Source organism: Anolis carolinensis, chromosome 5, assembly GCF_035594765.1.
Source record: "Anolis carolinensis isolate JA03-04 chromosome 5, rAnoCar3.1.pri, whole genome shotgun sequence".
In the NCBI taxonomy this organism is placed as follows: domain Eukaryota; kingdom Metazoa; phylum Chordata; class Lepidosauria; order Squamata; family Dactyloidae; genus Anolis; species Anolis carolinensis.
The window spans coordinates 186,329,603-186,555,749 of NC_085845.1; the positions used below are offsets into that span (position 1 = coordinate 186,329,603).

A 226,147-nucleotide genomic window follows, 5' to 3' on the forward strand; every position below is an offset into this window, starting at 1 on the left:
AACTTCAGGAGAGAATGCTTCTGGAATGTGGCCATACAACCCGGAAAACACACAACAACCCAGTTGGGCATGTCCTTTTTTAATTGTTTTATTGGATTTTCATTGCTGTTTTAATTATGTGTAGGCATCGAATTATTGCCAGTTTTGTATGCCGCCCTGAGTCCCTTTCGGGTGAGAAGGGTGGGATATAAATGTTGGAAATAAAATAAATAAATAAATAAAATAAATATAAATGTAGTAAATAAATAACGTCAGGAGAGAATGCTTCTGGAACATGGCCGTACAGCCCGGAAAACACACAACAACCCAGTTGGGCATGTCCTTTATTTCCACCTGTTCCGACTCCTCTGGGATATAAATTGATACTTTCAGAGAGATTTCTTGCCTCTCCTTCTTCTCAGGAGTCCTTCTCCTGCCCTTCCAGGATCAAAGAGTGACTTTCCTATCCTACAATAAACTTCATGTCTTTTCCCCCAAGCCAGTGACGCGTTTGCTCCTTTGGGTCTCTCACCGCTTTGTGTGCGCTCTGACAGCATAATAATAACCACAAAAGGGTCCCTCCGGTTGGGTTGGGATGACAGACAGGTGTGTGAGGCGGAGGGGAAAGAAAGAGACCTGAGTGACGCGAGGAGGAAGCAGGGCGGGCTTTTCCCTCCTTCCCTCCGTCCAGGTCCCTCCTTCTGCGCGTTTGTTTGCCTTGGAGGGAAAGAAGGAGTGAGTGAGTGAGTGAGTGAGTGTGGGAGGAAGAGGGAGAAGGCGCAGGAGAGGGAATGAGGAGCAGCAGGGAAGAAAGGAGCTGGAGGAGACGTCCAAGAATCTAGTGGAAGCCGGAGAAGATGGAACGGGAATAAAAGACAGGAGAGAAAAGTGTCAGATGCGGGGAAAACATTCCCAAGGCTTTTGAAGGAGGAAGAAGAGAAGAGCCCAGAGAGTCGGGCAAAAGTTTGGGCGCCCGACTTTGCAGCATGTTCTCCGCCCGGGACTGACTGAGTCGGGATGAGGTGCCGCCCGTTCCCGGTGCTGAAGGTCCTGCGGAGGAAGCGCGCCCGGTTCTGGCTGGCCTTGGGGCTCCTGGCCGGGGCTCTCTGGGCGGCCTCCCTGGAGCTGGCAGCTTTGGACAGCGGAGGAGGAGGAGGAGGAGGAGGAGGAAGAACAGGACACCCCTTGAGCCGCAGTGAGTGGACCCAAGGACAGGGAGGGAGGGTGGCAATGCTGTGGCTCCATGCTGGGGCGCTGGGAAGCTTCACAAAGTCTTTCTCCATCTCTGGATGCATCTACACCAGCCATGGGCAAGGTTAAGTTCTCCAGATGTTTTGGACTTCTACTCCCACCCTTCCTAACAGCCTCAGGCCCCTTCCTTTTCCCGCTTAAGCGGCTGAGGGGGAAAAGGAAGGGGCCTGAGGCTGTTACGAAGGGTGGGAGTTGAAGTCCAAAACACCTGGAAAACTTAACCTTGCCCATGCCTGATCTACACTGTCACTGTCATGGCTCCATGCATCCAACCTACAGTATACATGTGCTCCAGGAGTCTTCCCTAGGAGTCCTTCTGAGTGTATACAGCAGGGGTCCTCAAACGTTTTAAGTGGAGGGCCGATTCACAGCCCGTCAAACTGTTGGGGGGCTGGACTATGATTAAATAGTCCAAAATTAAGATTGTTGTTGTTGTGTGCCTTCAAGTCATTGCAGACTTAGGTCAACCCTAAGTTTAGGATGGAGGCCAGGTCAATGACCTTAGAGGGTGGGCCTTAGTTTGGGGACCCCTGATCTAGACGATCTCATAACACCATAGGTAAGGAAAGGGACCCTCAAAGGCCACCTAGATGGTCTCATAGGACCATAGGTAAGGAAAGTGACCTCCAAAGGCCATCTAGATGATCTCATGACCATAGGTAAGGAAAGGGGCCCTCAAAGACCATCTAGATGATCTCATAAGGCCATCAGAAGACCATAGATAAGGAAAGGGACCCTCAAAGACCATCTAGATGGTTTCATAAAACCATAGGTAAGGAAAGGGTTCCCCAAAGGCCCTCTAGACAATTACCATAAGTACCATAAGTAAGGAAAGGGATCCTCAAAGGCCATCTAGACGGTCTCATAGGACCACAGGTAAGAAAAGTGACCTCCAAAAGCCATCCATATCAATATTTGTATGTATGTATTTTTATCCTTTACAATTTTATCTTGTAAATCGCCTAGAGCATCGTGGATGGAGGGCGATTAATAAGTAATTAAATGATGATGATGATGATGATGATCTAGACGGTCTCATAAGGCCGTAGATAAGCAAAGAGACCTCCAAAGACCAGGTAGACTTAGGTCAACCCTAAGTCTAAAAGTTAGGACAGGGTCCAGGTAAACAACCTTGGAGGACCGCATCCGGCCCACGGGCCTTAGTTTGGAGACCCCTGGTGTACAATCTGTCAAGCCCAGAGTCTCCCTCTGCAAATCAAGAGCAAAGGAAAGGAAAAGGCTCACACGCAGGAGCCTGTACCACACAACCAAACACCTGTACAGGCAGTTCTCAAGTTACAAACAACATAGGTTCTATGTGTTGTCGAAGGCTTTCATGGCAGGAATCTCTGGGTTCCTGTGAGTTTTCCAATCTATATGGCCCTGTTCCAGAAGCATTCGCTCCTTAATAACATATCTATGGAAGGCATCCTCTCAACCTCAGGGTGCAAGTTGCCAATGCCTTAAATTAAGAAGTAGTTTTCTAAGATCTACAGAGATACTCACAGGAACACCTCAGCAAGCAAGAGTCCAAAAGTGGCAGGCTAAAACCCAGAACCTCAAGCCATGGCTGAGACCGGATGAGAGACTCCCTCCTGGGCACACAGAAGACTGAACAGACTGCGCTCTGGCACCACGAGGTGCAGAGCCAATCTTAAGAAATGGGGCCACAAAGTGGAGTCCACAACATGCAAATGTGGAGAAGAGCAAACTACAGACCACCTATTACAATACAACCTGAGCCCTTCCACATGCACAATGGAGGACCTTCTTGTAGCAACACCAGAGGCACTCAGAGTGTCCAGCATCTGGTCAAAGGACATTTAGTATAATGCCAAGTTTTTAACTACGTTTGTGTGTTTTTAAAAAAATTATTTTATTAATTATTTGACACAAACAATCCAATATACAATAAGAAAATATACAGTACATTCAAAAGCAATGGAACGTGTCCAGATCCGTACTCAAATGGCAACCTGTACCAAATAAATAAGTATAACATAAATACATTACAATGGTACCCTCGGTTCGCTTCTGGCACAATAAATAAAACAACCTCTGAGGATGCCTGCCATAGATGTGGTCAAAATGTCAGGAAAGAATGTTTCTGGAACAGAGCCATACAGCCCGGAAAACTCACAGCAACCCAAGATAGGTGCTGTGGGTTTATTCTTAAATGGAATTTGTCTGTAAGTTGCAACAGGTATATATTTTAAGGTTAACTTCAGCTCTCTCTCTATGCATTGGATGGCATAGAAAAGGGTTAACACCCCTGTGGAGTTTGTTTTGCTCTCTGTGTCCCTGTTCAGAAGATTTCACCTCACTTTCTGTCCCTGCGATGAATGTTTGGTTTGTTGTGGAAACAAGGGTTGGCAATAAAGCTTCATTGGAGACACCTTTCCTTCACAATACAGTAGAGTCTCACTTATCCAAGCCTTGCTTATCCAAGCCTCTGGATTATCCAAGCCATTTTTGTAGTCAATGTTTTCAATATATCATGATATTTTGGTGCTAAATTTGTAAATACAGTAATTACAACATAGCATTACTGCATATTGAACTACTTTTTCTGTCACATTTGTTGTATAACATGATATTTTGGCGCTTAATTTGTAAAATCATAACCTAATTTGATGTTTAATAGATTTTTCCTTAATCCCTCCTTATTATCCAAGATATTCGCTTATCCAAGCTTCTGCCGGCCCGTTTAGCTTGGATAAGTGAGACTCTGCTGTAACTCTTTCAGGAGTGAATTTTCTTTCCAAGGGGTAGATTTCTCTCACTTCATGTTGTCTCACCCCCTGATCTTAACTATGAGTCATTTGTAAGTAAGGTGCTTGTAACTCAGGGACGGCACAGGAGGCAGAGAATATAATGCCCATTCTGGATCCATTTACACATCCCAGAAAAGTGAAAGGAGCTCTGGAGAAAGCAGGTACAGGTTGTGCATCCCTTATTCCCAAATCTTCCAAATTGTCATCATGAGAGGCTGAGATAATGACACCTTTGTTTTCGGATGTTTCAGTGCACACAAACTTTGTTTTTGATGCACACAATTATTAAAACACTGTGTATAAAATTACCTTCTGGCTTAGTGTATAAGGTGCATAAGAAACATAAATGAAATACACCACGGGCAGAGAAAGGGAGCCTTACAGCACCCCGATCACCTTAACCCAGCCTTTGATAGTGTGTTGATAATACAGCTGTGGAGAACCAGCATGGTATAGCATTGGGACAACAATTCAGGAGAGTTTGAATCCCTGTCAGGCCATGGAAACCACTGGGTGAGCTTGAGAAATTCACACGTTCCCAGTCTCAAAGGAAAGCAAAGGCAACCCAACAACAAACAACAAGGAAGTAATGGGTTGGACTGTAAGGCATACAACAACAACATAGCTGTGCCTTATAGAATGATTGCTATATATGTGAAGTACTTTAAGCACTTATGGAAAAGGCTATGTAAATGTGTATTAATTTTATTAAGATGTACTAAATCATCTAGTCTTCAAAGATCCACATGGATACAACATTTGAAATATAGTGTGAAATCTTTCTTGAGTCTAAATGGAAGCTTTCTCCAAAGAAGCTACTATTTTGGAGCAGACATTTTAAAAGCATAGAGGCTGGATGGTCATCTGTCAGGAGTTCTTTAATGGTTTATTCCTGCATGGAAGGAATGGATGGGCCAGGTAGCCTCATCAAACTGTGATTCCACATATTCAAATACATTGACTTTGCTTAAGTTTGGAGTTGTCTTCCTTGGAGTTAAATGTGTTTTCAATCTCAACCCTGTTTTTCTCAAGGAGCTTCCCAAGATCATGATTAAAGAACAACAATTAAAAACTGACACTTTGATAATATAGATTTTTGCTTTCTCATCAGACAATGAACTGAAATTAGCAGACTTAGAAGTGGCATATATTGATTCTTTCACTATGATAGAGAGCTTTTCTGTCTTTTGTTGTCAGACCATTAATTCATCCAGACTATGGTGTTTAACTCTTATTGGCTATATTTCTCCACTCTTATCAGGCTGGATTCTTTCCTAGTTGTACTTGAATGTTTGTCAAAGGCTTTCATGGCTGGAATCACTGGGATGCTGTGAGTTTTCTGGGCAGTATGGCCATATTCCAGAAGCATTCTGTCCTGATGTTTCACCCACGTCTATGGCAGGCGCCCTCAGAGGTTGCCTGCCATCCTTACAACCTCTGAGGATGCCTGCCAGAGATGTGGGTGAAACGTCAGGAGAGAATGCTTCTGGGACATGGCCATACACCTCAGAAAACTCACAGCAACCCAAAGATGATAATGCTTGGTTAGGCAGAAAGTAGTAGGAAAAAGGGATCGTCATGTTATTGTGGATAGACCCAATCAAGGAAGCAATGGACTATAATTTGCAAGACTTGAGCAGGGCGATGTATGACTAGGGAACTTGTAGGTCTCTTTCACAGGGACAAGATAAATCAGTTTCAGGGCAGAAAAAATAAATGGATTAATCTCCTTAGACCATGGAATTGGAGACCAACTACAGTAAAGACGATTAATAGCCAATAATAAAGACACATCAAGGACTGGATAAATTTCCATTCTAAATAAAGTTCTCTGGAAATATACCCACTCAACACAATGAGACCTATATTATACTAAATGTACATGGGATTGCGTAAATGATTTATTCTTCTCCAGTGATTGTGTGAAGATCAGGAAGAGGTCAGCATAAGTTTAATAGATTTTCTTGCTGGTACTGCGCTTTGGATGGCTTAGCTTTCCATAAACCTTTTTTGTACTGTAAATGATCAGACAAGCAGTTTTATGAGGGGAGGTGTGTCAGCTTGCTCAGTTATATCTCTTTAAACTTTCATATACATGGACTGTTCTGGTATGAATGTAGTGAAAATGTGGCCCTTGATCTACATCTTTGAAAAAGTCCTCCTCTCCCATAATTTCCAGGTGATTTCCTGCCCCTCCAACTGCAAGCAGACATTGCATTTTGCTGCCCAGAGAAGGATGTTTCTCAGCCCACAAACAATACACACTGTACCCTAAGCCAGTCAGAATATTGGTCCTTGTGTCAACAGAACTGACGAGTACCTCTCCTTGTTTTCCTGGCAGGAGAACTACTGTAAAAGCTAAATAATAACTAATTGTTTTGTAATAGTACCTGGGACAGTTACATCTTTTTTGCCCAACCTTCATAGTTTAGTGTATGCAGTTGTTTCTGCTAAACAAGCTGTTGACAACTGTGTGGGATTCTGGACTAGATACATCTTTGGCCTGATCCAGTATGGCTTTTCTTAAGTTCTTAGAAAAACGCTCTATTGAATTAAGTGAGTTCTACTATCAGATAGGTATGTATAGGATTGCAGCATGCTGTATGTGTTTTAGTCAGTGGATTGTTAATTCCATTTGATAATCATATACTTGCATATAAAAATATATATAATAGTTGTAAATAAAAAAGCAAATACATGTTCAGATAGACAGGCATCATTTTCAAAAATGAATTTTCTCTTTTCTTTCACATAGGATAGATAACAGGCTCTTTTGAAATATGTTGTGTAACTTTCTATAGAAAGTAGATAATACAATCACCCTCACCCTGACATTCATAGGTTTCTCTTTCATAGATTTGATTATTTGTGAGTTTGTGGTTGCTATTTAATTAGCACAATCTCGGGATGCACCTGTAGGACTGAAGTAAATAGGCTCACTTCCATTGTATATGCATCAGTTTTATATTATTGACTGTCCTTGGAGGCAGAATTTCATAATTTTACACTTGAGCAAAAGCTAAACAGGGCCAGCATTTTATGATATATATGAATAATATATATACATGTGCACACAACATACATACATAAAAGTGGGTACATTCCCTTGCTCTAACACAGAGGTAGGCAAATCTAATGATCTAAGGCAGGAATCCTCAAACTTTTTAAGCAGAGGGCCAGTTCACAATCCTTCAGACTGTTGAGGGGCCGAATAATCATTTGAAAAAAACAAAACAAACCAACTCCAGAGCGCACTGCACATGTCTTATTAGTAGTGTAAAAAACAACAACAGCAACAACAATGAAAGAACAATGCAATATTTAAAAATAAAAACAATTTTAACCAACATAAACCTATCAGTATTTCAATGGGAAGTGTGGGCCTGCTTCTGGCCAATGAGATAGTCAAGTTAATTAGGATTGTTGTTGTTGTGTGCCTTCAGGTCATTTCAGAATTTGGGCAAGCCTAAATCTAAAACTGAGGGTGGGGGCCAGTTTGAGGACTCCTGATCTAAGGAGTATAGTATTTTGTTCCTCATGCAATTGCTGAGCCATACTGCTTGACACTCCAGTTTGAATCCTCCCCACCACCTTGCCCTTGTGTAAAACTGTCTCTACAGAAACACCCTTCTAACATATTTGAATCAGTTCTACTTTCTTTTTTTTTCTCCTGGCCTAAAGCATGCCGTGGAGCTGAAAGTTTAAAATATTTCTGGGAGTACAATATGCCATTTTGGGCCCATTTTGGTCACTCTACATTGCCCTGCTCTAAAGTACCATAATTGTAGTAAGATGCAATGCAGTTCTAGGTATGCTTACTCAGACGGAGGTTTGCCAGAGCTAAGCATCCCGGCTCCTCTGTTACAGTGGGCGGTGGAATCTCAGGGTGCTGGTTTGAATATAATTGCTATATGTTGTCGGCTCTTGCTTCTGCAGGCTGTTATAGGGTGACTACTGTAGACAGCCTAAGCCATCTCTTCCCCTCCCTCCTCCCACTCTCAAAAGTGTCTCAAGCAATGGCTAGCATCAGTGCTCTGCAGGAAAGAGCAGTTAAGAGTGTAAAAATACTGAGCGACCTCAGTGTCTGCTGCTTCAGACTACAGCACTCCAGAATTCATGCTTCGTGGTTTTTCCTGTGTTGTTGTTAACTTTCCTGGTTCAGTTTCCTTCTTCTTCCCACTATCTTAAATGGTTGAAGCCACAATACCATTTCCTTTTTGGGTTGGGTTGCACTATTGTTAGCAGAAAGGGTGGTATCGGTCTTCCTTCTTTGGTTTTGGACAGGAATTTGATTTCTTTCTCTTTTAATCCATGAATTCACTTTTCTCTTTTTCTTTTTGGTTTTAATTCTCTTTCTTTCACCTGCTGTAAATCTCTTCCTTTCTTTTTGCCTTTTTTTTAATCAAAGCCCTTTTTGTTCTGTTTCCCGCTCCCACAACTCTTGCTCACACAAGAAGCATCATATTCTCCTCTGCTCCTTACTTCTACCATCTTTTTCACTTGCTTCTCCTTCTTCTGTGACACCAACTCCTGGCTGAATATATTCTTGTGACACTATTCTCTTCTTCTCCCCCACCCGTCCACAACTCTTGGTATTTTATTTATTATTATTATTTACAGTATTTATATTCCGCCCTTCTCACCCCGAAGGGGACTCAGGGCGGATCACATTACACATATAGGCAAACATTCAATGCCTTTTAACATAGAACAAAGACAAGACAAACATAGGCTCCGAGCGGGCCTTGAACTCATGACCTCCTGGTCAGAGTGATTCATTGCAGCTGGTTGCATCTGGCTTGCTCTCCAGCCTGCGCCACAGCCCGAGCCTGTAAAACCTCTTCTCCTAACTTTCCTGCTTTGAGCCCCATCTCTGCACCTTCTGCTTCAAAGTAGGACAACTGGAGAAGGGCTGCGCAATTGTGCAAACTGCCCCCCACCCCGGGAGTTTTTAGAAATTCAAAATAAATGTAATATTATGTTGAATATGCAATCCAGTAAAATGTAAGTTCTCTTCCTAGGGCAGGCATGGGCAAACTTTGGCCCTCCAGGTGTTTTGGACTTCAACTCCCACCATTCCTAACAGCCTACCGGGAGTTGAAGTCCAAAACACCTGGAGGGCCAAAGTTTGCCCATGCCTGCCCTAGGGAATGTTGATTGCCATGTTGATTGCCTTTTTATATACCTCCTCTAACTATTGAACTGTCTGGCATTTCATACTGCAGTTACAGAGTTGTAACCTATAGTTCCTGATCCATAAAATAAAGTTATAGAAACATATCTTCTCTATAATTTGTACAGCTAAGCAGTGTTATTACATAGTTGCTAGCAGACACATTGGCAAACAAGTTCGATTCCATTAGCAGTCCAGACACAAAGTTTTTGCTGTTTCCAGTTCTTTAATATGGCTGTGATGAAGAACTAAGAAAGGAGTTCTGCTTCCGGTTTTCACAGCTTTGCTCACTGGTGGGAAAATGCTGGAATCATCCTCCTACTTTTCCCCAACTAGACTTCCTTCACCCAATGTAGCTGCTGGCTGTTAAAGTGGATTTTAGGAGTGATGTGTGGAAATGCTACTTAACGTAAAGGTTTTCCCCTGACTTTCAGTCTAGTTGTGTGGCGGTTGGTGCTCATCTCAATCTTTAAGCCAAAGAGCCGGTGTTGTCCATAGATGCCTCTGAGGTCATGTGCCCAGCATGACTGCATGGAGTGCTGTTACCTTTCTGCTGGAGCGGTACCTATTGATCTACTCACATTTGTATGTTTTCAAACTGCTAGGTTGGCAGAAGCTGGGGCTAATAGCGGGAGCTCCCCCGCTCCCCCAATTCGAACCGCCAACCTTTTGGTCAACAAGTTTAACCTGCTGCGCCATTGGGGGCTCCTAAATACTACTTAGTTACGCATATATAATTAAGTAAATGATTTAGAATATTGGTGATTATTCCTGAAGTTGTTACATCACATATTTGTATAATCTCTGTCCTGGGTATTTAATATGTATTTTATAGAAAAATGTTTTAATATGTATCTTTTATAGAACTACATTTTAATATGTGTGTTTATAGAATTTCTGCAATGTTTGTGTGTTTTGACTGTGCTGTGACCTGCCTCGAGCAACAGGGAGAGGCAGGTAAAAAAATATCATCATCATCATCATCATCATCATCATCATCATCATCATGGCAGTTTTATTTTTCTATTCCTTTTAATGGATCTTATGTGGAATTTGCCTTTTTTATATCATGCATATGATTGAGGTTTCCATTGATGCCAGTATCTCTTTATCAGTCATTCATTGCCATCTCAAAGTCCATCAATGCACAAGCGAAGTTCCATTATTTGGTACCAATTTGTGTGTTAACATTCAGAATAATCTCCAGAATAATGGAACAGCGATACTTCCTGTAATCAAATACTCTTAAGAAATTTTTAATGCAAAATTTTTTAATTGCAGTCTATTAAACATAGAGTTTGTATAAGTAAGTATTATCTAAATTTATAACACAATACCTCAATTTTCTATGTGCTCATTCAATAAAACAACAAAGAGTCTCGTAGCTTCTTCGAGATGAAAAGTCCACTTCAGAGAGAGGGCATCGTCAAATGCTTTCCTCCCTGGGAACTATTTCTACTGACTTTTGTGGTCATTTAAAAAGGTTTAAGATCTTTTGTGTTTTATAAATTAATATTATTTAGAGTGAATTAGACTTTCAAATATGCAAATGTTCAAATATGAAGACAGTGTGGGAATGCCTTCAAATCTGCAATTACTTAGAATTTATTAGAGAAAGGATCTGCATTTCTAATTCTTCTGAACATACAGTATAAAACATGGAAATGAGTAGCATACAACTATAGCACCAAGTGAAATACATATAATGCAAAGAAGTAAAGGAAATGGATACTTCAAGCATTTTGTGAATATTTTAATGCATCTTTGTTTCTAGTTCTTGATGCATGTGTTGTCAGGTGTATGTGTAGATAATGAAAAATAGTCATTGTATTTTCTAATTGCAGGTTAGAGAGACAGGTTGTAATTTCATAAGAGAAACAGATCAATATGTGTTAAAGAAAAAGAAAATAAATATACCCTATAATCAAGTTACAATTTGTGGACGGGATGGAATTAAAAGTATTTCTGTCTTCAAAAAGATATATATGTATAGTGTTTTGAGAAATTAATCACAGGCAGTCAATGAGACTTATAAAGTGTTGACTGGATCATATTTATACTAACAGAAGGAGAAAAAACACCACAATACAATACTTTTGAATCTAGGAAAGTAAGGCTTCTCTGTCTTTCAGATGCAATATATGCTGTCCTGTTATAAGCTCTACGTAAAACTAAAGAAAAATCCATCCTGTGGTTATAATTGAGGGTTGGATTTATTTTAATTTTTTTGCTTCTTTTCCCTCTTGTGGCTTCTGGAAGCAGCCTTGAAAACTGCCAGGGCAGCCATGGTACCAATAAAAATCTATTTTGACTCATAGGAATGAAAAACAAGTCATTTATTTTCCTTTTACTATTTTAGTTCTGCCAAATGTCCACCTTTTCCAGGTAAAAGCAAGAACTAGTTGTTGTTTTTCTTTGTAGTTAAGGCAGTCTCAGCTGATGGGGACAGAGCCTTGGGAATGATGTTGTTCCAAAATATTTTTCTTTCTCTGAATATATTTTTTAAATCTTTCTGCGCAGTCTCCCAGGTGGGAAACCCAGTGACAGCACATAATTGGGCGCCAGCCAGAGTTTCTCTTGTTGCTTTTGCTGATGCAATAGCCTCCATCAACATTCGTTGTTCTAAAACCCAAAGGCCGCTTTCCCCTCCAGTAGTTTTCCAAGGCTGGAAGTAGACTTACAACAGATCATTATTTCCATTTATGTGTTTGCATTTGCAACAGAAAACCCTCTGTTCCAATTTCTCTGGAGGTATAGATGGCACTTTCGTACGTGTTAGGGCTGTACTCTGTGTGTTTACATCCTGTGTAAACACTTAAATTTTTCGCTCTGGATTAATTTATAAACGCTGCCACTTGTTTCTAATTCTGATCACAGGAACAATTCTGTAATGAGATAATCCTAATAGATCATCTAAAGGAGAAAGAAACCATCCTTTACCATTCTTTACCTAGAATGACTGAAAGAGGGCAACTAATTTGTCCTAAATAATTTTTCATATTCTTCTCTGGAAGCACTGTTTGACTCTAATATGATAGTGCTAAGGTTTGGTTCCAGGACTTTATAAAATGTACAATTAATTGTAAACCTATATCATAGGATCCACACATATCAGTTTGACTTGCTAACCAAAGCTCCCCTTCCCAATGCTGCTAATTCTGCTGGACCTCTAGCAGGCATATGGATATTTTAGTTCAAATTGTAGTGCAATCAAGAACCTGTCTGAAATTTTTGGAAGGGTAGAAGTGACAGCAGTCATTGACAAAGAGATGAGAGGAATCATAGGTGTCTGTCTGTGGTATATCACTCTCTGTGTGATCTCCCCATCTTTAAAAAGATACTAAAGACCATGAAAGACCACACAAAAGAATCAGAAAATAGGCCCTCTTCCCTGCTGTTTGGCAGTGGAATATGCTCTGCCTCAGAGCAAGGTGGAGCCTCCTTCCTTAGAGATTTTAAAGCAGAGGCTAGATGGTCATCTGTCAGGAGTGTTTTGATTCTGTGCTCTTGCATGGCAGAATGTGATTGGCTTGAATGGCCCTTGTGGCTTCTTGCAACTCTATAAATCTTTGATTAATCCTTTCACCCCACGTTTTCAGCTGCTTTTAAATTGCCCCAGTTTCTCTTTTCTATTCCAACTTTTCCCTTTCATTGTCAATTTACAAAGGCAAATTGGTGTGTTATCTTTCATTAATTATGTATGCCATCTGGCCGCACTCTGATATTGTTTGGCTAGCTACATGTATCTTATAGGAATCCCTGTGGCCAGCGGGTTAAATCAGTGAGCTGCTGAATTTGCTGACCGAAAGGTCGGTGTATCAAATCCGGGGAACAGGGTGAGCTCCCACTGTTAGACACAGCTTCTGCCAACTTACAGTTCAGAAACATGCAAATGTGAGTAGATCAATAGGTACTACTCTGGCGGGAAGGTAACAGTGCTCCATGCAGTCATGCCAGCCACGTGGCCTAGGAGGCATCTATGGGCAACGTAGGCTCTTTGGCTTCGAAATGGAGATGAGCACGAACCCCCAGAGTCAGACACGACTAGACTTAATGTCAGGGGAAAACCTTTACCTTTACCTTACATGTATCTTGGGATCTTGTGTGGTTTCTGAGCTGTATGGCCATGTTCTAGCAGCATTTTCTCCTGATGTTTCACCTGCATCCAGGGCTAGAATCTTCGAAAGATCATGTATCTTGGTTTTTATCTGTGAATTTTCAAAGGGCATGGGATCTTTAACTTGGAAAACGTCAACAGGGATATTGTGATAGCACAGGACCAGAGAACGTATTGGTGGTCTATATTTCCCATGAGCCCTAGGCCACCTGTACACTGATGAGGATGTGATGGTGAAATTGGTCGAGCAGAAGATTCAGGACAAAGGTGCTCTTCTAGGCAGTGCACAATTAACCTATGGACTTTTATTGCCATAGGTGACTGACATTTAGATAGCTGTAAAATATGTATAACCAGACAAATCTATCAAGAACAGACATTTCAATAATTATGTCTGTTTAGTACCTTCCATGTTCCAAGGTAGCATATTTATCATCATCATCATCATCATCATCATCATCACAACACTTTATTTATATTCTGCCCTTCTCCCCGACTCAAAGCAGAGTTCAGCATATGAACAGACATGGGCAAACATTCAATGCCTTGTTACAATGAAATATAGTGAGACACAAATACACAGACAAAGGCAAAAGCTTCTCCTTTCATTTCCGGCTCTGGAGGCAGCGCTCATTTCTGGCTCTGGGGGAAGTACTCTCCTCCATTTCTATTTCCAAGCCCAGCAGCCTGCGTTGTCACCTCCTGGTCATGTGGCTGGCATGACTGCTTAGAGTGTCTTTTTGCCTTTTCTCATCGAAGCAGTACCTATTTATCTACTCAGATTTATATGTTTTCAAACTGCTAGGTTGGCAGGAGCTAGGGCTTACAGCAGGAGCTCACCCGATCCTGCGGATTCGAACTGCCAACTTTCAGGTCAGCAGTTCAGCAGCACAAGAATTTAACCCATTGCGCCACCGCAGCCCCTATTTTTAAAATGGGTGTTGCTGGAAAGCAAATTGTAGGAAAAAGTATAGTTTCTTCTGCTACTTCTGGGTTTCCCAGAAACATCTGTGAAATTTGATGCTATCTGTATAGAGCTTTGCTTGATCCAGCAGTTGTCTTCTTCTTTTTTAAAATCGTTTTCTTTTGTCATAAGACAAGACGAGACAGGTTAAAAGTAGAAAATGCTGGGTTCACATTCCATTTCAAGGAGAGTGGATTTCTGTGTCAGTTTTGATGGAATGAAAGCCACATGGAATTCTGCAGAATCAGTGCAAGAATTGCAATTTACAATGCTGAGCTTTGAAATGTGTTATTTGTGTCCTATGGAGAAAGCAAAGATCCTAGTTCTTAGATTTTTATTTTGAGGTGGGGTTTGTTTTTGTTTTGTTTTTGTTTCAAATACAGTATCTTCAGTTTTATTTTTCTGGCCCTTTGGCTCTGAGCAACTCTCATTTCTGTTTGTACACTATAGATTGTTTGTGTACAATAGCAAAGTTAAATTGCAACTACGTATTTCCTTTTGCTGTTGTTATTGCAAGACACCTCAGAGAATTTCTATAATCCAGGCATGGGCAAACTTTGGTTCTCCAAGTGTTTTGGACTGCAACTCCCACAATTCCTAACAGCCTATCGGCTGTTAGGAATTGTGGGAGTTGTAGTCCAAAACACCTGGAGGGCCAAAGTTTGCCCATGCCTGCTATAACCACACTGTAGGACTAAAATACTAGATGTTACTGTGCAAGATATGCTTTAGGGAACCTGAAATCAAGATACCTTTATGTAAAGCGATTTGAGCAAGAAGCATGTGGAAATCCCAAGGATGTGTTATAGACAAATTTAGGAAAATCAGCACTCTGCATCAGAAGCAGGGAGAAAGTCCTTTGATTTTGTAATACTGCTTTAATAACAAAAAAAGCCCCTGATGGCGTAGTGGGTTAAACCGCTGAGCTGCTGAACTTGCTGACCGAAAGGTTGCCGGTTCGAATCTGGGGAGCAGAGTGAGCTCCCGCTATTAGCGCCAGCTTCTGCCAGTCTAGCAGTTTGAAAACATGCAAATGTGAGTAGATCAATAGGTACCGCTTCTGTGGGAAGGTAATGGCGCTCCATGCAGTCATGCTGGCCACATGACCTAGGAGGTGTCTATGGACAATGCCGGCTTTTCAGCTTAGAAATGGAGATGAACACCAACCCCCAGAGTCAGACACAATTAGACAATGTCAGAGGAAACCATTACCTTTAACATAAGAAGATCATTGAACAAGAATACGGTACTGACAAAACTACATCTACTTGACAGATTTGCAGAATATGTTGTATGCAATTTTCAATGTTCAGCATCGTTCACTGTCATTACTTGGCTTGCATTGATAGTAATCCTGCAGATCAGGTCATATTATTTGAATAGTATTGGCATAAGAGCTGAGCTGGCACTTCACTTAAGGTGTGTTTCCCAAGACTGTAATAAGCGGTTCCCAACCAGTCTTAAATCTTGTTCAACTGCTAATCTGACAGATTAGTTGACAGATACCAAACATTTCTGGATCGCTTTTGATTTACATTTGGAGACATGGGACCAATCCAAATATGACAAAACACCTTCATGAAAGCTACATTGCTATTGTGTAATCAATTGTGCACTGAGATTGCCACCTGCATCTTGCAGATTGGTAACCTGAGATGTTCCTCATAACAGGTTTTCAGCCTACGTGGAGCCAGTTAAATAGGTAAGGAAACTATCACACATTTGACAATCAGTAAATGTGGTGAGATGTTTGCAACTATAGCAAATCTGTTGGCCAATTTTCTGTCTTCTGGTGTTGGCAAACATTACCCAATCCCTAAATGCCAAACAAAAAACCCACACATGGAAGTTAATATCTTGTTTTAATATTTTAATATTAAACAAACTTCTTTAAAATGCCACTCCTAAAATATTCCAGGAAGGGGAAATCAGAAAGGGGGCATTTAGGAAATGTGGGGAGATCTATTAATTAGATATTTTAAAGTATAATTTCAAAGAAAGGGCAGAATGGAAGAAGAAGAAAAAGGATGAATAGATTGTGATTATAAATTATATATTAATATAAGAATACCATCTTTCAAACACACATTTTCTTGCAGTTGATATCTAAAAATACATGTTCATATGTAGCCACAGCAGTAAGAACTTCTGGCCATTGAGGTGAATGAATGAGGTGCTGAATGTTTGTATTGCCAACTCTGGAGTCAAAGACTTTAAGCAAAAGTAAAAACCACATTAACCATCAGTTACATTCCTTATTGGAGGAATATATTTTAACGTACACGTACATCTACAGATGCCAAAGATTTTTCTAACACAAAATTAGTATGTTATAATAAACCCACCCAGAAAGAGGTAACCATCAAACACACCCACACCATATGGCACAGGGAAGCACTTCTATAATACTTTACCAGCATTTAGCTGATGGGGACACTTTCTTTCCATGGAGGTATAATACAATCCAATATACCTGAAACATCAGTTTTTTGCTGGACCAAATGTAATTTTAGTTCTGTGAAAAAAAATGAGATATTGAAACTAGGGCAATTTCTCAGTAGTTAATTTCTGTGGAACAAACCTTTATCCCACTCTATTCTTACTTTGGAGCTCCTGGTGGCACAGCGGGTTAAACCACTGAGCTGCTGAACTTGCTAACCAAAAGGTCGGTGGTTTGAATCCCGGGAGCGGGGTGAGCTCCCACTGTTAGCCTCAGTTTCTGCCAACCTAGCTGTTTGAAAACATGCAAATGTGAGTAGATCAATAGGTACCACTCCGTCGGGAAGGTAATGGAGCTCCATGCAGTCATGCTGGCCACATGACCTTGGAGGTGTCTATGGACAACACCGGCTCTTCGGTTTTGAAATGGAGATGAGCACCAACCCCCAGAGTCGGACACGACTAGACTTAATGTCAGCGGAAAACCTTTACTTTTACCTTATTCTTAATTCATGAACATTATTTATTGCATTTTCCAACAGAATTTAAAAACTAAATTTGTTGATTTCATTTTCTCTGAGGATTTCTTCATGGTTCCAACATGGCAATAGAAACGGCAGTGCTCAGGACTGATAGTACAGACCAACAAAAATATTTTTCTTTCTTGATGTCTTGTTTTTAGGCCTGTTCCTGGAGTTATTTGGGGCGCTGATTCAGAAAATTGCATTAGATAGTCCGATTCAGCTCTTGTTTCTTAGATATGATTATCATGATTCTTTATGGGCAAGCAGATGAAGACTAGTATATGGACTATGTTCTGTATCTCAAAAACTAGAGCTGATAGGGGGAAACTGGTGCTATTTTTGAACTCAGCAAATCAAATATACCCAGAAACAGGTCTAACATTTAAGGCACCAAAATGTGTGTTGGCCAGTGTAGCCTATAAATAGATACTATATTTTGTAATAGTGCACCTATGGGTACCTGATTCATTACTTACCATATTGAAAACAATAAGAATTCTTCATCTGGATGTATCAATTGATCCAAAGTATAGCCACAGTCAATCCATTTCTTCCATAAGAAGGACTATCTTGCAGTCGTTAGCTTGGGTTATCTGATAAAGTTGGTTCAGCACAGTGGTTCTCAACCTGTGGGTCCCCAGATGTTTTGGCCTTCAACTCTCCGAAATCCTAACAGCTGGTAAACTGGGATTTCTGGGAGTTGTAGGCCAAACCATCTGGGGATCCACAGAATGAGAACCACTGGTTTAGCATGACCAAATCGCACTGTCTCAGAGGAAGGCAAAAGGCAACCTCCCACTGTATAAATGCTGCCACGAAGATCCCATAATAGAATTACCTTAGAGTTGCCATGTCAGAAATTTACTTCAAGGTATACAACAGCAACGACCTAATCTCAAGAGTCTTAAGGGATTTGTGGCCTCAGAAACAGCCTTGGGGCATGGACTTCCGGGTCTTTATTTTCCTACCCTTAGCCTATATAGAACTACTTCTTAGGTAGAAATCTTACCTGAGACCAGATATAACAGGTACACCATGGTTATAAAAGCTTTGTCTTAAAGGTTCTGCTCTCTTTTGGCATAGAATATATCATCTTGTCTACTGTTTGTTTGATGTGATTTATATCAGCATGAACTTTGTTTATGCTTACCAAGATTGCCCTAAGAACTGTTGGAGGCCACAGAGGTTACATCTTCGTTTGCAATTTGAGATGTGTGCTGATAGAAAGCTAATCCTCTTCAGAAATGCTGTGCTATCTATTGTCTGCTCAACCCATGCTGTCCTTCATTGCGACCAAGATTGCTAATCTTGGGGTCACTGGTGTTATCATTGCTTCTCACTTCTTAAGTTTCTTTCACTCTTTCAATGTGGAGGAGATATCTCGGCTTTCTCTAATGAGTAGCAGGTACAAGTATGGCTTCGTGTCTCTTCAACCCATTTGGTTAGGATTAGACCTATCTTATCTTTCCGTTTCAGTGTATTTTCCTTAATAAAAATTTGTTTTCTTACTTAAACAATAATGTGGACTAAATGTGAATGCATTTTGGGAGGGAAGGCAGGCTTTTTAGTTCACCTGATGTTGAAAGGGTCTTGATTCACTTATACACAAGCTGTGAAGATCACATGTGGCTATCAAGAACCATGGTTTGAACCAATGTTTTAGAGTGAATATGCAAGTCATGGTGATGGGTGAACCTTCGGTAGCCTTAACTATGCTTGTGCCTATAGAATGACCAAGGTATGGCTAAGTCAGGTGTGAAAAAGAGGGGAAAATTACAAAGAAGACAGACTGGGAACGATAACATGCGTGCCCACGATTTTGTAAATCATAATCCGCAAGTAGCTGTGTTATGTCTGCTCTTTTGCTTCACTGCTACAGTATGTAATGTCTGCCCCAAGTGTTACTGCTCTTTAGGACAGTGTCTCTTCTGACATATTTTTTTTTCTGATAATGATAAAATGGATTTCATCACCATCTCTATTCCTAATCAGCAAATATCTATTTAGAGGACGGTTTGCAAAACATTTGTCAGCCTGTGAGACAGAATAAAACAGAAGTTATAAATACTATTTATTATATGAAAATGAATCTTACATTGAGCTTTGGGTCTCATTGCACAAAGTGGGGTACTACAATAGAAATGATGTGCAGAGATTAAGGTCCCCAGTAGAATGGCATGGGTGCAAATGGTGGCTTTTAACTTTGAATTTGTTTTAATAGTTTTAACTGGGAATTTTAAAATCATTATTATATTTAATCCTCTTTTAATGTTCATATATTTGTATATTTTAAATGGTTATGATGCTGCTGTTATGTTAAGCTGCTTTGAGTCCCCTTGGGGGAGATAAAGTGGGATAATAATAATAATAATAATAATAATAATAATAATAATAATAGGCAGCAAAAGGCCACCCTACTCGGATCTGCCCGCATTATTCGCCAATAGATCATATAGCTGTAAACACTTGGGAATTGTCTGACATGTGATGCAGTACAACAGCCAGTATAGTGATCTTGTTTGCTGTGTACTCATCTTGTTGTGTATATAATAATAATAATAATAATAATAATAATAATAATAATAATAATAATAATAGGAATCTCATGCATTTAAAATATGGAAGCAAAAGAGGCAGAACATTATATTGCATATATTTATTGGTAAAGAAAGTAGAATTAAATAATATTTCCAACAAAGAAATCAGTTTTGATGTTGGTGAAATCTTTAACAGCTTTAATGTTTAGTGCCACCTTGTACAGAAATGCTGAAATGTTGTTTGCTGTCAAGTTGACTGAGTTATGACAATGCTTTGAATGAGATTTCTCTGGTTATCAACTTGCCCTGCATAAGTTTTGCAAGCTTTCTTACTGAACCAATTCACCAATAGTGTGGTATCCCACTTTGCTTACTCTGCAGCAAAGGCAACTCTCTTTTTCTAAAGAGAAAATAAATGTGTGTGTATGGTACAGTATTAGACAAAATGGTTCAGTAGTTACCAGTGGAATACATGTCCTCTGTCAGATGGCAAATTTCTGCCGTTGTGTTAATACAAAGAGATGTGCCACTTGCCAAGAAGGAAAAGTGAAATCAGTTACCTATATCGCCTTCAAATGTTATGGATAATGTTCCTTTTAGCTGTTCTCTTTCTTTTTTTGTGCTCTTTAAAACATCCCGTAGCAGCAACACCGAGGACTCAGAAAACTTAAGGAAAAACTTACTGCCGTGTCATTTGGACTGCATCCCTCCAGTTCTGATTAACACCTTGAAAAATAAACAGAGGATTGTGCATCTGTCTGTCTCCCCATCACCACCCTGGAATATATAATTTTGCTAACAAAATGAAAGGGAAAGAAAGGACCCTGCCCAAATCTACCCTTCCCTGCTTTCCACGACTTGTCTCTCCACATTTCTTTGAAAGGTGTGTTATTTTTTTCTGTCTGTCCTATGACAATCTGACTATTGAAAGCTTCTGCCTCATTTCCACATTTGAGCCACTGCTCACCTTTAATGCAGCCACACCCAGTCTGTCTGAAGGTTCATATAATTAAAAAAAAACATGAACAAGGAAGAATCATAGACTCATAGAGTTGGAAAAGACCTAATGGGCCATCCAGTCCAACCCCCCTGCCAAGAAGCAGGAAAACTGCATTCAAAGTACCCCTGACAGATGGCCATCCAGCATCTGCTAAAAAGCCTCCAAAGAATGAGCCTTCACCATACTCTGGGGCAGAGAGTTCCACTGCTGAACAGCTTTCACAGTTAGGAAGTTCAAGTGGAATCTCCTTTCCTGTAGTTTGAAACCATTGTTCCGCATCCTAGTCTCCAGGGCAGCAGAAACAAGGTTGCTCCCTCCTCTCTATGACTTCCCCTCACATATTTATACATGGCCCTCATTATGTCTCCTCTCAGCCTTCTCTTCTGCAGGCTAAACATGCCCAGCTCTTTAAGCCGTTCCTCGTGGGACTTGTTCTTCAGACATTCCAGCTTGTCAACATTTCCCTTAAGTTGCAGTGCCCAGAATTGGACACAATAATCCAGGCAGAATAGAGGGGTAGCACGCTTGAAGAAAGTGCTAATGACATTGGATTACCCTGGAATTCCAGTCTCCTGATTCACAAACACACACTCTGCTAAGCAAGAACCTTCGTTTGAACCAATGTTTTAGGTGAGCCATGGTGGTAGGTGGGGTCAATGTATATCAATTTTCTCTTTCATAAGGCCTTCCTATATCAGGGTAGGGAAGCTTCCAAATATGAGCAACTGAACATTGAATCTAATTTGTCCCCCAGGGATTTTGAACTCTCCCTTTGCAATTAGGAGTAGTGGGGAGGCCCCATTTTTGTAGATAGAACATCCCTGTCCCAAAAGCTCCATTGTCTCATAGGGGGGTCGTTTTAGCATCTGGAGAAAAGACTTACCTTTCCCTCATGTTCTGCCACCTTCTCCTGTAATTAGGAAAGTCTAATTACATAATTGAGGGCCCCTGGTGGCACAGTGTGTTAAAGCGCTGAGCTGCTGAACTTGCAGACCGAAAGGTGCCAGGTTCAAATCCCGGGAGTGGAATGAGCGCCCGCTGTTAGCCCCAGCTTCTGCCAACCTAGCAGTTCGAAAACATGCAAATGTGAGTAGATCAATAGGTACTGCTCCAGCAGGAAGGTAATGGCGCTCCATGCAGTCATGCCGGCCACATGACCTTGGAGGTGTCTATGGACAACGTTGGCTCTTCAGCTTAGAAATGGAAATGAGCACCAACCCCCCAGAGTCGGTCACGACTGCACTTAACGTCAGGGGAAACCTTTACCTTTAATTACATAATTGGATTTTTCCCCTAACACTAATTGTTAGTTGCTGGTGGTTGGGAAAGAAGAGTAGAAAGAGAGGAAAGAGATGGAGATAGTAACAGAGAGAAAGCAAAATAGCAGGGAGCAAAGAGGGCTGGAAGGGGGAGAAGATGGTTAAGGGAAGGAAGAGAATGAAAAAGTAAGAGGTGCGAAAATTCTGTATTGTGTCTGAATTACAAAAATACGGACAATATCAAAACAAAGGGAAGCAAAATCACTCAAAACACATCTCTAATTGCCAGTGAGTTGGAAATTGGCCTCAGAGGAAAGTTGTCCTCTGAGGCCAGTTTTTCCTGCAAAGACGCAAAGTATAAAGATATATTTCCTGTGGGAGTTTAAAACACCTTTCGTAAGAGCAAGTAGGATTGGCTGTGAAGAAAGCAGACATTAAGTTGAAGACTATCTTGAATGTTGTCTATCTTTGGAAGTATACTTCTGGAATTAAAGCAGATTTAGGAAAAATATATTTTCATGGAGACTTCCTGAAATAGGAAGCGTTAACTTCCTTATATGGCATACTCCCAAACTTAGAGCAAGCAAGAGGTGGTTTATTGTGGTGGTTTATTTACATTTTTAACTAGGTGTGGATCTAGTTTAATCTTAAATTTTCACAAGAATTTGAATATAAAGACAGCCTTGTTAACTATGAAGTAAATTCCAAAGTCCATATTGTGATAGTTTCTTTATTAGACCGACCAAACAGCGCAGAAACCTCAGCTTTTGAAACAATAGACATCTTCATCAGGCAAAGAAAAGCATATAGCAGGGGAAATAGGGTAAACAGATGTAAGCCTAAGTCATCTTGTTACTCCTGAGTACTCTTATCAATAGGAAAGCTAAATCAATAGGATTTACCTATATATGGAATCTCTATTCAATAATGGATTAATGGATCTACTTTAATGGTGATTGAACTAATAAGAGGCCACCAAGTTACTCTTTGAAACTTGGTGGTATGTTGTTAGTTCAATCACTATCAAATATTAAATATTTGAAAGGCTGTCATAAGGGAGCAGGCATGTTTTCTGCTGCCCTGGAAACTAGGACTTGCAGCAATAGGCTCAAATTACAACAAAGAAGATTCCACTAGAACATCAGGAAGAACTTTGTGCTCTTGTGATCATAGGAGCTGTTCAACAGTGGAACTCTCTGCCTCGGAGTGTGGTGGAAACTCCTTCTTTGGAGGCTCTTAAACAGAGGCTGGATGTTCATCTGTCTGGGGTGTTTTGATTGTGCTTTTCCTGGATGGCAAGGGATTAGACTAGATGGCCCATGTGTTCGCTTTCAACCCTATGATTCTATTATTCTACTGTATTTAATATTATGTTAAAGATTTAAGTGTGTTTAATTAAATTGTAGGTAACAGCTTTGGGGTGCTGAATGAGTTTTAAAGACCTTGATAGGCAATGAAGGTAAAATTAGTCCTCTTTTTGAAACCTGCCATGGAAACAACAAGAACTCATTTTTGAGTCGTGTACCAACATCATACTTGCTTTTATTAAGATCCTCGTACTTTAAAAAAAGTGGAAATTCTATGGCAGAATTAATGAATTTTATAATGATTGTTTAGTTAGGAACATCTCTGGAAATTTATATGACTTTTGTCAGGGTCTTGCTTTTTTGTATATGCATGTTAAGGCAGGAAAAGGGCATGACGGAGTTAGCTTTTGTTTATACTGCTGCTTTTACTCTGAAACTGTAAGTATTAGCATACTTTCTTCAACAGGTACTGAGCCAGAACTGTCTGGGCATGTGAAATGGGAGGAGATTTCTTTTTGAAAAGATGTTTGATCTCCATTTTTAATAGCAAACACACACACACACAATTTCCTGGTATTTATCATAACAGCTTTCCCCATCTCTTTGAATAAAGAGCACTGGTGATGCAGAATTAATATTTCAGTGATGTATACAGTGTCTGTGAAGAAAGACCAAAAGGTATGTTTCCAATAGAGAAAGGAATAGTCAAACCAGATCTCCCTCAACCAAGGCTCAAACTAGTCATGACGTGCCTTCACATATGTCTGTTCCAAATATTTAAAATAACAAGTAGCTTAGGGATTGCTAAACAATTAATTAAAATTAATTAATTGCATTTATATCCCGCATTGTCTAATTGTGTCCGACTCTGGGGGTAGGTGTTCATCACCATTTCTAAGACAAGGAGCCGGCGTTGTCCATAGACGCCTCCAAGGTCATATGGCCGGCATGACTGCATGGAGCACTGTTACCTTCCCGCTGGAGCGGTACCTATTGATCTACTCACATTTGCATGTTTTTGAACTTTGGGTTGGTAGAAGCTGGGGCTAACAGCAGGAGCTCACCTCACTCCTCAGATTTGAACTGCCAACCTTTCCATACACAAGTACAGTAGCTCAGTGGTTTAACCTGCTGTGCCACCGGAGGCCCCTAGTGTATCTCAAAATCTTAATAGTATTTAGCTATTTTTGCATTGTTGAAATATTCTTTAACACCAGACTTATTTGATATGTGTAATTTACTGCTACTGATATAAATGCACATATGTGTAATGATGACCATGGTCCCTAGTTTAACAATAAAGACACATGTGTGGTAAATAGTACTAGTAAGCTGCCAATAAGGGCAGCTGTGAATGTAGTATACTATGATAATTTCTAAGCACTTGGAAAAATTACTTTTTGTACCATAGCTTCCAGAACTCTGTGTGTCTGTGTGCTTGTAGTCCAAAACCGATCCAGCCATATGCTTTCTCACTATATTTCAACAAGAGTCATGGATGACATCATTATCTGGAAAAGCTGGTGAAACTTCTGTCTAGTGGGCATCAAACCAGATTCCATGCTGGCCAGTCAACAGGCAAACTTGAAGGCTTGGATCCTGCCAGTCAGGAGGAATATTGTGTGCTTTGGCATTCCCTTGGGGCTGCATATCCTGCCCAGATGCAATGCTGTGAAAGTGGAGCAGAACGGTTCTGGAAGTCTGCTCTCATATATGTACATCCTGGAAGCTTTGCAAAATTCCATGGGTAGGTCTTGTTCCAGATTCTGTGCCAAAGGAAAAGCAATTAGAAAGCATTTGGATCCTTCAGTCCTGAAATAAGTTTGTAGAAGTGGCAAAGCAGATATAATTGTGAATGAAACAGTATTATGTCTCTTTTGGGCAAAATGTTGGACTGCAGATGGAGAATTTGAAATCATCCATTTTTCTATGGTAAAATTCGGGGTTACACGCATTTTGTATGTTAGTGCCCCCTTCTTCCATTTTTCAGACAGAAATGTGGGTTGGAGACAGTACAATGAGTAAAATTTGTGTGTGTGTGTGTGTGTCAGAAGCATCTTGAGACACTGCAAGTTGCTTCTGGTATTAGGGAATTGTCTGTCTGCAAGAATGTTGTCCAGGGATGCCCAAATGTTTTGATGTTTTACCATCCTGGGGAAGCTTCTCATGTCCCCGCATGGGGAGCTGGAGCTGACAAAGGGAGCTCACCCGCTCTCCCCGAATTTGAACCGCCGACCGGTTTAACTCCTTGCACCACCGGGGGCGCCAGTAAAATGGTGCCCTTCATTCATTTCCCACACTCTTGGATGTGAATTCTTCATCGGATACAAGATAAATCATTACAAGTATTGTTAAAGAAATGGAAGGCGTCATAATGTAGTGGTTTCAATATTCTACAACTCTGAAGAACAGGCCTTCAATAACCACTCAACCATGGAAACCCACTGGGCAAATTGGGCAAATTATACTGCCTTAGCCTCCATCTCGGATTCCTTCTGGATACTTTGAGAAACCGATGAAACTAGGAGGCTTCTACCTATGGTTTGTTTGGTGCCTTGTCTAAACCAGGATCATTAAATTGTAGCTTTCTAATAATCAAGTATCATAAGCCAGGTTCTGTTTGCAGATTGCTACTACATGTATTTTCTGTGACAAATCTAGGTTAGGTTTTAGAAACGACCCTGAAAGCTGCTACACACCAAGCTTGTTTCCTTCTTCTGTGGTTGTGGCACCAGGTTTATATTTAGCTGATAGTATGTGGCCTTGTGGCCTGTGTAAAGACAGAAAGAATCTCTCCCGATCATTACCTCATATTGCCTGGCTTCCCAAAGCATTTAAGCTCCTGGGAGGAGAGTTGGGTGATAAATTTAGATGAGGAGTTTCTTGCCAAAGTGTTGTGTGCCTGATCCAGACAGGCGTTGGCAATACTGAAAAAGAAAAACGATATCAGATCTCCTTTCAGAATGCTCCAGGTTCCCTGATCCCTCTTTATTCCAAGTACAGTATTTACAGTGGGGGGGAAGTACCATTCTCAATTACATGAAGAAGAGCCGCATAGGAAAGCAACACATAAGCTCTGTGGTAGTGATGGCGGACTTGTGTTTACAGTGGAATGGCCAAGCTATATCTGTCTTGCATAGCATGGAGTAAATACCTTTTCCACTGACCTCTTTAGCTATGCAGGAGGGCAGCTGATACACTTATGTGTGGAATGCTATAGGGCTTTCCTGAAAGAAATCTGACACAAGAGTAAATGCCTTCAAAGGCTGCCCCGAACTTCCAACCATTTGGAAGAATAAAATGTAAGGACTCCTCAAAGGAATATGGTTGCCTGTGTTATTCTGAGCTTACTTACTTACTTAGGCGATCCCTCGTAGTTCAAGGATGATGGTCCTCCATTTCTTGGAAGACGCCTGTGCGTGACTTTTTTTTTTTAATATGTGGAGGTCGGTGCACGGCCGGTCAACACACAGTCTTCACAGAGTGAGGTCCCAGCAGTGTGATTAACACAACGAGAGTGGCTTCTCAATCTGTTGCAGCCTTCTTCCGCCTTCACAGCCGTTGTACCATGTACCATACTATCCTCCGCCTGCTCCGCCGTTGAGGTCTTTGGGTCTTTGGATTGTTCTTGGTCTGGATCCTCCCCTGTGGCCACTCCTGGGAGTGTGTGACACCCGAGCGGAGTACAGGGAGCATACAACCCCCATGTTACATCAGCTCAACTGGCTGCTAGTCTGCTACCGAGCACAATTCAAAGGGATGGCTTTAGCATATAAAGCCCTAAACGGTTCCGGCACACCTTACCTGTCAGAATGTATCTCCTCCATAAATCATCTCAGAGATTAGGATCGTCTGGGGAGGCCCTACTCTCGGTCCCACCTTCTTCGCATGCGCGGTTGGTGGGAACGAGAGACAAAGCCTTCTCAGTGGTGGCCCCTTGGCTGTGAAACTCTCTCCCCAGTGATATTAGATCACCCCCCCCCCCCCCAGCCTTGAGAAGAAATGTAAAAACTTGGCTTTGAGATCAGGCTTTTGGTGAATATATACAATAACAGAATTGGGAATATATGAAAGGACTATGGAATGGCTTGGACTACGATTATGGATGGCATGATTTTAATTATGGAGTGTAATGTTTTTAAATATTTAATATGTTTTAATTTAATCTAATTTTAACTGTAATTTTTGGAATTTTATTTGTTAAAGGCATTGAATAATTGCCTCTAAGTAAGCTGCCTTGAGCTCCTGTCAGGGTAGAGAAAGGCGTGGTATAAGTAGAATAAGTAAGTAAGTAAGTAAATAAAAGGTAGTTCCTCTCTGTCAATTATACCTGTTCCAGTTCTCTTTCTCTCCTTATCCCAACGTAAGCACAAAGAAGCCACAATTTCACAGCTATTTCCGTTTCTGTTTTTTAAGGGGTAATCCAGGTGTAACATATAATTTACCTAGTACTTACATATGGTATATACTTTGACTTTAAAGGGTAGATTTGGGGACCAGCATTCTAGATTTTGATATAACCAATGAGAATGTCAAGGGTTATTGCACAGGGAGGGAAAGGCACCAGGACAGTTTAGGGGGACAGCCATTGCCATTTTCCCACCCAGGCAGCATTCGAAAAAGCTTTGTGCCACTCTCCTCAGAGAACAGAATGGTTCCTTTCTTGGTGAAAATTAAAGTGCAATATTAGCTCCTACTACAAAAAACTATCCCTTTTCTGAGTTGAATAGTGAAAGGTTATAGTCCATTTTGAGAGAACCTAAAGAAGCAGCAAACTTCTCCACAAAAGATCAGAAACAGCATCATAGTGGAGACTGGAGAGTAGACCTGCACAACCTGCGGCCCTCCAGCTGTTTTGGCCTCCAATTCCCAGAAGCTCTAGTAAGGTTGTCCAATGGCATAGGGTCAATGCTTCTTTTGGGTTCTCATTTTGCCATTTTACTCAGAGGTTGGGCTAGTAAAGTCCCTTTTTTGATAAGATACAGTACTTATATTGACCAATAAATAAGTTGAACAAAGTTTTTGAAGTTGATTTTTTTTGGACTAAAATTTCTAGTACTTTCAGTATATCTCCTTATTATAATATTATGTTGCTTAAGGGGCCCTTGTTTCTATTTTTGTCCATATCCCTATGACCAACACCCTTTTCTCCTCCTCCATCTTCGAATCCAGCTAATGTGTCATAGGTATTATATGCGAGGCTTACTCAGTTTTTGACCTGCCTTGCCAACTAAACCCAGCCAATGAGCCACGTATTGTTACTTGTTAGAAGGTTGGCTAAATGGTCCCTACCACTCACTTGTGTTTGTTGTTGCTGCTGCGATCTCAAATGGGCAACCGCTACTGTGCTGCTGGTGGGGTGCCATATGTAACTCATGGGATACATTAAACCTGTTGAATCATAATTACGAGTCAGCTGCCTGTTCGATGTATTTAAAGCTAATTCTGTGCATTAACACACAGCCTTAAACAAACACACATGCACTCACCCCAGCTCCACAGTTTAAAGATTTCTTAAACTTTAATTTTGCTACCCTCAATAATTTCTTTCCCTTTGTTAGGAAGCCAAACTTGTAGTCCTTTAAATTAGAGCCAGCCGCAAGCGCAAGGGTGTGGTCGCAAGTCAGAACAAGAGACCGGGGCCAGCAATCCCAGCCATTTATATTTGGCTTGGCCAGTAATGTGCTGTGGGATGGCGAAGCCAGTTTACCTCACTTTGGCTCAAGAAGTTTGCATTAAACTTGTTTTTTCCTTTTAAAAATGAATACGTATTTGTTCATCATTGAAAGAAGCTGTGTTATGCTTAAACATATGAAAGTTGAGTAAAACAAGACAAGGAAGCAGATGAAGATGATGTGTGATGGAGATTCAACCTTGGCCAGTTGAGTGGGAATCTGTCAGTCTTCATTGCTGTTTATATATATAAAAAAACTATTAGGCACTGAAATCTATTATCAGTGTGCTGGAAACTACCAGTTAAAGTCATAGACATTCAAAATTTATTGCCTTTTTTGAGCCATCAGTCATGAAACTTGCAAGGAGATAATTTCATTTTTCAACAATAAAATTTTGTCCTTTAGATTACAGTGGAAAGCTTTTAAAATTGTCTGCAACATGCACCAGAAAAGCCCCAAAAGTAAAGGTCATATAAGGATTTTTATTTATTTTATTTATTTACAGTATTTATATCCTGCCATTCTCACCCTGAAGGGGACTCAGAGCGGCCTTACAATAGGCAGCAATTTCATATAAAACAGCTACATACAACAGACATATAATAAATTAGTCATATACATAAAAAACATAAAATTAAAACATATAAACATTAAAACCAGCTTTTGAAAACCACATAATCTGAAATTATAGTCAGGAACTGTTCCAGTCATAATTGCATATATTCCATCTTCGCTTATTGCATTGCATTCATGTCCAAGGCTTGGTCCCACAACCATGTTTTTAGTTTCTTTCTGAAAGTCAGGAGGGAGGGAGGGAGGGAGCTGACCTGATTTCGCTGAGGAGGGAGTTCCACAGCCGAGGGGCCACCACTGAGAAGGCCCTGTCCCTCATCCCCACCAACCGCACCTGCAAAGGAGGTGGGACTGAGGGTAGGGCCTCCCCAGAAGATCTTAACCTTCGAGATGGTTCATAGAGGGAGATACATTCGGACAGATAAGTTGGGCCAGGACCCACTCCAGTGAGAAATCTGGCTGTCGCTGGTTGGACCACTTGAAGCTTCAGAACAATCTTCAAAGGCAACCCCACGCAAACTGCTTTGAGGTAGTCTATTTGACTACCTCATGGCCATCATGGCCAAGTCTGGTTTCTCAAGGTACGGGTGCAACTGGCACACAAATTTTAATTGTCCAAAAGTTCCCCTGGCCACGGCCAAAACCTGGGGCTCCAGGCTCAGTGATGAATCCAGGATAACTCACAAGCTGCAAACCTGTGTCTTCAGGTGGAGTGTTACGCCATCCAGCACAAGCTGTAACCCTATAACCTGTATGGCCATTTTTTCCTGATTATTAAAAATAGTAATGAAAAGTCAGTGATGGCCAACCTATGACACGCGTGTCAGCACTGACACGCCTAGCCATTTTTGCTGACACGCTGCCGCATGCAGATTGATTGGATGACTAATGTCTTTTGTGACCAAATTTGGTGTGATTTGGTCCAGTGGTTTTGTTGTTTACTCCATGGGAATTATTCACCTTACACACACACACACACACACACATATATATACACACACACACACACACACAAAATTATATATATATATATATATATATATATATATATATATATATATATTTGTAGTATATTAGTATATTATTACTATTATATTATTATATTATTATTCATTATTCATGACTACATTGAAACTACAATAGAGAGAAATCAGCATGGAAACTGCAAGAGGTACTATAGATTGTTGTATATGGAAATAATTGTAGTAAATAGTTTTTGATTTATTAAATACAGTTATATATTACAATTATATATTTTTGTTATTTAAACTATATATATTGTGAAATTATGATTTTTTTCTCGAAGTGACACACCACCAAGTCGTACTAGGTTTTTTGGTGAATTTTGACACACCAAGCACAAAATCTTGCCCACCATTGGTCTAAATGGTACTCTTCTGGCATACCATGTTTCATCATTTAGGAGTGGGGCCTCTAAGAAAAAGCACAAGTGAGATACAAAGATGCACACAATAACTGATGATACTGAACTAAGAATGAGAGAAGTCACAGAAACAGACAGAAAACTTATGATCTTGTTTAAAATACATAAAGATGTTTTTAGTACAGATGTGACATTGTTAATTTGCATGCTTTCAGACAGAAATCACTATTGAAATACTGCTGAGTGTGGAGGCCAATATTATATATAAACTGAGCCTAAGGAGAAGTATGGATGTTTCTGAGTTAGACATGCATCTGTCTGGCTAGATAAAGGCATTGCCTTCCCAGTCGCAGCACTATATAATTTTCGTTCTCATTAACTAAAGGAAATCCTTTCATTTTCTTTGACAGCAACCAAGGGAGGAACCGTTAAGGTATTTATATCATGAAAAAGAAGAAAACAGTTTCACCACTGTCAGCCCCAGACATTCTAGTCTAAAATCAGATTCTTACAAATATCACACAACAGATGTTAACATTATGGTATAAATAAGCAATGTTCCAATAGCTGCACTTCTTTGGAAAATTAAAGAAACCTTTTTATTGGCTGTCATTACCACGGAGAGAACGATCCCATGTTTTTGTGCAGGTCAAAAGAGCTTTTACTTCTGTAATTATGCAAAGTATACTGCACAAAGAGAAAGAGAAGAACAATAAAAGCAGTCAGAATTACAAACTTCATTTGCCTTTTAAAAGTTGTCAGTATGGTCTGCATTTGTGCTTAATTGGTAATATTAAGAGGAAAGATCAGACAAATCTCTCCTTTTCAAACAAGAAGATGAGACAAAGTTCATGGCTACTTGAAGGATTTATTTCCAAACATATATGCTGCTCTATAAATTGACATAAGAAATCTATCCTTTAGAAATCATGTGTGTTCATATTAAGCACTTGTCTGTGTCATCAACTTTCACTGGTTTTTAGAAAATATTTCCTGTTCTTTGGTACATGTTTGGATTGTGTCTGGTGTGATCTGTTTGCCTAAGAAACCAGACTATGAATAGGAAATTGTACAGCTGTGTATGCCAGGTTTAATAAACTGCAGGACATATTTTGTGGTTATAGTTTGCACATCCAGTAGAGCAAACAAATTGATCTGGCTGGCACAGTTCTCAGATTTAGATTTCACAAAAATCATGCAAAAACACAATATCCATTTGTTAGCAGTCTTTTCAATAAGGGCTTCACAATCATAACAAAAATATATACCATACTTGTGTAAACAAACATACATTACAACCCTTTGTTATTGTTATGAAAAACCTGCAGTAGAAAATTATTAATATGGATAGAAAAGAATCAAGGAAAAGTGACTAATTTTCATGTCTGAGTATTGATCAGTCTGGAACCAGCAGGAAGCCCTTTCATGTATAATATTAGAACCTTTATTAAAATCTTTATAAAACACAACTAAGTGCAATGGCTTCTGATGGTTCAATATATTATGCCTGAACCAAGCAATCCCATTGTGATTCATCTTTATCTCTGCAACAAGAGTTTGCTCCTTTTTTTTGCATAGGATAGAGAGGCATCTTGTCTAAGCAAGTATGTGATGGCATGCCCGAGCCTTTGGGAAAACTATAGTGTCTGGCTTTACTTGGGGGCTATCTGTATACCTTCTGTTAAGATCAAGACCCTTAACATACAGAGGCACTTTAGGTAAGGCGAAAAGATAACCAAAATGAGTTTACTCAAAACAAGATGAATAAAGGCTTAACTCCACCCGGAACTATTATAAGATAACTTCGAACAATACATTACAAAAAGAGATTTTGCTGGTTGTAGTCATCTCTCTGGAGTTTTTGAAAGTCCTCTGTCTCTGGTGCAAAGCAATGGCTCAGAAGCTGGAGCCCAAAGGCTGTCTCAATCTTCTTTCTTTGTGAAACCTAAGCTGGTCAGAGGCTTCTGTTGTCTCTGGGACTGGTGGTATAAGAATACTGCTGAATGCAAGTGTTTGGATTGCTTGGCCTAGGATTTCCAGACAATTCCCAAGCCTCTAGTTTTTCTGCAGAAAGAAGAGGGGCCTAGCAAGAAAGCTCTGAACAGGCAAATGGAACAGACCAACTAAGGCTGGCCTCTAGGCGGATTTTTATGCTCCACCCAAAAACTAATACAAATGGAGGTTTGGGAAAACCTAAACAGAGAGCAAAGGAGAGGAAAAGGCAAAGCCAAGACTTCACAAAATATGATCGTTATTGAGAGCAGATGTAGTGAATTTTATCACTTCTGACTTCTAGGTCCTTAGCAAGATCAAGTGGATTTTTAAAACCCCGTCAACAAAGTTGGAATTTTAGCTAGTCCTTTAATTCAATGTGTACATCGGTTTGAATAGAATCAAAAGCTAGGGTGTTTTCACACATGCATTTTCACAATTTGTACTCTATGAATTATGGATTTCCAAGTCACCATAGTATTAACAGCTTTGCTCAGGTCTTCTACAGGGCTACAGCTTCCTAGATTAAGTCTATCTACCTGCAATATATTTATTCCTCTTACTTTGCTTTTCTAATATCTGTCACCATTAAGCAGGGTCTTTCCGGAAAACATAGACATTTTGGGTCACATTCTGTTCGTTTTGCTTGTGGCTGAAATTGTTACATTATGAGACAGATTGGATATATACCTCTGATACAGAAAGCAATACACAACCATCATGAGTCTGTGTGGGTACATACATGTGCATGCACTTTCAAGTTGCCTGTCAATTTCTGACAATCCCATGAATTTTTCATAGGATTTTTTTTTGCAAAGAATACTGTGAGGTGGTTTTCAAGTGCATTCCTCTGAAATATGGCCTACACCTGGTATGCATTGGCAGTCTCTCTTCCAAGTACTAACCAGGGCTGACCCTGATTAGCTTTCAAGATCAGATGTGACTCTGTGTAATATTTAGCCATTCATCCTGACTAGTACAACTTTAATCTCCTTTCCCAGAAAACCAAAAAACAACAAAACCCAAAACGTTTTGTTGCCCCTGCCTCCATTTCCACCTTTGAGGAAAGGGGACTAGTAACATAACCAGGCCTGCTACATTTTTCTCAAGAAGCTGCCACTCCACCATAGTATGAAACTTTAGAGACGAAAGGTAAGGTGAGGGAGGACTGTGAGTTCTGTTACTGGACCTATGTGAATCTCTTGCAAAAAGCAGGTTACCAGGGGCTCAGAAAATGTTGCAAAGCTCTGGCCGCTTAGCTGGTCTGAGTTGGATGCCCTGGGAATGGTCGCAAGTGCAGTGTGGTTTGTCTGGGCAGCAAGAGCTTTACAATGTTCACTGGACCTGTGGAAATCAGATGCATCTGGATCTTCCCCTCCCTTGACAAAAAACGGTATTAATCAGCAAAAGGAAAACCATTTAAAGTAATACTTGCAAACGAAGTTTAAAAGCAATACAGCACCCTAAAAAGCCTTTCTGTTGTTAACAACTAGTTCCCAAACATTTTCTATAGTAGAAACTGTTCTCATCTTGCTTCTGGAAAGACTCCTACCCACTCCAGCATTACTGTGGAATCCAGTCCTGCTATTCACTCAGTTGAACTATACACCATAACCACAAATTTATGGAACGTACACCATCATCAATTTACTGTTTAAGCCAGTAGCATGGACAGTATTATTGTGATTATTTCCAGGTAAACACCTCATCCTCACTCATGTGCTGGTTTTTACCAGGATAATATGTGAATTGGGCTAATGAAGATGGATCATTCCAGTAAACAAGCAAACAAACAAAAAAACAGCAAAATGAAGAGATGGAAAACTACTGTCTCTGCTGCAAAAAAGTTTTAAAGAAAATTACAATGGCTCTCACATATATGGGGGACAACATTTGTGCATTCAGTATATAGAATAGTAGTTTTTGTAAAGTGACAAAAGTATTTCAATATGTTTTGGGTATTGCTTTGGAGGAAAATGTGACTTATCATTGCTTGCTATTGACGTTGTTTTCCTGCTTTAAATGTTGCACTCTGGAAGGGGAATGTGGATTATGTCCAGATAGTTTGATATCAAAAGTATTTATAAGGAAATACACAGAGTGGTTTTTCTTGATAAACTAGATAACTGCTTTCTGGGACAAGAATATTTTGCTATCTGTTTTGCAGTATCAGGATTATGGTACAGAGACAGCCTTAGGCTCAGTGCAAAAGTAGAAGTATTATTCATACCTGTTATTTTCCAGATATGGAGCAGGCCCTTGGAACAATTGCCAAGATATTGAAGTCTGGTTACAACCAGCCGTTTTGCAAGTTTCCCCACTTTTCCTTCTTTCCTTCCCTTATCTATGGCTGCTTGTCGTAAATCTAATGCTCTGCTGTTTACAATTGTCAAGGAGTGGAAGAGAAAAAGGTATGTCGCCCTTGTGGTCTCTTCCAACTTCTATTATTATTGGGCAAAAAAACAGAAAATACACAGGCACTGAGCCTCTTGGTTCAGTAGCAGATCTAAACCAAGTTTCTAAGCCAGCTACTTAGTGAAATATATACTATATACTTAAGTATGCTTAACTATATAGTTAAGCGTGTATAACTGTACATAACCTTATACCTAAGTATGTAATTATTGGTAAGTATATTTAACTAAGTTCCTCCTGGCCCACCCATCTGTCAGTTCTAAGTTACTGGGCAACAGCCATTGTGAGCAACAGTGTTCTACTGTCAATCAAATTGCAGCAGACTGACATTTTCACGCCACTCCCACAAGAAATCTCCAGTATGACCATCAGAAGCAAAATCCCTATCACAATTCCTCCTTGCACTTGAAATCATTGGAGCTTTTAGCTAGGCCGGGCTGTGGCGCAGGCTGGTTAGCAGCCAGCTGCAACAAATCACTCTGACCAAGAGGTCATGAGTTCGAGGCCAGCCCGTGTCTCTGTTCTATGTTATGGCATTGAATGTTTGTCTTATATGTGTGAAATGTGATCCGCCCTGAGTCCCCTTCGGGGTGAGAAGGGCAGAATATAAATATTGTAAATAAATAAATAAACTGCTTTAATGCAGTACTGAGGTCTTCTACTCATGGTACGATGCTGGTTAGTGGTTGTGTGGCTTGCTGTAGCTTCCATTATGCATTGCTTGTTGGTTTGTAATAAAGACACACCTAAAACAAACAAATACCATATAAAATTATGGCTCTGTCATCAAGAAGATGATTTCACCCAGTTTATGGAGAAAAACACCAAACAAAGTGAAATATAGATGTGAATTTCTGTTTGTGGCACACTACGTTTGTCATGTCTCTAGTTTCAAATCAACCTATGTTTTTCTAAGGATCTCTTCTTGGTTGGCAGTCTTTACTTGCATGTTTTGAAATATCGGCAACAGGAGACATTTTTCTTCCGTGGGAAAGAACAATCTATACAAAGGTGTTTAGTGTCTCAATGTCTCTCTCTCTAGTTCACACACTCATATTCAGGACAGCGTGATCTGCATTGTTTTCAAATCAGTCACAAACTATTATGTTTGACATTCAGTGCTTCTTTTAATGCTCTAAATATTTCTTCAGAGGGAGAAATCAATAATTCAAAGTGAGGGTCAAGCAAGGACTTGGGGAAAAGGTAAAGTAATCCGAAGCATAAACAGAGAAAATATTAGAATGACCAAGAAGGCAAAGCTGAAGCAAATGCTGCCTATGCCGCAAGCACTCTTTTCCTGCTTCTTTACGTAAAAACTTAAACAAGTATTCAGTAATCAGCCAGCACCACAGTTGTCCTGCAACCTGGAAACAAATACAGTACAAACAAGAATTGTAATGTGAAGTGTTTACTTTATTGATTGGTTGGATTTAGATCTCACTTTTATCCCAAAATATGATTCAAGGCACCTTTTAAAATATTTTTGCATAAAATAATCCAGACCTGAACTTGCTGAAGCAAATCAAATCAGGACCAGATTATCAGTGGTTAATATGGTACAACTGCTTCAGGGCCCACACTGGCTGGAGCTAGGTGCCAAAGGAAAAAGTTGGATCTTTGCTTCTTCCTCTTCCCCAGTTGCTTCCCAAATCTTTCAATATTTGATGTCTCATTAGAGTAGCTTGATAAAAATATGTTGGAAATGCCTGTTCATCTTGTGGAATTTCCAGGGCTGGAAAGGAGTTCACACAAGACTCTGTGCTATTGTCTACTGTGTGTTTTATTTTGTAGAGGACTATCTAGGACTTAGCTCCCCAAACTGTGTCGTGACACATTAGAGTTTCGGCAGCTGTGTGTAAGTGTGTTGCATGAATGTCTCCCCATGTGATGAGGTGGAGGGAAGTTGGAATGGTGTGGGGCACAAATGAGATACAACTGAAAACATATACCGAGGTTGCTTTTAGTTTTCCTATAATGAAATATCCATGTGTGCATACCTTCGGCTTAGTTGCATTACTAATGTAATCTTTTAACTTCTTCCAATAGAATGCATGTCTGGCAACTATGATTTCACCTGAAGATTTCCTTTTCTATTTGGTAAAGCGTAGGACTGAAGAATAAGTAGAGCAGATACACCAGAACAGAGCTTTCCTAACATTTCTTTTGTGGAAACAAATTTTTTTCACGCCGATTTGGCAGGTTCATATTCCTGGATTTGGCAAATTGGCATGAACGACTTCGAATGGTCTTTTTACTTTGATCTTACTTTCTTTCACTATATCAACCATCCATTATCCCGACCTTGACAATTTCATGTTGGTGACATTCTTTTTATACCTGCGTCATTTCATGACACAGTAATTCAGTTTTACTAGCAAACCAAAGGTCAAACCAACCTCTTATAAGAGATACAGATATATATACATACATTGCAATATTAAAATGTATAGGACACAACAATCTCATGAAAACCTTTTTAAAAATATATGATTTGTATGATAACAACATACATTTTCAAGTTTTTTGTTGTTTCCCATTAATAATAATAATAATAATAATAATAATAATAATAATAATAATAATATTTTTTAAAATTTATACCCCGCCCCCTCTCTCCGAAGGGACTCAGAACGGCTTACAACAAATAATACAAAAATAGTATAGCAAAAATAAAAACAATAATAAACAATAAACAGTTATCAACTTAATACAATTGAAAATAACATAGGTATTAATAAATAACAATTTAAAAGCTATTTGCCCTTTAAAACAATCTAGCTATAAATCAGTGTTTAAACCAGTCATTCCTATTATTGAATTATCCAGCAGTTATGATTACAGTCTCATGGTCATTCAAGTCCTGTCCAATAGATACAGTCTAGCCATTCTCAAAGGCTTGCTTAAATAGCTAAGTTTTTAGCTCCTTCCTAAAAATTAACAAAGTGGGTGCTTGTCTTATTTCCTTGGGGACACACCTACACACTAATGTGTCGCAATACAGTTTGGAAAGCTGTGCCCTAGAATTTGTTTGAATGTAGTTGCACAATTTCAGCAATTTTAAGAGGAAATAGATACATAAATAAAATGATTGGAGATAAGTATCTGTATGTACTTAGCAGCCCCAACATATGGGGAGGAGCATGACACGCATACAGTTACAAGGTAAATTAATACCTTTGCCTTCTGTAGAGCAGTTGCATTCATAGCAAACACTGTTTAAAGAGATTGTTGAATTCCTCTATCAAGTCTCTGGTACCAAAGTGTAAAGCTTGGAAATGTTACTTTGGGGACTACAACTCACCTATTATTTGAATTAGATATTTTCTAAAGCCATTTCATGTATTTGATTACAATTACAGTATCATAGAAGTGAATGTTTGTGACCATATACATTCTTCCTACCACCGTCACCACCTGTGAACCTTTCCAGGCAACCAAGAGCTCTTATTGATATTATCCTTCACTCCTTTGCCAATTCATTATGCCTACAAGTCAGACTTCACTGCTGTCACCCCACATCTGAACTGACCAGTTTAACAAGGCTTTCTTTCATAGCTGTGTCAGAATTAATCAAGGCATTAATTGAGGCAATAACAAATGAAGAAATGTTTTTGTTCACATTTTCCTTTCATGTGAAGTGAATGACTATAAACTTCGAATGTGTAACAATGTACCATTGAAGTTGATTAAGCAAGAAATTGTTTCCTTGTTTGCTTAATCAAAGAAAACAGTGATAAGGAAATATAAAACTCCTTCCTTGATTCTTTAGCTGAATAAGACTCAATAGTTTGATTAGATCTTGATGTTTTCAAAGTAGCAAAGTAGTACAGAATGTTATATGTTAACATCCAGTATCACACAGATACATCTCCTTTTGGGGCTGTATTAATCTTTGAAACAGGAAGATATAAACAGACAGAATGATTTAAATTATTCACGATGCTGGTATACCTCCATTAATGAAGTGGATGTGTCCCTGGGCATTACTTCTTCAACAAAAAATTTGGCAGTAGAAACAGAAATGATATGGAAAGTTTTTAGGGAGGTTCCTATGTCATGAAAAAGAAGAACAGTTCAACATTGTTCAGGAAACTTTATATTCAGAACTGACAACCTGCACGTGCAAAATAAAACAACCAGATCAAATAAGTCTTGCCTACCAAATGAACTTTCAAGTGCTTGAAGGTTCTTCCAAAATGCATCCAGGGATGACGTGGTCTTTCACCACTCTTCATTTTCCTCATGATTTCCATTGTGGTGGCCAGACTTACTGATGTGTGTGTGTTTTAAATCTTCTGAGGATAGCTGGTGAGGCTGGCTTATCTGCTCTTTCATTATTTTCTCTGTTTTACTGTTCGTGGATGCTCAGTAAGGGATACTGGAGGCAGCTCTTTACCTTGTTTGTTGTAGGCAGGTCCACACTGACACAGAAGGATCATCTAGAGCACCACTTCTTAAACTGTGGGTCCTGGCCCCAAATGGGATCCCATTAGCACAATGTTGGAGTCATGAAAAATTTGGCAATAGTAAAAAGGTTTCTGAATGCCACGGATTTACACAAATCTGTTAGCAACATCATGCAGTGTTTACAGTGCACTCGGAAGAAAATGCTTCAGCTGTACTTCACAAAAAGGAAAATCAGTCTGTTTAGCAAGCCTTGCAAATGCTGATTTATTATCAGTAAATGTTTGATTTGTATACCTATTTTATATACCTATATACTCGAGGCTAGGTAAAAATTTCTAGAGCAAAAGCTTGGTCCCAAGTAGAAAAGTTTAAGAAGCCCTGATCTAGACAGAATCCCATTCTTTTCTACATTGAGCTTTATTTCATTGTTTACTGCAGACACACTAGTGCAACCCAGTACCAGAGGTCTGTATTTCTAGTTTTCATTAACCATCCTCTCAATTCTAATGCTGCTAAAAATGCCTCCCAGTTAGACAGAAGATAAGAAAGAAAAGGGGACATCGAGCAGCTGTGAAAAGATTTTGTCAGAGGCTTTGTTAACTAACGTATGGCTGTACTGTGCCAACTGTATTTATTTCATGTTATGCTATTAGGACAAGACAACACACAGAACAAGGTTGTTTTGAGCTTGACTTTTTCGGTGTAATTTATCTTGCATGGAAGGGAATCATGTAATGGAACTAGTGCTAGTCTCCAAGCCATCTCTTGCCAGTCTCTGGAGAGCTTCCAAGAAAGACAACTGTAGCCAAGGGGTGCAAATATGGTGCCTGTCTTTAGCATATTTGGAGAAAGAGGCTGCTGGTCCCCAGTGTAAGATAGCTTGAGAAGCACTAAAGGATATTGTCCAAAAGATATGAAAGTGCTTGCAGAAATATATATGGAGCAAATCCACTCTTAACAAACCTTGCTAAGAAGACCCATAGGTTTGCCTTAGGATTGCCATAAATGGGAAATGGCTTGCAGGCCAGGCCACACACACTCCAGGTTTATGTCATACCAGGATACAACATTAAGTTTCACCTCTACAAATATTTTATAGACTTTCCAACCTTTTCTTGCCTCTGAGTAATTATGGAACAAACATGACAGAACAGTGGATACGGTATATTTACCTGGTTATAATCTTTAGACTGCTTGTTATTGCTAACAGGCGTATAGGTAGGCAAAGGAAGTTTCTCCATAGTTTGTTATGATTAGGAATTTGGTTATGTGAGCATATAAACTACATGCCTGAGGTATATTACTCTTAAGGATGAATTATATATTTTGCTTCTCCACTATTACTACCTACTGCTAAGTCTGCATAGCATACCCAACAACCACAGTGTTTGTGCACCTGTGAATACATTATTCTAGGGATTACTGTTGTAAACAGACTGTCTTGTGCCTAACATAACTGAGTAGGTTATTTGCATGGAATAGCATGTCTTAATGCACTCCATCTCCTCATTTATGTTAAGCTCTTAAGGCATCTGTAATCTTAAAATGCGATTTCCTGTGTTACAATCAAATCCTAAATTTCATAAATCACATAATTACTCACAATTAAAATTGGTTATATCAAGAGGGTGTATATGTAAATGTTGATAGAGATCCTATTAAAATGTCATTTCCCTGTGGAAACAAATACAAAGAACTTCTACAGTAATTATTTTTAATGGTTTTCTTCAATTATTTGCATAAGAACAAATCAGCAGCAAACATGAAGATTAGTACTGTTATAGCTGAAGCCATTTGAGATTGAAGAAGTGTTTTTTCCAATACTTGCTCTACATAAATTAAATATAATTTTTATAAATACAAGCACACTCATGATTATAGGGACTTAATTCCACAAACGGGGGAAAGCAGGTAGAATTGTCTTCTTTGCATGACATTTATTGGGGTTTTGTCTTTAAAGAAGACAGAGAATTTACTCACCCCATCACAAATGATCACCTCCTCCTGCTTCTTGGTCAGCCATCCATTTAATTCCCATCACACAGGTAGGCCATGTCTCTTCCAATTTCAAGGATGCCAGCACACTTTTTAAAACAGGGATCCTTCTTGAGACACCACTTTCCATGGGATCCTTTTCCCTCAAGCCCCTTAAAGGAGACAAGGCACCCTTTTAAAAACACTTCTTTCCATGGGACCTATACCATCTTTAAACCACTAATAGAAACAGAAGAAGCATTAGCAGACCACCCACAGGAACGCCCATTCCACCTTAAAATAAGTACCTTTAGCTGTTTCTACACAAATGTGGAGTTCTGGATTCAATTGGTTTCTGACTCCAAACACTTCAGTTTCTTCCCACGGGCCACCGACAGAAGTACTCTTGCTTCATTTGACAAGGTCTGTGAGACTCTGTCTTTACAATGTCTTTAAAGTGTGTAGAAATGGAGGAAAGCCAGCATATGATGAGGTCCTAGGCTGCATACTCAATAGGAGTATACTGTCTAGATTGGGAGGCAATCATGACACCACTGCTTTCTGTTTTGGCTACACCCCACCTAGAGTACTTGTGCCAGCAGGACTGCTGACGGACAGGTCAGTGGTTTGAATCTGGGGAGAGCAGGTGAGATCTTTCAGTCAGCTCCAGCTCCCCACACGGGGACATGAGAGAAGCCTTCCACAAGGATAGTAAAAAAAATCAAAACATCCAGGTATCCCCTGGGCAACATCCTTGCAAACAGCCAATTCTCTCACACCAGAAGTAACGTGCAGTTTTTCATGTGTCAGGAGAAATACTGTATCCAGTTCTGGGTAGTAATTCAAGAAGGATATTGAAAAGCTAGAATGTGTCCAGAGGAGGGTGAGCAAAATGATCAAAAATCTGGAAACCATGAAGACAGCATGAGGAGTTGGGTATGTTTAACCTGGAGAAAAGAAAGCTGAAGGGGGACATGATAGCCATGTTTAAATATTTGAAAGGATGTCGTATTAAAGATGGAGAAATCTTGTTTTCTACTGCTCAAGCAATGGATTCAAACTCCAGGAAAAGGGATTCCACCTACACATTAGTAAGGACTTCTTGACAATAAGAACTGTTAATGGAGTATGTTGCCTTGGAGTGTGGCGGAGTCTCCTCTTCTGGAAGTTTTTAACCAGAGGCTGGATGGCCATGTGTTGGTAGTGCTTTGTGTGTTTCTGCATTGCAGGGGTTGGCCTATGTTGACTAACTGTGATCCTATGACCACACAAGATTGCATATGCTGAAATGTATACATATTTCAAGTATGGTAGCATCATTGTAGTGTTGTACTTACATTATTATTTTTCTTACTTTCATAGCTGAACTGTTCCCTATCACACGTTGGACTTTCCATTGTGTAACACAGTAATAATGCCCTGCCTACCATGTTCTGCTTTGTTGGTTTTTTAATCGAAATTATTTTTAATAAAATAATTCTTACCTTACATCATTCTTCCTCTGCTCCCTACCTTCATAATGAGGTTTCTCTGTATTGTTTACCTAAGGGTGTTATGCACATCATGTAATGTAATTGGTTTAATAAGCCAAAGAGTTGGGTAGTTGTAAAGGAGGAGGGAAACAAGGGAGTAGCTGCTGAGATCTCTGTGGAGCCTTTTGAATGGAAACCTGTTCCATCATTTCCTTGGAAACTCTTGTAGTTAACCTGCCACCTGTTAGGAAGGGCCCTGTGTGCTTGAACTAAAGCAAAACTTTGGTAATGGGAGAGGAAAGTTATTCATGGTAACATGACTTCTGTCCTAGAAATGGTGCATAACTGCAATACCAGTATATTGCTTCTGGTGGGGGTGGGGGTTGGCAATAGCTGCCCTGAAACTCAGACCCATCCCTTCTGTTCTTGGTTTTAACTTTGCTGCTAAATGAACCAATGGAGCCTTCATGAGGATTTGATCCTCGAACTTGGGACACATTAAAAGAATACATGCAGAACATTTAATTTATTTACACATAACTGATAGCATCAGATCACCCTGCTTTACTGACAGGGGACTGATACTGATCAATATTGATTTGTCCAAGGCCCCTGCATCCCTGTCAAGTGAGGCTGAATGGTCTTCCTCCTTTTATCTGTTCATTGGACCACAACTACCTAACCTGAGATAGATGTTACTGTAATTGCCTTGCAAACTGCAGACAACAAGAGGTGATACCATATATGGATTCTGTATAATCTGAGCCCCAAAGTTATCCCCGGTGGCCTATTTCTGAGCCAATAGGTGGTGATGAAAGACAAGTCTTGGCTTGTACTCCTACCTATTACTTTTCAGGTGCCAGCTCTGGTGAGGAGCTGTTTTGCAGCTTTTTCTATGAAGCATCTCCCTGTCATGGCTTTCACTTGGGTCATTGTTGGTGCTTTTACAAAGGCAGATCACTTACTCGCTTGAGAAGAGGAGATGACAGGGCAGTGAGGGGTCTGGCTATCATTTATTAATGCCACCCGTGTTGCATTTCCCTTTGACTCTTTCAAGATTTCTGTAGACTATGGAGAAAGATAGTGAAGTGATGATGATGTAAAAGAAAAAAAACTGTTGGAGCTCACAGAGAAACTTGAGAAAGGAGAGGGCTTCACAGAGGATCAGAAAGAAAAGAAAGCAGGGAGGGGGCCACATGTTGCTAGCAACAGAGAGAAGCGAGACAGATTAATACTTGTGTGTCTAATGTATGCTTAGATTCGCTGCCCTCATTTTTCTTTCTAAAAGTCCTCAAAGCATTTACAATAAAATGCTTTGAACTGGATCCAGATGTAGGTGTGTGCAACTAGACTGATGGAAAGGGACTTTTTGTCACTTTAACATGCCCAGTCAAAATGTTATGCAAAGGACCCTTTTAAATGGTGCAGGGGGGATGAGGATTCCTAAAAACCAGGTGAAAGTACTGAATGTACATCCTGGATACAACCCCTGATAGAATATAATAGGTAATAACATGATGAAGGACCTTTGCGGCAAAGAAAGCGAGAAGGAAGAAGAGTGCTGAGGATGAGAGAAAGGCTAACCAGGTGGCTTTGTGTGCTGAAGCCAAGAGGAAAATCCTGTTCTGTGGAGGACTACTTCCAGCTGCTTAATAACTTAAACAGTAATGCTGTGCATTGCAGATGCTCAGTCATTTCCTTTAATTATTGGGCCTTGCTTCGCAAGAACTTGTCTGGTCATGAGAACCACACCCCTTTTCTGCATCTTTCACAAAACCAGGCCTAGTATGTCCATGTGCCCAGACATAATTCAAAGTTTGGCTTCAGCAATAGTTCAGGCAGAACCTATGTAGTTTCAGGATAGTAGTGGTGCACATGCTGACTTTCTCAAAGGCATGCTCAGCATTCAAGGAAGCAGCATATAGATTAGATATCCTTGTATAGAGGATATCCTTGTATACAGATACCCTTGTGTCAGACCCATTTGTTTTCATCCCAGTGGAAGCAGGTGCTGTTTAGTATCATATTTCTTTCTTGGTATCTTTACTATTTCACTTTCAGGCTCCTTAAAAACCCTGTAGTATCATTTATCTGTACAACAGGGTTCTCAAATTGCTTTATAATATATACTTCAGTATACTTTCCTTCAGAGGCAGCTGGTAAATGTGCTTCAGAGTTTGGCACCAGCAGAGCTCCTATCCAACTTGAAGTAGCTCTAAGAAGAGCAGAGGTAAAATTAGGAGTGGATTCGCCATTGTCATAACCCAATCCAAGGCTGATCCTGCGTTCTTTAAGTAAATTCTTGTTACTCAAAGAAACATTATCTTTGGTGTATTGTCGAAGGCTTTCATGGCCAGAGTCACTGGGTTGCTGTGAGTCTTTCGGGCTGTATGGCCATGTTCCAGAAGCTTTCTTTCCTGACATTTCACTTGTATCTATGGCAGGCACAGGTTGTGAGGTATACGTCACATCATCTGAAGATGCCTGCCACAGATGTGGGCTTAACATCAGAAGAGAAAGCTTCTGGAACATGGCCATACAGCCTGAAAGACTCACAGCAACCCATTATCTTTGGTGATCGGATGACCTTTCACACTACACAATTATATTAGAATCATAGTGTTGGAAGAATGCAGAACGGTCCTCAATTCCTACCCCCTGCATTGCTATGATTTTGCTTTATTGCCATGCAGTTGGTAGTTTGATGAGACACTGGAGTTCTTTGGCTCAAAATTCAAAGTGCCCTTCCTTGAACTCCAGATCACAAGATTTCATAGGATGGAAGCATGTCAGTTAAAATGGAATTATAGTGCTATAATTATGTAATGTGAAATGTCTGTGAGGCAAAGGCTTGGTTCACCTGTCATGGAAAACTCAGTTAACTATGAATGAGTATTGGATGTATTTTGTGGTCTGGTCTTATCATGTTTTTTTTAAAAAAAATGTTTGTTCATTTTGTACATTGTTATGTTAAAACCTAGCAGAGAGATCCACAATTGTCTTTTCAACATCACCCTCAAACAAGCCAAATAAATCTTAAAATGAATTCTTGGGAGGGGGGGGCAGGGTTGTCAAGTTTATCAGAGGAGTAAGAAGGCTGAAAGCTGACTCCTGACAGTTTGAACAACATCATCAATATGCTTGAAAACTTGTGGCTTGTTTAGTTATTTCTGCTATAAGCCAAATAGCTTGATGTTAAGCCATAGCACTGCCCCCCCCCCCAAAGATTTATAGAACATCAAAAGATAACATGCAAGATGTATGTTTTTTTCCCTTATTATTAAAACCTTCTCCGTGGCTCCAGATTTGCAAAAGGTCGAAGCGCTAGAGACGATGGAATGGACCTATCAGCAGCTGTACCCTACAGACTCTATCAAAGCTAACCCTACAATAAATATATAAACTTGAGATTTTATGTTAACTTGTATCTTTTATGCCCATGCATTTTACTAACACTATACTACTGAAATTAGATTGTGGTTTGAGATCATGAGAGCAGAGGCATTTGCCATGTTCTGCTTATCCTTGAATTGCAACAAGAGTTTCATGAATGAGGAAATGCAACATCACAGATAATCATCAACATAATAATACTGAGACTTTACATAAAAGAATGGGTCAAAGGTTCAAGAATAAGCCAAGCAGTAAACTATTAGTCTACAAACAATACTGATTTTATCAAATGCAATTTCACTATCTAGTTTTGCAAGTACACATCTTAGCAGTGTGTGTGTGTGTGTGTGTGTGTGTGTTTTAATGATAAGTTGCCTGTTAACTTATGGCAACCCCATGGATTTCATATGTTTTGCTTTTGTTTTTTGTAGAAAGGAATACTCAGAGGTGGTTTTATTAATCCCTTCCTCTGATATATATCCTACATTACCTAGTAATCACCAGGGCTGATCCTGTTTAGCTTTTGAAATCAGAGATTTGTGACCTTTACTAGTATGACCTTTAGTAATTGTAGTTTTGTAGCAGAGTTTTTTATTACGGATTTCAGCAGAAAATTATATGTAAATTTGATTCTTAAATGCTATGAATATAATCCCTTCTCTGTGCAACTATTGAGATTGTGAAGCAGTACTTAAAGTGCTGGAGTAAAAGTCACACTTTCTTTGGTCTTTGTTTTCTTGGCAGCTGTTTCAGATTGTTATCAAGAAATCAGACCCCGCAGCAATATGATATATATATATATATATATATATATATATATATATATATATATGAATTATTATATGTGGGTATACACTCAGCACTTTGGAGTTTCCTCTTTGCCTTCAAAGCAACCTTTCATGAATTTCATTGGAATGTTGCTTCACCACACCTTGGACTACAAGGAACAATGCCCCAGAATCACCACGATCACCTTGCAGTGGCTCCACACAAACCTAACAATGGAGCAAACCAGAAGTCACAGAAGATGCCCTATGTCCTCCTTTCTTCTCTCCCTGGAAACCCATTCAGGCTGACTAAGGGGTGAATCCATCGAACAGTGGGGCACATCGTCAGGCAGTGCCTCTCATTGCCCCCTTGCCATCCCACACAGAAACCCATCTGTCCCCAGCTTGGTCCATGTTGTCCCTGGCTTACTCTAATAGAACATGGGTAGTCACCTATGTTCTCAGGACTGCTGCTTAGCTTGCTGCCAAGACGCAGCATGCACGCAGCCAGCACATAGTCCTGCCGGAAGTAGTCTTGCGTCATACGATGGGCTCCGTCAGGCTCTGTCCTGGCTACTTCTCAGCAGCATCCTAGGATGGGGCTTAAAGCCCATGCGATGAGGTCCTAATGTATTCTTCCGCTTATCTTTCTGCTTCTCTGTATCCCCTTTGACACACATTTTTCAATATTATTTCCTTGTGCAATGTCTTTTCCTCCATGTATATATATATTGAAGCAAAGTGACCTCGCTGTTAACTCTGGCCAAACATGCCTTGAACTGGGTGTAACTGGCTTGCCCCAGGCTATGATCAAAGTCTCCATCGGCTCCTCCTTGCCCTGAACTCTGGCTTGCTTGACCATGCTGTGGACATTCAGTGAAACCCCTTGTCTCTTCCCTTGGATTCTGGACTTTCCTATGAAACTTTATGAACTCATCCTGGACCTTTGGGTGGGTGGGAATGGGAAATATGATTTCTGACTTTATGAATGTATTCTATGTACCCCATATGCCCCTTTTTCCTTCATGTTCCCCAATGTATGAAATTATTGTGAGCCACCTTGTTTGACCTTGCTGGCATGGAGTCATCCATCCGCATTCCTGGGAGAGGAAATCCTCTCACAAAAGGACACTACCAAATCCCTTGCATGGACAATAGACTTTTGGTCTCCCCCTTGAGTTTTGGAGCAGGCCACTCTAAAAAGAGATTTGACCGCTTGGATTCATTTATCACGTACATATCTGGGGTGATTGAAGCCTTCGGAAAGCCAAGATCGCCCCGCCTGATTATTCCTTTTGTCCATTTACCCAGCCGAACCCACTGACAAAGCAATCGCACACCTGATCAGCCTCCAGCTATATGACAACCGGAATCTGGCAAGCCACGCCAGACAAATATGTATATCTTCGCCCCGGAAATAATCTTTGACACCTTGAGAGCTTTTTAAGCTATCGGTGCCATCATGTACAGATTAGACCCACTGATTCATTAACAAATTCACTCAGTCACCCTTTGTTGAAGACTCGGACCGCCTTCTCACTCTCCATTGGCTGAGGAGCCAGAGCAAGGATAGCTCCCTGATTGGACAGGACGTTCGCGCCTTCACTCCAGCAACCAATTAACGTAGCACGGGCGGGGGAAGGCGGAGTGGGAAATTCAAACCTCTCCACCCCATTCTTTCCCTATAAAGGGTGCTGTATTCTATTGTATGTCATGTCTTCCTGATGAATGATTGCGGTTGACATCATGTCCCACTGGATCGCATTAAACATTTCGGTGCTCTTTCTTCAGCCTGCGGTGAGATTTATTTGGGACTGGTAAACTATGATTCTTAGCAGCTTTCTCTCCTTCTCACCAGTGGCAACGAACCCTTTGGAGGGTCTCAGGTCCCTTTCTGTTACAAGGAGACCTCCAAAATCTAGTTTGATTTCACCAACACTCATTGCTATCCACTGTTTCACCAGTATGAACCATTGTCCTCTCCCAGGATGGGGAAACTACCATAATCACTATCTATTATCTCAAATCCATCCACATTCTTTCCTTCCCACACTCCCTAGAGAAGTGGAATCATTAACAGCCAGAAAACCTCAAACTGAGCAATAAGAATTTATTAAATTTTCTGCCTTGCCTTTGGTTGGCTCAGAGGCAGAAATAGACTCACGCCTTCTCCAATAAGGCTGCGGATCCTAGCCTGTACCCTCCAAGACCAATGGGAAGCCAGTACAGCAATTTTCAATTGTTCTGTACTGTTATAAATGCATTCACAGTTGGGATATGCCAGTACTTTGAGCCCTAGCTCTGCTGATATCCTCTTTGGCCATTGGGAATTAAATGACTCTCCTGTTATCTTCACACGTGTGTGCGTTTCTTTCAACCTTCTGGCTGCTTAGCACTCTGGGCTCACAAACCCTACAATTAAGGGGAGCTGAAATCACATAGTGAAATATACCCTTTCATCAAAAATTGTTTTGTTTTATAAGTGATGCATTATTTCAAGGAAACAAAATACCATTTATAAACCAATTCCTCATTTTCATTTCTTCACATTCACAACATGTTAAGAAAAATATATCTTTGTATGTATCTTATCTATCTATCCAAGATTATTGTAGTTGTCATCTTGATTAATAGTGCAAATCACTTGGAAGTTCAAACCCAGAATGGGGTTGAACAAACACAGCTTGGACATTCATGAGCAAATACCAAGCTGGAGGAATAAAATCTTGAGTTCTATCAGAAATCCAATGCATGGGAGATAGATTCAGATAAATTCCACTCATCCCATTATTGCTACTTGCCCAAATAATAAGAGATGGGAGGTAAAATGGCAATCTCCATCTCAACTACCAGTAGTTTAGCCCAATAACATGTTAATCCATAGGTAGGCAGAGCAGGAAATATCCCATTTTATTTCATGCATGGTTTTTCCAGTTGCTACATTGCTTATGTTAATTCATATCTCTCATTTCATAGGGAGTTGACATCTTGTCAAATGTCCAATTTAACACCGATAATCTGTTTCCTAATACACAGTCATCAAACCCTCACTATGGATGGTGTACTACAGTTTTTACTATCTATTCTTTGCCATTCATTTTAGTGGGTTGATTTTCTTGTTGTTGTTGTTATATTTATATTTATACCCCACTTTATCTTCCCAAAGGAGAATCAAAGCGGCTTGACATAAAAACATTAGTATACAATTTAAAATATACAAATATGCAGACATTAAAATAGAATTAAATACAAACAGCACTAAAAAATAACTTTCTGCCAGCCAGTTCTATGTTTTGTTTTCATATCTGTCTTTGAAAAATAGCCCCAGGTTTTTTTAGTTGCCCCTGCCCCCAGTTCTTGGAGAACAAAATATCTAAGATGTGAAAATACCTTGTTCATCTTCATAAGACAGATTAAAAATAAGTAATTTGATTCTGTAGGCTTGTTTCTGTTATGCAACTTGAAATGATACTTGAAAGCATTGCATCTATTTTGTAATTATTATTCAGTAGAAGATAGGATAACACAGGAGCAATGAGAACTTCATTTCATCAGTGTGAACATCTGTACAAAATATATCTACCCTGAGGTAAATATAGGCACCCTGTGGTTTTGAATTCCTGTTTTTAAACCCATAATAAGGAGCACATTGATTCTCTCAGGGAAGAAGTTCCAGAAGGTAGCCTAATGTAAGTCTAGGTCTCTTTGATGTTCAAAATTTGCTTTTGATGTGCAAAAGTTGTCTTTCTGTTCCTCCTTCCCAAGATAGTAAGAGCCTACCAATGCACAGCTGTAGCTTTTTTCCAAAAACATTTCTGTGCTTCAGAAAATGAGTGAGAAACACCACAAAATCATTGTGGCCTGTTACAGCGTGGCCATATACGCGTCAGGTGCTGGTCACAAGAAGCCTAGAACAATGCTAGCTAGATTGGAAACCTATTTCTCACATTGTCTTCTCTCTGTTGTCGAAGGCTTTCATGGCTGTGAGTGGGTTGCTGTGAGTTTTCTGGGCTGTATAGCCATTTTCCAGAAGCATTCTTTCCTGACGATTCACCTGTATCTTCAGAGTAATGGGGTCTGTTGGAAACTAGTCAAGTGGGGTTTATATATCTGTAGAAGATCCAGGGTAGGAGAAAGAACTCTTGTCTGTTTGAGGCAGGTGTGAATGTTTCAGTTGGCCACCTTGAATAGCAGTGAACAGTCTTTCAGCTTCAAGGCCTGGCTGATTCCTGCCTGGGGGTATCCTTTGTTGGGAGGAGTTATCTGGCCCTGATTGATTCATGTCTGGAATACCTTTGTTTTCTGAGTGGTGTTCTTTATTTACTGTCCTTATTTTAGAGTTTTTTTAATACTGGTAGCCAGATTTTGTTCATGTTCATGGTTTCTTCCTTTCTGTTGAAATTGTCCACATGCTTGTGGATTTCAATGGCTTCTTTGTGTAGTCTGACATGGTGGTTGTTAGAGTGGTCCAGCATTTCTGTGTTCTCAAATAATGTGTTGTGTCTAGGTTGGTTCATCAGGTGCTCTGCTATGGCTGACTTCTCTGGTTGAGTTAGTCTGCAGTGCTCTTCATGTTCCTTGATTCATGTTTGGGCAATGCTGCTGCGTTTGGTGGTCCCTACCCTATGTATACTTGTCCACAGCTGCATGGTAAATGATAGACTCCTGCAGAGGTGAGAGGATCCCTCTTGTCCTTTGCTGAATGTAGCATTTGTTGGATTTTCTTAGTGGGTCTGTAGATAGTTTGTAGTTTGTGTTTTTTCATCAGCTTCCCTATGCAGTCAGTGGTTCCCTTGATGTATGGTAAGAACACCTTTCCTCTGGGTGGATCTTTGTCTTGACTCTCGTGGCTTGTTCTTGGTCTTGCCTGTTTTACAAGATGTAGGCTCAGCATTTGCTTCCTTTTTCCTCTTTTTTGTTCAGCTTCTTGCAGACCTACGGTATCAATGGAATATTTTTCATAAATGTTTAAATAGCATCTCAGCATGAGTGTATCTTCAAACTGTTTAATGTCCCTCATCTTGGCTTCCATTTAAGCAGATCTTGCCCAAATTCATGAGGGAACCATGGTCTGTGTGCTTACTCAATCTATGATAATTAATGCCATATTTTTCACTTATTTAGGTTGTGACGTTTTAACTGCAGTAGCCCTATGAAGAATCTAATATGCAATGTCATCATGCCAAAGATTGCTGGTTTATTCTAGCACCCTCGTATTTCATTTTCACTTTCTTGCTTTGTAGTAAAAAGAGTCCATTTGCCTCCAGTGAGTCTGTAAAACCAGTCCAGACACTTCTCTGGCAGATCTTCACACATGAATCAGTAACCTTGAAGACATGAAAGTCTTGATGTTGTGGAAAGTATGGCTTAGTTTGATTATTTTTAAAAGAATGACTTACTTCTGGTCTTAATAGAGAAGAAGTCTTCAATCATATATCTTTACTACAGATGTTCTTTTGCATCCTCAGTGAACTTGAACAGCGTTAATTTTTTAAATAGGCCATCGGGTAGCAGGAAGTCTCAATTGGTAGCTCATTTTCTAGACTATTATTTCTGTTTGGTTTTCTAGCCATGCTGGAATTAAAGGCAAATTGCTATTAGACATACGAGGATCCTATTTTGTGGCTTTACTCTCATTTTAAATCTGCATTAATGATGTCGTAGTAGGAATGTTTGGAAGGCCCAGAACACCATTTCACTCTTAAAGAGTTCAAACCAATATTCCAGTTATGATCAAGTGTAGCCTTCAAGAACTGCAGGCAGAAAGTTGCTATTATGTAATTTCGATAATAATAGGATATGGAGTCCATTGGTAATCACTACTTGCTAAAGAAGGAAGCCCCACCAATGCGTGTGTCTCACTATTTATAACTATTTATTTTAGTTGAGTTCTATCCCATCTGCAGCATGTGAGCATAGCTTCATTTCTTGCTGTACTAATTTGAGGTGAACCATGGTGCATTATATTATAGTCCAGCATTGTGTTTACACAGCAGCCAACCAGTTATCAAAACCAGTGAGTTGAATATAAGATCAAAAACTTCCTCCCAATCCTGTGCCCCAGCAACAGATAGATCAGTGGTTCTCAACCTGTGGGTCCCCAGGTGTTTTGGCCTACAACTCCCAGAAATCCCAGACAGTTTACCAGCTGTTAGGATTTCTGGGAGTTGAAGACCATAATATCTGGGGACCCACAGGTTGAGGACTACTGAGATAGATAGCTTGAGCTATGGATGCAGCATCTGGCATCGCTAAGAGCCATTTCCTTGTTAACAGCTTTATCCTTTATTTCATCAGCTTTCAAAGTTGTCCATGGTGGCAACCACCAGCACTTCTTTTGGGACTGAATGCCACAATTAACTGTGTATTTTGTGATTGAGGCATTCATTTTATTTGCCTTGAATCTCTCTTCCAGTGGTTCTCAACCTGTGGGTCCCCAGGTGTTTTGGCCTACAGCTCTCAGAAATCCCAGCCAGTTTACCAGCTGTTAAGATTTCTGGGAGTTGAAGGCCAGAACATCCGGGGAATCACAGGTTGAGAATCACTGCAGTCTTTGATCAGCTCCAATGGATGACCCCCATAATGGGTTTTACTAGTATGATAAAGGGAAGGAGAAGGAAAAGGAGTCAGAGAGAGGGGGGAGACTTTGGCTAGAATCCTGTTGGTGGTATGTTCAGGTGAAATTTTGCCATTTCAATACTCCTTTTCTGTGGTTGTTGCAGATGGAGATGTCCAGCATCTCAGTCTGTAACAACTCTCTTGTTTGCACCATTTACATCCATATTGCCTAGGCACCTCAGGGAAGGGTGACCCAGGCAATCTCCAGTTGTATTGATGTAGCCAGATACTTCCTTGAGCATCCCCTGCCTTCTCCCAGCCACTAAATGAGAGTTTTCTGGGCTGCACAGAGGTACTTGGTAGTGTGGCATAGCTTTGTGCTGCCTTTCATCTGTGCAGGATTGCAGTCAAGGTCCATAGCCACCTGTCTATTGAATGAAGCCTGTTTGCTGGCCGCAGAAAGTTTGTTTGGTTTGTAGTTTTTGTGTGAACTGAATGGAAAGAGAGAGGCGTGTGCTAATAATATCATTTTTATATGATGCAATATTGACTTTGATTGGTGTAGATCAGGGGTCCTCAAACTTTTGAAGTGGAGGGCCGGTTCATGGTCCCTCAGACTCTTGAAGGGCCGAATTATCATTTGAAAAAAAGTACGAACAAATTCCTATGCACACTGCACATGTCTTATTTGTAGTGCAAAAAAACCCCAACAACAATTATTTATTTTTTTATTTACTACATTTATATCCCACCCTCTCTCATCCCGAAGGGGAGTCAGAGCAGCTTACAAGTTGTATGTACATACAATATATTATATTATTAGCATAGCACAATATTAGCATTATATATTACTATATTGTACTATACCACTATATGGTAATATTATTAGTAATATTAAATTTAATATATAATGTATAATTAATATTATATTGTATTATTATTAGTATTATTATATTGTATGACATTATAATATTATTAACAATATAATAATATTTTATTATTACCATAGCACAATATTGGTAAATGAAAGAACAATACAATATTTAAAAATAAAAACAATTTTAACCAACATAAACCTATCAGGATTTCAATGGGAAGTGTGGGCCTGCTTCTGGCCAATGAGATAGTAAATTAAGTAGGATTGTTATTGTTGTGTGCCTTCAAGTCATTTCAGACTTCGGGCGAGCCTAAGTCTAAAACTGAGGGCGGGGGCCATGTAAATGACCTTGGAGGGCCGCATCTGGCCCCCGGGCCTTAGTTTGGGGACCGCTGGTGTAGATATTTGCTACACCAATCAATGGCAGTATCCACACTACAAAATTATAGCAGATTGACATTACATTAACTGTCATGGCTCAATTCTATTGGATTATGGGATATTTTGTTTTGTGAGATATTTCTCATTCTATATCACAGTGCTCTGGTGTCACAACATATTGCATATTATTGAATCTTTGTTCTTAAAGTGGCATCAAACTGCTATAATTTTGCAGTATGGATGGTCTCGCTCTCAATGTCCTCCTCTGTCTTCTCTTAATGTGCCAGGTTGGTAAGTTCAGAGACACTTTGGAAAAACAACTTACATTCATTACAGAACCAGATGGAAAAATAAATAGTCAGTTAATCCAAGGACCAGTTGCTTCAGAGAACCTATTGATTTTTTAATTGTTTCTTCTGGGATTGTCATTATTTGACATTATGCTCTGCATCTGTCTTGAGTCAACAATACATTGGTACTTGACTCATGTCTTTATGGAGATAAATTATATTTGTCCTTGTTAACCTTTCACATCCAAAGTTTCCAGAGACTCAGCTTTTGACTCAATTACCATATAGAGTTCTGTGGGTTTATCTCTTTATCAGAAGACAGAGGACTAGGGAAATGTGCCTGATATTGAACATTACGTTGACTTTCAGTACTGTATATTGGATCCTTTTCTTGAAATCCATGGAAATCCAATTGAAAAGTCAACCATGGGGGGAACTAACTTAGTCTGGATCTAATCCAGTGGTTCTCAACCTGTGGGTCCCCAGATGTTTTGGCCTCCAACTGCCAGAAATCCTAACAGCTGGTAAACTGGCTGGGATTTCTGGAAGTTATAGGCCAAAACACCTGGAGACCCACAAATTGAGAACCACTGATCTAATCCAATAGTTTTGTATCCAGATTATGATTGTGAAATGGATTCTAAAGATCCTTATGCACAAATACATTTCTGTGGGCTCTAGATCAACAAATTCAACTAATTGTGCTTTGTCAAATACACACTGAAGCATACACGTTGAATGTTGATATGCTGAAATATACACATTTACGTCACTGCCATTTAATAATATAGGATGCAATCAGTCCATGTAGAGTCCCAGAACCAGGGCTGTTATATATTGAAAATTTCTCTCCATCTTCATTATGATTTTTCTGTTGCAGCTATGTCAGAATATCCAACACAGTTGGCTATTTTTGATGTGCACATACTTCTTTCTGTGCTACACTGTTGCTTAATACGAGAAGAATACTCTTAACTACAGATTCCTAGATAAGCTCACCTCTTTCCAATTAGAATGTACTACTGATCTACCTATTTTCATGATCCTTACCTTGTTCTCCATCTGGAAATCTCTGTCCATTTCCTTTTTTTTTTTAACGTGGTGAAGGTTCTTGTGCCATTAATGTGTCACTCTTGTTCATTGTAGGATAATCACATTCAGCGTGCAACAGGATTTTTTTTATCATTATGTAGAGAGTTTTTTGTTTTTTGTTTTTGCAATGTCAGGAGAACATCTATACACCTCTATATACTGCTGTGCATCTCTTTCCCCACATTATTATTGTTACTAAATAATCAGATTTAATAAGTTAAATTTTGCGATTTTAATGTAAGGTGGACTGAATCAGTTCCAGAATTTTAAAAACTTTTTTGCTTTAACCAAACATTATTGTGTTTTCAAACATATCAGTGAGTTAGTTAGTTGCGGAGGCACAATGGGTTAAACCCTTGTGCTGTCTGGACTGCTGACCTGAAGGTTGGGGTTGCTGGCCTGAAGGTTGCCAGTTTGAATCTGTGAGATGGGGTGAGCTCTCGATGGTTAGCTCTAGCTTGTGGAGACATGAGAGAAGCCTCCCAGCAGCATGATAACACATTCAGGCATCCCTGGGCAATGTCTGTGTAGATAGCCAATTTTCACCAGAACTTGCAATATGTTCTCAAGTTGTTTCTGACATGACAAAAAAGTGAGTTAGTATCTAGCTATACAGTACAGTCTCACTTATCCAAGCTAAACAGGCTGGCAGAAGCTTGGATAAGCGAATATCTTGGATAATAAGGAGGGATTAAGGAAAAGCCTATTAAACATCAAATTAGGTTATGATTTTACAAATTAAGCAGCAAAACATCATGTTGTACAACAAATTCGACAGAAAACGTAGTTCAAAATGAAACATTGGCAATACTAGTAATACTTGCCACATATTCATACACACACACTGTCCTGGAGGAATATTATTTACTGAACCTTTTATTTCTGTAATGCATGCTGTATTTTTCCGGTTTGTGCTTTTCTTTTTTGTTAGTGTAGGATAAGGAAACTGGAAACTACCTCAATTACAGCACTGTCCTATTTTACATGAATAGAATATGAAATTGTTGCCACTGAGTCAAGACTGCACACATTTCTGGGGGGGATAAAAGTACTGTAGACTTATTTAAATTGGCCAAATAAGCCCTTAATTAGTCTATCCTTAGGAAACAGTCATAGAACCAGAGGCATAAGAGAAGCTCAGCAGTTCAGCTGCTTTGGGGAAAATAGTTTCTAGAGATATTTTAGGAAATAGTACTGGAAGTATCAATGAAGATCTTTAGATCAGAAACTGTCGCCCAAAATCTGGTTTGGGAAATGTGTGCAATGCTTCTTAGTGGGTTTAAAAGATGCGGATTTTATTTTTTCTGCTCCCTGGAGTACATCTGCATTATTCTGGTAATTCTGATCGATTTATTTGCCCTTTTTTTGGTAGCCCACTGTTTCTTTAAAACCTCCTCCAGCACCATATTTTTCCTGTCAACATTGTTCTTTGCTGACCAGCTTTACAACCATATAAGAAAAAGGGTGCAGCATTTGCAGTGAGATCAAAAGCAAACATATGTTTTTCTGGCTGTATTTTTCCTAAGAAGTTTGGAGCAGTTTTTCTTGATTTAGTCCTTCTCATTTGATATTATCCTGATAAGCTTTTAAAGTGGTGGCAATAAAGTTATAATACCTGGGTGATTGTATTAGAATTTAAAACTGTGTGTGTGCGTGCGTGTGTGTGCATGCAGGAGTTTAATGTTTAACCCAAGCATCAATATGAAAGTCTCATTAAGATCTGACCAGCAATGGTACTCACTAAGGCATATGTTCTGAATCCCTATACAAGGAGAAAGACAGGATAAACATAAATAAATAATTGCTTAATATACCCTACGAATTCCAAGGATAGTGTGCAACAGAGTCATCTGTTTGTTTTTTTGACAGCCCATTGTATCAGCAAAACTCTCCTACAGTACCACATTTCAAATACGTTTATCTTTTTCTAGCTTTTTCAATATCCAGCTTTTATACCCATGCATAGAAAACGAAAGTACTCTGGAATAGACTTTGGTTACAACAACATTTGTTACAGTCCATAAACCCATCCGTTTATGGAATAGACTTTGGTTACTGTAAATGATATGTCTTAACACTTGAGGATCTTACTTAGAGAGAAATATTGTGACTTTCCTCAACCTTTGTTTCTGTTCACCAGCCCTGCCTAGCAATATCTTTTCCTGAACCTGAAGTAAAACAAAGTGCCGTGGCATTTTACAGGTTACTAGTTGAAGAAAAGAGTAGTGCATTACTACTTTAAAAACTAAAGCTTGCCATTTTGTAATTTTCAAGGCTCAGTTCAAACTCATTAATGTTTAGAAAGGATGGTCTACAAAATTGACTCTTAGCCGTCTGTGCCCCATTAAGACTGAGTAGTATGTAAATGAGGGGCCACAGATTAAACCGCTAAGCTACAGAGCTTGCTGACCAGAAAGTCGGGGGTTTGAATCTGTGGGATGGGGTGAGCGCCTGCCGTTAGCCCCAGCTTCTGCCTAGCAGTTTGAAAACATGCAAATGTGAGTAGATCAATAGGTACTGCTGTGATGGGAAGGTAACGGCACTCCATGCAGTCATGTCAGCCACATGACCTAGGAGGTAGCTATGGAAAACACCGGCTCCTCAGTATAGAAATGGAGATGATCATCACCCCCCAGAGTCGGACACAACTAGACTTAATATCAAGGGGAAACCTTTACCTTTAGCAAGTAAATATGCATACAGATCATAGGATTGGTTTATGCTTTGTTTCACTCTTATGTTTACACTTTTGTTGCTGCTGCTGCTGCTGTGTGCCTTCAAGTCATTTCTGAGTTATGGTAACTGTCACGGGGTTTTCTTGGCAAAGTTTGTTCAGAGGGGATTTTCCTTTCCCTACCTCTGAGGCTGAGAAAGAGTGACTTGCCCAGTGAGTTACCAGGGAATTCAAACTCTGGTCTCCAGAGTCATAGTCCAATGCTCAAACAATTGTACCAAACTGGCTTTCTGCATTCATAGCCTGACATCTTTAAAATACTGACAGCATCTTGCCAAGAGCACAGCACAGTTAAGAGATTTAAATGTATTTGACATTTCTGTTACTTTTTAAACTGTGGTTTTATTTTGATATCATTTTCTTTTTTTCTGTGCAGGGTATGAAAGTTGGGGTGAATTGATAAAAACTCTGAGAAAGCAAGACGCACCCATAGTGGATTCAAGTGTTCGGTTTAATCAGTATCCGAGGTTGAAGACTCAGGTAAGCAGCTTTAATAAATACAACAGAAAAAAATTCCAGAAAAATGTCAGGCCAATTTAGTTCTCAGATGTTCTAACAGAATGATTTTCATAATCCTACCAGAGAACTATATGTGTTAGATCCAGAATCAAGTTTAGGCTGGTGAAAGTAGATTATGACTGGGTCAATACATCTCATATGGTTTGAACTGCATTATATGGTCAGTATAGTTCAGGCATGGGCAAAGTTGGGCCCTCCAGGTGTTTTGGACTTCAACTCCCACCATTCCTAATGGCCTCAAGCCCCTTCCTTTTCCCGCTCAGCCGCTTAAGCGGAAAGGGTTTGAGGCCATTAGGAATGGTGGGAGTTGAAGTCCAAAACACCTGGAGGGCCCAACTTTGCCCATGCCTGGTATAGTTCAGTTCATCATATGAGTTCAAGCTGCATTATATGGCAGTGTAGATCCAGCTTTCACCCCCTGCTCCCCATGATTTTCCCTTTGTCATCCTGAAAAGGAAATTGCACAGAGTGTTGGGGTTAATTTTGAAAGGAGAGATTCCCGCAAATTGGACAGGCTCACCTTCTCTGAGCAGGAAGCAGACTGTGGACTTGAAACATGTCCGTTTTACAATTTGCATTCACATCATTGACATGGATATAAACTGAGGTACTGGCCAATGCCATTCTTTCAGAGCAGCGAATTCAAGCTGGGTATCTCTCCTGAACCTAAAATACCAGGAGCCTTTTCCTTGCACACAATCTTGAGAGTATTTAGGGGCAGCGTTTTCATCCCAAACCCATTGAGGAGGCTGAAACAACTGGGCAGATATATGGGACTTAGTGAATTCTCCAAGAAGTCTGAGGTTAATAAAAGTCAATAAAATACCTTGCACCTATACATTATCTAATGTGACTACTTCAGAAACCTGCAAATGAACCTGTTTGAAGGTTTGCAAATGGACCACGAGGGAGGCCTTGGTAACCAGTGTAGCTGCTGCCTATTTTGCAACCTACTGTTGGCAGTGATGTTTTCATCTTTACTTCTTTGGTTTGAATAGGGTGCTACATAAACCTTCTTGTCTTTGCTTTGTTGTTTAAGCATGGAAGAAAATTGAAGAGCAGGTTTCAGTTTTACTGACTTTATGTGGCGAGTTTGCATTGGCACAAGAAATAGTTAATTCAACCCGAAGTAACATTTGTTCTCTGCAATATTAACTACTTTTGTGTTTCCTGTACAAAGGTTCTTTGTATCCCAAGATTTTTCTCAGTAAAAGTATCTGTTAATCTATCATGCTACATTTTGGAAATGTGGTCATCTGTGGAGCCAAAAAGGAGGATAATGAACTGAATTATGCTCTATTCTATTGTTGTTACCGTATTCTCTTTGTCTGCTTGCTTGCTTGAAACTTTTAGTGGCTTATGGAGTAATTTGACCATAAAAATTGATGGTTTTTTTTACACTGTCTAATTGCAGGGTATATATGCTCTCTTTGTTGATTGCTCAGCATCTGTCCAAGCATTTTATTGCACAGTAATAATTGTAGTTAATAAAGGGGCAGAAGGAAAATAGAGGATAGCTTCATTTATAAATGTTTTGAAGTTAGACTTTGAACATAAGATGTGTGTCCTGGCAAACCTGAACAATAAAAAGTGATCTCAGTGTGGTTTGCCAACAACAAAGCATCTTTGACTGGGGAGAGTTGGCACGTTCCCCCACCTGGCAGTTTACTGAAAATAGAAAATGAGAACACAAGTTTTACTTGGAAATTTAATTCATGCGGTGAGCATATCTTGGGATGGGATGGGAATGTTGAAGCAAAGGTCATCAGTGTTGAGGAAATGTTAACTTTGGCTTTTTAATATATGCATTTGAATATGGAAGCTATTCTTAGTGCTAGCATTTGATCTAGCGATCATTCACTGAATCCCTTCCTAGTACACATATTCTTTTTTCCCAGTGTGAATAGCCCAAGGCTATTCCTATGTCAGTCTCTGTGCGTATTAAAACTTCCATCTGCATGGCCCAGCATGCTGGTATGCTTGTAAAACCATCCAAGTCATGCCTGTTGTTTTAAACATTTTGGAAGTCCATTCAGGAATATGCCAGAAAGCAAGATCAAGTGGGAAGAATGTGTTAGGCCTGCTTAAGCCAACAGGGATACAACAAAGCAGCAGCAACATTTGTAACTCTTTTATCTAGCATGTCAGGCCCCATAAGTGTCTTTATTATATTTGAAAACGATTGCTGTGTGTTGCATGGAACAAGAATGCCTGCTTGATCTTTAGTTGCAAAGTAGTTGCTTACTTCATCTTTCTTATTTAAAAATCTGCAATGGTGCTGCCTGTGTTGCATTACTTGTTGGTGTCCTGGAAAATGATGAGAGCACATCATCAATGTCCATCAGCTTCAGCTGCCACCCACTTTGCTGAAGGTTGTCATCACCTGCATCTGCCCCCAGCTCCTGGGAGGGAGCAATAATTTAGGGTCATAGGAGTGCTAGATTTCTGAGCCACAGGTGAGTCATGATGCAGTGTGCCTGTTTATAAAGGAGAATGCACAGTGGTTTTGCCTTCACTCTAGAAACAAAAAATTATTGAATTCAATGAGGAATATCTAGACACTGCCTAAGAATGTGCAGCTCTGCATGCACGTTGTGTTGAATGACAATTAATTCAATTAATTAATTAATTCAATGGCTCTACTCTAGTTAGGATGAACAATAGGCTATAGGGCCATGTGAAATGGTTACACATGTAACTTATGCCAGTTCTGGCATACACCACCTAAATTATGGAGGTAATTGAGATGTGGCATTTGGACCATTTCTATAGAAAAATTAGAAATGTACACAAATTTGATATTAGAAAGGCATTCAATTTATTTGTCGTATCAGAAGCGAACTGAGAATACAATTATAATGTACAAAAAGCCACAAACAAAGTTAAAAATTTGGCATTATACTAAACTTCCTTTGACCAGAAGCTGGCTACTTGGAGTGCCTCTGGTGCCATTGCGAGAAGGACCTCCATTGTGCATGTTGTAGTAAGTGGTCTATGGTTTGCTCTTCTCCACACTCACATGTTGTGGACTCCACTTTGTAGCCCCATTTCTTAAGATTGGCTCTGCATCTCGTGGTGCCAGTGCGCAGTCTGTTCACCAACTTCCAAGTCACCCAGTCTTCTGTGTGCCCAGGAAGGAGTTTCTTATCTGGTCTCAGCCACTGATTGAAGTTCCGGGTTTTAGCCTGCCACCTTTGGACTCTTGCTTGCTGAGGTGTTCTTGCGAGTATCTCTGTAGATCCTAGGACACTGTTTCTTGATTTAAGACATTGGCATGCTGGTTGATATCTGATGGGCCGGAGATGTCAGTGCCTTGGTCCTTTCATTACTGGCTGCTACTTCCCGGCAGATGTCAGGTGCTGTGATACAGTTAAACAGTGTAATTTCTCCAGTGGTGTAGGATGTAGACATCCTGTAATAATGCGGCATGTCTCATTAAGAGCCACATCCACTGTTTTAGCGTGGTGAGATGTATTCCACACTGGGCATTTGTGTTCAGCAGCAGAGTAGCAAAGCGTAACAGCAGATGGAATTGAAGAAAATAATAATAATAATTGTTTGTTTATTTATTTACAGCATTTATATTCCGCCCTTCTCACCCCGAAGGGGACTCAGGGTGGATCACATTACACATATAGGCAAACATTCAATGCCTTTTAACATAGAACAAAGACAAGACAAACATAGGCTCCGAGCGGGCCTCGAACTCATGACCTCCTAGTCAGAGTGATTCATTGCAGTGATTCATTGCAGCTGCTCTCCAGCCTGCGCCACAGCCCGAGCTGTTCCAGAAAAGTATCTATTCTTAGAGCAATCAGCTGAACTAATAATCACCCACTAAATTCCTTTGTATTCTACACATTATTTTTCCCAATGTGAATATTCCAAGCTTGTTCTTACTTTCATGTAGGTACATATAAAAACTCCTATTGGCATGGTTCAGTGTAGTATACTTGCAAGAGGAAGACTTTCCTGTCCCATATACGTGTTCATTTGCTTATCTGTACGGTACATGGATGCGACCCCCCCCCCCCCCCGGTAACAACCTGCTCTTCTTCAGATTTGATACTTTTTGGCAACTACCATTAAAACTGAAATTATCACTTGAATATCAGAGCAGGATGTTTGCATATATTTCACACTCTCTGCCTTCTGTCTTATATGTCTCTTTGCCTATGAAAGGTTTACTCCATACGTTGGAAGAAGTAGACTAGAGCTCATATTCTGAAACAAATTATTCTCTGGGGAATGACCCTCTATTTATCCATGGGTCATATAGAAGTCCATAATTTTGGCCCCAAACCCAAAATTTGAATTATACATGGAGCTTTCTTATAAATGAATATACACAGTATATTCTTATTATGTGCCATCCTGCAATGCAATTTGGAGACTGCATGCCTCTTTCATCCTCTTCCTCCACCAGCAGGACGCAGGGCCGTGCTGAAAGGCATGCCTTTGTTTGCTGGAACATGCAATGCTGTCAAGGTTCTCTGACATCTCTGCCTTCTCTTCACCCTCAGGTGTTGAATTGCTACGCCGGAAAACAAAGGAGGTCTTTGTTGTTTAGTAAGACTTCACAGGTGCATAGCTTTGTACTCAGCCTCTAGGAATGGCTTTAAATCATTCCAGGTTATCTGGAGAAGGAGACTTCAGTGAGGGAAGAGTTTTATAAAATGGCACTTAAAACATTTCTTAAGTGGCAGCACAATGCCACCATTCTCTGGCTCAGGGCTCCTTTTTATCTGGTTTATCTTCCCCTACATTTGCACATTCTTCAGATGCATGCAGCTGATTTGCCCCAGAGATATGAACTGTCAAACAATAAAAAAACGGAGCAAAGTTTTCCCCCTTTCTTTCTTCATTTCAATTGCAGGCATCAAAGGACTTCCCTCAAGGACCAGTGAGGGTTTCTTCAGATGTTGCATTTCATGGCTTGGGTTTTGCAGGGAGGAGGGAAGGAAATTACTGGAGACTTAAAACATGGGTACAAGGAATGGTGAAACAGCCTAGGAACCTCGCTAAAGCTGAAAGTTTGGGGTGTGGTTACTGTCTCCCTGAGAGATGGCTTAGGAATCTTGTGTTCCTGGCCTTGAAATCCCTAGGTACAATACAAGGTTGATTTATTGTTGTTGCTGTGTCCTTTCAACTAGTTTCTGACTTATGGCGACCTTAAGACAGACCTATTATGATGTTTTTTTGACAAGACTTGCCAGAGGAGTTGACTTTGTTCTCCTCTGAGACTGAGAGAGTCTTACAGTAGGGACTCAAACTCTGTTTCCAGAGTCATCATAGCCCAACACAGAAACCTCTACACCACAATGGCTATCATTTTTTAAAACCATAGATGTGATCCTATTATCTTGTATCTGATGAAGAATGTACAAACAGATCAGTGGAAGATGAAAGATGGCACTGTTTTACTGTCTCCGAGCAACATTTCTGCGTGTCATCTGAAAAATAAGGAAAGGGGGCACTAATATACAAAATGTGTGAAGTCCCAAGACGTTTTCCAGATGAAAACTGATGGTTTCAAATTCTTAATCACACTTACGGTAAAATGTTTTGCCCCAGTGAGACATAATGCCATCTTATTCACAATCAGACCTGCTTTGCCTCTTCTACAAATTTATTTCAAGACTGAAAGATCCAAATTCTTTCCAACAAGTTTTCCTTTGGCGCAGAATCTTGAACAAGACCTACCTCTGGAATTTTACAAGCTTCAGGATGTACATATATGAGAACTGACCTAGAATCATAGAATCATAGAGTTGGAAGAGACTTCACGGGCCATCCAGTCCAAGCCCCGCCAAGAAGCAGGAAAATCACATTCAACGCACCCCCGACAGATGGCCATCCAGCCTCTGCTTAAAAGCCTCCAAAGTAGGAGCCTCTACCACATTCCAAGGCAGAGAGTTCCACTGCTGAACAGCTGCCACAGTTAGTAAGTTCTTCCTAATGTTCAGGTGGAATCTCCTTTCCTGTAGTTTGAAGCCATTGTTCCACGTCCTAGTCTCAAGGGCAGCAAAAAACAAGCTTGCTCCCTCCTCCCTATAACTTCCCCTCACATATTTATACAAGGCTATCATGTCTCCTCTCAGCCTTCTCTTCTGCAGACTAAACATGCCAGCTCTTTAAGCCGCTCCTCATTGGGCTTGTTTTCCATACCCTTGATCATTTTAGTCACCCTCCTCTGGACACATTCCAGCTTGTCAACATCTCCCTTCAATTGAGGTGCCCAGAATTGGACTCAGTATTCCAGGTGTGGTCTGACCAAGGCGGAATAGAGGGGTAGCATGACTTCCCTGGATCTAGACACCAAGCTCCTATTTATGCAGGCCAAAATCCAGAATCATTCTGTTCCACTCTCACAGCATTGCATCTAGGCAGGATATACAGCTCCAAGGGAATGCCAAAGCACACAGTATTCCTCCTGTCTGGCAGGATTCAAGCCTTCAAGTTTGCCTATTGACCGGCCAGCATGGAATCTGGTGTGATGCCCACTAGACAGAAGTTTCACCAATTTTTCCAGAGAATGTTATCACCCATGACTCTTGTCTATAGTTAGAAATAATCCGGCTGGATCAGAAGGATACCAAATGGAGTGCAGAAGCAGAGTTTGTAAAAGTTACATTTTGGACGGCAATGCCAACATTTTTTCCAGGTGTCTAGAAGTGAACATGCTATATTATATACACAATTCTTCAGAGCAGCTTACTAGTATTATTTATCATAAGTGTGTGTCTGTCTTATTAAACTGAGGCTATTGTCATCAAAACACAAATGTGCATCTATATCAGTAGTAAGTAAACTACATATTATTAATAATAATAATATTCATTTTTAACCCACTTTTCTCCCATGGGTAAGATTAAAATCAGCGTACAGTGGTTAAAAAATAGGTATTACATAAAATACACATTTAACAAGACATCATAAGCAATTAAAGCAGATAATCCAATTTCCTAAATCATTTACAACAAATTAATAACTTACAACATATATCATTTAAAAATTCCTAACCTCAGGCCACTGAGGTTATACAACATCCTAAAATACTCCATTTTCATTAAAGGTAAAGGTTTCCCCTGACGTTAAATCCAGTCATGTCTGACTCTGGGGGGTGGTGTTCATCTCCATTTCTAAGCCGAAGAACCGGCATTGTCCATAGACGCCTCCAAGGTCATGTGGCCGGCATGACTGCATGGAGCGCCGTTACCTTCCCGCCGGAACGGTATCTATTGATCTACTTACATTCGCATGTTTTCGAACTGCTAGGTTGGCAGAAGCTGGGGCTAACAGCGGGCGCTCATGCCGCTCCCGGGATTTGAACCTGCGATCTTTTGGTCCGCAAGTTCAGCAGCTCAGCACTTTAACACACTGTGCCACCAAGGCCCCCCTATCTATATCTATATGTCAAATAACCCTCATATTAAAGAATATTTCAACAATGCAACATAAATTAACACTCTTGAGATCTTGAGATGCTTGACAGCAATATAAAGACTCACATTGGTTGAAGAAGATGAAGTCCAGAGCCATCTGCCTTCCTAGCTGCAGGTTGTATATTGTCTGTAGCTGTTATTTATGCTTTCTTACTCATAGTTGTCCTGACACTGGGAATGTATTTCCAGTAGGTTTCCAAGGCCAAACATGGATTTGAGCCCTGATTTCCAGAGCTGCAGTCCAATTCTCAAACTTCTATACCATATTGGCTCTCTTACACAACAGTAATAAATAAGCCTTGTAAATTAAAAATGGTGACATATATCAGACAGAACTGGTCAGCTTGGTTCACATGTGACAGATGAAATGAGTGAGTGAAAATGGAGATCAGGGTTTGAATTCCCTCTTGGACATGGAGATCCACCGGGAGATCTTAGGCACGTCACACTTTCTTGGCCTCAGAAGAAGGCAAAGGTAAACAAACCCCCTTGGAAGAAGTCTTGTGAAGAAAACCCTGTAAGAGGATCACTTTAGTCTTACCATGAATCTGAAATGACTTGGAAGCACACAACTTTAAGAGCAACAAATATCAAATGTATGCAGATGTATGTCCCTACTGTCTTCATTCTCATGCAGTTAAAACAAGACTTTTCATTACAGCTTTTTAGGTCTAATGATTTCATCCAGAACCATGTGTGCATTTAGTTGTAAACCATTTTAACTTTAAAATATGTTTAATGTGTATGTTTTTAGAGTGTTTATATTATTTTTCATTGTTCTCAATTGTTTAAACTGATTTTATTGTTAGCCACCCAGATGTGATAGGAACTGGATATAAATATTTTAATAAGAAATGGAAGAGGAGAAGAAAAAAGAAACAATTGTGCTTCTGAGTGAACTTTCAAATGAGGTCTGTTCTCCAGCACTCATTTAGAGGAGAAAGATTTCAGACTGAGATGGAGACTGGAGAGAACGATGTCAACTTTTTCCAATTAAAGTTCTAATTGAATTTGGCAGAGTTCTGGATATTTGGAAGACCTCGTTTGTACCTTCACCTTTGCTGTGCACATAGTGAAGTTTTAAAACAGTGGTTCTCAACCTGGGGTCCCCAGATGTTTTTGGCCTACAACTTCCAGAAATCCCAGCCAGTTTACCAGCTGTTAGGATTTCTGGGAGTTGAAGGCCAAAAACATCTGGGGACCCCAAGTTGAGAACCACTGTTTTAATATAATTGCATAAGGCTGCTTTCTATGTTTTTGAAAACAAACCAGCATTTGCCATGGAGTTTGCACACACCATCCATTGCAGCTGACAGTTCCTTTGTCATTCAGTAGTGAATCCATTATGGGGTTTATTCTAAATTTTAAAGTATGTACCTAAGGAGCTGACCCTATTTGGGTTGGGTGGGATTCAGCATTTTGGATAGCTACTTTAAAGTTCAAAAGAAAATCTGAAATAGATTCATCAGCTCATTCATGTGAGAGCCAGGAACTGCCATTGAGTATATCTGTATCTAGTCCTGTTATTTGGCAATGCACCTTTGTAAAATAATGTATATTAAAATGTTTGTCATGTTCACACTTTACATTTTCACATTACTTTTTTAAAAAATCTAAAGCGTACAGGTAAAAATGCGAGTTTTAAAGCTGATTTGTGGACTTCATTGTGCAAAGCAGAGGGACTCATTAGCTGTTCCTGTTTCTTGGTTCTCCAGTGGGATTTAAATAAGAGCTGAACACTTGGAAATCCTACATGGAATGAAAGGAAACTGTTAACACAGGAATCAAAATTATTCATCGGACTGAAAGAGAATAAAGTTTCAGCATGCATAGAAGCCCTTGCTCGAGACTTTTAATGGAGCCCGCTGGCCATAGCAGCAATATTCACATTGTGTTGATGCGCCAGTTTAAAATACCACAGAATGTCTTTTAATATTGTACTAAAGGAAAACAGAACTGCCAAGTAAATTTCAATACAGTTTATATGGGAAGTGAAGAAAACAAAGGGAGATACATTTTCAAGACCCAAACAGCTGCTTTGCTGGGTTGCTGTGAGTTTTACGGGCTGTATGGTCATGCTCCAGAAGCATTCTCTCCTGACGTTTCATGCACATCTATGGCAGGCATCTTCAGAGGTTGTGAGGTCTCTTGGAAACTAAGCAAGTGGGGTTTATATATCTGTGAAAAGTCCAGGGTGGAAGGAATACTCTTGTCTGTTTGATACAAATGTGAATGGTGCACTTGGCCACCTTGATTAGCATTAAATGGCCTTGCAGCCTCAAAGCCTGGCTGTTTCCTGCCTGGGGGAATCATTTGTTGGGAGATGTTAGCTGGCCCTGATTGTTTCATGTCTGGAATTCTATCTTCTGAGTGTTGTTCTTTATGTATGGCTTTGCTCTTGTCTCTTGGGGACATAAAATTAACATACTGCTCCTTTTACCCTTCTGTGGTCAGTTCAGATATATATGATAATATTTCTCAAACAGCATAAAACCAATGTGTAGAATAGTGATTCCCAGAAGGAAATATGTCTTTCTCTAGTTACATCAGCTTTGGTTCATGTATGTTCAGCAAAGGAAAACTTATCCCCTTGTATGAGCTTTTGTGGCTCCTGATCACCACCAAATCCCCCTGCTAAACACCAAGGCATGCCTAAACCTCTTAAATTTAAATTCACCAATTTTCACCAAAGTGGACCAAAACTACCTGTAAATTCAGTAGTTTGGATCACAAATCAAAGGAAAGGGTTTGTAACATTTTGTACTCCTTCTTGTTCACATTTAATACTGGAGATCACAATCGAATAGAGCATTCATTTGTTCCTGCCGTCATATTTGTGTCGGGCTCCTGCATGAGTTATTTTCACCCTTATTGCACCTCCGATTATGCAGTCTTTGCATTTTTGCTGTCTAATTCAAGTTCTGTTTGCATATCTGGTTTTGTAGTCATGTCTCGATGTGAACATATTTCTGATTAAATTCCATGTTTCTAGTGTTGTTCTATTTGTCAAGCTTAGGAGTTAACTGAATGAATTCTAAATATTGGACAACCGAAAACAATGAGTAGTGCCAAATCTTTCCAATTATGTATTGTAACAGTCATAGTATAGAACAGGCACGGCCAAAGTTGGGTCCTCCGGGAGTTTTGGACTTCAGCTTCCACCATTCCTAACAGCCTCAGGCCCCTTCCTTTTCCCCCTAAGCAGTGATTGTACTGAGCATGTTCAGACATGGAATACAAAATGGAGTCCTGAGTCTGAACATGCTCAGCGCAATGGGTTAAATCATTGTGTCAGCTAGACTACTGACCTGAAGGTTGAGTTGCCTAAGCGGCTGAGGGGAAAAAGGAAAGGGCCCGAGGCTGTTAGGAATGGTGGGAGTTGAAGTCCAAAATACCTGGAGGGCCCAACTTTGCCCATACCTGGTATAGACTGTTTCCTGTAACAATTAACTTTGACCAGTCATGTTGTGGTTCCTTTTCTCTCTCTTGTCAGTAAAAAAGCTATCTATTTGTGCTTCAATCTGTTTATAGTTCCAAGGTCAAGTCAATCTCCATGTGTTTGAGGACTGGTGTGGAGGCTCCATAGAACAGCTGAGGAGAAACCTCCACTTCCCATTATATCCTCACGTGAGTATTTTGTTAGCATTCCTTTCTGTCAAACGAAGCAAGAGCCTTTGCCTTCTAAGTTCTGTATTGCCTGCTAACTGAAGTCAAGAAAAATTTATTTCTTATTGGCCACTAAAGGACCATCTAACTTGGTCTTCAAAAGCATTGTGAGGAACATACTTGTATTTATCTTCAGAGTATTATCGAGTATATGTTTGAGAAAGGGTATTATTTAAATATCACAATGAACCATGGCTTATTGTAATGTGAATAAGCGTAGCCTTTCCCAAGACTCGTGAGTTCTTCCATCTCTTTGTCTTACTCAAAAAAGACTGGAAGTTTTGAGTTCTTTTTTTGATTAACTCTTAACTTTGAATATGTTTTAGTGGGTTTTAACTGTGGATTTTTAAAATACTGTTTATATTTATTTCTGTTTCAATGTTTGCATATTTTTATATTTTAAATTGTATGCTAATGCCTTCATGAGAACCTCAGACAGACGGCTATGTGTAAGAGTGATAGGATTCTGAGAGATAAAAGAATAACTGGTGAAATCAAGGGAAATGATTACATGTTTGATCATACTGAGGTATACATATTCAATAATTATTCAATAATATTCCTTACTACGTAAGGAGAAGGTCAAGGATGGGGGTTCATGGGTGGGAATGGGAGGTGGCAGGACTAGGAAAAATATTTGTATTTTGATTGTGGAATATCAAGATTGTATGTTTCTATATATATATATTCAATAATAATAATAATAATAATAATAATAATAATAAATGCCTTTATGTTAAGCCACTTTGAGTCTCCTTCGGGAGAGATAAAGCGGAATATAAATACATATAGTAATAATAATTACAGTGTTATTAAAACTATTTTAATAATAATAGTCCCCAGTGGCATAGCGGGTTAAACCACTGAGCTGCTGAACTTGCTGACCAAAAGGTCGGCAGTTTGAATCCAGGGAGCGGGGTGAGCTCCCGCTGTTAGCCCCAGCTTCTGCCAACCTAGCAGTACAAAAACATGCAGATGTGAGTAGATCAATAGGTACTGCTCTGATGGGAAGGTAACGGCACTCCATGCAGTCATGCCGACCATATGACCTCGGAGGCATCTATGGATAATGCCGGCTCTTCGGCTTTGAGATGAGCACCAACCTCCAGAGTCAGACACGACTGTACTTAATGTCAGAGAAAAACGTTTACCTTTACCTTACAGTGTAATATGTCATTCAGATTCTGTATGCAATTAATTTTAATCATGGTGTGTTGGAAACAAGCCAACTTCATAACCAACTTTCAAACTAGCCACAGTTTATTTGGTTATTGAAATTACAAAGTAGTACTATTGTTTTCAAAGCTTCGAATCATTACGTTTTTGGAATAAAACTTCCAGAATCCCCGGTCACCACTGCTATTGATTCCACCACTCACTAGAAAACTAAACCTCTGAACACTCAAGGCAGGGGTTATCAATTGTGGGTCCCCAGGTGTTTTGGCCTACAACTCCCAGAAATCCCAGCCAGTTTTACCAGCTGTTAGGATTTCTGGGAGTTGGAGGCCAAAACATCTGGGGACCCACAGGTTGAGAACCATTGACTCAAGGAAATTAGGAACATAAAACAGCAAACCACTTTCCTGCAAAGCCCTGATCTTATTTATAGAATTATTCCTTCTTTCTGACTCTTTCTGACTCTCATCTACTTCAATTTTTCCTTTATTTTTTCCAACTCACATTTAATAATTGTGTTTCTCCTTTCCATGCTCTTTCCTTCAGACACGGACCACTTTGAAAAAACTGGCAGCCGCTCCAAAATGGAAAAACTATGGATTGCGCATATTTGGCTATCTGCATCCATTCAGTGATGGTGAGGAGAAATTAAAAGCATTGGGATGAAGAAGAATGAATGAGAATTTTACACAGACACCTGTTTCTCCCCCTGCCTCTGTCCCTACTTCAGATAATTCTCAACAAGTTTTCCGTGTTGTCTGTGGGCTGACCACAGAATTGTATTGGAGAACCTAGAGATTCCTATAAAGCAGGCATGGGCAAAGGGGCCCTCCAGGTGTTTTGGACTTCAATTCCCACCATTCCTAACAGCCTCAGACCCTTTCCTTTTCCCTCTCAGCACTTAAACGGTGATTGTACTGAGCATGTTCAGACTCAGGACTCCATTTTGTATTCCGTCTCTAAACATGCTCAGTACAATCACCGCTTAAGCAACTGAGGGGGAAAAGGAAGGGGCCTGAGGCTGTTGGTAATGGTGGGAAGTGAAGTCCAAAACACCTGGAGGACCAAAGTTTGCCCATGCCTGCTACAGAGGTACTTTCCTAGGAATCACTAGGTCCTTGGGACTCCTCAATTTTAATCTGCTGGTTCAAATCCCCAAAATGCCAGTTGGTAGAGCAGCCTCCTTTGGAAGACTGGAGGGGAAATACAGTCAATAGACACGCACAAACACCATTTGTGTGTTTTGGCAGGCATTCGCTTGAAATTTGTGCATTTTGGCAGGCAGATTACACACAAAAGATAGAAATCAATCAATCAAATGGAAGTCTATCATGGAAACAGTTCTTTGCTTGGGATTTCTGTGTTGTATCTAATAACACGACAGGTGTATGCCAAAAGCTTTTAACTGGTTTGACTGGTTTCTTTCTTCAAGAAAATTCTCTGAATTACCATGCTGTGAAATGTTTAAAGAGTTCTCTGGCAAAGGCACAAAACTGTAATCCTCGGAGTCCTTTGCAAGTGAGAAAGGACGGCACCATGACCATTCAGGGCGCATCTACACTGTAGAATTAATGCTGTTTGTAATCCCTTTAACTGCCATGCATCAATGCTATAGAATCCTGGAAATCGTAGTTTGGTGAGGCACCCGCATTCTTTGGCAGAGTAGGCTGAAGATTTTATAAAACTACAACTCTCATCATTTCATAGCATTGATTAATGGCAATTAAAGCGGTATCAAACTGAATTAATTCTACAGTGTAGATGTACCCACAATCCCAGTCTAGGTTTGTAGTGTACCATTTCGGATACATTCTAATTCCTTATTCTACATGTGGCAAGAGGTTTCCTGCACTGAAGAAAATAGGGGATTGGCAGGAAGAAAGGCACCTGTGGCTATTTAATACTCCATAATATGCTTTAACTGCCATGGCTGCATCCCATTGAATCCTGGGGTTTACAGCCTGATCAGATACTAGAGCTCTCTGGCTGAGAAATAACTTTCCCTGAACTGCAAATCCCAGAAACCAATCGAATCTTGCTTGGTAGTTAGTGGAATCATGCTTGTATCAATGGTGCAGTGTGAAAGGGCATGTGAAGTTTTGCAGAACCCAGTATTGTGATCCTAGTTGATCACTGATGGTAAATAGTATTTCTCAGGCTATCTGTTCTGAAGGACCAGCAGTGATTTTCTTTCAATGTGCTAGGAACCATCATTATATTTACATCTATTGGAAACTCATCAGAGATCAACAGTCAATGGCATTGGGAACTGGTGCCAATCTAGGGGGGAAAACCACTTTGAGTAGCCCTTATGTACAGAATTAGCTGCTCCACACTGGATCCCAGGAAGGAATTAAAATCACTTTCCATTGAAGGAAAAATTATCGTTATTTTTTCCAAACGGAACGTCTAGATGTTCTTGTTAATCCCAGGAATCTTGTCCTAGGTGAGTTTCAGTTTGCCATTGCGGCCGATGACAATGCAGAGTTCTGGCTGAGTCCAAGTGAGAACATCTCAGATCTCCAACTGCTGGCCAGTGTGGGCAAGGTATAGTATCTGGTTTCTGATTTCTTTGATTTTATCCTACCTTATATATACTTGATGAAAAGATATGGGGAAATAAATTGTTGAAGTCATATAATGCCTGTAGTAAAATCTTATGATGCCTGTAGTAATTTTATCTTTAAATTCAGACACTATGTGATTCATCTTTATGGATTGTACTGCCTACAATGAATTACCTAATGGTGTCCTAGAATATATTGAGAATTACCTGGTTTAGACAAGTCCAACGAGTCTGAACACTTCTCTGAAATCCCTTTGGAAGCCCAATTGGAAATGTTGCAATAATCAGATGAGAAAGTTGAACAATATTAATCTGCCAACTATACTTACTCATGATATAGACCTTCAGAAATGTATGGGACTCATGTCAAAAGGTGCTCTCTCTTATGTGCGATACTTTGATTTCACTGCCATGACAGGAGCCCCCGGTGACTGCTGACCAAAAGGTTAGTGGTTCAAATCCGGGGAGTGGGGTGAGCTCCCATCTATCAGCTCCAGCATCCCATGTGAGGAAATGAGAGAAAGCCCCCCCATAGGATGGTAAAACATCAAACATCTGGGCATTCCCTGTGCAACGTCCTTGCAGACGGCCAATTCTCTCAAACTAGAAGCGACTTGCAGTTTCTCAAGTTGCTCGTGACATGAAAAAAAGTGCCGTAGCAGTTAAGGTGGCAATCAAATTGCATTAATTCCATAGTACAGATGTACCCTGAGAGTGGAAGAATCTGAAGTGAAAGGAATGAAATAATAATTGTGCCAAGTTTATGGATCCTTGGAAACATGTCTGTAGACCCCGGATTAAGATTTTCTACCTGCTTTAAATTATCGGACACTATAACAATTTGTAAGCCTGGCATCAGGCAAGGCTTCCTCTCAAGACTCCCCTCCATACAATTTCAACCTTAGGAAAGTTTCTATCTCTCATTCTAATGTCCTCATCTTTGAGCTATAATAATGAGATGCTCTTCTGGCCAAGGTTATAGAATGAGGAAAAATAGCAATCAGTGGCACTGAATGAATCACTGAACATTTGTACTGCTTATTTTGTGGTTGGGTGTATGCAACTGCTTAGTAAAGCAAGTGCGGGCAAGCTCCATATGAATGATCCATAATGTAAAGAGCACATTTTCTGTCTTTGGGCAGACCGGGAAGGAGTGGACAGCACCTGGGGAGTTTGGAAAATTCAAGAACCAAATGTCAAAGCCAGTGAAGTGAGTGAAAAGCATGTTAACTCCTTCTATATTGTGTAGCCACCCTTCAATTTGCTTGCCAGATTTTCTTGACCTATGGTTTAAGTATATTAGTCAGGAAAGGAGCATCTTGTCTGGTTTTTAAATTTTCCTTTCAGAGCATTGCAGGTTAAAATGCTTGCGAATGGGGGAGATGTATCCTTCTGTCCTTCTCACCATGGTTGGCACTATGCTCTTAAATTAATTTCAGAGTGCTCTCTAGTGTCCGTTTTTAGTATTTTCTGGATACACATTGACTCTTCTCCCCATGCCAGATAAGACAAATTTACCTTTACAGATTTCTTCATAATCTAACTACATGGATTCATTCAGTAATTGCTGTACATGTATTATTTGACAGCTTAGTCATCTAAAATTGTTCATTATTGAATCATGAGTAATTTCAGTGGCACATGTTGAAGCTATCAGTAATGTGAGGAAAGATAATTTATTAATGGGTTGTTTTCCTGATTTATTACAAGTTTCCCCAAGATGAAGAAAACAGTAAATTCAATGAGATCTATTAATTGGCTGACTTTTTAAAAGCTTGTTCATACTCCCTTTGTGTTTTTTTCTTTGGTTTCTGCTTGGTTACCAGGCCAACTTTATATCCCAACTTTAACAAAAGGATAGTCAAAGTGATCTGGCTGCTTTGGCATCTGAAGATCTTTGGAAGATATTCTGCATTCAAAACAAGAAACTCAAGCTTGTCACTCTTTCTTTTGACAGGTTGTCATCCACAAATAAGTACTACTTTGAGGTACTACACAAGCAAGATGATAAAGGAACGGACCACGTAGAAGTGGCAGTAAGTGTTCAGACTAGCTATAGCCCAGCCGTGAGCAAACTTTCGCCATCCAGGTGTTTTGGACTTCAACTCCCAAAATTCCCAAGGAGAAGTATCCAAATTGGACTGTGTTTTTCAGTGATTTGCATGAGTCAAAAAACATGGCATATCACAAAATATGCCAGATCAAGTCTGTAAAATTGCATTCGCCTCCTGAAAATTACAGTGGCATCCTTTTAAACAAAAAAACATATGATTATCCCTATATAGGTTTCTTTGAAATACTGTTGGTTTGCTGAAATTAATCCAAGTCTAACCCGAGAGATGTAAATAATACCCCAAAGAACATAGTAACATTCATTTTCACTATGTTAGCTTTACCTAAAATCATTCATTTGAGTGATACATCCATAGATATTTCAACAAGTTGCAAATTCAGTTTTATCATTTGAGTAATGTCCCAAGGTGCCAATATTTTCAAATATAGACTATTGTTGAAACAGCAACAAAACTTTCCAGTTGGCAAACAACCCAAAAAGTGTATTAAATCCAACAAATATGGCCTCAGATTTAGACCTATTAGCAGAATAGCCATAAAAAGCACTGAAAGTTGAAGACTGCTTAAGATCTGACAGATCACAACAGTGGTCAATCTCTCGCCTTCCATCTCCCTTTGAAAGTTTCAAACTACAACTCCTATTATCCATGTTCAGATTAGGGGAAACTGTCTTTGGATCCTTTGGTTGATAGTTGTGCGGGTTTGTTACACACAGTTCCCTGATGATTTTCATAATTCACAAAAGTTTTATATGCCTTTATCTTTTTCTTTCAGTGGAGGTTGAATCACCCAGAAGACAACTTCGCAATTATTGACTCTCCATTCCTCTCCCTTTATAGTAGTAAGTATCATCTGACCACAAAGTGAATACTGCCCAAACAGCTTTGTATTAATTAACTCTGCTGCTCAGTCACATAGTCATTTCCAACTTTTTGTGACCTCCTGGACCAGTCCACGCCAGAGCTCCCTGTCGCCCGTCGCCGCTCCCAGTTCCTTCAAGGTCAACCCAGTCACTTCAAGGATACCGTCCATCCATCTCGCCCTTGGTCAGCCTCTCTTCCTTTTTCCTTCCATTTTCCCCAGCATCGTGATCTTTTCCAGGCTTTCCTGTCTTCTCATGATGTGGCCAAAATACTTCAGCTTTGCCTCTAACATCCTTCTCTCCAGTGAGCAGCCGGGCATTATTTCCTGGAGGATGGACTGGTTGGATCTTCTTGCGGTCCAAGGCACTCTCAGGATTTTCCTCCAGCACCAGAGTTCAAAAGCATCTATCTTCCTTTGCTCAGCCTTCCTTATGGTCCAGATCTCGCATCCATATGTTACTATGGGGAATACCATTGCTTTCACTATGCAGACCTTCGTTGCCAGTGTGATGTCTCTGCTCTTCACTATTTTATCAAGGTTGGCCATTGCTCTCCTCCCAAGAAGTAAACTTCTGATTTCCTGGCTGCAGTCTGCATCTGCAATGATCTTCGCGCCTAGAAATATAAAGTCTGTCACTGCCTCCATGTTTTCTCCTTCCTTTTCTCCTTTCTGATTACATGAGTTAATTAATGTAATCAGAAAGGTTTTGCATCATGCGCAAGATCAGTCATGGGCAAAGTTGTGCCCTCCAGACAGGGCCGGCCCCACCATAGAGGCCACGTGAGGCGGCCGCCTCGGGCGCAGGTCCCCGGGGGGCACCATTAGGCTTCCCCCCACCCCCTGCGCGGCGCAGGCGGGGGGGCGCTTTTCTCCACCCCCGCTTAATATTTTAAATTATCTCTGGCCGGCCCTGCCTCCAGATGTTTTGGACTTCAACTCCCACCATTCCTAACAACTTCAGGCCCTTTCCTTCCCCCCCCCACCCACTTAAGTGGGAAAAGGAAGGGGCCTGAGGCTGTTAGGAATGGTGGGAGTTGAAGTCCAAAACATCTGGAGGGCACAACTTTGCCCATGCCTGCACTAGATAAATACAAACCATACTGGTTTTTAAAGTGAGATTTATATTCTGCCTTTCCTCCAGTGGGCCATGGGAAAATATCTCCCACTTCTCGGAGAAGAGTATTTATTTTGTGTTAGTATTGTTATGTTTATTTATGCTCCCTTTTTCTCTCCACAAGGAGACTCAATGCAGCTATTTCTTCTTTTCTTATTGTTCTTACTTTTTCTTTTAGATAAGACCCTTTTTAAAATGGATGGGGTTGTCCATATCCCACAGACGTTGGCTACTCGTCGGAGTCAGATCCTGCCCAGTCGGGCTGCAATGGAGCACCCAGCAGACATGCTAAAGTTTGACCCCCGAGACACTATTTATGCATGTAAGCATCACAGCCAAAACCACAGTTCATCATGTGAATGATTTTCCTGCTTCTTGGCTGGGGGTTGGACTGAATGGTCCACGAGGTCTCTTCCAACTCTGTGATTCTATTATTCAAGTGCCAGGGCAGGGAGAGACCCCTTGTGTATCTGGAGGTGCCACACTAATCATCAAGACAAGAAATATCTTTTCCATCGCAAGCAAAAAAAAAATTAATCTCAACTTTTCTAATAAAAGAAAACTTCAAGGAACTGCATCTATTACATAGACTGTGGCAGGGTAATTATTGAAGGGAGAAATATAAAAATGCTCTGATTAGGACCACCAAAATGTCAACAAAGCTTTTGAATTCTCCAGAACTTTTCCTCAGGCTGATTTTTATTTATGCCTAAATTCTGGGGAACATGGAAAGATGCACACTTTTTCCTTTGCAGCAGAAAGAGCTACTCCATCCACTCTTAAGTTGACATACCTAGTCAAAGCAGGCTATGTAGGTGGCTAGAAAGTAAAGGAAGGGAAATGTGAGAAAAGAACCAGAATTAGTAGCACACATGAGCCAGCATGGTGTAGTGCAGTGGTTCTCAACCTGGGGTCCCCAGATATTTTTGGCCTTCAATCCCAAAAATCCTAACAGCTGGTAAACTGGCTGGGATTTCTGGGAGTTGTAGGCCAAAAACATATGGGGACCTCAGGTTGAGAACCACTGGTGTAGTGGTTTGAGTACTGGACCTGGGTTCAAATCCCCGCTCTGCTATGGAAACCTACAGAGTGACTTTGGATAAGCCACACTCTCTTTTCTCAGTTTGCAGCCAATTTGTCCAGAAATGCTTTAGGGATGCCCTACATTGGAAATAACTTGAAGGCACACCACCACAACATTGATAGAACACAGTATTCAATGTTACAAATTAGTTTGAGATGGCTCCATAGAAGTATTGCATCTGTAATAGATCACTTTACTAGGAATGTAAACTATTTTAGTCATTGTCTTCTTATCAGTTATTTTTCTTTTTTATCTGCTTCCCAGTGCCTCTCATAAGAAAGTCAGAGATTCGCAAGATCTTTCCTGACTGTCCGTACAAACCAAGCTACTTGGTCAATGGGCTTTCACTAAGCCGCTATGAGGGACTCCAGTTTGTAAGTGTCATTCTTCAATTCAAGTCATCTCAAGCTTATGTTAAGAGATGTTAAGAGATGGCTTCATTGTAAGAAAAGTGCAATTATCTGGCCATAATGGCAAGTGGTTGGTCAATAAATAACAACCATTACCTTGTACAATGTTCCTTCACTACTTCACGGTTCACTTTTTGCAGGTTTCCAATAAACTCTAAAAGACTATTATAAATCATAAAAAAATTACAATTTACAGCCTAAGGAAGGGAGGAAGGAGAAGCCAAAGGGAGAGAAAAGGAGCCCAAGTGGTAACGGGAGGAGAAGGAGGCGATTTATCAACATATGATTGGTTGATAAAGACTTTAAATAGTGTATAACTACTGAAATAATGTATAAATATTAAAATAAATATAGCATCCCTATTTTGCTGATTTTCACTTAGTGCGGGTGGTCCTGGAACCCTAACCCCCGCGATAAGTGAGGGAACACTGTACCCTGCTTTTCTATTTGTTTATTTAGATTAAAGCACTGCTTCTTAAACTGTGGGTCTTGACCTCAAATGGGGTCCCTTTATCTCACTGTTTCTCAACCTGTGGATCCTTGGCCTTCAACTCCCAGAAATCCTAACAGCTGGTAAACTGGCTGAGATTTCTGGGAGTTGTAGGCCAAGACACCTGGGGACCCACAGATTGAGAACTATTGCTTTAGCTCAGTGTTGGAAGTCACAAAAATTGGCAACAGTAAAAGGTTTTTGAACACCTCCTATTTACAGAAATCTAATAGCAACAGCATGCAGTGTTTCCTGTGAACTCTGCAGAAAATGCTTCAGCTGTATTTCATAAAAAAGGAAAATCGGTCTTTTTAGCAAGCCTTGCAAATGCTGATTTACTTTCAGTAACTTTTTTTTATATCTAATACATGGGGTCATGTAAAAAATTTTCAGGTAAAAAGTGGTCATGGGTGGAAAAAGTTTAAGGAGTTCTGGGTTAAAGTACCAAACTATATGCATAATGGTAGAAGACAGTAACTGGATGTGTAAACCCGTACTCCAAAGTTAAGGTTGTTCTTTAGAAACCAAGGGTGTTGCTTGTTCTCTTATTCTTCTTCAAAAAAAGAGGGTGAGGTTTTCTGCATAGTTTCTACTATTGCACATTTGATTAGTTAACCACTAATGTCATTCATCCTTTTTGGCTGTGACTCAGATAAACTGCCACCGTGAGTTAGTGTTGCTTCAGTTCTTCATACTAATTCAAGTTGAGAAAGTCTTGCTACAAACCTGATTTTTGTAACCAATACACTTTGATTATATACCCCCAAATTAGAGTAAAACAGGAATGGGAATTGTGTGGCCCTCCAGATGTGGCAATACTTCATTTTCCAATATTCATCACTGTTTATTAAGTTGTCTAGGGCTGCTAGGAATTACAGTCCAATTACATCTGGAAGGCCACATAATTTCCACCTCTAAAATAAAAATATTAGTGTGCAATGCTGAATGTGTGTACTTGGAAGTAAGTCCCATGGTATTTAATGGAGCTGGGTTGCTGTGAGTTTTCTGAGCTGTATGGTCATAATCCAGAAGCATTCTCTCCTGGTGTTTCACCCACATCTATGGCAGGCATCTCCAGAGGTTGTGAGGTCAAAGCTCTGAGGATGCCTGCCATAGATATGGATGAGACGTCAGGAGAGAATGCTTCTGGAACATGGCCATACAGCTCGGAAAACACGGCAACCCAGTGATTCTGTCCATGAAAGCCTTCAACAACACATTTAATGGAACTTACTCTCACATAAGTGTGCATAGGATTGGATTGCATGTCTCTGGAGAATTAGATGGTATCTCAAATTTGGAGGACTTGAGAAAAATTCAACTGCTTCTCTTGAGAGGTACTTACAGAATATCTGAGTTGCATAGATGTTCATTTACCCTAAAATAGCAACCAGCTATTTGTTTGTTGGTTTCTGTGATTTCTAGGGCATGGGGTTTGGGATTATTCTGGCCTCCAGATATTGATGAATTCCAATTTTAAGCAAGGAAAGCAGTGAGGAATGCTGGAAGTTGCAGTTCAATGGATTCTAGAGAGTGTCACAATTATCACCCCATCCAAAAGCAGATCATAAACATTTACTCTGAAGATTAGAAACGATGATTTTATCTGAATTTCTTTTTCCAGGTTCACTTATCATTTGTATATCCCAATGACTACACGCGTTTGAGCCATATGGAAACACATAACAAGTGCTTTTACCAGGAAGATGCCTATTATCTGGAGAGGTAAAACTGACCTATATTACTGAAAATAAGATTATATTTTGAGGAGAGAGAGAGAGATTGCTGGTTTTAAAGATGTTATTAACCTGCCTTCTGCTGTAGGTTTTACAATAACTTGGGTCCAATTCAGGCCAGTAATATGACAAGGTTGGAAAGAAGATTATACTAAAAATATTGTGTGTGTGTGTGTAATTACTGTTGTTATTACTCTAATGGCACCAGATCCCCTATGATCTTGGAAGCTCAGCAGGGTCACCTATGATTAATGCTTGCATGGGAGATACCAGATGCTATATATTTCAAAGGAAGGGGCTAGCAAAACCAACCCCGAGTATTCATTGCCTAAGAAAACCTAATGAAAAATTAATGGGTTTACCATAAGTCGCAGGCAACATGAAGGCATGTACATATACATTACCGGTACTACCAATGCATAAGCTACATACATAGTCCTTTGGAAACTTGAGAAGAAAAAGAGAGATGTAGAAAAAATTCAGGCAATTGGAATTCCATACTATAAGGCTAAGAAGACTAGAAGGTTTATATAACCAGCATAACAATATGAGTAGATTCTCCTGGAAAGTACTGCTTTCAAACTACATGTAGTAAGTTGTTTGTTCCTTCAGGATGAAAGTAGGAAAACTTCCCTGCAATGATTTTTCAAACAGATTGACAGAGAGAAGGCTAAAGGAAGTATTAAATGCTGGCCAATTCAACAGTGAAGTAGTTCTTCATGCCTGATTTTCCTTTCTAACTCCTGCAGGTTTGGATTTTCCAAATACATGAAAATGGACCAATCAGATGGCAGAAAACTAGGTTCTGAGGAAATATTAAAATACCCAGGTATTCATCTACACATAGAAGAATTTTTGCATATGCTGATCCCAAATAGCCATATTCTTTTTGAGGCATAGAAATATAGCGACACTTTCAGAAAATGGAAAATGCTGAAGGATAACTTTATTTCAGTTCACAAATTATCTTAGAAAAGAGCCATTTGCTCAGGTTCGCATCAAAAAAGTCAATCAAGCAAATTTCTTCCCCATCCTCAGTCTGAATGAGTTGGTTGTGAACAGATTGTGGTGTGATAGAATCGTAATTGCTCATAGTTTATATATAAAGAATTGTGGGTTTTTTTATTTGTCTTTTGTCAAATGTTGAGGTCTGTAGTATTTTGTAATGTTTTGGCATAAATGAGTTCACACAAACATACACATACAGCTTTTCCTCTCTTCAAACCAATTTATATAACTCGAGCCTAAGAAGCCGCAGTGGCGGAGTGGGTTAAACTGCTGAGCTGCTGAACTTGCTGATCAGAAGGTCAGTGATTCAAATCTGTGGGATGGGGTGAGCTCCCATTGATAGCCCCAGTTTTTACCAACCTAGCAGTTCGAAAACAGGCAAATGTGTGTAGATAAATAGGTACCGCTCTGGCCGGAAGGTAATGGCGCTCTATGAAGTCATGCCGGCCACATGGCCTAGGACAGTGGTTTTCAAACTGGGGCCCCAGATGTTTTTGGCCTACAATTCCCAGAAATCTCAGCCAGTTAGGATTTCTGGGAGTTGAAGGCCAAAAACATCTGGTGACCCCGGGTTGAGAACCACTGACCTAGGAGGTGTCTATGGACAACGTCAGTTCTTCAGCTTAGAAATAGAGATGAGCACTACCTCCCAGACTCAGACTCTTGAGACCTAATGTGAAGGGGAAACCTTTTAGCCTAAGAAGAAGTAGTAGAAAACAAGAATGACTTGGGTGGGGAAACAAATTCAGTTCCTTCTCTGTTCAGAACATGAGGAGGAATTAACGAGGCATAAGATATATAATTGTGCACAACTTTTTCAGGCTATGAAGAAGAAAATTTAGACGATTCTCAATATGTTGATCCAGAAAAGGAAGACACAATTTCTCCATTGGACCCTACTACACCAAAGCCAGAACAAGAGCCGTCCCTGACCGCAGGGTATGCCAATGTGTATGATTATTCCCCACAAAACCATCGGAATCTCTTAACCATTTCTGGAAAGACTACACAGAGAAAGGAAAAGAAAGGACAGAAAATCAATCCATTAAACAGTAAATCCAAAGCAGAAAGAACCTCACCAATGAGGAAGCCTCAACTGAAGCAACAAATCATGGGAAACTCCAGACACTCTTCTTATCATGATAGGACTGTCCACGAATTATCAAACACCAAGAGGAAAGTGGAGGATAAAGGACTGCAGGTAAATAAAAGGCCCAAAGTGGATAAGGAACAAAATTCATTCAGGGATGCGGCTGGAAGGATCACAAGAGAACCAAGTCCAATTCAGTTAGGTTTTAGTACAAATCGAAACAAGAACCCATCAATAGATTCCACAAAAACAAGGAGACAAGCTCAAGTATTTGACAAAAGTGCTGGACAGGTCACCCTTCAAAAAACGCCTGTTCATGAAGACCAGTGGTTTAATCAAGTGGATTCCTATATATCCCGGCACAAGGCCGCAGATGCTGCGAATGTCATTTTGGGAAGGGTGGATCTGGCTTCGCACCAGCCTGTTCAGACTGATTCTATCCCGCCAACAGTCCAAGAGGAGAAGCATGATGAAGAGGTTGTGGAGCTGGAAGAAGAGGAAGAAAAAGCTGTTGAGTGGGAAGAACACGTTGAATACATGCCTGTATTTGACCAGCTAGTGAACTGGGAGCAGACCTTCCAGGCAAGTAACTTGGACTTCCAGCTGCTGCGGACAGACTGGATTGATCTGAAGTGCAACACTTCAGGGAACCTCCTTTTGAAAGAAAAGGAAGCCTTAGACATCACACAAGCTTTCCTAACAAAACTCAACCAGAAGAACAAAGGGTAAGATAGAAGGTATCTTTCAATCTCTTTGGTCTTTGCTTGGGATATGAACATATACAGGTAGTCTCTGTGTTACAAATACCCAACTTACAAATAACGTATGGTTAAGAGCGGGCAGTGAGAGAAATCTACCCCTAGGAAGGGGAATTCACGCCTGAAAGAGTTTTCATGGGGAAAAGGTGTCTCCACTGAAGCTTTCTGGCCAATCCTTGTTTCTACAACAAGCCACGTTTTCCAAAATTCAATTAATACAGGGACAGAAAGTGTGGCGAAATCCTACAGAAGCTGTCTTGTTTGTAACTTGGGGACTGCCTGTAGTAGAATTATGCATACCTTGAACTTTTGAGATCTAAGTAGGTAGCTCAGCAAATCTCCAGGACGTATTGTGAAATGAAGGAAGGATTGATTTTCCTCCTTTACAGGGAGCTTCAGGCATATTTTGCTGTAGTCTTGGAAAGCATGTAATGTGGGATATAGTTCCGTCTCATGCTGATCTTGAAATGTGCATTATCTAGTCATGCCAAGGGCCAGATATTAAACTCAAGAGCCATGTAACATAAACTTCTTATTTCATTAACAGAATAACTAGATGCATGATGATATCAAGCCAGGATGCTGATCTTTAGCAGTATAGGATTGGACCTTGCCACAGTTGATACTAAGCAGGGTGGAACTACAGATTTTGGCAAGGATGCAATGTTAGGAAAGTAGTAAAGTGTGGCGGGATATGTACACTGCAGATCTTATTTTTAAACCAAGCTTTTGTAACTGGTAATCTTTACAACTGGAATTCTATGTGATGATTAGGGATCTTCAGGAACTCAGCTGCAGGGTATTTTGAATGGGCTGTACTTTAAATAATATTTGAAATGTGTTCGAAATTGTTTTTATGATGTGCTTTTTAAATAGAATTGATCAGTTGTTTTTACCTTTTGTAAAATAATATTGTAGCTGGACATTATTTTACATTTTTTGTAAGCCACTTTGAACCCCTTTCTGGGAGAAAAGTGGGGCATTAATTTGTTCATTAAAAACGACTGATATCAGAGGTTGTTTTGGCCTTTCTCAGCAATATCACTGTCACTTTCCTCCCATTTATATGTTCAGCTAACTACCCTCTGACCCTCCCATCTCTTTTGTAGGGAATGTGTCTTTCTTCCTCCTCCTAGAACAATATTGGGTGGTTTTGTCAAGGGAAATAATAAAGAGTATAGTGCAGATCTCACAGGGTTGAAGTATATCAGGTCTGTGGATTTATACTAAGCCAGACACAGCCCAAGTTCCCAGTGTGCAAACATGGGTGCTATCAATTGCAGGCGATTCCAACTGCGGCGCATTCTGAATATAGAAAAGCGACAGGATCACCTCCGGGGCAGCCGATACCTTCTTGAGCTGGAGCTTGTGGAGCTTGTGGGAAAGCGTGTTGTCCGATTTTCAGAATACATCTTTGCTCGGAACTGGCCCGATGGGGGTGACAACGAGGAGGAAAAGGTTTTGAAGGACTTGGCATGGGGCCGCAAGCGTCATCTGATGGCTACTACGGATAAGCCAACTCTTTGCTGGCCATCAGGCTTTTCCTGGAATCACCGTGCTGTTGTCCACTTCATCGTGCCAGGTAAGTAATGGCGGCAGGGGAGACCTAGATTGCAATGGGCTGGACATTTTGTATACTGATAAAACAATAATGGGAAAATTATGAAGTTTAGCTCTTTGGTACTTATAAAACCCCTGGGTAAATATGTTGCAGACTAAAAGGTCGCAGGTTCAAATCCTGGGAGCGGAGTGAGCGCCCGCTGTTAGCTCCAGCTTCTGCCAACCTAGCAGTTTGAAAACATGCCAATGTGAGTAGATCAATAGGTACTGCTCAGGCAGGAAGGTAACGGCTCTCCATGCAGTCATGCCGGCCACATGACCTTGGAGGTGTTTACGGACAACGCCGGCTTAGAAATGGAGAAGAGCACCAACCCCCAGAGTCAGACATGACTGGACTTAACGTCAGGGGAAACCTTTACCTTACCTTAAATTTGTTGAGTCCCAATAAGGAACTTGAAAGATCCTACCATGGCTTCCCATTGTGTTTAGTTTAGCAGATGTGCAATATTTTAATTTTTTTGGTTTGCATCTATCAACCATTAGTACATGTTAATGGTGAATTACCTTATCATCTTGCTTAGCCTTCCAGTTTCATACATGAACAATCTGACCTTCTTAGTCACTATCCCAAATCTACTAAGGGAATGATAACCAGCTGGTTTCAAGCCATCATTGTTAGATCTTCCATGCTTTGTACAAAGAAAAGCTATATGTGTGCCTTTAATCTAAGAAGCTGACATTCAAAAATTTCATCACAAATGTTTCTTGTTTGTAAAGTTAGCAATTTATGAAATCCACAGCTCAACTTTCATTCATGGCAGAACTCAAGGTAGTTGACCTGGTTTTTCAGTTGGTCTCTCATCCAAGAAACAGACTCAGGATTGCTCTGCTTCTGCAGAATGATTGTATCCACCAGAGGTGACCGACTTCCAGAGCTTGGGAAGACCACATTTATCCTTCTTGAGACCTATACAAGGGCCATGCTATTCTCAGTTGCACTTCACACTGTAAGATGTATTTCTTCCCTTTTTTATGACCTCTAGAGGACACAGCGGCAATTTCATCATGTTTTTAAGCCCAGGGAAAACTATTTCAGTGGTTCTCAACCTGTGGTTCCCCAGATGTTTGGCCTTCAACTCCCAGAAATCCTAACAGCTGGTAAACTGGCTGGGATTTCTGGGAGTTGTAGGTCAAAACACCCGGGGACCCTCAGGTTGAGAACCACTGCTTTATTAAAGATGATGTCAACTGGAAGTCGAGTTTGGCAAGGGGGATATTTGAGTGCTCTGGGAACACTGGTCTTGAGATAGCTTGTCATCCATAGATCACTATATCTCCATTCCTGCCTTAAACCACTGCGTTTATATTTAAAAAGTGGATCTGTGCAAGTAAAAGTTGTTAAGTAAAATTGTTCCTAGAGGAAACTCACCTTAGGTAAGAATTGGTGCTTCAGTGCCACGTAGAACTCAGCCCCCTCCTGACAAAACTGAAGTAAGTTTTCCAAGCTTTAAGAAAACTGCTCAAAAAGTTTAATTTACACAAGATGAGTCTTAAAACCAGTTTTGCTCTGATTCTATTTCTCCCCTTGTCTCTTCTATCAATCAGTGAAAAATCAGGCACGGTGGGTGGTGCAGTTTATCTCAGACATGGAAGAGCTAGTGAAGATTACTAAGGACCACTTCTTCAATGTTATCATCACAGACTACAGTAGTGATGACATGGATGTAGAAAAGGCTTTGAGAAGATCCACGTTGCCCAGGTGAGAGTGCATGTATATTGCTAACTCCCAGACATAACTGTTTCTCTTCTGGGTCTCAGTTTGGTATATTCTTACTTTGCAGTTGCAATTGCAATTTCTATTTACCTTTGATTATTTAAAACACACTTTCAGTTATTGGGATAAACAGGAGGCATTGTTATGTTTCACAACCATTAACTTTGCTTTCAAGTTAACCACAGTTAAATGCAGAAAAGAGAATCTGTGTACGGGAAAAACTGTGGGCCACAAAACAAGGTGCTCCAGGGAGAGCATGAAGGGTGTGTGAATTTTTAGTAAAATTGTAAAGCAATTCTTGTCTGACTTCTTTTCAGGTACCAGTACTTGCGATTGACAGGGAATTTTGAACGCTCTGCAGGCCTGCAGGCTGGCATAGATTTAGTGAAGGTAAGCAATGGCAACCTGTCAAAGGCTTTCATGGCCGGGATCACAGGGTTGTTGTATGTATTCCAGGCTGTATGGCTATGTTCCAGAAGTATTCTCTCCTGACGTTTCACCCACATCTATGGCAGGCATTCTCAGAGGTTGTGAGGCATGCCTCATGACCTCTGAGGATGCCTGCCATAGATGTGGGTGAAACCTCAGGAGAGAATACTTCTGGAACATGGCCATACAGCCTGGAATACATACAACAACCAATGGCAGCCTGGCAAGTTCACCTGCAGAATGTTAGGTGATTCCTACAACATCTGAAAGGTTTTATCATTCCTACCGTTTACTCAAAGGAAATAATTCTAATTTGAGAGTGGCTAGAGGGGGATTGTGTTAAGGGTACATTGCGTCTCTTTGACTTGTCATTCTATAGCCTACATAATTAAATAGACCTATGAAATAAATGGGATCTGCCTATGTGTCTTCTCACCATCCACCAACTGACTCAGGAGATTCACTCTAGTTGGGTCTAAGCAAGGCATGGACAAACTTCAGCCCTCCAGGTGTTTTGAACTTCAACTCCCACAATTCCTAATAGCCAGTAGGCTGTTAGGAATTGTGGGAGTTGAAGTCCAAAACACCTGGAGGGCCAAAGTTTGCCCATGCCTTGTCTAACCAATAAGACTCAGGCCTGTGTTTAGTTCTTCTTTTCATTGGTGTTTTTGGGACACCTTCCACACACACATGCATGCTCTACTTAAATTTAGAAGACTGTGGGGAGTAGCAGTCTGACAGTTTTGTGTCTCCACTTCCAGGATTCCCACAGCATCATTTTCCTATGTGACCTGCACATCCGATTCCCAGCAGGGATTATTGACTCCATTCGGAAGCATTGTGTGGAAGGGAAAATGGCCTTCGCCCCCATGGTTATGAGGCTGCATTGTGGAGCATCCCCACAACAGCCCGATGGTGAGGAGTTGTGGATAGAAAGTGTATTTTGTGTAGATTTGTACCTCATTATCAACACAACATTGAACAGATTTAAGGAAGTTCATAGTTTAGCATAAGCATTGATATGTTTGTGGGATCTGCTTTCTGTAAATTCCTGTGTTAAAATTGCAAGGGCTCTCACACATAATTTAGTAATAGATGCAACTCATATACTGTATATTGTAATAGTAAGTGAAATTATAATCACGCGATTGATACTCCCTAGTGTAAAATTCACAGTAGTATACCTGTCCTGTATCTAGGATGTACTGCATCATTTTTTAGGTGAAAGCTCATGAGATTGAGGGATCTTCTATTTAATAGAATAGAAATTCTTATAGAAAACTAACATGCCAGGGAAAAGGATTTCATCTTGTATTTATTGGAACTGTATATACTTTCATCTTAAGCTGGAAGAGACAATGCCATTTGTACTTAAGTGAGAAGTAGACCCTTATGAGATCCTTATAATGACTTCATACATATAATGACCATTTGGTATCATATTATACTCTAGTGATAATGATATATAATTTGTTAAGCTATTTATATAGACGGGTTTTATTCTATTTCAGTTGCTTATTATAATTCTATCTGTATTTTACTATAGATTAAGCTTTTCCTTTTGAGTCTGGCACTTGAATTGATTTGGTATTTAGCCTAATAATCTGTTAGAGGATGCTGCAGGTATTTTATTGTTTGGACAGTCAATAACACAGATGTGACTCATGCTCTTGCATTTCCCCTTCATAGGATACTGGGAAGTGAATGGCTTTGGGCTCCTTGGAATTTATAAATCTGATCTGGTTCGTATTGGAGGGATGAACACCAAAGAATTCCGCGATAAATGGGGAGGAGAGGACTGGGAACTCTTAGACAGGTCAGTAAGGATGTGGTGGTCTTTCAAATATCATTGGATTCCAGTTCTCATCAGCTTCTGCCAACATGATGGGAGATGGACTCAAATAATACCCAGAGGACATCAGGCAGTCAAATGGGTGCAAATATGCTCTACGGTTCTTTCTCTCTCCCTTATTCCTATCCTGGCTTAAGATCTCCTTTATCTTATCTATGCAGTTGTTTCCTTGAATGTAGACAAATTCTCAAGTCAACAGTTTCCACTTTCCCTTCTCCTCCCCAGTACTTGCATCAACTGGGCTTCTATAACTGGGCCTCTATAAGGCTGGGCTTCTATAACTGGGCCTCTATAAGGCCGGGCTTGACCACCAGCTGCAATAAATCTTGCCAATTGAAAGGTTGGCAGTTCGAAGCCTAGGTTGGGGGTGAGTACCCGACCTTCAGCCCAGCTCCCTGCCCACCTAGCAGATCGAAGGTATTGCTTAAGCGGGGAGGTATTTTAATGGCACCATAAGGAAATACCAGGAAAATGTTGGCGATCAAAAAAGGAGGAAGTCTGTGAACAGGGCTCTTCAACATGGAGGATGGAGCAACAGCAGCCCTCGTTGCCGGAATCGAGCACAACTTCCAGGACACAAAAGATGGGAAATGCCTATATATCTTTATCTGTACTGTTGTCTGTCCTATCTGTGTATAACGATGTTAAATGTTTGCCGTATATGTGTTCTGTGATCCGCTCTGAGTCCCCTTCAGGGTGAGAAGGGCAGAAAATAAATACTGTAAATGAATGAATAAATGAATAAATAAATAAATCCAAGGTGCCAAAACAGAGAAGACCCTACTTCCCTTGTGGAAACCTCCCTGACACACTCCTTTTTTTCTCATAGAATTTTTCAGTCTGGCCTGGACGTGGAACGGCTCGCTATCAGGAACTTCTTCCACCACTATCACTCCAAGCGAGGCATGTGGAACCGACACCATTGAAAATGTGAGGCACATTTGCACTCCTGGATCCCAGCACGCACTTTATTCAGGTCTGGTCCAAAGCAAAGAACACCCCTCTCTCCTACAGAAATCATAGCATGAGTTTAGAGACTCATAACATGTTTGCATGTCATGAGAAAAGAAGTCACAGCATGGAATGAAGAACATTTTCTGTAAGGGAGGAGACATCATCAGGAAGAAAGAAGACTTACCTCTACTATCTTTTATCGAGAAAAGTGATCTTTGAAAATGTGGGTATATTTTCTCACCAGCATCAGCACATTCTAGCAATGCTTCTAGGAAGCAAAAAACATTCAATATAGGTTCTTCCCAGCCCAGCACAAAAGCCTTTTTAATAAAAGTGCCTTCCTATTTCTTATTATGTATATAATGCTTTAAATTATTAAAAAGAAAACACAAAAATAATGCAGCAGTTTTTACATGCAACTGAACTACTTCTTGCAGTTTTTGATATCCTTTGAGAGCCTGAAGTTATGGAAGGACAGCTTTTCTGCCAACGGAAATCAGAATATTCTGGCATTTTGGGTACAAATAAAAGGTGCCAGAATCTCACAACATGGCTTATTGTCTTCTTTGGAAGATACTTGAACAACAAAAACAATTCTGGAATTCATGCCTTTGGACAAAACATGACTCATTTTCTGTATATTTGTGCATCCATCCAGGAGATTCAGAGGAGTTGATTCCTCTCTTCACTTGAAGCACCGTATGCCCTACTCAGGTACAGCAAAGGGAACATGGGCCTTGTTTTCAAACTGATGTAAATAGCTGTTTTCCAGGATTATTCAACAGCCTATTTGATTAAGTTATGATCATGATGTTGAAACCAAACTAGGACCAGAATTAGTTTATGACACAGAATAGTCTTTATCTTGACAGCTGTATGGAACGTTGACTAAAGGACACGGAGACAGGGCAATATGGACATGAGACCAATTCTTCTTTTTTCAAACCTGTATGTAGCCTAGCACTTGGGAGATTCAGTCCTAGGCATGTCTACTCAAAAGTCAACCTCGTTGAGTTCAAGAGCTTTTGTATGTTTTTTCCCCTATTTATTGTGCAATTCTAATGTTGTCGGCTAGTTTGCATTTTTATTATAAGGCACCCTGGGAGAAGAAATTTTGAAGGAGAAGATATAACATTGTTTTGTAATATAGTTTAAATTTAAGTTACAATTTTGTACATTCAGGTACTGATTGTGTATGAAGAATAGGTGTACTTGCATCTCTCATGAAAAGGAGTTCCAGAAAAGGGTATGTCTGCGTCAGCTCTGTAGGAAACAGAGCCGAGAGGCCAATGTGCTGGAGTGCTTTGACTAAGACTCCAAATCCCCACTCGGCTGTGGAAACTTTGGGAAAGTTGGATTCTCTCATCTTTGGACTGCAGCAATGACAAACCCTCTCTGAACAAATCTAGTGAAAAAACCCTACAATAGAGTTGCCTTGCGATCACCAAGGAATTACATGAAGGCGCACAACAATAACAGATGTAGCTGTTGACTATCTGCATTGCAATTTTAGAAGGACAAACAAGGCAGCTTTCTCTTGCGTTAGTTGATGCAATATTTGAGCATGACACTCTCAGGAAACAAGCCTTTCAACTTTGTTGAAGCAGATTGATAGAAGTTGTTTATTTAATTGAGATTTGTGTCTATATGTGATGGAGAGGGAGTGGGCTTGCCCATGAGTCTCCATCTTTTTCCTAAATTGGGTTCTGGCTATAATATATTATTCAAGAATCTGCTACATTACTCTCTGACTCATTGATGATCCTAGCTGACAATCTCAAATCCTTCTGTACTTGTAGACCCTGGGCACCTCCTTACAGAGCTGTGTTTGGTGCCAGGAAACACTCCATAGGAACAAGGAAGGCCTTATTAGAAAAACTGAACCCAAGTAATATAAGAGAGGAAAACACGATGATGTCAGATTAGATTCAGTGTGTTTGCACCCCACACAAGACTGGCATTGTGGCCATGGAAACATTAGAGCGTTGAGCTCTTGGTGGTTTGAAAATAAGTTCCAAACTTCTAGAAGTTGAGGCACAACTTAAATACAGTTTTGCAAAAAAAAAAAAAAAAAACCTTGATAATAGTTGCTTATAAAAAAACCAGCCCTTGTTGACAGTTCAGTCCTGGATTAATTACCTTCCTGCCCTGATTGATTTGTGTAAATATGGGTATTGTACAGCAGTGTGAGAAAGATTTCAAACTCAAAAGGGCTAGAATCCAACTGTTTAGATGGCCAAGAAGAGGGAGATATTTTCAGAGAGTTTCTATTTTCTTCCAAAATAGACAATGCTTGAGAGACAGAGAGGTTCCCAGGATTGAGATCAATTGCAGAAATTGACTCTAAGCAACAGCTTCTAGGGACCAGCTGCTTATACACTCCAGATTCAGAAACAGAATTAAGGAGATTTGGGCCAATAAGGACGTGATGTTTTAGGTAAAGAGATCTATCCCAATTGTACCTCACCAACCTGTACCAGCACATTCATAGGGTGGCCTTTGAAGACTTGTAGCTCCATTACATTGCTATGTAATGAAAACCATGTGGAAGACTTGACAGTGTGGTTCAGAAGTGTGAAAAATGGATAAAACAAGTTCTCTTTTCTCCCACAACCAACCAAGAGTTAAAATATTTTTTTCGTACAAGAAGGAATATTTTGGTTCCCTTGACTTTGGTACATGCTGCTCAGTTCTAAATGTAGAAAGTCAACAGCTGGTGCATTTCCTATTTGTATCTTGTTAATTTATTTTAAAAATGTGATTGATATCTTGTTGGTTAGCTCCAACTGAAATAGATATGTTCAGTTAGTTGTACCATGAGTCACCATGTAGGAAAATTCCATGGGTTCAGTGGGTCTACCATACTCAGGACACACAGAATTTAGGCCACATTTGTCTAAATTAAGACGTTCTGCCCTAGAATTTGGTTTTAAAATAGCCAAGACTCCTAGCTTTTGTTTTGCACATCTACACCATACTTTATTTTTGTTTAAGGTTTCAGGTACAAATACATTGATTCCATAATTCAGAACTATTAGGGAAGCTGCCTATACCAAGACAGACCAGTGGTCCATTCAACCAAGCAATCCGTGTGGGAATTCCACTCTTGTATTTCATCACCATCTAATATACTGGCTAGGGTTGCTATGATATGCAGTTAAATAACACCCGGAGGTCCACACGATTCCCAGCCCTGGTCTAGACCAATACTGCCAACTTTAACTGCTAGCTCTCCAGGATTTGGGAAAGGATTGTTTTGTGCTTGAACAGCTTCTCATCACAGTACTTACCAGCTCAATGGTACTATGCTTCTACATTCAAATGAGACTACGGTAGCTATAGATTTGGGGATTATTGTTAAATGGGTGCAGATTAAATTGATTGAGATATACAATTCATTTACTGAGATTTCTCTAACTCAAGAGGTGGGAGAAAGTGCAGCCTACAGTTGCCTATGGTCTACCATCGCATCTTGCAGGTGTCGCACCTTTCCCCTTGAATCACCTAAAATTAAAAAGAAATTCATTGGAACTGTGTGTGGCCATTGCAGTCTACTGAAGATTGGGAACAGGAGCAATGTGGGCAAGATGGGGCAGCATCTCACTGATCTTCTGAGAAGACTGTCTTTCCATTTTACTTGGGAAGGAGGAGAAAGAGCTTGTGTTTTAGTGTGTGCATATCTTTAAAAAAACAAAATGTGCCCCCCAAGGACTTGCTGAATCCTGGTCCAGCTCACTTGCCCACTTCTTTTCCAATCGTTCTCATACGCACCACCAAACACTGGGTGTAGGGTCCAGGTTTTGTTCTCCAGTCTAGGCTGGAAACTGAAATGAAGGGTACTTTTGTATTGTCTGAATATATGGTTGCTGTTCGATAGCCATTATTTTTAATGTGATCTTCCCTGAAGTACCTCTGTAAATATTTGAAATGTTGTTTGGTGTATTTAAATTCTGTGCTGCGCCTCGAAAAATGTGTGCCTTAAAGATGAAGCTCGGCTTTTACTTATTTGTAAGAACCAGAAGCACCTCAGTGAGTTTGCAAATACAGATTTCTTAATGAAAATCAGTGTCTTATGTCGTCTTCTTTTTCTTGTCCACCCATAACGTTCTCCAGTGAAGAGAAATCAGAATATTCTTCTTCCATCCCCACCTCCACAATGACCAAAATAAATAAATAAAAAGGATATACAGTAGAGTCTCACTTATCCAACACTCGCTTATCCAACGTTCTGGATTATCCAACGCATTTTTGTAGTCAATGTTTTCAATATATCATGATATTTTGGTGCTAAATTCGTAAATACAGTAATTACAACATAACATTACTGCGTATTGAACTACTTTTTCTGTCAAATTTGTTGTACAACATGATGTTTTGGTGCTTAATTTGTAAAATCATAACCTATTTTGATGTTTAATAGGCTTTTTCTTAATCTCTCCTTATTATCCAACATATTCGCTTATTCAACATTCTGCCGGCCCGTTTATGTTGGATAAGTGAGACTCTACTGTACACAGAATAAAGGATACTAGTCACTGTCTTCTGCACGGGACAATGACAACCGAATATACGAAGCAACAATTAATACCTGTTTATTAAATATACTTTAATAAATAAAAAGAAAGCAAATAATACCTGCAATTTGCAAAAGATCTTCCAGTTCTCAGTGAGATAGGAACAATGCATGTCCTTTCAAAATAATGTAAAATTGCATGAAGCACAGCGCTGATTTAAAAAATAAACATATTTCCAAAACAATGTGCTACATCAGGAATGGACAAACTTTGGCCCTCCAGGTGTTTTGGACTTCAACTCCCGCAATTCCTAACAGCTGGTAGGCTGTTAGTAATTGTGGGAGTTGAAGTCCAAAACACCTGGAGGACCAGAATTTGCCTGTGCTACACACAAGACTAAGGTTAAGTTGTGCAGCCTTAAAATACTTTGCATGACTATGAACAATATTTTTTATTAAAACAAGCAAAGGTTTGAAATCTAATTCATCACCTCCAATTGTTGGTAGTTTGTATTATCTAAGTTGTATGCTATATAAAAATATAAAACATATAGAAGTAGGATTAAATTTACATTGCACAATATAGACATTTGATCTTAGGGAGCACTGACTCCATATTGAAAACTTTTTTGTGCACAGAACTGTCTCCCTGCTGCTCGTAAGATAGAAATGGGTTCTCAGTGGAGCTCCAGGGATATAACACATGGTAGCCTTGTCAACAATGGGAGCCCCATGTCTTCACTGGAACCTCAGTGCCACCACTATTCATTGGCTGAAGGTGTTTGGGATGTTCTTGGGTGGAAAACCTTTTTTCTTCTTTGAGGGACACATCCCTTTGGAGGTAGCCTATCAGAAGTTGCATGTCGGTGATAGGTAGGGCTGAAGTTAGCCATAGGTGAAGCCAGAGCGTACTTTTCTTTGTGCCCCCTGACTTTTCCCCATTTCTGAACCATTCCCTTCACCGATTTCTTCACCTATTTCTACTCTCCTCCCTTCTCCCACCACAATGCCACCTTCACCATACTGGAAGGTGGGTTGAGGTCCAGATCCCTTTTGAAATTAGAAACAAGTTACCCAGGTGACATATCCTTATTTCTCAATGTCCTCATAGCTGGTCCTGAACTCAGACTAGAGATATCCTTCATGCTTACACTTAGAAGAAATGGGTTGCCTGCCTTCCAAGGAGCCTGCCATATGTGATCTTCTGGGAGTCACACTTGAAGCTATTTAATGTTGATATATTTTTGTATTGAAGTGATGGGAACAAGGAGAGCCAACCAAAATGGGTAGGGTTGTTCTCTAAACAGGTGTGTTGCTGTATGTTCACAAGAGGTGATTTAATTCATCATTTTCTTTCTGACACATGCAACGTTAGTGTCTCTAGAGACACATTTTGGTAGTTTCTAATGTTTCTTACTAACCAGTTATTACATGTTTTTCATTCATTTGCCGTTGTATCTGATTTTTCAAAAACTTCGAAACAATAGCTCCTATTGATGCTACTCTTTTCCTACTGGCAAAGCAGCTTTTCCTTGTATTAAACCCTTTTGTATAATTGCTTGAGGATCTCATTGCAGGACGCTGGGAAAACAAGGAACAGTGAATTTGGGGGAGAGACAATTATTTTATATCTTAAATTAAATGATGAGGTTCTGCTTCTGCAATAAGAAAAATATGTTCTGCTCTTCAGAGCAGCAAGCACATTGTAGAAAGAATCCCCATAGAGAACCTCTCAAAAGTCTGTAACTGGGTTGACCCAAAAGTTGCCTCTCACATATGGAACATCAGGTCTGAGGTCAGAAAAATCATTTAAAAAAAAATCTTGATCATCCGTCATGTGCTCCAGCCTGCAAGGAAAGCCAAAACATTCAAGACAGCTCTGTATCATACCTTTCCCAGAATACCTGATATAAAGCAGGTTTTTTTAAATCTAGCCCTTGAAAGACAGCAGATGGTGATTCTGCCACATGGGTTGTCATTCTGGGGGCACATATGATTTCAATGAAATGTGGAAAGGGTAAAAGGCAGCTCGTTTAAATGCTTCCAATGGGACATACTTAATTTTATGATTTTTTTTCAAAATGTGGCCTGCATCAGAAACTATGATACAAAACTTTACAATGATACAGCTATGTTGCTGTCATGTGATCCATTGGGCCACTGAATTATGTCGATGCACAATGGGGCACTACACAACATGTCCTGTTTCACAATGGAACTTCCTGTTGAGCAATGGACACATTGCACATTGGAACATGTTGTGTGTTGAGACTTTTACACAATGGTCACACTGCTGGATCTGGTTCTGCAATGGTTCCAGTTCCATAGCTACATCCCTTTTCCCTTTCTGACAACATAAACATTACACATTACACATTTCTATCTTTATAGAAATGTAATTTGGTTTACAATGGTGTTGAACTCGCTCCCAGCCTAGAGAGACTCATTAGACATACTCCCTGATGAGTTTGAGAAAGTTAATAACAACCTTGATCATCATCATCATCATCATCATCATCATCATCATCATCATCATCATCATCATCATCTTTATTTATATCCCGCCCCATCTCCCCAAATCTTCCTATTTCCAAAAAGTTATTTTGTTTATATTAGCCAGATATTTGAAATCTGTAATCATCAGTTGTATTGGTTTAATATTATGTATAATCACATATTATTTCTCCACTATTTTGATATTGCGAGAGTCTCCAGGAATGCATCTAGGGCCATAGCATTGAATAGAAATTTCATGAAAAATTGTGAGTTTCTCACAATATTTATTCAGTTGGATCCTACTCTTGGTGCACCAAGGCTTGGGAGACTGTATTGAATTGGACCGGATGCCAACCATCATAAGTAAAATAGGTACTTTCCTTTAATAGCAAACACAGATTATTGAACATTGACAGCGTTCGAGCAACAATGAGGATGAAGAAAGAGCACAACCATGTAAGAAGGAGTTCAAACATTTCTTACCCTTGCAAGGCTCAGTAGATTCTCCGTCCATAACCACTTGGATAAAGTCCTGTCTTCTGAACACCAAAGGCGGTAATGAAAATGTTGACAATGACTGTGATGAAGACGAGGATTGTGGTAATGTTGTTGAGCAAATCCAGACGTTGCTGTTTCCCCACATCGTTCAGGTTCAGTCGAGCTATAAAGACAGAATAGAAACCAGAAGCAGAAATTAGATGGAGGTACCCCAAGATGTTTTCCTCTCCTCTTCACCCACAAAGTGAATCATATTCTTTTCTCTTCTCCATTTGACATGTTATTGTTTTGTTCTTTTCCTAGTATGATACCCAGTTCTTCCTGTCACATAAAAATTTTCACCACAGCAAAACAATTCTTGACAGGGTAGAACATAGTGGGGATGTGAAAAACACTGAGCAGTTTTCTTTTTCTTGACAAAAGGGTGTCTCATTACATCAAGAAACCCAATGTCAATAGTGGCCTAGCACAAAAGTATTCACCTATATACAGTAGAGTCTCACTTATCCAACACTCGCTTATCCAACATTCTGGATTATCCAACGCTTTTTTGTAGTCAATGTTTTCAATACATCGTGATATTTTGGTGCCAAGTTCATAAATACAGTAATTTCTACATAGCATTACTGCATATTGAACTACTTTTTCTGTCAAACTTGTGGTATAACATGATGTTTTGGTGCTTAATTTGTAAAAGCATAACCTAATTTGATGTTTAATAGGCTTTTCCTTAATCCCTCCTTGCCGGCCCGTTTATGTTGGATAAGTGAGACTCTGCTGTAGTTTGATCATCAACAGTAACACTGTTGCCTTCCTCTACACCAACTAGCAAATGTGCATAGTGTTTAAAAGGTGGTGGAGATTCACAGGATGAGAATAAGATTGCCAGATCTCAAGACCTGGCCCTAAGTCTTCAGCTTTCTTTGGTTGTTTGCAGGCAGGAGATAAAGCTGCAAATCCTCCAGTTTCACAGGGTTCATTTCCAGACAAGGTCTATGTAAGGAATTAAGCGTATTTGTGTGGGTGTTTGTGAAGAAGCAGGCCTGAATAAAATGAAGTCCATGCAAAACATGATGTGGGACGAACCTGGCAGACGAAGTGAGGATTCAGTAAGGCGTATCTAACCTGGCAGTGAAAGGAGGGTTCAGTAAGGCGTATCTGAATAACAATGGACAATAAAGTGTGCAGGTGGTACCCTATAAGTCATATAGTTTGAACTGTAGAATGTTTTGAAACCATGAGAATGGAACAACATGTTCACCAAAAGAAGGAACTGTAGGCTATAAAATGCTGGGGGCTTCCAAAATTTAGTGCGCTTTGCTTGAACCGCGGCGACGGAGCGTCCACTCCCTCTAGGAGAACCTGGTCATCTCTTCAGAGAAGGACCTGTGTGTGAGTATGGATGAATGAGTGATGTGTGTATGAATGAGAGCTCTTTCTTGATTTGATTCTGATGTGATTTTGATGTGACTGTAATCAATAAATATTACATGAAAAGCATTAAAACCAAATTTAGTTTTTGGGGTGCCTCATTGATCTACATCACTATTCCCTGAACACTCTGCATCAAAAGAACAGGAACCCTTTGGGTTCATAACATCTATATGCCAACCTCCCAATAGAACAGCATTTTGGTGCAATTTGCAAAGCTTCACTGAGTGGTTGTTGCAATTTGCAAAGATTCTCCAAGGGTCTCTCTGTTTAATTAGCTTCTGCCTTTGATCCCAGACATTGTGACGTCAGGGCTTATCCTTTGCTCTGCTCTGCATTCACCTCCTGACTAGAAGCAAGCAGGCTAGATAAATGTTCCTTATCTCATCCCCCTAAATAGACAAGAAGGAATAATTTCCTCCCACTTCACCTGCCCCAGGAACAGCACATTTGTCTGAGATTTCTCTCTTAATTTATAAACAGGAAAGTATGTTCTGTGTGTGTGTGTGTGTGTGTGTGTGTGTGTGTGTGTGTGTGTTTGAATGGCAAGGTATGAGCCCCTGTTGTAGGTATGTGATGGTTCACAACATAATTAGGGACTGTCCCTATATCTCAGAGTCTGGTTCTGATAAACCTCAGAGTCATATGTGGTACAGAATATTACAATATATCTCCCAGTGCTGCAGCTTAGTTGAATTTTGCTATGTGAAATGCTACAGCGATTACTACCCTGTTTCCACAAAAATAAGACATCTCCAGAAAATAAGACCTAGTAGAGGTTTTGCTGAAATGCTACATATAAGGCCTCCCCTGAAAGTAAGACCTAGCAAAGTTTTTGTTTGGAAGCATGCCTGCCAAACAGAACACCAGAGTTTGCAGGATTGGTAAATGTACGTACTATAGATTGTTGTACATGGAAATGATGGTAGTAACAAGAAATTCTTGATAAAATTCACAATTTGTTTGGTTATGTTGGTTTGTGATGACAACTACTATACAGTATATTATAAATGTTCATTTACTGTGAATTCTTCTTCATGGAAAAATAAGACATCACCTGAAAATAAGACCTAGCACATCTTTGGGAGCAAAAATTAATATAAGACACTGTCTTATTTTTGGGGAAAGACGGTATTTTTTAAAAATGGATTGAATAGAAAACCAAATTGAACTACGGCAATGGCTAGGCTAATTCATAAAACACACTGGAGGAGGATGAGGAGGGAAGCAGAATGGAAGGGAGAGAAAGTGGCTTTGTTTTTTTGTAAAAACCCAGAACAGTTTTTCCTACAAGGCGCTGGAAGCCAACAGGAATTGCCCTCTTTGCAACGAAGCCCTATATATAGAAAAGAGGTTCTATTGAGGCAACAGGAGCCCAAGTTCATGACCCTGTCATTCCTTTCAACGCCAAACACACAAGCAGAGAAAGACAGGCCTGTGTGCATCATATCGGGAGACAGAAGGGCTGACCTGGGAGCAGGCCAGAACAGAACTGGAGACCGTCGCTCTCCATATGGATCCATAGGGGCAGCACAGGAATGCAAGGGCTTGGTCAAAAAAATAGAAAGTGAGACCACCCTGAGGGGCTTGCTTATAGCTCTCAGAAACCGGGTTTACTGTGGATGGTGAAAGAAGATACACAGCTTAGGGAAGGGCTGTAACACTGAAAGAGCTATTGACTTATTACTTCTATAAAGAAAATAGTTTAAAAACTATTCGCAAGCAAAGAGAACTTGACACAGCATGGAAATTAAAAGCATAACGCGTAGGGTAGGCAACATGTCTTACTTTTCAGAAGACATTGTTCTATTTGGGGGGCTGTCAGAGGGCAACCCTTTGTTTTAAGGAAAAGATTTGAGGAGACAGAACCATCAGAACAGAGAATAAGGGCCATAACTTTGTCTAGCAGCACTGAGAATCAGGACAGCAAAAGACTATTTATCATGTCAGAGGTGAATTGAGGATGCAGTTATAATGTATTTTAAAACTGCAAACAAAGTTAAAAACTTGGCATTATACTAGATTTCCTTTGACTAGAAGCTGGCCACTTGGAGGGCCTCTGGTGTCGCTGTGAGAATGTCCTCCATTGTGCATGTGGCAGGGCTCAGGCTGCATTGTAGTAAATGGTTTACTCTGTTCCACACTGGCATGTTGTGGATTCCACTTTGTAGCCCCATTTCTTAAGGTTAGCTCTGCATCTCGTGGTGCCAGAGCACAGTCTGTTCAGTGCCTTTCAAGTTGCCCAGTCTTCTGTGTGCCCAGGAGGGAGTTTCTCATCTGATATCAGCCATGGATTGAGGTTCCAGGTTTTAGCCTGCCACTTTTGGACTCTCATTTGCTGAAGTGTTTCTTGCGAGTATCTCTGTGGATCTTAGGAAGCTGTTTCTTGATTTAAGGCATTGGCATGCTGGCTGAAATCGCAACAGAGGATGGGTCAGAGATGTCGATGCCTTAGTCTTTTCATTACTGGCTGCTACTTCCCGATGGATGTCAGGTGGTGCTATACTGGCTAAACAACATAATTCCTCCAGCGATGTTGGGCATAGTCATCCTGTGATAATGTGGTGTGTCTCATTAAGGACCACATCCACTGCAAAATACTGAGAACAGGGCAATGTCTCAGAGACATGTCATATTTCTCTTGTTATCTTGGAAGACATTCATCACACATGTTCGAAGTAATAATGTTTCCTAGCCAGGAAACACGAAGTAGACAGAGAAGAGCAAGGCGGAGGCGGAAAGGAGGAGAAATAATGGTAGTATCATACTGCATTTTATCTTGATCAAAATAGGTAATAATATCTGCAATGAAATTGTGGGGGGGAAAGAATTTTTAAAAGATACATTATATTTCTCTTTACATTGCTGTACTTTTTTCTATATTTCCATTTTCAGCATGGGTGTCTCTGAAGCTCCTTGAAATGGAACATGCTAAGAACAAGAATATTTATTCATAATAATGATGATGATAATGATGTTCCATTATGGGTGTTAGTGATGTTGATCTTTTTTCAGTTACCATATATACTGCTTCATTTCTTTCCCAGATTTTTATTTATTTATATCCCACTGTTTACTTTAACGGAACTCCGATCCCTGGGGTTTCTGGGTGGTCTTCTATCTAGCCACGAGCTAGGTCAACAAAGCACATGTCTTCAGACCACATGATTTTTAGGCACTTAAAACATGCATAATGACCTTTCAATATTTCTGGTTGGACAATATTCTAATTGCACTAAAGAAATGGGGCTGACAGAATAGTGCCATGTATGGCCAACTAGCAAGCCTGGAGCAAAGATGAAGTCTAAAATTGGAAACCTCCTGACATGCAGCTTGTAGGCTCAGCCAGCAACTTTCTAAACTGCAAAGTGTCGCATCTCGTTGTACCGTGCAAAAGCTGGCAAACCTAGCACTCCAAATCTGCACGACTATGACAACAATTATGGGAATTTAGTTTGGCAATGTAAATACAATTATTCTAGGCCTTAGCTGTGTACACATACACACAAAAGAATCAGAGCCATGTGCAGATCCTTGCAGTGTGCCGAGTAAAAAAGGGATGGGTACACTGTCACTCGCTGGGGAAATTGTATTTCACATAGAGCCTAAGGCCTTGTACACATGATCCTGGTAATGTTTAAATCGCCCCTTGGGAAACATATTACTCATATTACACATTACACTGGAATTGTTTATTTCACTCATGGGATTGATCATAAGAGCTAACATCATGGGAATGATTATATCAACAACATCAACAAAGAACAACGTGGATGCAGATCTTGTACAAAGCAATGATCTGGAATATGTGGCCCTCCAGATGCTGTTGAATTGCAATGCATACCAACCAATGCACAGGGGGTTAGAACATCTGGAGAGCCACAGCTCACGCTTTTGGCTATATAGGCTACGAATATGAGATGGATCTAATCGGACTCCATTCAAATGTCAAGTCAGACACTGACATATTATGCAGCCTGGTGCAAGCCATGTTTTTTCAGCCTCAGATACTACCAATGCTCAATGTACAATATAGAAGTGACCATATTGCTCTATTTTGATACAGACCTAAATGAAATAGTGCATTACATAGTCAGGAATCTTTCTTTTTGTCAAGAAATTCAAGGAGTGAAAAAAAAACCTTTCCAAGCTGTAAGCAACCAAAGCTTTCTGTTTCATCTCACCTTTCCTCTTGTAAAGTTCTGCAATAAAACCTGTGGGAAGAAGCCAAACGCCTTACCAATGAGAATAAGGAGTATTCCTATGGCTGTCTGGAAGAAGAGGGAAATGGTGATGAAAGCTGTCAGGACAGCATAATATTGGAAGGAAGGTCCCTGTTCCAGAACCGCCTTCAGCTGTGCCGCGTTGGCCATGAACAGGGCCACATCCAGCATGCTCTCAGCCACACTCTTCTTAGTTGCGTAACGGTTTATGTTGATGACATTTTCTGTCCTGGAGCCAGGATTACCAGTCTAAAGGAGAAAGAAGAAAGATGTGTGTGTGTGAGAGAGGGAGACATTTGTCCCCAACGGATGACTGCAGATTCTGATATTTCATTTACTCCCAAACCCATTGAAGACCTTCATGAAGGCAACCAAAATGTAGTGAAGGATTTGTAAAAAAGACACCGTGATGGAATGAGTTGACTGGAAAGGGCATGTGTCGACAGCTGATTGGCTGAGCCAGTCAGGAGCCAGAATTTCAATTGGCTGCTGTCTCTACCTTGGTGCTGAGACAGTTTTAACTAAAAATGGTCAAGAAGGAAACGGCTGCCAACTCTCCGAAGCCTGATTATTTATAAGGTAAATGAGGCATAGGCTGCTAGGAATTGTGGGAGTTAAACTCCAAAACACCTGAAGGGCCAAAGTTTGCCCATGCCTGTGTTATACTATACATCTCATCATCTCTAGACAACCTAGATACTTGTCAGGTCCATTGTCCATGCTCCCTTCTTGCTATGTGACTTGTTTATCCCACTTCCAAATGATCATTTCCAATGGTTCCATGCCTTTTCCCTTTTCACCCCATTGGACATCGAGGACAAAGTTTTCTCACATTTCTGACTGCCACTCAGCTCCACACACCTTCCCAGTGAGGAGTATGGGTGGCTGGAGTGGAATGGAGTTCAGAGGTAGGAGACAAGCAAAAGGAAGTAATGACAGGAGACAAGAGGTGTTCCCACAGAAGGAAAGAAACAATTATGGTGAACTTGCTGAAGTCCTTACCCACCTCTTAAAAAAGAAACATACATACACACAAAGCTTCTATGATATAAGAATTGGCTCTCACCAAGCCCTCTAGCAGCAATGTATTTCTCTCTCTTCCACTGTTGCGTGTGTATGTGTGTGTGTGTGAGAGCGAGAGACTCCAAGTCCACTTAAAACTTATGGTGACCCCATACATTGTATAGGGTTTTCTTAGGCAACCATACACTCAGGGATGGTTTTGCCAGATCCTTCTCCCAAAAAATAGCCTACAGTGTCTGGTATTTCTAGACGGTCCCCCATCCAAGTACATGTTGTGTGTTCCTTATCTGGAATTCTGAAATCCAAAATAATCCCAAACCCAAAAGTGTCCACATGGGCAGCTGAGACAGTGGCATCTTTGCTTTCTGATGATCCAGGGTACACAGAATTTCTTTCATGGAAAAAATATGAAAAACATTGTGTGTAAAATTATCTTCAGACTATGTATCGTCAAAGGCTTTCATGGCTGGAATCTTCAGATGATCCTCTGAAGATGCCAGCCACAGATGCAGGTGAAACGTCAGGAGAAAATGCTGCTAGAACACGTCCATACACCCCGGAAACTATACAACATCCCACTATCTGTAGACTATAGCTAAAATGGTGTATATGAAATACAAATGTATTTAGTCTTTAGATTTGGATCCCATCTCCAAGATATCCCATTCTGTATCTTGTATTCCAAAATCTGAGGGAAAAAATGCAAAATCCAAAACACTTCTGGTCCCAGATGCTCTGATCGCATATCCTCAGCTTTGTATTAACCTTATATTAACCAGGATTGATTCTGCTTATGTTTCAGGATCTAGTTTTTTTTTTATATGTCAGAAGCGACTTGAGAACATTACTGCAAGTTACTTCTGGTGTGAGAGAATTGGCAGTCTACAGAGACATTATCCAGGGGACACCCAGATGTGTTACCATTCTGCTGGGAGGCATCTCTCATGTTCTCCCAAGCTAGAGCTAACAGACTCGAGCTCACCCTGTCTTGTGGATTCGAACCAGGAACCTTCATTTCAGCAACCCAACCTTCAGGTCAGCAGTCCAGCCGGCACAAGCGTTTAACCCATTGTGCCACCATGACTCCTTTCAGGATCTGCATGTAGGGCATTTGGCTCTTCCCCTTCCACCCTACATTCCCCATCATCCATTTTTTCTTTCTCCCCTTATTTTAGCACTGAAAAATGAGGGAGAATTTAGTAAAGTTTTGAAGCTAATTCACAGCTTGCTTTTTTGTTTGGGTCAGTTCTACTAAATGTCAAATACACTGCTGTTATCAAAATGACCACACGGTGGCGCACAGAGCCACCCACAGAGCTTGCCCATTCACTAGCAGTAGCAATGAATGGGCCCAGAGCCCAATGGGAAACAGTGGATGTTGCTGTATAAACAGAGCCAGAATAGAGCGTACAACTGCTGGAGATAAACAAACATTTTGAGTGCAGTCCAGAGAACCTCCAGGGGTTTTCTACAACCGCAACCTAATCCTGTATGTTTAGTCCCATCTGTTTGTTATATAGCTGAAAAAGAGGTCACTGCCTAATGGTTGATGTAACTGCTTCTTCTCCTACATCCAATTCTGGTGTTTGGAACAGGCACGACAGCCCGAAATACAGCACAGATTTACATCTCCTTACTAGTGCCAGGGGTTCTCAATATTCATTTATGCATGCCTGTCACTGCTCACAAAAGCCTCTTTATTTCCGACAAATATTTTAAAAATGGAAAGCATGGAAAACACTCAAATATGTTTCGACCACGCCATCCCCTATTTCTGCAAATGATAAATACAATCCCTGACGGATTTTCAACATTCTTAAAGATTAAGCTCCTGAAATATTTACATATACAGTAGAGTCTCACTTATCCAACATAAACGGGCCGGCAGAATGTTGGATAAGCAAATATGTTGTATAATAAGGAGAGATTAAGGAGAAGCCTATTAAACATCAAATTAGGTTATGATTTTACAAATTAAGCACCAAAACATCATGTTATACAACAAATTTGACAGAAAAATTAGTTCAATATGCAGTAATGCTACATAGTAATTACTGTATTTACGAATTTAGCACCAAAATATCACGATGTATTGAAAACATTGACTACAAAAATGCATTGGATAATCCAAAACGTTGGATAAGCGAGTGTTGGATAAGTGAGACTCTACTGTATATATTTGAAAACTAAAAATTGAGACCAAAGAACACCCCAAATGGCTTCAGAACTTTGGACAGATCTTGTAAAGTTTAGACTAAAACTAAGGACAGATTCAACCCACCAATGAAACACAAGTCACTAGCAACCAGTGTTGTCGTTTTCAACAGTATGGTAGACAGTCTCTAGCCATATGCAAAAAAGACATACAGCTGTGCACGATTTGTTTAAAATTATACAGCAAAACAAGAGAGTGGTCGTCAAAGACCTTCATGGTTGGAATCGTTGGGTTGCTGTGAGTTTTCCGGGCTGTATGGCCATGTTCCTGAAGCATTCTCTCGTGACATTTCGCCCCCATCTGTGGCAGGGCTGCTGCAAACTAGGCAAAAGGGGTTTATATACCTGTGGAAAATCCATAGATATATAAAGTCAATTTCTGTGTTCTCAGATAATATACTATGCCCCGGTTGGTTCATTAAGAAATGCTGATATACTTTAACAACTACTATGCCAGACTACACATAGAAGCCATTGAAATCCAGAAGCATGTGAACCATTTCAACAGAAAGGAGGAAACCATGAAAATGAACAAAATCTGGCTATCAGTATTTAAAAACTCTAAAATCAGGAAAGTAAATAAAGAACAACACTTAGAACACAGGGGAATTCCAGACAAAAAACAATCAGGGCCAGCTAATACCGCCTAACAAAGGATTTCCCCAGGCAGTAAGCAGCCAGTCCTTGGAGCTGCAAAGCCATTCAATGCTAATCAAGGTGTCTAACTGCTATATTAACACTTGCCTCAAACAGACAAGAGTTCTTACTCCCACCCTGGACTTTCCACAGATATATAAACCCCACTTGCCTAGTTTTCAACAGACCTATCTGATGTCCCGTCCCTCGAGGTTTTATTCTGATCCCTTTCTCACCCAGAGTTTTAATTTTTAATCTAGTTTTTAAATGTAGTATTCATGCGGCCCGCTCGTGTTATATTGCTGTTTTGATCTTATGTTGTACTGTTTATTTTATGTAATGTATTATTTAATTGTATTATGTTATGGTTTATTGTATTGTCTTGGGCATGGCCCCATGTAAGCCGCCCCGAGTCCCCATTGGGGAGATGGTGGCGGGGTATAAATAAAGTTTTATTATTATTATTATTAAGTGAGGATGCCTGTCATAGATACAAGCAAAATGTCAGGAGAGAATGCTTCTGGAACATGGCCATACAGCCTGGAAAACTCAAAGCAACCTAAGAGATTGGTTATCAGCTGCTCCAAGAATCATAATAGCAAATCAATAATCCAAATCAATGATCCCTGGCAGTTTGCCTCCTTTTCTCCTTCTCGGTTTTCTGACTCCAGAGAGTGAATTATGACAATTCCATCATAATATAGATAGCCAAGAAAACATAACATTTGTTTTGGAAGATATTGGGTTAATTTAAAATGAAGTAGGAAGTAGGAATGGAAAGTCCCTGATAATGCTCTGAGTTTCCAAGAAATACCTATACATGGGGGGGGGGGGGGGGAGTCATGTGGATCTCTAAAATAAAATTGGTTTGTAGGGAGGGCCTCCAGGGATTATTTTCTCATCTGAAGGCATTCTGATGTAATACAATTTAGGGAGAGACATTAAGAGACTTTTTCTCATCACAACTTCTGTGATGTTGGAAGGAAATTCTGCATATGTACTGAGGCCAAGCCTTAACTCGTAATGCCAGGGATTAAAACTTTAAACTAACTGTCTTGAGAATTCCAACACTTAATTTGATCTAACATCCAAGTTAATTGCTGCTTTTTTATGGAGGGATCCTTGCCTTCCAAATAAACACAGATCAAAGATGGACATGCACAAAAGTTATGCTGATGATTAGTATGCTTAAGCATTAGTCATCATTTCTCCCTTCCAATAATTGGGTATAGGCAATTGGTTCTGATTGAATATACCTTCTCCCCCTTGGAAGGATGTTACAGCAGCCAAATTCCTGCACAGATTGCTTTTGGATCCCAATTATTTGTTGTTGGTGTTGTGTGTCTTTAAGTGGTTTGTGACGTATGGCAACCCTCAGGCTGGATCTACATTGTCATACAACCCAGATGATCAAATCAGATAATCCAGTGTGTTGTTGAAGGCTTTCATGGCTGGAATCACTGGGTTTTTGTGCATTTTCCGGGCTGTATGGCCATGTTCCAGAGGCATTCCCTCCTGACATTTCACCCACATCTATGGCAGTCATACCTCATAACCTCTGAGGATGCCTGCCATAGATGTGGACAAAATGTCAAGAGAGAATGCTTTTGGAACATGGACATACAGCCTGGAAAATGCACAACAACCCAGATAATCCAAGTTATTTGATTTGAAGTGGATTATTTGAGTCTACACTGCCATATAATCTAGTTCAAAGCAGATAATCTCTATTTAATATGGCAATATAGATGAGGTCTAAGTCACTCAGTAGGAGCCCTGGTGATGAAGTGTGTTAAAGCACTGAGCTGCTGAACTTGCAGACCGAAGGTCCCAGGTTCAAATCCCGGGAGCGCAGTGAGCGCCCGCTGTTAGCTCCAGCTTCTGCCAACCTAGCAGTTGGAAAACATGCCAATGTGAGTAGATCAATAGGTACCGCTCTGGCGGGAAGGTAATGGCGCTCCATGCAGTCATGCCAGCCACATGACCTTGGAGGTGTCTATGGACAACACCGGCTCTTCGGCTTAGAAATGGAGATGAGCACCAACCCCCAGAGTCAGACATGACTGGACTTAACGTCAGGGGAAACCTTTACCTTTACCTTAAGTCACTCAGTGGGTTTTCATGGCCAAATGAGGGATCGAACCCTGATCTCGAGAGTTGTAGACCAATACTCGTACCATGCTGTTTTTGTTTGACTTTACAGTGGCTATTTGCCCAGCGACAACAATACTACATGCATGTGATGAAGAATACTATTCCATAAATCAAGTGATTAGTCTGCAAAGATATGCAAGATGTTTGCTTGATTTAAAAAAAAATCGTAGGAACGCCCAATCATTCTAGAATTGGGTTACATATACAAAAAGGGCTGCTCATATCCCCTGGGTTACAGCTAAGCGCACGATTGCTATTGCCCATTTTTAAAACTTTAGGTGAGAGCAGAAAGAAAAAGATAACAGGCGAGCATGAGACACAGAGAGAGAGAGACCATGTGAATGATAAATAATCCTCTTTGAGAGTGTCTGCTGGCAGCACCGAGCTGGGGAGGCACTTTATTAAAAGGCCATTAATTCCCAGTGAGACGGTGCAGAATGCCAAATAAAACACAGAGAGTCACCCGGGCGATTCAGACCCAGAAAACAAAAGGGGCAACAGGAACATTGGGGAGCAGAAGTCTAGGCACTTTCAAGTTGCACAGCCAGCCAGACATGCCTTGAAGAGAAGGATACAGAATGTGTTCGCCATTGAGCTCTCGGCTGGAATCTGAGCCAGAAAACAAGAGACACCCTTGGAATGCAAAATCACGCCTTGTTGCAAAATCCTACTGCAATAGCTGTACTGAAGAGAGAAAAAGGTCATTGTTTTAACACTAAACACAGTCACCAAATCTGGATTTTGATTCCATACATTCTTCTCTGCCACTAACCTGTCATTTTAAATGTATAACATGTACACACATATTTGAGACACTTCATGGTTTTTTGAAATTCTAATTTATATAAATTAGTTTCAGTTCTTATGGGTAAATGTAAAGGTTTTCCCCTGACATTAAGTCTAGTCATGTCCGATTCTGAGGGTTGGGGTTCATCTCCATTTCTAAGCCAAGAGCCGGCATTGTCCATAGACACCTCCAAGGTCATGTGGCCGGCATGACCACATGGAGTGCTGTTACCTTCCTGCCGGAGTGGTACCTATTGATTTACTTACATTTGCATGTTTTCAAACTGCTAGGTTGACAGAATCTGGGGCTAACAGCAGGAGCTCACCTCGCTCCCCGGATTTGAACCATCAACCTTTTGGTCAGCAAGATTAGCAGCTCAGTGGTTCAACCTGCTGCCCCACCGGAGGCTATAGAAAGGCAGAATATAAACAAAAAATGAGACTGTTGTTGAAAAGTCCCGTGGTGCCAGCCAATCACATCCTTCGCTAATTGAAACTTTCAAAAATATCATGATCTATTTTAATGCACCGTTACCTGTCCACCAAAGCAGTACCTATTGATCTACTCATATGTGCATGTTTTCAAACTGCTAGGTTGGCAGAAGTTGGGGCTAACAGCGGGAGCTCACTCCTCCCCGGATTCAAACCTGCAATCTTTCGGTCCGTAAGTTCAGCAGCTCAGCGCTTTAAGAAGCTGCACCACCAGAGTAACGGCGCTCCATGCAGTCATGCCAGCCACATGACCACTTAAGCGGCTGAGGGGGGAAAGGAAGGGACCCGAGGCTGTTAGGAATTGTGGGAGTTGAAGTCCAAAACACTTGGAGGGCCCAAGTTTGTCCATGCCTGGTTTAGCCTTTTAGAATAGTTGCTTTCTACATTTTAAATTAATAATCGTGATCTTAATGTATGCCGCCTGACATCATTAGAGGGTGGAGTTTAAATATTTTATCAAAAACAGAAAAAGAGTGTTCCCAAATGTGAGCTTAAGAAGACATCTCAACCCCGCTCGTTATGTTGTAGTCCCTTCTTTTGACATGATCCACCTCCAAGGAACAACTTGAAATAATTGATAATGGGGGAACTTGGCTTTGGTTTTAGCATGCACAACATTTCTCGTGCTAGTCAATCAAGACAAAAGGATGTCGATAGACAGTTTTATGGCTTACTTGGCACACTTAAAGCATATGCAGTCATTCATAGGAATCAAATGGAGATGAATCGTGCATGCTTTTCTGTTTCCACCATATTCCCCTGCTAGGATTGTATATAGAAGTAGAACCAGAAGATGTTGTATTAGCCTTTCAGAAGTTCTTGTAGGTTTACTATGTCCAAGTGCTGTTTTCATGGACTATCCCTAAATATTGTAAGATCCTGTTTGTTTAAGGCAGGGGTTCCCAACTTGTGGTCTCCAAGAACTAGAATATGGTCCATGGCTTCACTGTTGCTACACTGTTGCAATGAGAGTGACTGGTCCACAAAACCCTCTTATAGTGCCGAAGCAATGAGGATGTTGGGAGAGGCTGACTACCCATGAAAGGTGTGACAACAGGCCTCCTGACTGCTGCTTCTCCCCCTCCCTCCCTCCCAAAGCCTTTTCATGTGGTGCCTGGAAGTGGGGGCGCCTGTGTGTTTTTGTTTTTAGGCCTGTTCCTGGGGTTATTTGGTGTGCTGATTCAGAAAATTGCATTGGATAGACCACATCAGCTATAGATTATTCAATGTGGTTTTCTGTGGGTGAACTGATGGCGACTACTGGATGGCATATGTACTGTATCAGAAACTAGAGCTGATGTGGTCTATCTAGTGCAATTTTCTGAATCAGCACCCCAGATAACCAAACCGAATCTAAAGTTGACCAAAACTGATTCGTAACTCTTTTGGTAATAATGTTGGAGAGTTGTCCCTGGTCAAGTGGTACCTGGAGAAAAAAAGGTTGGGGACCACTGGTTTAAGGAAACCCTCATCCTGCTGTAGCAACAACAACAAGATGACAGGGAGTCCAAATGAGCAGTTGCTCTCCTAGAAGCAAGATATACCAGTATATGTCCATAACACACAAGTATAGTCTTATTATTCAATTTAATAAGAGCCAGGGTTACCTGTCTAAAAACGAGAAATCTGTCCTTTTGAAATTTGCATAGAAGAGGAAATTTTAGCTGGTCTTGCAGGTAACGTGCAGCACCTGCTGAAATTTCCTTTTTTTACACAACCCTTAAGGGAATAGGGACTCCATCCAGTTTTCACTATGAAAAGTCTAGCAGAGGCAGCCTCCATGTGGCACCAGCATCTCCAGATATATTATCATAATGGCCAAAAAAATAAAGTTGCACCAAACTGAAGAGATGTTCTGGAAGGGATTAAAGAAATGTTGCAAAATGTTGTAGTGTGCATCAAAAATGCTCATTCACATGCTTTGTGTTTTCTGCCCTTGGTAATATGATATACTCCCAACTCAAGAACAGAAAACAGAATGTCGGTGGACAGGAAAAGAGATTTAAAGATGGACTTAAAGGTAACCTTAAAATCTGTAGCATGGACACAGAGAACTGAGAAGCCCTTGTCCTTGAGCACTTTATCTGGAGGTCAGCTGTGACCAGCAATGCTGTGGAATTTGAAGAGGCACAAACGGAAGGCGAAAGGGAGAAACGTGCCAAGAGGAAGCCGCATCAAGCCAACTCTGACTGGGACCACCTTCCACCTGGAAACCATTGTCTTCTGTGTGGAAGAACATGAGGGTCAAGAATAGGGCTTTATAGTCACCTACGTATCCACCACCAAGACACTACACTTGGAAGGCCATCATACTCGGACAACGAGGGATCACCTAAGTAAGTACCGTAACTAAGTAATATGATTAAACTGAATGCACTCAAGGCAAAGGCATTTGCTACCTGGAGCATTTTTTAATTCAATCAGCGTAATATTTTCCTCAATTATTTCTTTATCAGCAGCAAGAGTGCAAAAGAGTAACAGTGTTTTTGTGTGGGTTTGAAATGCCAGTAGGGTCAACTTTATAATGGAAAGGCCCACTAATCAGATGAAGGAAGCATAGCCACAGACTAAACCTGAAACATTTTGTATTACCTGATTTTTATTTTATTTACTTCCCTTGTCTACAAACACTACCCGATCAACCAAAATATCTGCTGATTTGCTGAAATATCTTTAATGTTATCTTGATCTTTCCATTTATTAGTTCACTTGATCATTTTACTGAAATAAAGTGAAGCTTCAAAAACTTGCACCTTATATTGTATGCATTTTGGGGATTGGGGGAAACATTGTTCACTTATTTTGGATTATCTGTGAGACATTTCCTTCTGTATCAAAAAGTATGTAAACATCTCAGGTTTTTTTTGCAATTTTGGCCCCACTCTGATCTTGCTTGGCCAGGCCTGTCCTAGTTTTCAGCTGTGAAATGTTGGTGAGTATAATAGCTCAGCTTCCTCAACAAGCATTAGAATTAAACTGAGCTCAAATGTATTATTAATAAGTCAGAGACAGGAACTGAACGAAGATGGCGTCTTTCCGAATCCGCGCTCATTTCTCATCTTTCCCTGCTGAAAGGATCCCTACCTTGCCAGGACGTAAGCTCCAGGCGGCTGTCATGCGTTGCCTCCTGGCTGACCTGAAACTGACCCGGGTCAGCCATGGCTATTAAAAACAGAGCACTGACACTCTCCAAGAACCTCGAATTCGGGGTGTTAGGTTTCAGCATGACCTAGGAGGGGACGGGTGTGTGCAAAAGCATGTGAAGATTATTGTCCTGGATACCGTTGTGAACAACGTTGGCACAGGGGGAAAACATAGAGCTATCTCAGCATTAACACCCATGCGGATTCCAGTTTAATTTGTATTTGCACATTTCTGGAAGCCAGTGCTATAGCCTGGAATGAGATAGCATGCTTTCACAACACAACAGGTGCAATCGAGCCAAAATTAAGGACTCCTGCATTCAGCTGAGGTCAGCAGGAAAAGTGAAGCACCTGCTTAACCCTCTGGGAGGAAAAACTCTCAGAAGTTCTGGGGCAGAGCACATGCTTCGCCTGCTAAAGGTTTCAAGTTCAATCCTGGCATTTCTTGTTTGAAAAAAATGTCAGGATGCTAGACTAAAGGTGCATCTACATTGTAGAATTAATGCAGTTTGACGCCACTTTTGCCGCCATTATTCAATGCCACGAAATCATAGAAGTTGTAGTTTTACAAGGCTTTTAGCCTTCTCTGTCAAAGATTGTTGCTTTCTAACCAAACTGCAACTCCAATGATTCCATTGCATCAAACTATAGCAGTTAATGTGGTGTCAAACTGCAATAATTATGCAGTGTAGACATACCCAAGGGGAGGCCTCTATTTCTTGACAATATGGAGAGCTGCATTATCATTTGGACAGAGTTCACTTTCGGGATTTCATTGAATTCCAAATACAGTAGAGTCTCACTTATCCAACATTCGCTTATCCAACGTTCTGGATTATCCAACACATTTTTGTAGTCAATGTTTTTAATACATCATGATATTTTGGTGCTAAATTAGTAAATACAGTAATTACTACGTAGCATTACTGCATATCGAACTACTTTTTCTGTCAAATTTGTTGTATAACATGATGTTTTGGTGCTTAATTTGTAAAATCATAACCTAATTTGATGTTTAATAGGCTTCTTCTTAATCCCTCCTTATTATCCAACATATTCGCTTATCCAACGTTCTGCCGGCCCGTTTATGTTGGATAAGTGAGACTCTACTGTATTTGATTATGGGAATTAGAAACAGAAAAATGGCCAGACCATAGTCCTCCTCAATATAACTGTGGCTCATATTTTATCCAGGCACTTTTTCTTTGACATGTTAATCTTGTCCATTTTGCCCAAAGTGTTTTTATCACTTTGTATATTTATTTTATGTTCCCACTTAACTTCCCAGGCTGTGTAGCAAAAGAGAACATCTGAGTGGTGTGCATGAGGTAACAATGGACTTCAAGCAATAGTTTAAAAATACAAACACCAGAAACAATATTTTTAAAAGCCTGAATGTTTTTTAAAAAGCCTGAACAAGTACATCTTGTTTAGATAAGAAATCTTCAAATTCTAATAATTTCCAAAGGTTTAAAAGTCAGTGCATATAGCTATGAGATCCAGTGGTGTATTATCATGATCTCCTTCAATAGGAGCCGCAGTGGTGCAATGGGTTAAATCCTCGTGTCAGCTGGACTGCTGACCTGAAGGTTGGGTTGCTTAAATGGCTGAGGAGGGAAAGGAAAGGGCCTGAGGTTAGGAATGGTGGCCCAAGTTTGCCCGTGCCTGGTGTAGAGGCACTCTTAGCCTTCTTCTGAGTTCTCAATTACAGTCTCCAGTTTGATGGATCACATCTTCTTTCTTCAACCAGCCAACACTTAGAGCATATGCTATATGCTTCTTTCACCATGGAGTGAGGTCATACCCACATAAGAATAAAAGTAAGAGTAAGTAACATCGTTCAGCCAAAGGGGAGCATGTGATCCCTTATTAAATTACAATGATCACGCTGAATCTTGGTTATTAAGAAAAGGAACTGATTGTGGGCAGCTTGGTTTTTTATGATTGCTTACAACAAATTTCCTTTCCAAATGACAAAATGATTGGAACAATTTAGAGATATTTCTAACTTGTTCCTTGAAGGCCTGGAGAATCTACATATGCACTTGACAATTCACACTGTGAAAAAGGCAGATCAAATGGAAACCTCTGACTGAGCAAATATGGTGCTGCATGCTTTTCACTTCAGATATTTGAGACCAACTTGTCTCCTTGCTGCGGCTCACAGAAGGCGACACCAACTGTTCCCGAGCAAGGACAGCAGGCTTTGCGAAACTCTCGAAAGGTTTTCCATAGATGCTCACCCCTCCTTTTCGCTCTCCTCCTCCCACCCACTTTGCCCTTTCGCTGACATTGAAACAAGATTCTGCTTTTCAGCTGTCACTTGGAGACTGGGAACTTGCTTGACAGATCTAGAGGGCACTTAGCACTACCTTCACTCTGTTTCCCCCTCTCCATAAAGGACACACACGTTGCCATTGCTGATCTCGGTATCTCATGTCTTCCTCACTCTCAGCATTATGGAGGGCTGTATCGGACCTCCTTGCCCCTTCAGAGTTTCTGAAAATTATAGACTAAAATCATATATTGCCACAGTATAGTGCAAATAACCACCAGCAAAGTCATGTTGTGCTTGCATTATGTAATCCCTACATTGGATATCACTGTAGTGCAAGACATGTGGCTTACTATGAATACCAGTGACTGACACTCCAATATGAAATTGCATTAACTAAGATGATTATGTTCTGCAATGTTCTGCAATGGATCCTGGCTTGCTCTGCAGGGAGGATTCAAGTTCCTTTAGAGAGCAAGCCCATCTGGGATCATATACATCCCCACCTGATGTTTAACATATATTCTGCATATGGATCTCAACTTCCATCCCATCAGCTGGATACGGCAACCATACAATTATTATTACTCCTTTCTCTCATGTCCCTAAAAACCGAGCTTGTGATGGTGGTGGAGCTGAGAGAAGGGAAGGGAGCTTGTCCAATAAAAATACCACACATGCATGACACAACTAATGTTTGATTACTAACAGGATTCCTTCCTCCATCGATAAAGAGCAGCGGAGAGGAATAAGCCTGGGATTCAACCAAAGAATGGCAACGCATTCACCAAATTAAGTTCTGAACATTTATTTTGATATTTATATTTGATAGGTTTTTAAATTGTATAGTTTTAAGAGAGAAACATGGGATAATAATAATGAAGATGATGATGGTGGTGATGATAATGGCAAACGTTATACAAAAAGTCTAAAATCTGCTACTGCCAAGCTCTCCTTTATCTATTTTTTTATTGAGACCTTTTCTCTTGCTCAGTTGCTCAGAAGGATACAGGTTTCATGACAGACAGGAATTTTATGTTGTTCACCTGTGCAAATTCTAAACTAGTGAGTTCTATTATAATGGGATGGTACCTCTTCTCTTTTATAACATTCATAATATTGCTGCACGTTTGCTGTTTGGTCATATGAATGAGTCTGAGGATTGACCAGAAGAGTATTGAGGGTCAGAACATCTGCTGCATGTTCTATTGCTATCTGTCACATCTTGATCCAAGCTTTCAGCTATATCTTTAGCTCAGAAATCCCATTTTTAGGCAACTGAAAGCACTCTGAACTGGTGTTCAAAGTGTTTTTAGGTGGTGCGATAATCTAAAAGAGCTTCTGCAGTGAGTTTTAGCACAGTGATGTGTGATTGTGGGAATGCGGGGACCATTCCTCTGAATTGCTGCACTTCCCCATGGTCAACGTGATTGTCATTTAAGTTCTAGCAAGCAGACAAGAGGACCACTGGCATCAAAGCAATAGCTTCCCTCTTTCACCCCATTCACATCCTTTTTTAAATTCAAGGAACAGTACAGTTTTGCTGTAAAAGATCCCTGGGAAGCCCTGTGGACCACAAAACCAGACCTAGATACCATATGTGTCCTATGGGATGCACACAATGCCCATCCCGGCTCTGGGCACTTCTGCAAGGTGTCATTGTTCCAGTACTGGGAGGAAGGTGGGATAGAAAATGAATATATAAATAACAATAATAATATAACAATATAAATAACAATAAGTAACCAAAGTATGACATAAATAGGTTTGTTAATTCTTGCTTTCTAATAACTGATACCAGAGGCTGTGCCCCTACCCCCAGACATTAGGGTTCTGTTTAATTAACATAGCTAGCAGCCATTGCTAGATTTCTCCCATGTCAATCGGACTAATCCCTTTTTAACAAGAGCAGAACCAGAATGTACAAACGCAGCATAAATGTAGCCCATATTATTTCCATGAAAACCTGCCGAATCAAATGTGCTTACTACTCTTATCTACCCAAGACATGTTACTGCATGAAATAAAGCAGCAAATGCCATCCCTCCCCTACCTCGCCCCACTATCTTGGCCGCAAAGTTGTGTTCCCATTAAACAGGCTGAGGCAGGGAATGTGTGTGGGTATTACAGATGCAAAAAAGTAACTTCTCCTAGTGATGATATTGAGCATTTCCAGACAAAATGAACCTCAGAGTAGCAATCAGAAGGCAATGAGTCTATCCCCCCTCTTGTTGGACTTTCTACAGTATGTGAAAGATAGAAGAATGCAGCCAGTGTGGTGTAGTTCTTGAATGTTGGACTAGAATTCTGGAAGAACAAGCTTCAGATTTCAATTTAGCCACGGAAACCAACCTGTTGATCTTAAGCAAGTCATGCTCTCCCAGCCTCACAAAAAGGCAATGGCAAACCTCCTCTGAATAAAGCTTGGCAAGAAAACCCTACAAAAAGGTCCGAGAAGACATGAAATATATCCCAAAACTGTCCCAATTTGGTAAGAAATGCCCTGATTAATATTCCATAATTCAACTTTTTCAGATGCTCTTACAATATCTCAGTTTCTCATTTTTCAACATTTTCCCCCATTGTCCTCTTAGAATCATAGAGTTGGAAGAGACCCAAAGGTCATCTATTCCAACCCTATTTTACCAAGAAGAAACATTCAATCAAAGCATTACTGGTACAAGGCCATCCAGCCTCTGTTAAAAAAAACTCCAGAGAAAGAGACTCTACCATCTCTTAATATGACACCTTTCAAGTATTTAAACATGGCTTTTAAATACTTGAAATACTTGAATACTTGTGACCTTTAGATGCTGCAAAGTGCACTCAAAGTTTGTACTGAATCAACTCAATAGAAAGGGAGAGACCGAATCTTAGTTTTCCCAATGAGCTCAGGCAAAAGCAAACTGCTGCAGCTTTTTCTAACTCCTTAAAAACTTTTATCATTTCAACCATACTCTGATGTTGCTTGAATATATGTGTCCTTGTTTTCATCTGTGAAATATTGGAAGGAAGGACTCATTTCTTTGACATTAATGTAGCTTCAAATAACCATGAGGTGAAAAAAAACTGCTTGCTATAAGTTCTTGTGATTTGCTAATGCAGTTTCATTTACTCCAGCTCCCAGGGGAAATCCTTTCTAATATGAGAACTGTCACGTGAAGAGTACTAAAGTCAAGAAGGATTACCTAAAATAATTATTTTAAAAACTAGGATGGAGAAAAGCTATGTATATTTGAATCAGCATGCTTTAGCAACCAGGGTAGATTCTTCCCCATCAATGTTTAAAGCAGCCGAAGACACCAAATTAGAAACACCCTGAGAAATGTAAAGTAGGTTAGGTCTATTAAAAATTAAGGCAACATTAGTTAGTGCAGGAGCTGTTCTAAAACCAACAAGTATCAAGATTATGGCATGACTCCCAGATCTACACAACTCAAGCTGCAAAATACTAATCCTAAAATGCATAAAGAGCACTTACCTTCAAAGTTTCAAACATGCATTTTTTATCTGATATACAACCATAATCTGATCTATGAAATTTGGATGCAAGATCTACATTCCCCTAGGCATGTCATGGAAAGTATTTATTAATTTCAGTCAATCCAAAATGCTGTGGCTACCACTGTTGACTGGGGGTTGTTATGGGGAGAATATAATCCCCTTATTGAAACAACTTGACTGGTAGTATAGTCATATAGGGGAGGGAATCAATGGAAGGGAGAACTGAACTGAATACCACACAAGCTTTAGAGCAGTGGTTCCCAACCTGTGGGTCCTCAGGTGTTTTAGCCTACAACTCCCAGAAATCCCAGCCAGTTTACCAGTTGTTGGGATTTCTGGGAGTTGAAGGCCAAAACATCTGGAGATCCACAGGTTGAGAACCACTGCTTTATAGGCAAATTAAATTCTGCCAGACCCTGTATGTGTGGCTGCCAAATCAAGGAAACCAGCAGTGATGCTTCAAACTATTTTCTTTAATGGGATAATCAATAAAAGGCATTCAAAGGGACCTTGCTGGGATTCCTGGGGTGTTCCTGAATATGATTTTATTGCTGTGGGTGCAGTCAAAGGAAAATAGCTGGACACATGTCTGCTGCCTCTCACACTCTCCACTAACTTGGAAATGACTCCCTTCCCTCCAATACAAGATTTTAGTTGTTACATTGACAAAACAGAATTATGACTCCAACACAACAACAATACATAGTTACAATACTGTAATATAAGTTGGACATGAATATTGCAAGGATGTTATCACACGGCACAGATAGATAACAATTATAGGATAGCAGTGAGAGGTAAGTTTTAACTTAATGTTTATGTGGTCTGCCCTTGTTTTTATTGTCTCCTTGTTTTATTTTGTAATGGATATTATTTACTGTATTGTTTATTGTATTGTGTTGTGCTGTTCTTTTATATGCTGTTTACATTGTATTGTTTTGGGCGTGGCCCCATGTAAGCCGCCCCGAGTCCCCATTGGGGAGATGGTGGCGGGGTATAAATAAAGTTTTTTTTTATTATTATTATTATTATTATTATTATTATTATTATTATTATTATCACATAGTGTTGTTCTTCTTGAATTGTTCTCCCAATGGGGGACCATTGGAAGGCACGTCTTTTACAATAGAAAGTCATTAACATTAATAAACAAACATTTATTAATATTTGTAAAATAAACACTTTCTGTCATGCGATAAGTCTGAGTCAAATAAATTGTTGTCCTGCTATAATTGCGATTTCCTGCCTCGTGTGATATGCTCCTAAGTCACCAACAGGATGCCAGCAAATGTTAATGAAATAATTATTATCAAATTGTATTATCCAATGTTATCTACTATCAATGTGAGGAACATATTTAATAGAAGTTTATATTGTTATCACCTATATTCTTCCACCTGTCTTGCTACCTTGTTCTGCTTTCTTCTCCAGCGTCTCCCCTTAGGCTTCTTAAACAAACACATGGGTTCGCCAGGAGATGGTGCTGGGGAGTAAATCTAAAATGCTTTGCTCTCATTTTTTCTGGAGTAATCTTTCCAAGTGCATTAATCATCTGTCCCCTTACTGTGAGCCTAATGCACTGGCAGATTTTCAGTGCATTATGGATTAGATGTGATAAGGCCTAAAAGGGGTCATATGTTATCGGGATAATATATCCTACTTCAGCAAGAAACCACAGAAGTGCATTTGTGTAATTCCAAGGCAACCTGCATTATTATTAGGACTTGAAAGTGGTGGGAGGCAGCAGAGAATGAGTTCAAAAATAATGTATATTCAGTTATATTTGCATTCCCAAGTACTTAATAGAACTCCTTTAGACCAAAAACTAGTAGGAGTACAACTATAGATATTAATGAATTAAGAGGTCATTTATGTGATGTTAACATGACTAAATGAAACATGGGATCTTGACATCAAAACACAAAGCTGCTAAACCAAACCTCTTTTTAAAATGGACACCCTGTAGACCTTGCCAGAGGCAGTGATTACCAAATGATGTATTTGGCACTCTGATGTGTACTTTTAGGAATGGTCCCATGTGCCTGGTTTGATTTATATCCTACCTTCCTCTCAAATTTTTGCCCTAAACATCAATGTGTGGTGGGGAGGGAACATCATACCTTCCAACATTTTGCAGGTAAAAATTGGGACAGCTCTGTCTAAGTAACATGAAATTGTGGCCAACGTGTCAAATGTTATTAATGGGGTCACATAAGATAGGAAAGGTGCAACAGTTTGCTTTTGTCTGAGCCTACAGGGAAGGGCAAGATTTTGGCCCCCTCCTGCACTCTTTTTCCAACTAGTTAACTGGAGTCAAACTAATTTTGCATCCTGAACTCAGTTTGAAGCAAGTTAAGTATGCCAAGGACAAAGAAAGAAAATTGGGACATTTCAAAAGCAGCTGGAAAAGTGAAATGACACAGAATTAATCAGGATTCTCCCAGTGAAACTGGGATAGTTGGACATCCCAATGAGTGTCACCAGGAGTGGAGAAGAATCTTGTAACACATATATATTTCACCAAGCATACCAATATTCTCTTTCACTCCTCAAACACACCCATTCTTCCATTTATATGAACTCTCACACAATGCTAGCTTCCAAAGTGGGATGGAGAAGGGCAGACCTCTGGCTATCATGGCAGAAAGAAACTGCTTTTCTTCCATTCTCAATTCAAACCAACCCTACTCTACCCAAGACTTGATGACTATAAGGCTGGGATGGCTATGATCTGAATGCTAAGAAAGGTGTGCAGGTCCAATTATCTCCATGTACTCGTTGTAATTGCACAATATTTAGTGATGAGGTGGAGGAATTAGGCAGAAAGGTGACTTGGGTAATGAAGCGCAGAACATATGGAAGGCCAAGAAGAGGTGGAAATAGGGCACAGGCTGAGAAATGCCCACAAATTGCCTTCACTAACCTGTGATACTAGAAACTGACCTAGAAACCTTCATAACCAAAATATGTGCTTTTCTATGGATTGGGCTCCATTTCCAGGAGTCGCCATAAACAGAGAGCCTTGAATAGAAGCAGAGGAGCAGAGGAAAGATTGGGAATATTTTCATCTGACTTCATAGAATATATTTCCTTTAGTGTACAATGTAATTCATGAACTCAACATTCACAAGAACATGTCTGGGAAAGGGCACCAGTTCCCACATAACTCACCCAGAGGCTCTTAGCGGTGTTCATCACATAGGAATGCAACCTATGAGCACGGTTCAGAATGGTGTGGCTTAACAGTAAGCCAGCTTGGCTCTTTTTGCTTTCTTCAACAAAGGAAGCATGGTGCTTTGAATTGCACAACTTTGTAAATTGAAAACTTGGCTTTCTTCCATCAGAAGGGCTCGTTAATGTCTGAGGAACAAAGATGTATCTACCTGAATTATGTAGCAAGAGGGAAGTAGTCCAACTGACAGCAAAGGGGGAAAAGGTGATAAAAAAGCATACGGCAATGCATTCCTTCCCTGTAAACTGTCTTCCTTTCACCCATTCAGATCCTTATATTCCAAGAAAGGGGAAGGGAATAGGTCTGCCAGATCTCAACTATCCCAGACTCTGAGATTTCAGGGCTAAAACGTGATACTATGAGACAACCCCTTGTAATGTTGCAAGTATATTGTCTCTGTTGATGTTTAAAGCATACCACTTTAAGCATCAGCCATAGTTCAAATCACAAGATCAAACCTTAGCAAATGAAGAAATATATATAAACTCACACAAAAACGCACACTTTCTGAAGCAGTGCTCTCGCCGTTAGATTTGTTTCCTTGTCCTGAGGATTAAAAAAAAAGCCCTAAAATCTAGCAGCTCTTTTGGGGAATTTGTTTCCTTCTAGATATCTTGGGACTAAATCTCCCATGCTCTCTTGCCATTGGCCTTAATGGCTGGAATGTTGAGGAAATATAACCTACTTCTGTCCCAAGATGAGTTCTTAATACTAAAGTACAGTTTAGAAAAAGTTGCTTTTTGTACTACAAATCCCAGTACTCTTTTCAATGATAAATCAATTAGATGGGACATCTTGGGGCTGCAATAAAAAGAAAAAAAATCGTATTTCTAAGCTGTCACCAAAAGTCAAGTCATGAGAGGAGACAAAATGTTTGGAGTAGAGTGTGTGGGGCAGTTATGGGCAAACTAATGCCTAGGGGATGGATGCGACCCTTTGGGCATTTACCTCAGGCCCTCCTCATTTTCCCTGTATTCTCAGCATAAGGACACGGTGACCCGCCGCATCCTTATGCAGAAAGGACAGGGGAGGAAGGCACGCAGCAGCCGAGAGCCCTCTGAACTGCTCTCAGCCACAGCATGTCTCACCCTCCTCCCGGCATAAGGGCGGTGCAAGCAGCTCCATCCTTCCACAGGCCGAGAGGATGGCCCGAGGAAGGCACGCAGTGCTAAGAGCCATACAGAGCGCTCTTGGCTGTCACTTGTCTCGCCCTCCTCCTAGCATAATGCCGAGAGAACAGCCCGAAGATTGGGGGAGGAGGATCGGGGCAGTTGCCGCATATCTCATTTTCCTCCTGGTATTAGCAGCCCCATCCTTATGCCAAGAGGACAACCTGAGGATGACCCAGGCTCTGCCGCACCCCTTCGCAGCCTCGTCCTTACAGGTCCTCTCCCTCCTGGCCCAGCCATTTCAGCTGAGCCCACAATGCAGCCCCAAGGCAAAAAGGTTTTCCCATGCCTGGTATGGAGACTAAAACATTGGGATTGTTCAGTCTTGCCATCCTCTTGTACCCAGTTTTTCCCTTCCCAGGTGTCTTGGCCCATCTCTACCACAGTCCTCATTGGGGTCCTACAAATATCTGAGTTACATCACATCCCTCACAGGTTCCAAAAGGAAGACTTTGTTGCAAGATGGATGTTTGTTAAAGAGTTCCTAAAAATCACCAACAGGAGCCAGTACAGAATAGAGGCTCAGTCTGGCAAATTTGCACAATGAATTACGGATTCTGTGAGGTCACGGTCCTTTCATATAAAAGTCTGTTTCTGGTTTTCTCATCATATTTTTTCCAGCAAATTAATCCAAGGTGGATATAGTTGTTGCTATTGTTACATCACTGAGGATCAGGTACTCCTGTTAATCTACAGTAAATCTCCTGGAGATCTAAGCAGGAGCTGGCAACAGTACTTCAATGACCACATTCACTGACACATGTGCGAATTTCAATCCCTAAAAGAAACTTTTCTAGGTTCTAGATTTATGAATCGATCCTGGCTGAAACTTGGTTTGGTTTTTCTTTAGTGACCCCGCATATATCTCTTTCTCTTTCTCCCACTTTACTCCTATTTGAAATATACCTGAAGGATGTGTTTAAAGAAAATGGGCCAAATGCTTTCTCATCTCAATTGGACCTGAAAGTCAAACATCCAGTCTGATGGTGAGTCACTTTGGGTGTTTCCAAAAGATGAAAGGCGATCATTAAGGAAACAGTCTGGCAGGACATAATTGGTACTGCGGTTGGCACCAAGGAATACATGAACGCATGGGAAACTTTTTTTGGTTTTGTTTTACCTTCCCAAAAGCAGAGAAGTAACTGAGCAGCACTGCTTAGGAAGTAGGTCAAGAGGAAATCATCTTTCACTTCGCATTCAGAACATGATGATTTTACATGAATGCACCAATTTACTCCCCAGCAATGGGAGGATAGGAAGCAATGACACACAGACACCAAAGAAGGCTCCAGATTTTAAAATACAACCCTTTGAAAGAAAATTTTGAAAATAAGGCACATAGTCATATCTTGCCTCCAATACAACATCTGCAAGACATCTCCAATTTCTATTCCCTCTTGCAAACTTCCTCACTAGTGAATTTAAGAATTCAGCAATTTTTTAAAAGGCCAATCCATTGCATTGCACATTCATCCCATTGCTGTTGAAGCCAAAACTGTATTCCTCAGACTGTTTCTCCCAGTGGTGCTGGAGTCGCAATTGGAAACTCTTAAAGGCATCACCCATGTTTGAGCTGAATTTTGCTGTTACTTTTCAGTGCAACCAACAATCTGTGCCTGTTGTCTAAATGCAATCTTTCAGTGCAAGACCGTTGGCTTCTGCCCAGGTCTTTGATTCAGATTCCAAATTTTTTCCCCACGGGCATCATAACACCTGGGAGTAGTAAAATGTTGAGGGGTTTTTTGAAACTGATAATCTTGGCAATGGAAGATTATTGCCCATGGATTTGGCAACTAATGACACAGAGTTGGATGGGGGAAACACCAAATACAATAGCTCCATGTCCCCCATTTCATTTTGTGTGAGAGAATCAGCTATTATGCATATACATCATCTGCCTAATATGTCTAAATCTTCTTCTGTGCCTTCTCCCTGTTTTATCATGTAGTTTTATCATGTAGTTTTCTACGAAGGAAGGAAGGAAGGAAGGAAGGAAGGAAGGAAGGAAGGAAGGAAGGAAGGAAGGAAACTGGATATACATTTGTAGGGCCAATGTCTGATCTACTTAAAAGGAGAAATGTGAAATGACTCCATCTAAAAAATATTTATTTACAGTATTTACATTCCGCCCTTCTCACCCCGAAGGGGACTCAGGGCAAATCACAGAATATACCTATGTGGCAAACATTCAATACCATTTTTAGACAGACAAGACAGACAATTGAACATATAGAGGTATATATAGGCTATTCCCCCCCCCCCATCCTCGGCTTCTTGGGCGTTTGTGCTCGGTTCCTGCCATGGGAGGGTGCTGTCAATCTATCTCCTTTCCGAAGAGCTTTGTTCGTAACTTCCTCTCTTTTTTTGATCAAATCGCCGACATTTCCTTATGGCTGCCTTAATACCTCCTCACTTTTAAGCAGTCCCTAATTATTGACTCACATTTTACTTTTGAACCGCTAGGTAGGGGGAAGTTGAACTAAAGGTCAGGAGCTCACCCTGACCAGGGCTTCGAACTGTCAACCTCCCAACTGACAAGATTTATTGCAGATGGTAGTTTAAAGCCCTGCCCTTACGATAGCTAAATTACAATAGCTAAATGAAATACAATTCATTTACATACGTTGACACACACACCTGAAAAGAAAAAAAGTACAGCCAATAAAGTCAATGGTTCTATTAACACAAACTGAAACTGTGTGTGTATCTTGTTACTTCTTAGTGCAGCTTATATGTAAGTTTAGCTCCACCTTCTCTACATATCCTTTTTATAATTTTTATTCTATATGTTAAATATAGAATAACTCCCTCCCAATGACCTGTGACACATGCAAGAGAAATGAAGTGTCCATAAAACTCTTCTCTAAAAGTTTCTGAAAGCCTGATAATATAAAGACCCAGATAAACAATGTAAAAAAACTCTGTATCAAAATGCCTTCTGAAACAAACTGGAAACAGTTACTTACTGTACTAATAAAATATCTCTGTTCATAAAAGTTTTTGTTACTATGCAGACCAGCTTCATCATTCCAAAGTAATAACAAGCCATGTAAAGTAATGACATTACTTGCAGACTGTTAACACAAATGCCAGCATGGTATTAGACTAGGACTCTGGAGACTAGGTTCAATTTTTTGCATAATTATAGATACTTTTGGATGCGTCACATACACTCCTCGCTCCCACGGAAAAGATGTAAGTGAAGGGCTGTTGCTTCATGGTGGGGAAAAGAGGCAGAGGGGAGGCAATTCCGATGACAGACAGAATTGCTCTGAACTCCCAGGGTTTGGAAACTGAGGGTGCACTCGATCTGAGCACGCACCTTCATTTCTTTTTCCTCTGAGCTGAGACCAGCTGCTGTTGCTTCATCTGAATTGGGTTGCTGTGAGTCTTTCAGGCTGTATGGACAGGTTCCAGAAGCTTTCTCTTTTAACGTTTCACCCACATCTGTGGCAGGCATCATCAGAGGTTGTGAGGTATGTTAGAAACTAGGCAAGTAAGGTTTATATATCTGTGTAAGGTCCAGGGTGGGAGAAAGAACTCTTGTCTGTTGGAGGCAGGTGTGGATGTTGTAATTAATCACTATGATTAGCATTTGATGGCCCTGTGGCCTCAAGACCTGGCTTCTTCCTGCCAGGGAGAATCCTTTGTTTGTTGGTGTTAGCTGTCCCTGATTGTTTCATGTCTGGAATTCCCCTGTTTTCTGAGTGTTGTTCTTTATTTACTGTTCTGATTTTAGAGTTTTTTAAAATACTGGTAGCCAGATTTTGTTAATCTTGATGGTTTCCTCCTTTCTGTTGAAATTGTCCACATGCTTGTGGATTTCAGTGGCTTCTCGGTGTAGTCTGACATGGTGGTTGTTAGAATAGTCCAGCTTTTCTGTGTGTTCAAATAATATTCTGTGTCCAGGTTGGTTCATCAAGTGCTCTGCTAGGGCTGACTTCTCTGGCTGAGTTAGTCTGCAGTGCCTATCATGTTCCTTGATTCGTGTTTGGGTGCTGCGTTTGGTGGTCCCTATGTAGACTTGTCCACAGCTGCATGGTATACGATAGACTCCTGCAGAGGTGAGAGGATCCCTCTTGTTCTTTGCAGAATGTAGCAGTTGTGGGATTTTCTTAGTGGGTCTGTAGTTTGTGTTTCTTCATCAGCTTCCCTATGCTCCCAGACAGGAAGAAGCCAGGCCTTGAGGCCACAGGGCCATCAAATGCTAATCAAGGTGATTAATTACAACATCCACACCTGCCTCCAACAGAGAAGTGTTCTTTACCTACCACCCTGAACCTTACACAAATATATAAACCTCGCCTAGTTTCCAAGGTATCTCATACTTTTGAGGATGCCTGCCACAGATGTGGGTGAAATGTCAGGAGAGAAAGCTTCTGGAACATGGCCATTCAGCCCAAAAGGCACACAGCAACCCAGTGATTCCAGTTATGAAAGCCTTCAACAATACATTCATCTGAATTGCTTTTTGCTGTCTTCACTCTTCACCAATAAGCAATAGCAGCAGGATTTCTTCTCAAATCTGACAGCTGCCAGGGTGATGGGAGGACACAGAATTGCATGAACCGAGCATTAGACCCTGATTGCTTGATGTAGGACTTCAGCAAGTATGAATGTGTGCATGTGTGTAATTGATTAGCTTGCTAACTTTATAGTAGCTCCCCATTGGCTTGTTAAACGGGTGAAAAAGAGTGTGGATGTGAGTCTGGATATGTATGTGTCACACTCATCCACATACATAAATATGTACCACATTATGTATGTGTGTCAGAACCAATTTAAATTTTAAAAGGAGGAAAAGACCTATAATAAAAATTGTGACTTCGTTATGGATTGAAGTCTTACCTATTTGGGATTTGATGTGGCATAGAGTCTTCCCAGCCTTATAAGAATCTTCCCAGCCTGCTATTTGCTCCCTCTTAATCTCTCAGTCTATATTTGTAAATAAGATAGTTTTGCAAAAACAGCGTAAGGGCTCTCCCACAAATAGGAAATAAAGCATGGGGGAAAACTGTACATCTTTGGGTGAAACTAACGAAGTACTTTCTCCTTCAGTATAAAACTCGCTTACAGCTCTTCACTGGGGCCGATTTAACATCACAGTTTTAATAGCAACCTTAGTGCAACCTCATTTTAAATACATATAGAGAGTGTAATATGGGATGCTGCTTTTTCAACAGGATGTTCTAAATCATCTGTAACTACTCTTCATATAGCCTTAATTCCCTCTTATATAACTTTAATCAACAGTCACATAGGTCACTGAAAGCATGAACTGGTCAAGGCCAGACTGTGGGAAGAGCTCCCTCTCTCAGTGAAATGGATGAACACTAAAGTAACAGACTTCGCTCTGTGCTTGGAAAAGACTTTTTTTTGGATTGCAACTCCCCGAATAGCAAAGATTCGCTGCAGAGCTGTGGTCCAAAAAAGTGTCTCTCTCTACTCTTGATTTCTGTCAGTGCTTCAAAGAGGCGTGGGCACCTAGGCTCTTCCAGATGTTGAATTGCATCTCTTTTCACTCCTAGCCAGAATAGAGGGACTGACAGCATCTGGAAAACCAATACTTCCCCACCACATAGCTGTATGAAACAGAGTTTGTGCAACTGATTGCTTATGTGCCAATATCCATGCTCTATTGTGTTATAGAGAATGCACAGTGGCTGTTGCAGCAACACCAGTGAATCAATTGATACATTAAAGGCAACGGGAAATACTTACCCTCAATCCAAGATTGTGGAAGTTGCTGCTCAGTCCCAACTAGAACCCAGCCATTGAATCAACCATCGAATAGAAAATCAACATATAGGCAAATCTAATTGATTAAATAGTTCTACTCTAGCTGGAATTTATAAGAGTATTGAAGACCATGTGAAATAACTATCCTTGGAGAATTCTGCTTATGCAGCCATGAACTGAATATACCTATTGCTTCAAAAAATAAAAAAAATAAAATAAAATAAAAACGTCTATAGGATTTTGGCCCATGCATCTCGTTCGCAACCTGTGGGTCCCCAGGTGTTTTGGCCTACAACTACCAGAAATCCCAGCCAGTTTACCAGCTGCTAGGATTTCTGGGAGTTGAAGGCCAAAACATCTGGGGACCCACAGGTTGAGAACCACTGCTATAGAGAATATGATCCACAGTTTGAAGAGCTCTCCTGATGAAGTCCAATTTAAAAATTTAAGGATGAGCAGGATGCTTGAAAACTGGACAGCAAACTCAGCCCATTTAGCCACACTTTCTCCCATCTGTGGTAAGATGTATTATACAGTTGGCTATCTGTATCCGCAGATTCTGCATCAGGGCCGGTCCAACAATGGAGGCCGTTTAAGCGGCCGCTTCGGGCGCACGTCAAGGGGGGCGCTGTTGAGGCTCCCTCTCACACTCCTCGGCCCACTCGCGCATCTCTCGCACTCGTCCCACTCGCGGCCCTCTCGCACTCTGCTCAATCGCGCCCCTCTCGCACTCGGCCCACTCACGCCTCTCTCACACTCGGCCCACTCACGCATCTCTCTCACTCGGCCCACTCGCGCCCCTCTCACACTTGGCCCACTCACGCATCTCTCTCACTCGGCCCACTCACGCCCCTCTCGCACTTGGCCCACTCACGCCTCTCTCGCACTCGGCCCACTCGCACCTCTCTCTCACTCGGCCCACTCGCGCCTCTCTCTCACTCGGCCAACTCACACCCCTCTTGCACTCGGCCCACTCACGCCTCTCTCTCACTCGTCCCACTCATGCCCCTCTCGCACTCGGCCCACTCGCGCCTCTCTCGCACTCGGCCCACTCGTGCCTCTCTCTCACTCGGCCCACTCACTCCCCTCTCGCACTCGGCCCACTCACGCATCTCTCTCACTCGGCCCACTCACGCCCCTCTCGCACTCGGCCCACTCACGCCTCTCTCGCACTTGGCCCACTCACGCCCCTCTCGCACTCGGCCCACTCACGCATCTCTCTCACTCGGCCCACTCACGCCCCTCTCGCACTCGGCCCACTCGCGCCTCTCTCTCACTCGGCCAACTCACACCCCTCTTGCACTCGGCCCACTCACGCCTCTCTCTCACTCGTCCCACTCATGCCCCTCTCGCACTCGGCCCACTCGCGCCTCTCTCGCACTCGGCCCACTTGCGCCTCTCTCTCACTCGGCCCACTCACTCCCCTCTCGCACTCGGCCCACTCACGCATCTCTCTCACTCGGCCCACTCACGCCCCTCTCGCACTCGGCCCACTCACGCCTCTCTCGCACTCGGCCCACTCACGCCCCTCTCGCACTCGGCCCACTCACGCATCTCTCTCACTCGGCCCACTCACGCCCCTCTCGCACTCGGCCCACTCGCGCCTCTCTCTCACTCGGCCCACTCGCGCCTCTCTCTCACTCGGCCCACTCACGCCTCTCTCGCACTCGGCCCACTCGCACCTCTCTCTCACTCGGCCCACTCGCGCCTCTCTCTCACTCGGCCCACTCACACCCCTCTTGCACTCGGCCCACTCACGCCCCTCTCGTACTCGGCCCACTCACGCATCTCTCTCACTCGGCCCACTCACGCCCCTCTCGCACTCGGCCCACTCACGCCTCTCTCGCACTCAGCCCACTCACGCCCCTCTCGCACTCGGCCCACTCACGCCTCTCTCGCACTCGGCCCTCTCGCCCTTGCAGCCCTCTTGCCCCTGAACAAGACCTGAGGCCAGGCCTCTGGGCCTGCTGCTCCACCTGCACCCTTCCTGGATTCCTCCCGCAACGCCCGGCAGCCCTCCGAGGCTGGAAGGAGCTCTTGCAGGTCGAGCAGGCCTGTGCCCCTGCCATGCACCTCCTTGGGGACCCTCTCAGCCACGAAGACGGGGCAGGTAGGAACCCGTCCCTGTCCCCAGCATTTCGCCAGGCATGTCTCCAGGGCAGGCCTGGGCCAACTTGGCAACTGAGGGGGGAAATGGAGGGGCCTGAGGCTGGGTTGCTGCAGGTTTTTCAGCTGCCTGGCCATGTTCCAGAAGCTGGAACATGTGGGCCTACTCCTAGGATTTATAGTTTCCTAAGGCCCCTTCTTCACAGCCATAGAAGACAGATTATCAAGGCAGATAATCCACATTTTCTGCTTTGAACCAGATTATATGCATCCACACAGCCATATAATCCAGTTCAGAGCAGATAGTCTGGATTTTATATGGCAGGGTATGGGTTCTTCTACATAACCATATAATTGAGATTATGAAGGCAGATAATCCAGGTCATATGCACTGAACCGGATTACATGCATCCATACAGCCATATAATCCAGTTCAGAGCAGATAGTCTGGATTTTATATGGCAGGGTATGGGTTCTTCTACATAACCATATAATTGAGATTATGAAGGCAGATAATCCAGGTCATATGTACTGAACCGGATTATATGCATCTACACAGCCATATAATCCAGTTCAGAGCAGATAGTCTGGATCTTATATGGCAGGGTATGGGTTCTTCTACATAACCATATAATTCAGATTATCAACGCAGATAATCCACATTATCTGCCTTGAACTGGGTTATCTGAGTCTACACTCCCATATAATCCAGTTCAAAGCAGATAACCTGCATTTTATATGGCAATACAGAAAGGGCCTAAGGGTATATTGTAGTGTATATTGTAGTGGTGTACTTCAGAGGGATGCATATATCTCACCAAAGGGCAGCTGCACTTTGGAATTAATGCAGTTTGACTCCAATTTCATTGCCATGGCTCAATGCTATGAAACCCTGGGAATTGTAGTTTTATAAGGTCTTTAAACCTTCTCTGCCAAATAGTTTAGATGCCTCACCGAACTATAACTCCCAGGATTCCATAGCATTGAGCCGTGGCAGTGAAAGTGGAGTCAAACTATGTTAATTCCACGGTGCCTCACTTCTTCCAATGGAGAAATAAAGATACAAGTGCCAGTTAAGTCCAGTGGATTTCTTTATTCATACCAGGGGTCCCCAAACTTTTTAAACAGGGGGCCAGTTCACGATCCTTCGGACCGTTGGAGGGCCAGACTATAGTTGGCCACCGAGCAATAATAAATAAATATCTAAATAAATAAATAAATAATAACAATAACAATAAAAAAGAGGGTTGGAAGACACCCTTTGGGCCATTGAGTCCAATCCCTTTCTGCTTTGTGCATCGAAAGCACAAACAAAGCACCCCTGACAGATGACCACCCAGCGTCAATGTGAAGAAGAAGAAGAAGAAGAAGAAGAAGAAGAAGAAGAAGAAGAAAGAGGTTTGGAAGAGACCCCTTGGGCCATTTAGTCCAACCCCCTTCTGCCTGTGTGCACCAAAAGCACAAGCAAAGCATCCCTGATAGATGGCCACCCAGCCTCAATAATAATAATAATAATAATAATAATAATAATAATAATAATAATAATAATAGGATTGGAAGAGACCCCTTGGCCATTTAGTTCAACCCCCTTCTGCCTGTGTGCACCAAAAGCACAAGCAAAGCATCCCTGATAGATGGCCACCCAGCCTTAATAATAATAATAATAATAATAATAATAATAATAATAATAATAGGATTGGAAGAGACCCCTTGGGCCATTTAGTCCAACTACCTTCTGTCTCTGTGCATCAAAAGCACAAGCAAAGCATCCCTGATAGATGGCCACCCAGCCTCAATATTAATAATAATAATAATAATAATAATAATAATAATAATAATAATGGTTGTAAGAGAAGAAGAGACCCCTTGGGTTACTTAGCCCAACCCCCTTCTGCCCTTGTGCCGTGGGGCTGGATAAATGGCTTCGATGGGCCGCATCCGGCCCCCGGGCCTTAGTTTGGGGACCCCTGATTCATACCTTATGGAGAGGGGCAGATTTCTCGCCCTTTTCATGATATTGTTTAAACTTCCACTCTGTCTAATTTTTGTTTTGTGTAAGGTAAAGGTAAAGGTTTCCCCTGACGTTAAGTCCAGTCATGTCTGACTCTGGGGGTTGGTGCTCATCTCCATTTCTAAGCCAAAGAGCCAGTGTTGTCCGTAGACACCTCCAAGGTCATGTGGCCAGCATGACTGCATGGAGCACCGTTACCTTCCCGCCGGAAGTGGTACCTATTGATCTACTCACATTGGCATGTTTTCGAACTACTAGGTTGGCAAAAGCTGGAGCTAACAGCGGGCGCTCATTTCGCTCCCGGGATTTGAACCTGGGACCTTTCGGTCTGCAAGTTCAGCAGCTCAGTGCTTTAACACACTTCGCTACCGGGGCTCCTTTTTGTTTTGTGTATTTTATGGAAATATGTTTCCATATGTATATTTTACGGAGTGTTTTTAAATTATTATGTGTTCTAGCAATGTTGTCAACCGTCTTGAGCGGGTAAGAAATAAAATTATCATTATCATTATTGAGTTGCTGTGCATTTTCTGGGCTGTCTGGCCATGCTCCAGAAGCATTCTCTCCTGACATTTCACCCACATCTATGGCAGGCATCCTCAGAGGTTGTGAGGTTGAGGCAAGTGTGAATGTTGCAGTTGGCCACCTTGATTAGCATTGAATGTCCCTCACATATTCATAGCTGGCTGCTTCCTGCCTGAGGGAATCTTTGTTGGGTGGTGTTAGCTGGCCCTGATTGTTTCATGTCTGGAATTCCCCTGTTTTTGAGTGTTCTTTTTTTACTGTCCTGGTTTTATTTATTTATTTATTTATTTCCCATACTTGTGTCCCGCCCATCTCACCCTGAAGAGGACTCAGGGTAGCCTCACAACTGCCAACAATTCGATATCCGATTGTTTTGGGGGGGGCGTCAAAATTCTGTTCGCTTACACTTGAAAATTACCTTGGGCCGGCCCTGTTCTGCATTCATGGATTTCACCATGAAAATATTCCAAAAAGGGATTCCAGAAAGCAAACCTTTTTTGCAATGTTATATAAGTGTTGCATTGTACTACACCATTGTATATTATGGACTTGAACAGGCATGGCTTTTAGTATCCATGAAGGGTCCTGCAACCAAACCTCAGTAGCTAAGGGCTTACTTTATTTCCAATTGAGCCGCGGTGGCACAATGGGTTAAATCCTTGTGCCGACTGAACTGCTGACCTGAAGGTTGGGTTGCTGACCTGAAGGTTGGTGGTTTGAATCCAAGAGATGGGGTGAGCTCCCGTCTGTCAGTTCTATCTTGTGGCACATGAGAGAAGCCTTCCAGCTAACATATCCAGGCGTCCCTTGGGCAACGTCTCTGTAAACGGCCAATTCTCTCACCCCAGAAGTGACTTGCAGTATGTTTTAAAGTTGCTTCTGACATGATTTTAAAAAACTGTATTTCCATTTAATATGTGTTATTTAAAATGTGCATCAATTCATATAAACTAGCATATTGACATCTTAGGCAAATATGAACCTTCTTTTACTCTCTCTTGGTAATTTACTGTTTATACATGCATAAATTGACTTTGTGTTTTAGTGGAGGGCGGGTTTGGGGGCCAAAATTATGGATTTTGATAGGACCCATAGATAAGCTGAAGGCCATTCTGTAGAGAATACCAGCTGACAGCTACCATTTTCCTGCCCAAGCATTGAAAAAGGCCTTTCGCCACTCTAAGAGAAAGGGACATCTCCTTTTAAAATAAGAGTTAAGGTACAGTATTTAAGTAACTTGTAAAGAAGTCAACCAGGCTTTTGTGGTTGATTTTCTGACTAAAATTTCTCAATTTTAGTTACTCTTTTTTCTTGCTGATGTAGGCAGCTACACTGTGTCGTGAAATTCTAAACAGTAGCAATTGTAAAAATGCTCACACATTTCCTCATCACCAAAGAGGAAGGATGTCTTGACACACTGAGACACCAGATCCAAAAGCTAATAACCACCATAAAGACTTCGGGAGTTTTCATAAATGTTTGTTTGCACAAAAGCACTGGGTGCTTCTGTGCAACGGGAGTCTTGTTGTGCCTTATACACTGCATTAACGTATTTTCTGCAAGAATGAAGGTTTTGCTTAAATGATCCTATAATGTGGATTTCCTCCACCCCAAAAAGGCATTTATTCCTGCAGAAGAGAACAAAACATGCCAAGATTTACATTCCTATTGTGCAGTAGTCCCATGTACAAGGAATTCCTCTCTTCTCCCAGATGAGATCAGTTTAGGAATGAATAGCAAGAACAAATAATTCTGTACTTTAAAAGCAGCTGAATACTATGAAAACAGAAGAGTTTTGGACTCACGCCAGGAAGCCTGTGCCCCAAACAGAAGGAGAGAAAGGAAGAACAGATTACTTACTCATCGGATGAGTTGATTACTCTGCCTGGATTACTATGAGACTTTCCTAGCAAATAGTAACGAAGGAAAAACAACAAGGAAAGGGAGGAGATTTAATAAACAAGATTCGGTAACAAACAATAATATTTTTGTTTAATTCTATCCAATAAAGCCACGGTGTATGTCACTTCTTTCAGAAAACAACATCTATGACTTGAGCAGCTTTTAGTGAATACTTAGGTCAAGGACCACAGTTCATTGTTTCTTTATTTCAGACTTTGCTCTATCTCAGACATAACTATTGTAATTTCTGGGTTGCTGTGAGTTTTCTGGGCTCTATGGTTATGATCCAGAAGCATTCTCTCCTGATGTTTCGCCCACTTCCATGGCACGCATCCTCAGAGGTTGTGAGGTCTGTTGAAAACTAGACAAGTGGGGTTTATATATTTGTGGAATGTCCAGGGTGGGAGAAAAAACTCTTGTCTGTGGTAAGTGTGAATGTTGCAACTGGCCACCTTGATTAGCACTGAATAGCCTTGCAGCTTCAAAGCCTGGCTGCTTCCTGCCTGGGGGAATCCTTTGATGGGAGATGTTAGCTGGCCCTGATTGTTTCTTGTCTGCAATTCCCCTGTCTTCTGAGTGTTGTTTTTTAGTTACTGTCCTGATTTTAGAGTTTTTAAATACCTGCCATAGGTGTGGGCAAAACATCAGGAGATAATGCTTCTGGAACATGGCCATACAGCTCGGAAAACTCACAGCAACTCAGTGATTCCAACCATGAAAGCTTTCAACAACACATTCTAATCTCAACTGGGACTGCCAGCAGAGATTTGTTTTGAAGAGTATTACTGCATCCATCCATCCATCTTTCTTTCTTTCTTTCTTTCCTTCTTTCTTTCTGTTTTTCTTATGCTATCCCACCCTTCTTCCTCATCAAAGCTCAGGGCCACTTACAACAATACTTAATACCATAACATCAGACAAATATGACAAAGCAATAATTAAATGAGGACTACACTCTGTAATTTGGGGCACATGGCCACCATACTTTGGGACCTGGTGCCTAGGGATGTAAAAGTAGAGGTCAGGAGGTAACTGGCTTGGGGAAAGTTGACCTACAATGCTAAATCTCAAACTTGGGGGTGGGGACATCTCTAAAATGAGCATCAGATGTAATTAAATTAGGACTCAATCAGGGGGGCAAATATTTTTGAGAGGATGCAGGTTCTTAAAAAATAAAGCACTCAAATAATGTTTCTGTTATTGTGTCCTATTTTGTGGCTATTTATTTATTTATTTATTGCTTTTCTCACCCCTGGTGGGAATCAAAGCGGTTCACAGCAAAGTAAATGAGGAGGCCCTGTCTCTCGTCCCCACCAGTTGCACCTGCGAGGGCGGTGGGACCGAGAGCAGGACATCCTCAGCTGATCTTAATGCTCTAACTGGCTCATAAAGAGAGATGCTTTTGGACAGGTAAGCTGGACCACAACTGTTTAGGGATTTATAGGCTAGAGCCAGCACTTTGAATTGTGCTCGGTAGCAACACCAACTGCAACATTTTATTGCCATGCTTCAGTGAGTTTCTTCTTAATGACGAGTCATATGGAACAATATGTTTTTTTCTCTCTCCTAATTTCTTTCTCTCATTCATTCATATATATTTTTAGCATTACAGCATTATAGTGCATAACTGAAATGGCACTCCTGTACTACAACTTCAGAGAGGAGAAAATGTGTCCTTCAGAAACACTTCAGCAAACATGTGTAAAAACCCCACCCTTTGTTGTTTGTGGGAGCACCATTACGGCAACAGCAGAGGCTTCCATGGACCGTTGCCTAGTGACACCATCACCTCGATAATTGGGTTTTGTGATTAATGAGACCTAGTGGGTCTGACGAAGATGAACTACCACTGAGATGAATCCCATCTATGAAACCAAGGACAAAACTGGACACAAGGATAGGTCTGATGAGAAGAAAGACACTGCTGTAGGCAGTAGGAAGGGTTGGATGGAGTGGGGAGTGGTAGCGCAGCTGCCCTGAATACCAGCATAGCCATACTTTAAGATCCCCAACATCAACTCCAACAACTCTCAGCAATGCAAGACTGCCCAATGCCTCTGCATCACAGCCTAACTCAAGGCCAAGTGCAGGGCCATCTCTCTCAAATGCCAAGGGACTACATTTCTCATTCCCTTTCAACACAGCTGTCTTGATAGATTCTACTAGTTGAAGCCCAGAAATGTAACTTCCCCAAGCTTTGTTTTAGGACCTATACTCATTTCTCCCTTCTTGACAGGTTTGAAGACTTGGTGAACAACTTTAAACAAATAGTTGATGCACTCTAGAGCAGTGGTTCTCAACCTGTGGGTCCCCAGGAGTTTTTGGCCTACAACTCCCTGAAATGCCAGCCAGTTTACCAGCTGTTAGGATTTCTGGGAGTTGAAGGCCAAAACATCTGGAGACCCACAGGTTGAGAACCACTGCTCTAGAGTCTTAAATCTTGAGTTACATCTTGGTGGTCCACAGAAACAAAATATATCCAAAAGGGGTTCATAGTAAAAAAAGAAGTTAAGAACCACTAGTCTAATCAACACAAAGTGAATGTTGTTGGAGATAAAAAATAATAATTTCTAGTATAGCATCTGGTTTGCAAAAGAAGCCTGCCAAATCTCTTATTTTTCTCCTTTCCTGTTTCCTGGAATTAACACCTCTGCAAAAGTTCGGTCGCAACACCTTACACTCAAGGGATGTGCCTCTAAATATTGAGGTACCACGTTCAGTCACCATGGCTAATAACAAAGTTTGAGGAGGGGATCTCCTAGAACCACTCAACCAACATGGACATTAGCTTTTATGGACAAATTGTTTCCCTTTTCTGGCAGCTTTGTGGGGGGGGGGGGGAGTAGAGGCCACCATTGAAGCCCCTTATTTCATGGAATAGAATCATAAAACCACAGAATTAGAAGAGACCAGAAAAAGCAATGCTTGCAGGAAAACACAATCAAAGCACTCCTGACAGGTGGCCATCCAGTGTCTGTTTAAAAACCTCCAGAAAAGGAGACATGCCACAATATGAGGAAGTATAGTCTACTGACAAACAGCTTTTACTATCAGGAAGTACTTCTTCCTAATGTTAAGGTGCAATAGGGTTATTGTATGTTTTCCGGGCTGTAGGGCCATGTTCCAGAAGTATTCAGAATACTTCTGCAACATGGCCATACAGCCCGGAAAACATACAACAACCCTGTGATCCTGGCCGTGAAAGCCTTTGACAACACATTAAGGTGCAATCTCTTTTACTGTACCTATGACTGTGCAACCCCCCCCCCCCCCCGCCTCCACTTAGCACGTGACCTCCATTAAAGATATTTCCACATAGTCACTAAATACTTGTTCAAATACAGCCATCTTTACGATCTGGCAGAAGGAAAGCGAGGAGTCAGTCAGTCTAGACTTTCATGGCAGAGAGGTACATTGCCTGGAAGCGGCCATCATGATTTCTCATGAGCAAAGGGTGAAAGCACTCTGAGCTAGACGGTTCTTGGCTTGCTTGGGCCCTCAAGAGCTAGTTGTGCTTTGAGCTTTTGTGGGCAGTGACAATGTGCCAACAACAAATGCACAAGCTCTCAGAAATATTGTATTCCATTTAAACCAATTCTCCTAAATGACTTTTCGCACTATGGCTCCCATTATCCCTAACCACCAAGGCATGACTGGCAGATGATAGGTATGATAGACTATTGCATTTGAAAGTCACCAGGTTGGGGCAGACTGAATTAAGCCATCCAAGGAATGTCTTTTTACAATTACATTATATAATTACAGCTGCTAAGATGAAAAAAAAAACATAATTGTCAGAAAGAGAGAAAATGATTTCCCACATTAGCACACAGAACTGCTGTTATTGGTAATAATACATCTCCACCATCTAACATCCCTGCAAAGTTGAAAGACCTTGCTGGCCAAGAGAATATCTGTTTATTTAGCAGAATCTCTAGTCTTTTGCTCTGCGATTGAACTTGGCAATGTGCAGTCTTGTTTTTATGGAAACTCCTCAGTAAGACTAACAGTATTAAAAATACATTCTACAATGGCTGCACCTCATATCACAATAGCCGCTTTAGAACTATGAATGAGGGTTATAAACTACATTTCTTATGCTATTGTCCACTTGGTTGTTTATAAGTTTTCCAATAAATAGTTCCCTAACATAAAAAGGTAAAGGTTTCCCCTGACGTTATGTCCAGTCATACATCCCCTAATATCACATGTTATTAGAATTTCTAGAAATATCTTCCAGTGGCAGCGGGTTAAACAGCTGAGCTGCTGAACTTGATGCCTGAAAGATCGGCGGTTTGGATCTGGGGAGCAGGGTGAGCTCCTGCAGTTAGCCCCAACTTCTGCCAACTTAGCAGTTCAGAAACATGCAAATGTGAGATGATCAATAGTTACTGCTCTGGCAAGAAGGTAACGGCACTTCATGTAGTCATGCCGGCCACATAACCTTGGAGGTGTCTATGGACAATGCCGGCTCTTTGGCTTAGAAATGGAGATGACCATCACATCCCAGAGTCGGACACTACTGGACTTGATGAGGGAGAAACTTTAACTATCTTCCAGTACTTTGCAATTTGACATTTCTAGATTTTGAACCCTTTCCTGTACCCTTCAAAGTAGACCCAAAGGTCCCTTAGAGAAAAGCAACTTCTAGATAGAGGATTTTCTCAGGAATGTGGCACTAGGGCAACTTGCACACCATATTCTCTCTTTATCTTAGCTGCTTACCAAAACCAAAGTAGATCATGGAAACATTACTTATTTGACTCAAAACTTCCAGAATCCCTGGTCACTGGGGTTCTTTATATTTTTATGGAAAAGGCTCCACAACATGTCCCTCCCCGTGTTCTAATTCTCTTCGTATGATATGGGGCAGAATGCGTTCTAGCTACTTAGATTATGAAAAGCTAACATTTGTATACTGCGCTGCACAATACAAAAGCCCCAGATGTCATGGAATACCTTCCAACTATTTGCACTTGACAATACAAATCAATCCTCTGGGGTCCCACTTTTTCAACTGCTTTTAAAATGTTACAGTTTCTTTCTCCTTCTCCCACTTGTCCCTTGCTGCAAACTGAGTTCAGAGTACAAAAGTAGTTTCCACAAAGGTCAGCAAGGAGGAGCAGAGAGAGCAGAATCCCAGTAGTCTCAGGAAAAAGCAAACTGCTGCAGCCCCAATTAACTTGTCTGTTCTTCCTCATTAATAATGTTTTCTTTCTTGGTGCTGCTTGCCTTCCTGTGTCCTGGGCTTTATCTGTGACATGTTGGCAGGCATGTCATACCCACTGATCATTTTGCCCGTGTGCCCTGGAGTTGTTATCCAAAAGCGTAACATTTCCATGCTCTGAGATAATGCAATGGGTTGATTGAGCTCAGGTCTGCTTATTTTCACACACAGCTGCTCTGAAATAAGATGCGTATTTGTTTCCTTCCGCTGAGATGCGTTGCGCCATTGGAGAAGGGGGATGTCTTTCCATACATACATCCTTCCTGTTACAAGGACAAGCACTTTGACAGGAAATAAAAACGCTCTCTGGGGTCAATGTTAGAAATGAGCGCAGTGTTTCTCTCTGCTTCCACAACAACACCATGAGCGTGTGTCTTTCCTCTCTCTGTTCTTTCGACACTGTCAGCTGCCAGCACAGAGACACCTTTCCCTGCAGCTGGCCAAGTGGTGAAGTCAGCTGCTCCCGGCGGAGCCCAAAACACGCCTGTTTATACACGGTGCGAATGAGCCAGGAAGAAGAGCGTTCAAGTGACCCATTCAAATGAAAACTCTCCGCACCCAAAACGTAAATACCTGAGCTCACTGCCAAGCTGGCCCAGTTCCCTGCATTTCAGACATCCGTTCCATAAGCTGAAATAGGTGCCTTCTTTTCCTATCAGCATCAGAAAAACAGTGCTCATAAAACCACTGAGTTGTCTTATCAAAGTTGGGGTTAGAGGCCTTTGTCCAAAGAGATTTACAAGTTGAGCCTCCATGATCAGGAACTCCAAATTCCAAAATTGTCCACATAGGTGGCTGAGTACAAAACTATGTTCAGGCTACAGTATGTGTCCAAGGTGTTTATGAAACATAATGAATTTCATGTTTACACTTTGGTCACATTTCCAAGATGTCTCATTATGTACGTACTATATATGTAAATACAGGTATTCCAAAATCCAAACAAATCTGAAATCCAAAATAATTCTTCCCTCAAGCATTTTGGATAAGGAAATTCATAATTTGGGGAAGGGCTAATTCTAAACTGCCAAGGCTCTGCTCAGAAATATGTGAAAAGGGAATAAAAATGCTAGTTGGAACATCCAGGAAATTTCTTCCTATATAAAGTCAGGGAAAAACATACTAGGAGACTTAGTAATACAGTAGAGTCTCACTTATCCAACATAAACGGGCCGGCATAACGTTGGATAAGCGAATATGTTGGATAATAAGGAGAGATTTAAGGAGAAACCTATTAAACATCAAATTAGGTTATGATTTTACAAATTAAGCACCAAAACATCTTGTTATACAACAAATTTGACAGAAAAAGTAGTTCAATATGCAGTAATGCTACGTAGTAATTACTGTATTTACAAATTTAGCACCAAAATATCATGATGTATTGAAAACATTGACTACAAAAATGCATTGGATAATCCAGAACGTTGGATAAGCGAATGTTGGATAAGTGAGACTCTACTGTACATTTGTTCAGTGCTGAAGAATTACTGCTGGGACAATCTTTCCTTTAAAATAATTGTTGCCCAAACTATTATGAACTTTACTTTTAAAAAGGCCTCCCCTGGAAGTAGAGAATCAGGATTCTTCAGCCAGTGTTGTCAAAAGACATCTGTCCAATCATCCTATACCTATCATCCTCATCAAATATACACAGTACTGAGTTGATATAGTTTATTATCCACTGTATCTGGAATTCACAATTTTTGAGGAAACTTAAGTTATCTCAGAGTTAGATTGTGGTTTTGAGGGTGCTTTTTCTTTGCCAGCCATTACACATATTAGTTTGGGAAAGTCCTGTATGGTCCCTCTATTAGCTCTCCAAGTGATCGCTATAGTAGTAAAAGGAGGGTTTGTTTTGGTTAAAATGTCAAAGCTTTCTTTTTTTAAAAAGAATGTCAGATAATGCTGATATACACAAGGCCTAAGATCATTTTTCTGAACTTTAGACCCATTCATTTGTGTTTAGAAAAAGTATGCTTGGTTCTTTCAAATGTTGGCACTCTAGTTTTAAACATTTATTTTTCCCCATGACACACACCAGCAACACCATGCAGCTGATAAAGGAGTTTTGCTGTGTTGCAGTAACAGTGTCCCTTTATTTTTTGACTAAAGAGAATTTGCCACTGCAGTATGTATAGAGCAGAGATGGTCAGCTTTCACAGCCAAAGTCCTGTAGAAGCCACTGTGGGTTGCACCTTGCTATCAAGCCAGCAGTGATGAAACAAAGAGGTAGTGTGTGTCTTGTTTTCATCATCGCTCCTGGTAGCATGGCTGTACCTTAAAACAGGATACATGTACCTCAGGTGCTTATTTTTAAAGGAAATCCTGTTTTGTTTTGCCAATAGGCCAATAGCAGTGAGGCAAAGAATGGGGCAGTGGGGCATTTGTGGCTCATGGTGTTCATGCTGCTTATGCTAGTGCAGTTACACAAGAGTAATACAGTAGACTCCCAACTAACCATCACCCATGAGGATTAGTAGATGCCAGATACATGTAGTTTCTGATTGCTTGAGGGTAAGCCTAACTAATATTATAACCCATACTATAAAAGGTAAAGGTTTCCCCTGACATTACGTCCAGTCATGTCTGACTCTGGGGTGTGGTGCTCATCTCCATTTCTAAGCTGAAGAGCCAGCGTTGTTCGTAGACACCTCCAAGGTCATGTGGCCGGCATGACTGCATGGAGTGCCGTTACCTTCCCGCCGGAGCGGTACCTATTGAGCTACTCACATTGGCATGTTTTCGAACTGCTAGGTTGGCAGGAGCTGGAGCTAACAGCGGCCACTCACGTCACTCCCGGGGCTTGAACCTAGGACCTTTCGGTCTGCAGCTCAGTGCTTTAACGCACTTTGCCACCGGGGCTCCTCAACCCATACTGTAACATACCATAAATTCAGTTATTGACTTGATATGTATATTGAAATACAGTAATTAAAAGCAAATCAAGACAAAAAAGTCAAACATAACTTAATGTCAGTACAGTTTTACTGTATTATACATATATTTTAATTTTTATTAAACACATTTCCTTGCCATATACTTGCAAGTTCCAGTTGCTTGAGTTCGGATTGCCTGAAAGTCTACTGTACACCAGCAGGATTCCAGATCACAGATAAGCTTTGCAATCTGAAAGAAGTGCTGAAATGGAAGCACACAGGATAAAATCTAAAGAAACTGGATTGCAAGCTAGAGGATATAAACACTTAAAAGTGGTCTTCAGTTCCATTGATATTAATGGGACTTCAAACAGCACTTAACGTTTTGTTGATTGCTTCAAGTGTGCAGAAGTTACTCTTATCCCTTAAGTAATGAGAATGACCTCCACATCAATGGACACCATCCATGGAAAGCAGTGTGTGCTTTAAGGCCCACTCCTATCAGTGAAACTAAAGAACCTGGCCTTATCTGCTCTGTGACTTTTCCTGTGGATCAAATTACTTGTTCTTTGGACTGGTCCTTTTAAACATTTGCTGAAAGAGGCCACAGAGTTTCCTGAGCCAAATGTTCTCTCTGTGATGCCTCAAACTGAAGGCTAAAGAACCAGTATCTGTAGCAAAAGCAGGTAAACGAACCGAACCGGACTGGGCCGGAGAGGAGTATCACATGGAGGCTGTTTGGGCTCCATCCCTGGTGTGTGCATGCATGTGCGAGTGTGTTTATTTTGCCAGTGTCAGCTGACTGTTGTTTTTCTGAACTGCCCCTTGGTTCATGGCCTCTCCACAGCTGTGCTGACTCATAGCCTTTCTTCTCTCTCTCTCTCTCTTTGCAAAAAAGTGGTGCCACTTGATGCAAAGAAAGGACCCTGGCATCACCATCCCTCATGCCCACAAATCATGAAATGACGTCTCTTCAGCTGCATGCTATACACTTTCCTTCTCCCTCCTAGGGGAGTGTTTTGTTTTCATGGAGATGCTCATACTCTCCATGAAATGCCTGTGGTCAAGCAGCATTGGATTGTAGATATGATGAGGAAAGCCATACAAGTTGGTGAAAGTGCAGCGGTTTGCCTTTGTCTGAATCTATTGGGGAAAATAATGTTCTGGCCCCCTCCTCTCCCCACTGCTGAGTTATTTGAATGCTAAGCACCTTTGCACTTTGAACATCATGTGCAGAAACTGAAATTAGCTGAGGTTAAACAGCTTGAAAGAGGGTATTGTGTGGTTTCCGAGCTGTATGGCCATGTTCTAGCAGCATTTTCTCTTGACGTTTCGCCAAAGGATCTGAAGATGCCACCACAGATGCAGGTGAAATGTCAGGAGAAAATGCTGCTAGAGCACTGCTATACAGCTCAGAAACTACACAACATCCCAGTGATTCCGACCATGAAAACCTTCGACAATAGCTTTAAAAGGGATTACACAGTGTTCTTAGTAGGTGTCCCAGCCAAATTAGGAGAGTTGGAGAATATGTCGTGGGCTATATGTTGTGCAAGCCAGGACTAGAGCAATACAATTCCAGCCAGCATAAGCCCTAGGAGCTGTAATCGCAAAAAGATTCTGGGAACCATAGTTCCGAAAGGTAACCTTTCCATACTCTGGTACAAATTTCAGAGCGAGGTACAATATAAAGATTCATGCCATCCATAAGGATAAGGCACCATAAGGAGCCGCGGTTTGTTTGCTTTTTTCTGTGTCAGGAGCAACCTGAGTCACTTCTGGAGTGAGAGAATTGTCCGTCTGCAAGGATGTTGCCCAGGGGACGCCCGGATGTTTTGATGTTTTACCATCCTTGTCGGAGGCTACTCTCATGTCCCCGCATGGAGCTGAAGCTGATAGAGGGAGCTCATCCGCGCTCTCCCCGGGTGGGATTCGAACCTGGCAGCTTTCAGGTCAGCAACCCAACCTTCAAGTCACGAGGCTTTACCCCTCTATGCCACCGGGGGCTCCTAGGAGCTGTGTGGCACATGGGTTAAATGCTTGTGCCAGCTGGACTGCTGACCTGAAGGCTGGGTTGCTGACCTGAAGGTTGCCGGTTTGAATCCATAACATGGGGTGAGCTCCTGTCTGTCAGCTCTAGCTTGTGGGGACATGAGAGAAGTCTCCCAGCAGGATGGTGACACATCCGGGCATCTCGTGGGCAATATCTCTGTAGATGGCCAATTCTCTCATACCAGAAGCAACTTGCAGTATGTTCACAAGTTGCTTCTGACATGATAAAAATGCCATCCACTATGGAATTTCAGTAATCAGAATCATAGAATGGGAAGGGATCTCTAAGATCATCAAGTCTGACCTTTTGACAGTGCAGGGAAACCACTGCTGCGACATCCCTGATAGGTGTCCATTAGGTTTCTGCTTTAAAACCTCTAACAGGTTCATTCCAGTCAGTCTAATTCATTGCTAAAAGGCATGCTCATGATCACCTTATTCAGAGCTTAACTTTCATGTCACAAAGCTATGTGTTAATTTCTAGCTCTAATAAGAACATTTTATATCCTGTCGAAATGCTTGTCTTCATAATTGGAAGGATATATGCATTGGAAAAGCCCCTCAACTCCAGCAAAGTGGAAACATCTCTCTCTATGCGTGGACACAAATGTGCATGCTACAATGAGATCGTCCTATACCGGATGATCTCATATGGGTACAAATAGCTGTTAGGAATTGTGAGAGTTGAAATCCAAAACACCTGGAGGGCTGAAGTTTGCCCATGACTGATTTTAACTACGTGAGTGTATAGATTTAAAATATGCTAGCAAGCACAAGGCTGGATTTCAGCCATGGAATAACTAGAACTTGGGAACATTACTTTAAAAAATCTTGTAACTCCTGGAAGACCTCTGTCCTCTGGTATTTTGGCAGCTGGAATCCAAAAAAAGTAACATTTCTGCATTCTGCACAAGGCACAATCTAAGCCCCAACATTATCTTTCTTCTCCTAATTAATGTCTGGCCAAGGTGGGAGCGCATTGACCGCCTCTGTGTGACGCAGACGCTGAGAGTGGCAGATAAGTAACCCCACTCAAACACCGGGCAGCAGCAATGGCATTCACACAAAAATGCTCACTTGAAGCACCCGCGCAGAATGTTTGGAAGCCCACCAATAGCATCCAAACTCAGATTTCAAACATTGTTAGCCGAGCCCATTGTTCTATCTAATCAAGCACTTTAACGGCTTAATAAGCAATTGGCTATAATTAACAGCATTCAAGGAGAAGCCTGTTATGATTTTGAAGGATGGCTGGAATGGTTCCCTATTACCGCCACCCCCATTTCTGGCAGAGGAGATGGAAAGTTCACTCTGGTGAACAAAAATAATAACTATCCAGTCCTCAGCTAACAGCGCCAGGTTCAGTGTAGATAATTAATAAAGAGCAGCAGCTCTGGCTGGTACACATGTAAGGATAAAACTAAATTAGAGACCGAGACCTAGAAATTAGAGCTGTGGGACCTAGTAGCTAAAGGAGAAGTAGTGTACTACATAGATGAGAAATAAAATAAATTGGATTGTGCCTGTCCTGAAAGATACTTTCATCGGCTATCATTTGGGAATTCTCTTTCCTCACCCTGCTTTATCTTCATTTTAAAAAAATCTTACATTCCTTTACTGGTGACATACAGACAGTAATATTTTAATTTGCCAATGACTTAGTGAAGAAATTAAAGTCATCATTAAAATAGTGAAATGGTTAGGGCATGTTTGATATGGCAAAGGCTTTGCTGTGGGAGAGGGAATAAAAAAGTAGAACATTAAGCAAAGTTTTAAAAAATATGAGTGCTGTGATTTTACTGCTTGGCAAAATAAACAAAAACAATTGTTTTGAAATAGTGTTTCATATCTATTTTCCCCTAAATCCTGATAATACACTTGTAAAATTGGCTGGTCCGAGCCTGGGGATATTCCTTTTTGGGGACTACAATATTCATGGCCCATAGGGATTTTCTACAATTCTCTTGAACTACATTCCAAAACAATATTTCCAAGCTCTGTTGTTGAAATGACTAATGCTATGCTAAAAAACAGAGACTCAAACAGAAGCTTATTCAGGGATTTATACCCAATGCTAAGGCGCATATACATCCCCTGAAGTTAGCATGTTTTTCTCCAGGAATGGCATTTCCTCTCCTAGTAGTTGGCTGCAGTGAGGGAGGTACAGTTGTCCAAGACCTCCTGTGTGAGGACTAATATTAATAGGATTTAAAAGTAAACATTAAAAAGAGAGATGGTAGAAAGTTGTATGAAGCTCTGTCTGTGGAGCTCTTGATCTCTCTCCTTATCCAATCCCTTCCCCAGGTAAGATTTGCTCATCCATATTCTTAGCTTCCTCATCAACTCTCTAAAGTGAAGATGTGCAGCTGTATCTGCTCTGTATGTTCCAGTTTATCCATCATAGAATTCCTTCTCCATAAAGCCCATTTCTCCTAAATGCAGAAAATGATCCCCTCCTCTAAGGTAAAGAAGATGATGGAAGAATGTAGAAGATATGGGAGAATTATCACAGTTTACCAGCAGAGCAAATTAATAGTGGCTTAGAAAAATTTCCACTCTTGGTGATAAAGTTAGCACCCCCACGATCTTTAGCATATACATGTTAGGCCATTAGAGGTATATTTAGTAGTTCAAAAGATGGTCACAGTCTCATGGCATTTATATGATGGCTGTTCTGTTCCTATGTTATTGTTATTTTTGAAACATCAATTATGTTATCGCACGACAGGTCTATTGTTTATATACAAATATACAGGTACAACTTATCTCTATCTTGAACAAATGTCCTTATTTATATAGATTCCAAATGTGAGACCTCAATCTCATCTATATTAATCTATATAAATAAGGACATTTTTCAAGATAGAGATAAGTTGTACCTGTATATTTTGTATATAAACAATAGACCTGTCGTGCGATAACATAATTGATGTTTCAAAAATAACAATAACATAATACCTTGTGTATCTTAGTTATAGATATCTGTTTTCCAAATATGTTCTGTTCCTATGCCATCTTTAACTTTACGTATCATCTTGGCCAGTCTGAAGTTAAACAGGTTTCATACCTATGTGACATTCCCTTCAATTTCTTCCACTGGTTCTCCAACAGTCATAGGCAACAACTCAAAGTAAACACAATGGCATCTAGCCACTTGCAAGATATCTCACAAATTCCTAGCAAAATAGAAAGGAGACAAATTCAAGTATTGGAACAAAAAAGCCCTGTGATGGCAAAACGTTTGTGCCTAACTAATATTGTCCAGATTGCACATGTCTTATGGTTGTACTATCCAGAATGGTTTTAACTAGCTTTAAACCATCTCTCTTTACTTGATAAACTATTTAATATATATTTAAATATTTTTACACTATTGTTATCATTTAACACATTGTATTTGTTTGATTGTGAACCGCCCTGAGATCTTTAGATATGGCAGGGGAGGAGAAAGCAAATATTTTGATCAATACATTAATTAAATAAGACAACTTTATTAGTTATATGTTTTGTTAAGGACGTGCTCTTCCAGACGATCTCATTGATTATTATATTGTTCCATTTACAATGAGATATACTAACATGTAAACAGTGGCATCCCAAACAATAACAGAAGAACCCATTTCTCTTCAGACAAGATATTTACCACCAGGAAATAAGTCTATGACATTGAATCACTTCTAAATTAGTCAGGCAAGACAGCAATTCAAAGCTAGAGTTGGCTGTTCCCTTCTTATCTCTCCATGTCTGCCTTTTTATGGTATATAAGGCGTTGTAAACCTTCAAAGTTTTGTTTGCTAGTTGGTTTCTTTGTCAGCATTATGTTAAGTGAATCCCAGAGAATGCAACAAGGTTGAATTGCTGAGCATATTAGTCCGTTGTTTCGGGTCATTCCATTTGAAAACCAAGTCTCCTATTCTTGTAAAGGTGGAGGGAGGGATCAATTTCTAGAAGACTCATCAGTGGTACAACACAATACAACATCAAGAAATCAATGAAATCTCACAATAAATGCCAGTCAAAGTTGGGACTATTGCAGTATAACAGTGCCATGTGATAAATTCATTATTCCCAAGCATGTGATTATGGGAGGGCAACCTTGCCATCTCAACTTTTGGTCCTACAGGTGTCTGGAACTTCAGCTCCCCAAATCCCCACTAAAAGCTGATTTGCCTGTCATACGCCACTTGTTTTCTACTTATGACACGGAGGCCATTACACGACACACGTGTACTTCTGGCTGGGCTCCGTGCCAAAAGGGGAGAGCAAGTGGTATAAGCTGCCATTGCAGCTACACGGTAGGCTTTCCCTGTTGGTTTGGATCAATGGGGGGAAGCCGGGCATCAACGCTTCCCCTCATGGGATGGGGTTCCAACTAAGTTGAGCAATGCAGTGCATGGAGCAACAGGTTCTCCCCACTCCCTGCCAGGACCCTATGGATTCACCACCATGCGTGGGGAATTCTTACCCCCTTGTGATGAGGTTGTGAGACCTGCTTAAATGAATTTGTTTAACTCTGCTGTAAACGATAGCTGCCGTGCCAGATTTCGGACAAATGAGACCCTGTGCTAGTTCAGTTATGAAGCCCCTTCCTTGGTCCCTGAAGGAGGTAGACCCGGTAGGCGTACACTGCCTGCTTTGTGGCACACTCCCATAGACTACCAACTCTATCAATATGTCTAGAATCGCTCCGAAACAGAACACCTCCAAATTTAGACTTGCAGCACATAAGCAAAAAAAAAAAAAAAGGATTGAAATTTCTCTCTACTGAATGATAGGACTTCAGTTTAACCCCCCCCCCCCCCCCTTTGCACCCACTGGTCACTTTAAAGTGAAAAAAAGTCAGAAGTCTGTTCCTGGCTCTCAAATAGATCACATGCATCTTATTTGGCCTGAAAGTGGAGAGCTTATGGGAATTCCTTTTTTCCCCCTTGGCCTATCTTTCATAGAGTGGACAGTTAGTATGAAGAACATTAAAAGCTGTAGTCTTGCAAAGGGACTTTTTCTGAGTCCTGCTAAACTCTGCTGGCAACGAGACATGCCTTGGTCTGTAACCTCAAATGGTCACATTTCTAGGAAAATCGCTAAATGGGAGTAAAGGATGCTGCTGCTCTAGAAAGCATGTATGGATTGGCTGCTCCCCCAAAAGTAAACAAATATGCTTTGAAAGCAGATATTTTGTAATCATGTTGAAACCACACATTTAAAGCCACAGAAGCAGAGAAACAGAACCCTCATTCTTCAGCCAGCAAACACAACTTATTAATCTTTTTTCAGGATACTAGCAGAAGGGAGCGGGGTGACTTATCTATGCAGACGTCAACTCCAAAGAAATCCCCCATGAAGTCCTGCACTAAACTATGTTGTTTTAAATTAAATTCTTTTCTACCAAGAACAGCTGGATTCTGTGGCTAATATAACGCCTGCTAAATAATATATTGTGTGTGAATATGTGTATGTGATTATTTTGCATGGATAGTCCTGAGACAGAATGAAAAAGGCTGCCCAAAGCTTTGAAAACTATACCATTTTGAAACCCCACAAGCAACAACTCAAGTAGTAATGTCTAAAACTGATGGTGTAATTCTATCAGTGGAGATTACTCCTAAGTAAATTACAACACTCACATTTAAGCCTATATTTACAGCCTTACAAACAAGAAATCATAAAAAATTATGCAAGATGCTCATTCTGAATGCATTTTCAATTTATTTATGTATCTAAATTTATTCTTAGAGGTCCAATCCATTCAGTTCAATTAGAAAGCAAAAAAGTGGCTGACAAATTAACTTTTTTCTCTTCCATACTGCAGAATTTTGTAGACAAGTCAATAAACACAGACCTTAAGCTTAGCCAAAGTTTTGCTTTAGGGAGATAAAGGGAAGTTAACCCTGCCCAGGGATACACAACATCTGGTGTCCGCATTGAGAGCAAAGGGATTACTATACGTATGACCACATATATACACACACACATTAAAACAAAGAGTACAGCACACCAGGATGGAGGAATCCAAATACCCATTTCCTGTTCACTGAGATTCCAGGAATATATGTGCATATGACACATAGCAAGAGATAGAAGGGATCTGCCATTTCCATTTCTCCACCCTGATAGCCGTGAGAAAGTGCATGTGGTCACTCCAACTTCAGAAAAGACACAGAGAGTAGTCAAAGGCTAAATGAAGCCCTAGGGTACAATACTGTAAAGCTCTGATTGTACATCTTGCTACATAAACTCTTCCACTATACTCCAAATGTGTTGGTTTTCGCTGAAATGCAAGTGAAACCACTACCAAAATCTGATTCCATGCAGAGTCTGATCATATCCAAGCATCACTGACACAGAATCACTATTTGAGGAACAGTGTTTTCAAAGTGAAAATTCTAGTACCTTTAAAGGTTGTAAAAGAGACACATAAGCCATAGCTCACAGAAAAGACAAAGTTACTGGGATGCTATTATAGTAGTACCTGGATTGCGGGAGGGGGGGGGGGTGCCCCATGGAGACCAAGTGCTATAGGCTAGATTTCAAAGAAGGAACTGGCAAAACCATCTCAAAGTCATCCTTGAGTAAGAAAACCCTAAAAATGTTATGGAATCACCATAAGTCAACTTGAAGACAAATGCACATACACAAGGTAGAAGGCAACGGGAAAACCCCATTACTGGTGGATTGGCTTAATCAAAGAAGCCACAGCCCTGAGCTTACAAAACTTGAGGGTGACTAATATTAGAGTAACTAATATCTCAGTTCATAGGGATTTTATAACAGTCAACAACAAGAAGAGGCAGTTCCAACAGATGTTGCTTGGGACCTGGTTGTCTGACAGACAATACCTGCTGAAGTTCCCACTTCTACACAACCATTAAAGGACAGGAACCTTTCCCGTTTTCAATCTGGCAGCTCTAGATTGGGGAGAATGATCCAAAGAATGATTAGCAGTTTTAATAACATTCTTTGTAGAGGACTGAGAAGGAAGGCCTATGCCTCTGTATTTAAGAATGACTCTAACTGTATCCTTTGAAAATAAACAGAAATGGGTACATACATTATCAGCCACAACCAGCTGGTCTGCATTCTTCCAAAAGTATGCAGTACAGTCTGCAAAATTGCTGAACACAATTTTCAGTTCAGCTGACATGCCTCTTTTTACTATTTCAGGGATGCTTCTTAAGGTATGTCAAGATAGGTACTTAAACCATAAGTGATATTTCATACTTCCTAAAACTGTTGCTTCCAGTTCGTGAATAGGAGGCATACTGATTTAAAAACAAAACAATAAATTTACAAAAATAGGCAACACTATTAATTCCAGACTGTAGAGATATTATTTCTTAATGCAGATGCACACACATACCAATGACACTCAATGCCTTAAGGGTGCAATAAGGGGAGAAAATCAGAACTGGATTCATTGCTGCTATGGCTTTAAGGGTCCATTTTGTTCAGTATCAGTTTATGAACAAATATTAGAGATAAAAATTAGAGAAAACATTAGGGATAAACATAGAGTTGAAAAAAAAACAATTATTCTCCAGAAATTAGAAGATAAAGGTAGAAATAAAGAATGGGTCAAAATCATAAAATACATGACAGCAGCAACCCAGCAATAATAGCCTTGGGATGGAAAGAGCGAAAGAAATGGGAACGTTAAAAAATGATATGAATATTTATCAGATTATATGCTTCAAGATTACATCAGTGAAAGGAGAATTAAATATACGAATGGACATCCTAAGGGAAACTGGGAGTTGAAATGGAAAGGGCTTATAGCCTGATTAAAAGGTATAGGAAAATACAAGGAGCTGAATCAGACAATCTTCATGATCAAACAAATAAAATAATACAAAGAGCAGAATTACAACTGTTCGCGGAGGGAGGGAGTGAGCAGGGAGGAAGAGAGAAGGGGGAAAATTGGATATTTGTAAGTAGTAGTAGGTAAGTATAGGAATATATAAGATAAGAAAACATTAATAATCAGAATGTTATGAGAATATATAGGAAAAATTATTTTGTAAAGGTGACTGTTATGTTATAATTTACTTTTGTAATCAATTTTTTAGGTTTATGAACAAACTATGGTTAAAAAGCTCACATTGTGAAATGCTCATAATGCCTCTTTTTATAAAGCCTCTTTTTATTCTCTTCATTTCCTTTTTTTGAATTTTTAAAAGAAATACCAAGCTTTTAGTAACATGGTAGGAGCTTAGCTTGCATTAGTCAAAGATATAACTTGGGTATCAACATGCATTAGTCTAGCTCCATTACTTATTCAAATCCTGAAATTCACCAACCATAACTCATGCAAAATATATACACAGATGCCATATTTTGACATTTGGATTTCTGACCAAGGAATTCATTTAGATTTTAACCCCAGAAATTACCTGCCGTAAATTCATGGATTCCTTCAACACAAAAACTCCATCTTTAAATACATCAGCCCCAGATTTTCTCATTTCAGCAATATTATATAGAAAATTGTAAGGTCATTTTGCTGTCGCTAGTATTAAACTATTCAAATTTACCATATCTAACATACATTCTCTAGAAATACGCAATACGTTCTGACCTACCGTCTGCTACTTGGACATGAAGCCTGTTATGAAATGGATGTTCTCAGCCTTTCAAATCTGAAAGGCATGTACATATTTAAACTAAAAGTTTCCTTTAAATGATACAGACAGAGCGAAATATGACATTTTCCTGGCCACTGGTTTCCTATATGTTCCTAGGGGAGGAAAGCCAGCAATTAAGAAAGTAGCAGTTTAAAGATGTACATGCCATTCATATTCAGTGTGCTAAATATGCACATCTTAGGGAGGTAGCATTGTGCAAATCAAACCAAAAACATTGAGTTGACTCTAGCAGCCTGCTTCTTAATAGGCCTTTTTGTATATTACTGCAGTGAAACTTTAGGGTTTCTCCAAATTGCTATTTAAAAAGTATGAGTTCTCACAATATATCTCCCTGGGATCTGTCTGTTGTTGTCTCCGACAGAGCCACTCCTTCCATTCTTTTGAGGGCTGTTTGTAGCCATTTCTTCCATCTGCACTAGAAATCTTCCAACGTTTATTTTTAAGAACAAGTCATGCATTTTCAGGAAATGATCCTATAGGTTAAAGAGCAAATCCTCTCCTCTTTGAATGTTTTAGAAAATGTTTTCATAGAGTTCTAGTGCTGTAGTGCAAAAGTAAGTTACACTGTCTGATGCACTATAGTAGTATGACTCTGAAAATATTTTTGAAAAGTGAAAGAGGAAAGGATACCCTTTTTTGTTCTGAAATGTTTCAAAATTGAAAAGAAACCTACTCAAGAGTTTCTTGCAGTTGACGCCAGGAATTGCCAGAATCTAATCCAGGACAACAAAAACATTATTGTTGGGATTTTTTTTAAACCATCAAGAACTGGAGCAACAAATACCACAAACTTCTAGCACAGGCATGGGCAAACTTGGGTCCTCCAGGTGTTTTGGACTTCAACTCCCACAATTCCTAACAGCCGGTAGGCTGTTAGGAATTGTGGGAGTTGGAGTCCAAAACACCTGGAGGGCCAAAATTTGCCCATACCTGTTCTAGCACATTTCCTCCATATGGACAAGCCTCTTGGAAGACATGTGTAAGAGTACATTGCCCCCACTCTGATTTCACAAATACTGTAACATTAATTCAGGGCTGTGACATACAGCAATCTCCTGTTACATTTCTTTTAAAGTCACACGTTAGTGTGAAATATTCTGATCTACCACCTTTGAGTAGCTCTAAAATGGATGTGACACATACCGCACTATAAAGTAATTGGCACTTTACTCGGCCAAGTATACTTTATTCCTGAGGGAGACACTGAACTTTTGGAACAATCTGGCCAAAGTCAAACACAGAAATAAGCATTTGCATCGCTCTCAACTCTGCAAAGCCACCATTCACTCCATTCAATATACTCACAACAGGACTCACTTGACATCAAGCATATATGGCTGTATTTCGTTTCTTAAGGTACTGAAATATGGCTAGTCTTTAAATCCCATATGTCATGGTTTTAATTCTGTTTTGCATCAGATTAAAATGCATACATTTTATCAAATACAAATCAATTTAAGAAATAGCAAACTCATCAGGTGCATAATTTCTTAAATATGGAGGATATGGCATATTTAAGGAAACAGGAATACCGGTACTTGATTTGGCCTGAGCTTCCAAAAACACTATTTTGTAGCAATCAAACAACATTTTCATTATTTACATTCCATTCCTGTCAGGTGTTTCTCATAACAACTCTGTGATTTTGGTGACTGCTTTATTTATTTACAGCAGGAGGCTGGCCAGGCTGCGGGCCTGGGAGGAGGGAGGGAAAAGACAAAAAAGAAGCTGCTCATTAGGGACACTTTGAGGCGCCTTAAGAGGCGTTTCAACTGCGCCCCCCAGAGGATGGCACCTTCGGCAACCACCTATTTTGCCTAACGGTTGAACTGCCCCTGGCTATGTGGAAGGGCCCTAAGATTCAGAAAGAGTTTGAAACACTCTTCAGTTTAGCTCTGTTTCCGTTTCTAACACTTTCCAATTAAGTATTTCTTTCCCTCCCATCTGTAGGCTAATAATCAGACCCTGGAAAAGTCATCACACCAGCTGACAAAGCCTTTCCTGTTTGACCTGGGGTCTTTCAAATAGGTGTTTCTTGAACTGGGATGTCTACTGAATTTTAATACTTTTGGTCTTTATTTGAAAATACTGTTTCGCCCACATGCAACACCCAGATTCACCTTCCATAGACATTTCTGAGACTTTTGCAGAATAACACTAATTCTACTTAGTGCAATTTTCCAAATGGGTAGTCAGCACTGTACCAATATCCTATTTTCCTCATGGTCCTAAATACAATATATAACATGCATATGCAAGCTTCAGCCCTCCACATGTTTTGGACTTCAACTCCCACTATTCCTAACAGCCTGTTAGGAATTCTGGGAGTTAATGTCCAAAATACCTGGAGGGCCGAAGTTTGCCCATGTCTGGTATATAAGAAGCAAATCAATGGAACTGGATGTCCATATATTTGTTTGATTTAGATTTCTTGTTGTTTTGTGTCTTCAGGTTCACTTCAACTAATGACAACGTTGTGACAGGATATTCTTGGCAAGATTTATTTAAAGAAAGTTTGCCATGGCTTTCCTCTAAGCTAAGCAAGTATGACATACTCACTTAATTGGTTTCAATGTCCAAGCAGGGACCAGAATCCTGCTCTCCCAAAGTCGTAGCCTAACATACAAAGCATTGCACCATTCACATTGATACAATGTCATAGTAGACTAGAAGGAGTTCCTCCAAGATTATGGTTAGGAAGATTGTACCAGAAAAGGTGGGCTTTGAAGGAGAAAAGAGATTTTACAGAGACATATTTCAGACCAACAAGACTTATTCTGGCTGTTGTTGTATGCCTTTAAGTCCTTTCTGACTTATGGTCAGCTTAAGGGGAGCCTACCACAGGGTTGTCTTGACAAGATTTGATCAGAGGGGCTTTGCCTTACTCAGAGAAGGTGATTTGTCTAAGATCACTCAGTGGGTTTCCATGGTCAAGAAGCAGTTCAACCCCTGGTCTCCAGAAACATAGTCCAACACTCTATCCAGTATACCATCCTTTCTCTAGCAAGAGTAGCTCAAAGTGTTTGGGTAACTGATGTGAGGAACAAGATGGCAAACTAACCACTTACACTGTCCAGCAGTGTATATGTATGCAACAGTTTTCTAAGCAAAAAGCCCTCACAAAGTAGACTACAATGTATTTTTAATATAAAAGAAAGAACCAAACCCTTAAAACACTGTAATAGGAGGATGTCTTCTACTCCACTTGAGCAAGCAGGCTGACTTGGGCATTCTCTCCAACATTTCACAAAGGAAAACCAAGACATGGCTAGCCAAGGAATATTTGAGTCTGGTAAAGATGGGAAAAATTACATATAAGGAGCAACACACAAAGCTAGAAAAGATTGCAATAATTTGCTTTTGCCCAAGTCTGCTGAGAAGGTCAAGACTTCCTCCCACCCGAGTAAGCAGTTCAGGACAGTTGGTGAGTATGGCTAAAAAAGTATAGCTTAGACCCTAATATTTACAGAACTGTCTAACACCATTTCCAGCATTTGCTACCAGAAAATCCTGCCTCACTTAACCTAATGAGGCTCATTTTGTGTTACAGGACCATCTAATTCAGCATGTTCTTTCCCACAGTAGCCAACATGAGGTTAGAAGAAGAACAGGCAGATAAACAATTAGAGCTCTAAAGATTGCTACACTTACAGTTGCTCCCTCCCTATCTTTTGAGGTTACTGCTTGTTCCTTTTGTCTGAGAAAGGTATACTAAGAGTACGCTCATGTATATATGGGAGTATTCTCAGTACACCTTTCTCAGACGTGAACAAAAAGAAATGACCTCAAAAGGTAGGAAGGAAGCCAGCTCTAGTAGCTCCTGTGACCAAACCTCATTTATCTTTTTCCCAGTCCTTAGGTGGATTTCCAGAAACAAAGCCTTTTATTTTAAATTACTACAATGTCCTAGGTTAATTACTCTTCTTTTGCTTAAGCTCACATTGTATTAGCCTGTTGCATTTAGTTCCCTAAAAGTGTAACATTGGATATGTTTCTTTTTTCCATTTTTAATTCAATTTTAACAAAGAAAACAAATGAATAAAATATTAAATATAACAATCATAAAAACATACTTGAACAAAAATTACATAACTAGCCACAATTTTTCTTATCAACATACATCTCTACTCTAATTACATGTAACATAGGTGTTTCACCTATGTTTCTGCTTTCTCTGCCAGAAAAGAAAAAGGCCAGTTTGATTGTTGTGAGGTTTCCATCATCCACTGCCAGAAGGCCATGTAGTGATGGGGGCTGTACTCTTCCACCAGAAAGTTGATTGGTTTGATAAGGTTCTCATATCTATTACCTCAATAAGAAAGCAAAAGCAAATTGGATTGTGATGTGCCAAAATATACTTTTATCAACTGTAGTTCACTTAAGATACTTCTGCTCACTATGTATTCTGGAACCTCCATCAAGGGAGTAAAAAATTCTGCAAGGATAACTAAACAGTATAGTCAGTCTTTCATATCCATGGATTCTGTATTCAAAGATTCAACCATCCACGGCTTGAATATATATATATATATATATATATATATATATATATATATATCCTAAAAGCAAAACTTGGTTACACAAGGAATGTCATTTTACTGCACAATTGTGTATCAGGGGACATGAGCATCCACAGATTTTGGTATCCATGGGAGGTCCTGGAACAAAACCCAAAATGGACATCAAGGGCCCACTGTATTTTTTCCAATTGCTTCAGATCTCCCCTCTACATGTACTACGTCAACATCAGTCAAAAATCCTTCTGTGGTGTAACCTCATCCTCCCACACCAAAGTTAAAGCTCTTAAACTGAACCTTCCTTTCCCCTTTTAGTTGGTTCTTTTCCAGTATCGTTTTTGATGTCATTTATTTTTTTTTAATTCAGTCCATCTGCAATAAGCTCCTCTTTCAAGAGAGGCACCAAGGTCTAGGAAGCAGCATTCCTCAGCAAACAAACCATGAGGAGCAGAACTGTAGGAGCCTGAAAAGACTGGATCGATTGGGTTTTGTTTCTCTAGGAACCCCAGGTAGGAACTTGTGTCTTTTAGTTTCTCACTTAGCATCTGCTGCATTTATTTCTTTTTCCCCATGCCTTGGGATGGGAATGTTTTCTAATCAAGCACAGAAGAGTTTTTGTGAGGAAGGGCAGAGCTGGAATAACATGTTTCAGCTTGTAAAAAGCAGTACTTCTCTTAAGAAAAGTTCTTTCCAAGGACGCCTGCACAAGCCAACACCCCTTCACTATCAAAAGAAGTTCATCAGCTCCTTAGTGAGGAAAGGAGAACGTGGTACCAATGTGTGGAGAGGCACAGTCAGGGCCCAACTCCAGGAGAACAAGCAGAAGAGTTGCCAAACACACCAAGGCTGGCATTCTGCATTTTGATATAAGCGAACTAACACAGATCACCATCTAAAGTGCACAAACACATACTGTAATAACATACCATTGAGTCTGCTGTCCATCAATTATCTAACTGCTTCTGGAGAGGAGAATGGCATCTCCTGTAATTGGATCTGACTCCAGTGAGAGAGCAAAAGGAGTGAGGGGAAACTTTAGGAAAAATAAACTGAAAGAACTTAATGCTGACAGGAGACTACTAGGCCGTTGTTCCTCTTCTCCATCCACTCCATCCCACCCCCTTGGTACAATCAAAAGGGACTCACATGAAGGTTGATCATCTCTCCTTCTGATCCCATCCTTTGGCCTCCCGGGTTTTCTTTTCAGTCCTCTTGAGCCTGTAGAAGAGATCAAGTCTGCCGCTTTTTGGATTCTCCAGTGCCTTTGCCCGGTGGGAGGGAAAACACAGCTGCTGGAACAGACCGGCTATTCATCTGTGTGATGTGGGACTCTTGCCTTGGCATCAGCTTGGAGGGTGGGGGAAGAGAAGGGGCGGTGGTAGTGGTGGCAAAAGCCATGGCACGCAACCCCTTTATTGTCTCTAGGATGCTGAATGGCTCCCCTGTCATGTTTGCCATGACCAAATGTCTCTGTCGCTTCTGGATCCAGCTGAGCTCTGTGAGGTCACTTGGACTGCGATTCTGCAATGAAGGCAGTGTACCGGGAGGCTCATGGCACTGGCCATGTAAACGCAGGCTGGGGAGCTACAGAGCCCTTGTGTGCAGATGGATTCCATCACACGCAGCTTTTGCCACACTTACTGCAACTCGGTCACACTTGTTGGCTGGCAAAGGAGCAAACAGAGGAACAACTGTGGCTCATTGCTAAGAGGCACTTTCCACTCCACACTCTTAAGACTGGGGAACATTTCCAAACCCACTGAAATCTGATTTAGGGACTGTGTGGAAAGTAGCCAGGGGCTGGAAATGATGGTTTAGAAAACAACACAAAAGGCTCACACATCTTCTAAAATTCATCCAGCTAGCCCAGCAAAGAGAAGTCATACTTGTCCTTGTTTTATACTCTTTTGGAAATTCTATGCTGTTTAATTTTTTAAACTCGTCTTTATTTAGCTATTATAGATATTACATATCCCAGATTCTGGGTAGGTTGCCATGTGAAATAAAGAACAAGGCTTCTTTCCATTTAAAGATGATGTAGAAGAGAAAAATTCAGCAGAAGTTTCTTTTTTAACACAGCTTTTAAAGAAGGTCCATTCCTTATTTCACCCGGTAACCCTAATTCTAGGAGTCCAAGTAATAACCTTTTCAAGATTGAAACCATATCTGTACTGTTATAATAAGCAACCTAAACATATGCTAATTTTTTTTAAAAAATCATACTAATCTCATGTCCATTATATATATATATATATATATATATATATATATATATATATATATATAATATTTTTGCTATAACCTCCAAAATCTGAAGAGAGCGCATGCTGTGCCATTATTCTCAAAACATATTGGTTAGGATTCAGTTCTGCAGTTATGGATTCATAACCTAGGGTTATAGATTATGCTCTGTGTCAGTAAGACTAAGAAGAGTTACTGTTTATTGTTGCTGTGAGCTTACAAGTCATTTCTGACATGGCAACCCTAAGGCATATCTATCATGGGCAGGATTTGTTCAAAGATGCCTTTGCCTTTCTCTAAGGCTGAGAGAATATGACTTGTCCAAAGTCACCCAATGGATTTCTAGGCCTGAGAAGGAATTCGAAGCCTGGTCTCCCAGTGTCCTAATTCAACACTTAAACCATTACACAATCTTATATAATTGGCTCTCGTCAAGCTTTTTTTATAACACTGTATTTTAAGAAAAAAACATCACTGTCCCTAGATGTCTCACTTTCACCATGATAGTCTCAAAATATGAGAAAGGAATCAAAAGTCTAAGTCTTTTAACATGACTCAGAATAGAATGGCATTAAAACCCAATGAGTGTAAATAAAAAATATGGTTAGAAAACCAGATGAACTGCAGTAATTATCTTAATACTATACACTTAACCCACCCTAACTTGCTGTTTTCTCTAAGGACATTCTAGGATGTAATAAACTTATACTGTTTACAGGACCATGATAAAAGTTAAACTAGACAGAAAGTAAACACTCCTTGACCTTCTGAACACCTACTTCAAAGTGATCCCCCTCCTTAAGTATCTCTATCATAGCATGGAAGAGTTATTATGTAGTAGCATATTAGTAAAAGGAAAAAAATGCTGACCACTCGAAGAGTGTGGAGATAGATGATTTGTAGCTTGTGGGGTGAAGGAATGCAGTATGAATAACACAGTTAACATTCTCAAAATGCAGGAAGAACAATGGGAGTGTCTGTTGAAGGCCCACAGCAAACTAAATGCAGCTAAAACATGCCCAGTATAAAAGTATGTTATGACCACAATTATGTAGCAGATAAATAAATAACTATGCAAATAAATAATATAGGTTTAATAATAACTATGGAGCAGACCATGCACAAAAGATTCAGAACTGCTCCTGTCTTTTCCTGGAGATAACAATGGTAAAACGGCGTAAACAGGAGACCGTCAGCAAGAGACCCTATATTCCAGAGCTGTCATGGATAGCTCTGACAGTGAGGGTGAGGAAGTAATGTCCAACGTGTTGTCGAAGGCTTTCATGGCTGGGATCACAGGGTTGTTGTATGTTTTCCGGGCTGTATGGCCATGTTCTAGAAGTATTCTCTAGAACATGGCCATACATGTTCTAGAGCGAAATGTCAGGAGAGAATACTTCTAGAACATGGCCATACAGCCCGGAAAACATACAACAACCCGATGTCCAAAGTGCCAGCATCGGAGCTGGAGTCCAGCAGTGCCCAGCAGCTTCCTCAGCCAAGCTTAAAAGACAAGCTTATGGATGAAGCTACCACTTCTCATTCTGCAGAGAAAGTACAAGCAAAGTCATCTGATCAGGCAGGGGATGGGTTATGTGCTCTGGATCTATTGGACCTGTGAAGGGAGAAGGCTCAACTTCGCAGGTCCTCCAGGTTAACGGAGAAATGGACTCTCAATAGGCAACATCTAAGCTAGCATAAAAAGTGCTTAAGCATAGCACCTTGTTGCTGGCACCAATTTCAGTGCTCGGAGCTGTGACGTTGGCTGTTGTTGATCTCTGGCCTATGGACTATCTCTTTGGACAGAACCAACCTAACCATTAACTGCAGCAAGAAGAAAGAAAGATGCTGGTGGTAGGGGACTGTGTGTTAGCTGGACAAAATGAATTGATAAGTGTGCTGTCTTCCTGTTATTCAGGACATCACTGACAAGTTTATTTATTTATTTATTTATTTGCATCACTTTTACCCCGCCTTTCTCCCCAAAGGGACTCAAAGCGGCTTACAATAAATAGGCAAAAATTCAATGCCTAAAAACAACAATTCATATAAAACAATCTACAAAACAACAATTCATATAAAACAGGTACCACTGCAAAATAAAATCACATTACATAAAATTTTAAGCATGTCCAAGATTAAAATCCATTCATCCAGAATCCTCAATAAATCTTCGTACAGGTCATGTAAATTCCAAGTTGCCAAAACTCATCAAGAACATAGAGTAATACTGATTTCTTATTATTCATGTGGGCATGATGTGGTAGAAGAAATCATTATCAAATTTTCAGATGATACAAAACTGGAAGAGGTAGCTAACACACTGAAAGAGAGATACAGAATTCAAAAGGATCTTGATAAACTGGGAAACTGCTCTGAAATTATTAAAACAAGCCAACAAATTCAAATGCTCAGGTGTAGGATGTGGGATGCTTAGCTCATCTGTACTGCATGGGGGGAAATACCTTGGGATTATTGTTGAACAGTGTGGAACTGCATCAAAGACTGCAGATGCTCTCTTAACCTGTATGAATAGAAACATAGTTTCCAAGTCAAGGTAAAGAATAGTTCCCATATATTCTGTGTTGGCCAGGCCTCATCTGGAGGACTGAGTTCAATTCTGGGTGCCTCATTTTAAGAAGGATGTAAAAAACTTGGCATAGATCCAGAGATGGGCAACAAAATATAAGAGGAATGGAAGTCAAACCATATGAGGAGACAACACATATGAGGAGAGTTTGAAAGAGCTGGGCATGTTCAGTTTGGTGGAAAGAATATTGAGTAGTAGATGATCACACTTTTAAATGACCTCAAGGACTGTCACAAAAAGGGAGGCTCAGTTGTGTTCTCTGCTGCCTCAGAGAGTAGAATCAGATCTAATGATTTTAAGTTACAGAAGGGTAGGTTTTGACAGAACATTAGAAGGAAGGTCTTGACAGTGAGAGCAGTATGACAATGGAAGCAATTGCCGAGAGCAGTGTTGGAGTCTCCTTCTCTGATGTCTTCACAAAGAGGCTGGGCGGCTACCTGCTGAGGATGTTTTAGCTGGTGATCCAGCATTGAGCCAAAGGTTGGAGTCAATGACCCATGTGGCCTATTCCAACTCTATGATTGATTCTATGAGCATCAAAGAAACAAATGGTATTATTTCGGTTTATAAAAAGCAGCTGGCTTAGAAAAGGGAACGCGAACAGGAATCTGTGTCAGGAGATTGTATGTAGACCAGAAGTGGCTACTATTAACAGTTACATGGCTACAAAGGCTTCCTAGGAGACATTGAAGGCTACACCCATCCACTCTCCATTCACTTCCAATTCGCATTCTATTCTAAAAGGCTTCTCCTTTAAAGCACAGTAAAACTGTCCAAATGCCTCTAACAGATATCCATACTGCATAATTACAGCAGTTTGACACAACTTTAACTGACATAGCTCCATTTGTAGTTATGGTACCAGAGCTCTGTGATAAACAAGGGTAAATGCTTAATAAAACTACAAATATTCGAATATCATATCATTGAGCCATGACAGTTAATGTTGTATCCAACTGCTATAATTCTGTAGTGTGGATACAGGTCTAGGGCTTAAGGGGAAAACGTGCCAGGAGGAAGGCGCATTAAGCCAACCCTGACCGGGACCACCTTCCACCTGGAAACTGATGTCTTCATTGTGGGAGAACATGTGGATCAAGAATAGGTCTCTTCAGCCACCTACGGACCCATTGCCAAGACAGTACACTTGGAGGACCATCATCCTCAGTCTACAAGGGATCATCTAAGTGACAGGTCGAGGCAAAGGGTTGTTGTTTGTTTGTTGAAGAAAGCAGTTTTGTACTTTTGGGACATATATTAGCTGTAAGCAAATGGTGTAGCAGCCAGTCTATTTGATGATAGACAGGGACTGGGAAGATTTTTTTTTTTTTTTGTAGTCATGGTAGAAAAAAAATAACTTTTCCAAGCTCTGCTTATAGCCACATTCTCTCCTTCTTTCACATGTGTGAGTGATTTCACAAGGTAGAATGCTGTGAAGATGCAGTGTATTTGGGAGTGGGAACTCATCTCACACACCATAATTAAGGAGAAGTCTGGCAGAGTGAATTGTCAGTCTTCAAAGAAAATTACTGTTATCTTTCTTGGTTAAGAGCGCTCAAAGAAGCCATTTACTATCTGAAACACTGGGTTATTTAAAGTTTTGTGGTTAAACCATAAATTCCACGAGGGAATAAGAAGGAAGTAAGGAATGGGCCAGCACAGAAAGAGGAGCAGAGGTAGAATCCAGCTTTCAATTATCAGCTGAAGTTCACATGGTTCAGGGGTTCCCACAATTCTTAGACTTGTGGCTTTGTTTGGATTTTTGTTTTCATGGCAAAATCCAAAAGAGAATCCAAGAGACGTTATCGCCACTAATACACAAAGGTCTAAATCAGTATGGAATTGATCTTGTCCTACTGCAATTTCCAGAGTCCCTCATATATGGCTAGACCATTCGGGACATTTTCTGAGTGTAGAGAATGTGGTACTACCCATGCACTAGAGAGAGATTTGAGGAAGCCTAAATGTTTACAGAACTATCCAAAATATATAGGAAAGAGAAGGAGCAAACCAAGCGATAGCAAGGCAGTGACCATGAAAGTGGGCATAGAGCGATGGCTAACGGTTGAAAGTGGGAAAACAGAGAAAATGGAAAAGTGAAGGAATTGTTTGTCTTTAGAAAGGACATGCCAAGCTATAAGAACCAAGGAGAATACAGCATGGCACATCCAGGCAAATGTTAAAGACTTTGTACTTTTGATATGACCATATCCTTTAATGTTTTACAAATGAAAACTGGGCCATTTGTGGCCAAGCAACATCCGAGTGTAGTCAAGATGGCAAATGTTATTATTCAGGAGACACACACCAAGTAGAAGGATGTAGCAGTTTGCTTCTGTCTGAGGGCACATCCAGAAAGGGCGCAAAATGTGCGCCCTCCTGGATATTCCGGCCCGGGGGGGGGGGGAGGATCCAGTTGACACCCCATGAAATTGTGAATGCTTTCACACAAAAAACCCAGGAAAACCCTGCTTTGTAGCAAATTAATTTGTTAGAGGGTTTGTTCCATGCCTTCTTGAAAGGCACGGGGCAAACCCACTATGACCTCTGTCTGGACTGGCCAATCAGAAGTCCTGGGACTTCTGAAGAGGTCATCCGCACAGCCATCTTGCATTTTCCAGGCTGAATCAGATCCAAAAACGCAAGAGGACTCTAACCCCCTCCCCCAAAACCCCCAAGCCACTTTTAAAAATAAAAGAACTTACCCAGCCTCGATTAGTGTGATGCCAGAGCTCTCCTGGCACATAGGAATCACCCCCCCCCCTTCTGCTGGTGTATCATTTCTACACCAGGAGAATTCCAGTACTATGCTAATAGAGGCCAGGTAAGTTTTTTCATTTTTAAAAGGGATTTTTTTTGGGGGGGTGTCGCTCTGTTCTCCCCGGGGGGACATATAGACAACACCACAGAAAGCGTGGGCTTTTGGGGCAGTGTACGGACTACATTCTGCCCCAACACAGGTTTGTTAAACCTGGGTTGAAGAGTACTTTACCGCTGTCTGGAAGCGCCCTGAGTCAACAGTGAAGGGTATTATTCTATGCCCTCCTTCTCCTCTCTCCCCTGTTGAGTTAGTGGGTTGAATGCTATTTTACCCCTTTGAACTTGGTTTGCAACAAATGAAATAAGCTAAGGACAAAAAGAGGTAAAACGGAAGATGAAAAAAGTAAAACTGGGATATTTTAAAAGTTGAAAATGTGAGTCAATGGATAATTGATCCGGACTGTCCCTGCCAAATCAGGACAATTGGACACTATGCTGGGTTCTGTTAACTACTATTTACATATTTTAGACACAGATAAAAAAGAGGAGTAATTAAGACCGAGTAGGTCTTGGAACATAAGATGTGTGTGCGCATATTGGTTCTCATTTTTTGATGCTGAGTAATGCTGCATCAGAGAGCAAAATTATCTTTGAGCAAGGCAAGATTCCCATGACTATCCCTTAACTACTAAGCATGACTCAACTCCACAGCAGTTGCTGTGTCAGGAAAAGAGAAGACGTAGATTCAGAGGCGGTTCAACCACCAGGCCAACTAGGCAGTTGCCTGTGGCGCCATCTTGTTGGGGGCGTCATCGAGGCAACTCCTGTCTCCTGCGGACTGCCTCCGCAAGGTATTGAACTGCTTTTTCTGTTGATTTGTTGTAAAACATGATGTTTTAGTGCTTAATTTGTAAAATTTTAATGTAATTTGATGTTTAATAGGCTTTTCCTTAATCCCTCCTTATTATCAAACATTTTCGCTTATCCAACGCTTTTATTTTTCAGTTATTGGTTTGTGGGGAGGGGGGGGGCAAAATTCTGTTCACCTACACTTGAAAAATACCTAGGGCAGGCTCTGCATGGATTCCAAGTCAGGACTGTAGAAAGCAAGAGCCAATGTGGTACAATGGTTTGAGTGTTGGATTGGGAGAATAGAGCTTGAATCCTCGCTTGAAAACCCATGAAAACCCACTGGGTGATCTTGGGCAAGTCACACTCTTTCAGCCTCAGAGGAAGGAAAGGGCAAACTCCCTCTGAACACAGTATGCCAAGAAAACCTTGTATGATAGATGCACCTTTAGGGCCACCATAAGTTTGAAATGACTTGAAGGTATACAAGTGGTGGAGCTTCCTCCTCTGGAGGTTTTTGAGCAGAGGCTGGGTGACCATCTGTCGGGAGCACTTCAACTATGTGTTCCTGCATTACAGGGGGTTGGACTGTATGGCCCTCATGGTCTCTTACAACTCTAGGATTCTAACAATAACAACTGCTCAGGACAGAATTCAAAATGCAAGATTCGCCAGCCAAAAAAATCTGACTTCAAGAGGCAAAATTCTAGTTCTTATGAAAGAAGCTGTGATTCACAAGAAGGGGTATTTGAGCGATGTCTGATCATGCCGATTTTTACATATCAGCATGGGCAGGACGTTCTGTGGTTAGAGACGCACCTTCTGCTTCGTTCTTTGCTCTGTATCAGAAGAATGCAATCTTTTCCCTCCATTTAATCTGCATTCATTGGGCATAATCTGCTAGAGGTTGATACCTACAGAAAGTTGGTCTGAAGCCAACAATGAATAGGGCTGGGTTCCAAAGCTGACAAACCAACTGAGTTCACTTTCTGCTACTTCTCTCCCTCTCCTGCCATCCTTCACTCTTTTCCTCCTCTTCAACAGGAACCACATCAGGCTTCTAGGGAAAGGACACAGTGCTCTTGTCTGTGACCTGAATGGATTACTTACTGAGAGCTTTTGAAATTGGGCCAAAAATACATGAAATCAGGTTGAAGGCCAAATGTGGCCTCAGTCCCACAAGTTGTCCACCTCTGTTTTACAGCAAGCCCTGCAGAAATGAACATATTATGCAAAACAGCAAAGCATATTTTGAATGTAGGTCATGTGTTTTCTTGTCGTTATTCCAGTGCAAAGTTATACAGTTCTGGTTCAGTGAAATGCCAGGGATTCCAGATGAACGAAGGAAAGCTCTTTTTCCACAGACGGAAGAACTGGTTTAGAGAGTTTTCTGCTACAGGATGTGACTTTAAAGCCAACAACTAACATAAAGCACAGTCCTACGCATACATACCTGGAGATAAGTTTCAGTGAACACAGAATGGCTTCCTCCTAAAGAGACATACATAGCATTGGACTATCAAAGGGTTTTTCAAAAGGGAATTAGACAAGTTAGACAAAGTCATTATTGATTGATTTATCAATGGCTTCCAGCCATGACTGGCTAGTAGGCATGATGCCTCTATGGAACATCTATTTTCAGAAACAATATGCTATTGAAGTCCAGTGGCTAGGATAGAAACATTAGTGAGAAAAGGCTATTATTATCATATTCTGCTTGTTGGTTTCCCAGGGCTATTGAGATGGCCACTGTGGAAAGGAGAATGTTGAACCTTAGCCATCATTGAGAGTGAGCAGAATTCTGATTTTAATAGTAATACAGTTTTTCATATTTTACAGTGGTTCAGTGCCTTTACAGCTGCATGACAGAGAGAGAAGGAGAAAAACAGCCAAAGATGTCAAGGTTTATTGTAGTCCTTTATCTTATATAGCTCTTTGGGGTGTAACATTTGCAATGTTACAGGATAAATGTAAGGCAACTGAACATAGAGGTGGCACCTTGTGACTCTTCAGATGTTGCTAAACTACAGTTCCATCAGCCTTTTTCAAGATAGCGAACTGTGGTGGATGATAGGACCTGTAATCTGAAAATATCAATCAGGTGAAAGATTGCCCCTCCTACTGCATTTACTTCATGAATGAGTTATAAAAGAGAGAGCATGTATCTTTTTCCCAAGTGCAGTAAAAGGCACAGATGTTGAGTCTTCAGCCTTTTCTTCTCCCCAGGTCACACCTATATGATGTGAGAGATTACAATGACAAGCATCAAGTCTTAGCATGCAATGATCTTAATTTGTGTGGCCTTCTGCTTGGCAAGGTAGAACCTCTAGGCCCCAGAGAGTGTACATGTGCAGAAAATGACAGATGCACATTCACTACTAGAGTGTATCCAGTTTTGCTGCCAAAATCTTTTAAAACAGAACAAACATACTGACTATAGTATTGCTTTCTGCAAATACCAACACATTCTAGTGAAGCATAGTTGATAAAACCATGAAGAGAATAGAAATGGGTGTTTTTCTACAACAGGAAAGAGGAAACAAAATGATCAATGGGTTGGTGCTGCTTACCTATAAACAAAGGTTTGGGAATGTCTACATTACCAACAAAAAGGGCAAGTAAAGAGAAATGATGCAGGCATGCAAAATTATGAATGGTGCTGAGACAGGAGAATCAGAGAAGGGTTTTTCTTTCTTTCTCATCTTTAGTAGAGCCCAGGGTAAATGATGCAGCATCAGAACTGATAAAGGGAAATACATCTTCACATACAACACAGTGGTACCCTGGAATTCACTGCTATAAGATGTCGAGATGGTTATGAGACTGGGCACTTTTAAAATGAGGTTGGATAAAGTCATAAAGATTAGGGCCTTCAGTGGCTATTAGTCAAACTGGCTACACACATTGCCTCCAGAATCAGAGGCTGAAGCACATGAAATAGAATGCTGGAAATGAGATAAATATGTATGCCTTTGCGAGGTTAGTAAAATTAACATGGCAGTATATACAGGCAGTTCCTGACTTACAAACGACTCATAGTTAAGAAAGACAACAGGAAGTGAGAGAAATCTAGTCCTATGAAGGGAAATGCACTCCTGGAAGAGTTATCACGGGGAAAAAGTGTCTCCACTGAGGCTTTGCCACCAATCCTTGCTTCCATACGAAGCCAAATTTGTCAAAGTCAAATTTTCACAGGGACAGAACGTGAGGTGCAATCTTCTGAACAGTGGCACAAACAGACAAACAAACACAAGCGTGTGTGTGTGTATGTATACATGGCTGGATTTACACTTAAAATGTACCTGTTACAACTTGCAAACTTAAGAAAAAACCTATCGAACCTATCTTGTTCATAACTTGGGGACTGCTAGTACTAAATAAGTATCTCATACAGATATTTTCCAGTATAACAATATTGAGGTATTGTAATCATACTACAAATACAATACAGAAGAATTTTGAAAGCTCTTATGACAACTTTGATTTCTAGAAGACAAAAAAACAAAAAAGCCAATCCCTGAGCAAAGCTTATATCTGAAAATGAAAGAAATGCTCTCTTATGCAAACAGAACCTTAAAAAGTTGTTTTGTTTGACAGACTTTAATATGTTGTGTGGGACAGCTGAGAACATGACAGATTATAGAAATGCTGAGAAGTGGCTCTTATAGGGTGCCCTTACTGGATTGTAAAGGACAGTTTTACATCCTTGGTCTTACTTCTGAGACTGTGCTGGGAATTCTTTACAGTTCTATCATTGTCTGAACAGCAGAAACCATGGTAATAAAGGCAATAGTGACTCGTGGCTTTCATGTCACTGGGGCAGTGAATGAGCTCTAAGTTTTAATCAGAACTTCAAATGAGTTATCCACAATGCTGAAATTATTTTGGAGTGGTCCCTTTGAAATTCAATCTAAAATCCAGACTGAATTTGCCATCTAATTGAAATGGAAGATATCTAGCTGCCACCAACAGAAGGAAACTGTTCAAAACTCCACCACCTGAAAGAGAGAGAAATTGTGTGGACTCATTCCCTGGAGAAGAAAAGTTCAAAGCCTTAGAAGTATTAGAATATAAGCGGAATCTAATATTCTTCAAAGCAACAAGGCCACATTGCTAGGGAAAGGAATTAACGCTGCTGCTGTTGCTTTGGGCTACACGGGTGCTTTCATTCTTAGCTGCCTCCCTGGGAAATTGCTCAGCTTTTTAAAGGGCAATAAAATAAAATGTAACTTCAAATGGCACAGGTGTTGTGAGGAGGTGGCATTACAAGGGATGTTAGAGCTGTTATCCAATGGGTAGTCATGCAGGAGGACTTTGGACTGCTTGGCATGAAGGACCAAGACACGTGGCTGCCTGGGGTGATGGACAAAGAGTCCTCATCTCTTTTTCCATGTGTAAAAGCTAGCTGGACTATTTGTTGGAGCTGCCATCAAAACAGGCCATGAGACTGCATCTTCTGTGGCACATGAGACAACAGGTTAGCTTGTCAGGGCTGGTCTTTGCTGCCTTTGGAGCCTCATCAGCATGTTGGCCTGTTTTATAGTCTCAACAAAGTATTATACAGGTTATGAGATGCACAACTCTTTTCTTCATTAGTTTACTGCCTCTCTTGCTCTGAGGCAACCACCCTCTTGTGTCTAATGCTAAGACCAGCCCATTTCTACCGTCACATTTTTAATGTACTGAGTACTAACAACTGGAAGGCTTATGTTAGTGGATGGGAATAGAGATAGTATTCTACCATAGATTGTTGTACATGAAAAAATATCTCTTGAAAATAAACCCTAATGTGTCTTTGAAGCAAAAAATTAATATAAGACCCAGTTTTATTTTTGGGAAAATATGGTACCAGAAGCTACATATTCTTTCAGTGCTGGAGAAACTACAATATATCCCAACAAGGAAGAAGCTAAGTCATATGAGTAATAATGACACGTTTATGGTCCATGCCATTATCTGAAACCCAGTGGCAATCAACAAAACAATGGGATATAATCCAGACAAAGTTATTTCAGTTGCTTTCAGACAACAGAGTTATTTCCCACTGACTTTGATGAGGTATGTCTACTCAGAAGTATGTTTCGTAGACCTCTGTGGAACATTCTTTCAGGTAAATGTACCTTAGTCGGCAGACTTAAACAAGTATGTGACTGCCCCACAGAAATGAGGTCAGTCTTGAAACTGTTTATTTTGGCTTAATTACATCCTGGGTTTGTACAAGAGGTTAAATAATAAAGATAGGAAACTATGCTTTCAGGGCTTTTCTTTGGGCTTTGACAAACTGATACTCCCTTATTCTCTCTTTCTTCTTGATCAATACCATAAGTAAAACAAAGATAAAACTTTGAACTCCCCATTCATCATACCAGATTCTTCAGGTATGGGTGGTAAGAGGAAAATCTGACATTATCAGTGAAATCATCTGTATAAACAGCTCAAAGAAACTAGTGTTGTTTTGTTCAGAATGCAGGTAAAGGTCAGGGTTTATTTGATGTCCAGTTGTTTATTTTGATGATGTGCCATAAGGTCAGCTTTGATTCATGGCAACCCTATGAATGAGAGACTTCCAAAGTATAATGACACTAGCAAACACACACACATCCTGTGTCCTGTGCCCAGTTGTTTCCACTGTTACATACCAAAAATGTTCTAACCTTCTGTTTACAAACCATGCAAAGGATTGAGGTTAAATCACAGTGCAGTCTGAATTCAGAGGGTAATCTAAGTATGCTTTCTAAATAGTAGGGAATAGTAATTCTCCTAAATCAGTAGGGCTGTCAGAGGCATACTTTGCTGCAACTCCAGCCAGGAATGGTAACTGATTGCAGGAGAAACAATGTTTTCATGAACAAGTAAAACCAAATAGATTAAGGACCTTTAAAGCAGGCATGGGCAAACTTTGGCCCTCCAATTCCTGTTAGGAATTGTGGGAGTTGACGTCCAAAACACCTGGATGGTGCACTGATGGCATTGTTCTGTAGTCTAATTCCTAAGTGGCAATACTGTACAATTGGTGCAGTTTGACACCACTTTAACTTTATTTTCCTTCAGATATTTTCTAGACCTCAGCAGAAAAACACCAGAGGGGAAAGATTGAAAAGTGTTGAGCAGGAGGAGAGATTTCACACCCTCAAAATGTCCCAAATCGGTAGGCATGGTCCCACTTCATTCTCTGCTGTTCCACTTCGACAGCTGCTTTTTAAACATTATGTTTTTTCTTTCCTCCACTTTCTCACTTTGTCCTCAGCTTACTTCTATTGGTACAAATTAAGTTTAAAGTGCAAATGTAGATTGAACCCCTCTAACTCAGTAGGGGAGGAGTCATGCCTTTTCCAGAAAATGCTTCCAAAAGCGAACTGCTTCATCTTCTCCCAACGTATGTGTTCTTCGTCATTAAAACTGACTATACTTTGATATTGGTCAGATGCATGCGCCCCGTCTGTGAAATGTTGGCAAGTATGTGCCACTGCTGCCACATAGTTACACAAATGGCACAAAAAGTTTGGACATATAAGTGACAGAATGAGGCAATTTTTCCAGTAGCTTTTTTTGGTTGCCAACAGATTATCATATTCTGTGTAGTGACACAGAGTTGACTTTATTGAATTATTATCTTCTTAGGAACAGATCAATTCTAGGCTCAAGTAATAACATTGCCCTGACCTTAATTGCCCATACTTTCCTTCTCTGTTCAGAACTAGGGCATGGACTGGAAAATTCCTATTTCAAAACACTTTTGTCCTAGAGAAACAGTTTTGATGCCTGCCTTTCCGGTTCTCTGATGAGGGCTGCTTCCTCTGCAAAGCAAAAAATAAAATAAAAAACCTTTCTGTCATTAACCTAATAAATGGGCTTTGGATCTGTCAAGTGACTGGATGCAAGATGTGTGTTTCACCTGTAACTATTTCAAGATCAAAAATTACCCTTAATCTGTTTTGAATGTCTTTGTTTCCAGAATCTTGCAGTCAAAAGACAAAGCTTGCAAAAATGTGTTCCATTTCCACATAATTTGTATTATTGGTAGCAGACATTTTATTTTAGAAGACAAAACCTTTGTAGTGCCGGATGTGTGGCTTTGGGTCCTGATAATTTAATTATTCTTTGACTCTGCCTGTTGTTCACACTTACTCTAAGATCACATGAGGCTTTTATCATGCTGCTGTCGTTTGTTGCCTTATCAGGAACAAATGCAAGGTAAGCCAAAAGTGTAGTTTAGTTTCATTCTTTTTTATCCAACATTCTACATTTCTCATTAATGAATTTAGTGCACAAAGCTCTGGTCTTGATTGGGAGTTTTCTCTGTATGTGTTGTTACTTATAATAACACAAATATTCAGCTCAATCACTAATTAGCATTTCATTTCTGATGTGACCCCCTTGTGTTTGGGTGTGTACATATGTCTGTGCAGGCATGTGAGAGGTAATGCATCATTAAAGAGGCACGAAGGCTTCAAGCACTAGAAAGAAGTCATACGTTGTCTTCATCCTGCCATCATCTTCTTTCATAATAATTTAATATTTATCATTGGCTTTAACTATTTATACTTCACTTTTTCTTCTTTGAAAATTATCTGGTGATTGATAGTATAAAAAACCATACACAATTAATCCGAGTCACAACAGTAAAGCACACCATATTAAACTGAATGAAGTGATACAACACATCCAGGCGTCCCCTAGGCAATGTCTCTGTAGATGGTCAATTCTCTCACACCAGAAGCAACTTGCAGTATGTTCTCAAGTTGCTTCTAACACGATAAAAAAGTAAAATTTCACAGCCTTATTGGAGTCTACATAAATGTCCACCTGAAGGACCACCGTCAGATTTGGTCTCTTGTCACCTTCGCCTTTTCAGCTCAAGGAGGATGATGTTTCTACCCCTCCTCTACCAATGAGCGAGCCTGCAACAATATCAGAAACCCTGACATTTGTCCTTGTCACAGCCTTCTTGCTGGAAAGAGGAAGGTAGAAGCATCATATCCTTGCACCCCAATCAGAAATGTAACAGACCTCCATCCATCAATCTGGCAGCTGGCTATGAAGGTAGATGGTGGTGGTAAATCAGGATGCATTATTTCCCTCTATGGGAAAAAACTAATCTAGGATATCAGCATTCACCCTTCTGTCTGATTGGTTGGTTTGTTGGTTGGTTGGCTAGTTTGGTTTAGTTTTGTTTGGGTCAGATAGTCCACCAGATTTGACAGGATCTCAAGCAAAGCTTATTGGGGGTTACAACTCTCAGAGGCCTCCCAATGAACATGTTCACTGGTTGGGAGATTGTGAGAGTTGTAGTCCAAAAACATAACTTTTTTCCAAATTGCTGTATTCCCAATCCACCACAAAAAGCTACCTTAGCAGAAAATAGTCCCTCTTCTCCAGGAGGTATACTAACTATACCTAGTCTGAAAGCAAACCATATGATTGCACTGGAAGCTCCCAAACACTTCTGAGATGAATTTTTTGGAGTGTGGGTAAGTAAAACCATGGGTATCGAATCCATGGGTAAGGCTGCCATACTGCATGAGGAACATGAGTGCAAACACAAATATGGCAAATTTTATATAGTTTGAAACTCACTAACTGAACCACCTCTCCAAGCATCTGGTAAAATTAGATTGTGACCACAGTCCATTAAAAATAATGGGACTTATGTTATTTGTAGTGATGACTAACCTATTAATTTTCTCATGATTCATTCTTCTAATACAGGTATGGACCCTGGAACAGGTTGAAAAAAGACAATGTAGTGCTAATATGCTCAAGAGCCATGGGATGTTGAGTGTCGGAAGGAATAAAGGCACAGCAAGGAGGAGAATGGAATTCCTGCTTCAAGGAAATGATGGGAAGAAACCAGTACTGCAGTACTCTTGCTGGAGGTATAGATATGCAGCAACGTTTTGTTGAAGATCCCACATGTGTAGTAATATAAACGCAACTTTGAAATTCACATTTTCTACTAAATATTCCCATAATCAACCCACACAAAATGTGACAAAGAGCAGACTGAAATGAGATAAGAGAATCTCTTGTGTAGTATTTCAGCCAAATGACAAAAAACAGGTTTAAGTCAAAGTTTTATTTCAATTCACAACAGTCCCTGCACTTATAATTCCACTATCCTGATTTTGGAACAAGTGAAACTGGAAAATCCAGGAGCATGGCACACAATGGAGCCTCTCTTTAAACAATAATAAAAAAGGAATGAACAAGGGAATTACAAAACAAAAATAAACCTCCTGCAAGCCAGTCAACCATCCTTTGATTTTGTACTCCTGCATGACAGGGGCCCCTTTCATACAGCCATAACCCACAATATCTACTTTGAACTGGAATATCTGAGTCCACACTGCCATGTATCCCAGTTCAAAACAGATAATGTGGGATTTTATTCAACTGTGTGGAAGAGGCCAGGATTTGTATTGGATGGCCCTTGTGGGGTGTATCTACACTGCAGAATTAATGCAGTTTGACCCCACTTTTACTGCCATGACTCAATACCATGTAACCATGGGAGTTTTACAAGGTCTTTAGCCTTCTCTGCCAAAGAGTGGTGGTGCCTCACTCAACTACAACTCCCAGGGTTCCATAGCATGGAGTCATGGCAGTTAAAGTCATGTCAAATTGTACCTGTAGTCTCTTCCAACTCTATGATTGTATGATCCTGAGTAATGAAGTTCCATGGTGCTGTCAAATGCCAGCAAGTGATGATGCAACGGAGTTGTGGGAGGACCCTGAAGATGGTCCCGTCTTCTGCCCCTTGAACCATTGCTTCACCATTGTTTGCTGGTGGGAAGGGAATGGACACATCTTCCTGAACAACCCCACTTATTAGAATGGCAGAATTATTTCAGGGATTGGATTAGGTGAAGGTGCACAGCTGAAGTGTCATAGCTGTGCCTTTGATGCATCATCTCGACTGATATTTCTGATATTCTGAATGTGAAGAAGCACGTTTAAAGTCTCCATTAGCAAAGAGAAACTCAATTCCTCCCCATTTCTACATACAATAAGTACAACTATCTCCAGCTTGCAAAGGACCATCTGCTTCAATGGCAGACGGTGACTTGCATATCAGTAGGGTTCCCAATCCTGGACTGGTTGTACTCTGAACTTCAGAGGTGCCTATCCAGTACATTGACCTCATCCTCCAAATTGGTTCTGTATCTTCAGCAGCTCCTTTAAAAGTCAAACACAAACGCATGCCAAATTTAACTTTTTATTAAAGTAGCAACAATTATTTTGTGTCCCTGAGGCATTCTGTAGGATACGCTTCTGACAAATTTATAATGTCCTTGGGTGACAAGGGGTGTGGTGACGATGGAATTTTACAATGCCAAGTATCCAAAGTTCTGAGCTAAAAGGCCATTAAAATACCCAAAGGCTTTTTCAAACAAAAGGCTATTTAAACTGAGCAGCACCAGAGTTTCTGTACTAGGAAGAATAGTATCATGTATTAGAGTAAAGTTATACCTAATCTTCCCCACTCCAGATATGTCCTGGAGTGATTTCTTCAGTCAGAGATTTACCAGTACTCATAGATATGCTGCCCTGCTAAGCGTAGCATACAGTTGGTAGGTGTAACCCCTAATAATTGGCTGTATAGTTTTATAGGACAAAGACCTAAGAGGAAAAAGAGTTTGTTCTGATGAGGGTCTAAATGCTGGAGAGTGATATAATTATGGGTGCTTCTCACTTTGTGTAAAATAAATTGCATGACTGAGTTGCAAGGGAATGGGAAATCAACTGTTACACCCCTGATTTGTTATAATTGTACTGTAATTGCAGGGTTATAACATTCAAACCACCATGTATAAATTGACAACTGTTGTTATTGTCCTGTTACATGAAACTTTTACAGTTATCTGTGAAGGAATTGGTGAAGTGTCCCAGTGACTTTATGAACCAAAGGATCATTTGGACCAGAAGGTAGAAGGCAAAAATCGGTTAGAAATTTCTCTTGAAAGTAAGAGGGATTGAGATTTGAATTGATTTTGTGTTTAAAAAAATACTTATAAATTTAGTTTAATATAATTCTATAACTGTGATTAAAACAACAACATAAACAGCAACCCATGTTAACAACCCCCGGGGTTGTTAACTAGGACCCCGCTCAGTACTTTACCCACTTCCCAGCCCTATGATATTCTGTTGCACTTGTCTTGCCTAGCACTTTATAGTTGGCCTTGCCCACTCTGAAGCCCTGGTCATTATATCTGGCCCACTGATGGCACATTTTCTAATTGTTTTTTTTAATTTTTGTAGTTGTTTTGAATTGTATGTTCTTGTTTCGTGTTTATTATTCTTTATTATGTTTAATTTGTTGTATGGTTGTTGTATGGTTTCTTTGCTGTGTTGGAAACCGCCCTAAATCCTCTCAAGGAGTTAAGGCGATATATAAATAAATTAATAATTATTATAATTATTATAATAATTTACAGGTAAATAAGGAAATATGCCAATAATCAATGGCAAATGCAGGCTGTTGCTTTAGATCTATTGAGTGCAATTATTGTTTCGCATCCTGTTATAGCAATTATTAATATCTATCAGCAAACAATAAAGATTAAAAATTAATTTTGGTTGGTGGGCACTTACCATGGTTCTTGTCATATTGCCATAAATCCGTAGGTCTTCTAAAATATTGTGGCAAAGGAAATATAGGGGTTTTGTGCCCTGTACACTTCATACACAACAAAATTACTGCAAGGACCTGCCTTCTTAATAGGTAATTCTGAAAATATCAATCTTAGTCAGGGGTCTGAGGCTGTTCATGGATCCGAGACTATAACTAGATTTTCAGGAAATTGTGGTGACTGGGAATGCTTCTTACTAATTATAGATGAGGAGAAGGTAGCATTGCTCATCACACCATTAAGACTGTGTAGCCCTAACCCTGAAGGTCATTGGAATTCATGGTGAGATAAAGTAAAGGTAAAGGTTTTGCCCTGACGTTAAGTCCAGTTGTGACCGACTCTGGAGATTGGTGCTCATCTCCATTTCTAAGCCGAAGAGCCAGCGTTGTCCGTAGACACCTCCAAGGTCATGTGGCTGGTGTGACTGCATGGAGCGCCGTTACCTTCCTGCCAGAGTGGTACCTATTGATCTACTCACATTTGCATGTTTTCGAACTGCTAAGTTGGCAGGAGCTGGGGCTAACAGCGGGCCCTCATTCCGCTCCCGGGATTTGAACCTGGCACCTTTTGGTCCGCAAGTTCAGCAGCTCAGCGCTTTAACACACTGTGCCACCAGGGGCCCCGCTTCATGGTGAGATAATCACAGTATATTCTGTCATATTGTGAGGATGTCAGTTCTGTAGCTTCCCATTTCCTGAGATGTTAAGGCCACAGCCTTAGACCAGAAGATCGTTTTTATTAAGCCACAGGTTTGTGGTAAGCCATAAGATAGAGGCCCAGATTGCTTCTGGGCCAGCAGATTGTGGAAATGGACATAAAGGAAATCGAAGTAAATGGGCCCAGAACCAATCCAAAGCCTCACTAACCAAGAGCTCTTCCACACTATCTGTATTTTCAAACTTTGGTCCACCAGATGTTTTGGACTTCAGTTTTCAGAATTCTTGAGCATACTGGCCAGTGTTCCCATTGGGACACTCAGTTTTACTGCCTTGTCTTGCTGATCTATGAGGCAAGCACTGCTGGGAAGCTGTTTGTCTTTGCAAGGAGTTTAAAGAAAAGAACTAATTCTGGGTTTCAGTTGGGCCAACTACTTCAGATCGGAATGTGAATTAAAATATCTGGTGGATCTGTGTGGGCTCTCTTGCATCTTCCAGCTTGTTTATGTGCTGCCTATGTAGGCACTCTGGAGTGACTTAGCCCATTATAATCCAGATTCTGCTCTAACTTAATTGCCTTGTAGAAGCAGCCTATATTACTTGTAAATCTCCTTTCAATCCCTAATGCCCAAGACTGCTCAGAATTAAAGGAGAGGAGTCTGGGATCCTGGGTAGAAAATCCCAGAAATGCCTTTCCAGTTTCCAAGTAGTAAAACTATAATACAAAAAAAACTTGTAGATAATGTTCTATTATTTCACAAAATTACTTACTCGGGTGACTGCTTCACACTGTCTACGGTAGGCCAAATGGTACATATAGTCGATAAATAAGGAAACATGGCTGCCACATACTTAGAGTTGCACTCACTTAGACCTCTTTATATCTTGGGATGTTTGAATTGGGATAGTCAGGAACAAGGCAGAGGTAGAATATGGAACACGTGGAAAAGGGTTAATCCACCCACATAACCATTGCCCCAATTTAAATTGATACTACCATTAACCACAAAGAGCTAAATCAGGGACAACATGACTATTTGTTTCTCTCTCTCTGTGGCTGATAGCAATTTGACAAGAATTTAAACTGGTAAAACAAAATAGGGAAGAAAGTCCCTCATCTCCTGGTTTCTATCAACAAATGCCCCCAGTGTTTGGGGGTCAAAGAAAACAATGCCAAATGTGGGTCTTCAGTATTACATCTAGTTTGGCTCTAACAAAAATCATACCTTACCATATGAGAAGGCATATTTCTAACATGAATTGATTTTTTTTTCTTTCTTTTCTTTTTGCAGCAAGTATTACCAGTAGTGTCCTCAAAACTATGGAATTAGCTCTTAGGGAGTCAGTCTTGCCAAACTCCAGCTTTACAGCATTTCACAAGTATTGTAAAATATTGCTGTTATGAAAGCTAGGTTGAAATATTTCTGTAGTAAAATGCTGGTACAAGTTGCAAAATGTTTACTGTGGTTTTTAAACATCTCAGCTATATTATTTTAAATTGTATTTTGAATTGTCTTTAAGGCCTTTATTATTTTTTCATTGGTTGGTATTATTCCCAAACTTTCCTGGGATCTTTTTAAAAACTATTCCCGTAGCAGATTTGATGATATGGGTTATAAAATGTTTTTAATGTTGATATATTTGAATTATTTCTTTTGAAAATATTTACGATTGTTTTAAATTATTCTCATTGTGAACTATTCCAAACATTTACAAAATACGAGCAGGTTAAAGGTTAAATGAATAACATGGGATAACTATCAAACTATCTGGTAAAAAGTTCACTTTAAAAGTTTCCTCTCTTACTTGCAGAAAATCTCTGTACAAACTTCAGAGTATTCAATTTCTACAGATAGAGTATATGGTACTTATCTGTAGAATGCTTATTGCAGATGAGGCACAGTGGGTTAAACCACTGAACTGTTGAACTTGCTGATCGAAAGGTCAGTGGTTCAAATCCAGGGAGTAGGGTGAGCTCCTGCTGTTAGCTCCAGCTTCTGCCAACCTAGCAGTTCGAAAACATGCAAATGTGAGTAGATCAATAGGTACCACTCTGGTGGGAGGGTAACAGCGCTCCATGCAGTCATGCCGGCCACATAACCTTGGAGGTGGCTACGGACAACGCTGGCTCTTCAGCTTAGAATTGGAGATGAGCACCAACCCCCAGAGTCAGACACGACTAGATTTAATGTCAGGGTAAAACCTTTACCTTTACCTTGCAAAAATTTAAGATCAGCTGAAAAGGTGGGATGACAAAGGATTAATTGGGACTGTCCTTGCCAAATTGGGACTGTTGGTAAGCATGAGCATTAGGTAATCTTGAAAAGTGTGAGCTGTTAATATGTGCTATCAGTGAAGGGATTCATCTCTTCTATTTCCCAGAGATGAGAAAGTTACTTTTTATCCTATAGCTTCCAGAAACCCTTGATGGCTGTAGGATTTTTGGAGCTGGAGTTTAAAATGTTACTTTTCAGGCCCCTGATCTTACCCTAGATTCTAGGCCCTAAATTACATTATAATGACTTGTCCTGCTGATCTCATAGAGTTTGGATCTATGTTTAACTTATATCCCTTTGTCCCCTCTTGTGACTTGGGTGGTACTGGTAGCATACACACTTTCAGGATCCAGGTTTTATTTCAACTCCCAGAAAATCTCATAAAGCAACACAAACATGTAGTTCCAAAGAAAAGAAAAGAAAATCTTTTTAAAGCTCATGATTCTTCTTTTGGCTGGCCCTATAAAAATCTCTCTGTATTTCCTTCCCAGGTGTCAAAAACCTCAGCAGTCAATAAGCCAAATTTAGTTGGGAAACCAGAGAGGACTCCATAGGACCAGCTATTTCATGCATTGCGTTAGAAGTGGGAGGGGGTGACACGGAGGAGCTATGAAGTGGTGAAAGCTGACTGTTCTGCTGAGGTCATTCCTTGAAAGTTTGCCAAACAGCATTCCATCCTAGATCTGTTGAGCCAAGGGGTATGATTGCTAAAACGTATGCCTTCCAGATATCACAAGATTATCTTAAATTGGAGCTGTCAACTGACCTAAGATCATCTACTGGGTGTTGTTTATTTGCAATGCCCTTCTTTTCTCATGCTCTGCCAACCCTGTAAAAAGAACTGCAGCATATTAAAATGTTTTGTGGGTGTTAAGGGAGAACAGACCCCCCTGTGCACTAAGTATCTGTACGTAATGTATGGGATTTCAACAGCTGTGTCTTACTTACATGATATATTACAAACTTAACATACACACCAACTGTCTGAATTTGACAGGGAGAGTCTTAATTAATCCTCTGTCATCCCACTTTTATAGCTGCCTTTTGAACGTCCCAGCTTCTATTAATTGGGTGAAAGGGAAATGTTTCCCTTCCCTATAGGCTCAGGCAAAAGTAAACTATGACAGCCTTTCCTGGCCTCCTTATTATTAACTTTTGCCATCTTGGCCACACTTCAATATTGTTTGCCCACATGTGTCCCATTTTTCACTCTGTGAAATGTTGGAGGTGATACAATTGTAAAGCACTAGCCAAAGGAAATAAAGGTGCCTGTTCATATGGTAGCCATTTGCAACCTTGGCTCTCCTTTGGCTGTGTTTGCTTGTATGAATTAAACAAGTATTGCTTCATCATCTGTTCCTGAATTAAGTGTCACATTGAGGTCGAAGGGCCTCTGGAAGGGAGAACTGCCGAGGCCAGCAATGCTGTTTATAGACTGGTTGAAATGACCTGTGTTGACTCCCTCATGTTTGTTTTGTTTCCTTTGGCTTGGTGTTTGTGGAAATAGGAGTAGAAGGGCTACTACATTTCAAATACTGGGAAACTCCTAAGGTGCTGGGCTGGATCCCAGCATGGCTGTGAGTGTCAAGCGGTTGGATATGACAGCTAGGGCCCCCTGCCAAAACTTTACTACTGCTGTTGTAGACGGAGAGGTAAACACAAACTGAGATCCAAGAAGCTCACACTCAATTTGTGTATTGCAGCTACAACAATGTCAGAAGGAACTTTGGAGAATTTCCCCATCCAGTGCATGCCAGGTTATAGACATCTCTCAGCAAAAGAACATTTAATGCAGGCTCTGAATTAACTTAAGACAACATGATGAAAAGAGGAGAGCAAAAGTAATCTTATCTAGTGACAGAATTGAAGAAATTGAGCTGCTGTCCTGGACAAGATGGCTTTTGACTCAGCATTGCATGGCAAGCAGATTTCTATCATCTGCTAAGGCTCGCTCTTCTCCCATTTCCTGTGCATAAGGGTGTTCTTATTGCCTCCAAGTTTTAAGAATAAATTTTAAGAGAAACCCTGAAACGCCACAGTTTGCCAGTATAGAAAATATTTTACAGACTTCCTAAGAGGCAAAAAGAAAGGAGTCTGATTAGGATTTCCACTTGCCATCATGTTTCCCGTTTCTATGTTTGGTTGTGAAAACTGGCTAGTAAAGAAAGCTGACAAGAAGAACAACTCCATTGAAATGTGGCACCAGAGGAGAGTTCTACTGCTAAAAAAGATAAATAAATGGATGCTGGACCAAATCAAGCCTGAACCCTCCCAAAAGCCAAGATAACTAAAGTGAAACTGTTGTACTTTGTACACATCTAGAGAAGATATGACTCACTTGAAAAGACAATAATGCTTTCTAAGTAGTAGGAAAAGAGGAAGGCTGAATTACAGATGGGTAGACTCAGTCAGGAAGCTACAGCCCTTGAGTCTACAAGACCTGAGTAGTGCTGTTGATGATGGGTTGACTTAGGGATCTCTCATTCACTAGGTCACCATAAGTCAGAGTCAACTTGACAGAAGTTAACAACAACAATGGCAGTAAAGAGGGCAGGCCTGCACTTTTCCAAGTTAATGTTCAGTGCTAAATGGAAGAAAATATTATTTGAATAACACAGCTAGCAGTGTTATTCACTTAAAAGCAAATAGGCTTGTGAAAAATGATAAGAGGGGAGAGAGACAATTGAAGAAGCTCACCAGTCAAGATGCCTCCTAAATGACAACTCCACCATCCAGTGCCTTATAAAAGTACCTGGTTTATGCCATTGGGCCCTTAGGATAGTGTCCTAGGTAGGGGCAATATCAAACCACCAGGGTCTTCCCAGTTCCCTCTCCTTGTTGTGAAATCATCAGGCTCTGGATGCATCATAAGCATACTGAAAACTTTGATATACCCTCTGCCATCTCAAAGATAAAAAATCTGAGTGGTGTAAAATGTGGAAGAACATGCAACTAAGAGGAGGCTGAAGGGAGAGACTTTTGCCAGAACCTACATGGAAGAACAAGGTTCCAGCCCCTCTTCTCTTCTTCCACTGAGTTAATTAAATGCTAATGAATTTAGAACACAGTTTTGCACCAAATGAAGATGTGGACAAAGTAAGAAGGGACATTTTATTCCCCCCTTTTTTTATTTATTCAAATAGACATACGAGGGTTGAGTGAAAAGTAATGCCTCCTCAACAGATGGCAGTACTCTCCTCTACAGTTCCATTTGGCGGGAAGCCCTAGCATTGAACAGGTGCTAAGTGCGAAGTATGAAACCCTGCGCAGATGGTCAGTCAATGCAACTTAAACAATGTGCAGTCATTGAATTTGTGACAGCAGAAGGTGTCACCCCAAAGGAGATTCATCGGAGAATGCAAGTTGTTTATGGTGATTGTGTTGATGTGAGTCCTGTGCGTCGTTGGGCGAGTAAGTTTAAAGATGTTGAGGTGGGAACATATGACTTGCATGACAAACAAAGAGTTGGACATCCTGTGACAGCAACCACTGAGTTTCACAAGCAAAAGGTTGACAGATTGATTCAGGATGATCGTAGTATCACTCAGAGAGAAATTTCAAGCATAATTGGCATTTCACAAGAATGTGTGGGTCAATGTGTGGGTCACATTATTGCTTTGCTTGGCTATCGGAAGATCTGTGCAAGATGGGTACTGTGAGATGCTGGTTGCAGAAACAGAGTGTCGACTTCTTCCGAGACGGCTTCAGAAAACTTGTTCATCGTTGGCAGAAATCTATCCAATTGTCTGGTGATGATGAGGAAAAGTGAATAGTGGTAGTTAAAGAGCACATTCTAAGGATTATTTCTGTGTTTGATTTATTAAAATATTCCCATCCAAACCAACGAAGGTGGAGGCATTACTTTTCATTCAACCCTTGTACTTCCTCTTCCATGTGCCAAGTCAGTAGATTTTTGTACATATATAAGTCCTTTTGGTTTCTGGAACATTGCCACATCAAACCATGTTTTCGTGACCTGGAAGCCCGAGGTTCTAAGTTGAAGGGACATTTTAATATCTGCAAAAGCAGGACAACAAAGGACAAAAACTGTCCTACAAAATGAGGACAGTTGGAAGGAAAGTCTTTCTTGGAATTGTGATAATTTCTAGAGTAGCACTTTTTTCAAACAAAAATCATTAACATTAAGGATTGGTGACTTAACGTGTTTTTTAAAAAATATTTTTCTTTCGTCGCCTTCCCACTTTGTATAATTTTTTTTCCAGGTTATAACTCTGAGGGGATGGGCTGACTGCCTTGTTTCTATTGATCTGTAATCCTTTGGGAACTTTTGTGGCTGAAGAGCTGGACAGAAATGGCTCCTATAAATAATACATAAATATGCATACACCATATTACCTAACATTTCACAGATTAAAATTAGGACAGACTTGCAACATTGCAATTCTCATACCAAAGACCCATCCCTGAGCCTCTACTTATTTGAGTCCTGACTCCCAAGAGCATTCCTGGGAGCTAATTCACCTTAAACTCCGGAATCTGCAAATTGAACCCTTCTGTGCCAAATGGGTGTGAGTCAGTCCAACCGTTACTGTGGGTAGCATGTGAATGGCAAATGAGATAATGTAGTCCATGATCTCTTTCCCAGTTGCAAACAACAACGTGCTTGGTTTGTTTCATCATGCTCAGATGTGGGAGAGGGGTGATGGCATGGGAAGACTCTTTGTCAGCACAATCATCTGCTTTTTCCACATCGCTTTGTTGTTGCAACTTGTGGAAAAGAGTTGAAGATAAGACATTGTTTGCTTTTGTTGATTAGATTACAGGGCACTTTTTACTACAGCAGTTCCAATTAGTGGACTTTATTGTGGAGAAAGGTAAACTTAAGAGACACTTTCTAACAATGGGCATGGTCTGAGGAAGTTAATAGAAAGCTGTAGGTATTTAGCAGACTTCATGTTTCCCTGTGTATGTGTGAGTGTGTGTTCCTCTTTCAAACTGCAAAGTCCTTGACGGTGGACAGGTCACGTCTGAATGGAAACATTTTAGAAATGCCGTTTACTGCATTGTTATTGCATCAGGACCAATCAGAGGGAGGAGGTACTGATCTAAAGAAAAGAAGCAGGCCTTGGTAAATTATAGTTAGCCCTTTACATTCACTGGTTTAGTGGGCAAGACCCCCCCCCCTCTCCCCAGAAAATGTGCAAACACAGTGAATAATTTTTTTCTTGACCTGAGAGAACAGCTCTCTAGGAATCTCTAACTTCTGCATGGCTCCATGGGCAACTTCCAGCAGAAATAGAGTTGCACTGGACATACTCCTACACAGAACATTTTAATCAAATCCACAAATGTCAAATATACAAATGAAGCATTATCTGTTCATTTGTTCATACAAATGAACAGATAATGCTCTTGGCTTTAATGGTTCTACTATTCATTCTTGTTCAAAGTAACTTTCCAAGCTTTGGAAAGAAGCCAACATTTTACTGGTTGCCCAAGTTCTTGAGCACAGCCCAAATTCCTTTTTCTAGCTTTTGGCATGAAGTTTCAGTCCAAGGAAATGTGGACTACTAGTTAGGATAGTTGCTTTTCTGCCTGCAAGACCCGCTATGATGAAATAATAGTTTTATATAACCCCCTTTCAAACGAGGAGCGAAACAAAACAAATAAGGTGTTCCTGATAGAAAGGAAGGTGCTTGCAATAATAAAAATTGTAATGCTTTGTAAAAAGACTGGTATGAGAGGGGTCTGAAGGTGCTAAAATGGCACTGAATAGGTCCCATGTGGACCAATGGTTGTAGGATCTCCACCCCTCAACTAGGGACAAAGAGACTAAGGCTGAAATCCTAAGAGGCACAGGAGCTATCCAACGTGCTAACATTATTTGGGAGACAGAGTTCAGCATCTTGGATAGTTCTTTTAAAACAGTGATTCTCAGCCTGTGTGTCCCCAGATGTTTGGGCCTTCAACTCCCAGAAATCCTAACAGCTGGTAAACTGGCTGGGATTTCTGGGAGTTGTAGACCCAAACACCTGGGGACCCACAAGCTGAGAACCACTAATTTAAACTGTGAACTAAAACTCAAATTTTTACTATGTTACTCACAAGGAAACCACCAGCCTCCACTGCTGCCAATGCAAAACCCATACTTACGAAAACTGACAAACTCTAAAAACTCCAAGAATCAAAAGTTCCCTGTGCTCCCAATGACAAAATCTTCTTGTGATGTTGCTGTAACCAGCAAAACCAATCTCTTCTTTAAACCACTTTTCCCTTCCCTGCTGCAGATAACAAATATCACTTCCTGTCTTCCAAGAACCACAGTGATAAGATGGAGGGAGAAGACTTTCACTGCTGAAGTTCAGCAAGAGATATAGTGACGTTGTAAGAAAATGTCAGTGACTACATAATATTAACTATTGGTGTGGCCTAAAATGCATGCTCTGGGAAGCTGCCCACCCCTAAATAAGGCTTTCGAGGGGCAGAGGATTCCTGTGATGTATGTAAAAAAAATCATAATGTCCTTGTTGTGTGCCTTCAAGTAGTTTCAACTGATACACAGTAGTTTGGGTGTTGGACTGTTACTTTGGTGACCAGAGTTTGAATCCCTGCTTGGCCATGGAAACTCACTGGGTAACCTTAGGCAATTCACACTCTTTCAGCCTCAGGGGAAGGTAATGACAATGCCCCTCTGAACAAAACATTCTTAGAAAACCCTGTGAAAGAGTGGCCATAAATTATAAACAACTTGAAACAACAGAGCCAACTTATGACATTTTTTTCTTGGGGGGCAGGGGTTGCTTTTACCTTCTTCTGAGGCTGACTTAACCAATGTGAGTTTCCATGGCTGAGTGGTGATTAAAACCCAATTTGCTAGAGTCCCAGTTCAAAACTCAAACCACTAGACCACTCTGGCTTTCTTAATATCTTATTCATGCTCAATAGATGGTAAAGGCAATGTATAAATCAATGAAATATTTTCATCCAGCATAAAATGATAAGAACAAAAAACATTTACAACAGAAACATCACTGAACATTAAAGAGTAATGTTAAAACAGCCACACAGCAAGACAAAAAAAGTGTTCATTGACTATCAAAAGTATATTGTATCACAAAAAGAAAGTCAATCTAACTTCCCTTGGGAAGGAGCTCCATAACTGGAGTACTGCTACAGAAAATCTGTGCTACCTACAGCAGTCTGACTATGTAAGATACCATGTCTCCATCCAAAGGAATCCTGGGATTTGTTCTTTGCTGAATAACCAGCTTATCATATTGAGAATTCTCCCAATCATAGCACACTTCAACCTCTTTTCAAGCATGGAGAGGCACTGAGTTCGTCACTCGAGTTAAACTACTTCCGGCCATCATGCATAGCCCTCCATGGTTGAAAAGAGGCAGAAGTGTCTTGAAAGGAGGGAACTTTGGCAATCAACCTCATCACATTGAGAAATTTCCCCTTGTAGGACGCTTCAGCCTCTTTTCTAGCATGGAAAGGCATGGAGCTCATCACATGTTCCAGGGTTGACAAAAGGCTGAAATATCCTGAAAGGAGGGAACTGTGAACACAGGCCAGCAATTGTGTTCAAAGCTCCTACTTCTTATCACACTTTGCTCCCATCTTGACAACTGAAAAACAGGTGGGATAAGAACCATAAAGTTTCCTGTCCTGTTTAATTGCCCAGCTGTCAGCAGTCTATTGTATCCTATGGGCTTTGATACAGAACCATAGGATCCCATGGAAAGAAATGGCTTTAACCTAGATCATTGTCTCTTGTACCCTATGGGGTTTGGTGCAGAACCATAGGATGTTTGTCCTGTAACCTGGGACATAGGAGAAGACCTTGGCAATGGCTTTATGTGTTATGCATTAAGAACCAATCACAGTTTCTCACATGTTTTCCTGACTGGAATAAGACAGCAATCTGAGCTAAATTGGTTGTTCTGAGATCAATGTGAAATGCGGGCGGGGTCATTTATTCTCACCCGTTTAGGGTGGTGGGACAAGGAATATTTAATTTAGCCTAAGTGCTTCTAAAAAGCTAGTGTGGTGTAATGGTATGAACATTTAATTACACATCAATATCTGATGTTGAATCCCTGCTCAGCCATGGAAGCTCATTAGGTGATCTTGGGCAAGTCACACTCTGATCAAATCTTGCCAGGAAAACTCTGTAATAGATTTGCATTATGGTTGTCATAAGTTGAAGCCATACAAGAAAACAACAGACATGCTTATAGCCAGAAGGTGGATGCAACATGAGCTCTGATATCTCAACAATTCAAAGGGGGAAAGGAAGCTGAAACGACCTCCCTCTGCCCAAAGAAAGTCAATTAGTTGCTGCTTAACAAGCTGTTACTGTATGGAGGTTTGGAGATTTGTACAAAGGTCTTTCCTCTTACCAAGAACTGAACCTCACAAAACTAGAGGGTTTGCACAATAACATTCTGGAGACGACTGATGAAAATTAGAGACTCAGGAACAAGGACAGAGGTCTGTCAATCCTAGCCCAGTAAGTAGGTAAAACCAGGATGACAGGGTTATGTGGAAAATGACAGCAAAAATTTTGTGGGCTTTGGGGCCAATGGCAAAGTACATTCAGCAGCTTCATTGGCTGCTGCAATTCCCATTAGGTTTCACATACCAAATGACCTTATTCATAGCACATGACACACGGAATATTTTCCCAACTCTTATACGATTGCTGGGATGCAGAAGGCTCACTAGCAATGCTGCCAGGACTTATGCAACAAGAAGACTCACAAGATCCGTTGCCAACACTCCACTTCCTGCCTTGCCCTAAATGGTACAACGGACTCATTGCCTGCACCCACAAGTTCTCTCTGCCCAGTCCCTTCCTTTAACTCCTGGCTTGCATAAGGCACATATCTTTAAACTGGGGCAGTGAAGCCTGGCACCCAACTACTTAGGATTCAATGGTAGCTCATCACACTCATAAATCAAACTTACTACACTCCTACATTGTTTAAATCAAAATTCGCCTCTCTTCCTGGTGATTGGCAGAAGCATAGTGATCCTTGTGACTTCAGCTGGTGCCCTGAGAAATAACAATCCTAATCACGTGGGACTACTTAAATAAATGGTTCAGAAGCTTTGACTGGTACAAAAAAGTGGCAGTTCTGCTTGCAAGCAGACAGAACCAGCCCAACACATTTTGCAGGCTCAAGCAAAGCAGGAAATGAATGGCATCTCACCCCCAGCTATACAATATGCTGTGCCCAAGAGTTTCAAAAATTAGCTTTTGAAACTATTTCAGTATGTTGATCCAACATTACTTGCCCTAAGATTTCTCTCTCCATCTGGAGACCTGGAGGAACATAGCCATTTCAAAGACTCCAGCTGGAATCCTGGGGGCTGAAACCTCTACAAATGTCAAGAAATAAGTTTAAATAACATAAAAGGAATCCAGTTAGGTCAGAGCAAAATGTCTGCATTACCAACAGTCGCCAAAATGAAGTGGAATAGCTTCATTTGTCTCTTGAATTTGCCCACTCTGTTTTCAAAAGCGGTGGCTGCCACCACATCTAAGAGCAGCAAATCCCATAACTTTGAAATGTTCTTTTAAATAAGTGCATTTGTCCCCTATTCTAAATCTTTCAACATTCGTTTTTATTAATTGACATCAGATTCTAGTATCATGAACAAGAGCATCTGACCCTAAGTCTGTTTCAAATATTTCTACATCTATTCCAACAAACATAATGTTGATTTACATTGGCATAAGCAAATTTTATACATAACAGCCTCAGCCCAGGATTTTTACAAAGACATGTAAAAATCACTAGACGATGCTTCTCCTTTCTGTCCAATTTCACCACAACATGTGCATCTATCATATCTCCCCTTATGTGCATTTCTTCTAGATCAAAACCTCAAAAATATATTATATGAGTTCTTTCAGTGCCTTTATCATTATGCACTTTCTTCATTTGCAACATTATTACTATTGTTATTACCATTACTATATCCCACCTTTTCTCCAACATTCAGACTAGACAGCTTACTAAAAATTAAAACAAATACCCATAAAAGCTTATAAAGACAGAAGTAAAACATGCAAAACATTAGTAAACTATACACAGAATTTAAATCCATTAAGCAATTTTTTGCCATTGCCTCTATCACAGAAGGTGGGAGAGCATGACTTACCCAAGGTCACTCAATGGGTTCATGACCAATTGGGGATAATGTTATGGTCCTATGATGCTTAATTATTAATGACAAGTTAATGTCAGTCCTTGCTATCCTCTGGGATTTGGTTGCAACATCCCACATGGATACCAGAATCTATGGGTGCTCAAGTCCCATTATATATAATGTTGTAGTTAAATGATGTCCTGTATATCAAATGCCAAAATCAATGATCACTTTCTAGATTAAAAAAAATTCAAGCTGTGGATGTCTGAATCTGTGGATGCAGAATCCATGGATAAGGAGGCCAACTGTTCAGTCTATCTACTTTAGATATGAGTAATGCTGGATTTAGTCCAAGGTGAGGACATCACTGATTATGACTTGAAAAGAATCTATCTTGAGAGTATGACACACCTAAAGGAGAAATAATTGGGGCAATTTGGAAAGTGGTTGACAAACAATTGTGGAATGCCATGCTTTCTTTGTCTGGTATAAGCCCTTGGGATTTCTTTCTCATGGCCTCATGAAAGCTGTCAAGTTTTTGGCTTAGGTAACTTTCCCAAGCTCTGTCACCATTCATTTGATAAGGATCTCATGTTCCATATCATGTGTTTCCTGTTTATGCAGTTATTGTTAATTCATCTCATGACACTTCAATTGGCATGTTCAACGCATAGGAAAAAGTTTGAGAGAAATAAAAAACATCTCGTTCCAATAATATTTTAAAATTCAGTTCTAGATTACAGGACATGTGGTTTGATTTATCACATTACATTTATACCACAACCTTCTCTGATTTTGAAATGTATTGAACTTGAGTTCCCATCATCCCCTTCTGCCTGGGGATGTGGGGAATTTTAATCCAAAGTATTTACAGGGTGTCAAGTTGAGAAGGCTAAAGAGGAAGCCAAACTGTCATAAATACTAATTCTTAATCTCCTATTTATATAGAGTTGCCTAGTTTACATGTCTCAGAGTGCATCTGCACTGTATAATTAACACAATTTGACAGCACTTTATTTGCTATTGCTCGATGCTATGGAATCATGGATGTTGTAGTTTGGTGAGGCACCTACAGTGTTTGGCAGAGAAAGCTAAGGACCTTGTAAAACTGTAACTCCCTGGATTTCATAGCATTGATCCATGGCAGTAAAAGTGGTGTTAAACAATTAATTCTGCAAAATAAGGCCCACGGGACAGATGCAGACCTTCAGGGTCACACACACACACACCACTCTAAACTTAGACTCAGGGTCACCCTTACTTAGGCGATCCATCGTTGTCTGACTATGATGGCCTTCCAAGGGTAGTGTCTTGGCATGAATAAATAGGTAACTGTAGAGCCCTGTTCTTGACCCACATGTTCTTCCACAGTGAGGACATTGGTTTCCAAGTGGTAGGCAGTCCTGGTCAGGGATGGCTTTATGCGCCTTCCTCTTGGCACGTTTCTCCCTCCATTCGTGCCTCTTCAAATTCCACAGCACTGCTGGTCACAGCTGACCTTCAGTTAGAGTGCTCAAGTCTATGCCACAGTTTTTAAGGTTAGCTTTAAGCCCATCTTTAAATCTCTTTTCCTGTCTACCAACATTCTGTTCTCCGTTCTTGAGTTGGGAGTAGAGTAATTGCTTTGGGAGCCTGTGATCGGGCATTCAGACAATGTGGCCAGACCAACAGAGTTGATGGCTCTGGAGCATCGCTTCAGTACTGGTGGTCTTTGCTTCTTTCAGCACGTTGACATTTGTCTGCCTGTCTTCCCAAGAGATTTGCAGGATTTTTCGGAGGCAACGCTGATGGAATCGTTCCTAAGTCTGAAACAACTTGAAGGCACACAACAACAACAATCCTAATTACCTGAACTATGACAGCAGCCAAAAGCAGGCCCACACTTCCCAATGAAATACTGGTAAGTTTATGTGGGCTAACATTGTTCTTCATTTTAAATATTGTATTGTTCTTTCATTTATTTATTTATTTTGCACTATACATAAGGTATGTGCAGTGTGCATAGGAATTTGTTCATGTTTTTTTCTCACTCTAGTCCAGCCCCCCAACAGTCTGAGGGGCACATGAACTAGTCTTATGTTTTAAAAGTTTGAAGACCCCTGGTATAGATGCAACCCCTGATATGGGGTCCTCTATTTTCATATTGTGCAGATCTTATGTAACAATAATTTGATTTTTCTTTTATTCCCCCAGCTCTTCTTCCAAGGCACACTGTTGGCTCCTGGTTTTGTTGCTGAAACTTGACAGGAGCCCTGATGGCAATTTGTGGTTGGTGGCCTCCAAAAAGGAAGCTATAGAGAACACACAAGGTAAGTAAGGAGGAGAGAACAAAATGAGGGCATGAAACTGGACATAAGTAAGACAGGAGATAACAAAATTAAAGCATGAATTATCCTGAATTTCTTCTGGAGAAATAGTCTGGCGATACAGTTATGTTAGTTTGGAACAAGATTTTAGTAGAGCAGTAGTAGGGAAACATTGTAAGGGCTGCAAAAATGCCTGTGAAAGTAGCCTGAAATTTTGTAGCCGATGGGGTCCATCTTGCTCATCCCTGCTTTAAAAATTAAAGAACTGCCTTGCCGAACTAGACATCTGCTTAGTCTAACTTTTAATTCCCTGCTTCAAGAAACTAACAATTACAATGGGTGGCCTTTTTCTGCTGTTTGTACCCAGCATTTGATGCTCTAAAATATACACAGACCTTGGAAATTTACTTTGTAAAGGTAATTATTTATGCAACTTTTACTCAAACAAAAAGTAATGTATGACTATTCATCCTCAGTACTTGCTACTCATTTCTCATTACTTTAAACACAACACACACACACCACATTGAGATACAGGATTTATCTAAAAGGGAATCTGGAATTTTCCATCCAAATGCCTCTAAAATGCTAAAAAGGAAATGATATTAGTTACTCAAACCTCAAAAATACAATCAGTTCCACTTATGTTGCTTTTGAAATGAACATTCCATAATTGTTACTATGTTATGTGAAAAAAACAGCAGCATTTTAGATGTAAATATATAGTACAGGCAGTCCCGGAGTTATAGACATCCAACTTACAAATGACTCATAGTTAGGAATGGGGCTGAGACAACAAGAGTGAAAGAAATCTATCATTTGGAAGGGAAATTCCCTCCTAAAAGAGTTATCATCTGGGAAAGCTTTACCATCAGACCTTGCTTCCACAACAAGCCAATTTTTTTTTCAAAAATTCAGTTATTACAGGGACAGCAAGTAAGGTGAAATCTTCTGAGCAGGGGTGCAGACAGCAAAACAAATAACACAGGAGTGTCAACCCTTCCCTATGCTATACAAAGCTTGAGCTCTCTATAGATAAACTTTACAGTCGGCCTGTTAGGTAAAGCATAAATTTTGCAGACAAATGTCCTTAGATTCAATCACTGACATCTCCAGTCTAACAGGATCTAGCAGGGTTGGAAAATACCTCACCTTGAGGCCTCAGGGAGTGCCATGGCCAATCAAAGTAAAACAGTATTGGGGTCAGAAATGGGCCTAATAGATAAGCATTGTTTTCAACTATCCACTACACTAATATGAAATTGAGGCAATATTCTACGGCTTTGGTATCAGTTTCAATACTGACGAAGCTATGTATAGCTATGTTAATGTTCACAGGACTAGGTTTTTTTAAAAGTCAAATTAATTTTGTTTAACAATAGAAGCCCTTTCATGTTTAGTGCTACACAATTATAGCACTATAATGCCACTTTAATTCCTATAGATCTAATGTAGAGGCTCTTGGGATCTGTAGTTTACAGAGGAACATTTAGAATTCTAAAACTATAGATACCACACTATAGAGACCAGGATTCTACACAATGCAAGAATGGAAGATAAAATGAAATAATAACCAACCTCTACCAGAAGATGACCATACAGTTACCATGGAAGACGTATAAATTCATAGAGAGAATATACTAATCAAATCCACAAATAATCAAATCCACAAAAGTTAAATTTGTGAATAATCAAATCCCACAAATGTTAAATGTTGACATTCAAGTGTGATTTAATTGCATGAAATACCCCAAAGTGTATGTTTTCAGACTTTTGAAAGCAATCTTTTCCTGTTTCTAAAGGCGTATTTAATAAAAATGCAAACAGAAGAGAATACTTCCATTTTCATACAATATCCAAGCTGTGAGGAAAGTGTGCGTTTTGACAAGTTAGACACTGTTTAAAATTGTCCCATTCACAACATTTGTAACAAAAGTGATACACAAAGAGCACATTTTCAAGAACAAAGGGTCCCAAGGCACTGTCAAGTCAAACAGAAGAATAATACAAACATAATAAATCTTGAATATCTGTCACAGAAGTAATTAATTTTAATGTGCCTGACTCATGTCCCCTGTGATCCATTTTTAGGCTACTAAAATTGCCTTGAATTGGTGTTCCATGCGCTTTTTTGAAAGTTGCACAGTAAGCTCAAAGCGCTCCTGAAGCTACTCTGGGAGCAGTGACATCCAATTGTGGGAATGTTGTGTGTGCTCCTTTTGTCCTCTTGTCCTTTTGTCCCTCTTCCTAAGCTGCGGCCATTTCAACTTCTGATAGGTAAAAGCAAAATCTGTGTTTCTCCTTTTGCCCCATCAATAATTTTGCAGGTTATTCCAGGCCCTGTTAGATATTTTCTTAATTGCTTCCTTTCTGTTTGCAAGTCTTTTTAAAACTTTCAGATTGTATATTGCAAAACATGGTTGCCACTCAAAAGTAACCACCCCACTTGCAAAATACATAAAATAAGAGAATGCATGTAATGGCAAAATGCATATTTATTTTTAAATTAATATTTCAAGTGTGCATAGGGATGGTGCTTGTGAGCTTGGAAAAGGCGAAAGTAATTACAGTAATTGTAAAACCCCAGTTTCGTGAAATTCTGAACTCTCACGGTTGCATAATTCTTCCATATAAAAATATAAATAAAGAGGGGGCATGGAGAAAGAGAGGCAATGCACGGGTTACGAGAAGTACCACCCTAGCAGCTGTAGTAAGCTAAAAGCGCTTTCAGTTTTCTAAAATTGCTCATAGAATTGATTGGTGTGATAAGAAGAGTGGCTATCCAGGCAAGCATTGACTCAAATAAGATGGGTTTGCAATGCCTTGTGTAATAATATCCTACCTTTGTAATTTTTAATAAAATAGATATCTTCCTTCTCTGTTGTCTAGCTGGAATTTTCTTAGGAGCATCAATGTTGGGAGGGTAGTGAAAGAGGTCTAGAGAAACACAGATTTTGCTGCTGGGTTGCGACAGCATATTTCTAGTAAAGCATCAAATAAATAAAACATGAGCTGAGAAAAGAGTTGGATTTCGCTCTCGCTGTCTGTGCCTACCTACCTACATCAAGCAAGGAGCTGCCTTCAGAATCTTTTACTGAACATATGGGTCCTAGGAAGAAGCGATTCCTTTTTACCCAACATAGAGGTTCCAGGAACAGAAATTCTTACTGAACACATGACAAAATTCATTTTTAAAAAGATTCCCTTCTCATTCTTCAACTATTTCAGAAGCATCTTTGGCCCTTGGGGGTGAGTTCATTTTCTCTTGGCTTGTGGCTTCCACATTTAAATTCTCTTCTATTATGCAATTATCAAATACTGTCAGTTTGTTAGATAAGATCATGAACATTGCCCAGGTCCTATAAGGAAACATTTTTTCTTGAGAAAAAAAGATCATAAGATTAGTACAGGTCAAGCACCTCATATCTAAAATTCTTGGGACCAGAAGTGTTCTTGGTATTGGGTTTTTGGAGTATTTGTATTTTCATATACATACATAACAAGATATCCTGAAAATAAGACTCAAGTCTAAAAATAAAATTCATTTCTGTTTCTTATACACCTTATACATTACACATAATTGAAAGTAGTTTTATTCTATGTTTTTAACAATGCTTTGCATGAAAACAGATTGTACATTGAATCATCAGAAAGCAAAGGTGTCACCATCACAGCCAGCCTTGTGGACAATGGCTGGATGGCCATCTGTCGGGGGTGCTTTGAATGTGATTTCCTGCTTCTTGGCAGGGGGTTGGACATGAGGTCTCTTCCAACTCTATTATTCTATTATTCTATTCTATGATTCAATTCAGAGTATTTCAAATTTCCAGAAAAAGGATGCTCATCCTATACCTTGGTCTGACTATTTGGGCACATACCCTGTTTCCCTGAAAATAACACCTACCCTGAAAATAGGCCCTAACATGATTTTTCAGGATTTTTGAGGATGCTCAAAATATAAACCCTACTTCAAATAATAAGCCCTAGTTACAGTTCATAAAAAGGTCAATTTAAATAGTGTCCAGGCAGCTATACATAGGCCCTAATGAATCTTTTCCAACAAAAATTAATATAAGACCGTGTCTTATTTTCAGGGAAACAGGGTATACACAAAGGCACAGTCACTGCCCCAGTGAAGCCCTTCAAATAGCAGACTGTCTCCTGTAAAGCATAACACATGTTCACCTTAACTATTAATGACCTTAAATGTATATATTCCCACACCTTCTTTCATGCACCAGAGAAGATCTCTTGCCCATCATGAAAAGGCCAAGATTCTGCATTGCAAAATATAGCTATATGTTGGTAACTACATCTTCATAGCTATGTTTCCCAACCTAACACTACTTTTTCAGCAGTACAACACCATCATTTCTGTGTTCCTGGTGCAGCAGCTGCACTGCTGAAAAAGTAGGGAAAACTTTGATCTTTGAGTACAAAAACAGTTACAAAAGTGAACTGTGATGGTGCAAGGCAGACTTACATCTTATCATTTCTGAGAAGGCGAAGTGTAGTTTTATTTGTTATAGGAATATGCATAAATCACAGTTTGATACTAGTTTGAGGACACTGAGCACAGCTTAACAAAACACAAGCATTTATGTCGAGATAACTGAAAAATTGTGGCTTTTTTAAAAAGTGGAAGATTTTAATCTCATCCTTGTGGGTGTGACAGAGGACATAAGGACCACAGGAACTGATATATCACATCCAATCTCATGCCCTCCAAATGGCATGAGATTGGATCTGGCAGGGACAGTCCCAAGTTAAATCTTTGTCATTCCACCCTTTCAAGATGTTTTTAAAATAACCCAGTCTATCCTCCAACTTTCCCTCTTTGTCATCAGCTTACTTCAATTGCTGCAAACTATACTCAACTCAGACATGATTGAGAATTGGGATGGCATGAAGCTCCCCCCCCCAAAGCCCCCCTAAGACTTATTTTAAAAGGTCTGTGACTGTCATAAAGACTCTCCTTGTGTCCTCCTGGCACGAGAAAATGACACCTGAGGAGATGGGAGGGGTGAGGAGAAAAAAAATCATCTCCCCCCCCCCCCGCCCCCCGATCTCTTTAGGCATAATTTTCTCACAATAGGAGGACACAGGAAGAGGCTTTATGACATTTTTAGTAAGTTTTAGGAGGAAATCATGGGCTGGAGGCAGGGGGTGGGCCCAAAAGCTGCAGGATGGCTGTGGAAACTGACCCCTGGTATCACAGAACATGATCCCGGAAATTGCTCTCCACAAGCCCAACACCTTATTAGACCCAGGCTTTTCAGGAAGGCCTGGATCTAATGAATTATTTCATTAATTTGGAATAATAAAGTATACCTTTGTTTATTCCAAAAAAATTTTTACCAGAGGCATAATTTGGATGCCTCTGGTAAAAACCAAGACAGGTGTCAGGGCTCAGGTCCAGGATGAGGACGAGGAGCAAGGGAGCTTCCTTCCAGCAGATGACCTCAGGATCATGGCTGAGCAGTTATCTGGCTGAGCAGTCTGAGAATGTGGACTCTAGTACTGCTCAGCAGGAGCCCTTCTGATGTAGAAGTGCCTGAACCTGAACAGAATCAGATTGATGAGCAGGAATTAACTCACCCTGCTGGCTTTAGCTGAGGATAGATTGCATACAGCTGCGATGGTCAAGAAGATTGGCACAGGGGAAGGCTACAGGGCTGTAAAGGCTTGCCGCCGGCAGCATAAATAACGGATGCTGGCAGGAGCCTGGTGCTGGCAGCAATCGTTGTTGTATGGAGAGCTTCAGCCAGAAATCTTGGAAACCTTGTACTCTGAACCTTCGACTTTGTGTGTTGGACCTCTGGTGAGCTTCATTCTAACTGACTCTTGGAATTGAACATTGTGACCATCCTTTTGCCTTGCCATTTTAATGAACAAAATGCTGTTATGACTAGGACTGCCTCTGACTATGCTTGTTGAAGGAATGGCTGTAACCTCCTGACAATAGGTCGCACATTTTGGGCCTGCCTTGATGGGCCTCCAGTAGGCTCAGGCAAAAGCAAACTGCTGCAGTTTCTCCTAGCTTGTGTGTTCTTTTTTCTTTTGCCACCCTGATGTCATTAGGCCACATGAGTCACTGTTTCCCCATAGAAGGGCATGCAGCCATTGGTCTATTGATCTTAATATTATCTACACCGATAATAAGCCCTGCTCTTCAGGGCTTTGGACAGGACTGTTTCCAAACTTCATCATGGGATACTAAGGATGTTATGGAGAACTGAAACTATAATTAAATGAGCCGGGTTGTTGAATTTTTCAAACTGAGCTACTAACCACATTAGGCTCCTAGAAAGAGAGAGCTCTAGAAGAGCTTTTTTCCACTCAACTCATTTGTCATTATTCAATCTCTCCCAGTCCAGGCAAGCACATTCCTGTTCCATTTTGCTAGTGTTCTTTACTGATGGCCTGAACTGTTAATAGAAAGGTGTGAATATGCAGGAGAGAGAACGAATAAGAAACAAATCAAGTTTAACTGAGATCAGTCATGTCATTTCCCTCCCCTTTTTTAGTTTGAAATCCCTGATGAGTGATTAGTATTGGCCTTGTCCAGCCCTTCAAACGCTCTTTCAGGGTGACTTTCCCAGCTTCTTAGATCTCCACACCTTTGGGATTTTAGCTGATCTCATCCAGTCAATAGCAGCTAGCCTGGAAGCCTGCCCAAACCCTGTTTTATCACCTCATTCATTCAAGAAAGATAGGAGAAAGAAGACATACTTGTTAGAGGAGGGTGAGGCAGTCCCCCATGCCAGAGCATTTGTGAAATCCTGTCTCAGCATTCAAGCAAAGGCACATATACTGAGTTTCTTATGGTCTTCTACATTTTTTAAAAAAGACTCCTAATAAGAATTGTGTAATCTTCACGATCTTATCTAACAAACTGACAGAGTTTGGCAATTGCACAATGAAAAATAATTTAAATATGGAAACTGCAAATCAAGTGGAAATGTACTCACTGGTGTGCATACCTTTAAAATTAAACTTAACAAGGCAGAAGAAAAGAAAACTGACAAGGCAAGTAATAACTACATAATCGTGTCTGCCCAATAGTGATAGCTGCAGTATTTTAAAACTACATAGTGGATGGGCTAGCCATCCTACCTGTAGCCGGAAGGGAATTTATCACAGATAGGAAAGTGATAGTATCTGTGTTTGGTTTTCCTACTGCCTTTTACTGTTGGGCTGACAGGTTGGTAACACATTAATGTGGCTGTGGCTATGTTATGGCATTTGATGTTTAATGGGTTCACAGCTCTGGCAGTACATACTCATTATTACTATAAGTGCGTTATCCTATAGGCCCCTTCAGATTCTCTCAAATGCAAAAATATTCCTTCAAATTCTTAACTTTAATTTAGATTGGTTACGGGAGTATTGGTTATAGGACTAGCGACTGTCACCCAGAGGACCTTTTCGTCGGCCATCCCAAGACTATGTAATAATCTGCCAGAAGAGGTCTAACAGTTAAACAAGGTGCTGGAATATAAAACACAATTGAAGACCCTTCTCTTCCAGCAGGCTTACCCAGTCTTTCAATCATGATTTTTGATTTACATTCTATTGCTACTATATGTCAATTCTGTATCTGTGTTTGGTGCAAGTTTTTTATATTTTTGTTTTTATCTATGTAATTTATTGTAGAAATTTTATGTTCATATGTTTTTGAATGTGTTGTAACCCGCCTCAAGAGGTAACAATTTTTATTAGCATTATTAAATTATTATTATTACACACATACCTCCCTGGGCTGCTGTTCATTTAACAGGTTGTGGGAAAGGCTTTCGGAAACAGCTAAAACATGGATGTTTGGTCGTGCATTCATTTAAACAAGTCCGTTATAATTCTGGTCCTTATGTATACTGAAATTTTCTTGGTCACTTTATAGTTGATTTCCACCTCAGAATTCATCTTTCCCTTTTGTATGCCTTTCATGTATGTCCTATCTGATATAGACACTGTTACCAGTTTGGTTGTTGCCCATTCATGTCCTATTGGACTTTTTACTGGCATGTGATGACTGTTAATTATTTTGTGTTTTAATGTTTTTTAATCACGACCTGTTTAAATTGTTTTTATTATGTATAATTGATGACTCTATGAGGTTAAATGTATTGATTGGGCCTGGTCCCCATGGGAGCCACTCCGAGTCCCTGTTGGGGGAGATGAAGGCAGCATACAAAAATAAAGTTATTATTATTGTGCCGTCCGCCAGACAATAAAAAAAAACTATAAAGCTGAAACGTGCCGTCCTTTATCCGGGCGAACTGCAAATCCCTATAAGCTGTCCTAAAATATTGAACGACTGAGTCTGGAGAACTTCAAAAAAGGATGTTTATTCATACAAGGTTGTAAACCTGGCACAGATCTTAAAGTTGCAGAAAATGAAACAAATTTCCATAGGTTTTAGTTGCAGAATTATCCCTGGTTCCAGAAGGCAAAGGTGATTATAAAACCACTATACCCTAATCACGCTGTCTATATTAGAAGGAGAAACTCTTTCCTTCCCTATCTTTACAGCAAAGATTAGTTCTAGAAGCGATGGAATAACCCTGCTCCTCTAACTAGATTTCCTATTCCAGATCAGTATAATTCAATACTTATCTAATTTGGATAGGCTTAGATTGGCCTGGTTTTGAGGATGATTTGTCCCAGTTAGCCTTGCACAGCTCCAGCACGTTGGAAGACTATAGCCAGAATGAAACTCTAAAATGGAGACTAGACCCTGGTAAAAAGGGCGGTCCTAAGATGTTGTACTCTTTGACCAATCATTGCAAAGAAAACTGCAGCCAGCTCTTGCAGACTTCAAGCCACCTTTCCTGGGCTTTTGCAAAGGAGGGAAAACAAACAAACGACCAATAAGTAAGGCAAACCATCGTCCTGGGGGACGGAACACTCCCCGCTTAAATTCCCAGGATGTGGGAATTTACCACTCAAAAACATACAAACACCTTTGCACATATGACAATACAAACACTAGAACTTTAAACATCTCCAATAAGCAACACGAGGTCACTAATTGGTCTGTCCAAAATGGACACTTTGTCTCTGTTGCAAGTCTTTAATTGAACTTTCCTGACCTTACCATCCGGGCAAGGAAAGGTCTTTAATACAATGCCCATGGGCCATGCATGGCGGGGCAAGTCTTTGTCCTTTAACAACACAACGTTGTTAACCTCAATGTTGTCCTGTGGGCTTTGCCAGATTCTTCTAGCTTGAAGCTGGCTTAAGTACTCAGCTTTCCACCTTTTCCAAAAGTGGTTGGCCAAGGACTGCACCTGTTTCCACAGGGCACGGTGAGTTCCGTCCGGAACTGGCAACATGATGTCCTTCCATCCTGGCACCTTTTGTGTCAAAATAAGTGCAGGAGTCAGTGGTTGTAACTTCTCAGGGTCACTGGTAAGGGGAACCAGCGGCCGGTTGTTGATAATTGCGGTAACTTCCGCCATAAGTGTCACCAAAACATCATGCGTCAATGACCTATGACTCAAAAGCATGGCATTAAGGATTTTGCGACTAATACCAATCATCCTCTCCCAAACACCACCCATGTGGGAGGCGTGAGGAAAATTGAAAGTCCACATAATTTGTTCAGTATTCGTAAAGTTCTGAACCTTTGGGTCTCTCCCAAACCTAGACACACAATTGAGTTCTTTGGTCGCACCTACAAAATTGGTGCCACAGTCCGACCGAATTGACTTAATTGGCCCTCTGAGGGCTATGAACCTTTTTAATGCGTTTAAAAATGATGAAGTGTCCATCCCTTCTATGACTTCTATATGGACAGCTCGTATTACTAAACAAGTAAACAAAACTGCCCACCTCTTGTTATTTACAACACCACCCCTGGTTTTCCTAGTGACAACCTCCCAAGGACCAAACACATCGATTCCCACATGGGAAAAGGGTGGGTCTGTCAAAGTCCTATCCTGAGGTAGTTCTGCCATCAACTGACTTTGACAGTTTCGCCTAAGGCGCCTGCATTTAACACATTTGAAAATACAACTGTTGACCAACCTTTTGGCATTAACTACCCACAGACCTTCATTTCTAAGGGCTGCCTCAGTTAGAGTTCTACCCTGATGATGGATCCTTTCATGGTGATGCCGAACGAGCAGCAATGCAGTGTGACTATTAGGGGGTATGATGATGGGGTTTTTTATGCACGCCTTGAGTTTAGCTTTGGCTAACCTTCCTCCAACTCTCAAAATACCCTCCTTGTCTAGAAATGGGTTTAACTCATTTAGAAGACTTTGATTAGGGATGTTGAGCCCTTGCTCTAGCCTAGCTATTTCCTGCTTGAAAGCAGATCTCTGTACTGACTTGAATATGACGCTCTTAGCCTTTATCATATCCTGGACCTGTAAAGGCTCACTATCTTTGCAAGCTAAACGATGTATAAGCCTAGCAACTGCTCTAAGAAGACTGTGCCACTCCGAAAAACATTCAAAACGGTGTGGTTCCAGGCAAGATCTTTGGCCCATCTTGATTTCTGTGGTCATCTTGCAAACTTTCACCTCTGGAACGGACTCGGGCAATTCTGTATTATCGGTGGGAGAAAAGGCTGATGGAAAATTGACTTCGGTCAAGCATCTGGGGCCTGTCAGCCAACTTGAACTTAACACTCGTTGAGTTGAAGCTCCTCTGGAAGCGATGTCAGCTGGGTTGTTGCTGGTGGCGACGTGGTGCCACTGGCTAGGCGTAGAACTGGATAGAATGTTGTTGATTCTATTAGCCACATACACCTTGAATCTTTTGGTTGTGTTGTTGATGTAACCAAGCACAACTGTACTGTCCGTGTGGAAATGGACATCTTGAAACAAGTCTCCTATCTCTTGCTGGATGATGCGCCAGAGCTGGACAGCAAGAACTGCTGCACACAATTCCAGCCGGGGTATTGAAGTTCCCATAGGAGCTATTTTAGCCTTTGCCATGATGAATCCTGCGTGACAAAAATCTCTGTCCTTTTGTCGCATGTATGCCACAGCTGCTATAGCTCGCTCAGATGCGTCACAGAAGATGTGAAGTTCTGTGGTGGGTTCTATCATTACCTTACAGGGCGCAAATTGTCTGGGAACTGCGATGGTTTCCAGGCCTTCAGCTTGGGCAGTCCAGTTTGACCAAGCCGTTTTTATTGATTGAGACAGCTCTTGATCCCATCCTATTTTTTCTTGGATCACCTGTCTGAACAGAAGTTTAGCAGTGATCAGGACAGGAGCAGCTATGCCTAAGGGATCAAATATCCCATTGATGGCGGAAAGCATCTGTCTCTTAGTGTTCACAAACTGAAATTTAGATGCTCTTAACGAAAGATGGTCCGATTTTACATCCCAGAGAAGTCCTAAACTAGACTGGGAGCTTAACCCTTTGAATAACTCATGAACATTGCTTTCCGCTAAGTCTTCGGAGGGAAAGGCTTGCAAGATTTGTCTGCTGTTGGATAATAGTTTGTGCAGGCGAATGTTGGCACCTTTTAACAAAGCCTGCAGCTCATGCACTATTTGGATGGCTTGATGAACGGAGTCAAACGAAACCAGAAGATCATCCACGTAGAAGTTGTGGTTAACTATGCTGGCGACTTCTGGACTGAACTGGTGCCCAAACTCATCTGCGGTTCTTTTGAGGCAGTAGTTTGCAACGGCTGGAGACGGGGTATTTCCAAAGACATGTACGCGCATCTGAAAAACCCGAACGTCACACAAATTTTGAGTGTCCGCGTACCACAAAAACTTGAGGTACCTGCGATGATCAGGACGAACTAAAAAGGCGTAAAACATCTTGTGGATGTCTGCAATAACAGCAAACTCTTTCTCTCTAAATCTCAAGATGACTCCGAGCAAACTGTTTAAAAGATCTGGTCCCTTTAGCAAAACATTATTAAGAGAAATGCCTTGGCATGCGGCACTGGCATCGAATACAATTCGGACCTTGTTAGGCTTTTGGGGATGCGTGACTTTATGGAAAGGCAGGAACCAGTTTTCTTCATTGACCTCACTTTGATCAGAGACCTCGGCGTAGTTACTTTGGAACATGTCTTCCATAAAGCCAACGATTTGCTCCTTTACCTTGGGGTCTTTCTGCATCTTCTTCTTCAGTGACCAGAGTCTATTTTCTGCCACATGCCTGTTGTTTGGCAAAGTGGGTTTTTCTGCTTTAAAAGGCAGAGGGGCTATCCAATTTCCCTCGGGACTCCGGGAAACTTGAGAGTTCATGATCTCTAAAAACCTCTGTTCATCCTTGGAAAGCGCTGTAGTTTCATCCCTTTCGGAGACTTCAAAGATGGAAGAATACTCTGGTGTTATCCCCTGACAATAGACCGAGATATGACTCAAACAGCTATGCATTAGTGTGGGGCGACTGCCTTGAAGCACGTGCGCTTGACGAGTGCCCACCGACGATGGAGGGTGCATCCTATTTATGCACACTGGGCCTGTAACTGTCCAGCCTAGTGGTAGCAGCTGAGCAATGGGCGCCCCTGGAGGTCCCTTAACTTGGTCGTTCACATAGAACAAGTTCGGACAGTCCGCACCAAGCAGAAGGGCAATGTCCACATCTGGACGGAAAGCAGGTAAGGCGTTCTTCATCTTTCGCAAGTGAGGATGGGCTTCCACGACTTCTCTGGTGACAATCTGCCTTTTGTTCCGGGGAATAGAGGAACACTCAATGAGGTCTGGTAACTCGAACAGTCTCTTCTGGTCACAAGAGGAGACAACAAAGCCGGATGCTATGCGACCCTGCAACTTCTTCTTCCCTACACAGGTGGACATGGTGTAGTCGACCGTCTGGGTTTTTATGTCAAACAGTTGGAAAAACTCTGGAGTCGCCAGGGAGGCGTCGCTTTGTGAATCCAAAGCCACGTAAAGTCTCTTTTTAAGCCAAGGTCTTCTGGCTGGATATACATCTGCTAGGCAGATGGGATGGCAGACTCTGAACTGGTGCACGTCAGAGCATAGTTCAGTACAGGCGACCGATGGAGCATCCTCCTGCATCCGTGACGCGGTCTGCATGTTGGTGGCTTCAGTAGATGACCCTTCTTTGGAAGACGTGTCCCCTTTGGCGCGGGAGACAGCGTCAGAGTTGTGCATCGCGGTGCAATGCTTAAGGCTGTTACACCTTGCGCATTTGACGTCCTCTTTGCAGTTGGATGCAAAGTGAGGAGTTGCTCCACAGCACCTAAAACATATGCCCAGCTTCTGTACAATCTGTTGTCTTTCTTTATAAGGCTTCTTGCCAAATTCCCGGCAGTTGGCCAAACTGTGAGGCTTTTGGTGAATGGGGCAGAGCACCTCCTTCACCTCTGACTTGGATTCGTTGGCCCTGTGCTGAGTTTCAACAGCCTTAACACTAACCGGTCTTTTGGCCTCTCTGGATGGTTTTTTCTCCACTTTAGGTGCCTTCTCTGGCTGGGTCCCTTGGTATAAGGTGGGGAGGCCCGTCTGCGGATCATTCCTTTCTCTGGCCGCCCTGGTGATGAACTGGACCAAATGAGAAAATGGAGGGTATGCCTGGGAGTGGGCCTCCTTGTAGTTGAAGACCTCCTGTCCCCAGCGTTCTTGCAAAGTGAAGGGCAGCTTGGTCAAGATCTGCCTCTGGGACAGGTGCTGATCGAGGCACTTCAAACCGGGCAGTTCTGGATTCTCCTTGGCCGACTCTAATTCCGTAAGGAGATCGCTGAGGTCCCACAAGAGTTTGAAGTCTTTGAGTTTCAAAGCTGGGAACCTTTGGAGCTTGTCCATAAGAGATGCTTCAATCTCTGTGCTGGCCCCATACCTCTGCTGCAACCTGGCCCAGGCCTTTTCCAGGGCTTTGTCGGGATCGGCTACGTGGGCTGCGTAGATCTTCTTAACTTGTGAGGATGAGGCTGGGCCCAACCATGCAGCCAGAAGAGTCAGTTCTTCCTCAGGCAATAACTTTAAGTCTCTGATTGCTCTCTGGAAGGTGGCCTTCCAGAGAAGAAATTCCTCAGGCTTGTCCGAAAACTTTTCGACACCCTTGTCCTTAAGATCTCTTCTGGGGCTTCTGATGATGGAGACAAGCTGGGACTCTGGCGTCGAAGGGAACAATTGAGGAGTTTGCTGTTGTGGAGTGGACTCCCACCGTGCACCTTGCGTCAACCTTTGGCCTCTTGGAGGGATGACATCGACCACTGACGAATCGGTGGCTCCCTGTGCAGCTGTCTGTAAGGGCCAACTAGCACTTGGCCTTGAGGCCCTGATTGACTGACCTAGGGATTTAGCAGGAGGCACAGGTAGCTCGGGCAAGGGTGAGCTCCCCGCTATGACGCTCTGCTCTGCAGGAAACTCAAAAGTGACTTTGGGGCCCTGCTCTGGGTAAGGAGAGAAGTCTTCCTGTTCCTCATCCGAAAACTGGCTGTTTAAGCTATTAAGATGCACAAGCACCTTGGAAGAAGGGTCCTGCTTCGGCAACTGACTTACATTTTCTTCTGTGAGTGGCTCAATTAGGGCCTTGGCCAAAGTCTCAGCCCTTACCTTTTTGGCAGTAGCATCCATCCTTATTCTAAGCATTTCTATTTCACCTTGCCTTTGGGCCTGTTCCATTTGCATTTCGCTTTGTCTACGGGCCTGTTCTATTTGCAGTCGTTGCTCTTCTTCTTTAAAGGGAAGGGTGAGATCAGCTGCCTTAGCATCAGCCTCCGCCCCCGCTACCTTGCTCTTTAGCTCTAGACGTGCAGCCTCCTTAATGTGCAAGGCAGCTAGGGAAGAGATGGCACTCCCAGCAGCAGAAGACTTGCTAGAGTGGCTATGTTTAGATGATGCACACTCCCTTAGTTTAGATACCTGGCTAGAGCGGTTGGACTTAAGACTAAGTGCCACAGCAGGTGATTTTAAAAGATTGGTCTCATGGCTGCATAAGGAAGACTGATTTCCTTTTGGCTCAGACCTTAGATTAACAGATGGAGAACTAAATTCCAAGGCATCTAGAATTGCCCTCACCTTATTTTCTTTCTCATTAGTGTCAGCTAAGACACTCACTATTTCTAACTCTGAATCCTTGGCGTTAATGCGCTCGAGGACCTGGACTATCTTAGACACCAAACCCCTCCAAATACCGAAGGTCTCTTCAAGGTCTGTCTGTAATATGGATGGCACCCTTGTAATACCCAAGCTCTCAATTCTGTCCATTAATGTTACAATTCGCTCCCATGCCGAACCTAACCTCACATGGAGGAGCTCCTTTTCATCTATTAGATGGGCTAGCATCTTGGCTGAAGGGTGCTTTATCCTTTGGGGCCTTTCATTCCTACTTTCAGCCTCAGAAGGAGGTATACCATCTGCATCATCTTGAAATTGCATAGACATTATGTATTCTTAATAGCAAGTAAATTTACAACAAAGGCAAATGCAATATACCTGCAAGTAAATTTACAATAAAGGCAAATTCAATATATAATACAATTCACAGCACTTAACCATAGCAATATATATCACTAAGTAACTATACTTTACAAAGATTGTGACCTTTGGCGCCAGACTTTGGTGGGCAAGCTGCAAAATGCCAACTGACAGCAACTTGCCACTTGATACCTCCCTTGCCCGAGTGACGTAAACTGCCAAAATGGCGACTTCGCCAAATTTTCAAGCACCTCGTGCTCTGCGGCTCGAGGCCTGCCGCCGAAGGAGCACCGAGGCTGGCTTTGGAAAGGAGGAGAGAAAAGACGCCTCCTCCCCGCTGTGAAGGGAGGTCACCACCGCAGGTCGATGAGGCAGGTCACCACCGCAGGACGATGAGGCAGGTCACCACCGCAGGACGATGATGCAGGTCACCACCGCAGGACGATGAGGCAGGTCACCACCGCAGGACAATGAGGCAGGTCACCACCGCCAGGCGACCGTCCCGGCCGAGCGCTTCTGGACTCACCACCTCCGTGTAAGCCCAGGACCTACTGCTGGAGCTCCGCGGCTCGATGCCTGCCACCGAAGGAGCTCGGGGTAGATTGCTGGGTTTTGCACAGCCGTGCAATTGCAGAAACAGCCGCAGGGCTACGCGCACACACGCAAGCTGAAGAGCAGGATACTGCAGAGGCTGAAGAAATGGAGCCCCACTCTCTCACTTGCCTTTCGGCCTGGCAGCAAGCTTTCACTGCAACAGACCACAAAATCAAAGTCTCTATGGCCGTGCAAGCTAGCTGAAGCGGAAAAACCGCTGATCGTCCTCAAAACTGTGCCGTCCGCCAGACAATAAAAAAAAACTATAAAGCTGAAACGTGCCGTCCTTTATCCGGGCGAACTGCAAATCCCTATAAGCTGTCCTAAAATATTGAACGACTGAGTCTGGAGAACTTCAAAAAAGGATGTTTATTCATACAAGGTTGTAAACCTGGCACAGATCTTAAAGTTGCAGAAAATGAAACAAATTTCCATAGGTTTTAGTTGCAGAATTATCCCTGGTTCCAGAAGGCAAAGGTGATTATAAAACCACTATACCCTAATCACGCTGTCTATATTAGAAGGAGAAACTCTTTCCTTCCCTATCTTTACAGCAAAGATTAGTTCTAGAAGCGATGGAATAACCCTGCTCCTCTAACTAGATTTCCTATTCCAGATCAGTATAATTCAATACTTATCTAATTTGGATAGGCTTAGATTGGCCTGGTTTTGAGGATGATTTGTCCCAGTTAGCCTTGCACAGCTCCAGCACGTTGGAAGACTATAGCCAGAATGAAACTCTAAAATGGAGACTAGACCCTGGTAAAAAGGGCGGTCCTAAGATGTTGTACTCTTTGACCAATCATTGCAAAGAAAACTGCAGCCAGCTCTTGCAGACTTCAAGCCACCTTTCCTGGGCTTTTGCAAAGGAGGGAAAACAAACAAACGACCAATAAGTAAGGCAAACCATCGTCCTGGGGGACGGAACAATTATTATAAGGCTTTCCCTTTAAAGTAGCCTGATTTCACAGCCTATCCCTGAGTTTTAAGGTTTTGTGAGCCATCTTGGGCTGCTAAACAAAAGCACAAATTCTCAGCTCCAGAAAAGACAAAAAGGCTTTATGCACATCTCTAGTTTAGCTAGTAACATAACAGCTTGCTACAATGTGCAATGTTTCACTGATTTTTTTGCTTCAACTTGTCCCACATTTGTTTCTTCATTGGAACAGACACATGGAACCTATGCATTTGAGGCAATTATGCCACGAACCAATTTCACACAAAGAATGTAAGAGTTGGGTGCATCATTTTTTTAAAAAAGATAGGACTTCATCAGAACCCATACAAAGCATGCTCTGATGAACTTCCATTTTAATACTTAGCTTTCTTAATTTTAGTTGAAGGAAGGAGATGATAAGGCAGGATGGAGGAAATTATCTGGGAGAAACAAGAACAAAGACCTCTGAATTAATGTCAAACAATCTGCCTATGTTTTGATGAGCTCTGCTCTCACAAAGGATCTCTGACTAATCATACATTTTTAAAATTGCAGTCATTTTTTTGTATCCATGGATTCTATATTCATGAATTCCACCACTACAACTTGAAAGTATTTGTTTAAAGAATCCAAAAGAAAACCTTGATTTTGCCATTTATATAAGGGACATTATTTTACAACACTATTTTTATCCCAGAGTGCAGCACAAAGATAATTTACCCATCAAAATCGAAAATTAGTACATTACGGAAGGGAATGAGACAGGACCAGCAAACAGATGGAATCAAAATTTGAATTCCCATCAAAATAAACAGTTTCATATCTATTTCAAATCTTCAAATCGACATTTCCTACACTGCCAAGTTTCAAAATAATATATTATGCTATAGTCTACAATTACTACCTACTGACCCTCCCCACTTCCTGAGTTTTTGTAATATAAAGTGAACAAGAATAGCTTTAGGAAATGACTGGAGAGATAAAAAGAGATAAGATATTAACAGCAAAGATCTTTTGGGAGATTATCCTGCAGCAAAACATAAATTGAAAAAGGATCAAAGTGAGACTGGTGAATGGAGTAGTGCAAAGAAGTCAAACTGAAATTTCCTTATGTTTTTTCCTTTAATGTTGGAATAATTTTCAGGCCCTAAACTATTTGAAAGCACCTTCAGCTAAACTGGTTTGAGCAAAATCTATCTGGATGTCAGATTATCTGGCAACCCCATAATTCTGTTCTCATCTCCTTGGCGGAGGAAGTAGGATAAAGATATAATTTCTGGCTGGTTGTGTATACTGTATTTGGCAAAGTATTTGCCTTGCAGGGATGAGTGAAACAGTCTTATAGTATTTGACATGATCTTTTAAAAATCATCATATTTGCTGTCAAGACCTTTAATGATTAATGCTGTTACCTGGCAAGCACTGATGCTGAGCACTGAATACTGACATGCATAATTGCTGTACCTCTATTGAGGAAGCAAGGATATAATGAAAATAATTGCAGCAGGAGAAGGAGGATGCTAGTCCATTACCTCACACTTTCCTCAGAGGAAAGCAAAGGCACCCTCACTATGAATAAATCTTGCCCCAAAAATCTCATGATAGGTTCACTTTAAGGTTGCTGAAAACTGAAAAAATGACTTGAATAAAGGGTCCTTCTACACATGACTAAAACCCCAGAAGTAACCGGGTTAATATGGGGGGGGGGGGAGGTGGCTAAATGATGTTTAGCCAAAGTGTGGGAGGAATTGGAAGGAATCGAGTTAACAGTTGAAAAGCACGTGTTAAAAAGGTGCTCTAAAACCCGATTCCACCTGAAAAATGTTTACCTTTGCATGACTATATAATATCCCTGCATCCCTTTCCCCCTATGTAGACTACTCCAGCATATGTGTGCTTTTAAAAGTAGAATAGAAGTAGAATAGAAGTAGAAAAGATTACTTTGGAATGTGTGTGCTGTCCTATGCTGGAGGTTTTTAAGCAAAGGTTGGATGTCTACATCTTAGGGAGATTTTGACTGTGCATCCTGACTCCTTGGATCATAAACAATGAGAAAGACAGGCTCCAAATTGAATAAATAAATATATTCATGAGCCGTTGAGAACCCTTCCAACTCCCCAGTCCTATTATATTGGGGAAACACATGAGGTGTTAGAGGTTTGTAATGTGTGAAACGGGAAGGGAAAGGCAAGCGAACAAGACATTGTAAGATTTTGTTTTATTATTATGGTATCTCCACCATAGTTTAAAACTGATCAGACTAAATATTTATTCTTCTCTAGAGTTTTAAAGATAGCTGCATTGCAAACATTCTCCATGAAAATGCATACTTTCCCCCCAAGTGCCTTAGTTTTTATAAATCTGGGGTTATTAATATTTCCAATCACGTCCTGTTTCTTGACAAAATTTGAAAAATCACATGAAGACTTGAAACACATACAGAAAGGAATGGTTCTTTATAGAAGTATCTCTACAAAGCAGACAATCTGTTTGTAACAGGAGAGAGCAATGTGATACTATGACACCATAACAAATATGGTCTGTAGTAAAGCTTTGAGAGTTGTGCACTGTAAGGTCAAACCAAGATAAATATTGGGAGTGTGCACATTCTAGAATGAATGCAGTTTGGTATCTCTTTAACTGCTATGGCAATGAAATTCTGGGAGTCGAAGTTTGGTAAAGCATTGACATTATTTGGCAGAGAAGGCGAAAAACCTTATAAACTTCAACTCCCATTATTCCATAGCATTGAGTCAAGACAGACAAAGTGGTGTTAAACTGCAATAATTCTATACTGTAGATGTATACCTAGACTACAGAAGACAAACAGGTCTAGACCACTTTGTCTTTCTGACTGTCGAACACATTTTAATTCATTTTTTTAAAATACAGAGACTGAATCCATGTGGCTATCCCTATGTTTCTGGAATACAAGTCCCAAAGCCCTAGCAAGCACAGCCAGTGGTGAGAAGGGCTAGGAAATATAGTCAAACAGCAGTTGGATGTTTGCATTATTCCCATCTCTGTCTATGTCTTAATATAATATAAGTTTGAATTAATTTATATTCCTTAATACAATGTATCAGGCTAGCTGTCTCTCTGGTGTACACTTTACTGTACTCACCTGTCATAGTTTTTACTCAGCTGCCAGTAGTGATATGGATAATCTGTGAGGAAAAGAGAACGAGGAGAGCTGAATTGTTGCTAGGATGGCTTCAAGAAACACTTTGACAATGAATCACCCATGAAGTTAAACAAAAAGAGGTTAAACTTAAAAAAAACCCAACTTCACTATAAAGAGAAGTAGTGTTTGATGTGCTCAAAAAATAAGAAACTTTCCCTACAGAGTCACTTCGAAAATTAGATTATAAACACAGCAATTGCTACAAAGGGAAATTCATATCATGGAAAAGAACGCTATTTACCTTTGTTATTACTCATACATTATTTGATAGTGCCCTAATCATGTGGCTGCCTCAAATAATGCTATACAAACAGATATTTTCATAGAATAGTTTTATGGAAACGAAATCCACATGGTTACCTCATTTGGGTGACTTCCTCCTAAATGTCTTCCTATGAAACAACCAACATGAGCAATTAAGCACACTTTGCAGCTGGAGGTTATGCATGTTTATTGAAATGTATGTCCCTCGAGTTACACTGGGAATCACTTCTGAATAATTGTATTGGAAAGTGTAGCTTTAAACATGGATGAAGTTTATTTATAGTGTTGGCAGAGTAACAGAGCTTGGAAGACACTCGTAAGCACTGATTTCAAGAAGGATATTGACAGGCTGGAATGTGTCCAAAGGAGGGTGACAAAAATGTTAAAAGGCCTGGAAGCCATGGCCTAGAAGGAGTGGGTTAGAATATGTTTATCCCGGAGAAGAGATATTTCAAAAGATATCTAGTTGACCATGGGACAAGCTTTTTTCCCCTTTTGCTTCAGGAATGACACTGAGCAATGGATCTCTATAGGAAAAGAGATTCTACTCGATATTTAGGAAGAAGTTTCTGATTGTAAGAGCTGTTTGATAGTGAAACACAGTGCTGCCTGACAGTGTAGTGGAGAATCCTTCTGTAGAGGTTTTTAAACTGAGAAGGGATGGCCATCTGTCAGGAGTGCTTTGATTGTGTATTCCTTCATGGCAAAATGGGGTTGGACTGGATGGCCCTTGTGAAATTTCGTCCAACTCTATGATTTGTATTATATGGTTCATACATACATCCTATTGCTATATCAGTCAAGTGATTCTGGGAATTCAAGTCCGAACAAGTAATTTTCACAAGCTCAGGACAAAACTGTAATGCTGGTATCACCATTAAGTGTCTGACTCTCCTTTCAGACACATTGGTTTCATGCTGCAACAACTGGATAAGATCAATTCTGATTTATGTCAAGGAAGAAAATAAAATTCAGCCCTGGCAGGTTAAATGCAATTCTGCTGATATTCCAGAAGTAACCTGATTACAGGAATATTTTTATAGAAACATTGAGGCTAACCATAAGCCTGTTTCTAAAACAAAGGTCTCAAAAATAGTGCGTAGTTAAATTATTTTAAAAATATGTGCACAGTTTTTGTCACCTCCAGTGTGGGGGGAAAGGCCCTTGGCCTAGATACTTCACACTGGTTTGCCTCGAGATTGCTTAAAAAAACAACAACTATGAATTGGGGAGGACAGTGGCTTTGGTGACAAAAAAAAAAAAACATTTGCTAGCAATTAACCAAGGTATGAACTTTCCCCACGAATAATATGGAGAGTCTCAGTTATCAAAGCTGGTTTGGATTGTGACATCTGCAACAAATGCATAGCCTGTGTGCTCATTTCCTGCATTGATCCAATGTGCTGATTGTATTAATATAACAATAGCAGGTTTGGTCTTAGAATCATAGAATTGGAAGAGACCACATGGGCCATCCAGACACACCCACTGCCATGCAGGAAAAGCACAAACTACTCCCAACAGATGGCCATCCAACCTTGGTTTTGAAGCCTCCAAGGAAAGAGTTTCCACCACACCCGAGGCAGAGAGTTCCACTGTCGAACAGCTCTTACTATCATGAAGTTCTTCCTAATTTTCAGTTGGAATCTCCTTTTGTGTAATTTGTACCCATTACTCCAAGTCCTAGTCTCTAGGGCAGCAGAAAACAAGTCTCTTCCTTATGACATTATTTTAGATATTTATACATGTCTCCTCTCAACCTTCTCTTTTGCAGGCTAAACATACCCAAATCTTTAAGACACTCCTCATAGGGATTCATGGTCTCCAGACCTTTAATCATTTTAGTTGCCCTCCTCTGGACATCTTCCAGCCTGTCCATATCTCTTCTAAACTGTGGTTCCCAGGAACAGACACGGTATTTCAGGTGAGGTCTAACCAAAACAGAATAGTGAGGCACCATGACTTCCATCGATCTAAACCAGTGGTTCTCAACCAGATGTTTTGGCCTTCAACTCCTAGAAATCCTAGCAGCTGGCAAACTGGCTGGGATTTCTGGGAGTTGTAGGCCAAAACTTCTGGGGACCCACAGGTTGAGAACCACTGGTCTAGACACTATACTCCTTCTGATGCAGCCCAAAATCCCATTGGCTTTTTTAGCTGCTGCATCACACTGTTGGCTCACGTTCAACTTCTTGTCCACAAAGACTCTGAGATCTTTTTCACATGGACTGTTGTTGAGCCTGACATTGCCCATCCTGTATCTGTGCATTTCTGTTTGTCTTATTCTCCTTCTGTTTGTCTTATTCTGTTCTGTCCTGTCTCTGAAACGGCATTGAATGTTTGCCGTGTATGTGTACTGTGATCCGCCCTGAGTCCCATTAGGGAGATAGGGCGGAATATAAATAAAGTGTTGTTGTTGTTGATTTCATTATTTCTGCCTAGGTGAAATATCCTACACTTCTCTTTGTTGAAATTCATTAAGCAGAAGGAGGTAGCTGTCTCAAGTGGCAAGGGCTGGCCCTTTGGGTGCTTTTGTACATAGATCTGTAGGATACTGGTATATAGAGCTCTATGGCCAGGTGGCCAGGCATCTCAGATATCTGTTTATGGAATCTGATTCTAATTCAGCACAAATTTCTGTAAAGAGGGTAGGATTCCCCTTCAGTCAGGGAATAGTATCTAAAACAATAGGTAAGACTGATACTTTAGTTCTGTGTACCCATTTATGTGTAAAAAAAGTTTCTGTCAGGCATTCTGTTCCAGGCTCATCAGGGGTAGGTGGGTGGAGAACATGAGGTCCTTCATGTTGGTAGATGGTAGTTCCCATAGTCAATAGTGAGGGATGCATATCTGCAAGACCACATGTTTCCCATCCCTGCTTATGGTCCAATCATAATTTGAACAGAGCCTGCTACAAACTCCAAAACATAGAGGCCCTTTTCTCACACAGTGGTTCCTTATCCCATATGTATAGTGGCATGAACCATAAAAGACAAATCTGAGGTACATGTGGTAAAATAACATTTTAACAGTGGATGTCATTAATGTGGAAAAACACATAAGCTAGATAAGGATGTGTTTGCTTTTTTCCTGGGCCTAGTGGGAAAGGCAAAAATTCCAGATTACATTTACTTCCATAGACTAAGTTTCCCCCCCAATGCATCGTGTATATTTGGGAAGTAAGAAGAGATTGCTCTCTTTTGCTTTCTCTGGATTTTACCGTTGTTCACTGAAGTCCGGTGCCGAATTCGGCTCATGGTCACTGTACTAACTGAGACTGAAGATCATTGGGAGACAAACAGGTAGGCTTGGCAAAGAGCAAGTCAGTAAAGGTATTACCTGACTTTAGATCAACTTGCTAAGAAATATATATTTTCTATATATTTCCTTTCTGTGTTGGAAAATTTGTCTTTGATATAATGTGTGGCCAAATTTGAACCTTTCTATAACTCACACATTATTGCAATGATTTGTCTCTGCCTGAATCCCACAGCAAAGTTGACATGTTAACTAGAGCAGGTCAGGGCAAGCTTTGGTTCTCCTGGTGTGGCTGGACTGCAGCTCCACTCGGCACAGAAAACGGTGAAAAATACTGGAAATTGTGGTCCAACAACATTTGAAAGGCTGCACTAATATGCCTGTACCTGTTTAGTGTGGAATTTAATCAATCCACCTTTCGCCATGAAAGCATCTTCCAGGGAAATATAATGTTCCTCCCACTGGAAAAAGGGGAAGTTTCTACTAAAAAGAACCTGATAAAGGTGACATTTCTTTGTGGTCACGCCCCACAATCTGGTCTAGGAATGTCCCAGTCAGCTCCTTCTGCAGACACACTCAACCTTGTAACAAATGAAACACAATATATTAATCCTCTCTTCACTCTGTCCCTTAACATAATAGGCACTGTGACAGCAGATTTCAGGTTTGTTGCTGAGCCCATTATTTGTCTGACGTGAAAAGTCCATTTAATGTTTTTTAAGTGCTTTGTTTTAAGGTAGTACACCTGCAGTAATTCCTCTGCCAGCTTTTGCAGTCATTTTTTCCTATATTTCTAAAAGGGCTGTTGTTTTACCTGTTTCTGTTGGAACAAAACTAAATCCTAAAAGGAAAACAGATTAACTTGTCCAGAAAAAGGAAACAAATACATCAGGTGTAAAGCTTAATGCAGAAAAATGTTTTCAAAAGTGTAGCAATAGCCTCTGCAAGTTTTGAAACTATGATAGCATAGTTCATAATACAGTGTTCCCTCACTTATTGCTGGGATTAGGTTCCAGGACCACCTGTAATAAATGAAAATCCACAAAGTAGGGATGCTATATTTATTTTAACATTCATACGTTATTTTAGTAGTTATACACAATTTTAAGTCTTTATTAACCAATTGTGTGTTGATACTGTAAATCGCCTCCTTCTCCCGTTGCCGCTTGGGCTCTTTTTCTCTCCCTTCAGCTTCTCCTTCCACCCTTCCTTAGGCTGTAAATTGTATTTTTTATCGTTTATAATATTTTAGAGTTTATTGAAAACCGCAAAACAGCAAATCTGCGAAAAGTTAACTGCAAAGTAGTGAGGGAACACTGTATAGTGTTTACATTGCCTGTTGACTTGTGGAGAACCAATTAATTTCATAGGGTTTTTTAAGACAAGGAATACTCAGAGGTAACTTTGCCAGTTCCTTTCTCTGAAAATAGTTTATGGCACCTAGCATTCATTGGCAGTCTTCTGTCTAGGACATGCATGAGCAAACTTCAACTCCTACTGGCTGTTAAGAATTGTGGGAGTTGAAGTCCAAAACACTTGGAGGGATGAAGTTTGACCATGCCTGGTGTAGGTAGTAAGTAACCAAGACTGGCCCTGCTTAGCTTATTAGAGCTATTTGATTTTCCTATTTCCCACTTTGCAAAATAAATGGTCGTTTCTGAACCATACTAAAGTAAAGTCATGGGTTAAAGTACTCAGAGCCTTTCTAGAGCAATCAGACAAATGTAGGGTTGCTAAATTTTTAATGGTCCTCACTTTGGAAAGGACAAACATGGAAATGCTTATCTTCACACTGATTTCTGCAGATTGGTCTGTTTTTGAGCTAGATTGTTTTGGAAGGTTGAGTTCTATCCTTATATTACTTTTGCACTGCATCAAAACAATTTAAAATTTAAAATGTATAAAATGTATAAAATGGGACACTGAAAATGGAAATAATGTGCAAAACTAGGAATGTGAATACCAAGAAAGGAGGGTATGTATGAGGAGAGGTATTAAGTATATGGAAGAGGATAACGGGCATAGCAAGACGTCGCGCCTATATGTCAACTTAAGCACACCTCAAGCAACAGATGTGTGTAATATACAGAATGTGAGCAATGCAAAAAATCAGCTATACCTAGCAACAAACAAGAATGAAAAGCCTGGGATATTTAGGATCCAATTGAATGTCGGAATGGAAGCATCCATTGCAAGACTTTGAACACTTTCAGCATCTGTTCATATTCATAGAATCCTAGAGTTGAAAGAGACCTCACAGGCCATCCAATCCAACCCCCTGCCAAAAAGCAGGAAAATTGCATTCAAAGCACCCCCAACAGATGGCCATCCAGCCTATGCTTAAAAGCCTCCAAAGAAGGAACCTCCACCACACTCTGGGGCAGAGAGTTCCTCTGCTGAACAGCTCTCACAGTTAGGAAGTTCTTCCTAATGTTCAGGTGGAATCTCCTTTCCTTTAGTTTGAAGCCATTGAAGTCTCCAGGGATGCAGAAAACAAGCTTGCTCCCTCCTCCCTATGACTTCCCCTCACATATTTATGCATGGCTATCATGTCTCCTCTCAGCCTTCTCTTCCACAGGCTAAGCATACCCAGCTCTTTATGCTGCTGCTCATAGGGCTTGAAGGTAAAGTTAAAGGTTTTCCCCTGACAAAGTCTAGTTGTGTCCAACTCTGGGGGTTGGTGCTCATCTCCATTTCTAAGCCAAAGAGCCAGCATTGTCCCTAGACACTTCCAAGGTCATGTGGCCGGCGTGACTGCATGCATCGCCATTACCTTCTTACCGAAGTGATACCTATTGATCTACTCACATTTACATGATCTTTAGACAGAGGACAGGAAATGGATATTTCAATGAATAAAAATAAGATTGAGAAAAATGGTTGGTTGACGTGCCTAAGAAATTGAATCCCTAACATGGTCTCCTGAGGGACAATTTGCCTAACAAGAAACTTTGCTTAACCAGAAAGCTAGGAAGGGTAATCTCTAACAGCAGCACTAACAAAACTGAGTATAAAGACAACACTAAACATATGTGTTTTCTATTCCTTCATTTACTGTCTCATCTGTGTTTGTTTCACTGTAATAAGAACCTTGACAGAAAATTTAAATTATAGTGGGAGATTCCAATAAAAATAATAAAATAAATAAAAATAGGTCAGACATCCCACTGAGATATCTGTGTTGTATAAAAATCTAGAGGAAAAAATGCTGGTTCCAGCCCACACCCATGATTCCACAATATTCTGCCAGCAGACAAAAACACCAGAAGCATGAATGGGCATGAGGATTCTGTACACTATCCAAGTTGCAATTATTAGCTGACATATAAAGGAAATGAAGGAGAACTTGCTGCCTTTGCCATTTTTATACAAGACGTGTTGTAGGTGCGTGATACATATGCACAGATGCAATTTATCTTGGATAAATTTTATATTGAGAGCTAGCATGTTGTAGTATAGGCTTGGGCAAACTTGGGCCTTCCCTCCAGGGGTTTTGGATTTCAACGCCCACCATTCCCACCATTTGAGCAAGTCATACACTTTCAGTCTTCTCAAGAAAGCCCTATGATAAGGTCACCTTAGGGTTGTCATAAGTTAGAAACAACTGGAAGACACATACCAACAGTTATTTCTACCCATTCCACATAATTTAAATAGATATACATACTCTGTATTATGATCTGCTTTGGCAGATCAGCCGATTAATGCCTTGGAAGAGGTTGGGACGTGGAAGGGAGAAGAGATGGCTACCTTTATATCAAGAAAGAGAATGTAAATTTGAATTCTCTAGAGAGGTCTGCACTATAAATACTTACCTGTATTTAATCGTTTAACACGTTTTTATGATAGTTTCACTCAGAGAATTCTGGGAATTGAGAACTGATGTTGTTGATGTTTTTATTACATGTCTCTCTAGCCTACTTGCAGCACTATTGTTCATGTGCTTCTATCCAGACACAATAGTTGTTAAGCTAATGTGTGTGGATAATACTGATTGATACATCCATACTTAAAAACTGTCCTGCTTGAACAGAGCATAATTGTACTAAATTACAAAATAGATTCTCAATCTGTTAAACAATCACATCAGTTATGGTGTCTTGTGTTTTGTACTCATTTGGCAACATTATTCTAAGTTCCACATTCCAGTTTCTTGAATCTTAGCAATTTGAGGCTTTCTGCTAATATCTTTAAAAATACCAAACCCACAGACTACAGACCTCCTTCTGTGTACCCCATTCACACCAAACTCTGCTTTATGTGGAGTTTCTAGTCTCAGTTATTTCCTGGGAAGTGGTAGAGCTGCTAATATTTATTTCACCCAGATTTCCTGTAAGTAAAGCAAAGATTTAAGGATCTGTTTTTAGACTTACCAGGTATCACAAGATCTAAATTGTGCCTGTAGGCTAGGGCTAATAAAGCTGTTCCAGATTATCCTTGCAGCCAACCGGAACACAGGAGACTGCAATGAAAGCGATTAGCAAAGGTCCCCTGTTTCCTTCTTTTGGGGGTTGGGAGATTTCATTCATAAATTCTTTGCAAGTGACATCCTGGGAGCACATCCTCAGACGCATATTGCTTACCAACCCTTCAGCAGCGATCTTCTGCATGATAATTTGAAATATGTTACATTGAACTCAGTAGGATTCCTTCTAATTGAGTAAATTGTCATAATATCAGCATGCACATTTTCAGGTCACAAGCATGCTGATGCAAGTTTTTTTGTATCACTAAAACATAACATTGCATGAATGTCTTTGGAGTTGGAAGATGGGTGAGCACAGAAACAGAAATGACCTCCTGAGTTTTCATTTGCTGGCAAGGTTGAGTTTAGCTGCAGAAGAAGTTGACAAGGTTTTCCATCAGCCAGTTGCAGCAATGCATAGCTTGATAAGTTACGTTTAAGAAAATAGAAAAACTGCCGAAGCTGTCTGTAGCTCAGGTATGTTAGAATGATGGATACATCTACACTGCAGAATTAATGCAGTTTGGCACCACTTTAACTGCCATGAATCAATACTATGAAATAATAAAAGTTCTAATTCTGCAAGGGGTTTAATCTTTTCTGCCAAAGAGTGCAGGTACCTTACCAAACGACAACTCTCAGGATTCCATATCATTGAGCCATGGAAGTTAATGTGGTATCAAAGTGCATTAATTTTACAGTATAGAAGCACCCTTTGTCTCACATCTCTTCGTTGTACCATTCCAGGCTGTGCAGTGGGTTGTTTCTGATCATGCTTGGAAAAAAAATGCATTTTTAAAAAAATCAATGAAAACAGGATAAATATCAGAGAGTCAGAAGAGATTCCAAAAGTCATCTAGTCAAAATGCTGTCAAAATAATAGACAGCTAAAATACTCCTAACAGATGGCCAAACTACATCTGAAAGCAAGTTCAATACACTCTTAACAGTCTATTCCACTGTTAACATTAGGAAATTCTGGTGGAATTTCTTGCTGTTTGAAAACACTGGTTTGTGTTCCTATTCAATTACTTGGAGCAGCAGAAAACAAGCTTCTTTCATCTTCTACATGATCTCTCTCCAAATATTTAAATATGAGTATCATGTCACCACTCAATCTTCTCTAATAGAATAGATGGCATACTCAGAACCATTTTGCATATTATGTAGAAGCAAACTGGAATTTACAATGCCATACATAGTTTTTCAGCTTTTAATACAATTAAATGCTTGAGATAAATAAGCAGTTACCTATACAAACGTAGCCCACAATGCTTGAAATTATTACGTGAATGAAGCCTATGGCAAGAACAATCTCCAAGATGTACTAGTGCTTCAGATAGTCAGCTTAATTACTATTCACTGGTTACCTGGACAACTCATTA

At 40.6% G+C, this 226,147-nt stretch overlaps 2 protein-coding genes and 1 long non-coding RNA gene across 4 annotated transcripts; 1 reads left to right on the forward strand and 2 right to left on the reverse strand.

Moving 5' to 3' along the window:
- The first annotated feature begins 583 nt into the window (after window positions 1-583).
- Window positions 584-95,938, forward strand: b4galnt3 (beta-1,4-N-acetyl-galactosaminyltransferase 3). The gene is made up of 19 exons (XM_003220831.4): window positions 584-1,174; window positions 59,685-59,788; window positions 70,804-70,899; window positions 72,661-72,751; window positions 74,561-74,661; window positions 75,823-75,890; window positions 76,638-76,716; window positions 77,528-77,594; window positions 78,910-79,053; window positions 80,080-80,189; window positions 82,340-82,440; window positions 83,201-83,280; window positions 84,281-85,274; window positions 86,591-86,889; window positions 88,473-88,626; window positions 88,959-89,031; window positions 89,832-89,985; window positions 90,760-90,886; window positions 91,752-95,938. Exons 1-19 carry the CDS (start codon window positions 997-999, stop codon window positions 91,846-91,848), a joined length of 3,117 nt encoding a protein of 1,038 aa, XP_003220879.2. The 5' UTR covers window positions 584-996; the 3' UTR covers window positions 91,849-95,938.
- On the reverse strand, window positions 24,788-35,613 carry LOC134299654 (uncharacterized). Its single transcript, XR_010006901.1, has 3 exons — window positions 35,179-35,613; window positions 26,132-26,251; window positions 24,788-25,090 (listed from the first exon to the last, which is right to left on the reverse strand). It is a non-coding gene; the product is annotated as an uncharacterized LOC134299654 (long non-coding RNA).
- Window positions 95,939-96,461: 523 nt separating the features above from the next.
- On the reverse strand, window positions 96,462-162,611 carry ninj2 (ninjurin 2). Of its 2 annotated transcripts, XM_062983111.1 has the most exons (5): window positions 162,409-162,611; window positions 146,212-146,316; window positions 105,055-105,286; window positions 99,369-99,546; window positions 96,462-98,236 (listed from the first exon to the last, which is right to left on the reverse strand). In XM_062983111.1, the coding sequence occupies exons 1-4, from the start codon at window positions 162,439-162,441 to the stop codon at window positions 99,380-99,382; spliced, it is 537 nt and encodes a 178-aa protein (XP_062839181.1). In that variant the 5' UTR covers window positions 162,442-162,611; the 3' UTR covers window positions 96,462-98,236; window positions 99,369-99,379. The 2 variants fall into 2 exon arrangements, with proteins under 2 accessions (XP_062839181.1, XP_008108658.1); XM_008110451.3 differs by lacking the exon at window positions 146,212-146,316 and having other exon boundaries at window positions 162,409-162,608.
- Window positions 162,612-226,147: the final 63,536 nt, after the last annotated feature.

Coding starts and splice junctions, on each gene's coding strand:
- b4galnt3 (XM_003220831.4), top strand. CDS start 997: ATGAGGTGCCGCCCGTTCCCGGTGCTGAAGGTCCTGCGGAGGAAGCGC. Junction 59,789..70,803: donor ATCCGAGGTTGAAGACTCAG/GTAAGCAGCTTT, acceptor ATCTGTTTATAG/TTCCAAGGTCAAGTCAATCT. Junction 89,986..90,759: donor ATCCCCACAACAGCCCGATG/GTGAGGAGTTGT, acceptor TCCCCTTCATAG/GATACTGGGAAGTGAATGGC.
- ninj2 (XM_062983111.1), bottom strand. CDS start 162,441: ATGGGATCAGAAGGAGAGATGATCAACCTTCAT. Junction 146,317..162,408: donor GAGAGATGATCAACCTTCAT/GTGAGTCCCTTT, acceptor CTTCCATTTCAG/CACTTCTTTCAGATTGCAAA. Junction 99,547..105,054: donor AATACTCCTTATTCTCATTG/GTAAGGCGTTTG, acceptor CTGTCTTTATAG/CTCGACTGAACCTGAACGAT.